General features: G+C 40.6%; 4 protein-coding genes and 2 long non-coding RNA genes across 23 annotated transcripts; 3 read left to right on the top strand and 3 right to left on the bottom strand.

Annotated features, from left to right (window-relative positions):
* Positions 1 to 24,119: 24,119 nt before the first annotated feature.
* On the bottom strand, positions 24,120 to 28,307 carry BAMBI (BMP and activin membrane bound inhibitor). The gene is made up of 3 exons (XM_042888632.1): positions 28,187 to 28,307; positions 25,311 to 25,598; positions 24,120 to 24,920 (listed from the first exon to the last, which is right to left on the bottom strand). The coding sequence occupies exons 1-3, from the start codon at positions 28,260 to 28,262 to the stop codon at positions 24,505 to 24,507; spliced, it is 780 nt and encodes a 259-aa protein (XP_042744566.1). The 5' UTR covers positions 28,263 to 28,307; the 3' UTR covers positions 24,120 to 24,504.
* Positions 28,308 to 48,196: 19,889 nt separating this feature from the next.
* Positions 48,197 to 101,886, bottom strand: WAC (WW domain containing adaptor with coiled-coil). Of its 4 annotated transcripts, none has more exons than XM_042888559.1 (14): positions 101,757 to 101,886; positions 101,596 to 101,632; positions 99,993 to 100,188; positions 78,725 to 78,831; positions 77,854 to 77,969; positions 77,279 to 77,391; positions 75,512 to 75,820; positions 65,780 to 66,025; positions 63,928 to 64,050; positions 62,768 to 62,916; positions 58,878 to 58,996; positions 52,805 to 52,991; positions 50,829 to 50,956; positions 48,197 to 48,354 (listed from the first exon to the last, which is right to left on the bottom strand). In XM_042888559.1, the coding sequence occupies exons 1-14, from the start codon at positions 101,795 to 101,797 to the stop codon at positions 48,285 to 48,287; spliced, it is 1,941 nt and encodes a 646-aa protein (XP_042744493.1). In that variant the 5' UTR covers positions 101,798 to 101,886; the 3' UTR covers positions 48,197 to 48,284. The 4 variants fall into 4 exon arrangements, with proteins under 4 accessions (XP_042744493.1, XP_042744494.1, XP_042744496.1 ...); XM_042888560.1 differs by having other exon boundaries at positions 52,805 to 52,988; XM_042888561.1 differs by lacking the exons at positions 48,197 to 48,354; positions 50,829 to 50,956; positions 52,805 to 52,991 and adding exons at positions 56,128 to 56,176; positions 56,909 to 56,974.
* Positions 101,887 to 102,132: 246 nt separating this feature from the next.
* Positions 102,133 to 105,982, top strand: LOC122189382 (Sjoegren syndrome nuclear autoantigen 1 homolog). Of its 5 annotated transcripts, XM_042888528.1 has the most exons (3): positions 102,565 to 102,627; positions 103,672 to 104,121; positions 105,942 to 105,982. In XM_042888528.1, the coding sequence occupies exon 2, from the start codon at positions 103,734 to 103,736 to the stop codon at positions 104,076 to 104,078; it is 345 nt and encodes a 114-aa protein (XP_042744462.1). In that variant the 5' UTR covers positions 102,565 to 102,627; positions 103,672 to 103,733; the 3' UTR covers positions 104,079 to 104,121; positions 105,942 to 105,982. The 5 variants fall into 5 exon arrangements, with proteins under 5 accessions (XP_042744463.1, XP_042744462.1, XP_042744461.1 ...); XM_042888529.1 differs by lacking the exons at positions 102,565 to 102,627; positions 105,942 to 105,982 and adding an exon at positions 102,133 to 102,426 and having other exon boundaries at positions 103,672 to 105,263; XM_042888527.1 differs by lacking the exon at positions 105,942 to 105,982 and having other exon boundaries at positions 102,567 to 102,631; positions 103,672 to 105,263.
* A 1-nt stretch (position 105,983) lies between these two features.
* Positions 105,984 to 118,366, top strand: LOC122189383. 4 transcript variants are annotated; one of them, XR_006181809.1, is made up of 5 exons: positions 105,984 to 107,507; positions 107,593 to 107,686; positions 107,872 to 108,005; positions 109,730 to 109,856; positions 117,049 to 118,366. It is a non-coding gene; the product is annotated as an uncharacterized LOC122189383 (long non-coding RNA). The 4 variants fall into 4 exon arrangements; XR_006181810.1 differs by lacking the exon at positions 117,049 to 118,366 and adding an exon at positions 116,508 to 116,787; XR_006181808.1 differs by lacking the exons at positions 109,730 to 109,856; positions 117,049 to 118,366 and adding an exon at positions 109,031 to 109,403.
* LOC122189384 lies at positions 115,089 to 140,901 on the bottom strand. 4 transcript variants are annotated; one of them, XR_006181812.1, is made up of 4 exons: positions 140,778 to 140,901; positions 140,394 to 140,473; positions 117,560 to 118,150; positions 115,089 to 115,418 (listed from the first exon to the last, which is right to left on the bottom strand). It is a non-coding gene; the product is annotated as an uncharacterized LOC122189384 (long non-coding RNA). The 4 variants fall into 4 exon arrangements; XR_006181814.1 differs by lacking the exon at positions 115,089 to 115,418 and having other exon boundaries at positions 116,826 to 117,660; positions 117,914 to 118,150; XR_006181813.1 differs by lacking the exon at positions 115,089 to 115,418 and having other exon boundaries at positions 116,826 to 117,660; positions 118,035 to 118,150.
* Positions 140,902 to 141,137: 236 nt separating this feature from the next.
* On the top strand, positions 141,138 to 285,733 carry MPP7 (membrane palmitoylated protein 7). 5 transcript variants are annotated; one of them, XM_042888670.1, is made up of 20 exons: positions 141,144 to 141,223; positions 145,629 to 145,710; positions 148,244 to 148,319; positions 183,977 to 184,205; positions 186,073 to 186,239; positions 198,635 to 198,753; positions 223,455 to 223,532; positions 227,961 to 228,041; positions 243,622 to 243,753; positions 250,404 to 250,485; positions 251,406 to 251,491; positions 253,225 to 253,299; positions 253,900 to 254,096; positions 254,621 to 254,685; positions 270,484 to 270,654; positions 276,527 to 276,607; positions 278,367 to 278,460; positions 279,556 to 279,664; positions 281,078 to 281,221; positions 282,624 to 285,733. In XM_042888670.1, the coding sequence occupies exons 5-20, from the start codon at positions 186,203 to 186,205 to the stop codon at positions 282,801 to 282,803; spliced, it is 1,731 nt and encodes a 576-aa protein (XP_042744604.1). In that variant the 5' UTR covers positions 141,144 to 141,223; positions 145,629 to 145,710; positions 148,244 to 148,319; positions 183,977 to 184,205; positions 186,073 to 186,202; the 3' UTR covers positions 282,804 to 285,733. The 5 variants fall into 5 exon arrangements, with proteins under 5 accessions (XP_042744605.1, XP_042744603.1, XP_042744604.1 ...); XM_042888672.1 differs by lacking the exon at positions 183,977 to 184,205; XM_042888671.1 differs by lacking the exons at positions 145,629 to 145,710; positions 148,244 to 148,319 and having other exon boundaries at positions 141,138 to 141,223.
* Positions 285,734 to 288,358: the final 2,625 nt, after the last annotated feature.

The raw sequence follows: 288,358 nt of genomic DNA, 5'->3' as shown, positions 1-288,358 counted from the left end.
GTGCCCCACATGATGTTATGATGTGGAATACCAAAAACCAAAAATCACAAAACCATGACAATCCCCCGAAAAGCCTAATACTCCCACATACCTTACTAGCTCAGGACTTCAGTAATTCCTTAGAATTATGAGCTCCATGAGAATGAGTGTGAATTTGGTACCAAAGCATTTTCTTGGTTGGTTTTACTGCTGTTATCCTTTAGTTTAATTGGCTCCCATCTAACCTAGTGAAGACAAGAGAAATGGGAGTGAACCAAGAAGGGCTGTCAGATATGCCTCTCTACATTCTTTCCAGATTCTGTCTGGTTGCCCTTTTCTCTTGTCCTCCTTTTCCCTTTCGTTTGTAAGCAGAAAAGAGGGAAGCCCACCTGTTCTTCTTTCATCCCATACTCAAGTGAACTCGTTGTAAAGCTTTATGAAGTGACTATTCCCATATTCCTTTTATTTTAGTAATTGCTTTCTCTGAAGTATGTTACACACTCAGAGAATTCAATTACCTTTTTCCTGACTGCCTATTACAGCAGCTGTAAAGCTGAGCTGTAAACAGGCACTCTCCAGGAACTGTGTTTCAGCCTGCTTCAGCAGTGTCATGGACCAAGAAAACTATCCAGACAGCCAGTGCACTGCATGGAAGTGAGCCAAAGAGAGCACACAGCCGGCGATGATCAGCCCTCCCTTGCAAACTTGTTGGGTGAGGAAACTTGACTAAGAGGAACAAGCACTATTGCATTTGGGAAATTCTGAGAGAGGAGCACTAAGTCCCCAATTTGCTGGTGGTTCACTTCAACTGTTTGCTGATATTGCCTCTCTTTTACCTAGAAAATCTTTTAATGAATAGATCTTTCCTGTGTATACCCCATCAGCTTATTATACTGCATAGATCTCAGTTGTGCTTATTCAACTTTCCCTTCTGATCCCATTTGTACAGATACTTCCTTTCTTGGAATAACAATTATTAAACCACTTGGTGCCTTTCATGGTTAATTATTTCCTTTCTTTAACAGTCTGCTTTCAACTGTAAGCAAGGTCTTGAAGACACTTTAGCATCCCCACTCTCATTTTCTATGACAACTAATGTTGAAAAGTCCTTGTTACTGAATGACGTAAATCTATCACACCTCTTTTGCAAAGTTTCTTCATCCAGTACTTTTAATGACCGCTGTGGTAACATTTTCTACCTTCCTCATATGCCTTTCTTGCAAATGATGGAATTAACTTACCTCATTTTTCTTGTTTCACAATTTCAGGTTAGCAGACTTCTGGGCTGAGGTTCAGATACCATGGCAGTGAAGAAGGTATGATCATCATACTAAAGGAATGACTGCTAAGAAATTTGCAAAATTTGAATGTGTTTTTTGGATCATTTATCATTATTTCATTATTTTAATATTCAGTTAAAAGCTAACTTGTAAAGTACTGCTTACCCTGGGGGGAAAAAAAAAAAAAGGAAGACCATGACTCATTCAAAAATGTATTAACATTTACAGTTCTTCTCTATTTCAACTCTGAATCTTACAATGAAAGAACCTGGCCCTATCTTACATTATCTCTGTGTAGAACAGATAAAATAATATTGTTAGGCATTGGGTCGATATTGCTCCTTTTGCAAGTTATGCCTAAGGCTTTGTTCCATTTTAGGTAGATAAAGTGTGTTACACTAACATGCTTAAACCAATAGAGCTTGTTTATATTGTTTGTATTTCCAAGCTGTAGGGAAAAAAATTTTCAGTGGTGCAGAATGCTTTCTCATGTCTGCAGTCAGATTAACTCTGGAGACACAAATAGCACACTCATCCTAATGCAGAAATTGTGCAGATGTAACACAAGCAATCTCTACTGCACAGATTTTGACACCAACTATTTTTGTATGTGATAGGAACAACAGGTCCCCTCTTACCCACTGACAAACTTGTATTCCACAATGGTCAACCCATTACAGTGCAAAAGCTACACAGGCGGAATTGGGGATGAGTTTTCCAGTACCTGAAAACAACTCTAGATCCTGTTCTAAATTAACTGTATGATGTTCCTGTATTTACTCTCTTCATCTTATTGCCTTTTCCCCCTCTGTGTGTTCAACATCAGGACTTCTTCTGCAAGAGCTTTATCGCACCAACCAAGAGGTAATAAAAGAGAATTAAAGGTGTCCATATAGTCCATCACCACTACTTCTCCTTACCATTACAAAGAACTCAATAGTATGCTGTATCCTTCCCAGAGGATAATCCCATGCCAAGAGTGAAGCCAAAGGCTGCAGAACATTACACCCACCTCTGTATTTGCAGATTGCCTCATTAAAAACCAGGGAAAAAAACATCCTGCACAAGGGACATTGGGTCAGGTCAACACCCCGGAAGAAAACTCAACTTTCTTTGCTGAGAGCACTCAGCTCAAAGTGATGCCACTAGTGCAGAAGCAGTTGTGAAGGAAGGATCCATCTGGCAGCTGTGACTCGCAGCCCTTCTCACAGACTTAGGGACCTTTGACGTTCAAAGGAAGAGCTGTTTGTAAAAAGCCCTGCTAATGATACCTGGGATGAAGGAGTCAGTGCCCTTTCAGAGGTTGGTAGCTGAAGGTTCTGCAGCTTTGAGAGGTTGGGATGGGAACACAACTCAGGGAAGGTCTGTGCTTGGGAAGAGGAGCAGAGGTCTTGTAGCTCGAGCACCACTGTGTCCTGTGCATCAGAGAGCACCTAAATACAGGTTCCGGAGGCAGACAAGGGACACCAGTAGTGACATCCTGAGTCTTTCATTTCATGCTCTGTAGAATGAGGAACTTTGTTTTTAGAATCAGAAAAGCAACTTGGAGGAAACTGAACATGAAGCACATTCCCAGCAATGGAACATAAAGCGTCTAAGACACAGCAATATCATGACAGACAAAAGAATATCTCTGTTATGATCTTGCTTTTGGGATAGAATACCAATAAATTCCAAGAAAAGGGAAAAAAAAAAAAAAGCAGCATAGCTGCTCTTTGGAATTTCTGGAAGTGTTTTTACCGGTGAGAGCAATTCTAGACTCTGGGCTACATCAGAAAATCCTTTAACTCAGCTAATTGACTTAGTATTTTGGCAATGTGTTTACTCCCCCCTTCCCCTTTTTTACTGCCTTTTCTATTTTAACACTATAAAACTCAACTAACTTAAAAAAAAAAAAAAAAAAAAATTCCCTTTTTTTTTCCAGGGTTTTTAGACCTTCTCCACCTAGTTAATGACTGGCTGCAGCAAGGTAAGGCCAGGAATGCTTCATGCTCTGGGTACTGGCTAATTGGTCTGTTAGCAGGCCAGAGAAAGAAGATGGGGAAATGCACTGCTGCTATAAGTCAGGGGGAGAGCAAAGAAAAAGAAAGTGAAATAAATATAAAACTGTTATGTTAGAGAAATTATGGTTCTTAACACTCTATTTTTCTTTAAAAAAACAGCTCTCTCAGGACATCTTGCAAGCACTAAAAAAAAAAAAAAAAAAAAAAAAAAAAAAAAAAAAAAAAAAAAAAAACACCACACAAAAAACCCAGAAATATAGCTGGTTTTTTTTTTTAATAACAAACTCAGAGAAAAGATGTTTCCTTTTGTAACATGAATCATCATTTCCAATCCTCTGGCTACTCCGTGCTGGCTAAAACCTTGAAGAGACTCTCATGACATCCAGGCTTAGCTTAGGTGGATCTGGAATGCCATTCACGGGCAGAGAGCAGCCACAGGTTGTCCATACACTGCTACCTGTAGCTCAGGATAGGTGACAAGGTGCTCCCCTGCTATTTTCCTGCTCCCCTGTGGGTGAAGGAGCCAGTGGTGCAGGGGTGGGGCATGAAGGATAATACCTTGTTTCATAGAGTCATGGGATAAAAGAATGATTTGGGTTGCAAGGGATCTCAAAGATCATCCCCATCAAAGTTCCATCCCCATGCCGTGGGTTTGTTCCCATCCAGCAGCCCAGGGCCCCATCCAACCTGTCTTTGAGCACTCCAGGGATGGGGCACCCAACTTCTCTGGGAAGCAGTGTTAGCCCCTCACACCCTCTCAGTGAAAAATTTACCCTGACATGTGATCTGAATCTCTCTTCTTCTAGTTTAAAACCATTTGCCCTTGTCCTATCACTACCCTTGTAAAATGTTGATTTCCCTTCTGCTTTTAATCTCTCTTTAAGCACTGGAAAGCCACTATCAGATCTCCCCTGAGCTTTCTTTTCTTTTCCCAAACTAGGAAAACCCAATCAGTTGTGGTGGAGGCACCGCAGCCCAAGCAGGTGCCATAGGGTTGCTGCTGGCACAGGGATGCTGGAGCTGGGAGGGCAGCAGAGGTTGGGCTCCACCGACCCATCTCCCTGTGGAGGCAGGCAGTGTGCTGTGGCTGTGAGCACACGCTTATTGGCAGCCCTCCTTGGCCCCAATATGAGGTGTGAATTTCACCTCAGGTGAATTATTTCTCTGGGGATTACATAACAAAGTGATTGTGAAAATACCATAGTCTGCGTTATAGAAACTTAACAGAGCCCCTGGAGTCTTTAAATTAAAATGCTGCACTAAAGTGCTTTTTGCCATGTATCTCCTCCTACACACAGCTCATTCTAGTCTGAAAAATAAAGAGGCAGGACAGCTTCCTACAGGCTTTCAAAGAGAAGATCCTACCCTAATTAAGTATAATCTTGTTCAGACGGCGTTTTCCTTCAAGATTCAAAGACTAGCAGGGGGCTGGGGCTAGGCAGAAAAGCAGATTATTAAAACTTTAATAACATGAGCCTTTGAACCTTCCCAAATTCTTTACAATTTTCTCACATCTCTAACCCAGATGTCTGCATTTAAAAACCGTGCCAACAAACATGAACTTTTTGTTTACGCTTTTATATCTTTCAGTGTACAGTCTCTTTTAATATGAAAGGAAACACCATGCTTGCAGCTTGCAAAACAGGATGACAAGGCTGAAGATTGAAAAGGGGGGAAAAAAGGAAAAATGAAGAAAAAGAAGACAAAGGACGTTTCGCGGGTGTGCTTTCCCCAAGGTGAAGCTGTTCCAGGAGCGCGGGCAATGCCTCCGCAGCGCTCCAGGCGGAGTTGGAACTGGGTAAGAAATGGTTTTCCTGTTCAGTAAACAATATTAAGAGTTCAGAAATGTTCTCATGCAGCATCAGAGCATAGCTGAGATCTTGGGAAATTTTTTTTTTTTTTTTTTTTGAAAGGAATGAAAAAACTCTGTGCACTCCTGTAAAAAAGTACTAGTAGAAGTCAGCGCAGTGCAATGAGGGTTCATGTGACTGAGACATTCCAGCAGTCATGGTAAGCCCTGAGGTGTGATATGGGCATGTTTCCTTTTGTGTGAAATTTTTACTGCTTATCGAGGGAGGAACAGCTTCAAGAGCAGGACTGGAGGGAGGCAGCTCTGGCAGCCACAGCATCGGGGGTCGGGCACAGCCATCCCACCAAGATAGTCCAACCCAGCCCCCAGAGAGACTTTGTCCAAGCCTCATCCCAGGTATTTCCCTGAGCACACATTAGTCAAAACTGGCACACTGTCATCCAAAACCTTCTGATACAGTGAATAAAAAAGTCCTCTCACAGTGCCCCTCACCAGCACAGGTCACAGCTCGAGGAAAGGCCCAGGCTCTCACTCCTTGACCCAAACCTGACATAGCATAGCAAGTTCCCTGCCAGGCCCTGTAGTAGAGCAGCACTGGCAGCTCTCCTGGCAGACACTGCACACCCAGTCTTTCTAGAAGCCTCAGAGGGGAAAAACTTTCTACCGGGATTGTCCTGGGATCCGCTAGCCAACAAGACAAGTTCAAGTCGTCCTAATCATGTAGCTTTTGAAAACAAGAAGTTATTCAAACACTTGTATTTGTTATGACTTGCTTCCCAATCCCACAGTAAGAGCAAGGGAATGGAGCTGCTCAGCAGCCAAAACTTCAGGGAAGCCTCTCAGCATTGTTAGAGCTGTGCTGTTGGTACCACCAGCTGACCTGGTTCCAGGTGTGTCTGCAGGACTTTGCTGAAAGTGTGGCCAGCACCGCCTCACATGCAAAGTGCCTTCTCTTAGTGCCAGGATGGAAAGTAAGAGAGGAGTCCAAAAAAGCTCTAAGGACATAACAGGCTGCAAATTCTAGCTGCTCACCCACAATCGGAGTGGGATGAACATTGATGGACACTCCAAACTCCCAGCAAGTTGCCATGCTGCCTCCAGCAAAACCATTTATTGCTTCATCTTTCACTCTTCTTTCTGGTTGTTCCAGTGACTGTTTTAAAAACCCAAAGGATCCCAAATAAAAGGCTCCTTGGCAGCATAGACAGCCTGCAGTCACAGCTTGCTGCCCATTTTGGCACATGGAGGAACTGTCAGAATTCACCGACATTCCTGAGAAAAAACGCTCAAATGGGATTTGAAAGGACCTTGTCCAACTCCAGACAACCATATGTTCAGCTATCTCCAGATAGATGATATTTAATAAATAAATAAGTAGTACATTAAACTGCTTCTTTCAGGATATGATTGGTAAAACAGATACCCCAGCAACTTGCAAAAATACCCTTTTGTGGTTTCTAGTACCAGATCTACTAAATACAATGGTAAATCAAAGTTTTAGAGCAAGATTAGAGCAGAGAGAAAGGCCACAAGAGTTAAAGGTGTTCTTTCTCTGTGAGCATTTATTACTGAATTGCACAAATACCAGCAACCAGCATGCAGCAGCAGAGTTTGAAAAACCTCCTGTGACTCACATCTTTTTTATGTTTGAAGCACGCTGAGTTCAAATCCCAACATGCAATGCAATAACTCATGGGTGCCAGCTCTAATGTGGAAACGCATTTACTAGAAGAGTCACAGCTCCACTCAGGATCTCCAAACTTGCAGCTCAGCTCCATGAGACTCGGCTGTATGGTCCCAAACTCCCTTCCTGCGAGGAGGGATAATGCTTCTTCCCTTGGGGCAGGTCTATAAGGATAACCAAGTTCAAGATCCTGGTGAAGTGTTGCGTTGCCATAGTGATGCGGGCTATGTACATCCCCAGGAGATCATTCTTTAATTGCTGTGCAAGATGAAGTATATTAAGAATGACTGAGCAGCCTACAAGTCATGGCTGATACAGCCATTCTCTGCTTGTCTTCTGTTTGGGGCTGCCCACAGCCTGGTGCTCTGCAGGCAGGGTCCTCAGCACTCACAAAAGTGGCTGCTGAGGTTGGTATGGGGACAGCGTGGAGGTGACACAGATGGCATCTGGGCTAGAGTCAACCTGGAAGTCAGAGAGGGCCTTCAAGCACAGCAAGCATTGTATCTGCTTAAACAAAGTCACGGCTGGCAGAGAAGGGCTTTTCTTTTTTCATTTTTTTTCATGCTGCTACTGGATATTACACAACTCAGTGCTGAATTCCTTACCTCTGGCATTTACTTTAAGTGATTCTTTCGCCTCCAAGAGAAAGGCAAGCCCATTTCTCAGATGCAGTGCATGACCTGCTCACGCAGCCTGCTCCGTTCCGTACCACATCTCCCTCAGAGTGAGACACTGAGGCAGAGACAGGCAACCCAGACCAAGATTTATTCTGCTCTAATCAGCCCAGGCTTTGAGAATCTCCTAGTGGATTTCAGTCTGTTCAGTAGCTCATTGACTGCTGTTTTAATACAAAATCCTTTCCAACCCAGCTGCAGTAATTACCCCCACGGAGCATGAGGAATCTCAGTTATAAACTAGCTGGCAATCTTGCAAGAATATGTCTCCTAGAGGACTTTAGGATACTTCTTACTGAAGTTAACCCCATTAAATCATTCCTAAGCTGTCTTCAAATAAAGAATGGACTTTCAGAGTAACTCTTGCATTGGTTTTAAATACTTCCTTTTCCATGTAAAAGTCAGCTGACCTTTGGAGACTTCAAATCTCTCAAAGCTGTCCCACTCAACTATTCTCCAGCGTTCTCCTGAAATGATGAAAACATTCAACAGCAAAGCTTAGGAGAGACATTAAGAGCTATGTTAGACTGTAAGCCAAAGCTTAACACAGCTTGCACAGAATATTTCTACCGTTGTAGTCAGCCAGACAGGACACACTCGCTCAGTTTATATCAGAGGTATTATTGCACAGTAAACATTACATCAAAACCTTGGCCGGTAGATCCAAATTTAGCTTTCAGCATTCATGTTAGGCCAAAACTGGAGCAGATCTACCTCTGGGTAGAAATGGTAATGAGCTATGGAGCCCTTACATCAGCTGCATAAGTCCAGTCTGTCTGAGAAGTGACTGTGACCCATATGATGACAACCCAGAAGTAGCTGCAGAAAGGCATGATGCCTGTAGGGCAAAAAGCCAAGCAGCAAAGGTTGTTGTGGTGCAGCTGATATCCTTGCTGTCACTGAAAAGGAACAAGGAATAGGTGGGGAACACGAACTTCCCTGCAGTCCTGCAGACAATTCCCTTTGGGTAAGGTCTGAAACCCCACAGGTGAGCAAGAGAGAGGATGCCTACCAAATCTGTGCTGTTCTTTCATTGCAGAAATGGAGAGCTCTTGTAGGCACATACTGCTTGAAAATGCACACCAAAGTCCAGCCACTGGGGATCTCCAGGTCATAAAGGTAGCTGGCAGAGGGATTCATATCCTACATGTTCATCTATGGGGCCTCCTGATGCATGCACAGTATTTGGCTCACCAACAAAGATTTTCTCCACTGTGGAATAGTTTCAGTGGGACACTGAAATGTGTCTCTTCCTCATAATCTCCTTCTGAAGGCACTCTAGGAACAGATGGTCATAGGGGGTTTGTAGCTCCCCCGGAGAAGATCAAATCCTCTTTGCTGTGCCCTGCAAAACTGCTCAGACCGCATGGTCCAGCAGACCAGAGGCAAAAGACGGAGAGTCTCCAGGGATACAGTGGAGGCAGAAGCTGCAAAGCAGAAGCTTTCACTACCATGAATGATCTTAAAATGAGCTGGAAGAAATTGGCTTCCTCCAAGTCAGGCTGCTTTTAAATCCAGTCATGTTGAGTTTGGTCCTTTTTCTGTCAGATTATCATATAAAGAAATGAAGGCAATGTATAATTGCTGCTTTCATATTTCTCTGAGCTTATTTATTTGTTTGTTTGTTTGTTTAAAATACAGCAGTTATTCACCATTACAGCAAATTGTTACTGATCAAGGCCACTATACTTATATGTTACTGACTTTCACAGGACACATTTTTAAAGTCAGTCCTGCAGCATCCTCCCTTAAGGTAGGCAAAGTCTGCACAGCCTTCTGCATTTATCTCATCAGTAGACTTCACAAAGATTACCAGATCAGACCTGTTTCTTGACGGCTCTGCATTCTTCCAAAGCAACAACACCTGTCAAACTGCAGATGAAAAGGATGTAACACTGTGGTCTGAGCAGTTTCATATCAGCTTCTTTTCAGAGCGTGGTTGTGCTTTGGGCCCACACAGCTCATGTCCATTTACTATGGATTTAATAGCACTCAACAGCTAAGAACACTGTACAAAACCTGTCAGGTATTGTTTATTTTCCTACCACGCTTAGAAGTAAGCGGGAGATTACCCAGCTGAATCAAATAAAGAGAAAAACTTGGCATAAACTGACAAAAGCTGGAGAAGTGACAAAAAAATCATATTCTGTCCTAAACTACTTGTGTAGTGTTCAGAGTCTGTTTGTGTCACATTCTCAAGTGGCATTAAGAATGATAAGGGGAATACAAGCCAGAAGGCAGTATCCAGGCTGGTGTTCATGTTGACCTTCTTAGACTTTTGGTCTAAGACAACACTCATGATGCTCATCTCCACTGGCTGAGGAAAAATACAAGGTTATTGCTCTCACAGGATGCAGTGTGTGAAAAACAATACATATAATGCACCATCTCAAAGGGACAGGACAGCACAAGCACCTGTCTGCAAGGTCAGGGACATCAGTAGTGCTCCAGGTCACAGTAGTGCTTGGTGATGTGCAGGCTTCGATTTTAGCCAAGGAGAAATTTCAGATTTATAGTAGAAAATGGCCTGATTGCTCTCCTTGGCTGGAAAAGCACACAAGAAAGAAAATGAAAAGCAAATAACGATGTATGCTTGATAGAAGAAGGTCCTGAAGGACAATTAAACTGCCTTTATTTTGTGGGGCACTCAGCAGTGAGAATCAAAGGTTTGTAGCAGGCACTGCTGCTGAGGCTGAAGGGGGAGATAAGTCACCAAATCAGCACAGTTAATTATCTTGGTCCTGCAGTCTCTTCTAGTCAAAATCAAGGACTTTTAATTCAACGTGCCAAAAAAAGATCTTTTTAATGTCAAAGAACATCTACCCCGACCTGGAGGGATGGCAGGAAGGGGAAAGAAATCTTCAAATTAAAAAAAAAGAAACCAAACATACACAAAGCAAAATAGTTTCTGTGTGAATTGAGCAGTTCCTAAGAGACATCTTGGAGCTGTAAGGGAGCTGGGTAATCTTTAATAAGGGAATTCTTCAGAGGCTGGAGCTTTACTTTGGTTGCCGGCTGCCTCCTGGAGAGAGAAAACACTACGGAAATGAAATATGACCTTGCACCGTTGTGGCTGAGTATTTCCAGTCCTTTCCCTTGCCTGTGTGAGTAACCCTTCCCTGCATAAGGAGCCCCAGTTAAAGGTGATATGCAGATCTGTGTTTGGTCATTATCTGTTGTGTCACAGGCTTGCAGGTATCATTGCTGCACATTTTACCTAAACACACAGAAGCTCTAAGAAATCTATTGGATTATTTTTTCCCCAAGATTATTAGGATGTAACTGACCCACAGCATTTGCTTAATGCATCAGGAATCTTTGCGAGCCAGACATCTCTCCCCATTATCGTTCATCTGAACAGAGTCTGACTGTGCTACGTATTGGTGCCAGCGTGACAGCTAACCCACTGCCATGCCATGACCGAGCTCATCAGTGGGAGCTGCTGTAAGAGCAAAGCTGAGGGAATGACCAAAGAGTTTTACCAGGAATAAAAGGAGTGACTGTGAAGAGATGGGGGAAGCACAGTATCACCTCCCCTTCCCTCTGGGCACAGCCATTCCCAGCAGCCCCAATCCTTTCCTTTCCATTTTTCGTCTTATCTAAAATAATTCAAGAGGAAAAGCATCCCCCAAATAAAGATATCAACAACATCTGAGCTTCCTCCCTTTAATTTGCACCCCTCCATCAGCCAAGAGCCTCCCATCAGCTCTGTGCTGGTATGTGATTTCATTAAGTGAATAGCCAATTGTACAGTAATTACAACCTTGCCTGGGCTGCTGCTTTTTTTTTTTTTTTTTCCTGTTTAATTTCAATCTCCACAAATGGTGGGAAGCTCCTTTTTTGTTGTTTTTTTTTTTTGTTGTTGTTGTTCCTGTACTCATTTTCTGCAGTCTGCTCACTCTCCATCAGTGACTTCTCTCTGGTGAGAGCAGAAAGCAGGGCTGGAGAGTGCTTGGGTGCAACTCTTGCCCCAGACTCTGTTGGCAGCCCTTTTGGTTCCCAGCTCTATCTGAGGTGGAGGACAAAGGCAGTCTGTGTGCAGGACCAGAAGGCACACTTACTAGTTTGTGTCTAAGGGAACAAACATCTCCAGGACTTCTGTAGCTATGCCAGAGCTCCCGTTACTCAGGCATTTATTTGAGAAGCCACTGCTACACCAGGCACCTTGGAGATGGGGCCTTCACATGTGTGTAGTCCAACCTTGTGGAAAGAAAATTCCCAGCTTCAAAAGCCTGGTAGATCACATTCCCTTTAAGCCTTTGTCCCCAGTAGTGACTTACACTTCTGGCATATGGGCGATGCGCCTGAGTCCCAATGAAAGGAGTCTGTCCCTTCCCATCGTCAGCAAAGACCAAAGGCATTTGTAGCATAAGGCAGCACTGCAGCAACTTCTGCCTAAACTAACATTTCATTTCTTTGCTACAGCTCACTTCTATTGTCATCACTTTCATGCCTCTAATTAACTTGCATCTGTTTTGCGTTTGAAGTTTATAGCACTTGCCCACTTTGGCTACAGTAGTTTATAACAGAACACCAAACATATGTTTATGTTTACTGCACACCAGCTCTGAGTCTTATGAGTTAGAGTTGTATCAGTTCATTATGCCATTAATGGAGAATTTTGAGGCAGGGCTAAATCCTTTAGGGGCAATAAACTGGGGAATTATTTGGAGATGGCTGAAGACAAGTGACCAGCAAGGACATGAATGCCCTGACCTTGGGAGATGCTGAGTGCCTCCCACCTGCCCTGTAACCAGTGGGACTTTTAGCACCTCCAAACATCAAAACGCAACAGCTTTCAGCAGAGCTTTCATGTGGATCTCCAAGAAGAGACTTAAAGCCTTGTGCCATCTTGGCTCACAAGCCTCTTGATGCATCTACCTAACTTTAAACTAAGTGCCCATTGCATTTGCGTTAGGGCTAATGAGATCTTCAAAAGGGCTATAGATGGCCAGGAGGGAGGAGGGTTGTACAATGGATTGTGTTACATACAGAATGTATTGCTTATTTCAAAGCAACGCTTAACACCTACCACAGCTGTTAGGCAGCAGACTGCTGTCCCAGCACCAGCTGTGGTGACCACAAGGCTCTACTTGGCCATCCAGATCAGTTTTATGTTCAGTAGCATCAATGGAACTACTCCTGGTTTCCACCAACGTGGTGAATCAGGCCGGTAGCTGGGTGAAATAAGCACACAGCTTCTCCATAGCCTAAGCCATTATGGCGATGCCTAGATAAATATGTTTATTTTCCATACAGATAGTAGGATGCTCCTTAGAACTAATAAGCATTTACTTTCTCTTGCATTGCAATTATATCCCTCATTGTAATAAGCATAATCGATGGCTTGCGGAGCTTGCCTTCTAATTTTTTTTGTCCTGCAATGCACATTCTGTCTGTACAGGAAAAGTTACATTTGATCTCTGCCTTGATGCTGTTGGGACTGGGAGACACACTTAAGCAGTTGTTTGTAACACATCACAAAAAAGTACACTGTACATCCAATCTAAAAGGGACAATCAGTCATCTATTTTCCATCCAACAAAAAGGATCTCCCTACCAGTATCATCAACAACCTCTTTAATTAGCTGCTCCCACTTCACTCATGGTTTCTTAGGGGGTAGACAAACAAAGGTTGCTGCCAGGGCACATTTCTGTCACGAAAGCAAAAGGCAGGTGGCATGCAGCTCCTGGCTGGGGTTCAGACGCAGGGACATTCCCCTCACTTTCCCTCTGTACAAACACTGCTTTCAAGAAGTGGTTTTGCACAGAGTATTCTCTGCAAGCATGTGAGTTCTTGTTGCCAATTAAAAATGTCACAAGAGTTTACCTGTTATTGACTACATACAGAGAGGATTAAGTAAAACCACAGCCATGATGCATAAGGAAATGCCCACTTACAGAGCATCAGAGATAAGGATCAGTGCTGTCTTGATGAAATCAATGCCACAAAGCTGGTTTGCGCCAACAGATATTTGATCAAGCATCCCCAGGAAGTCTGTTCTTCCTGTTCTGGAGAAAGCGCCATTCTACATCCATCCACAGTAATCTTCTGGATTTTTTTCCTCACTTAGCAAGAGCTGTACAATCAATAGATTCACCATAACAAAATCTGTACAGCTGCTTTGCCTGGAAAGCCAAATCCTTCATACAGCTTTTTCTTTTTTTTTTTTTTTTCCTGGCTTCCACAGAGGCATGAGCATACACAGGCTCTGCTTTCCAAAGAATACTACTTCGCTGGCACAAAAGCCTTTGAGAAGGACCTCAATACTCTAAGAGCACTTGGGAAGGGCATCAGCTGATTGAGCATCCTGCTGCAGAAAGCCATGGCTAGCACCAGGCCAGGTCAGCCTGGCATCACCTGCCCATGGCTCTGGGCAGCCTGGTCTGGTGGTTGGCAACCCTGCACATAGCAGGGGGGTTGAAACTAGATGATCATTGTGATCCTTTTCAACCCAGGCCATTATACGATTCTATGATTCTATGAATCCGGCCCCATGCAGTTATGCATTGCTTCCCTGCTGCAGTGGGCTGTATGTGCCTTACACTCAGTCTTGCTTTGCAGCAAGAAACAAGCTGGAAGAGTCAGACCAATTTTTGCCACTTCTGCCTGAATTAGTACTTATTCTGCTAGAAATCTGGAATAGGTAAAGTCTCCTTATTTCTTTGTTTTGCTTTTCTTTTGGATAGGAAATGCCTGGACATTTCCCTAATTTGGCAGGAATTCAGTTCACCCAGTCTGAAACCTCTGGAGCAGAGAAGAATCCATTAAGCTTGTTTCCATCTGTCTTTGTCCTAGCAACAAATCAGTACATAGAGAGATGAAGAAAATCATTTTGAATTATTTTTTCCATTATCTAGCTCTCACTTGCTGCCATTTCCCGCTTGCCTAACCTCACCACTTTATTCTCCTTGCGTCTGGCCCACAGCAATTATCTAGATATACAAGACAAAACATTAGGTTTTAAGATCTCAGGCTCCATTTTTACAAAAGCTTTGCAATCCAGAGACACTGAGGGTAGAGGATTAAGCTTCCATCTGTTTGCCTTGCGGGGCACAAGCAGAGAAGCAAATCAGTAGTCATGTTGGCCCCCAGCTTATATAGGTTCTTAAAAAATCACTTCATACAAAACTGGAAAGATTCCTTCAATTCTACTCCTTGTTGAGGTGTGATTGCTAAGCTGGGACTCTGTGTCCTAGCCCAAAGGTGGTTGTGTTTTCCATGGGAAGTAACTCCCATGTTACTGCCAGTCCCTGCCCTAGCAGCATGCTCCATGTGGAAAGCCCGCCAGAACTAAAGAGCAGTCCATCACCAGTGTAACCATCAACGGCAGCAATGGCAGCACCCTCCCTTGCTGCCTATGATCTCCTTTTCTGCACAAGATTCACAAAATGCAGCCGTTCGGTCTGTGACAGGTAATGTCCTTGGATCACTGGGGGCTTGCAGAGCAGAGCTGGAGAAGGACTGCAGTGAAGCTCCAAGGTCTCCCATTGCATGTAAGCGCTGCTCCTGAAGAACGCCCCTTCCTCTCAGAGCACCCCACATCCCAGCTGGGCCCAGCCCACCGCCCCTTACTGCAGCCACTGTTCTGTCTCCAAGAAGGGGGCTGAGGAGCCCTGTGGTGTGGGCTCGGTACCAGGCAGGCCTTGAAGGGACAGAGCCAAGGTGGCCATGACTCACTGCCCCGCTCTGCCACCAGCCGCTGGTGACTAATGGTATTTACTCGCAGGGCTCTTACAGCCTTCATGGTTTGGGGAGAACAAACATAAACAGGCTTAGCAGCAGTTGTTGCTATGTCTCTACTGTTTCCTCCTCTGGCCAAGTAGGGATTTTCCCCCACATGCACAGCTTTAGAGCAGAATTTTAAGGTTTTTACTTTATTTTTAAAATATGGTATTAATGTTTTCTTTGTCAGTGGGAAAAGAAGGAGGGAAACCCAGTGATCCTTCTGGGCCTGTTGCAGAGTTAACTAGATCAATGTATGCCCGTGACGGGGGCGGCAGTAGGCCCCTGCCCTCCCCACCTCAGCCCCACAAAATGGGAAGGAAGGAAGGGAGATAAAAACAGAGGCAACACTCTATGAAGGAAAACTTATGACAGGGCCCCTTCCAACTTGGGATATTCTGTGACTCTGTGAACCATTTCTAATGTGGCACAGGCTTTGGGGAAACAGTTCTGCAATCCATCCATAGAATGAGGCAGGCCTGGCCTGGGCACAACAGGAGGCTGCTTCCCAGCACCTGCAGCTGCAGGCACACCAATGGCAAGGGTGGTGTCTAAGGACACAGCCCAGAAGCACAGCGCCCTTGGGAGTGCATCTCCTGGAATAAAACATCCCAAAAGATTTTCCAGAGAACCGTCTCTCTTCCCGTGGGCAGCATTATGTATAAGAACACAACAGTAAAATGAATTACATAATACCTACTCATAAATTAATCGCATAATCGTGGCCTCAGTCAAAAGATTCATACTCAGATTTTATTTATATTTATTCATTGCATAAATATGTCTTTTTATTCCTTTTAGAATATGTGTAACCCAAAGCTCAACAGGTAAGACACCTTCCAGGGCAACAGGAGACCTTTGGTCAAGCTGTCACTCACACAAAATCCCAAGAGCTGTTTGGTAACAGTGACAGCAGGGATAGTGCCACTGCCCTGGCAAGGCACCCTGACCCTGGCTGCCTGGAGCAAAGGCTGCTGGCTCCTGCAGCTGCAGTTGGATGTGTAGTCCTGGCTTAAAACTCAAGCCGGCCCTGTTTGCAAGGTTAGCAGCTGGCTGTTTTAGGGAGCTGCTTGATTTTTCCTGCTCACAGTACCTTTGCATCTTCTGGTCAATGTTTCCATATAGTGTGTCCTGACAGTCTTAACAATGATACCACCCTCTCTAGCTGCTACATCTTAAGGGGCTCACTTACTATTACAACTATTGTTGATATTTTCAGGAAAGAAATTAGATTTCATATACTCTGGTATTTCATACACTTCCTTTTGTGCCAAATCCTTCCATTTTGGCTCAGGGAAAATCTCCCAGTGACTTTCTCTAGCAAGACTCCACTGTTCTGGTTTGCAACCTCATGCCAGCTTTTTAGAACAATGTTGAAAAAATTAAGAAAACAATGGCTTTAGCATTTGTAGGTCTAGGTGGGCAACTTTTGCTGAAAGGAGGAATGTGCTTTGTTGTGGAGGAAATACGTGGGATCAGACATTGAATAAAGACTAGAAAGCACAGCTGCATGTTGTATTTCTGATCCATTTTCACTGACTCGTACAGGTAGTAGACTCCTGCAATCTTGCTGTGGTGGAGGTTTCTGTCAGATGGTGCTAGGACTGAGACATCCCTGGCTGTGATTACACAGACAGCAGCAGTCTGTCCTGCGTCTGTGCTCTCCTTAAGTATAGACTCAGGAATCCCATACTGCCAATGACTTGCTTAAAAACGCGTTATATGTAATGAAATACTCTGGAAACTATTTACAAGCAGTCAGTTCTCAGGCTATTTCTTTATTCCTTACAAATTTGCGCGTTGTCCACAACCTATCAAATATTAATATGCAGATATGGTGCTCTATCAGAGGAAATCCACTGCTTTGATAAGAGGTTGGCTGCGCTCAATGGGCGGTCACCCAGCACTGCACTCCCTGCAACGTCACACTCATCGATTGCCATTTGAATCAGGAAATGTCACTGAGTATTTGGCCACATACTGCAGATTACCATGCCATTATAGTCTGCTTGCTAAGGCAGAAGAAAGTCTGCCTGCCTCATGTGAGCACAAAGATCTGCTGAGGTGCAGGGGGCAATGCCGGGTGCTGGCTCCAGCCCCGAGGTGGAGCTGCCTGCTTCTCTGATAGTGCACACAGCACTCCACCCAAGCCACCTTGTGCAAATAGAAAATGAAGTCAAATTATACCCGTAAAAAGTGGATTACGCTGGTCACTAGTAGTGCTTGTGTATGTTCAGTAATAACCTGTGATAAGGTGGCTGCTGTGTGCTGTGTTCCTTCAGGGAGCTGCAGGATGCCAGCAGAACTCATAGCGCTTGGCTGGATGCACGGGGACAGCAAGGAGGGGAATGGGGACAGGGACGGAGCTGCTGGGGAGCATGGGGGGCCCAGGAGCTGAGTGGCTCTTGCAGCAGACAGAAAGGAGTGCCAGTGACTGCCAGCAGATATGAGGGGACGAAGTTCATTTCAGAGAAGTAAAGGGTAGCAACCTTTATACAGACAAAGGTGTCCTGCTGTCAGTACAGTGTGCGGCAATCAGCCACAGATAACAGCCTATAATGAAGACAGAGATTACAGAACCTCCCAACCAACCCAACCTGCAACACAAAGCTGTTGCCAGCAGGTTTTAAAGCTAGCTTCCAAACACAAACAGAATCGCAATGCTTTGGGACAGGATCTTTAAGAATAAAACTTACAGTGTCACTGATGTTACTGTAAATGAAAGCGGCATGAAAGTCTAAGCAGGCACTGAATTTGGTGAGTTTCTTACAAGTAATAAGAAGACTGGCCAGCAGAATTTATTTGTGTTGTATCTTGATATAGAAAGAAGTGTTGTCAACTTCCACTATGAAAGTTATGGGAATGTGAAAAGTCACTCCCAAGAGAACTGTGATTGTGTTCATTATTTACAAAGTCCCTGGCATTTGGGCCATCCCATGCCATGGTGAGGCCATGGGTCGGTGCAGGCTGGCAGAGCTCCCAGAGGGGATCCAGGTTCTACTTCCCAAGCAGGGGTGGATTTCGGTTTTAAAAATGTCATTGCATGCTGGTCAAACCTACAATCCTCCTAAGGGGAAAAAAAATTGGGAAGAAAACCAAGGGAAAGGTTATTGCAGACTGGTAACAGCCAAGGAGGCTGGGAGCAGTACCTGCTGCCAGGGCAAGCTTGCTCCAGCCCCTCTGCGCCTGCAGCCCTGTGGAGTGAGAGCGGGGAGCGGCACCCAGAGCACAGAGCTGTGGCTGGCTGAGGAGCTGTGGAGGGACTGCAGCCTGACAGGGCAGGCAGTCAGGAGAATGGCTAGGGAAGGGGAGAAAACATACTAGATGTTCTTGTGATTAAAACCTTTATCATCATGCATGTGCAAAAACGAGGTGAGTTACAGCCGAATGTGCAGCCTGAGCATATGGTAGCATCCAAGAGTTGTTCTTTCACAGTTGTAGCAATCATAGTGTGATCGCTTGTGTGCAAAATGAAAAAAAAAAGGCTGCTGGTGATGGAAACTTTTTTGCAGAGACAATGGGAATGAGAAATCCTACCAGCTGAGAGGTTACAATGGGAGCAAACACACAACTGCATTGCTGCTTTGTGTATCGTGAGCATGAAGAGACAGCCCAGGACAGCTGGGCTGAGGGATGGAAAGGACACACATCACCATTACCCCATCAGCTGGAAATCACTCACTAAAAGGCACCACACTGATAGATTCATGTGTCAGGGAGGTGCTATTCATGAAGGGCACGATTGGGATTTTGCCAGATGATGGTTCTGTTGTGACTGCAGGTGCTCAGCAAAAGCCTCTGAAGCCTCCATGGCAAAACACTGCCCCTGGGACCCAGGGTGAGTTATGCACATCCTGAAGCAAGCACGGGATAGAGGTCTTAGTTCATCGGGTTAAAATACCAGAGCAATATAAAACACCCCTGCCTCTGTAACCCACAGCACTTAATAAAAATCCTAGGGACCCTGCAGGAGCTAAGCCATTGTTGATAGCCATAAAAAATTGGTTAATAAATCTTCCACTGATGAAATAGCTACTTCACAGCCAGAACTAAACAAATTGAGCATTTCAAAGCAACCTGTTTGACACCAGCCCTGATTTGCACCCAAATACACACACTCCCAGACACACCGGGCAGCAGCACTGAGCCGCCCAGCCCATTTTCCCCCTCCTTGGTGACACAACCAAGTGCTAGCAGGAGATTTACTGCACAAATATTTTCCTTCCAAGTGACAGGAAGGGGATTTGCCTCTGCAATGTTGGGGCTGCTAGGGTGAAGCGAGCCCAAAAGCTAATAGTGCAGACTGACCTCACGCTCTGTGTTTGCTATCGGTGCTGGCACTGGCCTGCTAATGGTCCCCTGGGGTCAGTCACATGTGGATGCTACAAGTTTGTGAGGATGTAGATTTTACCTTTTTTGGTGGCCTTTGTTTTAGAAATGGAAATGTAACTAAAAGAAAGGCAGGAGCTTATCCTCCTGCTGCTTCACAGAAACTGTCCTGAAAGAGTGCTTGATCTAGTATGAGAAAATGCCATTAAAGCTGAGGCCTCATTTTTAAAAGCTGTCTCGAGTCACTATTTTTAAAAGTAGCCAATAACCAAGGTGGGGGAAATGGCAAACACACTTGGCTAGCTTTTCTCAACTGCATGACCGCTGATGTATTACAATAAAAACTGTGAAACTACAGAGAAAAATATCCTTCCAATTTTAATGAAGACTTCTTAAAAAAGAAAGTCTCATCCTAAATTTGCACCAGCCCCTCTGCTCACAAGGTTAGCAGCACTGACTCATTCACGCCCTTGCTGCCAATGGGGAAGGAGGCTGGGCTCTGAGGCAGAAGAGTTCAGTGAAAGGCTGCATTTTAAGGCTGCTGGTTCAGCAGAACTCAACGTTGTTAAACCTGCCCAGAGTCATGTTGGAGAAAATAAATAAATAAATAAATAAATAGCCCCACAACATTTCTAGTCTGTTTTTAAAACAATGAATGATGTGGAAATAGTGATGAGCAAAACCCAAGTTTTTCAAAGCCATTTGATTTGGAGCTCTGATTTCCTGATAACTTGTTAAGATTTGGGTTTCCAAGACAGGTGTTTGGCATTTCTGACTCTCCGCTCCTCTTAGGAGACATCAAACCAAGCATTAAACTCTTACAGTTCTGAAAGTTCAAGTCAAGGTGGTTTTTGTTTTGCTTTTCCCCTGGAAGGTCAGCTCAGGATTGAATCCTTTTGTCAAGGTTGGCTGGGCAGCACAAAGCTTTGTTAATGTGCAGGCACTGCGGCTCCCTCCTGGCTTCCTTCCCTTGCAGTTTGTTTTACTTCAGGATTCACCCACTGGGATTATAAAGGCTGCAGACAAGGGTTAGAGGTGAAACAAAGAAAACAAGGATGTTTGTTTATTTAGATGGAGCCAGAAATCATAATGCTGGAGACACTGGGCTCCTCCCCAGAGATAACCGTAACTTTACAGCACCTCTCCACAACCTTTCTTCCAGAAATAAAACAGCAACAGATCCAAAATACCATTTCCCTGAGTAGCTCCTAGAACCAAAACAAGAAGAAGCATTTTTCCTGCAAAGTGGCCAGCCACTGGAACAAAACAAACACACTTCTATTGATCTCCACGTGGGAAAACATCTAAAAAAAGAAATAAAGACAACTTTGCCTACCTCAGAGGCCTTCTTTATTCACTCAACATGTGCCTTATTACAGAGGTCTTTTTTTGGCCATAGATACTTTTTCCTCAAGTGACAATCATATTTCCTCCACAAACCCTTCAATGTTTTGCTTTCATTTACTTGCATAGCAAACAGGCATATCCCAGGCAGCCTGGCAATGGATTTTCCCTTGTTTTAACAGTGATGACATCTGCAACGGAAGGTGAAGATGCATCCACTGCACCTAAGGAAAATCTTGTTTTTTCCCCAGGTGAAGAGCCTGCTGGATTTATAACAGAGCAAGAGGTTGTACAGCAACGAAGAAGTGGACCCCAAGATCCCAGTTAGAAAAAACTAGAGCCTGGTCAGTCACTGGCTGCTAATCCAAGGCTCTTGGTGTCAGGGGCTGCACTGAGCACATGCAGGGCTGCCATGAGGACACAGCTAGGCCTCCGCTCCAAATCAGAAGTGGCCGCTTACTTTCAAGCTCTCCGCACAGCCTGTAATCACCCAATATTGAAACCAGATTTACAAGCTCTTTAGAGGAGGAGAAGTTTGTGATTTCCAAAGCAGACACATTCAGTATTTCAGAAAAAGGTCAAGCCCCCTGTGGTGTAAGGGGGTTTTAATAGAATCAGTTCAGCAGGAGTTAAGAGGAGACATACAAACTCAATGGCTCCCAAGACTGGAGAAGCAAAGCCATAAGAAAAGCCTCAATCATTGTTTCAAGGAAAGAGTCAGGGAAATAGAGAGGCACAGGGGAAGCTAAATTGCATCTTGGATGTTTGATTTCATTCACTGCAATCTGAGAGACTGTTCAGTTAGCCATAGAGAGGGCTGTCCTCCTTACGCTCCAGGGCTCGCTGCACTTTCAAAGGAACGCTTGTTATTGTCTGCAGTGGAAACCCGAGTGCGCAGCACAGTGACAAAGCCAGGGCTCCTTTCTGAGAGGACAGCTGTCAGCCGCTGCCTCACCGCTCTGCCCGCAGCCTCGGCCAGGCCCTGCAGATTTCATGCAGCTTTGTGAGCGCTGACGCAGCACCCGGGGAAGAGCACAAAGGTCCCCGCTTGTTACAGAATGATAGCTTATTTATCCCATAGGAGTGATGACAAACTGGTACTGGTGAGCTCTGCAGACACAACACGCAGTCTCTTTGGAGCCTTCACCAACAGCACGCACAGCCCGGTGCACTCGGACCCCGAGTTTAAGTGAGGAGGGCCAGGGCTCCTTTCACAGCTCACAAAGCTGCTGCCAGACAGACACCAGCGCCCATAACATCGTTCCCTGGACATACAGGCTGCGATAAATTGAAAACCTAGATTCCACCCCAAGACTTGGGGGCCTGGAAGCTTCCTCAGCCGCTCAGGCTGTCCCGGGGCTCGGCCCGCGGGGATGGCAGACAGGCTCTTTTCTCTAAAACGTCTCCACAGCGAGGGGCCAATTAGAAACGTTCCTGCTCTTATTAGCTTTTCAATAGCAAGTATAAATAGGCCCTTATGTATTCAAATCAGCAGCAAATGACTGGTGAAGGTCAGGGGATGGTTATAGAACCGTAGGATGTGCTGCTCCAGATCTGCGGAAAAGTTTAGCCATCAGCTCTTATAACCCACCCAGACATCATCACCACTGCTGCAGCCACACCTGACAGATACTTCGGGTTCGTGCCTTCCTGCACCAAGTTGCCAGCAAACGATTCTCCGATATGGCAGAGCAGACAGTTGCCCTAGAATTTGGTATTGGTGCAAATAGAGCTGCTGTAGGAAAGCAGCACTTTGAAAGGTCACAGGCAGGCTCCTAACGCAATTGCAGCCACACAATCAAGCAGCAGGAAAAGGAAAAATTCTGAGACTGAAATGTGCTGCGTTAAGAGCAATTAGTTCTTCAGGCGCTTTGTGGAAGAGCGAGCCAGCAAGCTGCCGTACAGAAATGAAGCTGGCTCCCCTAGGTTATACCTGAACACTGTAAACCTGGGCACGGTGGGACCAAGGTTCACAGGGTTCTTGGCCAACGTGTTTAACTGTGAATGAATTTGCAGCATTCCTATTTACACAGCCCACTGATCATCTCCAGCAACGCCACCACACGTCAGAGAGTACTTTCAGGAATAAATGCTTGTGACATGGAACCAGGTTTCCCTTCCTTACAGCTCCCTGTGTTTCTGGCTGCATATCCCAAAGCAATCTACCACAGCAACTAGTATACATGACCCAAACATTGCTGCAAAATTTTTGTAACCCTTGCATACACAGTCTCCTCATTTGAGAGGATACAAGCTCAACTGTACGACAAGAAGAGGAGACAGAAGCATTTCTGAAGCCATTTAAACATAGACGAATACAAAGTTTTCACTAAATTTTGTCTCCAGCAGCAGCATTTTGAATTTTCCTTTTGCCACTATGCAGCATCTACTTTTAAACAAAGTTTAATACTGCTTAGTAAAGCAAGAAAAATACTTTAAGCTTCAAATAGTATAAGCTCCTTGGATAATCCAGAAGTTGCTTTTGACTATAGCAACTAGACACTGAATAAAAGAAATAACTGAAAGAAACCAACATGTTGAAGGAAAAAGAAACAATGAAGTGTATAAACATAGACTGGGACAAAAAGCAACCTATACAAAAGCAGCATAAAGAGACAGAGATTAAAGTGAGCTCATTGTTGATTCTCCAGTTAATCAGTCCCACACAGAAGTAGCAGCATGTGACACTCAGACTATAAAAGAGCATGGCAGATGTTGTGTTCCATAGTGCTCAGAGGTTAGCAGCAGGAAAAATATATATTATATATATATAAACACACACACTCCCACAACAGAGAAGGTCATGAGGCTTTCCCTGAGTTCCTTCCCACTCCCTCCCCATCCCCAAATAAAATCCAAAAGTAGAAAGTACAAAAGAAAAGAGTTCCATACAAAAGAAAAATAAGTTAAGAGAAAACAAGTATTGTGAGACAAGCAAGGAAAATGAACTATAAATATCAGGAGAAATTTTCTGGTAAGTTTTGCCTGCAGAGAAGATGAAAAAGTTACCACGTAGGTCAAAAGAACTCACACAGCCACAGGAAAAAAAACACAAACTAAAATAGTCAAGAATGGAGGACACAAGTTCATTGTCCCTGAAGTACTAAATAGTGAAGCTGTCACTCTCATTCACAAGTAATTACCTAGTTCTCCACAGCAAAGAGGAAAACAGGCTATGTCTGCAGTAACTATTCTGCACAGCATTACCACATTTACCGCTCTGATTTATTCCTACCCAGAAAAAAAAAGGAAAAGACGATTGTTTTCTAAAACAAAAAGTCACAAACAAGTTTCAGACAAAATATATATATTTAAAAAAAAATCTTTACAATAAGTCAGGAAACATAGGAGCTTGCATAGAGTTTATTATAATAACTCAGTTCTCAGCTCCCTACAGTTCAGATAACCCTGGTGACAGTGTTTACAACTTCTAATTTTTGCTTTCATAACTTTAAAGCAAACAATACATTTGAGTGTATTTTATTCTGTGCAAATAAGATAACTTTTGGAATCCTTCAGAAGAAATATCCAAGATTCTGTTTGTAGAGGTCCTTTGTTTCTCAAAGATGATTTATGAGAGTTTTTCTTTTAAGATAAAGTGCTCCTGTCCAGCAGAACCCAAAGGCCTTCAAGAGTTCAGAGAGTAAGTTTAGCTCAGATTAAAAAAATAATTGGTCATACAAATTCCAGCTTCCCATGTCCACTGTACATTCCCCAGTGGACTAGCGATAGGATCTTATCATTGCTGAGGTCCGAATGTCTCATTTTATCACAGGTCATGCAGCAGTTCTCGTGACCAGTTACAGGCACCATGCATTCCAGGTCCAATTTTGCTACCTGTCCTTTCTTTGAATGATGTCCATGAAAACTATAGTGCAAACGGGAGAGCATTTGCTGTCGTTGATCTTGCAGTCTCTTATTTTCACTCCTGAGCATCCGCAAGGCCAGCATGATAAGAAGCACCAAAATTAGCCCACCAGCTATAGGAACAGCTATTACAGCTGCCCTGAACCATAATTCTTTCGAAGAGGTCAGTTCCTGTACCTTGGTGATAAGATTCTTGCTGTCATGTTGATATCTGCTCCCTTGTCCTGCAGAGGGAGAAAGATGTGAGGTTTATTTCAGCATCAACAATCAGCTTACATATCAGCAACTCCCTGAAAGTCTGCACTGACAAGTCTAAGGAGTCTACACACTGTGCCGTACTGAGAGAAAAGTTTCCAAGGGTGTTTATGACATGGAATTTCTTGCCCTGACAGCTGATTTAAGGAGGAATGCCGCAGATAAGCAAGACAGACCTCTAACATTAACACAGACATAAAAGCTACTCAGCTGATATGCTCCCCTGCACCCAGCCACCCGCTTCTCCCTCTGCTGTCTCTATTTACATTAATAACAAAACTAACTGCAGACCTTCAAGATCTGACCGCCACTAGCCTGAAGGCTACAAGAGCTATTTCAAAGAAGCTTCCTCACCCTACCTGAAGTCTCACCCTTGGAAGGAGACAAAACATCATGTAGTCCTCTGTAATTGCACATATCTTCATGACAGCATTCCAATGTGGACACGGTGGTGCCAGAGTGGTTTTGTGCCTGTTTAGCTTGGCAGATATCAGCTGTGCTTGCAATAGAGTCCAAGCAGCCATGAGTAAGTGGGGAATGTGTATTCTGAGGATCAAGCAGTCTGGAGAAGCAGGCGCTAAGCTCGGATTTGCACATATAGCCAGTCGCAACACAGTGTGCAGCATCACAGTAGCATCTGATTTCACCTAGAAAATAAAGTTGTGCAAGATACAGTTAAGAATGTGGTTCCTTAGAGACCCTTTGCTAAACACTCTTCTTATCAGCTGTAAGCAGTACATGCTAGTCAAACTTGGTACCACTTTCAGGGTACACCCCTAGACTGTAAATCCAGGAGAGCGGGGGGTTGTTTCCCTTCCATGGCTTTGCAGTGCCTGTCTCCTTGTAACTTTAATCCCAGCAAATGCCTTGAGGCACTTGTTTTAATTAGTAGTACTGTGGCCCTTTGAATTAAAGCAAGAACATTTCACTAAAACAGGGATGGGGAATGGGGGAGAGGGAGGGGGGCAGGAAGGTCAAAGTGGCGCTTTTTTTCTCCCCCCAAGTAAAAAACTAACAAGACTATTTTATAGCTACTTCCACTCCTCATCAGCAGTTGCATTACACTGCATTTAAAAAGAATCCCAGTTCTAAAAGCAATACACACCTACAGTCCTACAAAAAAGTCACATCTATGTTATATTAAATCATGACTACAGGAGTAGCATTCTACTTTTATGAACTGAACACTTCTCCTCACTGGGCATAAACACACAAAAACTCTACATTAAATGTCTGTGTGACAACAACAAAAAAAAACGGAACTGTTGAATTGTTTATTACCTCTCAGTACTGTGCCAGAATTTAAAAGGTTTAACTAACACCTTATAAAGCTATTAGCTAGAACCATTACCATCTAAAATCTCCCAGTCAGGAAGTTTTTTATTGTGTGAAACTGGGCAACTATTGGTAATTTCTACAGAAAGAGAAATTCTTTCTCAAGTAACCATTCATGCAAAAAGGCTTCTTTTTGTCCATCAAAACAGACACAGTACAGCTTACAGTGAATTCCTGCAAACCAATCAGTGTCTTCCAACCCAAATGTGAAGTTATGAGGCTTGAAAGTGCTCCCCCAGATTTTGCATGGAATCCAACATGCGGTGAGAAGGGGAAACACTCAGACTGAAAATCCTCTACCAGCTCTATGAAAAAAAATCAGGAAGCCTCAAAAACTTCTGAAGGAAGCAATAAAGATGTTCCCTCCTTAAAGCTCTTCATGTTGTGCTCTCCAAAACACTCTGGCATGAGTTACACTCGCCCTGATGCAGTGAAAGCTCGCTCTTTCTAGGCAAGCTGCAGCCCTGACACACTCACTGTGCCACCAGCCCAGAGTTTAGGAGGAAGTCATGTTTCTGAAGTTATCCTCAGAAGAGATGAGCTACTAATGCACCTGGTCTATCTGCCATCAGAGCAGCACCAAAGCCCTGAAAGCCAAATGAATTGTCAGACCTTCCTTCCGCAGCTTGCCCTCCCAGAAATCGCTCCATAGGCTTCCTGCTGCCACCCTTCCTTGCTTTCTTCCCCCCTCCCGCAAGCCCAGAAGTTGTTCTGAGGGATGTGAACAACACTCAACCAGGTTAGCAGCCCTCTGCCCACCTCCGTGCTCCCCCAGAACACCACCGCCGGCTCCAGGCTCTGCAGTTCCCGCTGCTGTGCAATAACTGCCTAATAGAAGCCAAATGATGGAGTGTCTCACTGTCTCCAATCTGCGTCGACTCCCTTGGGCTCTCAGCGCGAGTAACCTAATTTCTCTTGAATTCACACACATTCCCTTCCAGCATGCTATGAAGCAGCCCCTTTGTGTTTGCGGTTGGCAACAATCATTTTCTAGGCATTTTAAGTAATTTTTTCAGAGAGCGTGTGGAGGGAGAGAAAAAGTAATTTTTGTCAGTTTCTCTCTGTGAGGGAGTTAAAAATAAGCAGAGATCGGGAACACCAGCAGCAGCAGCACTGCTATCCGAGGGCCAGAAGCAATACACGCACCGCTGAACCGCCCGCAGCCCTGCTCCACGCTCAGCGCTTTACAGACCCGAGACGATCCTATAACAAACCTGACGGGCTATCATCGGGATACTGCAACTGCTTTTTAATTAAAGCCACGTTTCTGGTCGAACAGAACGGACTCTGTATTGCTGCGTTAAAACTGTATTTCTGTCAATTCATAAAGTTTCTTCCTGTGCTACGCAAAAGGCCAGAAAGGGTATTCGGTGTTTTGAAACGGCGAACAATGCCCTTCTGTTCCCTCCTCTTTCTTGTTACTGTATGTAGCTATTAAAGAAAAATGTCTGCTTTTAGTCAAGATGGCTACAGGAGAGACTGCGGGCTTCTCTCGGAGCGTTTGAAGTCGGCAGCAGCCAGCAGCCTGTGATCCCCTAATTATATCATTATCAGGCACATAGTTTCAGTATCTGCGACTTCACATCACTCAGTCCCTCCCTGCTCTGCCCGCTTTGATGGGGCCGGGAGGCTCCCTCCGCACTGCCAAGGCTGTTATTTAGCCTTAATTACAGCCTGCCTTCCAAAATAACGAAGTACCGCGGCGCAGCAGCTCACCCTGCCCCAACCCCCGGCTGCGGCGGTTCCGGACGGCCGCCTCCGCGTCGCCCCGGGCCGGGCTCCCGGCGACGCCGACGAAGGTCCGGCCGCCCGCCCCGAGGGCAGCGCGGAGCCGCACCCCGGGCGTCCCTCGGTCCCGCCGGGCTCCCCGCAGCCTCCCCCGGGGCTCTGCCGCCCTCACCTCTGGTGAGCAGGACGGCCATTGCGCACAGCTCCAGTTGCAGCCAGATGAAGATGTAGCTGGAATGGCGATCCATTTACCCGCCCGCCACAGCCCGCCCCGCTGGCACGGCCGAGCCGCCCGCCACCGCCTTCACCGAGGAGCCGCTCGCCCGCGGGCGCAGCCGTCGCGCGGCCACCGCTGCGGCCCCGTCCCCGGCTGCGGCGGCGGTGCGGCGAGGACTGCGCGGCCCGGCGGGCGCTGCTCGCTGACACGGCGGCGGCGCCTCCCGCCCCGTAAATACCGGCGGCGCCGGGCCGGGCCGGCACGCCCCCCGCACCGCCCCATTGGCCGCGCCGCGGCGCCGCCGGGAGGCGGGCGGGGAACGCCGCAGGCACGGCCGCCTCCGCCGACCCCGGGCCCGAGTCCGCCCGCGGCGCCCCCGGGTGGCGGCAGTGCGGGGCAGTGCCGTGCCGTTCGCCCCGTTCGCCCCGTTCGCCCCGCGGAGCTTGGGGCTCGGCAGAGAGAGGAGAGGGGGTACCGATCGTTCCCGTTCCGGATGCGATGGGGCATAACGCATGCCGAGCTTCATAAGCAAATGTAATATCTCTGCCCGCGTTTTGGTGGAGACGTGTTTAATGAATAAACAACGACGCGAAACCCTTTCTTCATGATGAAAGGCGCAGCTGAAATGAAAGCGGGTTGCACGCCCCATGCTGATGGCAGTGCTATGGGGCCTGCAGCAGGTAATGACTGCTGCCCTTCCTGCTGCTCTGTGCTGGTGCTCATGGGTGGGATGCCAAAGTCATGCAACACCGTGGTGCCAGAAGTGTCATTACAGCCTTTTTTTCCATGATTGTATAAGAAACACATTTGTACTCCTGCCCAACTCCTGTGGGCCGGGATGCTCTGTGTGGCTCAGGGGACTTTGAGGCCACTGTCACTCCAGGATGGAGCAGATGTCTGCTCCGCACCAGTGCAGCCCCCTGTCCCTCTGACATTGGCTTTGGAAAAGCAGCAACAGGAAGGGGAAGCAGGAGGTGATGGTGCCACCAACTCAGGGCTCCCCTCATACAGAGCTGAGGCTCCTTCATGTCCCAAACACAGCATGTCCCATCATTAACGTCTCATTGCTAATTTTGCTTTTCTATGTTCTCATCTCGTTACTTTTTAAAAGCCTTGATTTCTGCAGTATCTGCACACCCACTGTTTCCCATTTATGGTCAAAGCCATCGGGCAGCATGTATATAACCAATCAATAGCAAAAATTACAGCCTTCATATGAAATGTTCCACACATCTTCCAAGATGTTCTCTATCCAAGATGCAATGCCCTGTGACAAAGGCATTCCTCCCCTGAAAGAGAAAGGAGGAAACTGCAGTCTGAGGTTGAGATAACTCGGGTTTACTTTGGCAGGGAGGAACAGGCTGGATCTCAGCTAATGAGTGCTGATGCCATCACAAACTATAATGGTTTTACTGCAAGTCTTGCCGTTTGCATATGTATAAGATAGACACACGTGTGCTGCACCGCAGCCTTTGCGCTCATGTTATACATAGCTGCGCTCCACCACAAAGTAATTTTCTAATTCTTGTTTCTGTTTAGAAATTACAAAAACACCGGGATCAGCCAAGCGGTATCTCCCGCTCTGCACTGCTGTCAGACACTCATTTGCAAACATACAAAAATATCATTCATTATAATTTATAATCATTACAGCAACATGTGCGAGTCTGCAGTTATCGTTTCTCCTCTCCCTCCCGCTGGTGACAAGTGCATTTAGCAGATCCCATTTGTTACATGCGATACCGACAGACTGGAAATGGCTTTTATTCATGGAGCCACATTACTGCACTAAGTAACATGAGAGACTCCTGAATGTCATAAACATCCTGTCCAGGGAGCACGGGCAGACTGGCCAGGAGGCAATGTGCTTGAAATCAGTTTTCAGCAGCAAATTTCATTGACAGCTGTCAAGTCAGAATTGTGAGCTACAATTTACTGTGAAAAAATGGGTAAATGGTGTGTGCTGCAGGCAGAGCTGGGGCACCACGGGGACAGGGATGGGATTGCTCCCCAGCCTCGTACCTCCCTAACTTACATCCCTTGGAGGATGTATGGGTGAAGCCGTGCTGCCAAGGTCTGTCTGATCTGCTGTGCGAGAATCACCTGGGGTCCCTTGTCAGGCGACAGCACAAACAAAATCATTCCACTTTTGCAATTCTAATTTGCTTTTGTTTCAGAGGTGAGAGTTTAAGAGGGCCAGACTGGCTTTCAAGAAAGGGACAGGAGACAGATCCAGCACGTTCTACAACCAGAAGGAATGTGGGTTAATAACTGCAGTGAGTAGAGTGTCAGGAGCCCGAGGCCACAGCTCCAGCAGCTGTGGGACAGCAGCGCCAAGGCTCCGTTTTGTAGGGACCATGTGGCCCCATGGGTGCAGGGCTTCCACACAGCTCCCCAGGCACAGTGAAGCCCTGTGAGACCAGCACAGAGGGCCTGGCCTGGCTGCAGAACTGGCCCTTGGGCACCTCAGAGAAAGGCACAGCCTTGGGAAGTGTCTCAGGAGCATGTTCCCTTCTGTATCTGCTCAAAACCGAAACAGTCACAAGCTTTTGTTTCCAGGAAGATAAATTTCCCAGTCAAAAGAAGTGATCCATCCAAAGAAGCTTTGCAGGCCATTCAATTGCTGTCTTGTTCCTTAAACTTCATCTCACAGGCCAACAGCTGCCAGGTTTCTGTCAGGAGGTCTTCTGAAGGGCACTCCTTAGAGACAGCTTTGAACAGTAAGCACCCACTGTCCCAAACCAGTCAAACCCAGAGCAGGCTGGCAGCTGCTCTGCTGGTGCCTGCTGCCCAATTTGATAAATACATCCAGGAGAAGGCCTGCTGTCCTTCACCAGCACTATGTGAACTGTGCAGCCACGCATGAGTCCCTCTCATCAGCTGCAGAAATCCCCCAATGAAATCCACCACCATCTCTGGGAGCCCCATGTGCTCAAGAGACCCAACACATGCTCGAGAGCATGACTGGCGCGAGGGTTTTAGGTCTTTCCTAGATCTGGGAAGAACATCAAGAGAAGCCAAGGCAGAGGCTGAGCTGGCAGCACTTGCTGAGCACATCTCTTTGAATGACAGCAAAGCTCCTCTCTGGCTCTGGGGAACCAACTCCAGAAAAATCAGCCTCCTCCCTCTATGTTGCTTCTCTCAGGTATTGCCTCTTTTTCACACGAATCAACATCAGCACCTGTCCCCGATGCTGCCTGTTACAGATCACCACAGCAGCATGCCCGCACAACTGACAGAACTGGGCTGAAAGCTCAGCTCGAAGGTGCTCCTGGTTTAAGCAGTCACTCTTGGAAGAACGTTTTGCAGTGAGTGAGGACTAATTCCTTCATCTGACGGCTTTGAACATTATCATGGATTTCCCGCTGGCAACTAGCCACTGTTTCTCCAAATATTTGGATGTAACCTTTCAGTCTGCCTCTGTCAAACAAAAACTGCATTAACATAACAGTATCTGCTTGTTTGAACACTTCCACTAGCTCCTTGTTCCATTGAGAAAAAAAAAAGAAAAAAAAAGAAGAAGTGGAGTTTGGAAAACTGCAGTCAATTGTTCAGTCTTACAGAGGGCATCACAGCAGCCCCGTCCTGGGGGAACTCGGGGAGCTCAGCATTTACACGCTGGGATATTTATGTGCACACCAGCACTTGCCAACACTGCCACATAACAGCGAGGAACAGCCACATTCACCAGCAAGGAAAGATCATTGCTACATTTCAGCTCTTTCAAACCAGTGACAAGTGATGCTCATATGTCATATCCATTCTATTTTGCACCTTGCAGCTGCACTTTGGCTGAGAAATTCTCATTTGGAAATGGGACTGTTTAAGCATCTTTGGAGCAGCATTAATCAGAGTAGTATTTTTTATTAACCACTCAACGCCAGCCATTCCAGTTATTTTTCTAACATTTGGAACATGATACATACAGGCTAATTCTACTGAATTGCCTTTACTTATGCTGATTATTGCCTTTAAAAATAATTAAGGCTTAAATTAGCGTAGCTATGCTCAGCATAAAGCCCAGGGGGCAGGGAACCTAATATGACTCAGTGCAGTGTCTTTGGTTTCCCACTTCTGGGGCTGGCCGTGGATTTGCCGAACCACGCAGCATGTCAGGAGCTGAGGCTGTGCAGAGCCCAGAGCTTGGCTCGTTCCCCAGCCCTCTCGGTGACAGACAGACTGCCGAGCAGGTTCCCGCAGGTGAAAAACTCCCAGGCAGCTCAATCCCGCTTAAGTGGGGCAGTTCAAAGGGGCAGATGGAGGCCTGCTCACTTTCAGAGCAATTAGTGTATCCTCAGTGAAACTGGGTTACCTGCAAACTGCAAGAGGGGAGTTGCTTTTGGTGATGGGCAGCAATACTTTCACATGAAACAAACAGAGAGCGAGGCTGGTGTGTGCCTGAAGGATCCGTGCCTGTATCACCCAGCCAACCCCGATCTGCATCCCCCAGATGTGGCACATGAGAAAGAGACATATTTAAGGGGCTCAGAAAGCAAAGCATTGCCGAGATGCTCATCAGGTCACCTTTTTTTGTTTTTTAATCCTTCCCTCCCCCCAGCTGAGCTACTCCTCCCAATCAATAGGACAGTTTGCATTTATCCTCCTGGAGGCATAGCTGCCAGGACCAGGGCGAGAGCGATCCAATCGATAGAGGGAAGATGGAGCGAGGCTGGAAAAGAAGCAGCAGAGAGATTCCCCCGGGGAGAAATGCAAAACACTGGAGAGAGGCAACAATTATTGTAATTGAAGGTAATGAGGCTGAGGCGCCAGCTCCAGCTCTGCTTAACATCATTCAATACAAACCGAGACACACATGAAGGAGACAGCCTGAGCCCAGCCCTGCCATGCCTCAGCCCACATCCAGCCCTGCCCTTTGCCATTGCCACAGCTCAGTCTCATCCCCCGGCTGCAGCCCTTGCCCACTGCAGCGTGGGTGCTCTGGTACATGGCTCTCTTACGTTGATAGCTAAGCTGCAACCAGACTTGTTGCATTTGGGAAAATCACTCTAGATCGGGCCGGCCCTGGGGTCACAGAGTCTTTCTATCAGACTTGGTGTCTGGGTATCCTCAGTGCATTTATCCCCAGTGGGCACTGAGAACTGCACGCTGAACACCAAATCACCCAGCCAAGGATGGGCAGGAAGGCCGTGGCACGGCAGCAGAAACATCCCCAGCCCATCAGCCCTTCTCAGGGGCTGACCCAGCCTGCCTCCTCCAGCCCCTCTCTGCAGTGTTCTGGGGTGCTCGGAAGGGCACACTGAGTGTAGGATGGCTTCTGCTGCACTGCAGCTTTCCTCCACTTGTGCTGGTATTTCTACATCTCTAACACTGCACCTGGCCTGCACGTTTGCTGCTTATTACAGCAGAACTCACACCAGCTTTTGGTAGGGGCTCTAAAAGAGAAACAACTGCACTTCCCCTCTGACGCCCCATGCACAGCGTTACTCTCAACTCCAGTAAAACGGCGTTGCTCAGCAAGCTGCCGGCAGCGCACTGAGCTTTTTGAACCTTCCGTAGATTAATTCTGCCGCGGGTGACACCGTGCCCCGAGCTCCGACCGGAGGCAGCGCTGCAGCCACGTCGAGGCGAGCGGCGAATCCCGGCTCCGAGTCCCGGCCGACCGCGGGCGCCTCTTGCCCCCTGCTGGCCGAGCGGCCCCGGCAGCCGGAGCGGGGAGCGGCGCAGCCCCAGGGCTGGGGCGGTGCGGAGGCTGAAGGGCGCTCACGGTACCCGAACAGCCGGAGCGGTGCAGCACCGGGGGTACGCCGGGGTTGCAATCCGCTCCTGCCCCAGCCCGAGTTAGAGTCCAGCATTCAGCCATCACCTTGTGAAACATCTCCGTCAAGGTGTTATGTGTCAGAATCCATAAACTGTACCCTGAAAGCCAAGCACCTCCTATCAGATTGAGTTATCAGGTGTCTGGTGAGAAGATATGGCAAATATTAGGAATTCTCTTTAGATCTCCAACATGAGAAACCATCAGTTATGTCCTGACACAGCTCAGCTCAGAAGAGGAGAGCTGGCTGTGGAGTCGCAACACAGCCCAAAAGCCTGGGAGTTGAACGCAATGGGAACTGGGCAGACACAGCTCACGTGGCATCGCTTACTGAAAAGGATGATTTGGAGACAGGGGGCAGCTGGTGAGCAGTCATGCACCACAGCTGTTCCAAAAGTAACGCCTCCTATTTTATTATGGTGGTCCGCAATGTCAAAGGCGGGCGTTGGTGATATGGCATTAGAGGTTGAAAGCTCCCACCAATAATGCATTCCATGTTGTTGCCATGAGATGGATGGCAGCAGAGGGGCAGTCTGACAAAGTGGTGTCTGACATGGGAGTGCAGATGAAGCAAAGGTATGTCACTGGATTCCTTCATGTGGAGAAAAATGACAAAAACCAACATTCATTGTAGCTAATGGCAGTGACTGCTGAAAAATGCTGTTTAGTAGCTGAGAATTTGCTCTATCAGTATTACTGTGCTCTTCGTATCTGCTGTAGTTTCCATGCAAATAAACAGGAGGCATTACTTTCAGAATGACAAGTCAAACCACAGTCTATTTTGGAAAAAAGAGCCAACTGCCCTGTAAAGGAAGCCCCTAGGCTCATGTTTTCACTACAGGAGAGACAGCCTGTGAGGTCCATGAAGTCCAATATCTGGCAGCCCCTGGGAGGACTCACACCCCACAGCCAGAGCCCGGCTGCGCTGCTGAGGGGCTGTGCGAGGCCTTCTCTGCTCCTGCAGACAAACGTCAGCAGCCTCTCCACAACTGCAGCTCTAAAAGCTTTTGATCCAGATAAAGGCTCTCTCCAGCAGCGTTTCTCAGTGCTTGTCAATACTTACTGCTTAATCTCTATTTTCTGAGCCACATATTTCTGAGCCAAAAGCCAGAAACAAGGCAGTCAATGGCAGTTGGGAAATCCATACATATCATAACAGAACGGAGTAAGAAAGGAAAGTAGTAAGAAAGGAAAAACTCTATTAGAGAGTTTCCAAAAGATGATTACAAAGATGGTGATGCGTCTGGAGAACAAGGCTTGTAGGGAGCAGCTGAGGTGCCTGGCTGCGCTCATCCCAGAGCAGAGGAGCTGAGGGGAGGCCTGATGGCGGCTGCAGCTCCTCACAGGGAGCGGAGGGCAGCGCTGAGCTCTGCTCCGTGTGACAGCGACAGGGCTGAGGGAACGGCATGGAGCTGTGTGAGGGGAGGGCAGCTGGGCTCAGGGAATGGTTCTGCACCAGAGGGCGGTGGGCATGCAACAGGCAGCCCAGGGAGGAAGCATGAGAAATGGGCCACCAGAGCAGAAAGCAGTGAATGGATCCAGAGGAAATCCTGGCATTGAGGCAATGCAGCACAGCACCATACTGCCAGGAAAAAGAGGTGCGGTGACAAAGGCTGAGGACATGCTGACTGACAGACAGCAGCATCACCAAGCATCCAGACATGAGAAATCATCCCTGATGTCTGTCTGCTCTTGGGAACCTGGCTAGGGCTGCAGCTGTGCTGGGAGGAATTGAGACCTAGGGGCAGCTGTAGAGAGCAGAGAGGCCAAGTTCATAGGATCAGTAAGACTGGAAAAGAGCTCTTAGGTTATCATATCCAACCATCAACCCATCACCACCATGCCCACTAACTCACGTCCCTCAGTGCCAAATTTCACATTTCTTGATCACCTACAGGGACAGTGCCTCCAACCACTTCCCCGGGCAACCAGTTCCAATGTATTATCACTCTTCCAGAGAAGAATTTGTCCTAGTGCACCCAAAGGCTGGGTAGAGGTTGGTTGCAACATGAGGCAGCAGCCCTGTGTCGGATAGTGCTGTCAGATCTCTCTCTGCATAAAGGGACCCTCTTCATCCTTCCTGGCAATAGCACTCCCCATGCTTGATACCTCACTCCAGAAATAGATTGTTGTTTCCAGCACGACGAGCTTTCACCATGCCTCAAAAACAAGTCTTCCCATGGCATGCTCCAGTCCTGGCCATCCTGCAGGAACGCTTAGATGAGGAATATCTCACCAAGGCTGACTGTGGTTTTTCCTTTCAGATTTCAATGACATAATTAAGAAAGCACAAATGACGTGGCCCACTCAGAGAGCCTGTCCTTTCCCCACTTTGCTGGCACATCTGGAGAAGTCAGTCCTCCACACTGCGTTTGTGTCAGAGATTTACTTCATTAGTGTTGAAACGAGGGACCGTCAAAAATTTGGAGATGGAAACAGCGCCAGGATCCTACCTTAATCCTTAAAACTACACAGCTGCCTCAGACTCTCTCAGCACAGATTCCTTAAAAATACCATGGTATGTAATAAGGACTGGCAGATTGTGTGTCAGGGGATACCTTCTGCTTATGAAGCATGTTTCCTCCAGAAAATCCCCCAAGGTGCAGTATAAAACACAGCCAAAATGATCAGTTCTCACAATATTTGATTAAAAGACCTGTGCCTTCTCAGCTGTGGTGTGGGTGACAATGCTGAATAGAGATGCGCATGCCAGGTCTGAAGCAAGGGAAATAAATGGCAATTGATTCTTTATAAATTGTGAAACATGTAATTCTGTCAGTAGCCTCCATGGCTCTTATCACAGTATTAAACTTCACTGGAGCACTCCCAGGAGCAACCCTACAGCTGATTCAGAAAGCACAATAACTCCTTCATGAGCTGCTCATTTCTTCCAACCTTAACAAGTAAGACTGGGATTCTTCAGGGGAATTCAATGGAATTAATCTCCCATTTACCACAGAAATATTCTTATGTATTACCAAGGAACGACAGCTACAAATCAGGCCTGAGTGTGGCAGATGAGGGAAGCAGAGCAAGTCTTTGGTAGAAGCCATGCAACTCCTACAGCAGTAACACTCATGAAAATATCTGTGCCAGAAAAGTCACACTAACTTCAGTAGATTGTTTTCCCTCATCAGAAAGCAGGATATGGTGGGCAGTGTTATCCCACAGAAACTGCAGGAGTCCAGAAGATCTCAGTACATAAGACTTCCTCTTCTCCTGGCTTTCTCTTGTACCATTACTAGCAAAGTGTTAGGAAATATTAGGCATATCCCTATGGAAGTCATCAAATACCATCTCATTTGACCCCTGAAGCACAGGAAAGGAATGAACTGTATTTCTCAAGCCAGCTTCGGAAAACATCCAATTACACAAAGTGCTGCCCTGCCCTACACTGGATTCCTGCTTCAGTACATGAAATAACGTGTGAGATTTGTTCAGCATCCAAAATTGAAGCCAAATTCTACAGATGGTGGAAGTTCATTTATAATCATCTGGAAACTACAAGCAAAGAGCTGCGGGCAGTGATAAAGTACCCTCACATCCATTATCACTTCAGAAAGAAGGAAAAATAAAAGTGATGATTGTTACCACAAAAATCACAGAGAAATAAGGCCAGGGAAGAGTTTATAAGGTCACCAAGTCCGTATTTCTTGTCAGGAGCAGGATGAGCTCCCCCTGCACAGATACCCAATCCTACCTGCTCTTTATTTCACACAGTTCAGGGACCCCACAGCTTTCCAGGGTCACTCTTCCCAGTTCCTTATTTACTGTATCTTATTGCAAACAGCAACCCTAGCCTTCCTCGTTGCAGCCTAAGCCCCCTGCTCTTTGTTCTACTTGTCACACATTTTTCTTCTTGCAACACCCCAATATACACCTGAAGATCTGTGCATCGTGTGTTCCCCTCAGATGCCCCCAGGCTGAGTTTCATGCAGCGTTTTTCCAAGAAACTGCTTTTTTCTTTTCCATGCACTCCTGCCCTGTGGAAGAAGAGGTGACGCTTTATCCAGCAGCTCCTTCTACTGTTGTTTATTCAGGCTGAAACCACTCCCACTGGTACTTTTAGCGCTTTCTTTTTCTTTCTAATTTTAAGGAATTGCTGGTTCTGCTTAATGATCTTTTCTTTTCCTTAGGCCTCCACCCTAATATTACCCACCAATTCTAATTTTTCTCACATCTTTTGTCTTTAGTTTGTTCTTTTCTCACTTTGTGTTCCTGAGCAGTGCAAACATTTCCTTTTATCTTCTCACTCAACCTGTTTTGCACTACCAGTTAGACTCAAACTTGGCACTTCTTTTTTGTAATTATCTTATACATATATAAATAAGGTGGAAAAATATTAATTTATCATCTAATTCACATGGCTATGAATACGCACATACATATGCACAGAACTCACAGCAACAAGAGCTGGAGTTTCTTGCAGCTCTGCTTCCTTTCCCAGCAGGCATGCAGGTGACTGTAGCCCTCCCCGTTTTCTCTGTTCTTTGGGCGCTGGCTGGTTGCTGGCAATCTGGCCTGCCTGGTTTTTCTGGCACATTAGCCTGCGGAGTCCTGTACAGTCATTGCACTCCTCCTTTCCAGTTTTGTCACCACTGGCAGAGCCAATAACCTCTGTGAAAGCAGCACTGGGACTCTTAGCCCCAACCTTGCTTTCTTTTCTGTGGTGCAATAGCCATGAGTCTCACAGAAGTTAAGGTGTTAAGAAGTTTAGGACAAAGAAGAGCTCACCATTCATTGCACCATTTTTCATTATTTCTTCTTTGCAGACTTTGATCTCATCACCTCCCCCAGACATTACCCTTATGAGACTCCCCACGTTGCCCCTATTCACTCACTGGGTTCACTCACTCAGCTGGGGCTGAGGGTTCACAAACCCTCTCCCAGGACAGCTGGGGCCTGTTTCTTATTGAATTACAGAACGAGGGCAGATACGCTACCTCTAATTAAACTGATGTATCTGAAGAAGCTGCAGCAGATGGCTCTGGCTGGAGGAATTATGTCTGTGCTGGGATTGTCAATCAGACCAGTTTTCTCACCATTTGGAAAGAATGTATGAGAATGAGTCTTCAAGCAGGTGAAGAGGAGTGACAGAGCTGCAATCTGTTTCTGATCGAGGTTGGAGCTTCTGGCTGCTAACGTAGCTTGTCATGCAACAGCAATTGGGCCAACTACCAATTCTAGAAAGACTCTTGTTTGAGTACCACCAATTCGTTAGCATGTGTACTAGGCTTTAAAAACACTAATGTTCAAAAGGAGGCTGGTAAAAAGCTTCACCTGTTGTCAACAATTTGTTGAAGCTTTTTTTTTTTTTTTTTAAGCTATTCAGTTGACCATGTATGATCTGTCTTTGATATTTCCTAAAACGTACTGAGTTTTGTTCTTCCTGTATTGGACTTTGTGAAAGACAGGGTAGCTCTGTTCCTGTTTCCTTTCAGTCCACTCTTCAGACAGTTCATATTTTTATCCAATTGAGGAAACCAATTCAACACAGTGCTTGTGGAAAGAGAGAAAGATTGAGGTTATACTCTAATGCTTGCAAGCAACTGGGTACAGGTGACAAAGGGTCAAGCTTAACAAAAAAATGATTGGGTCATTCCCAGTCAGTATTGGGAATATAAATCTAGTGCTTTAAATTTATTGCCAAAGAAACTTGAATAAATGACTCCAATTTGTATCTCAAAGTCATCTCAACACTGAGAGAAACGATCTTTCCTATTTAAGTCAGAGGGCTCCTAGTAAGTCTCCATATATATATGTATATACGTATGTATGTATGTATGTATGTATTTTCCCACATCTCCAGAATCTGTTTCCCAAGTGGATTTGGGAAGTCAAATGTACAGGAGCCTTGGTTCTCATGTTATAATCAATCAATCAGACTTCTTAGTCATCTCATTGCAACATTCTGGTTCTGCTGCCAAGCTGGGCTGGTCAACAGAGTTTGGTTTCCTTCCAGTACACATTGGGAATAGCAAGGCAGACTACAACATCACACCTCTTCTGGGAGCTGCCAGGGCCTCTTCCTTTGTGCAGACAGTCAGACGGAGGCCAGGGAGCAGAGTGAAGGGAGCAGGCAGTCTCAGCACTCTCATCTTCTCATCCAAGTTTCTGCCTTCTGAATTGCTAAGGCCTGAAGTAAAATGAACTTATGCAGTGTGCTGAGAAGTAAGGGACATTTAGACAGACATACAAAGTAGAGGTGATGTCCTGGAGCAACAAGATGCACCAAATGAGAACAGATCTCCAAGAAAGCAGAGCCATGGTCCCCACACCTGGTGTGAATATTAATCACAAAACTCACAGAAACATGTATTAACCTTTCTCCAAGGCATGATTAATCCCTGCCTAACTACTCTCCTGAACTGTAGTGAAAACATTTTCTGGGAGCCATACAGCTTATCTTTCCCATCTCTCGGTAACTCGGTAAGTGCTCCAGCACTTGGGAACAGGATCAGGGCCTGACCAGGGCAGCAGCTGAGCTCCACGGAGACTGCAGATACTCACTCAAAGCTGAGCAATGAGCAACAGAATCATAAAATCAATAAGGCTGGAAAAGACCACTAGGATCATTGAGTCCAACCATCACCCATCCCCACCACACCCACTAACCATATCCCTCTGTGCCACATCTACACATTTCTTTTACAGCTCCAGGGACGGTGACACCACCTCTTCCCTGGGCAGCAATGAGAAATGCGTCAGTATGTGAAAGTGTTGCCCTGTACCCAAATCTCTTGGCCAGAAAGTCCCAGCTTCACACTGTCATTGTGCAGTGCAGCACCTCGTGGTGAGGCAGCTCACTCTGCCCCACTGAAGCGCTTGCACCAGGGGGTTAACGCCAGCAGGGCTGCAGCCTCTGCCTGCATCACAGCCAGATGCAGAAACTGCCAAGCCCCGGTTCCAATAAAACACAGCTTGCACGATCTGTAAGCATAATAAAATAGCTGTTAACAATTCTGTAACTTTCCCTCTAAGCTTGTAAAAGCCTGAAGGTCAGCTAGAAGGCAAGCTGCATTTCTTCCTGTCGACTGCATCCTGTCCTTTTACCTCACCCTCTGGGGCTGTGGAAGGGTGAGCACCACACCTCATGGGGTTCCTCTGCTTTGCTCCCAGCATGAGAGCAACCAAAGGACGAGGGCTGGGGCTGTTGCTGGAGGCTCTCAGCAACGTGGAGTGAAAGGAGCAGGATCTGCAAACCCTGTCTCCAGGTGAATCTTCTCAAATCTCTCAGTAACCCCCAGCCAACTGGGGCTGGGTGTGCAGACCCAAGCATGTGTTCCTGCAGCTGGTAAGCTGGCTTGAAAGGACACAGATGGAGGGAATGAAGCAGCTCTGCCATAGAGCAAAGTGGGAAGAAGGACAGACATAAGGAGAGAAAAAACAAGAGAAAGGGAAGCAGAAAAAAAGTCATCATCCTCCTCTTGTCACAAGACACTTCATTTCTTGTTTGGCAGACAGAGTGCATTTATTTGTCATCTCTAGGGTCAAAAACCTCCTCATTTAATCACTGAGATTTGGAGGGGCAGAATGTGTCAACACAACAATAAGAACTAGATTTAAAATGCTTTCTCCAGTAATTTCCCTCATGTGTCCGTAAACACACGGAGTTCTCAAAAGAGAAGGCATCCAGACAGAGGGCCCAGCAACACCACCAGAGCAGCCCTGATGAAGTCTCTAGTCATGACAAGAGTGTGTCACCAGCTCCTGGCCATTAACAGCAGGAAGAATAGAGCCTACACAGAAGGATCTTTTTACCGTACAATCCACCAAGGCTGAAAAAGACCTCAAAATCATCCAGTACAACCATCCATCTACCACCACTATTTCCCCAATAACCCACGTCTTTTAGTACAACATGTAAACGTTTCTTGAACACCTCCAGGGTCGGTGACTCCACCACCTCCCTGGGCAGCCTGTTCCAGCTCCCAGCCACTCTCTTGGAGAAGTATTTCCTAATAACCAGCATGAATCTTCCCTGGCACAACTTGAGGCCATTACCTCTAGTCCTATCGCTAGTTAGATGGGAGAAGAGGCCTACCCCCACCTCACCACAGCCTCCTTTCAGGAAGTTGTAGAGAGAATAAGGTCTCCCCTGAATCTCCTCCAGACTGAACAATTCCAGCTCCCTCAGCTGCTCCCCATAAGCCTTATGCTCCAGACCCCTCACAGCTTCGTTGTCCTTCTCTGGACACGCTCCAAGGCCTCGATGTCTTTTTTTGTGGTCAAAACCAAACCCAGAACTTGAGGTGCAGCCTCACCAGGGCTGAGTACAGAGGGACATTTTAGCAAACTCTGTGTTGTTACGTTTTTATTATGTTTCACATTACAATTCTGTTTATTTCAGCTAAGAAAAAAGAAAAGCCAAAAGCGCACAAACCTGCAAAACAAGTTCAAGTGCAGACTTTCAAGATCCAGAATCTGTACCACGACAATTCAGGAGTATCCAAAGCCCTGCTCCTCCCGCAGGCTTTTGCTTGCCATTACATTGCAGAAGTTGAGGTCGGGGTCTCCGGGGGGAGACTGGGATGAGCACCTTGAGGAAACCTGAGGCTGAACACCACGACAGGCAGAGCATCGCCTTCCCACCAGGTGCTGCCAGCTCACTTACACAGCAGCAACTGCGCTTATGATGATGACCCGTGATCCATAAGCCCATGCAACTCAATAATTATCTTTTCTGCCCACAAGAGTTTGTGGTTGAAGGGCTGGCAAGCGTTAATGAGAAACTTTTATTTAAGACTAACACACACGCTGCATACTGAGTTTTCAACAAGAGCTTCCACTGCAGAGTGGGGTTAAAGAATTGCACCAAAGACATCAGAAGGAGCTCGGTTTTTACACAACATTGACCAAAGGAGCTGAAAGCAGTAGGACTTCATTATCAGAGGAACAACATCAGTTGTCAGGACACAGCAGCCAAAAACTGAAGCATAAAGATTGTGGCATGACAGCATGTGGTAAAAACCTACTGTCTACTGGGAAGAAAGGAAATTGCACGGCTGAAACATCACAGCCAGACACTGCTGGCGGGGCCTATTACTGATCTGAAGAAGGCAAACAATTCCCAAGCAGAGATGGAGATTAACTAAAAGAGAGCACAAAAAGAACCTAAGAAAACATAGAAGTGGGGGTGGAAAGAATGAGCCTCATATTAAAAAGGAGCAGCAACACATCAAATATCATCGACAGGATCATTCAAAATGAATAAAATGAGCACGTTGGATTCTCAGTGCTGGTAAGTCTCCATAAAGCCACTGCGGAGCACTCCTGTGCTGATTAAAAGTCATTCATGATCTGAGCTTCAGATCAGTGCTGTGAGGTGGATTCAGTTGAATTTTTTTCCAATTATTCAGAAACTTAAAGTAGGTTTAAGCCTCTCTACATGCTGATGTTTTCATACCAGATCATCCAGAATCCAGCACCCACAGCTGTGCATACTGAATGTGAGTTGGGGGCTGGATGCCTGAAAAGAGGAACGTGGGTTTCTATCTGCATTTGGTAATGTTTCAGACAGCAAAACAGGGAGTAATTGATGGACAGCATGCACAGTATGAAGTCATTAAACGAGTACAATTCTGGGATGACATTTATCATCCTATTCTCTAGGGTGTCTTTTCTTTAATTTTTTTTTTTGTCAGACCACCTCAGAGAGCAGCTATGCTTTACCAACGTGAAGATCAGTCGTGAAATTACAAAAGCACACTGCAGCAAACCCATGAACCAGCTACAGAATGCTGCCTTCTGCTCAATAAACTAATACGAATTACACTTAGAATTCTAAGCAGGTTGGAAAAGATCCCTTGTAGATGATAGGAAGGTTCTGCACTTTGGGGCATGCAGCCACCTTTATGACACTCCTCTGTTCTTGTTCCAAACTTACTGGGATGCACTGTTTTGGGACGGGTGCTTTGTTTTAAATACATTACGGAGAGCATGGTTTATAATTCTGCCTTTATTCATGCTCAGTTGATAATTGTAAGACAGTACAGCAGTTCGGTGGCTGGGTTAAGATTGTTTTATTTTTTTTTGCAGTTGCACAGCAGGTAAACATTTGTACATACAGATGTGTGACATCTTCAGATGAAAGCATACCTGCATTCAAACCTCAGAAAAACACACGGCAGTCTCCATGCCTTGAATCCTTCCCTCCACACACTTTCCTCTGAGCTTTAAGAGGTGCTGGCTTAACACCTGAGCCATGGTCCCAAGTGTTATCAGACCTCCTCATCACCGCTGGAAGGACAAGCACCATTGCTTGGCCCCTTCAGAACTTCCAGCTTACAAGATCAGCAGATGTACAACACAGCTTTCTGCTCAGGCTTTGCTCCCTGACCACCTTCAGAACTGGCAGTGGGGATGCAACGGGAGCACACTGCAGGGAAGTGATAGGAAAGGTCTGTTCTTACTGCTAAATAAGCTCTAACTGCGTGAAACCTCACCCTCAACCAGGTATTCTTCCTCATGAAGCCACACATGAACGCAACAGGAGGAGTCCCTCAGGACCTTGTCCTGTCACAGTTAGATATGCTCTGTGCTCACCTACACACACCCTACATCTCTTGACTGTTCAGCTTAAGAGATGCCAAGGGATAACAAAACATCAAAAAAAATAACTGAGATTCTGAGTGAGATGCAGATACCATCCTAACTGCAAGTGAAATCCGAGTACTTTTATCCTAACAAAAGAATAATATCAAAAGGTCCTCTTACCTGTGCTTCTACTGGCAGTGCTATTGCAAGCAGAAAGGTGGTTTTACTTAGCAACTGAAGATGGGGACATGCTGTCAGCAATTTAATAGCTTCCCCATTTATAAAAGACAATTTACTGGGGAAACTGAACCCCCAACAGTTCAAAACACAGAAGAAAGAAAAAGCCAGCAGCAGCTACATGAGCCTGGATGGAAGCAATGGGACAACAGGGCCTGCTGGCACTGTCCTGCAGTCCAGAACGACTGACAGCACATCCACCTTCTGTAGCACCATCTGCCACAGGCTTTGGTCACTTTGCCAGAGAGCTCTTCCCGGCACACAAGGTTTCTGCTGCTAATGAGGAAGCATCTAGCAGGACAGGAACCTCAGCCGAACTCTGACAGCATCCCAATTAAGTTGAAAAAAGACCCAGACGCCAAATCTTGGACAAAGAAGCACATCTGATCTTGACAAGAGATCAGGCTGGGCAGGCAGAAGGAACTGTTCAGAGCACTGGAAGGCAGCACACCAACAGCTACACGCTGCCAACTGTGAGAACTTGGCAGAAGGAGAGGAATGGAATTAATGTAAAAGTCTCCACATGATTCTATTCATTGATATGGATGATTCTGACAGTACTACCCAAAATTAATTGGATTTTCTTTTAACACAGTAAAAAGACTGAGTACTCAGTTTAAATCCTGAGATTTCAGCAAGGTGCTGCACACAGAGGTGAGCAGCATCCCTCTGCACATTCTCTCTGGCACGTGTGACACAGCAGGCAATAAAATACTGTCAGCTGTATTGAAAAACCACCTGGGAAGATCGGGTTGTTCGAGTCGTGTTTGCAGACCTGGTGTGCAAAGTCAGATACACAGAGCTGTGCAGTGCTGGCTGCTCTACAACCCAGCAGAACCAGCAGGGCCCGTCAGGTCGCTCTCCTGGGAGACAAAACTCACCAGCTTCTTTGCTAAGCGTCACTACAGGTGGGTTAGTGATGTTGCTACGGTGGACAGAAATGCTTCGCCGCTGCCTGATCCTTAGCCAGCTGGAGCCCTAACTGGTAGAAAATCCTACGTCCTTTCTTCCAGATGGGATCCTCAGCCAAAACACGTTGGTTGGGAAATGCAGAAATCTGTAGGAAAGAGCATCTTCCAGGAGCATTTCCTGTTGAATTAGTATGGCGGCAGCAACGCAGGCAGCCAGGAAAGTCAGAACAGAGCCAGTGCCTACAGATACAAAAGCCAATCTTCCCAAATGCCTGTTGAAGATGGAAGAGAGAAAAGATACTTGAACTTAACAAATAGCTGACAAGAGTGGTGTGTAACTGGAATGCCAAATCATCACGCTTGAAAATAACTTTCTTTGCAAAATAAGCCAACGTATATGTAGGTCTGTGAGTCACAGTTCTGAAACAGCACACAACTGACTTGTGAGGTTTGCTGATACAGGACGTTACAGAAGGTGATCTACCAATCAAAGCCCATGAGAAAACAGGCACCGCATCCCCATTATGACTAAAGCAATCTCTGACCTGGAGAATAACTGAACTGCAGTACAACAAAAGACATGCACTGGTGAAACCTCCTGTACTTCCAACAGCTTCACTCGCTCCCTGCGCAACGAGGGACCACGAGCACCCCAACAACTGGGATGAGAGGCAGATCTGAGTCTGAGGAAGCCTTGTGCTGCTCTGCCCTCGGCAGAAATGACACATATTAAAACTAATTCATGATCCTAACCTGCCCAGTTTCTGAGCAAAAGCAAACATTTGCACAATATGAAACAGTCAAGCACGAACCAGACTAAAAAGTGAAGAAAACTACAGGTTCTTATTTGTTCTTGTTGGCTATTTCCATTTACTTCATTCACAATGCTTTGTTAGCACAGGGCGTTCAACCTCCACTAACTAGAGTCTGCTCAAAAAAATACAACAAACAAAAATCAGCCCAAGGTCGTTCAACATGAGACAAAGCAAAAGAAAGTCAAGTGATGTTTCTGGTGCTGAAAGGAACAAAACACGTAGCATCACACGTCAATACCTTTGTCGTCCTCTTTTATTTCATCACCCGTAACCTTTCTTACTCAACAAGCTATGATACCACAAGCTGCTGCAAACATTGAACTAGCAGCACCATCGCTGTTTCCGTTGTTGTTTTTAAGCAAAGAAAAAGTCACGTTTATTTTGTAGTAGCAATAGTTTCTTTTTTATTTTTAATATACTTTAGGAAACAATATACAAAGCTGAGCTTTGCCACCATTCTCAAACGGCGGGTTGCTCCAATTACACAAATTCAGCGTTTTGTGATGGTTAAGAACAGCAGTCAGCACCAGACTTGAACAGTTAGCTACAACACAAACATCCTTCGAAATGAAATGTCATAATATCAAGACAAGTAAACCAGGAGTTAACATATGACAACTGTTGGAGGAGGTGTCTTAAATCATTCTTGTTGAATTTTATATTTTGTTAAATATTTTATACACAATTTCCTGTTTACAAGTTTTAAACAAAACCTCCCTTGAGGAATTATTTAAGTACAAAAACGTTCAACAAGAACAGTTCTAATAAAGAGTCCCCAAACAGACCAAAATTTAATGTGTTGACCAAAGGAAATGAAAACCAGTGTTTCTTTGTTTTAACATGTTTATTACAACAGATACAATTCACATCTGACTAGCTTCTTTTTTTTTTTTCCTCTTTCCCCTCCCACAACCATGTTAACATGTTCATTGGGCTATTTCTTTATAATTGAGCAAGTAATGTACTTTCAGCACACATGCCCAGCAGTACTATAAGTCCATTCTTACAGGGTGCAAATGGAAATACGTTTCAATAATTTATACAAACAAGTGGGTTATGCTCAATCACTGCAATTTTAAGCTACTGTACACAGGAATGAAAAGATTATAGAAAAAGTGCCATAGCAACAGTGCCTTAAGAAAAGAGAAAATTAGAAGCATTAAAAAAAAAATGGATAAAATCAGATTTAGGATTTCACAGGGAAATGGAACACAGAAAATGAGAAACATCTCTCTGTAAAACAGAAATGGAGAAGCACTGCTCTTGATTCGGTGCAAGTGTGGAAACAGTTGTTTCATGGTATTTTTGTACATTACCCCAATTGTTGCAGCCTTAGACACAGATCGCCTGGCGCTTGCATTGAATTTTAGGAAATGCAAGATTTCTGAATGATAAATTAACTAAAAAAAAAAAAAAAAAAAAAGCTAATTTTGCAGACAGGTTTACATGTAAAAGGCTAGGTATTTAGCCACCTCAGCATCGATTAGTTTTGGATGTCTAAGCTCTGATACACATGGCTTCCCATGGCTTCACTCTACAAAACATATTTACAACGTGAAGAATACATCTACAATAAATCTACATTTCAAGGGTTTTACAAATCATTCTTGTATCTTTCCCCTGAATTTGACTCCCTCCTGTCCCCTTCCCCATGTCATCTTTTTTTCTGCCCAGCTCAACGGTCCAAAGTCTACTCAAATGCAGCTCAAAAGTGTTAAGACTGGGCATCAGTTTAATAGTTCCTGTACTCAAAACCATGTGCAATTGTTTACAACTTTTCACACCATGAAGGAATTCTGATTCTTTAGCTTTTCAAGTTCTTTAATTTGTTGTCTCAAAAATAGTATCCTGCAAGAGAAAAAAAAATTCATTAGTATACACATTTCCATCACACAGAGATGCACAGAAATGTGCCTAGAATTCCACTGAAAAATGCCAAGCTCCTCAGCTCTATTAAAAACCTTAAATATTTTTAATTAATTCTTAATATATTCCATCAGCCACACATTCCCCGTGCAGGCACAGAGATCTGCACTACTTGGTTCCTTGATTTAGAAAATTAACTTTCATTATGACTGAAGCACAGCAACATTCAAGCCTACTATTCATCCGAACTTCACTTCAAGAGCAAGGACGCACTAGAAGAGTACAAGGAATATTCGGAAGAATGGTATTACATCTGTGCCACGCAGTTTTCCAAACTGTACAACTCAAAACACTCTGAAGTTGTCACCAAACACGGAGCTGCTCTGTTCACAGCCCAACCCCAGGACCTTCGGTGGAAAAGAGGTTAAAGGTTTCTTCTCACAGTGGTGTCTTCTATCTAAATTTGCCCGTTCTTGGAGACACAACGCCATTAGAAATGCAAGCCGTCGTCCTTACACCTTTCTACTCATTTCCTCCCCATGTGCTGGAGGATTTTATACTCAGCAGATTTAGATAGTGGTGCAGGCAGAAGAGTTACATATGCTTTTGTTTCCCTAAAAAAAATTATCCCCATAATACGGCCTGATGCATTTTAGTTTGAACCAGCCATGTACAGAGCCATAAATTCATTTCATATGTAATTCAGCAAACAAGTTTTAAACAAAGAAGTTTTCTTCTCGGCATCTCTTCTTTCTAGCATTTCTCTCTGTGACTGGCAGAAGAAAAAACATTCTAAAGGCAGCTTCTAGTCAGGGTAAATTCCTACCTCAAAGTATTTGATCGTTAAAAGACATTTAATGAAAAAAGCTGCAACAACATGCAACTGAGAAATCAATTACATTTCTAAGTAAAATATTCCTTCTACTGAACTGGCATAAACAGTTGCTTCAATTAACAAACATATGGTTTAGACAGTTTCCCAGAATTTGTAATGAGTATTTTGTAGCAACTTTACCCAATGTTGAAGTGCAATGCAAGCATATGAAGAAAACTTTAAGAAAAAGCTGAAATACTGCATAAATATTCTGCTAGTCCAGAGCAATTTTGATACAGATAGCATGTCCACTTCAGCAGACTTTTTATGAATACTTCTCAAATATATCCTTAGTTCAGCTGGTTGTGGATGCCCCATTCCTAGCAGCATTCAAAGCCAGGCTGGATGTGGCTCTGGGCAGCCTGGTCTGGTGGTCAGGTGGCCCTGCCTGTAGCAGGGGGGTTGAACTAGATGATCATTGTGGTCCTTTTCAACCAGGCTATTCTATGATTCACTAAAAGGGAATTTTCTACTGAAAATTAGGTAAAAATATATAAATCAGGATAGACAAACTGAAATAAACACACTAAGATCAAAAGGTGAAGGCATAGGAAATCTATCTGCCAATGCAGTCTCATTTTGCATGCTGCCAGTTATGATTAAAACAGTATACTTTGAGTTCTGTTTTACAACAAATTTAAGTAGATCTGTTCTGTGCAAATTATATTATTATTCAAGTTGATTGGCTTGATATTTGATATTGATATTGGTTTTGTGAAGGCCCTCCCTCTTGCCCCACAAACTTTTACTTATGCCATGTCTTTGGGATGGCAGCAAAAACAAAAGAAACTTGCTATCACAGAGTCAAAGTCAGAGAAATCATTATCCATTGATGGCTTAAAGACACAGAGTGTACAGCAAACAAAGCACCATTTAGCAAACTGAACAATGACACCTGATGTTACGTCTGATAAAATTGCCTATCAATACAGAAGAGGTTACTAAGACATTTTATTTCATCTGTGAGAAACAAAGCAGCTGATTAAATATCCTACAGGAATTGCAACTCATGTTATGAAGCTATGAACAAATAAAGATTTTAGAAACAATAACAGCCGCACTGTTAACGACAACCTCTTTGACTGACTCAAGAGGTCTGTTTTCCCTGAAGAACTGTTTCCCTGAGAACTCCTAAGACCTTCTCTAATGTCTCTTACCTAACCAACAAACACTGGTTTTACCTTGGTGTGTATCAGAAAGAATTCTTCAAACCTGTTCCAGCTTTAGACCCAATGTCTCATTCAAACTGTAGCATTTAAGAACAGTATAAATGATGTAGATGTGCATTTATGATCTCTGCATCACGTACTGAAGGATTTTATAGATTTATTCTAAACCAGTGTACCTGGAAATACATTTCTTTTTCATGTGTAAGCATATCTGGCCCTATTCATTGTCAAGACATATCTGTGTAGAAAACAGGTAGGCCGTAGACAGGAAAGACAGCTTTCAAATTTTGTTAACCATCAGCATACTCATAAAGCCATCAATAAATATTGCTCAGACAAAACAGTATCAGTGGGCAATTCTAATAGCACCTTGAAAATCACCAAATTGCTGTTCTGAAAACAAACACGCTTACCTTTGCTCACGCAAAGTTGCTTGAATTTCACATACTCGAACTAAAGATCTTAAATTCTTTAATTCAGTACAAATTTCTGACATATGAACACTTCCCATGTTATGGGCTTCCTCACGTAATCTTGATGCCTACAACAGTGAAATAGAAAAGTCAGCGTTTTGAGTCAAGCATTGGAAACAATGGGCTGCAGCCACAAGACTGCTTGGAGTGCATCTCAGAACAGCAAGCACTGTAACTTCTACAGCGCTGTGACTTCTGAATGTACTGTAAATCAAATCAAAAGTACATTACAAACGTCATGAGTGCTCTACAAATGTCCACTTAGAATCAGAAAAGAACAATGTTGGATGTTAATATGTCACATAACCCAGGCTGATGCTGGAAGGGGTGATTTAGATTTCCTTAACCCTAACAAACCCTAACTTCAACCACCTTGAAGATGGCACACAACAGGGCTCACGACCAACTTTCATTCCTCATCCAAGCCTTGCTGACAAAAACAGCTGAATGTCATTTTCTTTTCAGCAACTTTATGAAGAAAAGAATTTCATCACCCTCTTCAGGTGTTCTCTTGTAAACAAACTCCTTTACTTCAATATTTCCACTACTCAAGCAGAGATGAGCAATGTGCAAATTCAGAAGGAATGGCCTTTCTCCACAGCAGGCACATTTCTTACCATTCCTACCATTTCTTGTCACTGAATTGGATATGTGACTCCAGTTAACTTGGGTGTGACTATTCAAAACTGCTGTACTCACAACACTTTCACATGATGTAATACAGTATGTAAACACTCAGCACATTGGTAAGAGCATCCAGCAGGGTACATGACTTCACAGCATTAGCTGTTTTGCTTCCATTTATTACTGATATTGGAGGGGAAAAAGTGACCCAAAAAATGGTATATATTCAAATTTTCTACATTGGGAGATATTCTCAATTCAGCACACAGTGAAAATAACACTGTCAACTTAAAATCTCCAACTATCAAGCCAAAGCCACAGCAAGAAATGACTGTGCTCATCATTTCCAGCATTTCATGGCAATGGTGGTTTGACTCAATACAGTTTGTCAATGTCTTAAAACAGTATTTAAAAATTAATAGAGGAAAAAAACAAGCCAACAAACTAAAACCCCAAAACAGAATCAACAGAAACAGCGCTTCTAAGAGTAATCCTGCAAGTTACTTGCCATAAGCTTCTACTGTAGGCTTGAGGCAGTGTGCAGTTGCTCTTCAGAAGGCCAAAGTAAGATGGGCTAAGTAAGATTAGTATCTGACCTAGACCATCAAACTGGATTGCCTTTGACAGAAAAGACTTCAACTGGACACAATAACCAATATAGTTTCTTTGAATAACACATTCTAAGTAGCTGACGTGCATCCAGTTTCCCTATATTGCCACCATGTACTTATAAGGATGATGAAGAGTATGTGAAGAGGAAAAAAAGATTAAAAAAACAAAAGGCTTACATTCAGTCTGAGCTCTACATCAACTTAAAAACTGGATCCAACAAACGAGGCACAGTTCTTTTTTCACTGTGAAGAGCCAACAACTCAGTGACTCAAACTGTGGATCGCTCTCAAACAGTTTAACACTGTCACCTAATTCTTCACATTTTTCACATAACAAAGATTTTAATAAAAGATCTGTTGAAATTTATGTTCTTTGTAAATTTCAATCAAACTTTGTCAGTAAGAGAAAGTATTTACGATGACGACTATTCTAGTGGAGAGGATTTCAAAAGCACAGGTACATGAAAGCAAGACAAAGTACTCAGCTGGTAAACAGCCATCACACATCAGACGTGGAGGTCTGGCCTAACCTCCCACCTCTCCCCTTTTTCTGGCTAAGGACCAGCATGTTTCCTTTAAAGATCCTTCTAATTTCTAGAAAAGGCAACGTGGCTAACAAAAAAGAGTTTTTAAGCCACCCATTCAGCATTCCCTCAAGAAACAGAGCACAAGTGTACTCACCTGCTTTTCCGCATGGTCTGCAGGCCAGCCTTGAACATGCTTTATAAGGTTTTCATTGAAGTGTGCTGCTAGCGTAGGTGTTAACGAACAGGTGGGTCGTACAGATGGATTCTGTGGTGCAGGTGTTGAATTTGATGCACTAGAGCTAGAGGTATGATTTGGACCTGGTGATGGGCTTCTTTGACTACTGGAAGAAAGAAATGTTATAAAGTAAGAATCTAAAAACATGTAAACACAGAAAAACTAACACAAAAAATCCCCTGCTTCCAGCCACATAAAGCATATAAATCAAGAGAAGGTAAATACTTCTGGTATATCAAACATGAAACACTTATCCTCTAACCTTTTAGGTGTATGGGAATGGTTTGAGTGCTACATGGCAGAGTTTTTCCGGTTGTTGGGTTTTTTTCTGTTGTTGTTTCTTTTTAATCTACCTAACTTAAAGAAATGTAGATTGCGGCTATATTTTAGTGTCACGTAATTATTAAGCACAAAGAGTGCTGTCCCAGTCTAAAAATATAACTGTATGGACTTCACAAGTTTAACCATTTTTACCAGTGCCAAAAAGCAAATGCCTTAAGTGACACTTAGATTTTGTACATCCTCACTTCAGGTACTGAAGAGATCAGAAGCTGTACAGCAGCAGTACATTCTGATTGCTTTACTTGAGCAAATTCAAGTAAACAATATTCACACTGTTAATCATTTGCTGCAGAGTTTGTCCACAGAAGCAAAAAAAAAAAAAAAAAAAAAAATTCCACCACTATCAAAACTGTTCTATTCCCTTCATCAAATGAAGGATCAGAATCATACGACCACTGAGGCTGGAAAAGACATTCAAGATCATAAAAAGCCCAGCTATCCACTTAACACCATGTCCCTAAGCATGGCATCCACACGTCACTTAAATGCTTCCAGGGATGGTGACTTCCAGTTCCCTCAGCAGCCTGCTCAATGTTTAAATGACTTTCTTCCATAAATAAATTATTCCTGATATTCAACTTAAACCTCCTTGTGTGCAACTTGAAGTGGTTGCCTTATATCCTACTACCAAGGTTTGCCTCATCCCCGCAAGTGCTGCTATCCAGGCAATCTGATCTTCTAGAAGAACTTACCCTTGGATGGGCAATAATGCAGGCTGGGAAAGCTTAACAGCGGAAGTTTCAGCATGTGCCCTTTTTTACTCCTTTATCCTCTTACCAAAACAAGGTTTCTGCTTGCTTGTATCCCCTTCTAGTATTTTCCTGATCGCTCCTCCTGCTCCTTCACTCACATAGTGGAGCTCTGCTCTTGCATTTTCCTAAGAGGCAGGATAGGGCCAGCTAAAGCATGTCAGTATGGACAAGGACAGGTCAGGAAGACAACAGACTGCCTCTACCCTCACCAGCCTCTCAAGGGAGCAGCAAACTTGAGCACAATGAGAGTCTGCAAGTATTACAAATAACAACTACTGTAACTCATCGAGTAACCTGAGGACTGACACAACATCTTAGCACAGTACAACTATCTTCACGGTCCACCGCCCAGAGTTTTGCTCTAATCACTCACACTTGCAAAGTACAGCAGTTTTCCAAACAGTCTACAAATTAGGTACAGCACACTGCTGTACAGCAACAAAGACTTTTGCTCCACTCCAAAACTTCCTTTGTTGAACCTCATTCCTTTCAGTGCCCCCAAACTTTTTAAAAAGCTTAATACATTAAAAACAATTATGCAGAAAGATTTGGAAAAATTCGTTCTTAGAATTATATACACAAATCTCCTCTGATTTCAGGCAGCAGAAGTTGTGTGAAAAAGACATAACTGGAAAAAAATATATATATTTTTTGCTATGTATTCTCTTCAGTAATTGGCCTAACCACTTTACAACCACTTAAAAGTGCAAGCACTTAACATTAGAAACATCCTGTTGATGAGGAGAACCGGCATTTAGATTTTGAAGCTGGAGTTGAAACTAATCAAGAATGTGAAGGACAAAAAGGGCTGTAGATGCACAGCAGAAGAAAGACTGAGACTAAGACAGGTGGGGCTGCCCTTCTCTAAGGCAAGGGAATCTAGTGACAAAAGACATGAATAAGGCCAGAATACTCAGTTATTTTTTTAAATCTTTTTTTTTTTTTCTTCTTTTTTTTTCTTCTGTTATGGTCTGTTTTCAGGCCCCTCATGTGCCTGAGTGCATCAGCAGAGGCAAAACAAGGGAAGTATTAGGCTGCAACAGAGGAGTAAGTTAAGGAGCAGTTAAACCAGACAGCACGCACTAAAGGGTAATGATGGACCTGGCACGTACGACTGAGATACTGTATCATGTTGAAGCATCAAGGTGAGAAGACAAGTGTATTGAGAATGAGGAAAAAAGCAAATGTTACAGTCATCTACAGCAAGCCAAGGAGCATGGACACTACAGCCTGTTGACCTAACCACAGTCACTGTAAAACCTATGGAACAAGTCTTCCTGGAATCCACTTCCAAGAACATTAAAGGCTAAAAAGCAAAAATAGAGAGCCAGCACAGATCTGGCAAGGACAGATTATGCCAAACCAACCTCAGAGGAAGAGGAAAGCAGTAGTGATGTCTTCAATAAGGCCTTCGACATGGTTTCTCCATAGTTTTCTTATCATATAACTCCTCAATCATCCATGTCCATACATCATGTGTAAGGTGAATGAAAAGCTGACTGGATTGCTGGGCTCAAAGTGTCGAATCAGCAGTACAAAGTCAGCAGTACAAAATCCAGGTGAAAGCCAGAAACTAATGCTGTCCTTTGCTGATCCATAACTCGGGGGGAGAGGGGGGTCAACACTGTTCAGTGTCTTTATTTACAACACAGATGCTACTCCAGAGTGCATCTTCAGAGAGTTTGCAGATCACACCAAACTGGGAGGAGCAGTCAGCACATGAGAGGGCAGATTGTTATTCAGAGGGATGGGAATAGAGCAGACAAGAATCAATTTTTAAAGCAGGTGGATGCAAAGTCCTGCAGCTCAGGTGGAATAATCCTCTGCAGCAATACTGGAATAACCCCACAGAAATCTAACAGGCTGGGCATTGAGAGGTCAGAAAACAGATTTGCAGAAAAGGACCTGAGGATCCTGGCAGACAAGTTAAATGCAAGTCAGGAATGTATTCCTGTGGCAAAGCAGGCCAAGCATATGCTGGGCTGTATTAGCAAGAACATGGTTGAATACAGCATTCCTTCTCTTTGTTCAGAGCTTGTAAGATACACAGTACCTGGAGTGCTGTGTAGAAAGGAGCTCAAAACCAGGCAAAAAAAGCTGCCATACCAAAGGAATCCAGCAGAGGACCACAGAGCTGTTAAGGGGGCTGAAGCACACGCCATGTCAGGAGAAGCTAGAGGAACTGGATTTGTTCTGTCTGGAAAAAAAAAAAGAGGCTGGAAGAAAGAGCTGAAGGATCTTAATATCTTCAGCTATCTACAGGGAGAGCAGATAGAGCCAGGATCCTCCCAGAGAAGCACAGTGATAAGCCAAGAGGCAGAGAAACAAGTTGAAAAAATGGAAAAAGAGAAAACAATATATCACCGTAAGATTAGTCAAACATTCAGAAGAGATGCTCAGAGCCTGCAAAATCCCTTTCTTCAGAGATATTCAAAGGTCATTTTGGTTCTAGTTTGAGTTGGAACCTGGAGTAGATCATAACCAGAAGTCCCTACCAACCTAAATTATTCTATGATTTTATGCATCCATACAGCATCAGCATACTGATGGCTTAGAGAAAGGCTATGTTGACTAACTAAGCAGAACTGACACATGATCTTCAGTATCTGTTTAAGCCTCAGCTGCAGTGGAATCAAAGTATCCCTGTGACTTGCCTTCTCATTTACCATCCCAACTTTTGACTCCTACATAACGAGTAGAAATCTCTTCAACATACCACAAATGTTTCAGGGAATAACTAAAATCTGCGAGCTTCTGAAAAATAAATGTGCATCTTAACTATGAATAAAACATACTGTCCTAAAATATCCTAGCACTAAAATATCCCAGTACTTCTACATCAGCAGCAGGGGGAGCTACTAATGCAGCAATGATACAAAACTGCTGTTGGGTTTCATATTGCTTCACTACCAGCAAATACCCCCCTTACCTGCTAAATGAATTACAGACTGTCTGTGCCACAGGTAATAAAACACTTCCAGACAGGATAAAGCATCTGTACACAAAGATGGAAACGGGATGGTTGTGAAATACACTACTGCAAAATCTTATAGTATGTAAATAACGGGAAGGAAATACATCCCTCCAGCACTTTTTCATTTTCTAGAGTAAGAGAAAAATATTCCCAATTCTTTATTAAGAGAAACCAGTATCCTGACCAATAACTGAGGCACTCATTTAGTCCTATTTTTTAAGTAGTGATAATTTATAGTATGTCATTGGAATTATCTCTTAGAAAAAAAGTCATCTTTATGATGCCTTTTCTTTCAAAACAGCCATTCCAATGTTTCTTAAACAGTACTTCCTCCAAAAGAAGGTGAAAATACATATTAGCTCTATTTACTTAAGACTTCTATACTTATCAAAGCAAAGGAAACTTAGTTACCAGCTTCTGCACAAGGAACCCATGTTTAAACTGGCATCCTGTAGGAAAGCAATGCCTTCATTGATACAGCCTCTTTTTGGACCACTCGTTCACAGTTTAGGTTGTTATGCTGCTCGTTTGCCTAAAAAGACCTCAGGGACTCAGACTCGGAAGCAGCCCAAATCTGACTGTTTTCTCCTGCAAAGTTAAAAATTGTTCTATGCTAGTTCAGTTATAGGAAATCTTTTGGAGATGAGTAAATCTGCATCTCAACTGGTCCATTTCTGTTCAATTCCACAGCACTGGAACCCATTCCTTAATCCTCCATTTTCTGCAACTTTCCAAGGAAGTAGAAATGCAAACACTTGTCACGACATATTGCTGCCACAAATATCCAACCATTTAAAAGATACAGGATACCAACTACTATCAAGTTTTCGGTGAAAATACTGTCACAGTATCTTCGATAACAGGCTGCACACTCTCCTCAACTTGTGCACTGTTTCCCTGTGTCTCTCCTACTCAAACAGGGGATGTTGCTGCCTGTGTGACCCTTCTGATCCAGCTGTATAGCTGCTGGGTCAAATTCAGCTTCCCTTTGCCAGCACAATGCTGATGCCAAGTGCAGCAATGATTTGTAGAGGCTCAACAGATCTCTGAAGATAACTGGATGTGCGTAGCGCATATACGCCAGGGCAAGAAGTCCTAAAACTTGAAAAGGTGAGGGTATGGAACAGCAGAAAAACACTCACCAGGATCACCTCAGACTGACTCCAACCCAACACAAATTTGACCAAGTATCTATCCCTTTTCAGCAAGATTGCCTATTGGGAAATGACAACCAGCAAAGAACAAGAGGGCCTGGTGATTAGGAGCTGTTCCCTAAAATCTACTCCTTAAAAAAAATGTCTACTCCCCTTACCAAAAAGTTTTAGCTGGTTGCAAAACATTAATTTATCATTGATACTACTATTAAGAAAGAATTAAACAGCAATATCCATAATTACTAGATGCTGAAGCTGATACACTGTTTGGTTGTTCCACCCACTGAGTATTGTAAGTTTTAGGTTAGATATCTGACAAAGATCAGAATGAAGTTTAAGGCAGCCAACATTACATAAAAGCTCTCAATGATTTAAAACAAACAAACAAACGACACTACAGAAAGACATCACCAACATCTAACACTAAGCCAGTTAAAGCCCTTACTCTCTTAACTACGCAGAAAATAAAAAACTCCAAACTCTGAGTCAGAACACAAGGAATAACTTCTATGACTGATTGCCGAGCAACAGGTCAGAAATAAGAATTTCATTTTGCTTCTGCGAACACAACTCTGAGAAGCGGTCCAAATGCGGAGAGCCTGCCACGTGAGATCTGTAACAAAGATGTGTTAGACATCCAGCAGCAGTAGTAGAGTTAAACCGTATGGTCAGTAAAGAAGCCATGAAGAATCCACAAACTGCAACCCACGTCACACACAGTGGATTCAGAACAGAAACACAAGACAGTACAGAGAAGTATTTCGACATACCTTGAGCGCTGAAGACTTCGAGGAGAGGCAGGTTCATGACCTGCCTGCTTGTCAGCTATTACCGGCTGCTGAGGTGCTGACTGTGAAGCTGGTCCTTGTTTAACTCCTGGAGTAGCAACCTGAAAAGTTTAAAACCTTCATTAGGTTTCCTGCACAGTAACTATCAGGAAAACAGGGAGGGAAGTTGACGTTGATGGAAGTTTCTTATTCTTCAAGAGGCTCTGTTTGCTTACTGTGCATTTCTGAGCTACAAGATGAAAAGAACTGTAACTTATGAACTATGCTCAAGTTACAGTATCTGGAGGTCAAGATTCTTTCTCCTCCCATGTGTGTAACCCCTATCCTTTTTAAAGAAGGTGCAAGAGAGGAAGTGGCTGCAAAATTACTCATCTGCCTTCTCACCTGAAAAATCAAGCTAATAATTTTTCTCCCTCCCTATTACTTAAGAACTGATTCTATAGATCCATATAGACAAAAATTTAAGTCAGGGCACCTGTCTGGCATTTGCTGACACCAAGATGGTGTAGATTACCAGCTAGTGGTTATCAGAACCCCCAGATATCCTCTCAATTTCAGAAACAGACATCAGTGAAACAAACCAGACAGTCATTGTTAAAATAACTCAGGATGCAAGTTCATTTATTTAAATACAAACAAAATAGTAATGCAACCTCAAACCTACATTCAAAAGAAAAATCTACCTTTTAAGATTATCACAAAAAGCCAAAATAGTCTGAATAGCAGTGTTGGTAAAGAAAAAAATTAACATTACTGTAAGAATACACAGTGATTATCTCAGTTGAAATCAACAGAACTATACAGCTAAGGAAGATGGAATACCAGTAATTCATAAATTGATTCCTGAAAAGGCTAAATATCTTTATGAAGTGTGCAACACGAAAAACTTTGCCATCTATGCCTATGTTTTGCTTACCCCGTGAACAGATGTAACAATTGAAATTGTTCTAACACAAGGAATAATTTCAAAAGGAAGTCTGGTTGCAGATATCACCATCACCCTGCAGATCTAAAGTAAGATACTAACTAGCTCCTTAGCTAGTAAAAAAAAAAAAAACAAAAAACCACACAATTTTAAAATGATTGTAAAAACCAAAAAACCCAAACAAACAGGATTCACTGGGGAAAAAAAAAACAACGCTATTAAAGAAGCTACAAATCCTCTTAGCTATTCCACCTTGTCCCATGCATTTGTCCAGGCACACACACCAACTTCAGTTTAAAAGCAGTACGGTGTTTGTGCAGCCCTAAGGAACAAGCCTGACTTACAACCCATGTGACGTTGTATCCAGAGCCAGCCAACATAGCTGCCACATGGCACTGGGCCCTGCCTGCATGGTACCACTTCAGCTCTACCTACACCTACTGCACAGAAGCACCTACGCCAACCAGCCTGTGTTCTGGAACAGCCTCCTGGCACAGCACCACATCTGGACTAACTTACACTGAGTTCTAAGAGCAGGATAAGCTGGCCTGACTGAAAAATCCCAACTACTAAAACAGGCTCCCCTTGGAGCTATAACCAAAGTTCGCATCTTGATATTGATTGCCAGAATGTAATTATGTGACTACAACAAACATCAAGAAAGCTCTTACTGAACTGGAAAATTATCTGCTGCTGAACCTGAATTTGCTACTTCTGGGACTAACAGTTCACATTAATATTTCAACACCTTTGTTGCTAGCACCAAACCTCAAAAAGGCTCATGTTGTCAAGCGTGTTATGATTCTTAGAAGGTCTGTTAAGTTACTCAAGGTGCCTTGAAAAAATACAGTTTTACTGCTTATATCCCAGAGTAGTAGGACTTAGAACTTTTTCACAGAGGGATGGGATAAAAACTTCTCATGTATGCAATACATACAACACACAAAACAGCAGAGTTGCAATCTTCGAAAGAAAGCTGGATTAAAATTCAATTTCAATTTCAATTTATGTGCCCCAGCATGCTCATCAAAACATAGACATCAGTTGCAGAAGAGCTTATATATGAACACACACACACGTACATACCAATAAAACATACAATACTCTACTTAAGAAAAGGTGAAAACCTTGATGCCAAGTCATTGACTATAGGTAATCACAAAAGCTAGCCTGGAATAAGAGATCATCATCACAAACGAAGCATAAGATAACCAACCCTTCCCCCACTCCATCCTGGAGTGGGATTCACACCAACTCTTCTCAAACCTGCATTTAGCCTCAAAGTTTGCTTGAGGATACTTGAGGGAAGGCTTGTGTGCCCCAAAACAACTTCAATTATACTGTTGGTCTACCAAGACACACCGGCCCTACTTAGAGCACTTGGCTTGCCTTCCTTTTCTCTGAAGAAATACTTTACAACTACGACACATACTACACAGGCATAATGTTGGAGATTAAGGTGGGCAGTGGGTACACATTTGTTTGCACAGTTGTAGGAAAACAACTGTGAAGTGACAATAAATACTAAAGAAGCTGTTTGTAAGACAAGGATAAACATCTTGCAAATCAGAAGATACAGAAGATTGCAAAGGATTAAGATTTTGAAATCTTTACAATGTAGCTGATGACCAAAACTTTTATAAAGTAGATTCATATTTCAGGAGTGCAGAGATTAGAAGAGACCAACTTCAGACTACTGAAAGTAAATAACTTCAAAACAAACAAAAAAGCCAGGAAAAAACAACAAACCAACAGAAAACAACAAAAAAAATCCACACAATTATTATTTTTCTTATCCTAGGATGTGAAAACACCAAACACGTTCCCTTCTTAGCTACAAGTCTGCTACATGATGATTTCAGTACTCGTTGGCTAGACATCAGATGTGACCACATTGACTCATGATGCTCTCTAAGGACAGAAACAAAGACAAGTAGAAGGATTCGTACACATTAGGCTTTCACAAATCACTGCCAATCACCGAAAACCACCTGTGGGAATAATTGGTTTTCTTTATACCCATGAAACAACTCAAGTATAAGAAAATTAGGTGTTTATATTCAAATAAGGAATGCAATCTGTCCTCCTGAAGATAAAAATATTTCTTTAAGGCCTTCAAACTGTAAGAGGTTCTCTTCATAGCAGACTTTTGAGAGAAAAGTATCTCAGCTACATGCAAGGGTGAAAATAGGCAGAAAACAAATTTTAGGGGGAAGAAAAAAAGTCACGCAAAACTGTTCCATTCTAAAGTCTACATTCATACTTCTTACACTGATAAAATGTTACACAAGGTGTCCAACTGCTTCTTAACCTTCCTACAGTATTCACAGCAAAACACATTCTTTCCTCTGAGCAGTGATCAACAAGAGGGAATCACAAAAAAGAAAAAAACAAAAAAAACCAATGTTCTTTTCTTTCACGTGCCACCTGCCACTTATCCAATTAAGAAAATCTGAAAGAACAAAGGTAAAGGGTGTAGGGAGGAAAAGGAAAATGATGCTACTGACCTTGTAAACACCTAGAACCAAATCTGAGACTGCGCCAAGGAAAATCAACTCGCTAAGAATTTTTCTCTCAATCCAATGATCATTTATTGGCTAAAGTACAAAGCTGTTCCCTTTGTAGAAAGTTTTTATTTTCTTTTAAGTATGGTGCAATGCTGATCTCTTACTAATATTTCCAGACACTACTACTGCATATGATAGCATCTTAAGTGAATGCAAGATATTCTTCAAGAATAAACAAAAAAGTGTATTACAAGATACCAGCATCGTACTGACAAACTGACTACAGCTGCTTCCAGTTGTTTCCGTTCCTACTGAGAAAGACAACACGCATGTTATCATGCTACACGTAGTAGTCAGTACCTGAAATACACAGCATTAATACTTACTATTACCTTGAGTGGTTTCATACTGCAGTATGCCATAAATCAACAGGAGCTTACCTTCTGCTGTGATGATACCGGTGGTGTAGTCATCAAAGGCTTAAGTGGAACGGTGTTAGTCTGAGGCGTGCTTATTCTGGGGGATACATATGATCTTGGTGATGAGGCATCAGATGTTAAAGACATTGGAGACTGATTAGATGGCTGAGCTGCGAAGAAGAACATTGTTTTTTGTAAAACCGTATCTCAATGTGAAATACATTTTCTTCCAGTATTTCACAGGATTGTGTATTAGATATTACACAAACAGATTCCATTTGAAACAGAGGGGGAATAAACTACTGGAACAATCAAATATTCAACAACTTCAACCAAGGATCTGTATTTTCCCCAAACCATTCATTTCTAAAACCTGGCAGAAGTGGAAAGCAAGGAAGAGGCCTTTGTACAATGCCTTTTTACACTTGAAGAGATTAAATTAGTTTCACTCGTGATTTCTATTTCGGAGTGCTCAACTGAATTTAATAGAGAATGCACGAACACTATACTTAGAAATCCATTCATTCACTCTAAGCATCTAATCGCCAAAAGAAATGAACAGAACAACCAAAACCTTGTGTTTTACTTGTTAAAAGTTAGTATGTGTATAATACTGCTTATCTACTCAATATAAATGCTGAATGTATTGTTTTGGTTTCAGTTTCTAGTATTAGGTCACAAACCAGAATGTACTAAGGATATCTGAAGTAATACCATGCCTAGAAGCTGAAAATTACTTATAAAAGTCAACAAATAACACGAGATAGAATTAACTTACTTTCAAGAATTCAAGCCTGCCTCAATAGTCACAGTTGCACAGTGTTACAAGGATGGGTGTTCAAACACCGAAGAGTTATGTTTAATATAATAAAAAACATTAAGTCTTATAAAGGTTCAGAATAAACTTCCACGTTTCACACTGCTCATATTTAACTTAGTTAACATACAGAGAAAACCCCAGAAGGCAAGACAGCAGTACATGTATCTAGTTACTTGCCAGCAGCAGGTTCCCTGAGTAAAGGTTTCACATTGTACCTTCAGAAAAAGAAGTCATTCAACATACTCTGCATCATGCGGCCAAAGATATGACTCAAAACAGCTTCTACAAGTTTCAGTTGTATCAGCCTTTATAAAATACAACTTCACTACTTTACATGAGTAAGAAAGATAACTTTTAATACCTTGCGTAGACAGTTGTGCTGCTTGAGAAATTAGGGAAGTGATATTGAAAGCAGATGGTCCAGCAGTAAGAATTTTATGGAGTATAGACTGCAGGGAGGCTTGTGTCACAGCTGCTGTTAGAACTAAAAGCAAACATTACGTTTTACTGAGAATTCCAGAACGTAAGTTTAAGCTGTTAAATGCATGCAGCCAGTCTGAAACTGCTCTTCCGTTATCTTACTCCCCACATCCATGACAAATCAGAAAGCCATGTCATCAATGACATAAATTCATCTCGTGAATGCTTGGCATGTTTACTCAAGCCCTTTATTTAGTAGTTTAGGACATTCATTGGAAAAAAAAAATCTTTTAAAAACTAAGTTCAATTCTTCAGCTTAGTCTTATGGATCAACTATAATTCTTATATATAAAGATAACATTTATTCAATTTATTATTACAGTAAAGAAGAATAAGCTTTTTCAAAATGACTGTAATTTAAAAATGAGAATAATAATAATAATGATGATGAAGAAATAAACCAGCATCACTTCAGCTCACTAAAAGGTTTCAGGAAAGTAGAGGGAAACACTATTCCCAATTCAAGAAACACTAACACTTAAAATACCTATTATTGGGGAAAATTAACTGCCTGCTAGAGGAAAAAGTAATGTTTTTCATGTTAAAAATCCAAAAGTTCTCATTTTTCTCTGCATTATGTGCATGATGAGGGCAGCCCCGCTGCGCAAGGTGAAATCATGCTGCCCATCTGCATATCAGCAGGCTCTTATGCTATCACAGCAGCACTGAGCACAGCTGCTGCTCAGGTATGCTCAAAGAAAAGCCTGGGAATTCAAGTTAGTGACTTTCCAATAGAATACAGCAGGACACATAATAGGACCTGTAATTTTTCAACACAACCAACCACGATTCTCCAACTTTTTCAGTCTAACCTCGTGCAAATAAGCAATTATAAGAGCTCCTCCCAGCTCAGAAAAAGAGACAATAACCTACTGGACTACTGATGAAACCACATTTGTTGATTAAAAGGAAACCAATTGAGATTTTTTTTCCACAGAAACAACTGTTATGGAAAAATTCCTAAGTTTAAAGTAAAATCTGATCATTTTCATGGTTTACACTTCTAGAAGATTAAAGATCTCTGGGCACGACACGCAAATGTTTTGCCTCCTATTTAAACTGATGATCAGCGCAGAACAAATTGAAACAAAAAACCCAGCGCACAACACTTCCTCTTTCATTAAGTTGCCATGTGCAGAAATCCCAGTAGAAAAATCAATGATCAAAATGCACCACCTCCACCTGTTCTTGCAATGAAAGGCACTACACCTAGCTGTAAAAATTCTTCTAACAAACAAAGCCTATCCAGCAAAATTAAATGCACTAAATTTAGCTTGCCAGCAAAATTAGTGATACACCATCTTACTCAGTGGGGCCAACATATTCTGTTAAATAAAAAAAATGGTAACTTCCAAAGCACTAGAAGTTTTGGTATTTGCAAACACTACTAGGATGGCAGCTCAAACTACAGAAAACAAAGAACACTGCATAAAATAAACATGTGAAAAACTAACTAAACTTTGAGCAAGAGAATACCTGCACAGTTGATGCATCCCTGGCATCAATGAAAAACTCTCAGGTACATCAGAATTCACAAGCATATTAATCTTAAACATCATCTGGCTAATTTTAAAAGGCTGAACAGAAAAACAAGGTAACTAGCAACCCTCACTTCAGGTAGGGATTTACTTACTTTTCATTTAAGGTAATAGTGGAATTTACTACAATTTAACCACCCACAGTATACTAATGTGCATAAGTAAAGGATTATGTGAACTTTAAGGAATCCTTACCTTCATTGATTTTGGATATATCTACGCTAGAATTATTAAGCTGCAATGTGGCTTGCAGAGCAGGCAGCAACTGTCGAAGGAGATTTGGGTCCTGAAGTAACGGAGGAATTGGTGACTGTGGGACAGGTGAGACAGGAACTGTAGGAGCTGATGAAGCAGGTGCAGACGCTGGATTCAGTCCAGAAGCAGAAGATGTAGAAGGAGTTGTGCAAGAATGGGATACAGTCTTGTCCACGGATGTAGACTCTAAATAGAAGGCAAAGAGTAATTTTCATTTTCCTCAGTACAGCTTCATAACTCCTCACTAGCAAAATATTCACATTAAATTCAGAAGATCGAACTATTAAATATGATTATAAGATGAAAAGATACATACAAATATTCATGTAACAAAAACTGAAGATATTTGATAAATGGTGTCATTTGGGTTACTGAACTTAATATGTATTAGCCACACACTCAAAAATACTTTAACTTCCAAGAATTGGATGGAAAGCTGTCGACATGACAAAGGCTTCCCACCCACCTCCAATGTACTCTGAATTATTAAGACAAACTCAAGCCAAAAATTCTTCATTAATGTTCTCTTTAGCAGTACATATCCTCTTGTGAAATGTTTTTTATCATGCACTCCAAACTTTCTTTGGAAGACATGCAGTGACAAAAAGCATTAAGAAGTCCATGGACTTACAAACAGATGGGTTAATATGTCAAAATCTGAGGGAGGGAATAAGATGTACTTCATTTACTCAGGAATTAGATTTCAAAAGCTACAAAAAAAAGACCAAGTCTGTCATGTACAATCCAGCTACAAAAAAAAAATGCTCAAGATTATAGTTAGGGTGATAATTTGCACTAGAAATTTAAAACAAGAGCTGTTAGCATCCCCACCACACAGGGGAAAAACATCTGAATGTGTACTTGCTCATAATTAATTTCAAACTCATCATCAGCTTGTTCTCAAACATCAAGATCTATTTCCTTTACTTTCTTATTCTCTTTTTAGCAAGTAATTGCTTACATACGTGCTCAGTGCTTACGTTATTTGTTATATCATACAAGCTTAAATTTAACTTCATACAAGTTAAGTTAAATTGGGCTTAATTAGAAGAAAAATGCCATGATATAATCTCAGTTAATCAACAACTTTTAAATTTGACTTACAGTCAGTATGAAAGTCTCTCCTGCATTCCAGTACCATAAGAAATTCTTTCTCTGAAAGTATTTCCACTAACTATGGGCATACAGTCACTTCCAATACTCTTCCTTTTAGAAGCCTGGATCATCACACTTCAATTCCTGCTTCCCTTTCTCTCACATCCTCCTTTCAACTCCACCTGAGGCCCTACAGTACCAAACAACCCGGACGATGACTGGAAAGACAGGTACAGATCCAAGCTCTCATTGACAATGCTTGCCCACAATACTGAAGGCCTGGATTGGAAACGCACCTCAGATTGGGGAGAGAACATCAACACAGATTCACAGATAAACACTTCAGGTAAAAAAATCCAAACAAAAGCTAAAGTAACAGGGAGGGAAAACTGCACTCTAAGCACTTCTGGTTTTTTTATTTGTTTGTTTGTTTTGTTTTTCCTTTGGAGAGATATTAAAGGTAAGAAGAGGTTGACTTCTAGTAGAGAAGAAAAATCAAAAGGTCTTGTTTCATTCTACTGCTTGAGAACAAAGTCTCACACAATTCCTAGAAGCTGTAATTTTCTGACAGCCTGAATTACAAGTTCTGTGTTTGATTCTACATTGGAGAAGAACCCTAAAAAAAATTTAAGAGTGTCTGAAGTGAGTACCAATATGTAAATCCAATGGGATTATACTTCTCAGTTAAAATGAAAAGAAAAAAAAAAAAAAAAAAAGGACTTCTGCACAGTTTCTCTAGAAACTTCATAGCAGGCCTCCAACACTGAAAATAGCTTTGTTGCTAATTTGCTGAGAAACCTAAACTAGAAGAAATGCTGAAGAACTCCAATTTGACTGCTTGTAAGGATGTGAAGGTCAGGGCACACAGACACAGCCTGATCTTTCAGGCAAGTTTCTAAAAAGACATAGCCTTGTCTCGTTACAAACACCTCTGGACAAAAGGTTGATCTGATTGTATTTGTAAAGGCACCTGGTCATTTGGACAGGAGCTTTCATAAGAAGAACTGAAAACTTGAAATAACATGAAGGGACAAGAAGCATTACAAAGACCGAAGAGAAAAAAAGAAGCGGTTACAAAACCTTTATACATTTTTCAGTAACGTGACCAGAACAACCAACTACATACCAGCCCTCCCCATGAATGCACTGAGTCATTAGTCTGCTGCAGAAATACTGCATACAAAATCTTACAATGCAAAGGTGTTCCAAGTTAGTTTAGCAAAATTACAGGAATTCAAGATACATCAGTAAGCAAGAATCTTATCACACCATGAAGTCTGAACAGAATCTGTATCTGTCCTATGCATGTACTGAGACAAAAGCAAGGGAATGTGGCAGAATGGGGCAGGTAAGTGCTAGTAAGTCTTTCACCCCATGACTCTGAGAACCTTTGGGGAAGGGAAGGAGGGAGGAGAGGGTGGCTGTGATGACCCTGATTGAAAAAGAAACAAAAACACCCCCAAAAGAACAGAAAATAAACCAACTGAAACCCAACCAAACACCTAAGCAACTACCAGAACTAATAGCTAGATGTGCTTAATGTAAAGAATATTTCCTTCACAGCTAGATTGAGTTCTTTTCTTGGCACTGGATCAGACCAATCATGTTTCTGTACAACCACTGGTTAAAAGAAGAAATCAACTGCTTTAAGCAAGGGAAATGCTCACTAATATAGTATTAATTCACACAAGCAGATCCAGAGCTTCAAACCATACCAGCACAGCAAGCATTTCCAAGTATTTTTCAGCCACGCTGCAGTGTTGTACACGCACACACAAAACTGAATCAAAGGCAAAGATGAATGAGCAATGCAGTGGAGGCAAACCTTCAATGAGTCCTGACTCATTTCTCATCCAAAAGGACTTAGAATCTGTCATACAAAACCACAGAATGCCAAAGAGCCTTCAGAAGTACTTGAGTTTGGAGAGCTTCTCCGCTACAAGAATACTAACCAAACTGACACAGTCAAAATGATTCCTTTTGAACAATGTGGAAACACTGTCCTGCAACTGTACTATTGTGAAAGTTTTATGTATGTGTTAAAATACATCTATGAAAACAGAGTTTTTGTACAATCATATGAACTAAACACCTTGAGAAAACGATGTGGAAAAAGAAGTTCGTGGCCAACACTAACACTGTCAGCTTTTGAGACCATTAACGTTACAGAAACAGCAGTCGAGATGTAACAGAGGAGTACATCTCTGTGCTCATAACAATCTAAACGTGCACAGTACAAAGGATATGAAGTTTTTTTTTGCCAAACCAGAATTGACAAAGGTATGCTTGTGGAAGCATTTGCTCTTTTCAAGCAGTCTGAAAGGTCATTTTCTTCTCTACAATGGGAAAATCTTCCATGGCAAAATCTTACATGCTAAAAAATCAGAAATACAGGCCGCTTCTGTAAAAGTAGATTTTTAATTACCTTAATTTGGCATTATTTTATATTTGGAATTACACAGACCTGTAACTCTCATTTCAGATCTCAACCACCACAAAATGCACCTGAAGAGAACACAATACTGAGAACACTTAGATTTCTTTACAAATGTCAGTCTTTACAGCTCTGATACACTGGTCTGTACCTGAGTCAGTACAGTACCTTGCTCATAAACAAGCTACATGCAGTATCACTGCAAAATAAGGATTCTAGTTATTACCTAGAATGGCAGTCATTCCTAAATCTGCTTTTAGTTATTAATACATCAAACACAGATTAACTCTGAACCCAAGCATATTTTTACAAGCAGAAAAAGCAAATCTTGTGTCTGTTAGAAGTATTCTTAAAGAAAAGATCAACTATGTTGTAAGGCCTGTAAAAGCATTAGATGATGATGAGCTAAAACCACTTGGCATTGGACAGAATAACTCTGCGGTCCCTTCATTGTCAACAGCAACTTGTAAACAAATACACAAATGACCCTAATGACACATACAATTTCAGCTACTATCACAAAGTCCCAAATGAAACTATTCAATAAATAAAAAAGCAAAAAATAATTAAAACCGAGAGCATAACATCCGCTGTATTCTTTTCACTTATGGAAAATTTCAGGACTTGAGCTCTTCCTTTAAGATCACTGTTCCAAAGCAAAAAACACCACCAGGGAGGGAAAAACCTTTTGACTTCAGGAGCTTTTAAAGAAAACTTCTAAAAGAAAAATCCAGCAATTCACTTTGTCTCAACAATATGAAACATACAGCACGCTTTCTGAAAAGAACAGCAAACAAAACCAACAAACAATGATTGGACAAAGCCTACGTACACTTCGACACCAAAACAAGTTTCTGAACCACGAGGCCAAGAGCTCAAGCTGTCCAAAAAACAAACGGGAAAACAAACTAGATGGCAAAGAAAAACCAATTAAGCTTGGAGCTTAACTTATAGCTGCATGAAGAGCTTACTAAGTGGTCATACAGTAGAATGGAGCATTTTTTAAGACAATCATCATGAAGAATGAGCTTTCTGTCTATAATTACTCTGCTGGACTGTGACCTGTGATCACATCTTTTAGCCTAGAAGGAGACAAGTCAGAGACATAAGGCAGCATTCCCCATGACAAGAACCAATACGACAAAGGCGCAGGTTTCACAAAAGGGCAGCTGAAAGGAAGTAACTGGAGGCCACTGCTTGTCCCTGAAAAGTCATCTCAAGTCAGAGCTGAAACATTCCACTGGATATTCCAAAGCAGTATGGATTCCTAAGTAAAAAGGACAAGTAATCCTTTCAGAAAAATATGGCAGATTAATTTTGGCAGCTGCACCACAGAGTTCTCCAATGACAGCCTAGGGACAAGAAGGCAAATGCTTCTATTCTCAAAGTTTGAGGCAGTAAATTAAAAACATTGCTGAATCTTGCTGTCATTAATCATGGCCCCTTCGTAACATTATTGTGCTGTGCCTCAGCAAAATAGGACCCAGTGTACCTCATTCTGAGTTGCGTTTTCAGCCCACAATGTTTCAGATGAAAAGCAGTTTATCAGACCAGGCTTAACGCACAAGTGAAGACCCTGTCTCACCAGAGGCCAACCCAGCTCCACAGCGACATTCCATCTGTGCCTGCAGCACTCCTCCTTCCCTTGCCTGCTACTGCTGAGCTGCCCAGGCTCAGCGATCCCGAGGGAAAAGGGAGATGCGAAAATGGATTTTCTGCATGCCAACTTCCCTCACAGTCCTCTTCCTGACAGCCCACAGGCTGGTATTCTCTAAACATCAAGTAGCTTTATAAGGCTGTTGTAGGTAGCTGCTTCTTATTCTGTCATATATATGAAAAGATTTATTCCAAAGGTTTTTATTATTTAAATGACATGGAAATTTCCCACTTAGGGCTGACTGCATAATTTCCAAATTATTAATGTGACCCCTTGAGTGTTCCAATTAGCTTTTTCTATTAAGTTTTATTTTGAACAGTAGAACAAAATGCACTTGAAGACATTTGAATTCAGCACTTCATCCTTACTCAGCACATTTGTGAGCTGGAGTTAAATCTCTGCTCAGTTAGCAACAATCACACGTGCTCTCAGCATGCTCACCGTGGGGGGGAAATAGCACTACAAAATGTTCAGAAAACCAATGCCTTACTGCCCCATAAAGCTCGCAGCTGCTTTATTAATTAAACAGCCTGCAGAACAGCTCACCAAACCACCTGATTTACTGCTAATAACTAAGAATCGTAATGCATTCACCTGAAGTACTTATGTGTACAGTCCAGTGAGTGTTTTCCACCAAGTTCTCTGTGCAGTGTGAGTCACACTGAGCTTTTTAATTCAGTTTCACCTATGAAGATTATTAAGCTACAGCAAGATACATAGATATTTTAAAAAGATGCATTTTGAAAATGTTTGGACAAATGCAGCCACTGCAACAACAGTAACTGGGCTCTCAACTGCGCTCAAAACCTCTGAAATACAAAAAATCCCAACCTGTACCCTGCTCATATTGGATCACTCCATTCTCAGAGAAGTTTTTGTATTTTTAGCTCCATTGCCAAAATGAACATAACAGCAATGCTCAGCAAACAAGTATGAAACAGTGAAAGAAACCTCCAACAGTCTCACTAATGTAATTTTTTGCAACCACTGTACAAACTGAGCAATAAACTTAGAACTGAAAAACTCAGCCAAAGAAGATGCAGTGATACCAGGAGCCATGTTAATAACTGACCACTGAAGTCTAAGAAGTGTTACAAGTACAAAACAGTGGGTGAAGAAAGAGGAAGGAAGAAGCTCAGCCTCCACTGACCAATTACTACTGTCTGGCAGCATCAGCAGCACAACCCACACAACCCTGCGCTGGCCATCCTGCTGAGTTCTGTTGGAGAGTTTTCACAGTACTGCTGCTAGAAACAGAAGCGCTGCTTGACTGGACTTGGAGGAAAGCTGTGAGAAATACTCTATGGACAGACACGCTGTTAAGGTATGGACAGTACAACATTTCATTCAGTAAGTGAATAAGAAACACAAATACATGTGATGTGCCCTACAGCCCAAAGTAGGAAAAGCAACCCCACACTTTACCTGCATAGAGCACTCACAGTGAGCACAAACAGAAGCAGCAGATTCTGACTGGAACATTCAAATCAAAGGGTAGAGGTCAAATAGTTCCCCAGGAACTCTCCACTACTGCCAGCCATGAGGGCAGAGGACTACTGCTAACAGCTGAGCTAGAGTTCAGCCAGGGATTTTATTCAATCTCCTTGTGGGACTACAACATACCCCTGCAGCAAAAGAGATTGAGCTGAAAGAAGCGCTGTTGGTTTTTGGTGATTTTTATTTTTCATAACTATTACTGCATTTTAAAAAATACACACCATTAACAAAACTATTAAAACAGTGGTACATGTGGCATATGCCATATGGCATATGGCCACCAGCAACACAATGACAAGAAGCAAGAATTAGTTTAGCCAAGATACTGCATGTATTATTCAGTCATTTGGACCAAGCTCCCTTAGTAAGCAATGCTAAAAGACAGCTTTACCTCTTCTTAGAGAGAGAGGGATGGTACAGCTAGTGAACAGGAGAAGAAAAAAATAAAAAAAGGAAAAAAAAAAAAACAAATCAGAGGAAATCAAAGGCTGTTTCCTTTACTACCATAAAAACAAACCTCCCTAACTACTTTCCTATTCTACAAAGATAACTTTAGGAACTTGTTTAAGCTGTCACAGGATGAGACTTTCTTCATTTTGTACAACAATCACCAACAAAACAGCATACCTACAACAGCACAAGTTCACAGCCACATCTGGGAGAATGAGTAACGGAAGAAAGCTGTACAGAACCATTACAGTGTACAACAGTTTACTCCCTTTGTTTAAATACACGAGGTTCCATGGATATTACACTGGTCAAATTTCATGTTCAAATATCAAATACAAGTCTTAATAAACACAAAACAAGAAAAAGGCAAGATTACTAAGTGTACCCTATGAACAATCGTTTATCATAATACAAAATTGAGTTTTTTTGTTTCTGAAGGAGGAAATTCAAGCAATACACCAAAATTTACAAAGAAATTTTGAAGCCTAATTTTCTTCTACTCATTCAACTAACGAATTCTACTAACTCAACTGCTTACTAACTTTAAAACTGTGACTCACCCTGCCTGAAGTTCCCAAAGTGCTGCATTTGCTCACACTTTGGTGTCACAAAGCAGTTACATCAACTACGCATCATTATGGAATCTATTCATTTCATTCCTATAAGCTTAAATGGTCCCTTTATAGGAATACAGAAATTACATCATTATTGATAAGGAAGCATCTAAGGTAACGTGGATCCTGAGGTAAGATTCATAGTGGCAAGACTGCCCCACACAGTTACCTCTACTGCATGTACCCAACTGCATACACTAAGCTGTCAAACAAATGCCACATCTAAGAAATTCCAGAACTACCTGATAACGTTTGTAGCAGCTGTCACAATGGGAAAATCCCTTCAGTTTCAGCAAGACTCAGTTGCTCAGTTTAACCTGAGGCAACTAATAAAGGTATGCAGTAAACAGGAAAAGAATAGCCAGTATGAAGTCCAGACACCAAACAGGAATGAAACACATGCAAGAATGAAGTAACAAAGGGTTTCTTAAAGAACATTTTAAAGATAGTACTGGAAAGAGAGAGGTTATGCTTAATATCAGGAAAAAAGTATTCTCAGAGAGAGAAGTAATGCATTGGCAAAGGCTGCCCAGGGAGGCAGCTGAGTCACCACCCCTGGAGATGTTTAAGAAGCACACAGATGTGGAACTGAGGGACAAAGTTAGTGGGCATGCCAGTGGTGGGTTGATGGCTGGACTGGATGATCGCAGTGTTCTTTTCCAATCTTAATTATCGTGTGAATCTAAGGAGAGAATATTTCACATGGATGTTTTGCACTGTCACTGTTTAGAGGAGTGTATCAAACTGCACTCAAAGCAGAGGCTTAGCAGCTAATTTCTTGGTGTTCTGTACAAGAACCACATGAAAACCAGCACGCCATTCTTCATGCTTTACAGTGCTCAACAGAAAAAGGCTCGCCTCCGTTATTCCGTATTTACCATCAACGCTCACATTCCAAATCATGTGAAAACTGCTCAAGGTCTCATGAAAAATTCTTCATGTACAATTTTCTTACATTGCTAGAAATGTTACCGTTGGGAATTTTTGGATAGCCAGGAAAATTTCCAACTGCACTAAAAGCTGGAATTCTTTAATAAAGAAAACTAGAAGGCAAGAAAACAAATGCAGAGTGTAAGACCAACAGCAGACCTGAGGCTCAATGTGCTTCTCAGGACTGTATTACTCTTTCTAAACTAGGCATACTCACAAATTTCAGTATCTTTCCAAAATGAATCCAGTATCATAACAGGTTAGTAATACTTAAAATTAAAACCCAAATCTTTATTAAAAAATATTTTTTCCTCTCCTCAAAGCTCTGAAACACCTTTTTCTAACAAAATGTTACTCATTTCAATGAGCTTGGCTACATCAGAGTATCACTTTTCCATCCTCACAATGTTCTTTAGCATCTCTTCCCTAATAACAAATTAAATCAAATTAATATGTAGATTTTTGAAATTCACAAACAATGCACAAAATCCTCATCTTTGTTTGATGATTCTAAAAGTTTCTGGTGCACAGAAACACAAACTTTCAGCAGCCTTCGAGCAGCTGTTAAAAAACATACAAGTTTTGTAGCTTTCTGTAACAACAGCACTTCAGATTCACAGTGGCATTCCATTTCGTAAGAGTAGTTCCTAAAATATACTGGTCCAAAATGACTTTCAAACAGTGTAGCTACATCTATGCTAAGAACCCAAAAAATGGCAAACACCCAAAATAACATGAGGCAAGAAAAAAAGTTTGAACTTACTACTAAAAGATGATCTGAAATAACAATTTGCAGAATAAGCCAATAAACAGTAAATACCACAAAATCCATTTAGAATTGTTTAAGAATTAGTAAGCTCATCAAAATGCTAACTGGGTTGTAAGCATGCACAATCAACACAACAAGTACACTTAAGTTCTGGAAGTAACATTTAACCAGCAAAGGAAAAGAAATACCTGGTTTTAAGTACTACATGGAATTTGATTAGACATACCTTTCCTCTCTGTTTTCTGTGAAGGGATGGAAGATGCAGATGTAGGCAGTTTTGATAAAGTAGATGCTCCATTAGCATCAAAGGATTTCTTTGGCTGGTGATCAGATTGTAGAGAAAATGGACTAGGAGGAACAGTGCTTGGGGTAGCAGTTGGATGAACCACTGGTTTGATGGGATGTTGTACTGGAGTAGAACTACTGTGAGTCTCTGCCCTTGGCAGTCTGTAGTCTCTGTCATTGTGCCTGCTTGTTTGAGACAAAATATTCTGTGGGAGCATGCTACTGGCGTCACTAGAATGCTTGTCTTCCACTTTTTCAGGATTCCCCAAGTAATGTTGCATTAAGAAAAAAAACAAAGAAGATAAATTAGAAACTTCTCTCTAAAATTGCATTGACTATGATCAATACAGCTGCACATCAATAACTATAGCTGACTAAACTTCTTATGATTAAAAAAAAAACTTAAGCAAATCAGCAGCAAAAAAGGCAAAATTCAATTTTACTCACTGACAAAATGCATTTTCTCTGACCTTTGCTGGATTTAGAGTTCCAGTTAAGCACTGTGTTTTGACGAAGGGCTGCTTTATAATGAGTGTTACAGTCAAAGTTAACTTTTGAAGTCTCCTAAAAAAATCTAAATCAAAATCTATTATTTTCACTTATATTTAGCATGAAGAGATAATCTCTGCCCCTTTTCTTTTGTTCATTAGAAATCCTGAGCATCATGTATAATTAAGTAGTTTCAGATTCTATCCCTCAAAGAATTCTCCTTCAAGTCACTTGAATACTGCCACAAAGAATGTACTTTCAGCTGGATGAATTCGGAAGACCATATATGAAATGAGTGACTAGTTTGCATCTGTCATGTGCTAATGGATGTTAAAGTACACTGCACAGAAAATACATCAAGCAAATACTGAGCTTTTTTGTCCTTGATTTTCATAAAACAAGTGGTTACTGAAACATGCAAGTGTGCTATCTTTTTGTAGCATACAGTTTGTTCTAGCATGGCAATATGTTTTCACGTGTACAGAAAAGCATTCCTTTAACACACGTCTGCTTGGCCAAGTCCCACAGAAGGGGAAGAAAAACCACAATTTGGAAAAATAAAAGTTTGGTTTCTACTTTTAATCCATCTAGAGATTTATGCTACAAAATCATTAAAACTATATCAGCACACAGAAGGAATCTCACGTGTTTCTAGGAATTGTTTGCACATTTCCTAGAAAAATTTGGCAAAGATTAGAGCTATATTCTCAGGAAAAAAGAAAAAAATCCAAGCCACAGAAAGTCATGGTTTGGGACTTGCTTTGCTAATAGTATTGGCGTGGCAAAAATACCTTTCAGTAGAGTATACAAGTTTCTGAAAAACCCTGATACCATTATCTATCAAATTAGTTTGCATTTTTCAGATGTGAAATCAAGTTTTCAGAATTTTTTTCTGCTTTTCTATTTTCATGCTCAGAATATAACACTGACAAGTCTCAATAAGTGCAACACTCCAACCGTACTATCAGTTGTGCAGATTGTTTCAATAACTACCTACACAGAACTCAAATTAGGCAGTAAAAGCTGCAAGAAGGAGTACCATAAAAAGCATTACGAAACTGTGATTCTAGTAAATAAAAGTTGTTTTAAGGAACAACACTTGACATAGCTGTCTGCATCTTCAGTTTGGCTTTGTTTATATGAAGAGAGGAGAAAAGCAGCTTAGGAAATGTTTTTATTTTTTAATTCTTTAAGTTTGGAAAAGAGCAAAACCACATACTTCCACTGGCAAACCCACTGGCAGCTGTCGCCTGCATCACCTCTCTTCTGTAATCTCTATCTTTTGGAAAACTGTTAACTGACATTTTGCTTGCTTCTTTTTGTCTCTGCTCTCTGAAGAAAAAAAAACAAAACAACACAAGTTAAATAAGAATTTACATCACCTAACAATACTTTCTACAGATGCATAAGATGAATCGTTCTAAGAGATCATTGCTACAGATGAAGCTGGCGAACTCCAACTGTTGCTTCCTTACACCAGCATCTGTCCAAGCCCTCACCATATCAGACGAGTTCAGCTCACTAACATAGCACAGACAACATTTCCCCTCCCCCTGTTCTGGGATCACCCAGGCAGGGATAAAATAGGTGCTAGAGGTCATGTATGGGTGGTGGAAACACAAACTTGGACCACAGTCTTTTACAGCAGTACTAGATAAACTGAACCGCTCTATAAATGATGTTAAGACGACTTTTCTTTAGAAGTTGAAAACAGACATGTGTATATATATATATATATATATATATATATATATATATATATACACATTCATACATACACACACACACACATACCTTTCCAGCCACTCTTTTGGTTTTTCCCACTGTGAAACTTCTGTTCTGCAGTTGTAGTAGTACTTTTTGCCCGAAGAGCTGATGTGTTCAGACCAATCATCCGCAGAATCGTAAGCCTTTGAAATACAAACAGTGTTGGACAAAAGACTACCCCAGAGTTTTAATACACACACTGAGAACTATGTCAAGTCCTCATACGTATCCTTATCACTGCTTTCCATTTAGATCACATTTAAATGCCTGACCCATTGCTGGTAAGCTATAAGATGTGACCCCTATGCTCCTGCTGCATTCTACAAAAGTTTCTTCTGTTTTATTCTCACTAACCATGAAAAAATAGAAGAAAATAACAGTACACTTACTGGGACACAGCAGTATCACAATTGATAACACTAGTTCTCTGCAGCTTAAAATTTCTCAAAAAGTCATTGCAATTGTATTTTCAATCTTTTCCTATGCTTTGCAAATTTATCTGTTCTGCTTTCAGTGCAATTTTTGAACAATCACCACCCTAACCACTAAAACTTAGTTAGATAATAAGGTGACAAAAAGTCACTACAGTGCATCTGAAGTAAACCTAGGCAAGAAAATATGATTTTACCAATAAAGTTCAAGGAAAGTATATATCTACTTTATTAAACAATCTCACATTTTAAATTCAAAACATGTAACTCAAACCTCTAATAATTATCAATTAGAACAGTTTTACAACATTTAACAACTGCAGCTTGGATACTTCAAGTGTTTATAAAAGAAAAACTGATGTTGGAGAACTCAATGAAAGAGGAAGTACATGTCTCCCATTTCAGATAACGCTGAAAGTACTATATATATATATAAATGGAGATAAATACTAATCACAAATACTCACTCCATCAGAAGTTTTGCTTGGATTATTGCTGGGATTAGAAGAATGCGAATTTGAACTATGAAGAGCACTGTGGTTATGTGAATTTTCTTGTGGAGAGTAACTGGTCCCTAAAAGAAAAAATAAAGGAAAAAAGAAATACTTTACCACATACGTTTTCAAAGAAATTACACATCTGAATTCTGAAGAGGCAAAAAGCAGTGAGGGCATATCAGTTACCTGTATCAAAACATCAATCAAATGTGAAGGGTTTCAGAAGACATACACACATATTTCTTCTGTTGCATATAAGGTAAAGCTCCCTTTGACTCTCCAGTTACAATAATGTAGCTTGCACTACTCTTACTCTCAAACTTTATCCCACAAGCAAAATACATAGCCTTTACCATTATTTTATTAGTATGCTGACAGAGTCCTAACATGTTAATTCAGAAATTAGAAATCATTTTATCCAAAACATTAAGTCAGAAAGTTTAAAAGGGTTTCTCATTTGCCCACTGTGTTTGATACACAGAAATCACTTTTCAAGTTCACTGAAGCAAGGTGGTTTTCTTCACCCTTGAGTTCCTTTGTACCTGGTCCTACGTAACTATTTCTATTTATGAAAATAGAATAAATTCAGTTTTCCTGCAGCACAGACTCTGCAATACAGCATATTATAAGCAACATTTCTTAGAGGCTCACGCAGTTCTGGACCCCAAACAACTGTTTACTGAGGTCACCTGGTTTTCTTCCTTGGAACAATTGAACTAAAAAAATTTCTCACTTGAGCAATGAGAAAAGAGAGAATGCAGCATTTTTTAGACTTACATTTGTGTCTACACTCAGTCACCAACTCAACATTAACTCTTCTGATTTCCAGTTAAATAAGCCCCCTCATTTGCCCTTGGTGAACTTTGTATAGATGTCTTGCTCTTACAGACTCTTATTCATTGAAAAATTCTACACAAGTCTCTTCAATTTTTCCATTCTTCCCATTTTTCTTCCACATCATGCTAAGAAAAATCATTTTCTTATAGATTTCAAGGAGGAACTAAATACTCAAAATACATCAGCACTGACCTTATCTTATCTGCCCTCCCAAGTAACTACTGCTACAACAGGAACTACCAGCTTCACATACTGTATCGTAGTTTAAATTTGAAATCAGAAAGGTCTGCAAATACCAAGAACTAAATCTCATGAGTAACCACACCAAAGAATCAGAGCCTGATACTGTTCTAATAGGTGGGAGTGAACTGAGCCATTAAAATAAGATTTTCTAGGACTTTGAGAGCTCATAAGCAGAAAATGATTTATTACAGTGTATCAGACATAGGACAGGACAGATTATTATACAAATAATGATTTTTGATCCTTCTGACTACGCAAGTGTTGACAAAATTACTACAAAATTCTCCACCTCCTCCTCACACAGGACAAAAAAGCAGTCAGTCACAGAAGCAAAGAAATATGCTATAACCAACGTGGTTCCAACCCCACAAAGAATAAAGACAAATTTGCACACACTAGTTATTGACCACCAGAATCATCAGCAGTTCTAAACCCTTTCCAGCACTATTTCGGCTAGCAAGTGTATGTCACTCCCTCACTTTAAGAAGTGCATGGCAAAGAAAGGAAAAAGCACATCTCCACAAGTACAGCCTTCCAAAAGCAAGAGTTAGGCCCACACGAATGCCATCTTGTGCACTCAAGGCCAGCAGAATGAAACTTATCACTGGGAGGAGTCTTTTCCAACTTCAGTGATTCTGTGACTCTATCCTTAACCTTTACAGAATGAGACAGTGGTTAAATATTTCTAAATAAATCATTCTGTTAACAGTCTTCATCTATTTACTGTTCCCCTCACAAATTCTACTGAGATCAAGTTGTTAAATGTCTCTGTGTATTTCTGTAGGCTGCTCACCCCAGACTCATTAGTTAAATTCTACTATGAGGTAAAACAACTATCTCCCTTTTATAGGGAAAAAAAAACGAACAACAAAAATGAGATGCACCAGATGTTTTTTTAAAACAGTTTGATACCATTCACTTCAAAATTTCAGAAACCATCCACACAGTCAATTTACTGTAATCCCGTCCTATGGGCGCAGTTACATTACACTTCATTCAGCTCAGTCAAGATGTTGTTAGTGACTTTCTAAATACACTGCCACATTGAATACTCCATTACACATTTTCCCAACGCGAGCAAGATGGCAACATATGCATTAGACCACTAAGATCTTTTAAAGCCTGTTCTACCCAACCCTAAACAGACCCCTCAAGCTCACTGAACAGACATCTAGCCCCCCTCAGTCTCACAGCTCCGCAGTTTCCTTTGCACCTCCCACTGCTTCCGAGGCTGTTCCCAGTCCTGGCAGTGAGCCACGAAGCCCCTCAGCAGTACCTGAGCTGCTGTGGCACTCACACTGCCTACAGCAGCCCCGGCACTGCTCTGCAGCAGTTTCCTCACAAGGGCCCCTCATGGCTTGTCCACCTTGGGTCATCAGGACATGCTGGTCAGGCTTTGGAACAGCAAAGCATAATTCCACACCTGATAATGTCTAGAGCTATTACAGAGCGCAGTTAAAGGCGCAAGTTTCCCCCTCAGACCTCCATTTATTTTTATGGTTAACACTGCTCTGCACTTAGATCAGTGCCAGAACATAAAGGGAATGAGCATGAAGGGAGCTGCCAAAATGATGTTTGCTGTTAGAAAGCTTCCAAGAGTGAAGCAAACGCTCTGAAGAACAAGAGTTTTAGACAATTCATACAAATTAATGGCTTAAAGATCCACCAAATTAACTGCAGACCAAAACCTTGTAACCTCTCAAGGAATTCTGGCAGTCCAGCCCAGCAAGCACTGCTAGCTCAGAATTCCATAGAAAAACAGCGCAGGAGCTTCCAAAGTTTACTGTGTGAAAATTGTTGGCCAAAAGTAATCACTATGTGGAAGCCTACTTCAAATAAGGAGGGAAGTTCCTCTTACTGGTATACCAGCAATACCCTTAGCAGTATCTAATCCCAATACATTTTATATGGCTGTCTGTGCTGCATGTGCACGCATGGCAACTTGTTCCTGAGATCCAAATCACAAAGGTAGGATAGCTGAGATTACTTCATACCCCAGAAAGAGGCCTGCTAAGGTAGACAGAATTCTAGCACCCCTTGAGATATTCCCCTGTAACATTTTACTGTTTTTATCTATTTGTTGCATTAAAAAAAAAAAAAAAGAAGAAGAAGAAGAAGAAGAAGGATCAAGAGGCTTGTGCTTTTCAAATACCTGTTAGCACATCCTAGAACTTAACAATAGTTACAGAGCTTTCTATGGACATATCTATAGCACCATCGCTGTGACTTTTCTCAGCTCAATCATTATTTTGGAAGCAGTTAAATCCAGACAGGGTAAGGTTAAATTATCATCATTTTCTTCAAGGCTAAATAAATAAATAAATAAATAAATAAAAAATAAAAAAAATAATTAAAAAAAATCACATCTTCCTCACTCATGCATGAAAATCAGCACAAGTACACAAAGCAAGATTCTGGGAACCAATTCAAAAAATAGGCTGTGACTTAATGCCTACTACAGATTGGGAAATTCAGCTATGCCAAGATTCACTTGCACAATTTTTATTAAGTGCTCTCCAGACCCAAATTACTGAAGCAAATACAGTCTGAGCTGCAATGAGGTTTCAGCACCATGCTGGACTTGGAAAGCAGACAACGCAGGGTGAAGAAAGAATATCACAGCCCACTGCATACCTTCAACTTTGTCAATAATTTTCACATTTAACTGATGTTTCCCCTGACACCACTTCAACTCAGGGAAATTAAGAAACAAGGATACTTTGAATTGAAGATTAGACTGCTCTAATAAGCACCTAATTTTTTTCTCCCTCCCCCCACCGTCTTTCAAAACAAGCTGAAACTTCCCAAAAAAACTCACATCAGCAACTGCAACATCTAGTCATAACCACCTCAGACATCCAAGATTTTGGCCAGGCACAAAGAATAAGCTGGCAGTAGCTGCAGCAGGATACTATTGTATGGTTCTGGACTATACGTTTCCTAACTTCATGCAGTCTAACATACACAGAGCGCTTAGGCTCCGAAGATATTTACTCTGTAACTCTTAATACTGTAACTCTTACTGTAACCATAATAAGAAGTATCAGTGTAGACAATGCAAACAAAAGTTTACAGACGCTTACCAGCTGGGCAAAAAGCACTAAAAATGCTCCCTAGCAAAAACCAGTGCTGCAGCTGAACCTCAAGGCCAGTCCTTTCCCTTCACTGTCTCCAATGCTGACAGGGATTCAGGAAGGGATCTGAGAGTCTTCTGTGCTCAGAAACCAAGCATTTGGAAAGAAATATGGGGCAGTAAAAAAGCAAGGAACTTCATTCAACTTACTTATACTCATATACAGCTCAGCCACAATCCTTTCCATCTCTTAGCTAGTATGTATTCAAATGTGTTAAGCTAGAGACACTACTAGAATTTGAGCTTCCTTAACAGCACAGACAGACATTAATTATTTGTCACCAGAAAAAATGTAACAGCATGACAGTCAGTGGTACATTGTACAGAGATAACTAAAACTTGTTTAAGCATTGAAAAAAGCCTTATCTAAGTACACCCAAACTAAGATGTCTGAAGTGTATTTCAGCCTCCATCTTTGTTAGTCTGATGGAGGTCTCTGCAAAACACTCGCTGAAGTTCTCCATATGGGAGGGAATAAAAGTAACATAATGGGAACGCAATACCCAAGCCTCAGAAGTAACTGAACAGCCGATCACAGCCATTTTTATTTGCTGCACGTAAGACAAAATCCCTTTTATTTTTTTAGTGCATTTTTATGTGGCCTGCTGTGTTGAAATAAAATATGGCTGCCTTCCACAAGTGATTAAAATTATTAAAAAAATTTGCATTTTTCTAGCAGAGCAACAGCCTCAGAGAATATACCAACTGGTCAGTAACACCTTCCAGAAAATCCTAACACACAAAACTGAAGGCACAGTGCTCTGCCAAAAGAAAATGTGAGCCTAATCACTCTGCTGTCCAATTAAATACTCATTATACCCTTCAAACCGAAAGTTTTACACTGCGAGCAAAACAACTTACAAAGCCTCTTTTCCCCTCCTGCTCCATCTCCTTATCCGGAACAGAAAAGCCTGTGCTGCTCTGTAATGCCTGTTTCTCAGGACATTCTTCCCACTGGAAGGAAGTTTTCATCTTTTTCTCCAGGTTACCATTTACACAAACTTTCATGGAAACCAGTCTAAGACATCACTATGAACGGAATCATACATAAAGTGGGACAAATTACTAAAAAGGATGAAAAGGATTCTGCAAAGCTCTTTTTCAGAAAAACAGGTTAAAATACAGCTTTCTTTCTAAAATGGTAGAAAGAAACCAATAACTCCAAAAGGAAGAGAGGGGAGTACTAAACCACTGGAGGCCAAGGGTTTACACTGTTTTACTACTGAAACTCAAACGTAACCAAATTTCCTGAAACTCAAAGAGCTTCAAGATAATATTAAAATTAAACATTAGCTTCTGATTTTTTTTTATGCATTACATAATGAGTTTGCTATCTTTTGTTTACATTTGTATTCTTAATTAGATCCATCTAATTTTATTTCAGACACTGAAGTTCAATTTTAGGCTGAAGAGTCCAAGCTGCTCTAGAAAGAAAATCAGTTATTGGCTCATCGAAAATGAAAGTGAAGGTAATTATAAAAGGGCTCAACTTAAATTCAGACTTCTCACAAGACTCCAGAAGCTAAGAGGAGAACTGTTTTCCAAGGGCTGCACTTCAGTCTGAATAGACCAACCAGTTCTGGTACTTCTCACTGGCAGAAGAGATATAAGCCAACCATCCCGTTCCAATTTGTTTTCCTTGTTATAATTATTTTGTTGGTTTCTTCCTCCCCTCAGCCCTCGGCTCACCCACAGTTAACAGTGAGAAACCATTTTCCAACCTGTACGCAACTTCAAAAATGATTAGGTCCAACGAACAAAGTTCAATGGATGCAGTGAGCTCCAGAAAGACCCCACGTCCCAAAGCTGCGCTTTGTAAAACGGCTAAGGGGACAAACACATTTCCACTGCACTCCTGAAAAGCATAAATGGGTACCAAGAAAGGGGAAAACTGGAAGATTTGTAGCTCTACTACGAACGTGATGGCAGACAAGTCATCTCTCTACAGCCTTTTTTTCTACCCTTTTGAATTATATGTTAGTTCACATGTAGAACAGAGTTTTGCTCAGGTGCTCTACCAAAAATTAGGGACTTCAACCACCTCTGCATAGGGAGAAGATAAAATTGCAGGTGGTCTTCTACAGGTCCTCTCACAACAACAAATAACAGAGCAGTTCAGAGCAAAGAAACAGGAATAAGGAACATGAACAAGAAAGGAAAGAGAATAGATGGAAAAGGCAGTTGCATAATGTGATATTTCCATTTCCCAGAGGTGGTGGCATTTTTTTAGGCTCGTTCCCAACACTGAATTGAATTCTGAGTAGTGCAAACAACAGATCTTCAAGTCTCCTGACAAGTAAGTTAAACATATTTCAATGATTTCTCTGTGACCAACTTTGAGTTAATATATGTAAGATAAATACCTGATTAGATAACGCTTCACCTAGGTGAAATTCCTAACAACTCAAAATTCAAACTGCTTCACGTAACAGTTTAACTCCTTTAAAAATAAAAATAAAAAAAGCTAGACATCCAATTACTTGGGGGCACGTAGATATGTTCCCACCGGTAGCCCTGCCTTGGCTAACATTGTCATCCACTCAGAATTCACCACTGTGATGAGAATGAGTAAATTTACATAAGCACTGTCACAGAAATGTAGTGCATATCTATCTAGGGTAAGCAAAGCCACCACAGAAGACTCTCTCACTTCATAAATCCTGACCAGCTTTCTTCTTTACACAAAACAATGATAGCAGTAGTTTTCCTGATAGCAAAAACAAGAATAGGCAAAAGACTGTACAAAGGATTTTAAAGTCATCTGTAAAATAAATGTAGATATTATTCATTTCTGATGATCAGTATGCAATAACATTTGAGTAAATGTGCCCGTTTCTCTTAAAATACAGCAACATCCAATCACCTTCTGAAATTTTTGTTAGAACACCTTGGAAAGAACCAAGAGTTTCTGAAGGAGACACAACTGAAGGACTTGAAAACTACAAGTTGAATTTAAAGGAAATCGAGAACTCTAAGTGGATACCAAAGTCCTCGTATTTCCTTTTATTTTTCCTTCCCTTTGGATTTAGGGTGTTTATTAATATAGACAGCTGTTAGCAACACCATCAGTCCTAACACTAAGCTACCTTGAGATTGATCAGGTTGAAAAAGTAGGTTTTTTTACCTTTATGAGAAGGGACTGTGAACTTCAGCAACTCAGAGTCCTGCTCCCTCCAACTCACAACACCAGAAGATCCCAGCACAGAATTACCAATGGCAGTACCTTTAAGTCTTTTTAATTCTGCTCCACTTATTAACAGATTGATTACATTTGTATTACTTAGAGAAGAACAATCCCCTAAGAAGAAATTACACATAGTTGAGCATAAAGCAAAACCATGCTTTTGTTCTTGACTACAGCTCAGTAAACTTTTCTACCTCTATTAGAGTAAAAGCACAAAAGAGAGGTTCTACTGTCCTCAAGCAAGTACCTCATACAGGAAGAGGTTTTAATAATGACATGCAAAACAAGAGAAGTGCTCAACTGACAGCCTGAACTCTCACCACAAACTAATGATGACAATACCTCAACTCCAATGTGGATAAGCGCAGCTTAAGGACAAGAGACTCAGTTTCCCCCTTCTAATGCCTTGCCATGGAACCCAAGTAAAGAGCCCTCCCATGAACAAGGTGCTGAAATACAGTCCCAAGAGAATCAAGTTTGGTAACACAAGTCTGACAGCACCTCAGCCACGCGCTATCCGATGTCAGGGAACGACATCTTCACAGTCCTGATGCACTCAGTAAACAGAAGACAGTCTGCAACCCATCCACGCCTTCACTAACGTGCAGGGGAAGCTGACATAACTGAGGAAGAGTTAGATTCCACGTCACTTGGAATAACCTCATTAAAAACATTTATCTGTTCAAGGTTTTAAGGTGCAGACGCATGATCCATGAAGATCACACAGAAAACACCACACTTTTCATACTAGTAATAAAGGGAACAGTTGAGAAGAAAAGAAGCACCACTTAATTCAGGTTGGTGCACAAAGCCTATATTTTTAAACCTTCACTCTAAAAAGGCAAAATTTCTGATTGTTCCTGATGGTTTCAGAAGCCGTAAGTACCACTCCTCAATACTGAGTGCACTGCTACAACGTTAAAGCTATCGAGCATCTCCACTCTGAAAAAAAGAGGGTGAGCTGAACTGATAGTAACACTTCAGAGCTCAAACTCTTTAAAAAAAAAATAAAAATAAATCCGCACACATTTTGCCCTAATTTGCCAAAAAGCAACTTTTTAAAAGTAAGTCATTACAACGTTTTAAGTTTGTAAGCTTTTGTTCACCCTTATTTCTTATGGTTAACATGTTGCTAGCATTCTTCTGAAAGAAGAAAGCAAAGTAGGCTCACTTTCAGAAAATCAGCAGGCATGTAGACTTATTTTGTTTCCTACTGTAACAATGCACTACCCATGCTTGCTGGCACACAGACTCTGGTCACACAGCACTTGCTAGACTTATGCTCCTCTCTAGCACAGGCCACAGATTTTTTAGTTCAGTGATGATCAGACCGCTTAAAACTGCTAAAATACTCTTTGGGACAGAAAAATACACAAAGAGAACTGGCTCCAAAATCCCCAAGAACACAGAACAGCAGCTACACAGAAACTAATCTGCAAAATTCAAGTGAAATCTTGTTCAATATACATTGTATTAAAAAAAAAGAAACAACATAAGCACACAGAATAGCTGCATTCAGTATTCAATTATAACAAGCATCCACCTAAAAATGCTTTTTACATATATGTATGCACACACATTTTATATACATAAGCCTTCTGCTTTCAGTATGATAGATCCATAGCCACAGTGTCAGGCTGGATGTTCTGCACAGCTTAATAAAGGCACGTTGCCTAAAATACGGAGCAAACTACATTGCAATTCTTTCATCTTCCAATTAAATAACTCTTAAACACATACTTAAAATTCAACTAAGCTTTCCTAGAATCTCTTTGCTAGAGAAACAGACCTCTTTGCAAAAGCTCAGGTTACGTTCACAAACTGAAAATGCATTTTAGGATTATCTGATTGCTCAAGTGTCTCATTTATTTCCCCAGCCAAGTAAACACTCCAAAGGATTACAGAGAGCCTTCAGCCCTAAGTTTACACAGCATTTTGCCAGAAAGATGCACTTGACATCGCTTGAATTTGAAAGATCAAATTATTTCTCACATCAAATCAGGTAAATACAGTATTCTGCCAGAAGAAATGAGAGGATTAGAAAATTACACACGTTAACTTGTCAGCAGCAGGCGTCTGAGCGAGCAAAACACGGAACTAGGAGGAATCTGCACACCCACTGATGTTACTCAAGGGTGACACCTGACATGAAATCTCCCATCATCCAGAGGAACGTAAACATGTGGAATAAACACAATAGGAAGAAATGAGGCAAGGTGCATTACCTCATCTGGACAGAAGTGTTTATGCAAACGTGCACTATTTTTTAATGAAGGCAAGGAAAACAACAAAACCACCACATTTTTCCCTTTTCATTTGTGAGTGAGCAGGTATGTTTGAAATACAAGCGAGATGAGTAAGGCAGATCACAGACTTCCTTTCTCTGCTTTTGCTACTGATAGAGATATGAATAATTGATAACTCTGCTACTCTGACAAACTCGGTAACAAACCCAGTGAGAGGAGTGGAAAAGAACTGCTGCTTGTGAAGGACGTAAAACAGAAAAGTATTTAAGATAGGAGACCAAGGGAAAGCAGCCCATGTGTGTAACTGGGACACAGCTGTAAATATCATTTCTTAAAAACATTTTGAGAAAGACTAACGTGCCCAGTGCTTTCCAAGGTGCATCAGACTTCTACAATAATATCATCTTCCGCAAACATACACTTTTAAAGTCTTACTAGAGATACTGAATTTCTTAAAGCAATAGATGTAACAGGTTTGAAAAGGGGGAAGGAGGGATTTTTTGTAAGAGTTTACCTATGTTGAGATCGCTTTCGTAGTAACCGAACACACTGCCCTCTAAACCTATATTAACACGCCCATTACTACGGATATTTTTTATTCAAACCATGTTTTCCTTTAGCAAAAAGCCTGATCCCCAGATTCCTGCAGTAAGCAGATTAAAGCGCTCAGGAGCCCAAACCAAAATCACTGAAATCACAAATCCTTACATACAGTTACAGAATAAACACAGAGCTCTCACTTCACTAGACACAGGCCAGAAATGGTTCCTTTTCTTACTTAAAAATCACTTTTTAAACCAACATTTGTATGTATTATCTAATTGTGCTTTGTTGCTGCAGAAATTCACCAGCACGTTCAGTTTCCACAAGGTTTTCTCTTCTTTGGTAGGAAGCTTCACTTCCAGAACAGCTGTATGGAACAACGACAGCACAGCTGTGACACACTCTTCATACAGAAAAAGGAAATCCAAGGTGCTATCATACCGTTTGAGCAACGACCAAACTTGTTTAGAAACAAGTGCAGCTCGTTAGCACTGATGATTAAAAAACATACAAAGATGAAACACAAATATATTTTCTTCCTTTTGAATCACCAGTGCGATTTTACCCTTCCCATTCAGGATCAACCACGTAGGAACCTGTACTGAGTGAGCTCACACACATGTAACTGGCAATGTGCTGCAAGCTCTGTTTTTTCCCCGCTAAACAAGGCAGCATTTTGGGTTTTAGTTACCTGCCCATGAGGAGGCACAGACAAGTCCTTTCTGTCTGCATTTCTGGTAGTTCTCCCAATGGGCTGAAGTTAGAGAAGCATTAAGGAATTTCAGGTTATCAAATGTAGTGGACTCACATGTACAGATTTTATGGCAGGAGTTTCCTGAGGCACAAAAATCACCCGTCTTGATTCAAGCATTACCTACCTAAAAGCACAGAAGGTATGGACTGATCAAACAATAACAGCTGCAATTTAAAGATCAGAACACTGCCATTTCTTATTCTCATCTAACACATGCTGATTAAGAAAAGGGGCAAAAACCATCTGAACTACTAATAAAAAAAAGAAGTTTCTTCAAAATTCCTTTATATTTTTCACACTAACCTGTACTAATTTAACCACGATCAGGCTTTTTTTAAATTTAAAATATTAGTAAAACCAATGCAAAAAGGATGTTCAGTATTGCCTTATTTAATAATTAAAGAAAAATGATGGATCTTAAGATAAACAGAAGTAGCCTGGTTTATGCTGCCTCTCATCTCATCCTGTAGCCTTCTCAGTCTCTAAGCCCAATTCTATGTCCCACACTCAAAGCTAAAGCTGAGGGCAGAAAGCAGAAAACAGGACAGTGAGGAACCAGAAGACACCACCAAGCCACCACCCTATGCCTTCTCTGTTTCCTACTGGGTCACAAAGACCTTGACAAGTACCCAAGCAGGTAACCCAGCACACTTGATATGAAGAGGAGAAACAGCAACAGTTTAATTTGCATAACTGATTGCATATCTTCACTTCCTCACCTTACACACACAAAAGCTGTTGATCATTTAAAGGAAAGACTTAAAAATTCCGTTCAAGTTACAAGGAGTAACTTCATTACTCCATCTTACAGAATTTCTTACAGCTTACATTTCTAGCAAGTGAAAACTTTTGTAGCAGAATTCAGGAAAAAAAGAGATTCTTAATTGATTTAATTTAATTTTCTGTACACTTTAAAAAGTTAACCATAGCAAACAAAAGATACTGGAAATGCTAGAATTTGATAAACCTGAAACAGCTTTTAAATGGGAGGGGAAGATGAATTTACCTCTAGTTATTCTCCAAATTCATGTCATTCTGCAAAAGAATGATCTCCACATGATGACCTTAAGGAGTGCAGCACATCTGCAGCATCACCTCCAGGAGGTATTCAAGACCAGGCTGGATGTGGCCCAGGGCAGCCTGGTCCAGTAGCAGACCTGGAGGTTGGTGGCCCTGCCTGCAGCAGGGGGTTGGAGCTTGACAATCCTTGGTGTCCCTCCCAGCCCAAGCCATTCTATGATTCTGTTACCTCTAACCCAAACAGAAATCTTTACAGAATGTATCAAATTACTCTTTAACCTCCATATTGCTAAATTTGATTTTGAATTCCTATGTTTGATGGCATGGAGGGAAAACTGAAGGGCCTCATAAAAGGGCCTTCAAAAAGCAACTGAGGCAAGCATGTCAGCCTCTCTGCAATAAGTTCTTCTGGCAAGGAAGACAAGAAATTTAAGAATCTTACATTTGTTCTGCCACACACAAATTCTGCAAGCCTACAACAGAAAAGCCATTTCACAATACTCGTATAGTGTTCAAACGGATGAAGCTTGTGGTTATGGCCAACTCAAACTAAAATCCAATCTGGCAAACGTATGAAGCAGTGAAGCAAGTTGAGCATATGCTGCCAGACTTAGCATGGTTTCACTTGACCTCAGAACCACACTCCAAAGAGCACACTCTCTATGACCAAATCCTACAGTGCAATGCAAAGCATATCCACAGGTTCATAATCCTCACATTCCAGGAGCCAAGTTCAACCACCCCAAAAATAAAGGTTACCACTGGAAGGATACTCAGGAGGTGAAGTAACAATTTTTAATCCATTCTAATTTGAACAAGCCACTAGCCCAGAAGACATAAACTACAAATATTCATGTTAATGTTTTACCTACCAATGGACTTCTGAACAGCTAAGCTCAACTTTCTGCAGTAGAAAAACCTTAGAAAACTAAGTCATTCAGTTTTAAAACTTCCAGCCCTGCAAAAATTGCCACGGTTAAGTTACTCCAATTGGTTCTAAAAACACTGAAAATTGTGCCAATTTTTCTATTTTCTGAATACTTAGATGAACTGGATTGTGCTTGCATCTGTTTGAGACCTTAGAGAACTCTTCATTATTCCATTTCTTTTTTCTGCAATTATTCGTTAAATAAACCCTTAAATGCTTCCTTTGTACCTAAATTGAGAGTTCTTCATCTCTCTCCCTCTAATGCCCAAGCATCAGTTGCAGTCATTTCCTCATCTCTTTTCTGAAAATCTCCACATCAGACTCTTTTTCCAGCTGTGAAAAACAAACCAAGAGACTGTATTCCAGTAGCTGTCACATCAGCATTGAGGCAATCTCTGTCTAGTCCTGCTCGATATTCCCCGATCATGTAACTTTCTGGCTAGCACTGTGCTCAGCAGTTATGCTCTTAATTGTGTCAGGAGTTTCACATCTCTTTTAAGAGTCATCGTTGTATATAGTTGTTTTCCTTCTGTTAATGCTTACTCTCCTTCCTGTAACATTTCACACAACAGACCACTTTTAGTTGCAGAGAAATCAGCATTTTCCCTCTTGCATAACTTAGCTAGCTCTGTACTACTGAATAGTTTTTATTATTTGCCATTCAGTTGCGGATTAGTGGTAAGTCATGAACAATCCTATGACCCGTTCCTCAGAGACGAGAATGTTTCTATTTAGGTATGAGATTAAATCCACACACATAGCAAAAACAAACAAACAAACAAACAAACATCTTTAATGACACTTTTGGAAGCAGTTTTGAAATAAGTTCTCAGTTTTCAGTCTGTAAATGAAGTAAATAATATTTTCTTGATTCAAAATCTGTGTGTTTAAATTCAGTTGGTAAGAATCATCAGAGAGAAATTAGCTTCTGAATATCAAAATACCATTAACAAAAGCTTAGGAAAAAAAAAAAAAAAAAGCACTGTCAAGACTCCAGCCACATCAGAGACACACGAAGGTGAGGAAATCAGCTCTGCAAACCAGCAGTTCATATCCGAGTACCTTGCCTGTGTCACTTGGAGTCATACCACACCATGTCCCTTTTCTGAGTGACGACAAAGCAGTTAAGTTACATTCCATCAATACTGCTGCTGCAGAAGCAAAATTAGGAACGTTTTTAAAAATAGCAGAAAAACTCCAGCATTGAACTTTGACACGCTGTTCAACTCCTCCCTTTACAACAGCCACAAAAAGGAACTAATTATTCCGAATGGACCTAATCAACACAAGTATTAATCAACACCTTCTTTTCGTTCTTTTCCAACACACAGTAACACTGCTACATGCATAGAATCATGTCAAAGCCACATGCATTTACCAGACAGCATAAAAATGAATAATGAGGTTTCTTGTCAGTCATCCACTCAACAATTTTCCACCGTTTCCACTAACTTGGAATTCAGACATTCCACCTAGACATTATTCTTGAATATGGCTCCAAGACACCACTTCTCATCAGTTTCTAGTCAGAAATAAAGTGTAAATCATCTTAAAACTTGCATTTGAACCTCTCAAGTTTGAAGAAAAATCAAGTACTGTCCAAGAGAAAAGGAATGAATACAGAAGTGTTTCTTTCAGACCCATTAACCTGAACATAGTGCCAGTATTATTTCACCAAACTCGTTTTAATTGATCTCTCCTCAACAGAACTTCTCAGCAGACCTCCAGGCAATCTGCAAAAGGCCTTCAAGAAAGGAAACTGAATCTTCTCATACTGAAGTTGCAGCAGAAGCATCTGCAGATCAGTACGACCATGTTTTGGTATCCTTCCTAATTCAAGAGAAAACACTAACAGGACATCATCTACCTCAACGTAACAGCATGCAGGCACTTTCTTCCAGTGCCACATTTAAGTCCAGAAATTCATTTTTACATTGCAACCAACCACAGGCAAAACAAAAGCACTACAAGCATCACTGTTAAGAATTGCTTTTCAACAAGAGTACTTTTCGGTTTCTTTCCCCTTAACTGAAGAACTTCAACAAGGAACACAGTCTTCTTCAAGACTAAAGATTTTCCCAGGAAGTGCCTTGTGGGATTTGTACAGAAGTGGACTTCAAAAACAAAAGCAGTTAACGCTGCATGCTTGGTGCCCCTGAATTACTGTTTTCCACCACAAAGTTATTACAGCACGCTGAGTTAGATGACAGTGTGTAGAAGGCAAATCACATTTCAAAGAAATCTCTTCTCTGAGCCAGAACAGGAGCAGAGCTTTGTCTGCAAGTTCTGCGTAATGCACTGACTTACGTAGGTTTATTGGATAGTCTATACGGAGAGGATAGAAACAGCAGGGAAAAATGTGAGCTGTCAAGAAACAGTATTTCTCTTCAGAAAAAGGAGTTATGTCCCAGCTAGCAATTAAGGAACTAACTTTAATCAGGGGCCATTAGAGAGCCCAGAGTAATTCCAGTAAATAATGCCACATCATTTACAAATTACTCTCTTCACTGTTGCCTGGAAGCAGACAACTCATCAGAACTACCTGTTTTCATTGCTGCTTTCCAACTCCAGAAGAGCAATCCAGAAGTACAGAAGCTCGGACAGTAGCCTGCGTAACTTCTGCAAACTCTGAAGGTTTGTTTCCGGACTGAAAGCGCGACGCTAAGTAAACTAATCACAAGGGAGTGTGCTTTTAATGCACCAGGGATATGCAAATTTCACAAAACTTGTTCAAGGACAATGTTTTTCTTCCCCAAATACTAAATTTGCACATAGAAGCTTATCAGGTCGAGCTATTAGAATTGCTTAAACAAATTACGCTTACAATCTAAAATGTTTATGAGTTCTTACAACACTAAGAGATACATCTTCCTTCAAACAAACCAACCACAAAGCGAAACCTTGAATGTATCTATTTACAGATCTGTATTTCACATACTAGTAAATGAGAATGGTAAGTAACATTCCCAGCATCACGATCCTAATACCAACAGATTTTGGGAACTGGCTGCAACAACAGCTTGCAAACGAGCAGCATCACTTGTTGCCACGTGCTGGAACTTCCACTTTGGATGGTCTCCCATTAGAACATTGCCTTTACTCTTTCAAACTACATCAGATACTTGAATTTCACCGGAAGACAGAGCACTTCACCCATCTAAATGCATACTTTAAAGTCACAGCTTTTAATACTGTCATCTTGACGGCACAATTCCTTCCGACTATTATTAGTATAAGAAGCTAAAAGCACCTTCCATCCTGTGCTTTTTAAAAGCAAGCTTTGCAGATAGTTTTCAAAAGTAATTTTGAACATCAACATTATGAACATCAAAACTAAAGAAGTGTATACACAAGGCATATTTGTGACACTATTATTACACTTTCCCATTTTTTTCTGAGATTCTCACAGCAGAGTAAAAACAAGAAAGCCTTAACCACCAAATCATAATAAAAAACTAATACAACTGAGCCAATAAAAAGACACTTCAGAAACTCTGTCGAGCTTACAGAGCAAATCTAAAGCTATTTTCCATTCTCGACAACCGTATTACCTATAATTTCCCAACTTTTATAGCAAACTCTTAAAATTAACTATCACCAATTGAAGGTTCTACTACTAGTGAGATACACGAGAAAGCTTTTATTCCAAATTGGAGACCTAAAGAAAACAACAGAAAACTACTTTTTCCATTCCTTTTCTTTTTTTTTTTTTCCCTGTAATCCAACAGAAAGCTTTTAAGATTTGAGCGGTCCTGGAATCTGACATTGGGGATGCAGTTTTCAAAGCCTGTTTCATGGATGACCCACACCCTCATCTGAATCACAGACTTTACTCATCCCAGGTGAGTGGTGACTGGGAAGAAACCTTCTTTGCAGTAACGGACCATTTATAGCAGTGAGCACTGACTCAATGGCTACCATCTGCACCATCTGCCTCCTCAAGCCTTCGCCCTGCACTACGTTTCACTCTTCTCAGGCTTCCCTGTTTTCAGCAGTCCTTTAATTTCCTCTTTGCAACGCACGCTGCCCAGGCAGCTTCCACTCCCTTCCACCAGCCCTAACGCCATTCATTTCTGTCAGCTAATTAACAATGATGCTAATGTAACCAATGGTTTGCTTCTTGACCTCCTCTGCCACGACAGTTGCTAACACAGGAAAGAAAAGTTCACTTCCTGCATCCAGCTGTTGAGCATTCCTTCTGCAGCGAGGACTCTGGACTCCTTCAGGAACCAATAAAAGCAATGCAGGATAAGTCATGACACCAGCTCCCAGCAACAATTCTTTAAAACTAGGAACGCATGCTTTGTTCCACACAGGCTCTGACAGCAGAACAATTATGAATCTTAGCACAGAGCAGAGAGAGCCATTACTGAGAGTATTCTTAATTGCCAATTAAAAAAGCGTGCAGAAGAAGTATTCAACTTTGGTTATATTTTGGAATTTAAATAACAAATTACAATCAAATTTCATGAAAACAAAATAGCATACAGTCCAGCAAAAAAAGAAAATCACGTCATGTATACTTATGCTCTCCATTTCTTTTAAAGAATCCATTAAGATCCCAACATGAAGAAACCATTTATTTTGAAGTCTCCTAATGGTAAATGTGGAAAAATGCACAGTATTTGCACCGTAAGGAACATCTGCGTACATCAATCGACTGAACTACATTATTTTTATTTGGACTAAGTTTTGCTACACCTCTTTGCTATCACTTGTTGGTCATCCTGGCACATAAACCTTTAAGTCAGAAGAAATATCATTTTAAAAACAAAACAAAAACTCTGAAGGCCACCTTTTTGTTTTTACTCCTAAGTGATATACGTACACTCACACCTCCCCCCTCACAGCATTCCCAAAGCTACCCTACATATCTGAGTGCTTTCCTTTTTCTTTCCTGTACTTCCAACATTATCACTACCTCATTTATACCTTTGAAAAGACTTACAAAGATCATCTACCACCCCTGGGCACTATAACGTTAAAGTCTTTGTACTTCCCTCCTCTCTTTAATGGAAACACTCTTCTACATTCACAAGGCCCTTCATAGCTCCACTCCCTGTAAACAATGCCAGCTGTTAACTCCCTATTTGTTACTGTTCAGGAACTTCACAGAGTTGGTCTCCTAAGACTCCCGATCTCTTGATCTCTTACAACTCCACTGTTGCCTATAGCAGCTGACCTAGAAATAAGAGATACAGAGAAGGGGGTGGCTGTTCATTAGATTTCAAACCCTTGCACACACAGATAATATCCTCATGCACAGGGACCTGAAAGCAAGAGAAAAGTTATTCCAGCACTCCGATACACTAGACTTACAAGCACTCCTTGAAAACAAGGGATGTGACAAAAACTTGCACATACTTTACCATTAATACAAGATAAACTTGGAAGTCTCTCTTCAGAGTAACTAATGTCTCTCTCTGTGCTCTCTTTCCACAGAAAACACATAGGAAGCAACTGTGAAAAATGCTTTGCTTGCACTGTGTCAGTATGGAGGGCCTACTCTTAGCCCAAGTTCTAAAACCTTAATTACTAATCAAATTACCCATAATTATTATTGATAGTATCATCAATATTTATTATTAATAATAACATTTCTTACAGATACATTTCTACAAAACAAAAAAAGATTCCCAGTAAGCTACAATAACAAATACCTTTATATAGGCAGCAAAGCTTTTCACAGTGCAGGGCTCTAACATTTCTTTATTCACTTTAAACCAGTCGAGTCACAGCACTTTCATGTTGTGGGTACACTTACACCTTCAAACAAGGGTCAGCCCTTTCTGTCCTTACCACAAAAAAGAGAGTCAATCAAGACTAAATGAGTCCCCAGCACCCATCAGCATGCTGGATCTTTTCGTATCACTCCAGAGCAAAATTTAGTACAGGTGATACTAAGAGTGCTTTCTTTAACACTAACTTGAAAGGGAGCAGATCAGGTTAATTCATATTTACGTTCAGCAGTAATACCCCACATTTCTGAATTGATTTCTAAGGGATAAAAAAAAAAAAAAGATTGCTTATTTGGGGGTTCAGTGAAGACTGGGAAAATCATTACTGGAGATTTTTCAATGAGGTTTGTTTTGCTAAGTTCAGCTAGATCACAGGAAGGCAGTAATGCCTTTGTAATAGCCCCAAATCAAGCACTACCCATTTTAAAATAATGAAACCTACAGCAATTACAAAAACAAACAAACCTATTTTTTCCCCCCAGAAGTCACTGCAAAGTGTTGACAAAACCAAGTACAACTGTGATGAAAACTTCTAGCATTCTTTTCTTTTCCTTGATATCTACTCATTTAAACACAGCAAGATTTTTGTTATTTCCCCCACGGTACATCTGTACCTGCAAAACTGAGGGAATATTACAAAACAAAACAAAATAGTACCTCCGAGTAATTTGAGAGAGAACACTGCAAACTATTAGATTGTGCCTTTGGGTATCAGCAACGTGTAAGTGTCCACATTCACCTACATTCTAACACCTACCTTTAATTCACACTGACAGAGAGATTCAGTAAACCTTAGTGGGACATAGAAAATAAGATGCAACAGCTTCAAACTTGCAAGGAGTTACTTTGGAAGACAAAGCTGGCATTCTCTTGGCTCACATCTGCCCAGCTTTGGTTCAGTAATACACAGTACTTAACTTTAGTTGTTTTGAGTATGTGCTAAAACACTGAAACAGGCACCAAAGTAACCTTATTAATAACACACACACAAGAAAAATCACTTCATTGTCAATACAGAATAATGTAGATGCTCCTTCAACATCAGCAACTTCCTTCAAACTGTTTAAGACTACCTCTTTCTCCCAGTCCACTGACATATAATTTAGACAAGTCCACATTCAGATAGAATAAAGTACATTTTTCACTGTATTAACAGCAGTGGGACAGGGTTCCTTACACTTACAAAACTACAAATAATTCCTTTTCCTCCATCATTACTGTCTACATCCACACCTCAGATCACTCACCAATTCAGTCCAGAGTCAGTGAGAGCTTCAGAATCTGTTTCTACCCTGAGAAACAATTTTAGTACTAAAATAAGCGAATATGCTCCCCACACAGAGCCTCATCCTCCAAATGTTCTCATATATGCATAACTCCACTAAATGTAGCTTCACTGAAATCGGGTTACTGACTGCACCAGAACTCAGCAGAATTAAAGGAGGAGGTAGGACAAGTACCTTTGGACAGGCAAGCAAGGAAGAGAAGGCACTTTTGTGCCTTGGAAAGTAACGTGGAATAGCAGTCTACCAGTTTGGCACATGCATTTCATTCTGAGATTACAGTGCTTACAAGTATGTGCAAATATAATGAAAACCAACGTACTAAGAAATGCTGCCAGTCTTTGCAAACCTTCTACAAAGTAACATCTGATTATCAGCAGTCTACTATTAATCCCCAAATGTGGGAAAACCTAAGAACTGTAAGAACAGTCGAGCATCATAAATGTACATGCGGTATGGAACCAATACACTCTAAAGGAGACAAAGGTATTTTCTTTGTTACTTTAACAAGTAACCATACAGCAGCAATAAATACATCTGGACATCACAGGTTGTTAACTTTATGTAGAACTTTTATCAGTGCTTCTTTGTCTCAAGTTCTCTACCTGAATACTTTATAACACAATACAAAGAACAATACTTACAAAACAGGCTTCCAAATTCAGTCAGTAACAAGCCTTTCAAACCTCCAGCTGTTACTACCTTTTATTAAAAGGAAAACCCTACTCCTAGGTGTTTCTAAGAGGTAGGAACAGAAAATAACATCATATTAAAACTTCTGAGCAATTACAGTGTAAAAAGACAGGAGGCTACCTGACTAAGCTTCTGCCAAGAGATACTGTACTAAGTGCTGTCTTTGATTTTAAAATTGTTAGCAGTTCTACACAGCAACTAGAACTAGATACAAAGCTTCTTCATCATTTTACAGTGTGTAGTCTACGAAGCACAGAACTTTACAGGAACACGAAATTATTAAAAAAACCCAACAATTTAAGCCTCTAAGACTGCCAATACTAGTGAAAAATCTGGAATACGGTTTCACCTTATTGAATGTTGCAGTATGTCTGAAATAAGTCAGATATACTAATTAAAAAAAGAAGAATTTAACCTTTGTAGTTTAAATAAGAACTATCATACCTGTAAAAATAAGACAGCTAACAGGTGTTACGATGCCTACTTCCAAGGAAACATGGTTCTTGGTTTCACTGTAGTCTTCCAAGCACCAAAGAACATCGCTTAGCACAATGCTCCCTTCACCAGAGTAACAACTGTTTAATTCTATGAGAAAGTAGTAATTGCTTAAATAAAGGTCAATTAAAGATAACTCACCACCATCCCTCTCTCTAACTCTGTGGGTATGCACACTTTTTGCTTTACTGTGCCCTGTGTTGTCACCGTATTTGTTTTCAGGGCTATCAGAGCGCCGCAACATTTTATTTGGTGGTGAAGGATCTGTGGTGTCTCGCATCTTGTCATGACGATGATCACCACCACTTGGGTGACTCTTGGATGAGTACTTAAGAGCCTGAAACAGATCACAAGAGAACAGGCATTTTCATTAAAGTTACAGAAAGAACGTTCTAACATCAGTCATAAATTTTAGATCTTTTTTCCAAGATACTTTTTGAAGTAATTAATTTTCATTTCCCATTTAAACAACCACCATTAGTCCTCCTAATTTTAATTACCTACATTAAAGCAACAAGTTCTGTAATTAGGACAAAACCATTTGCTCCCACCACGACATCTAACGTAACATTTGCTGTTAAAATGAGCCTAATTTCTTTTTGTTTCAGTGAGGGACTGCAAACTTTAAGCAGTAAGTGGGCCACAATACTTCTGGCACTTAAAATAAGCACAAGTGCAGCTGGTATCAAAGAAATAAACAGAAAGTTACATTTAATCAGAGTAAACTGTAAATATCCATACTGTAATGGAGACCACTTCCTTTAGCCTCTACCTTAAGCTTCTGCAGACAGACTTCAGTACTAGCAAACCCACAACAGATACGATAAAAATCTAGAATTTCTGTGGGGATGTAAGGGGACAAACACATAATGTGACAATTCATTTGGGAACTTTTACCAAAACATGTTCTGTCTCTCCTTGACCTGCTCAGTTTTGCAGAGCGAGCTTCTGAGTGGCAACTGTTTACATTACGTGAACTGTCACTGACAGCTGCCTCGGACTGTCAGATGACACTTCACAGTGAGAGAAATACTCAGAAATGTAATAAAACGGTTCAGTTACGTGCCCTAAGAAGAGCAGTGTCACAACACACGGCATTCCCCAGACTCACACCCTCCTCAGGGTATAATTTCTTTTTTTTTCCACGGACAAGGCAGAAGACGATGGGATTCGTTGTACTTAAAGTGAAGTTATTGCCAAAAGCTGGAGGATCTGATGTTTTTGAACACACCTAGCAGCTGGCAACTGTAGAAAGGAAGCCTTACCGGCAACCCCAGTTCAGGGTCTAAAATCGTGCCCTGCTCAGGTTACAGCCCGCAGCGGCACTTTTGGGGAGAAGGGCCTCGGGGAGGGGGGCGGGGGGCGAACAAGCCTCCTTTTGTTATTAGGAGAAAAACGTTCGCCTCCCCCTGGCTCTCGGCTCCTCCGCTCGTGACCCCGCCGCGCTCTCCCGCCCCTGGGCTCGCACCTCCCGGCGGCTAGGCCCCGGCCCCGCGCTAGGCCTCTCCTCCCGGCCTGGCCCTCGCAGCGGCGCGGCGGCCCCGTTCTCCCGGCTGCGGGCCGCCGCCTCGCCCCCTTTCCCCCTCCCTGTGCCCGAGAAGGCGCCGCGGGCCGGGCAGGAGCCGCGCGGGGCAGCGCGGCCTGCGGCGGCGGCCGAAGCCTGGGCCGGAGTAGCTCCCCCCCCCTTCCCTTCCCTGCCCTGCCCCGCTCCTCCTCCCGGGCCTAGCGGCCGGCGCGGCGGTACCTGGTAGGGCTGCGAGTCCCCCCTGCGGTCGTGACAGCTGCGGAGAAGGCGAGAGAAAGAGAGAGAGAGAGGCGTTAGCGAGGGCCGTTACCGGCCGCCGGGAAGGGGCCCAAACATGGCGGAGGCGGGGGGAGAGCCGCGGGGCCGAGGAGGGGATTTACCCATCACTGAGTCTCTGCTGTTTCCTCGCATACATTACCATCAATGCCCGGCCTGTGTGTGTGAGTGTGAGGGGACCAGGAAGGGACGGCCGCGGCCGGGCCACGGGCGCCGAGGGGGGAGGAGGGGAGCGGCGCTCCGCCTCGCCGCCGACCGGGGGCAGGGAGGGGGCAGGGAGGGAGGGGGCGGCTCGGCAGCTGGGCTGGGAGCGGCGCTCACGGGCCCATCTCCGCCGCGCGCAGCCTGAGGGGAGACGCCGGCAGTTCGGCCCCGCTGAGGCGCTCCGGGAGCGCGGACTCCGTCGCTGCCGCCCGCAGCCGCCTCCTCCCCCCGCTGCGCCCGCCGCCGCCGCCGCTCCTCCAACTACATCCGGGAAACTCGGGCGACGCCGCGCTCGGTTAACGTCGGCTCTTTTCGGCTCTTTCCGACGCGCTCCGTCCCCTCTGTCCCCTTTGCTCTCGGGCGACTCTGCCTTCGGCAAACATCGGCCGTCTCCGCCGAGCCCAACGCCCTTCAGTCTCTCCCTTCGGCAAACGTCGGCTTGTTCCGTAACTCTTCCCCCTTCCTCCCCCCTCCGGCCGGCCGGCCCGCCTCGTCCTCCTCTCCCGAACGCTACCTGTCTTCGGAAAACATCGGTTATTTCCGTAGAGAGGCTTTCACGCTCCCGTCAGGGTGACGCCGCCTTCGGAACCGTTCGGCTATTTCCGTGACCCCTCGCCCCGCGGCTCGGCAGCGCTCCCGCTCGGCGCGGCTGTTGGCGGGGCGCGGCCGATCGGCCGAGGGGAGCGTACGGGGGCCGCGCTGCGGGCGGGCCGCGCGAGGGGAGCCCCGCGGCTGGGCAGCCGGTGCGAGCCGAGCGGGTGGCAGCGCCAGGCAGGTGGGGGCGACGGAGGGGGGCCGCGAGGAGCGGTGAGGGCGGAGGGGGGATAGGAAAGGGAAGGTCTCCCCTCGCCTCCCCTCCTCCCCTTCCGCCCGGCGCCTTGATGTATAGGCAGGAGCCATTTTGTGTACGTCGGGCTGCGCGAGAGGCGCTCGGCAGGGAGAGGTTGTTAAAATGTCCCTTGGGAGCTGGCGGGCCGGGCCGCCTCTTGCCTTCCCTCGCAATTCCTCCCGAGGCGGCGGCAGTCGGCCGCCTCGCGCGTAGGGGGAGCGGGTGAGAGTGAGGGGCGCCGAGGGCCGGCGGGACCCCGCGGTCACGTGACTGCGCCGGGCCGGGTCCAGCGGCGGTGCACGTGTACAGCCGGTGGGGCTCGGCGGGAGCGCTGCGCCTGGCTCGGGGCACGGCGTGGGAAGGATGCGGGGCTGTTGGAGCGGGTCCGGAGGAGGCCACAGGATCGCCTGTAGAGAAAGGCTGAGGGAGCTGGGGCTGTTCGCCCTGGGGAAGAGAAAGCTCTAGGGAAATCTGATAGGGGCTTTCCAATGCTCGAAGGAGCTTGAGAATGGGAGGGAAGTAAGCTCTTTGCACGGATAGGTAATGATAGGACAAGGAAGAATAATTTTCAGCTAGAAGAGGGAGATTCAGATTAGATGTCAAGAAAATTTTTCACTGAGAGAGAGGTGAGGCCCTGGCGCTGCTGCCAAAGAAGCTGTGAGTGCCCTGTCCCTGGAGGTACTCACGGCCGGGTTGGATGTGGCTCTTGGCAGCCTGAGCTGCTGGGTGGGAGCGTTGCCCATGGCAGGGGTTTGGGACTGATAGCCTTTAAGGACCCTTCCAACCCAAACCATACTACGATGTGAAGCCCGAATCTTGTCCTGCCTCCTTTCTGATAAGAGAAGCGATACAGCACACCTCAGAACTGGCCTGCTGGCTTGTAGTAGCGCATCTTTCCCTGTGACTCTATGTGTTTGAACGTAGCATAGAGAAAACTCTTATTACATATTTTTTCTTTCTGTTTTTGTTTTTGTGTTAATGTGCAGAAGGCTGCTGCTGAGAGGAGTCCTCAGGAAGCCGTTGGAGAGTTCAGAGACAGGAGCAGAGGATGACGCAGCAGGGAGCTGTTCTTCAAGGTTACAACAACGAGCTCGTCAAGTGTATTGAAGACTTGTGTATGCAAAAAGAGGAGCTGAACAAACAGATCCAGCAAGCAGAAGAGGAAAAAAGTAAACTCCAGCATGAAATTCAAGTTCTGAATGAACAGTTGGAGTGCGTGTGTGAAAACCTGGCTCAGAAGGTAGCTTCGCGAAATGAGCTTGATAAAATTCTTGCTGAAACTGAAGCTGCTTACATGAAGATTTTGGATAGTTCCAGAACTTTGCTTAATGTCCTGAAGAAGGAAGTGGGAAGCTTAAAGCATACACCAGAACTGAAAAGTAATGTAACCTGAAGCTGTCAAATGTCTGGACTTGGCAATTCTAAAATCCCACTAGGTGAGATGTGGTCAGGCACAGAACCCTACAACAGCAGTATAAGCTGAAGGGGCTTTCTTCCAACCTTTCCACATTTCCATGATTTTTAAATGCATTAGAAAAACTGTAGATAAAACAAATGAAATAAAGTTACTGTTTTCTTATTAAAAAATTAATAATAATCTTATATAATTTCTTAAATCACTGCAAAACTATATTGTAGATGCATAACTGAACTAGATTTCAGGCTGTCGGTTTTGATGTAGTGATGCTTCAAGGCCCTTCTGAAAAACAGGAAAAATGTTTTACTGGTTAGCTTTTGGATGGTTACTGTGGAATGCCTGTTTGATAGAATATGACTTTAAATCTGGACAGAATGCTTGCATTTTTTCCATTGCTCTTTTAGTTGCATCATGGCTTCTCTGAAATCCTGCTGCCTTTCTTCCGTATGCTTTCTTTTCCCCTACATCCATGTCTAGAAAGAAGACCACTGTAGTGAATGAAAGTAGCTCAGGCACTAGTGCTTCTTGCTTTACTGTTGGGGACCAAATAGGAATTAGCTATTTAGCCTTCTCCTTAAGAAGCCTGGAGTCATCTCTGTGATACGTTTACAGCTCCTGTTCACAATCATCTCTTAGCTGGAGTTTTGGAGGGATAATTTGAGGAAAACATGATTTAAGCAGGGTACAAAAGCTTAAACTGTAAGACTGTGTCAGGTTTATGTATTTTCTGAAGCTGTACTCTAAAGCCTTGATTAGAAAGAAGTTATGCTATGGTGAGAGATGGATTTGAGTGCAAGTGGGAGGCATGCCCTTGCAGGGCACAGTGCTGCAGGGAGCTGTACCATATAAATGAGGACCAACTAATATTGGAGTAAGGCTGGAAAGAATAGTGAACAACCTGGAATGGAGAGAAATAAATGCACGTGAAGGGTCAGAATTAGATTAGTAGTAAACATGCAGCTGTTAGACATTCTTGTAGGTGAGATTAAATAGAACCAAAGTCAGAGAATAGAGAGGAGGTAAGAATATAGCAGAAATCTCTGTCTTGTTTCCATTTCTGGTACTTACTGAATACGTGTGCACATGCATTTTGTCCTGCTCATTCATGTATTACAGCAGCAGCTTTATGTTTAAATCAAGCCTTCATAACAATTCGCTAAATTGGAGGAAATGCAATTGCAATCTCTTTTCTTGATAACTGTGTCTCTCAGGTACAGGTATAAAGAGTGTGCAGATATGAATAGTTTCAGTAATAGCTCTTCACCAATAATTATAAACAAATTTTATATCCTGTTTGCCATGCTACGGGGATTAGCGAGACAGAGCTCATCAACAATTTACTTGTATAGCTTTGCCACCGGCTTCCCCTGAGTAATGCTGAGGTGATAAAATTAGATAATCTCAGGAGTACTGCTATTGTTGCAGTGCCACAGTATTCATGACAGCTTTGTTTATATTGAAGTGAAACACAAAAGCCAAAACATTGTTTCTTTTTTAGTAGCAAAAAGGTGATTTGGCTGGGATGCCTCTTGGCAGTGTCTCTCCTCTTAGTCTGGTCACAGTACTGATTAGTTTATATCAAAATAGGATATCTCAGAAAAAGTATGGACTGAACAGCAAGGACTTTTAAAAAAAAAAAAAAAAAAGCATATGTAAACTGATTCATCTTGTTATATAAAAGGGAGTTTGAAATTGCCTATGTGAAAAAACTTATATTATGGAAAGTTTGTTTACAAATTGACATAACAGTGCAGTGAATTCCTAATATGTAATGACTATTGGTTTGCTTGTCTTCAAATAATCATAAGCCATAAAAATGTATCTCCTTGCTTTATTTAGGATGCTAAAACTGAAAAAAGGAATCACAGAATCAGAGAATCACCAAGGCTGGAAAAGACCTTCAAGATCATGCAGTCCAACCAGTCACCTATCACCAATAGTTCTCACTAAACCACGTTCCTCAACACAGAATCCAACCGTTCCTTGAACACCTCCAGGGTCGGTGACTCCACCACCTCCCTGGGCAGCCCATTCCAGTGCCTGACCACTCCTTCAGAGAAGTACTATTTAAAAAAATTGAGTCTTTAAAGATGTGTACTTCGCAAGCTTTATTTCCTCAAAGTGCAGCTGTATGCTTGGAAATGTATTTAAGTTCAGATCCATAAACGGAGAGCAATAGTAGTATATCTCCAGGGCTGTTGTCAAGTGACTGCAGCCTGGCAGTCATTGTGAAGTGCACCAGTGTAGCTCAAAAATGCCTCCTGCCTTTATATTTTGTATTGATCCAAATTATTTTAGTGCATCCTATTACTGAAGTCAAAAGCTTTTTTCAAGTGCATGGGTGTTCTGTCTTTTTGTCAGAAGTCAGGTATATTGCAAATCTTGGCATAGATAGCTTTTCTTTAACAGCTTAAGTTTATTTAGAAAACAAGACTAACTAAGACATTGCTAGAATAGAACTGGTAATGTGGAGATGACAGCAGCTATGTAAGGTTAGCCTGCAAAGGAAAGTTTGCCTGAAATAAGACTGGCTATAAATCTGAAGCATCATATTTGTTCCTGGCTTTATATATATATATATTTTGTCAATTTTTATATGGCTTTGAGGGTTAGACCCAGTAAGATACGTGTCTATTACAAGCTAGAAGCTGTAATGGCAAAGTTTGTGTTACTGAACTGTGGTGCTGGATCAGAAGCTGTGCTGGGTGTGTTGTGCCTTATTTGCTGAACGAAGACGCACAGATTTTGGAATGCTTATCTGTGCTTGATTCAAAGCTTCAGTGAGATACATCCAGAGCACTGGGATCACTTCCTGTCTTAACGTCATGGTGCTTCTACCTGGCTTGCAAGTAACAGTGTGGAACTGGAGGAGAGGTGATGATTTCCCACTTTTAAAGCAATGTTTCTTAAATATGTATTTACCACATACAACTCCAGTGATCAACAGGCTTTTCAAAACATTGGAGTATTAACTCCTGCCAAGTAAACTAAGTTTATGATCTATGTGGTTAGCAAATAAACTTGGGTGCTATGTTGAAAGTAATTTTCTGTGTGGAGGTGGTTACACAAACCACTGGGTGAAGAGCTGCGAGTCACTCACCGTCCATAACTGGCAGCAGAGATGCTTCTGTTCAGTCCCCACGTGCGAATTCTGCTACTTGTGTTATAGGAATGGGGGTGAATGGGCTGCCATGGGTGCTAATTTTAGGGGTGGAAAGCAAGGGAGAAATTACAGATATACTAGGAGTTCTAGTTTGGGAAGATAAATTGTAAGAGGGCATGATAGAAATGGATGTTCACCTCCTCTTAATTTCTGTTTCAGCTGTAAGTGTATTTGTAGTGAGCCATAACCTGCAGTTCCTGCTGCCCAATAAATCCAATTTTGGATATCAACTGAGGCTGACCGTAAGTCAGAACAGCCTCCCTCGTATTTCCTCTTCCTGGACTTTTATTCTCCTGGCCAAATAAGTTGGTGTGTTCTGCTTTGCAGTGACCAGCTCCAACAGGAGGCTATTGGGAGCACTGTCCAGAGGGTCTGAGCAGAGCAATGTCCTGAGAGAGGTGATGCTTTGCCTTCCTGTAAGGTGAGAGAGCCCCAAGCCTGAGCTTGCAGCTTGTTCAGTACGTGTGCTGCCAGGCTTGTTACTGTTGTCTCCTAATTTTGTAGCTCCTAGGAACAGCAATCGGTGAACTGCTGGGTCTGACAAAGAACCCAAAATCCTGTCAGTTTATCAGATGCACTCAGTGTTCTGTTTTTTTTTTTTTTCAGATTGATCTTGAGGAATGTCAGGTTTTTGGATTCTGAACATGGTGAATGCATGTTTCCTCAGACTTGATGGAATTTTAGATGCCCAAAGAACTGTCTGTTCAAATGATGAAGCAAGCTGTAATCTAAACAGACAAGTGAGTCTTAAACTGCAATTCCAGAATTCTGTGTCTCAATTCCGTCTAGCTTTTGAGGTATAAGTGAGTCGTACTGCAAATGGATTAGGTGGATTATGTTAAATTGGAACAAGACATTTATGCTGGAACAGGAGTATTCAAAAGACTGTTAGTGAAAGGATTGAATGTCTACAGTTAATTCATGCTCTAGATGAGTTCTGTGCAGAAGACTGGTATCTATTACTCCTTAGAGGATTTTGCTTGTTGGAAGAAATTTGAGTTAGAAGATGTAGCTTGGGGCAGTTGCTGAAATTATCCTTAACTTCAAGATGTGGTTTGCATCAGTGGCTGAAATTATCCTTAATCTTGAGTAGATCCTGAGCTCTTGGATTTTTATATATGAAGTAAATAGATAATATTTTTATACTTACTTAATATTACTATACTTAATATTTTTATAAGGTTTTTCTTCTTGTGAGTGAGGATGAATAGATGGTTCAATATTGATTTGGTTGCTTTTTTAAGTTAATTGATGCATGGATATGCAGGTTTTCCTAAAATCAAAGGGCTCAATTAGCTGTTTCGTGTACCACTTACAGCAACTGCTTTATACCTTTTTTTAAAACTGGAAGCACTTAGTTTGCTCCTTGCTCCTTACTGCTTTATAAATCTGTATTTAATTCTGTGGTCTCATTATGTTACTTGATTGTTGTATTTCTCAGTTGGTTTTCAGATAAAGTTTCATGCAGTATCCCCCTTTATCTAAAAGCCAGATGTGTGCAGGGGACACATTTAGCTGGTAAAGTAATGTGATGGAGAGGTTCAAGCTTGCAGAAGAGGGGTTTATATATTGTTTCATAGCTTTATCTGATGGGATTTGTGCTGAAAGGAATGAGGTGTTTGGTTTGATATTACAAAAATGTGATTTTTATAAGGGGTAAAGGCCCGTAAAAAGCAGTTTCATTTTTGTAACAGTTTCAAAAGTAGTCTCACAAGATCTGGTGGGGTGGCACAATCAGTACGTTTGCTCTGTTTCTGCAAGACAGGGCTACAGGCACACCGCAGCTACAGCTACAGCAAATTCGACAAAATCCCTGTACGGACTTGAAAATCTCCTTTAGCTGTAGCATTGAAAATCACGGTGTCAAACACCACGTCTGAGCAGAGGAGCATTGCAGCCGGACCGTCGCCCTCTGGAGGTGTGACTGATCACAGTTCCACCGCTGGATGCAGGAGCTTCGGTTTCTCTGGCACCAAGGCACGTGAAGTCACCTTGCTGTCTATACTCAAAATAAGTTCAAATTCCTATTTTTAGTGTTATTTTTGCTGTTCTATTTTTATGAACCTCCTGATACAAGAGACCTATTCTGATCAGATGTGATTATGAATCTCTCTTCCAGAGACAAAATCTTTTTTTTTTTTTTTTTTTTTTTTTTTTTTTTGTATTCTGCATGCTTTAAATTGTTTAAAGCCTCTTTTTTTCTTGCACAGTCAGAGTGCTTGAGATGAAAACCAGCATGATAGTTGGGCTCTTGTGATGCATTTTTATGTAATTATTATTCAGAGCCGAACTGTATTAGAAGTCAGATGTTTAAAAAACAAAGGAAGCAGCAATAATTCTTCATTTGTTTATACAGTTGCCCAGTAGCAGAAATCCTGCTAGAGATTTGTGCTGCTTACTGTGCAGTTCTAAGGGGAATGCTTGCTGAAATGGACAAACCTGAGGGTCTTCTCATTAAATATAGGTCCTTCATCAAGAATAGTTACTGGCTTTACAGGAAGAGATGCCTCACCCTGAGGAGCGTGGGCCAAGGAGTGGAAGAACACTGTTGTTAGTGCAGCTCATCATAAAGGGTTATGGGACGATTCAAAGTAAGTGGTTGTAACAGTCACACTTCATAAAGCAAGCTGAAAAAGAGCAAACCCAGTCTGTGCTGACAGTCACAAGGAACGTAGTATCTGATCAAACCAAGTTAGCTTTAGAAGCAGGAGTGCAGGTCTAGCTGAAAGCAGTGCATCTGCTGCAGTGCTGGGCTCCGCAAGGGTTACCTTACCCTGCCAAACACAGCAGTGTGGATGCTGATGATATCTTGTGCACTCAGGAGTCACTGGATTGTCAGAGCCGCGCCTTCTGCCTGGTGTTTGACGTAGGATTATACATTCTCAACCTATGTATTAGAGGGAAGGACAGAAAGAACAAGGACGTGCTTTTTGCTATTATTTCATGTAGTATGCAGTGCCATGATGATATTTAAGCGTTACTCACTTCTCCATGGATACATCCAGTGTGACAAACCACCCCTGTTCCAGAGCAGCTCCTCACACTAATCAGTGCTTCCTTCTCCAGTCCCTGCTCTTAGACTTTGGGAGCTGACTGTAGGAGGTGGGTCACAGAACACACAGACTGGCCAGTCATTGCTCATTGATTACTTTCACAACTCTAATCTTGTTCAGATATCTTGTCTTCATAGATCCTGCTGTCTTTCTGATGTTCAACAAGCTACTCAATGCCTTCTGTTGGTCTATGTAAGACCACCAGGTGTTTGTACCAACATCATTTAAGGGACTTCTGAGCATTGAGGCTCTTTAATGTTTACATTCATTAGTGGATCTGCATTTGAGTCCCTTACAGCAGAGTTCTGACCGTATGTTACAGCAGCAGGCTGTATGGCAACCATTTCTACCACAGCTTTTGCTTTGGATTCATGGAATTGAAATAGCCTGGCAAGTCAGGAACTGGTGATGTGGATGGATATGGCTCTTCCACTGAGAAAATAAGTTGGTTCTATGAATCCAGTTTAAAAACCTCTTTGCTGTAGGACAGGTGACACTTGACAGCAGTATTCTCTAATTTCACACACTACAATAAATGTGTATGTGTGTGCATGGGTGTATGTATATATATGTGAAGTATTTCTGTAAGTATCAAATGTTCTAAGTAGAAGCCAGCCTGATATTTCAATACTGTCTGCCACTAGAAAGGACAACTTAAATAGATCAGTCATTAATTACTTTCATTAGGTCTTGTGCCCTCTGCTTTCAGGAATCCCCATAGCCTTGCTGCTTAAATCCTCATCTGTAGTTCCTTCCTCTTCTTCATGCTGTGTTGGCTTTTGTCAGCTGCTTTCTTTCTCCTCCTGCAGTTATCCTGGTTTCTAGCCCCTTTGCTGATCATGTTTTTAGTTATCCCAGTCTGCCAACCAGAAACACACTGCTCTTCTGCCATGTGTGAGTTAGAGATACTTCTGTTATCTTCATGTTGACCAGATGTGTTCGTGCATACTGGGGAGGAAGAAAAAATATGCAAAAAAACCCACACCAAAAACCACCTGCTTGCAAAGATAAATTGATTTCACTTCATTTGATAATGCCACAAACATTCAGGTTGGACAGGGTAAGAATTTTAGGCAGAGAAATGTTAGGGTAAGAATTATTTGGCAGAGAAATAACAGACACCTGATCTGAGAAGAGCTGTATGCTATGAAAAAATCCATGCTAACAAGATTGGCTTTTAGGCTGAGGTGTAAGTGAATGGAACCTAGCTCTCCATCTTTGTGATACACTGTGGAGATTGAAGAAAAGGTGTTTTATTTTTGTCAGTGAAAATATCCTTGTACCAGCAGTCTATAAATATGGGATGTGGTAACACATGGCCTGGGAATAATACAGGGACACCATCCAGACGTGCAGGGATGGGATCAGGAAATCCAAGGTGCAGATCAAACTGCATTTGGTGAGGGACGTGAGGAATAACAAGCAGGGGCTCTGTAGTACATTGGTCAGAAGAGACGGACAAAGGAGAGTGTATCCCCTCTGATAAATGAGAAGGGAGAACTGTCTGCAACAGACATGGAGACAGCTGAGGTACTCAGTGAGTGCCTCAGCCTTTATTGGCAGTCAGGTTTCCCATGCATATCATGTCCCTGAATGTCAAAGTGGAGTGGGGGGCAGGGGAGCAACATTCCTCCCACTGTAAGAGTGCAGCAAGACCAAGACTGCTTCATGAGACTGAATATGTACAAGTCTATGGGGTGGACAACATGCATTCCAGGGTTCTGAAGGAGCTGACTGATGTGGTTGCCAAACCCCTCTCCATCATATTTGAAAAGCTGTGGCTGTCAGGTGAAGTCCCCAGTGACTGGAAAAGAGAAACATCACGCCCATTTTTAAGAAAGTGAGAAAAGGTGGCCTGGGGAACTGTAGGCCAGTGAGCTTCACCTCTGTGCCTGGGAAATTCATGGAGCAGATTCTCCTAGAAGTGATGCTGATAGCACTGCTATATGCAGGGTGACTTGAGTTTGTGCCAGAAATGACTGCACTGTGTTTCAGCAAAGCCTATAATTGGGTTAAAAAGAGGAAAAAGGAGTACAGTGTTGGAGCTTGCAAATCAATGATCTCACTGATGAAGCCGTGTAATTCTTCATGCACTCTATCATAGAATGATCTCGTTTGGAAAGGGGCCTTGATGGTCACCTAGTTTGCTGAATGTGACCTACATTGCAAAATAAAAAACTTGTGCAAAGTTAGAGTGGGGCATGCTAGCAGTAAGGCTACTTGCAAATTGTTACGTTAAGGCACTGTATGCATTCAGCAGTTTTCTTTGTGGTCCTTCTCCACTTTACAAACTAATATATTCCTCAGCAAGGTGCATTAGAGATGAATGTTCCAGATGCAGACTGGAAAGAGAGGCAATTAACGGATGGCCTGCTGTGAAATCTCTGGGCACCAACAGTTTCTGCACAGAATTTTATAATTTTTAAGGAACTATTGGTTTTCCTGCTATGTGGGGTGACTGAATGCAAACAATTTCTGAAAGAGGAGAGCAGCTCTTTTCACAACAGCTAAAACCCTACAGGTTTGCATGTAGGTTTCTACTTTCATCAAATAGTAGCAAAGACTTGGTGACAAGCTGGTTCCTCTGGACCAGAGAAAATTCTCCTTTCTTTTATGGGCACGCATCATTTCAGCTCTGATGAGGGGAGAGCAGACTTCTGATATCTTGTGAAAGAATCCGAGGAAGAGCAGTGTCTGATGCAGGCCTCCATCACACAGAAGGGAAAGCATAAAAGGGCAAAATTGCTGGCCTTGATCTCAATTGCTGGCTTGCTGGCAGAAGTAACAAGTGAGAGGGGCTTTTTATTTTTTAATTCCCTCCCTCCTACATCATTATTGGTCTGAGTATGGAAAGAATTTTCTTTCTCTTTAAAGGTACGAATAATAATAAATGAGATAATCTGAAAAAAAGAAAAGCCAATTCCATATGGTAGGAGGGTAAAGCTGCCCCATGGGAGCTCTATTTTTCTCCTTCAGTAAAAAAAAAATAGCCATCATGCAAATTTTAAAATCCAGCAGCCATTGAAGGGGAAGGGGAAACAACAAAATGCTGTGCTTGCCTGTAACTGTGGACCAATTATTCTTCCAATAGCTGCATTCATGTGTGCAGTTCCCTGGTTACAAAGAATGTGGATTTTTGGCCTTGAGCCTGTTTATCTTAAAATCCATTTTTTGTTTATTTTAAGTGAGCTTGCTGATGCAGTACACTTATTGGTGATGATTTAGATATGAAGTTAATCTATAACTGTTAGTAAAACCATGTATTGGTTTAGCTCTGAAGCATTAAGATGACCGTTTTAACTTTACCAATGTGTTTTTTATAGTTTAAGATTTTAGTGAAGTCAGCAGCAAGCAAACACAATGAGGTGTGACTTGGCTACTGTGGACTTCAGTTATATCTTCCCTTATTGCCTTGCAGGAACACTTCCATTTTAAGTAACTTCTGCATTTGGTTATTTGGTGGGAAATGTTTTAAAGAGGTCTGAAATGTTTGTTCTAGCTAACAGCACGTGTCCTGAGTAAAGCAGCATTTTGCCTGAAGAAGCTGTGGGTGCCCCATCCCTGGAGGCATTCAAGGCCAGGCTGGATGGGGCCTTGGGCAGTCTGATCTGCTGGGTGCAGCCCTTCCCATGCCTGTGTCTGGGGTTGGAACCCAATGGGCTTGATGGGCCCTTCCAACCCAAGCTGTTCTGTGATTCTGTGAAAGCACTTCTTGTTTCTGCCTCCCGTGGAGCTCTGGTCACTGCAAGTTTCTCCTGGCTTTGGGACCATCCATGCCCGTGGTTTGGCCTCAGATCTGAAATGGAAGCTCTAAGAAAAAGCAGCTAGATTTAAATATGGCGATAGATGATGGCTTGTTGTCTCCTCTTTAATTTTACTGTTCAGAAGGGAGGTCTGAGGCACCAGGGCTGCACCGGCAGAGAATGGATTGCTACAACTGGACATGAAGAAATTATTTTCTCACATTTTTTCCAAGCTCTATCTTTGAATTTACCTGCCAAATGTGTTAAGGACAGTATTTGTCTAAGCCAGGAACTCTCACCACAGCCTCAGTTTCCCAACCCCTTAATCCCACCTGACACCAGTGAGCACATTGGACAAGGTGCTGCAGGGTGCTGGCAAGCACAGCAAGCTGGCAGTGAGAGCAAGGCAGTGATGCTGCACACAGCTGAGGCACACGGGCAGTCAGGGCAGCTGGGAGTCCCATCGCTGTTTCTGCTCTGTGTTGCTTGAGCCATTCAGTGCTGCTTTGCTGCTTGATTCTGCTCCATCAGGAGGTTCTGATTTAATTTGTAGTTGAAATAGTTTCATGAACAGAAGCAAAGCACTTAAAAACAGCAGAACAAAATTGCTGTGCTATGTCACAGAATTTCAAAGGGGTGACTTTTCCCACCTGTAACTTTCGGTTCTGGTTGTTTCCCGCATGGCAGCAATGCTGAAATACCTCTGGTGCAAAGGTAATAACAAAGCTAATTTTAAAATTCACTGGTGAGGTTGGAGATAATACTAAGAATTTAATGAATTCCAGAGATGTTTTTTAATATCACAAGGCTTACTGAGAGTCTGTGGGTCTCATACCCTGCTGGCTTTCTTGACTTTGTGGCTCCTGGTGCACAGTGCAGAGGCCCAGCACCCCAAACCCAGGTGTCCTCTTTGTTCCTCCTCCTCCCCAAAGTTGTATCCTGCTCCCAGTAGAGCAACGGTTGAAAACACAAAACCAAGGAAACATGAAAGGCTCAGAAATAACAAGCAAATATGACTAATTCTGGATCTTTTTAATGACTTAAAATAGTCTTACAGTTTGTGTCTGGCCTGACGCATGCTGTTTTGAATGCTGGGTGCTGGTCGTGCTCTGAAGTCCCACTGTTATATTTCCATCAAAAAAGATGCCATTCTGTTGGCTTTAAGAAGGGTACTCTTGCACTCCATGGTTGTAGGCACTACAGCACACCCCTTACTTTCTATCTACAAACCCTTCAGCTCCCCCCATTAGTGCCTCTGGCAGCTTCATTGTGTTCTGCAGCAGCTGTGGGTCTCAGTGGTGCTTCAGGCTGAAGATGGGGTGGGGACATCTCCAAACATCTCAATGCATTTAGCTCACTGAAATCAACACAGGAAACACAGAGCAGATTGATGACCAAAGAGAAGGTTTATCTACTAATTACAGAGCTTTCTTTGGAGCCTGAAAAGCTGAAAATATGGACACAACTTAAGCTGTGTGTGGGGCAGGAATAAGAAGGCATTTTAGGAAAACTGACATTAGAAAGGAGGGATAAGCTGTTGAGAACATCCCGAGAGATCAAGAAGAATTTTCCTGAGAGGAGGATGTCACAAGAACTGCCAGAACTGGCCATTTTAAAAAATGTTTTGTATTAAAAAATATCTGAACTCAGTACATAACTTATCACAACAGAATAGAAGTAATTAAGTCCTCGTCAGCAAAATACAGATGAATTTTTATGCCATTCCACAATTACTCCTGACAAATGTTTTTAATTTGGCCAAAACAATAGCAAGGAGGCTCTGTGAGTGTCATAATAAGAGATCTAGACCTGAATGATTTGTTTCAGACATCGCCAAGAGGGGACAATAGGAGGGACCAGGATGAAAACATAGAAAACAATGAATGGGGCCACTCATAATTTTGGCTCTCATCTTTCATTAATAAATCTCATGGTAGTTTGTGGTTTTCTTGGAGTTTCAGCTCCCAGATTCATGGAGTAAATAAGAACCTGCATTGTCATTGCAGAAAAACAAGTTTCTAATTTTCACCATTACAAGAAAACTTAAACTAGTACAGAGCAAGAAAAGAAACCACTTTCAGTTCTGATCTGGAAAAACAGCCAGGGATAATGCAGAACCGCCCTGCTGCCCTCCTGAAGTGGCAGCGGTGAGAAGCATCGCCCATTGTCCTCCATCCCTTTGCCCACCCCCAACCCAAAAGCTGCCACTGTTCTCTATTGTTTGCTCTCCTCTCTCTGTAAACCAGCAGGGCTCGAAGAAGAGGGACCCAGCTCTCCTCGTTAGGATAATTGGGCTGATTTATGAGCACAAGATGCAGCTCGCGGGCTGCAGTGTTCCCACTGAGTCGAGGTGCCCACTGCCCACCTGGGCTCTCAAATTTCTGCTTGTTTCACACAAAGAAAATATAGAGGGAGATACAGGTATAATTTTTTTTTTCCTTCACAGGGTACTCCTTGCAAGCCCCAAATCCCAAGATAATATGAAAGTCTAATTAAAATACTAATGGAAAGGGGGAAAATCCCATGATGGACCCTTCCTTCGCATCAACTGAGTAGAAATTTTGGCTTGTAAAACACTCCCTGAGGACTGACTACATCACAGCAATACTGAAAGCCGGTGCTGCTTCATTCCCCTCCTGCACCTGTGACAGTTTGCATTACTTTTTGGAAAGGATATGGACTAGGATTTACAGAATGTCCTTTTTTCAACAAAAATGTTACAAGTGTCCTTTATTAATTGCTCCATTTCTTGGTAGCTCCATGGGCAAATACAGTGCACATCCCCCGCTTCCCTGAGAGGTGTTTATGGTCACCTTCACCAAAGAACCATACCCAGCACAGGCCTCTGCTAACTGGAGGCATTTATAGTGCTGACAGGTAATGGAATCATTTTGTGATTTGTGCTGCTAGTGCTTTGGTGAATTGTAATATCTTGTCTGAGGGCAAGCTGATGGTACCAGCTTCAGGAGTGGTTATTCATGTTTCAGGAGTGGTTATTCACAGTCAAGAGCCCTCCACACTGTAAAGCCCCTGCATGGCCTTTGAAGAGCCTCAGTGAACCTGAGGAGCTCACGGTATAACCAAGGCAGAGAAGCCAAAGCAACAAGGGAACGAAGCACGTTATGAATAGACATGAGAAACCCACTGTTGTGTGCCAAAGTGCCTGTATCACACACTGCCTTGATGTATCACAAAAGCAAATCAGCGCTGCTATTTTCTGCCACCTCCATACTGCCATATTTTCTGCCACCTCCATCAGATGCACTTGGTGCTTGCCAGACACAGAGCAGAACTCCCCTTCAAGTCTGAAGCAGGAAAGAGGTGATGGTGGTACCCAGTGGGACCTGGGTTCTTCACTGCAGTCAGAAAATCTTTGGCACTTACCAATGCCTGTTCATTCTGTGCTCACCAGGAAACAGAAAGTGACAAAAAATCTACCCAAGCCACAGCTTTATTGTTCAGAACTCAATGCCTGGATACATAAATACACAACCTGACTTTTTCTGCCTCCAGACACAGAGATTTCACTGCTGGACATGGGGTGCTGCCATGGGAAGGGCTTGGTACCGATAGTGGTCATCTGTGTGGAAAAGCCATGGCTGTAAACAGAGAAACGGTTAAAATCCTGTGCAGTGTGCCCCTCTCCTAAACGATCACACTGTACTTGTTTTCCCTTTCTCTTCTCAAAATTGCTGCCTTGGGGAGGTAAAGAATTACCATTGCCATAAACCGTAATCAGGATCAGATGTGCTGAGGGAAAGGCCTCGCTCAAATATCAAAGAGGCCTTAAGCTGCCAAAACACAGCAGAGGCAGGAATCCCCAGGGAATCAGAGCTGTAATTTGCGCCTGACCTTGATTCTAACCAGGAGATGCAGTGGCCCCATGAAAGCAAGTTTTGTTCCATTTGGGGATCCTCATGGCCGTGGTGCAGGTCACAGCACCAGGTGCCATGCAGGGCTGACGGCCACCCACCTGCTCCAGGGATGTTCTTCTATGCCAAGCTCCTTGCAGCAGCAACAGCGGTCCTGTCGGCCCTCTGGGGCAGTGGCACTCCAGCACTGCCAGTGTTCTCATTGTGCAGCTGTTGTCTGGATTTGGAAGCAAGGGAGATAAGGGAGATGGTTAGTGGGTATGGAGGTGATGGGTTGGGGATTGCACTAGATGGTCTTAGAGGTCTTTTCCAACCTTAACGATTCTGTGATTCTCTAACTGTGAGGAGGCTGTGATATCTGGATCAGCTCTCAGCCATTCAATCATAACATCAAACATTCCAAGAGAAAACAGACTGATGTCAGCTCTGCAGCCTAAGGTGGAACACAGCAAGTGCCTCAGCCCTGCAGGCTCTGCCTCCCTCCTCCATTCCCCAGAACAGTGTTCAGCTCTAAGCTTCCAAAAACCTCATTCTAAAATCCAGCTCTGAGCTTCCCTTTGCAATAGGTGCACAAGGCATGCTGAGCTTATGGGGGATTAAAAAGCTTATTTTCTGTAATTCTGCCTCACGTTTACCAGGGACTAAAAGGAGTGGTGCTTAGATGCCTGCTAAGTTAAACCAAATGAGTCCTTGAGGTGTCTTCTTGTGAGGTGATCTACACCAAGGTTGCATGGAGCCTCTGGGCTGGTTGTAATGGGGTGTTTTGCCACTCCTTCCCAGTTGGGCTCACTTCAGTCTCCAATACAGCCATACAGCCATGGCTCCATCCGGCTCAGCCCCAGACAGCAGCTGTGTGCACAGCACTGGGCTGTGCCCAACCAGCCTGCCTGCCAGACATGGCCCTTCGGGTAGAAGACCTCCTGCAGTTAATGGAATGGAAGAATTCAGGTTATCTTCCATTGCTGCAATGTGGTGTTTTCCAACACAAGATACATCCATGCACAGCAAATACCGAGATGTCTGCAATAATTTAACATCAGTTTGGAAACAGATGGGATTTCGAGCACATTCCCCATCAGCAGCACTGGATCTGAGGGGAGCAGGATTGCAGCCACTGCTGTTTTAGGGGCTCGCTCTTCCCCTGCATCTCCTTTGCTAAGAAGGGATAAAATCTGATGCACAGTTTGTCTGCAATCGGCCAGCAGATCAAACAATTCACCTTGTCACATACAGCATGTCTCTGCTGCCTTCAGCATTTATTTTGCAAAACGTACATCTGCAGAAGAACTCGCGCAGACAACTGTGAGGAAAGCTTCAAATCACACGCTGGTGAGAAACAGTACGTACTTGTGGTGTGACAGAACTAATGCCAATGACACCAGTGAACGTACGACCCGTCCCTACCGCCCCGTCCCACCCGCGCACCTATTCCTGAGCCCTGCCACATCACGTCGCCATAGGGCTGCACGACCCGACGCCACCGACCCACCCGCCGTCCCCCGCGGCTCCGCCATAACTGGGCAGGAGCGCCACTGCGCATGTCCGGTGTCCGGCCGCGCTGCCGCCCGCCAGCAGAGGGGGTGAGGGAGCCGCGGCGCTGCGGGGCCGTGGGCGGGATGCGGGGGCAGGTCAGCGGCGTCGGGCGGGTTACAGCGCCGCGCTCTTGCTCGTCTGTTTTTGGCTTGTTTGTTTTTTGAGATTTGCAGTTTCAAACAACTGAATCAGAGTCAGAATATCCCAAGTTGGAGGGACCCACGTGGATCACTGAGCGCAGCCCCCGGCTCCACACAGCATCACCCAAACGCAACATCCAATATCGCTGTCCAGATGCTCCTTGAACTCCAGCACTCAGGGCCGTGCCCACCGCCCTCTGGTGCAGAACCATTCCCTGAGCCCAGCTGCCCTCCCCTCACACAGCTCCATGCCGTTCCCTCAGCCCTGTCGCTGTCACACAGAGCAGAGCTCAGCGCTGCCCTCCGCTCCCTGTGAGGAGCTGCAGCCGCCATCAGGCCTCCCCTCAGCTCCTCTGCTCTGGGCTGAGCGCAGCCAGGCACCTCAGCTGCTCCTCACACATCTTGTCCTCCAGACCCTTCACCACCTCCTTTGGATGCTCTCTAATAGTTTTATGTCCTTATATTGCTGGGCCAGACTGCACCCAGTGCTGGAGCTGAGGCCACACAGAGCAGCGCAGACAGCCCCTCCCTCACCCGCTGGCAGTGCTGGGCCTGGTGCACCCCAGGGCACAGTTGGCCCTTTGGCTGCCAGGGCACATTGCTGGCTCACATTCACTTTGCCATCATCCAGAGCCCCCGGATCCCTTCTGCAGGGCTGCCCTCCAGCCTCTCATCCTCCAGTCCATACGTGTAATCTGGGGCTGCCCCATTCCAGGTGCCAAATCTGGCACTTGCTCTTGTTAAACTGAAAGCGGTTGGTGACTGCTCTGCCATCCTATTTGTCCAGGTCTCTCTGCAAAGCCCCTCTCTCCAAGAGAACTGAGATGCAGCTTGCTCTCGAAAAGTGCTACAGAGAAAACAGACCATAGGAAGGGACCAATCATTTTAAAAGATTCGTATGTATGAACAAGCAAATGCAATGTTTCATATCAATGTTTTTTTCTGCTCTTGTTCATGAGTGTTGTAAATACTTTTGGAATTTTCATCCATTGTTATGTTGTGCAAAATTTAATTAAGGACACTCCAGGGAGGGCAGAATTGCTGTGTCCTTTAAACAGAAAGGGTAATTGAAGCATATGGCTTACAGTAAGGCCTGCATCCATCTCACCCAATTATAAGGCATCTAAGAGAGGTCAGACTTAGAAGCTGGCTTGTCTTTGCTTCCCTCTAGAGTCAATGGATAGACCTGCCATCTCCAAATGGTGATCCAGCAGACAGACACCAAAAATCCATGCAACTAACTCCATTAAAAAAATAATAATAATAATTCAGATTTAGGGGAGTGTATGATACATCATTTAAAAATTATTTATATCTGTAATTGTGATGCTTAACTCAAATTGTAAACTGTGAAGTAAAAGTCCTTACTCTTACTTATCTTGTTAAGAAGCGCAGAAGATGCCCCATAGGTGCAATGTTCCTGTGAACACCCATTAAGGGCTGAGATAAATAATCCTCAGGCACAACTGTTGTGGATGGGCTCCCAAAACCTGCAAGTAGATCCAGGAAATACCTCAGGAGAGCAGAAAGGTCACAGGCAACAAGCTGTAAGTCTTGCTCATAGCAGACCGAGTTCTGCTCTCCTGAATTACACTTGATTTAACTATGTTTATAATAAACAAACAGCAAATGCTAGGGCAGAGTGGGAATGTGTGCAACCTGCTCGTTCCTGCCAGAGGCTGCAGCATTCCACCAACACCCTGTGGATTCCTCTGCTGCCTGGGATTCCTCATCCCTTACTGATTTGACACTTCCTTTGCTGTTTCTGGGATCACGGTGAGTACATTTTAAATGTTCATCTTTTGCACCTCACTTCCTGTAGTACTGCATCTGCCTTTTGGCTCAAGGCTGCAATTACAGAGATGTTGAACAGCTCAACAAAATCCATCCTTAATTCTTGGGAGCTTTTAGAAGTCCTAAGGGACATCTGCCTACATGTTGAGGCACCTAAAATCCTTTTGCAGTCCATCCTTGCTTAGGCCAGTGGCTGCTTCATCCCTCCAGCTGCCTGCTGGCAGTGCAGAGGCAGGTTTCAAATCAGCTTTTACAGCAGCAGGCAGCCTGATGGCAGCAGCTCACAGTCCTTTTTTTCACAGGTTCAGCATCTTTTTGCATTTGAGTTTTTTTCCATGTTCTGTGCTGGAACTGCTGTATGAAGAGCTGCAAGAATACAGCCTACTGTTTCTGTCAGCTAGAAGGGGGGCAGCTCAGCAGAAGGTAAACACTGCACCGATCAAGTTAGGAAATATTTTATTAGGAGAGCCATGCTTCTGTTGCACAATTGGCCACTAGCACTGTTGAGGGTGTTGCCAGAGGAGAGAAAATCCTAGCCTGCCCACTACCCAACCTGGCTAGTGTGCGCTCTCATGCAGTCCAACCTGACCAACCTTATCTGCATCTGTCTGTCCTCTGCACAGCTGCAGGGGTGAGAGCTCAGCAAATCCCCAGGACTGTTCTCAAGGCATCCCAGGGCTTTCTGCCTCAGTCTGCTTACATATATAAGGCTTTCTTCCTACAGGAGCCACAGGTCTGTGGGGAAGGGGTGCTTCTGAGACTCTCTGGTGCCAGTTTTGATTCTTCTGTGCCATGGCTTGTTTGTAATGGTCACTGCTTGGGCAAAGTGAACACTGCTGCCCTTGGCAGAGATGGAAGTTAGCGAACATTGTAAATCTCTTTATTTTCCAGAGTTGTTCCTTCATATCTCATGTTTTCCACAGCAGCAAATACAGATGCAAATCTCCACACTGTAACTGGCATGCTGTGCTGCATCCTTGTCCTATTGTCATAGGCCCATTCAGTTTAACCCACACATGTGAACCTTCCCCATCACAGACTTTTGCAGCGAAGCCACAAGCTTGCACCTTTCCTCTATCTCTCTCCTGTATTTCAGCAGTCAGAGGCAAAACTGGCTGTTCCTTTGATTTGCTGATCAGCAGCATCTGATGTGTCAGGCAATAGTAAGAACTGCTCAGCAGGGATCCTCATATCCTGCATTTCAGGGCTTCACATTCTGTGGTGCCAGACCTCCCTGCCTCATCTCAGCACAACTCTGAATCACTGTTAGTATAGAAGTGAACCTTGACTTGGGCAGTTTCCTCTCTGACATTTGCCCTCTTGTTAAGACAAGCATTTATGGTATCAGAAGTAGTTATGAAAAAAAGAATACAGCAGATGGGAAAAATGGCAACAGCAATTCAAAGAGGAAGTGGTCAGTATTTGCTCAAAACTTTGCATAACAGCACTTCTCTTCGTTCCGTGACTAGGGAAAACCTATTACAGCAGCTAGGAAACAGAAACATTTCTTTCTGTTTCTGAGCATGAGAACCAGACTCCTCATTGCCAAAAGCTGCCCAGCATGTTGTATTCAGTTGTGTGCTTAGGCTGCAATAGTTCTTTGCACCATGAGTAAAATGCAGCGTGTGTAATTAGACATTGCAATCTGCTGAAGGGCCCTGTGTTAGCTAAGTCCCATTTAGCTCCTACTTTCTGCGAGGCCTTGTTTTCTTTACAAAAGGGTAAATTCCACTGGTATTTCATTTCCTATTTTTATTCTCATTTTTGCAAATTAGAAGTTTGGTGCTTTGAGGATGTGAGTGGCTTCTGAAGAAGAATATTTTGACGATAAGCATGACCACCAGGTGGGGAGAAGAAGGGATACGCTCTCCAGTGGTGGTGCCATGCTCTGTGCCAGACCGAGGAAGGGATCACAGGGCTGAAACCCACCAGAAACTGCCTCCAGCACAGTGCCAGGCCTGCTTGCCACTCCTGGGTGGTTTTGAAGGCTCTTGTAGCTTTGAGTGTAGCCATGCTGGAGCCATTTGTTATGGAGCTGCAGCCTGTTCAGGAGAAATGAGCTTATGCAAATGTCAGCTAATGATAAATAAGTGTCATTAATTTATTTATTAACTTTGGAATTAGTGGAAAAGAGCTTGAAGGGATATTGGCAATTACCAAATTTCAAAACTGTTTTTGTAGTGTTTTACGTCTACAGTTGAAAGCAGTGTCTCTGAAGAAGCAAGAGTTGAAAGGAAGGGTAATTTGGCTTTTTTCTTTTTATGGTCTCTTCTCTGCAAATATAATCTTCCCACTTGGTTATTTTCCACTTCAACTTTCTTTTTTTCTTTTCAGTGCCTGCAGGATGAATCTATGATTGTGAGTACAGTAGGTTGCCTACCAACCATAAGATAAAATCTAGCAATATGTTATTTCTTTGTGTGAGATGTGGTAAGCTTTCCTATAGATCTGGAAAGGGGGAAAATTTCACAAGTTCTGATCTGAAAATTGCTTGTCCTTCCTCTCTGTAAAGATCAAGGACACAACGGCTGCAGTCCAACCTCCAGCACTGAGAGGGCACAGAATTTCCCAAGCTTTTGATGCTGGGAATCCCACACGGAGACTCTTGCCTTTGCAATCACTTTCCACTCCTATGACATCTTTCAGGTTCATTCTTTCAGTGCAAAGAACCTTTCTGGGCCCTTGGTCCTAGAGAATGTCTGAAGATGAGAGAACCTTTATGTTTCATTTAGAGACCTTTCTACATCTGGTGGTGGGAAATGTGGAAAGAGCTACTATTGTCATCAAAAAGCAGTTGCACCAGACTGGGCATCTGACACTGACCTTTGGCATGTGGTAGAGGACAAGAGGAAAATTTCAGAGGAGGGACTTGCTTTGGTGGAAGCAATAACAACTTGGTTATGTTTATAGTGGCAGAGAGGACTATTGGGCTCACTCTCAGGAAGGCAGAATCACCTCAAGGGATTTCTTTCAAGAAGAAATCTCTACATGCCTGGAGCAAAACCTAGCAAGTTTGTGATGGAAATAAAAGACCGCTTTAATTCCCTTCTCAGCTGAAAGGATTTAAATCAGTTGTTCCAAAGACTTGGAGTCAGTAAGCTACAAAATGATGTGGGTACGGAAGAAAGTCTGCCTCTCTCTTTGAAACTAGGTCACTGTAAGTCCAAGAGTGAGATGGTGGAAGGAGAGGAAATGTAATAGTCAGAGTCTGCAGGCCACAAGTTGGGCACTGATCTGGGAGTGTAATCCCAAAGCAAAAGATGTATGGAAACCAGTCCCATACAAATATATGAGGTATGTTTCTATGGCCTTTGGAGGTCAGATGTGGGTTTGTTCTACCTTGCAGAAAGGAAGCTCTCTGTTGAAAGAAAATTCTAAAAGATGAACAATATATGAAGATTTTAGGAACTCTTCAGAAGACAGAATGTAAAGTCTAACCCAGCTTTTTACTGCAGTGTTCATACACTTCTACAGGTCCAGATTTTTAAGGTGATGTTCCCCTTCTGTTCCTTACAAGCTCTGCATCTGCAGTGCTGCAGCATGTTCAGTCCTCATAGCCCATGACATAGCAGTTTCAAGACCTGTTAGTCCAAATTTTCAGGTTACTGAAAGGCAAGGCTAATGTAAAACGAGCAGTTTAGGTCACATGGGTTTTCATTTGCAACTCTCAAATCTTAGAAGTAAAATGCCTTAAAAAGAACTTATTTCCAAAAAGACTGCAATTAAAGAGGAAAAGTTGAACTGGCTGACTATGGGGAAAATGTTTATACTTCCCTCATGGATCACTGTTGCATCTCCAGAATATAGATGGTGTATTTCTTATAAAAACTGCACGTACTTTGTCACTGAAACATTCTCTCCTTGCCTGTATCTTTATGGCCACAGCACTACTGAGGTGCTCCAGTAGTTCTCAGTTCTGTGCTACTGGTGAGCAGGGACAGGAGAACAGGAGGGCACCAAGAGCCCTCATTCCTTTGATCTCTGCCTGGCTTCATACAGCTGTGAGCTCTGTCAGACCTCACCCTTTCTGGGAGCCTCAGGATGCTTCTGGAAGTCTTCACAGTCTTCTCCTTGAACTTCTGCAATCAGCTATGTTTTTTTCTCTTTTAAAATGACAAGTGGGAAATGAGTTGTCCTTTTCAAGCTTCCTCCTGCCTGTTGCTTCTGAGAGAGGAGGGAGAGGCTCCAAATTCCCACTGTTCCTCAGGGGCAGAGATCCAGGCAACTCTTTGAACATGCAGGATGCTCTCCGTGAGGCAGTATAATACAACACTCACCAGTCACACTGCTGGAAGCAGCAGGTCTGCTTTTAAAATACAACTTTCTAAATTGTGAGCAATGCAGGTAATGTAGTAATAATACTGAAAGCTTGTTATTTGCTCTAAATTCTCAATCGCAGCTGCCACATGTCTTGAAAAATTCATTCTAGCTGAGTCTGGGTTATGTGATAAAGGACACATCTGGAGCTGAGTCAGAGGCTCATTTACTCTTTATCTGTGCCAGAGGGAGTGTCATAATGAAAGCGGTGACTGTGACTGCTCCCCTAGAGAAGTGCCAGCGTTATTGTACTCACTGTAAATTCATGGGAAACTTCACAGGCTTTTTTTTCTTTTCTTTTGAGAGGTGCAGGCACATCTGAACCAAGACATTCCTGCTTCTCTCAGTTGCCAGGTCCTAAGCACAAGATGCAGTGTTTTTGTTATACTTGATATCAAACACCTAGTGAATAATCAAATTCTCTGCTCTGCTACAGCTGTATCATTAGGTAAAAGCAAAAATTACTGAACTTCACCCTTAACAGACAGCGTTTTCCCTCTTTGGCTGCAGAAGGCAGGTCTCTGCAGTGCGCACACAGTTTGCCCAACTCCCCACATCCTGCACAGCTCCTCTGAGCAGTGACCTCACGCATACTGTCAGCAGCAGCAAGCACCCAACCAGGTGCCATAGGCTGCTATAACTTATTCATATTGCTTTTTCCAATTTACCTTCTAAAACCTGAAATCACACGTGAAGAAAAATAAGCATTTTCTGTGTTGTTAAGGGGAACTTGGCCAAGGAGAGGGAAGCTGTAATTGATGCAGTGGGGTTGACCATGGAGAAGAGCTTAATAACAGTATAAATATCTGCTTAGACAGGCTCTAGAACCAAGTCACACACAACATTTCTTATATATAATTATTTTATATAATGCCCTGATATTAAGGACCCACTTTTAATCCCATTTTTCCTAGGAAATGCAGCCTCTGCATTCATGCTGCCTACCCATCTCCTGGTCACTTTAACTTGGTGGCATGTGACAGAGAAGCCTTGGAGTAGGAAGCTCTGCGAAACCTGGCAGGTTGCAGAAGCAATGATCTGCAGCTTCTGCAGGGGCAGAGACAGAACAGCTCACTGCCTGGAGCAGGGACAGGGGGGATGCTGCAGAGAGGAGGGATGGCACCGGAGACATGGGAAGGATCTGGGAGCGTATGGGAACTTGGGAGAGGAATCTGTAGCCTTCATGAGCTTTGCTGCAAGCAGCTGAGCCTGCACAAGACAGGCTCTGCCCTTTAAAAAAGCATATGTGTTGTTTCTACGGTATCTGCTGGTAAAATGAATCCAGTTAACTCAGCTTCAGTGTCAGCACTGAGCAGTACAGCTCTGATTTACCTGTCGGCTCAACACGGAAGTAGTGTTTTACAATTTAGGATGTTTGATTTTGGCAGCACTTGATGTGTTGTACACAGATCTCTGCTTTAAAGAAGCGGGGGACGTGAAGGTGTCTGCTCGCCTTTGGAAACGGAAATAAATATTAACTTATCTGCACAATGTGTGAGCGGATCTTGCCCTGCTGCAGGAAACTCATTAATCTCACATGGAAAATAAATAAACCAGGAGAGAAAAGGATGGGTGGGATTTTCACTTCCTCCCTTCCGCAAATCATTATTTCATGTGAACAAATGCATGCCAAGGCTTTTTAAAAGGAAAATTACTGCAAAGGACAAATAAGATTGTAGAATCTTTTCAAAGCTCCTCAGTGGAGGGATAATTCTGGGTGGTGCTGGGACAATTCACCTGCTAAATGCTGCTTGGTAACTTCCACTGTTAGACCACATTTTCCATTGCCTATGACATTGTCAGACTTGTGCCATTAGGACTAAGATTTTCCATGGCAGGTGCCTGTAAAAAGCTGGAGGTGTGATGTCTGTGTATGTGTATCAAGAATTGCCTCAGGCTGAGCATATCTAAAAATTTTAGCCAAAATGGTTTTGCTTCTCAACAATTACAAGAAAAAATGTGCCGTTCCTGTCATATTAAAACAAAAACAAAAAACAAAAAACCAAAAACCAGTCTCTTCTTTAGATAGGCTGAAAGGCTCTGTGCTTTGGAAGAAAAGCTTAAAATTTGGCAGGAAAATTTCTTTACACACTCTGGAAATCCACCTCAGCATGGCTGACTTTTAGGCTTAAGAAAGATCAGTTTGCTCTGGATAGAGCTTCAGAGCTCGGTATTTCAAAGTTCCTGGCTTCAGTGACTCTGTGTTATCTGGGGCTGACCAAGGTGTCTTTCTTCAGCCAGCTTCTCCTCTGTTCCTCTGGAACCCTCTGCTACAGACACCTGGGCTGGGAGAAAGGCTTCTGGCTGCTGTACTGAGCCAGTGACCAATGTGTGCTACAAGATAGGATAGGGGAAATTTTATTTGCTGATAGGGAAAATGTAGGTGGTCACTGGCACCCCATTCAGAACTACAGTTTTGAGAGTGACAGAAATTTCAGTTTCATTCAACCATGGAAAGGTTGCACTTTCAACCCAACAACACATGAGAAGAGTGGGGAAATGCATGTGAGTGACCCTTCCTTCCCAGAAAAATAAACCATGAGTTTGTACCTAAAATCAGCCACAAGCTGTGTCCTTGCTCTTTCCTCACAGGTGGGAGAGATTGTTGTTCAATGCCTTGAAAATGCAAACCTTCACTGAGTATGGCTCTAACTGCCAGCCTTTCCCAAAGACAGGCATCTGTGACCAGGGTAGTCAGCACTTATACAGTCACCCAAGTTTGCAGAGCTCCAGATCTGCCCTCACATCCTCTGCAAAATGAGAAACTGAAGAGAAGCACGGCGAGTGTTATATGCACTGACTGACTGCCTGACCTTTCTCTGAGCCCACCAGTTTATTCTATTATCACTAGCGTAGCTTTAGAGTGAATAATTGGTAGGGTGTTCACCAAGACTACTATGATAGGTTGAGGTTCTTTCTTCACATTTATCCATAAAATTTGGCAGTCCAGAATGTTTAATAGTAGTAATTTATAACAGCAAAATATTGCTAATAGAAATACTCCAAAGATATTTGTCACAATCCAGAGTTATGCTTCTATAAAGACATAAAGCTTCAAAAAGCAAGCAGTTTGAGAATATTTATGAGAAACAGAATGTAAATTTAAGGTAAGAATATAAGAATATCTATTCCTGGTCTTAGGATTGATTCATAGGGTTTAGATAATCATGTACCTGGTAAGAATAGGGCTGGAAAAGGCAATGACAGCAAGTGTGAATGAAACAGACAGCCTTGGGTGAATGCAGAAACCAATTAAAATAGCATTTGACCACAGGACAGGCTTTTCACAGTATGTATTTAGGAGAGAAGGTATGGGGGCAGTTGAATTGTTGATCTGGATGGCTTATATGTGAAATCTAAATCAGATTCTGTTAATTTCTGGCAGAAAATAAGGAGGCAGGAATGAAACCTGAGGGGTGCTGCTTGGGGAAATTTGGGATGGCACAAAACAGAAAGGAAAGGAGGCATTCATCATATTTAATGGTCCGTCTCTGCTTCTACATTGGACAAATAAATGGTCACAGTACAACAATCTGTAAACCAAGGATCTGTATTAACTGCCCATTATAATGGGTTTCCATCCATGCAGAACTCTAGTGGAAGCTTTTCTTACCGTGTAGGTGCTGAGAGATGTTGCTCCTGCAAACAGATTCTCTGATCACTAATAATAGCTGAGCTCTTGTAGCCTTTTGGTGTGGAGCCACCAGTTTTGGTTGCTTTCCTTTATCAGCTTTGTAATTTCATGAAATTAAACTTAGCTTTGAGTAAATTCAAGCCTATCTTTGAGACCTCACTCAGCTGATTGATAGAAACTTGCTAACAAATCCAAGAATTACTGTGAATATACACAGACACATAAGCCAAGATTCCTTGGTAACTAGGAAAAAAAAAAAAAAAAAAAAAAAAGGAAAAGGAAAGGAAAGGAAAAGAGAAAAAGAAGGAAAAAAGAAGAAAGGCAACAAGAAAGAAACCAGATACTAGAAAACCTGAGAATACTTTGGATATTTTGAAAAATGGAACTTGGTTAACACAAGCACATCACAGTCATTAGGATACCTTCAGCAGCCTCTGCAAAAAGCCACTTCCATCTCTCAGCTCTCCCAGTGGTGTCATCCCATCCCTGTGCAACCTCCAGACCTGTGATCTGGTTACCAGCAGCCCTTGCTCTGCAGTGATTTTTTTCTGTGATGAGGGGAGTGGAGATGCAAGAGGTAGGTTTGAAATCCAAATTAAGGCAACCCTTGAATCCTAGCTGCAGTAGACCCTGTCTGAAAATGGTACCTTTCAGCAATTTCTAGCTGTCTGACACCAATGGATCATTACTAGTTTCTACTTTGATGAAAGCTACCTACCCAAAATATTGCACTGGTCATCAGTCTGAAGCCAGTTGCTTGAATTTTGCAAAAATGTTTGTTCATGTCTGAATATATAATATAAGCATGTAATATTAGCTGGATTAGTTTAAATGAGGTGATACGGTTTTGCTGTACCAACATTTAGAGGGAAGGATAAAGAAAGTGGTTACTTACCCAGCTGGGTGGATATGGCTGCTCTGGGATTAAGCGCTGTCTTTAATTCCAAAGTTTAAAAAGTGAACTGAAATGAACTATACTTTTAAGTTTTTGATTTCTATCTTGAGGATCTCTGTGAACAAAACCTGATAGATGCACAGTGCTGAGACCCACAACAGAGGAACTGGAACTTTTACTCAGGGGTGCACAGCTTTTTGATTGAGGCACAAATGCTTCCTTACTTATTAAAAATTGGCTGGGGGAAAGAATACAAGAATTTCGGAGAAGAATTTTTACATATTTCTGATCGTGTTGATATATGTCTGAAAGTTCTAGTCCCCAAACAAAAATGGGTAATTAAAACTTGTGCTTTGTGACTCCAGAATTTGAAAAACAAATCACACAGAATCTAATTAATGTCTATAGGATTACTTTCATGTCTACTCAGGGATAAGATATTTATAGCTACACATGAAAACAAGAAAAGGGCTTAAGGGAATGCAAACAAAACCCCACCACCCAGCACCTTAACTGTAGCATCTGCAAGGCAGCAACCATGGAATACTTGAAGTGCTTAAGGCTAGGAAGGCTGATAATGAGATTTCTTTTAAGTTCACAGTGCTGCACATTAAAGAGACATTGCCAACCTGATTTGGAAGGGAAAAGCATTACAAAACACACACAAGATGTTTTTGTTTTTATAGAAGAGTTTTTTTCATTAGCCTTTTCCAGTGTCTAGAAAAGAAAACAGGTTTAGAAAGCAGCATACCTTGTCCACTAGTTTTCTGCAGTGTCTCTGCATGCCATTTGTCCACTCTGTAATGCTGAGTTATAGGTCGTGCTGTGTGTGGCCCTAGATTGGAGATGGAGCTCCCCCCATCACTGCAAGAAGCAGCAGCTCCATGAGGCTCTGCTTTAAGCAGAATGCACTGAAGGCCAACTGCACACACTGACACTGCCTGCACGCAGAGTGCAGCTGAGTGCACAGCACAGACTGCCTGCAAGCAGGCAGCTCCAGCTCCTCTCATCTGCTCTGTGAGAAGAACCACCATTTGCTGCAACACCAGACCTGGCATCACCAGATTACACATGGCTTATCTGGGTGAAGAAAAGTCAAGTCAGCTTATTTTAGAGCTACTTTTAATTAACTTTTTATAAAACCAGGCAATATTTTACTAACACATGAGTTTTATGTAGAGGGACTATAATCTCATGAAACAGCTTAGGTGTAGTCTTATGTTTATCCCACCATGGCTGCTTCAAGGACCTTCGCTACACCAATGTCCTTTAACCCTTTTGTTTGCCTTTCCCATTCTAAATGGAAGCAGCAATGTGTGTTCCAGCTGCCTGTGTGGACTGGTTCAAATTAGCACAACCTTTCAATTTTGTCTCCCATAATTTTTTCTCAACACCCACTGGAAAGAGAAAGAATGTGAGCTGCCAAACAAGTAGAGCACATCAACTTATCTGCAGTCAGAAAAAAATGCATTCAAGCAACACTATTAATGTTGCACAGTCAATCATTAAAACTTGGGAAAGCTAATTTTGTAATTTTAAATTTTAGTGTAGTTTTTACTTACAAAATTGCATACTGACTTTTCAGTTGTGCTGTGAGTATGAATCAGTTTCTGAACCAAAAGAATCTGCTGCCTGCCAGACCCTTGTCCTTGTTCCTGAAATTGGGAAATTAATAGCGGACGATACAGGGAACTGCATGGAGAAACAGGATTGTTTTACAAATAGGATAACAGGGTGCCATTCCTGGAGAACTGCAGTCTGCTTTGCTTCTGCTGGACTGTTCTATGAGAGGAGTGCTTCATGTTAGTCTCTGATTTCACATCCCTCATCTTGGTGCCAACCCAGTAACCCAGGATTTGGTTTGCAGACAGCCTCAGATGGCTATGACTGAGGTGTGCAGGCACTGTTCTTTGAGTATACAAGGGATGCATAACCCTAGGTTAACCACTGACTAAAAAGAGGTCCTAGGAACCACACACTGAAATCAAGTGGTGCTTTTAATCTAGTTTAGTATGCACATTTGATGATATAATGCTGTAATCGCTACAGAAACTGAAAGAAAAATGCCAGCACCACCTGTCCATCTTTACACTCACTTTGTGCTGCACAGCTGGATTCCCAGGATATGACAGAAGCTGCAGAAGGCAGATAGAGGTGGAAGAGTTTTTCTTTGCCCTGTCCAGTGCTGTGAGCTGCAGCCATATGGGCCCTGAGCAGGACAGGCTCCAATCCTGGCACGCTTCTGTGGGTGATGTTTTGCCAGATTTCCATACAGAATGAAACATCAGCACGATGACATGTATTAAGTATGTTAAAAACTGACTATCAAGAGAAGGGGAAATGTGTAGCTGACCACACTTTGGAGTAACGCATGGTGCAACCTGCCAGCCTGCTGGTACACCTCAGGGAATACCACAGGCAACTGAGGTGTAACTGTACAATAAATGTTTTCATGGGGCTGTAGGCATCCAGTCCAGCCCTGGAGCTGCAGAAGAGTGATTCCCACAGCACTGTGCTAGCACCAGCCATACTGAATGTATTTACAATTCTCAAAGCACTACATGAAAGAGATTCTAAATGCTGATAGTACCTGGTTGATCTTGAATGACAGTAACTACTGAAAGACTGGCAAGAACCCAAATAGTGGTAGGTCACTGCAGACAGAGGTAAAGATGCTTTCCTGCCCATGGGGCCCTGGGCAACTTGGTCTGGTGGGAGGCGTCCCTGTCCACAGCAGGAACTTGGAACCAGATGATGTTTAAGCTCCCTTCCAACTCAAGCCACTTTAGGATTCTGTGATTCTAAAACCAGCACCAGGTATACTAAAGTCTGTGCTGGCTAACATGCTTCCACACACAGAAAGCCTGGAACCAGCTGGAGTTTTTGTTAAATGCAATCTGGAGTAAGAGGATCAGCCTGGCTTGAGCACTCACAGGCGTGGTCCTACTCATTGGTCAGAGGAGAAAGATCAGGAACTATTTCCAAAATAAGAACATGAGTCCAGCCAGGAAGGCAGTGCTAGGTGTAATAACAATTATCTGCTAGTCATGTGGTGAATGCTGCCGCCTGTAAAAATTTCATCCACAGCAGATTTTGCCACATTTATCTTGCCATTATTATTATTATTGGTAGATTAAAATCAATAAAGAGGCATACAGCTACCAAAACCTCTATTCTTTTACCTAGCATCAGATTGCATCCAGCATCCTGATTCCCAATTGTATACACTGAACAAGGAAAGATTGCACTGCAAAATCTGGATGAGACACCCTGGAACATATGCACAGGTCCCAGTTTTCATCTCACATTCTCCTGCTTCCTGCACTCTTACGTTTCTTAGATCTGACTCTTGTTCTTTTGCCTCTGAATGGGACAGTCTCCTCCTTCCTTCCTATTGCCTAGATGCCAGCAGGGAGGTCACTGGGAGTGCATGGCAGCATCCATGTTCTCAGTCTATTGCTTGGCTCCAGCTACACGCATAGCAGCTGGAAACAGCCATCACTGGGAAATTCTGTCCTCATCACATCATCCCAGGCTGCAGTGTGTGTGGTGGCTTTGTAAGGAGAGTGCATGTCTAGGTAAGGGACAGAGACTTACTGAACCGTGGGAATGATGCACAAACAGGACTGAAGTTGCAAGAGGGATGAGTTTGCTCTGGGACATTCTTAACCTTTAAGCAGTATCAAGTGTCTCTGTAAACTGAGAACTGAAATACCCTAAAAGTTGACCAAATTAGAGTAGATTTTCAAGAATTAAAAAAGCATCCGACAAAATCTTCCTTTGCTTAATTTGAAAGCAAATTTTTTTCCATTAAACATTTCATTCATCTTTTTCCTGTTGAAAACAATTTACTCATCCTATATTTGGCTTCAGAAGTGCCAGGATGCTTTGGCTACTCATTTCCACAAAGAAGCAGAACACCCGCACAGTGCAGACCGTCAGCACAGATGCCTGCAGCCCACATTGGCGTAGCCTGGCACAGCTGGCTGGCAGCTGGTTCCAGGGTGGGGAATGTTAAGCCTTGAGCAAGGGGCTGCCCAGGCCCTTTAAAGCCTCAGCAGAGCTGCTCACCCTGCTCATAGGGCCTTGGGAAGCGGCTGAAGGGCTGATTCCCAGCAAGCAGATTTAAATAGGTTTCCAGCTTAGGGAGAGAAATGGATGCTTGTCTCTTAGGGGAGCTGCTCCTTCCTCCCACCCCTCCCTTGGATGTGCACGTACATGCACAAAAAAGAACAGAATGGGATATGAGTGCTTTCCAGGAGGAAAAGACTGTTCCTCTACAGAGGCAGAAAAGCACTTTGGCAGACCTGAGAGGTAACAGAGTTTAACTGAGTTGAAAATAAAAGACTGGTAATGAGATTTTGCACTAGATTGGCTGGCTTGTGCTGGCAGGCAGCGAGCACCGCCAGCCTGCTTACAATTCACTGGGCTGAGCTAACCGAAAATAGAAACTGAAGAACCACAGTGTGTTTGTTACCCAGTCCAGAGTGGTGAAAATGTTGACCTGGAAGGATTAAGACAAAATTACAGCTCTGAAATGCAGCCACTTGCCTTTTTCTTAGTGTTGTTACAATGGTAGTGACCTTCCTGCTACAGCAAGTTGAACTCCTACAGCAGCCCTGACAGGAGCACAAGGAAGTGTGCTCACCAGCTCTGCTCTGACAGTGGGCCATATTTCTGCTGGTCCTGGCAGCTCAGGAGAGACCAGCAGCACCTGCAAGGCAGAAGCTTTTGCTGGAGTACAGCAGCACCTGCTGCTTTGGGAAATCTGAGGAGCAATGGCTGTTTCACCTGGCAGCAGATCTACACAATCCTGGATGTTAGCTCTGCTGCAGCCTGAGCTCAAAGCATCTTTGCTTGTAGTTAGGAAGAGGTAAATTTGAGACTGTCTTGCTAATGCCTATGAGGCATTTGCCTGTGTGTGAATCATCCATGTCCAAGCAAGGGCACAAGAGCTGCTGCTAAGGCATCTGGCATGTATCAGGAAGCTCTTCAGCTCATGCTCTTTTGGCCTTTTAGTACAGACTAAGTGCAGCATAGCTAGGTGCAGTCCTGATTTTAAAGTTAGGTTGATTACTCCTGGCTAAGTATACAAGGAAAGTGTATATCTTGTTAGGTCATGAAGGAAAATTTATATTAATTTCTGGTGTCTTTCCTGATATCTGGAGGATTACGTGGCTCTCAGTATATCAGGCAGCTCTAGTAAATACTAGTTTAAGAATTTTCTGGAGAATGAGGATTCTTTGTAACAGCTGATAGCAGCTAGATTGATAATGAGCAACTTCCAGTAGGAGGTGCTCATTTTTCAGCCCAGAGATAACCTCTCACTATGCACAACATGCACAAGTGCCAGTGGTGCATATTGTACAGCAGCCACACTGTGCTATAGCTTCATGTAATTAGGGAGACATCCCAGAGATGGTAACTTCTGCCTGTTCTGGACTACCATCTTCATCTTCTCAGTTATGATATACCCCACTGTCAGCCACATATATAATGTTTGTGAAATGGGAGGACCAAGTTATCTCCAAAGCAAACAGCCTTCCTGTGTAACATCTCCAGGCGCTCAGCACTGGTTACTCAATTTTCCTGTTAGAATAAGATCACTGATTTAGTAGAGTTGTTTTAATTTCATAACACACTATAATTGTGCCCTAATTTGTGAAAAAAAAAGATTTATCTGCCTCCCTCTTGTATACTAGGTGATGTGATTTTCTGAGATTATAGCTGTATTTTTCCTGTTATTCTTGGTGGCCTGTCTCTACCTGAGCAGTTGCCTCTTCTATAATGCATCCCCTCCAGGTAACACTCAGAATACTGTTAACTGAATATGATGATAACTTAAAGTAACGCCAAAGGGAGATCTGCTTTCCACTGTATAGCCACTCACTGCCCAAAGGGAAGGGAGCAGAGGTTTGTGCTCATTGCCTTAGCTCTGTTTGGACAGGTGTTCTGCACCCTGCCTCCAGGCTGCAAGACGGGAGGGATTACATTCCACTTAGGGGGAGAAAATACAGGGAAATGAGATCAGTTTAGAGGCAAAAATATAAGGAAACGAGATCAGGCAACTAGGTAGAAAACGAAAATGAAATGATGGCTGCTTATCAAACCATATATATACATATATATACTTTTTTTCATACTTGTGTCTGTCACTAGCTTCTGATGTTGATCTCTCAGCATCAGCATTCTCTTCATCCTATGAGGGGAAGACTAAAATACACATGCAGGACCACACTCATGAAACTGCACACTCTTGGCTTGCAGACACATCCTAATTCATTAATAGCAGCCAATAGTTTTCTGTTACTGCTAGGAAGGATAAAGAAAGCAGGGATGTTGTAACTGTCTAGTGAAGCAAACAGTTCATCCTCCCAGGATTTCAGCAAAATAAAGTGCATTCCTAATTAGGGATGATACATGCTCAACTTCATAGAACTGAATTGCTCAGGTTGGAAAAGACCGTAAAGACCATCAAGTCCAATTTGCATTCATTATGTTCTTAATTCTTTCACAACTCCACCATACATTCTAAAGTTGTCTTAAAAGGAATGCAACATCAGTGTTTAACACAGAAATACTCCTTTGTTTAGAAGCAGAACAAACATTTTTGCATTGCTAAGTCTCAACTGAGTAAGTTTTTCTCCTCTCCAAGCACTGCATTAAAATATAATATGACTATTAAGATGTATATAGGACATGCCTAGCTTTGGTCCAGCAGTGTCCAACCCAGTTTGGTGGTGGTAAGAAACTTATTTAGGCAAATCTAAACCAGTAAACAAGATTAAAAAAATATATCAGTAGGTGTGCCAGAGGTCAGGAGGTGACAGTAAAACTCTGAGATGTTTGATCTGCATGCCAGGAATGAAAGTGTTTTAACTGCAAACCAGAATTAATAAATGATTAACTTGAAAGATTCCAATAAGAAAAGCAAGGCATGGTCAGATACTGATCATACCATTAGGAACAGTATAAGGGACAGTTAAATGATATGGGTTATACAGATAAAGCTTCATTAAAATCTTAGATAATATTCATAATTAAAATAATTAACAGTTCAAAACAGGAAAATTCCAAGTCTGAGAAAGCCCCAGAATAACTTCTCAAGTTGGGTGGAGTAGCAATAATGGATGTATTTCAAAATTCACCAAAATGGACTATAGCCTGATGACTAGGCAAGTTTATATACATACACACATAGTAAATATATATATTCACACACATATTTATAAACACACATCAGTAGCATGCATTTGGATGGAAGAGCAAAGACAAGAACAGCTTGTCTTTGAAGCAAGATTATGGGAAAACATACAGGAATGTGTTCAAAGTAAAACAGAATGTGAAGTATCAGTCTAAAGACAGGATTCAAACTTGGAATATGCATGAAGCAAACTGCTTAATTTCTGCTCAGCTTACTTTATTTAGCTTCTCCTTCATAAATGAGAAGCTGGTGGCATGAATGGAGGAATATCAAAATGGTCTGCAGTAAGGAAAACCATAAGCCTGAGAAAGATGAATGAGATATTTGGTGAAGGGACAAAAGCTGACTTTGGTCACTTATCAAAACTGTATGCATATTCAGAGTAAATTATGCATAGCAAAAACGGCCACAACAAGCTCGTTCAACATGAAGAAATTAGAATGGTAAGTCCTGAAGGCGGGTGTTTGCCTCACGTACGGACCTTTATGGCAGCTGGATTCTGCTGAAGAGAAATACGCACACACCAGAAAATCAGAAAGGTGATCTCACAAAAATTCCTCAGAACTCTGAAGCAGCAGAAGTTTACAAGAGGAAGGACAGACTGGACAGAGCTGACACAGCTTGACTTTTTTTTATAATGAAAGGAAAAGGTTATAATTACCGTAAGGTGTCTAGAAAAAGATTCAGAAATTGCTATGGAGAACTCATAGAAAAATTGTTCGTGAACATCAAAATATCAGAGCCCTGTTTCCTTAGGAAACAAACCCAAAGCAACTAAAACCATTGGTTAGCACGTTTTTGTATTTATTCATATTGATCTGTTCAAGATCCATATGCCCTACATAAACATGACAGATTTATACCATATCAGAGAAGGAAATTTGGATTCTCTAGAGAACTCTTGTTTTTACAAGTAAGAATTTAACCACAACTGTAAAGCAAATAATGTGTACGTGTGAATGTGCGTGTTCTCCCAATAAAATCATTTGCATAATTCATTTACTGCACCTAGATAGACTTCAGAGTTCTGCTTAACAGCAAATTTCAGGTTTTGCAATTACAGTATGAAAAAGTGTGAGAAAACCAAATCAATTTTTAGTAAGTTCTGTTTCTACATGTTTTCCAGCATCCTCATCTTGCAATGATTTTTGCTGGTTCCAGTTCCTCCCAGTAGGTCTTTCATGCAAGGCAAACCTGTCTGAATACCGTGAAGGTGAAGCACTAACACAAAAAAGCACCAAGCATTTTCAGTGTATCAGGAGAAAAAAAAAAAAAAAAAAAAAGGATGATAAGGACTTATTTAACTTGCTCCAATAGTGCTGCAATTTGAGACGGAAGCATAAATAATGCTGATTATACTTTGTCAGACTAAATCCAAGGCACTAAAACAGTTGACTCCAGGCTGCTGTCATTTACAGATTCAGGGAGCCATTCAAATATATGTGTTTTAAAAAAAACCCTATTTTCTAGAAAATTCTCTAAACAAGCATTGCTGGTAAACTCCTCTCAAATGTAATGTGATACAAGCTCTGCTCCAAAATCTGGAACACAGCGGAGTGCTCTGAACAGAGTGGGAGACACCTGAGATGATTCTCTTAAATTATGCAAGAATCTCAGCTATGCACAGTAAAAGCATCAGTGTCAGGAGGTGAAGAACACAGCACTCTATACACTCACAACTAAATGCATTTAAAGCAGGAGTTCTCAAAACCCTCCCAGGAGTTTTGGCCACATTTTGTAGAGGAACTCTTAGTTTCACTTCCCATTAATAATCATAAAACATCTTTGTGCCAGATACAGCACAAAGACATGGAAAAATAATTTTAGGAAAGTATTTAATATGTTTTAGCTACCTTAAGACAACACTTAGCAACTTTAAAGAGCGGGGCCAACAGCCTGTTTTTGGCTCTTTGGAGACCACCAGAAGGACTGTGGGCCCTGGAGTGGTCTGCAGACATGGTACCACCTGGGACGTCTTTCTGTGGTTGTATTCCTCCATGAGAGATGTAGGAGGTTACTTTTGCAGATGTCTTACCTTGTTAGCCAAATCAGTCACGTTTAAAGTGTTTTGGGCACTACTGTATTTTATTATTAGCTTCCCTAGTGTCTTATTTCCTCTTGTCCTTTTCCACCAGAGGAAGCCCTAGGAGAATAATCAAAGGAACATCAGCACCTAACCTCCTTGATTTTAACTCCCTGTCTTCTGCAGGTCTGGCTCTTAGACTTTCAGACTTTGGACTGATTTAATGATGTCAGGATGCTTAGTTCTTAACTGAAGTTGTGATGGAGAACGTCACCTCCCTGGGTTTGTAAAGAGCACTGAACTGTGGGAAGATATTCACCCACTTCAGCTTCATCTGTTTAGCAATCAAATGGGAGTGGTCAGTTTGCAGGAGTTGCATTGTTTTGGGTTTGTGAAGAATAGGTTCTTTTTCAAAGCGGAGGGCTCAACTTACTCTTGCCAAACACTATAAGAGGAAAAGAAGGGTAATTCTTGGATGGTACGACGGCAAATCATCTTTCTGGCTAGAAGCCTTGTTTTGGAGTTTTGTTGCTTAGTATCTGTCAGCACTTTAATTCCTAGGAATTAACTTTCTCTTCCAACAACTTGGCCTCAACTAAATGTTTGCATATAAAGTGTCAGAACTCAGAAGTTTTTTTAATTTTTTTTTTAATTAACTTTCCAAAAGTGGTTATGTCTCAAGATATGAAAAAAAGTACTTGGGGGGTACCCGACACTAAAGAAAAAAGTTATTAGTGTGGCACACATTCAATCTTGTGAAATATTTAAAGGAAGACAAGATGAACATTTAAAGTACGACCTTGAACAATGCAAAATTCTGCAGATTTATCCTGAAACGGGGCTGTATTTTGAGGTGTCTGGCACTTCTTGCCATTGCAATTACTCTACTGCCTTTGAGAATAACTTATTACAAAACTAACCTCACACGTTCAACCGGTTTCCCTTCAGAAATACTTCAGGTGCTGATGGATCACAAGAGGAGGGATCTCGTCCCCAGACTCTGAAGATACAAACAAGAAGGAAGTAGTTGTTAATGATTTGCCGATATAAACTAAAAACAAACGGCAACTCAATGAAACCATGCAGTTCTGCAGTGCCCCAAACCCTCGTGTTATATCGAACAGAAACAAGTGCTAGAGGGTGAGCGCGATTAGCTGCAGTACGGCATGCACCGAGGCGTGCCTGCTGAGGGAAGATGTGCCCCCAAAAGGAGAGAAAGTTAGAAGAAATTAAGAGCCTTCGTGAAACACCGACGCATCTCAGTGGACTTTCGTTACAGTCACATTCATCAGCCCAAATCCCACCTGAGGGCAACGCAGAAAAACTCCGCCAAGCACAGAGGAGCGAAAGCCGTCCCGATCAGCACGACGACCCCGCATCGCCAGAGCCGCCTCAGCGCCCGCAGGGCACGAGCCGCGTCCACCTGGCATCACGGGACCCCCGAGGGGCGGGTCGCAGCCCCGCCCGGCGACCAATCAGCGCTCCGCCCCGCGCCGTTCTCCCTCCTGCAGCCAATAGGACGCGAGGCTGCCCGGGCGCGGGGCGCGGGGCGCGGGCCGGAGCCGTGTTCTGGCGAAGCGGTCGTTGGTATCCGCGCGCTCCCGCGGAGCTCCACCCCTCGAGGCGGGGCCCAGCGTGGCCCGGCCCGGCCCAGCGCGGCGGCAGAGGCGATGCGGAGCTGGGGCGCGCGGCTCCTCTCCTAGACGGAGGCTGGGGCGCGTTCGCCGCCACCCGGGAGACCCAGCCGCAGGTAGGAGCCGCCGCCTCCGCCGGGCGAGGCGAACGGGACGCGACACCGGGTGCGCCGAGGCAGGTGCGGGGCGGGGGGCGACCGAGGAGGCGCCGGGGTGAGGCGGGCCGGGGGCGCGGCCCCCCCGCGGGTTCCAAGATGGCCCCCGCCCTCCTAGGGAGGCGGCCGGCCTCGCCGCCCCCCGTCCGGGAGCGGAGCCCCGCGGCGCTCCCGGGGCCGGGGCCGCGGAGAGGGCTGAGTCGCTCTGCCCGGCTCCCGGAGCCCTTCGGGGCGGTGCGAGCTCGTCCTGGGAAGTAATGGATGTGAGCGGACGTGAGGGGACGGCGGGCGCGCAACCGGGCTCGCAGAGCCGTAAATTTTAATTCGCGGCTGTCGGTGACGCGAGGTGTGCTCGTAGATCGGTTGAGAATAGCGTAACTCGGGCGTGGAGCCGGCCGCTCGTTGGTTTGTTAATGCTCACGCTTAATCTGCGTTGAGCGAGCCTTAAAAACATCCGTAAATAGCATTATGAATTGGACGAGTTGCACGTGAGCGGCAGGAACGAGCCTGGATGCGGCGGCACTCGGAGCGCTGTGCTCCCCGCTATGGTCCGGGCTGCGCTGCTGCTCAGCCCGTGGCATAGCAGACAAACCCCTTCCCGCACCTCCAGAGCTTTGTCCGGTTTGGTTTCCTAAACAGCCCTGTTCATCTTTGCCTTTCCCTCCTGCAGAACGTGGTGTGCGATAACTTCAGGGGCTTTTGGGGCGGGCGTCCTTCAACCTCACGGAGATCTCCAGCACTGAATTTCAGCATCTCCTTTCTACACTTTTCAGTGAGGTTCAGAGTTCTTATTTCAGACACCCCTAGATTGAGATTCTGGTTTCAAGGAGAGCTGCTTGTAGCCACTGTTCCTTGTTAAAAGTGCTTTTTGTAGATGTCCGTTTTAAAATGTAGCCGTTAGAGTTTTGGTATGAGGTATTAGTGTCATCCTTCACGACCTTTTAATGCAGGGGTGATTATGTCTATGCCGTATTTACAAAAGATCTGGCTTAATTTACAGCTTCGATTTTCACTTAATTAGAATAAACAATACTTTCACTGATGTGGATGATTAAATCTCTGATCTCACTTAGAATTAATGTTAGGATTTTGGTAAATGTCACTGTTGGATTCAGTAAGTCTTTTTGTATTCAGAACGGGTGATTACATGCAGTTTCTAAAAGCGGTCTTAAAGCAACGGTTAATTTAGGTTTTAGAATTTAATCTCTTAGAGCAGAGAATGAATGAAAGGGACACGGCAGTTTCAGCTGTGCATGTTTATTCATCAGAATGACAAAGAGTAAAGCGGCAACCTAAATGGCAAAAGGTAGATCTAAATGGGCTTGGACTTAGAGTCGTTTTGGATTTGACCATCTCTCTGCTTACATGTGTACACGTAAATGGGGACAGAGGTAGTCCCAGAGGTGCTTATTGCTGTCAGGTGGCAGAGAACATTGAGGAAACATTGCTCTGTGTTTACTCGGTTCTTGTTCTCTTCCTCAGGCATCTATCAGCAGTCTTTATCAGAGACAGGAGGCTGTGTTGCATGAGCACTGCTTCTGGGCTGGTCTGGCGTTTGTGTGCACAGTAAAATGTCTTCTGTGCTGTAACACCCAATTTGGAATTTAGTTTTCATATTAGGCAGGTGCAGCGCTGTAGGTTTGTAAGAGCACAATGTAAAATCAGAACCAGGTGCAGAGAAAGCAGATTAACATACTATTGCTTTCAGTGCTTATTTGTACCTTCATTAAAATTGACAGAGCTCCCCAGCTCCTGATAGAAAGCAGTCACAAACATGTCTCAAAGTGCCAGCCCTCTCCTGAGTGTGTGGTGGGAGCGCTGTGGTTCTCAGAAAGATGCTGGTGGAAACTGCTGGAACTCCCATCTGTTCTTAGGATGTTGCAGCACTGCCTTTACTAGAAGTGAAGCTTTGATTGTGCTTTCCTGTGATGAATTCTCCTTATGTAGCAAACAGCCAGGTGTACTTGAGCCTTTCATTTAGCTGTAACATATGGAAGGGAGCAGAAGGACCATAAGAAAAGTAGTTCAGTAGCACCTTTCTGTCTAACCTGGTTCCTCCATGTAAGGGTTATTTCACAGAATCACAGAATCAAAGAATGGCCCGAATTGGAAGGGACCTCAAGGATCATGAATCTCCAATATCCTTGCTGCAGGCAGGGCCGCCAACCTCCCCATTTAATACTAAACCAGGCTGCCCAGGGCCCCATGCAGTCTGGCCTTAAACACCTCCACAACTTCTTTGGGCAGCCTGTTCCAGCACCTCACCACTCTCTCTGTAAAGAACTTCCCCCTGACATCCAATCTAAATCTCTCTTCCCTCAACTTAAAACCATTTCCCCTTGTCCTGCTGTTATCAACCCTTTCAAAGAGTTGATTCCCCTCCTGTTTTCAGTCTCTCTTTAGGTATTGAAAGGCTGCAATGAGGGCACCCCACAGCCTTCTTTTTTCCAGGCTGAACAAGCCCAGCTCCCTCAGCCTGTCTTGGTAGGGGAGGTGCTCCAGCCCTTTGATCATCTCTGTGGTTCTCCTCTGGACCCTCTCCAACAGCTCCCTGTCTTTCTTGTACTGGGGGCTCCAGACCTGGACACAGAACTCCAGATGGGGCCTCACAAGAGCGGAGTAGAGAGGGACAATCACCTCCTTGTCCCTGCTGGCCACCCCTCGTCTCTTGGAGCCCAGGATACCATTTGCTTTCTGAGCTGCATTTCAGAACTTGCTATGGTAATAAGTAAAAGCAGGAAGAAATCCAGTCTTGCTGCTAGCGAAACCTGTTACTTGTCTCCTGGTGTACCTCTTTGAAGGCTGTTGTAGTGACTGAAGCAATTTTTACCACCTAGCGCAAGGTGAATTACACATGGGAGTCCCAAAAGCTTTCCACTTAGTTGTGCTAATACAGCTTAATCCCAGCCTGCGGTGTGTGTGTTCTTCCTGCCCCATCTCCTGGGAAGTTCTCATCCTGGTTGCTGCTATACATAGCTCATTAAGGAAAAGATGTGGTGTATTCACTTGTCCCTTCCTAATTTTAGTCTTAGAAATATATGACACAATAAATTGACGCTTGCAGAGGATCCTGAGTATTTATATCATAAATGATGTCATACCTTGGATTTCCTTGCCAGGTAGTAGTACTAAGTACAGCAGGAGGGAACGAGCCTTACTTAATGCATGTCAAATTAGCCTCGCAGTGCAGTATCCTTAACATTCCCGGACAGCTCAGCCCACTTGCTCTGTGCCACACCTCGCTGGCTGCGTGGCAGCTCTGAGAGCCCTGGCTCTGCTTGTCGGTTTTCCAGGACCTTTGGAAGATCACCATGCATTCAGTGAAGTTCTTTTAGTGAGTTTCCAAGTTTAACTGGTACTTTGACGTGCTCTTTACTTCAGCTAGCAGTCTTACTTTTAGAGGAGAACCAGCAGAAAGCAAAAAGAAGCTCGTCTGAAGATGCACAAAACTTTTCTTGGGTGTTTTTGAAGAGTATCAATATTCTTTATGCATAGCTAGCAAGGAATGTGACTTGAATTTTCCCTCCCCTCTTCAGAAGGGTGTTCTTGAGCAATAGCATTAAGCAGACCAGTTTTGGGGACCACAGCTTCTGTCCTGAAAATGACTTAGCTGTGTACGTTGTGAATCAAGTGTAGCAATCTTGCCATTGCTAGCTATGGAGAAATGATGAGTAGCTACTATGGGAGGGTTTAAATATATTTAATATTTTGGGATTACATGTTACTGTGGCCACTGTCTTGGTTTTGTCACTTTTCTATTCAGTTGTGAGGGCTAAGATGCTCCTTCAGTTCCCATTCTTGGGGAGCTTAAATGAAATCACAAGTCAGGCTAAAATCCAGCCTGGATAAAAAGCTGAACAGTGCCTTCTGAAAGTATGTTATGAAATCATAGAGTCATAGAATCACTAAGGTTGGAAAAGACCTCTCAGTTTATCTAGTCCAACTGTCAACCCATCATGTCTACTCATGGAATTGTTAAGGTTTGAGAAGATCTCTGAGTCCTCTGAGCCCAGCCTGCCCCCACTGTGCCCACTTGCCATGTCCCAAGTGCCACATTACCATGGTTCTGAAACAGTTCCAGGGACGGTGATTCCACCGCCTCCCTGGGCAGCCTGTTCTAATGCTTGACCAAAGACCCAACAGTCTTTTTTTTTTTTTTGGTCAATTCAGCTGGCTTTACAGTCAGTTGGAAATCTGGTGTGTTTCAGTGTTAGCACTCTTCACATGAAGTGCTTGGGATGTTGTATCTTCATAAGAGGGGAGGAAAAAAAAAAAAAAAAGGAAAAAAAAATAGTTTTAATAGAATAAGAAATCAAGCCAGTCAATTTAAAGAATCAAAATGTGAACTTTCCTGGTTCTTTAACAGCTGCAGCATTGCCAGTGATGTAATCATTCTACCACAAACCTGCAATGAGGTGCTCTGGAAGTGAACTCACTGTTTACATCTGGTATGTTCTCAGTATTTAAAGATAATCATTGAAAGAATCTGTGAACTAACTTCTAACAGTAGTGCAAAACCTTGTGGAACTATAGGATTGGCAATGTGATTGCTGTCATAACGCAGTGTGCCAAGGCTGTGACGAAATGTGAACATTGAAAGCATAGCCCTGTCGGTAGAAAACCCTGGGGTTTTCTATTGATTTGACTGCTCAGTGCCTGCTATACACGTGGGACTTGCTGTGGTTGTGACCCTGGGTGCCACCATTGCTGGTCCTGCTGTCCATTGCCAGTAGGAAACAACAGGTCTTTGGAGCTTGTAGAGGAGCAAGCAGAGCTTGGTGCCAGCTGGAGTGTTGAAAAAGCCGTTTGTTAAATGTCAGGGTACACAGCTAGTCATGGTTTTGAGATTATTGCTGACTTTTCAGAGCAGCATGACTAGTTACTGTGAAGGAAAGAAATGAGCATCTTTACTACAAGCATGATGTATAATGGGAGAAGGTGTATGCATAATGTTTTGTACCAAAGCTTGATTCAGTCATGTATAAAATGTTATCACGTATATGAATCACAGAATCACAGAATTGTAGGGGTTGGAAGGGGCCTCCAGAGATCGTGTCCAACCCTCCTGCCAAAGCAGGTTCCCTACAGCAGGTAGCACAGGTAGGCATCCAGGCAGGTCTTGAACATCTCCAGAGAAGGAGACTCCACCACCTCCCTGGGCAGCCTGTTCCAGTGCTCCGTCACCTCACTGTAAAGAAGTTCTTGTGCACATTTGTGCGGAACTTCCTATGCTGCAGTTTCCAGCCGTTTCCCCTTGTCCTGTCTCCACTCACCACTGAAAACAGTCTGGCCTCGCCATTCAGCCCCCCACACCTTAGATATTTATAGACCTGGATCAGGTCCCCTCTCAGTCTTCTTTTCTCAAGGCTGAACAGGCCCAGTTCACTCAGCCTTTCTTCATAGGAGAGATGCTCCAGGCCCTTCACCATCTTCGTGGCCCTCTGCTGGACTCTTTCCAAGAGATCCCTGTCTTTTTTGTACTGGGGAGCCCAGAACTGGACACAGTACTCCAGATGAGGCCTTACCAGGGCAGAGTAGAGGGGGAGGATCACCTCCCTTGACCTGCTGGCCACGCTCTTTTTAATGCACCCCAGGATGCCATTGGCCTTTTTGGCCACAGGGCACACTGCTGGCTCATGGCCAACCTGTTGTCCACCAGGACACCCAGGTCCCTTTCCGCAGAGCTCCCCTCCAGCAGGTCATCCCCCAACCTGTACTGGTGCATGGAATTATTCCTCCCCAGATGCAAGACTCTACACTTGCTTTTGTTAAACCTCATCCGGTTTTTTTTTGCCCAGTTCTCCAGCCTATCCAGGTCTTGCTGAATGGCAGCACAGCCTTCAGGCGTGTCAGCCAATCCTCCCAACTTCGTATCATCAGCAATGAATATATGAAGTCTTGAATATATGAAGTCTTATGGATGCTTACTCCTATTATCCCTATCCACATTATCTGTATCCATTTATTTGAAGCTTTCCTATAACCATTTTGAAAAAAAATAATTACTCCATTAAGGCCAATTTGCCTAAGGTAGGCTTGGAGGCAGAACAAATTTGCATATCATCATACCACCATGCCCTAAATAAAGGTCTCTTCTGATTTTTCTTATTTTTTTGCAAGGCTTCATAGAGAAGGGATTGTTAGGAACTTATTCTCGTAACATTTAGAGGCACAACAACCCAAGGCAATGCTACAGGTTTGGGACAGGATGGCTGGAAGTCTGTGTAGAAGAATTGGACCTAGGGGAGTTGTCTGCCCTAAGCTGAATGTGAGCTAGCAATGTGCCCAGGTGTCCAAGAAGGCCAGTGATGTCCTGGCTTATATCAGAAACAGTGTAGTCAGCAGGAGCAGGGAGGTGATCTTCTCTCTGTATTCAGCTCTGATGAGGCTGCACTTTGAGTCCTGTGTTCAGTTTTGGGCCCCTCACCACAAGAAAGATGTCGAGGCCCTGGAGTGTGCCCAGAGAAGGGCAATGAAGATGTGAGGGACCTGGAGCACAAGGATTGTGAGGAGTGGCTGAAGGAGCTGGATTGTTCAGTCTGGAGAACAGGAGGCTCAGATGGGACCATATTGCTTTCTACAGCTTCCTGAAAAAGGAGGCTCTGGTGAGGTCAAGGTTGGCCTCTTCTCTTATGTAACAGCAATAGAACAAGAGAAAATGGCCTCAAGCTGCACCAGAGGAGATTCAGGTTGGATGTTAGGAAAAGCTTATTCTCTGAAAGAGTAGTCAGGCACTAGAACAGGTTGCCCAGGGAGGTGGTGGAATCACTGTCCCTGGAGGTGTTCAAGAAACGTTTTGTTGTTGTGCTGAGGGACATGGCTGAGTGGGAAATGTTGGTAGTAAGTAGATGGTTGGACTGGATGGTCTTAGAGGTCTTTTCCAACCTTAGTGATTCTATAATTCTAGAATAAAAACGTGAAGATACTTCATGTTTCTGACACTAATGTCATAATACTATTAACCTTTCCTTTTTCCTTCAGGTTCCATACATTCTCAGCTCCCCAGTCTGGAAAATGCATACTTTGCATTCTTGTTGAAGTCAAGACAGTCATATGGGTAGGATAACCGTATGATTACTCCTTTGCTCATGGCTTTCTGATGGTGGATTAGGTTATCACTTATTTTCTCTGCCCCTTAGCAGTATGTAGACTGGGGATGAGAGTAGAGTTATGTTCTACTTAGTATTAATAAATAAAGCTGTCAGATGTCAGCATAATTAAATGTGGTATAAGTATGCTTAATTCAAATTGTATGCTGCTTTATTGTCTTATAAAGACAGCGTATATTTTTTTTTTCTTTTGGAGTCAGGAATGATTACATTTTCATATGTTCTTTCATTATATATGATGGATTATGTTTTGAAAACATAAGGAAGTGTGTTACCAGTACAGCCAGCAGTGAAGAAGGATTGGCTACAAGAACAGTTACACGATAAATTATATAACATATTAAGAATAAGGTAAAATGCTTTAGAGCTACTAATTATGCCTCAGAACTTGGAAATGTCTACATCCATTTATATAAGGAGCACAGAACATCTTTATTGCACTCATAATGTGTTGTTTGGTGGACTGAACTTGGCTTTAGGTAATGAATCTGTTCCAAAAGCAAAAGTGTAGTCTCATATATGAAATGCAGGGTGCTATTTCATAGTCAATATGCCATGAATGCTTTATGAAGAAATGTAATTGACATTGCTAATTATAGGTAAGAATGGGATATTTAGATTCCACATATTGTTTGTGGCCAGATGAGAAGCTTGAACTGGCTAATGGAATTTTTTTAAAGAAAAAATATATTTTTTTTAAACAAAAAGAAGTTGCAAATTCAGATGATAGAAAGCCTTGCTTTTCCATCACAGTTTGGAAGAGTTGCAGAAGAGAACTGATCTATAGAAACAGTATTAAATTTCTCTTCAGAGGCTTAATAGGCTAAGCAATGAAGGTTTCCAAATACAGTAATAGAGGTTTTCAATGAAGTAGCTGTTCATGAGTGGTTAATTATCTCATTGTGATCTGGGTCACTGGGGAAGCTGCAAACAGCTCACTTCTGTGTTCTAATGGCAAGTGGAATGTGTGCACGGAGGGGGAAAGCTGAAGCTGTATTGTCTGGAGACCAGCAGTGCTGGAGAAGTGTTCACAGCCAGCTTCTGAGCGAGCAGCTTACCCTCTTGTTCAGGTGTGTTGAGGATCAAGGCTAGCAAGGGTGTGCAGTATGGCTCTGTAGGTTGCATCAAAACTTTTCTCTGCTCCCTCTCCGTCCTCACTGTCTGGGTAGCCTGAGACATGCATGAACAGCAGCCCTTTGTCAGCAGCTTTGCTGGGGCTCCCTGCCCTGCCTTCCCTGCTGTTGTCACCATCTGCAGACATGGGGACACTGAAAAGAGTCGCTTGCTGTCTTGCATCCCAGGCTGTCTGAACCAGCAACTCCCAGTCATCTCCAGTATGCGTGTATGTAACCTGCAGCTTTGGCAAGTTAGCTTCGGTTCTAGGAATTGCTTTCTAATGGGGAAAGGAATGCCCAGTTTGCATTACAGAGCTCTCAGATGTTTCTTTTCCGAATATCTCAATCTATTGAAGAACATTAAAATTCAACGTTAGAATTTCCTTGTATTGGAAAGACACAGTGCTACAACCCAGCGTGGCTTGATCTGCTCCAGCAGAGTGGCACTGTGCACACCTTTGGTTTGGAAGTTTATGTGTTTGATATACCATACAAACTGGAATCTGGACCACCTTCAGCTGCCATGACCGTGTGGATATCCAAATGACAAACCAACCTCAGGGTATAAAGCTGTGAATAGCGTGCTTGGAGGCAAGTGCAGAGTGGTGTGCTGGGAGCTCATCTGACTGCTGCAAGGTGGGTGCTTCTAAGGAAAGGCTCTCCAGTGCTAAGAAACCTTGTTGCTTAACAATGACACTAAAAGTAGTGTGCAGCAGCTGAACAGTCGGTCATCAGGAAAAGCAGTTTTGGGAAGCAGCGTAGGAAAGATGTGTGGTGTCCTTCATGTGGAGCTGTGGCTACAACCAGCAAGCATGGAAGGTGGGCGCTGTTGGAAGTTCCTTCTGTTCATGTCTGCTGAAAGAGACCCATGTCTCATCTGTGGTGTATGTGCTGCTGCCCAGACCAACGGAGGAGTGGTGGTTGGAAATACTGATTTTAAACTGGAGGACCATGGCTTCCTTGGCAGCTACATCTGGAAGCTTCTTCACCATGAAGGGAGGAAGTGGCAAGATACATACTGGAGAGAACAGGTGGCAGTGGGGTAGTTGATAATGAAAAGAAAAGAAGGAAACTGCATTACACCAGTGCAGTAATCAGCTTTTTTTTTTTTTTCCTTCAATGAAGCTATGAAAATTGTTTTCTAAAATTTGTATTGTATTCAATATAAATTATTCCTGATTTCATGACACACGTGTTTATTACTTAATAAAGATTATTTAGCTTCATTCTCATTAAGGCTTTTCACTGAACTTGTTTATAATGATAAATGCAGAGTGTTAGAAACCTTCATTTCAACAGGAAAAAAAGTGGGAGTGAGAACAGAACAGTGTTAAAATCCATGCAGGAACTTTTCAAATAGGAAGAACCTGCAGCTGGTGTGGCTGGGGAGGAAGAGTTCAAGTATTTCATGTGTGGAGGGATGTAGTAACAGTTAACTAACTGGGAAAATACACAGGAAACATAATAACCAATGTCAGTAATATAAAGACAAGTGATCTCAGCCCACTGTCTCTCTACTGGAGGTTATCAAATCAAAGGCAAAGGTAGGCAGTAAAAGGCTTCTTGTTACTGTAGGAAGATACTGAGATGCTGTTTCATTTTCCATCGCTATGAATAGGGCGGACAACATCTGTACCACAATGTTTAATACTGTAACTTTGTTGTGTAGGTGGACGTGTGTAATGGATGATGGCAGCTGATTAAATGCTGCTTCATTAATGTTGGATTTTACATTTTACTCCTTGGACATAGAGCTTTGTCACAGTAGTTAATGAGTTCTGGCTAGTGGGTTTGGCTTCCAGTGGATGATGGCAATTAAACTTGAAAGGAAATGAGAGGGATTCTGGTCGCTGATCTCAACCATTTTGCATGCTGCTGACTTACTTCAGGGAATTAAGTGCCCCACCTTAATTAATCACTTATTTTGTCTTTTCTAATGTTGTCATCTGGCTTGGATATAGCATTAATATTTAAAATATACGTATCAGTTCAATAAACATGTGCATTACTTGTCAAAACACTGCAGCTTGTTAAAATAAGCCCACTGACATTGCAGTTAAACATCCTTGGGGTGACATGTGGTGGCAGCAGGCGCATTGTGTCTGCACAGGCCGCTCAGCTGGAACACTGGTGCTTTTTTGGGAGAGAAAGCCTCTTCCTTTTGTGAATGGAGTATCTTTGGCTTCCTGTGAGGAGAACATTGCGTGCCCATTAAGATGGTCTTACATCAGTATAAAACCAACAAGTTTAATGCTGTACTCTAGGAACGGAAAAATGTTTTCTTAAGAAGCTGGACCTTCTGTGGCTGCTCACTAAGTTTCCAGTATGTTAGAGTAGCTACACAAAAAATCTCAACACATTTGCCCTGCATGGTGAAGATTTAAATAGAAAATGAAGTTTCAGTTGTCCAAAAAATCAAATCTCATCTTGCATTTTGGTAATTATAGCTAAGTATTTGTTTGGCTGCTATCTGTGCAGTTCCTCTACGTTGGGATGACAGTGAGAGTATGCTCAGTGTCCGTGCAGGACGTGGTCAGAGCAGCAGCAGTCTGTGCTGAGGGTTTGGCGTGCCTCCTGTGCCCCTGCCCAGGCTGCAATGCAGTTGTCTTCTCTGAGGCCATGTGTCTCTGTCCCTTTCCTTGCTGCCAGCTGCTTTTGATTCACTGGTTGGTGAAATGCAAATCCCTTCTCTTTAGGGGGGATTGAGAGGACAATAAGCAAAGGGCTACTACTTTCCTTATGTGCACAACTAGCATTGGCCTTACAACCCATATGCCCTTACATGCTGTGTGAATTTGAAGCATATGTTAACCCTCGTTCTTGAAGAGCTGGTTTTGATTCTGCCTTAACAAATCTTAATGCCTCATTGCTCTTGCTGCCTTGCATCTTCTGGCTAATGGAAATTGTTCTCTTCCTCTTCATCTATCTTCATAGGATCATAGAATGGCCTGGGTTGAAAAGGACCACAATAATCACCTAGTTTCAACCCCCTGCTATGTGCAGGGTCACCAACCACCAGACCGGGCTGCCCAGAGCCACATCCAGCCTGGCCTTGAATGCCTGCAGGGATGGGGCATCCACAACTTCTCTCGGCAGCAGTGCCAGGGCCTCACCACCTCTGGTTAAAAAAAATAAATAGTTTGGCCTGTTCTGCAAAACTCGTTCTTGAGCAACATGAGATGTTATGTCCCCATTTGAATGCTCGTTTCAGCAGATGAGTGTATAGAACAACTGACAGCTTTGCTTTCCCAGTGGAGAAGGGGGAATGTGCCACAGCCGAAGTGAAAGCCTCATGTATGATTGCTTCTTTTTTACCCATCTTACTTTTCTTTGTTGGATATAGGCTGTAATAGAAAAGCTAATCCAAAATCCAGTGTTTCCAGCATTGCAGAGAAACTTATGTGGTTAGAAACTAGAAGTTTCAAATACATGGAAGCTACCCACTTCCTTTTATTTGTGATTAGTTTTTTTTTTTTTCCATGAAGTTGGAATGTTTTTATGTATAATCTTCCTCTTGCATGCACAATTGCTATTGTATGGGAACTGTTGAGTCAGGGCCTGAACCTCTGATTGATCACCTGAGGCGAGCACTGAGTCAGCCACAGGAGCACAGGTGAAGGCAATTCTCCTGTGCTGCCGGAAGGGTGGAGCCTGGCTGCACCTCTCCTAAGGCCCATTTAAGAGCTGAATGCCAGTGGGGAAGGAGCTCTTCTGGAGATCCACTCCACCAGAGTTTCCCAGGTGAGCCTGGGATACAGGTGAGTGTGCCTATCTTTTCTGTTTCCTGCTTTGGTGTATCAACTATGTAGCCAAGCTCTCTGCTGTACTATAACATCTGTATATTCATTGATTGTACGGCTATGCATAAAAGTTATTTTATAGCGTATCTATTCAAGTCCAGGATAGCCCTTACTAGTGAGCATGGGGGTGTGTGTGTACGTGTCCCTTTTGACCTTGAATTTTAGGTAATTGTTATAGCTGTCCTGTCTTACTGCTGAGCCTTCCCTGATTCCTCTGATGGTGAAGCCTTTTCTGGGTTAAGGAAAAAAAGGAAGAATTGTGGGGTAAAGAAAGGAAAATGACAGGTGTTCACATTTCCTTTGATGGAATCCATGCATTTCAGGAAAAAAAAAGTGAGCTCCTCTTGAGAGGGAGCAGTGTAGTAGTACAGTACTCTTGGAAGAAGCAAAGCATAAGGGAAAACAATCTACTGTACGGTAGGTCCTACTGAATTCTTGTAACTGAAAAGGAAGATGATAAAGACTTCACATAAAAGCCTCTTTCCTGGGGAGTCAAGGGATCAGCTACCCTGATCGTGAAGTATATTTCAGCCCTAGCACTTGAGTTTGGGTTATGAATTGAAGTTGTGATATGACTGTCTAGTTTGGTAGTGCCCAGTCTGTAGGCTGTCTTGTTGTGAAGCGCATTGTTCTGCATTTCTTCTTCTTTGTTAATATTGAAGAATGAGCAGTATGATCAGACTCACTTGGGCTTCTCCTTAGGACAGTCCTTACTTAGTGCTGAGACCATATCTGCAAGTAGCTCAACCAGGCTGTATTCTGGGAGGGAGACTTGTTTTGCCATTGCTTGTTAAATCAGTGAACCTCTGTTAAGTCACATTTTGTCATGGGAGTCTAGCTTATGACTTGGCATGTGACTGTACCAGCTGCCAGAATGACCTGTGTAAGTCTGTGAACTTGGTATTAAGTATAAACCAAGAAGGGGAAAATAAACTTGCGATTAAAACAGCAAATTTGTGTGACTGTCAGACTGATACTTGGCATAAACAGCTGCAACTGAGATCCAGAGTTTGCATACAGGAATGAGTCTATTCACATTTCAAAGCTGATTTTTCAAAAAGTATTGTTTCCAGATAACACGCTAAAAAAACCCTTTGCTACTTTGGATGCAGGTTTGCTGTCCTTGCAGTGGCACAGCAGAATTATACAGGCTGCTGGAGCCTGGCCAGGGGTCAGTATAGGATACTAACAGGCATGTCTGATGGCAAATTTCTGTCGGTTTACCATGGGTGATGCCTGGAAGAAGTGGAAGAGGTTTAAGTTAGTGCTCTTTGAGATAGCTGTAGTTCTTACTGCTTGAATGTTTTTGAGTGCTTTTTATTTGTGCTTTTTTTTTTTTTTTTTTTTTTTGTGACTTTTTATTTGCTTTAAAATGCTTACAGTGTTTCTATTCTTACTACTTACTTTGGGGTAAAGACCTTTTGTTTGTGTTACAAAATATTCTTTCTAACTCTGTTCCAGTTTAAGTTTGTGCAAGGGTGAAATGTGTTTCAGTCAATTTGTGTGCCTGCAGTTTTGCAATACTCAGAAGAATGAAAGCTGGCTCGAGTAGATTTTACCCTACATTTTAGGCCAGACTTCTGGGTCAGACTGAATGTCAATTGTTAAATACCAGAATATAAAACTACAAAAGTACCATTTATATGGAATTTGTTACCTAATCCTTCAGCAAAATAATCAAAGCAATCTCTGAACTTCTGAAATTAGTTTTTATATCCCAGTGTATGCTTTCTGTTTGTGATAGGAAGCAATGCAGCTGAAGTCAAGACCAGGAATCCCACTTGTTGGTACTAGACAGATCAGCTCCTGGATTAAGGAGAAACTGTTACATAAGCCAAGAAGCACAGGTCTGCTTGTTACTTTCAAAAGAAAAAGGCTGAGGGTGGAGCTGCATCAAGGATTTGAAGGTGGTCATTTGAGCTTTGCATCTGTTGCTAATGCCCAGTTTACTGAGATTAGTTGTGTAGGTCAAGTAAAAATATGTCCTCTTATGCTGAGCAGAGCCAATGGGAAGTCCTTGCAAGTATCTTCTTTCAGAATACTTTTTTTAAGCTTGTCTGAATTATACAGTCATACGTCTGGAATATACTATAAATCAGATCTGCAGGCACTTACAGTGAATATAAGTTTGTGCTATTCTGAAGGCAAGTCTAAAAAAGCATTGGTATTCTGGTGTAAGCAGATGTACTGAAATGGTAGAGGAAAAAGTTGTGATGTGATATAAACTAAGAGAATGGGCTGAAATGTTCTCTTGCAGCCACCTTGCTCTGTGTTTCACCAAGAGAATAAAGCCCAGAAGAGACAACTTATGTAAGCTTCTCTGCTCAGACACAGGTTTTATTCTCGTTCTGCTAAACGTTTCTGTGTTAAGACACAGCAGTTTTGCAAGGGCTTACTGATACAGGAAATGGACTGCAAAAAGGAAATTGTTTTTAAGTTCAAATATTGAAGTGAAATTGAGTGTTAATTAAGGGAAAACTGCATGCTGTATGTCTCCTGACGAGAACATCAGAGCTGTCCTTCCTTCTTCAGAAGAGTCTGAGGGGATATTAAGGGAAGAAGATAAAACTAGCTATAAGGCAACCTTTATTTTGGTGTAGCAGTACAGCCGTTGACAGACTGTTGTCAAAGCTTTGAAGAACCTGTTCTCAAGGCCTCTTAAGTACTTACCTAAATAATTGGGTTTTGGCTACTACAATTTAACCTAAGTATTGTATAGAAAAAATATTTCCCATCATTTGGTCTTTTGGCTGCTCTCAGGCAATTTCCTCCAGTGTCCTAAAATTGTGTCTCATGAGCAATACTAAGTAGTTGTTTGACATGCTTTACGTGTACAATTCCTGCTGAGCATTCACACTGCCCTTTCTTGCAGTTCCCTCAGTGGTCCCATTTCAGTATGGGCACTGAGAAAGGGAACAGTGGGATGCACGATGTGGTCAGCAGCTTTGTCAGTAAGCAGGTGGAGTCAATACAGTTTGTCATTTCAATTTCACGTACATTGCAGTAGCAAAACAAAGATAAAAAGTCCTGTCTGCTGAGCGTGTACCCAATAGGATGAAACTGTCTCCTGGCCTGAAAGGCTTGCAGGTGGACTCAAAATTGTTTATTAGACCAGCTAGCATACTGCATTGAGTACCTCTTCAGATGTCAAACAGATTGAAAGGCTGGTGTGCCCAGAAGACCACCTGCTTTAAAACTGCTGTGCTTAGTTTGATTGAATATGATCTCCTTGAGAAAATCTCTCATCTTACCATAGTGGCCTCGGAGCACCCTGGTTGCAGTAGCTTTCTGGCTAATGTGTGCGTTGTGTCTGTTGTAGCTTTCCAATAGCAAAGCAGTTGGCAGCCAGTTTTGTCTCATCCTGCTTGAGCTGAGCATGGCAATTGATTGCAGCAAATAAAGGGACTGTTGTGCATTAGAGGTAATGCACTTTTGGTAAGGTGCTGTGTGAGTGAAGGATGCTATGAATGCTTAGCAGCATGGAGGCCAACCCTAGGAGCGCTGTGAAATTTGGGAGTGAGCAGCGCATTGAGGTGTGCTTTGTGCACCTCTTGCTTGCCAAAGGAGCAAGTTTCTGGTGTGAAATGGCAGAAAGTGTGGATGTGAATCTAAGACATTTTGTGAAAAGATTCCCTCAAGTTTGTTGTTGGCAAAGTTTGTCCTGCTCTGGTATTCATATGTTTTTGCATTTTCTGGTCTAATTATTGCTTGGTGTTGCCTGACAGATGGTTATATCTTAAAGCTGTATCAGAATGATGTTATTTGCTTGACAGTTATTTTTCTCTTAGGAATGTAGGCTAGGGAAGGACCTCCCTATTCATCAAGTTTATTTTCATGCTCTTGTAGGCTTCATCGTACAGTTGTAGACATACGGAGCTCTGTCTTAAAAGCAGCTGGGCCTTTTCACCCACGACTTTAATTAGAAGCCTGTTCCAAAGCTATATTGTGCTAACCATGAGGAACCTCCTTGTAATACCCAGCCTAAATTTATTCATGATCAGTTCTGGTAATAACCAGTTCTTGTGCCAGAATTGTCCTTTTATTTTAAATGGGGATTTTTTTTTTTCTTTCCAATTCTTTTGTAGTTCTCCTGGTGTGTTTATGCACAGCTCTTACTTTTCTACTCAGCTAGTTTAGCCAGGCTCGGGCCAAGTCCCCAAGTGGAGCAACACCAAGGTTTGGGTGCTCTGAGACTTCTCTGCTCTCACACAGCAGGTTTTTCCAGTTGCTTCAGGAGGGTGTGCCTTACACTTTGCACTACTGCTGATAAAAGGAGCAAATAGTAGCTTCCTTGTTATTGCAGTGTACCAATAGAAACATGAAAATAGGAAATTCCATATTTTAAACCCTGTGAATGCTGTCTAATCATTAGGGCTCTCAGTGTACATACTGTAATTCAAGAATGCAGACCATCCAATGTAAGTGTTCAAGGCAGGCAGATGTTTGATTGCCTCCAGTGTGTGGGTCCATGTTCTTGTTTTTTTTTTTTCCCCCTTATGCTGTTAAATGTTCAGATCAGTATTCTGTGGCTGATCTGTGCAGATGTATTCTTTGTGCTTTTTTAATGAGTTACTGCAGAAATCTGTGGCCAAAGGTGAATCAGGTCTATTACATAGGAACCAAAAACTGGCATTATACTTTTCTGACTAATATTTATAGATAATTGCTACTTATAAGGCTTTTGATACATTGAACTCCACTTCAGAGATTTGTATTCTGAAGATAGTAATGAAAGATGTGAAAGGCAGATGCATTTTGTAGAATCTAACTGCAAAATTAAACAGTTTGTAAAAGCTTCAATAAGAAAACCTGACCTACTTTCCTTCCGTTTGGAATCCCAAGCAGCACTGATGTGTTGGAAAAAGTAAACCAAACACTTCACACTGTTTATATCCTAAGTTTAAGAAAGAGCTTAAGCCTGCTAATGTTCAACACTGTAGCTCATAAAGGTTGTGGCTCCTGGCTACAGAAGTGTGGAGGCATGCATGTAAAGGGCCATGTGCTGACTGTGATTTTTTGGGGGGCTGGAATTTGAAATCCATAATGCAGAGTGCTGCTGCAGTGAGCCTGGTTAGTAGGAAGCTAGGGTATGCCTTAGGCATTCATGAAATGTTTTTGTTATTTAGAAACTAAATTCCATATGACCTACTGCAGTTTTGTCTTAGGAATGGGCTTTTGATACCTGTATGTGAAGGCAGTCATGGAAGACTCAACTGTGAAACTACTTTCCAAGTTGAAGAAATGCAGTTCTTTAGTTCCTAAGTGATGTCACAGCACTTATGTGGAAAATACCCTTTCTCTTAAAAAATAGAAGGCAAGACTGCTGAAAATGGAAGATTTTAAAAGGGGACTGTGCTGGCTCTTAAACTTCCAAAGCATTGACTCCTAAAAGCAGACATACCAGGTGTGTCTCCATACAGGTATATCTCTTCATTGACTGCTCCTTACATGATGACAACTCAGAAGTTGTACTTCGGGGCAAAGTTGTACGAGAATGAAATTGAGCCAACTTGGAATTTAATGAGTTATTCACCTTGATAGTGGGAATAAAAATTGTGAAAAACGTTACTCAGTATTGGAAAGATAATGTTCTGTATTTCTTCTTAGCTGCAACCTGCTAGATCTTCTGGATTTGTGTGTGAGACAGTAGTTGTATTCATCAGTGAATGACTTTGTGCTATGAATGACCTGTGTGCTGTGACACAAGCGTTGTGATAGTAGAAAAGATGTGCCTTGGCTTTCTATGATGGACAGAGTGTGTGTGAAAGGTGATTGGATTCGTCCTTACTGGAAAAAGGTGGTATTTTGTGCCCAGAATGGTTCAGATGGATCAGGTGATAACATGGAGACAATTCAGAAACTGGATGCATGGGTTTGATATGTGCCAAAAGATTCTACAGCTCTGAAATGAAGTGGCTTATACTGAATTCACTTGTTTCTCAGGATCGGTGTATGTAGAATGCTGCAACAGGATGTACTCCTTTCTTCTTTTAAGGGCAGCATACAAGGTAAGCAAAGTGGCAATACAGAAAAAGGTTCTGAACATTGGTAGGATTGCACCCTTCTGAGTCTGGCTGTGAGTTGGGAGAAGAATGTGTGCTTGTGGAGGGCCGCTGTGGGTTTGGTTTTTGTACCCTGTGTTGTCTACAACACGGAGCAAGTGCAGTCCATTCATCTGACCTGTAAGACATCTTATCTTAGAGTGGTGTAGTTTTCATACTTGGCTCAGTTCATTGCGAGGAGCACATGTGCAGTGTCTTAGATACCTCCACACATTAGCTTCTGCCAAATCTCACTCATGTTTCCAAATGTAATATTATGCTTGTGTCCTATCCTCTCTTTGGCAGTGGATTCAAACAGCACCTGTTAATGTTAAGAATAAATGAAGTTACTGTAACATTGAGGATAAAGAGGTTTTGGTGAAAGAAAATTGGATACAAGATTTAGATTTCCTGCCTAATTAAATATTTCAAGTGAAGGTATTCTGCTTCAGTGCTATTTAGAAGTCAGAAAGCAGTATTATAATGTTAGCACACGCCTCTGTGTTGAAAATCTCTAGGAGCTGAGTTTTGCTTTATCCAAATACTTCTAAGTAACAACCCAAACCACACTGGAACATCACTTTTCCAAGGGTAGATGAGTGTGTTTTTGAAAGCTTGTAATTCCTCAGTGCATCGGCTGGTGCTCCTTTGCATTTCAATGAGCATTTGCAGATTTGTGCAGCTTACTGGTATTTCTCTTCAGTTTGACAGTTGAAGAGTAACAACAGTCAGTATGAACATTAGGTGAAGCCTTACGTTACATGGCCAGCAATCATTTGTTCTGGCATCTTACAGCAGGACTTTAAAACAAAGTCTTGTTGCTGCTTTGACCAATGCATGTTGAATTCAGTACTGCCCTGGAAACTACATAAAAGTGATGAACGTTTAAATTCCAAATTGTTGTAAATACTACTACTATGAGTACTGTAGGGTAATGTTATAGATACACGACTGCTTTTCTGTCTAATACTCTGGCTGATTTTTTTTAATGCTATTTCAAATGATTGGATTCTCTTTAAGACTAAAGAAAATCTGAACAAATATTTGAAATCTATAACTGAATTTCTCTGGAGGGTGTCAGATAAAGGAGAGTAATGATCTAAGCAGTGTTCTGCTTTGAACAAGAAGAAAGGAGTGTGGAGTGCAGGAGGTGATGGAACTCCTTTTTATTATGTAGGCAAGGGAATGACTGGGAAGAGGAATCCTCTGCACTGCTGTTCCACATGGGCAGTGTGCAGCTCCATGGCTGGGGAGGGAGTGTTAGCTGATTGTTTAGGGTGAGAGATCTAAAGGGATCATGAAGGAGTTGAGCAGTGTTTGTCTTGTCATTAACAGGACAGATGTTCACGTAAGTAAATTGCAAAGGAAGCTGTGTGGGCAGAACTGATGTAACATGGAGAGCTGAGTGTGTTTCCAATGCCTTCATCTCTTAATAACCAAAAATTGTTTGAAACTACTAGAAAAGAACTGGGAGGACTAGTGATTTTAACTGAATAATGTAGCAAATGTAACTTATAGAAGTTCACGTCAGTATGCATTGCTTTCATGGGATTTAGTGGGGTAGAGGGAACCTATCCTCAACTTTTTGTCATGATGTAAATGCCTGTCCTGTCTCCCTGGAAAACCAGGCTTGCCTCAGCTTGATTTGCTTGTGCCTGCTTGTGTCCATTTCAAATGTCAGTCCTAACTTAGAAGCTACGGAGGCATTCTCCCCAGTAAATCATTAATTGAAAGTAACACAGCAAGAGGTTTTTCTTGAAAACTGAAATGGATTGTGATCAACAGATACTGTTTTAAGACTACTGTAGTGGAAGGGATTCCTCTTCGCATTTTTTCAGTTGTTCATGCATGGGGACAAATAAATGTATTTGATTTATCGATCTGTTGGGTTTCAGGAGAAAGAAGGTAATGGATGCTGTTTGGATTTGTGGGGAGGAAGTAAAGAAAACTGTCACTGCTGAGCCACATTGCTGAGTTTAATGACAAGCTTGACAAGGGTGTTGGTAATATTGTTCTTACTTGATTTACTGTATTTAAAAAATCTGTTTAATTTAGAAAGTGTGAATGATTTGCGCATTGTCTTCCTTAATCATCACTTGCACATTTTTATATACTGTTGGGATGCAGATTGTGAAATCTATTCAGTTGGTTTTGCTATATTGCCATTTGGCTCCAGTTAATTCTTCTGACTAAAACTAGCTAAAAATGTGATTAAGTAAAGAAAAAACAGAGTAAAATTTTCATCGTCTGCAATGTTTGAACGTGTCATCAGCTTTTCTTAAAAAAAAAAAAGTCAAATTGCAATGTAAAATACTTTATTAGTATTAATTACTGTTAGTGAAGAAATAAATTATCAGAAAATCTTCACTTACAATTGTTACTAAAGCACATTACTTGCTTTCTTGAATAATACAATTCAAGCCATAATTTCATCATCATTTCTACAATTCCTCTTCTGTCCTTTCTTAATTTGCTATGAATGATGCCATTATTGTGTCTCTCACTTGAGCTCATAAACAGGAAAATGCTCCCAAATTCAGCTCATGTCAAGGCTATATTTAAATTGTAATCATTTCAAATCCTGCAATAACAGCTATAAGATCCGCTCACTCTTACATGTTTGAACACGGAAATATTTTGGACTGCATTATCTCTTGCTCATTACTGCATCAATTCTTGTAACATCTAGTCATGCTTACCTCTGCAACGTGATTTGGCTTCAGAGATTTCACCAGGCTGTTGCTCTGACCATGTCATTCATCACTCTTTTTCTTCAGCAGAAATCCTCTTTCCTAGTGAGTTACATGCAGGGTACCAGGCCTCCCTTTGTCGTGTGCTCTCATCCTCATCACAGAATGGCTGAGGTTGGACAGGTCCTCAGGAAGCAGTTTTGTCCAAAATGACTGCCTTCAAACCCTGATAGCAATGACTTCAAGCCTGTTTTCATACTGCCCTGAGATAAAGAGAAATGGATGTCTTTCTTCTGATGCTTCTTCTGAAAGCTTTGTATGGAAAGATCTTGATGTAGGCAAGGCAGCTTGATTGTGACTTAGCAGGTCACCTTCTGTTCTGCAGTGCGGTGCTGAGGGATGATCTCTGCATCTTTCCAAAGCATCTCTTTTGTATGGCAGTCCTCAGAGCATCCCGGAGAGCTGAGTGCTTACTTTCCAAGCACGCTGCTCTCGTGAACTGCAAGTCATGTTGCACTGTTATGTTTAGGGTATGTACCTTAATTTGGTGGTTCTGCTTAACTCTTCTAGCTTTTTCAAAGGTGGACAAAACATAGCTTGTTAGCCTGGATTTTGAACTTCATCACAGGTGAAGTTCTGAAACTGTTGAACAAGTGCACAATGTCTTTGTGTCCAATGCAAATCCAATAGTCAAGGGAACTGAAGTCACAGGCTGTGAAATTATGTAGTCACAGATGCTGAGCTATTAAGATTGTTTCTTTATATAGATCACAACTGCCTTAATAATGCAACTCCCAAATCTAAATTAAACTGCTCCCTTCAAATAATCAAACAAATCAACTTAGGTCAGGTGTGGAGAAAATAAGTAGGATACAATCTTACTTGAAATTATAAATATATAAGGTCCAAGAACTCAAACGTGAACCTAAACCTAGTTTGTTGTCTAACAAAAGTAATTAGCCAATTCTTTTAATATACATAAGCTTCTGTTTAACAAATTCAACAGGGGTGAACGTGTAGGACAGATGAAAAAAGATAAATATGTCTGCAACGATAAGACATTCCAGTTAAAAAGAAAACAAAATACAAGTGCGTCGGCAGACTTTTTGTGCATCATGATGTCTGGATATTAATAGAATTCAGAGAATAGAAGGCAAACTCAATTTGCTAAGATGTGGAGAATAGATGTATTCAACTTCCTATTCAGTAAGTGCATAAGGCATTTTTAATTTTAATGCTCGCTCTGAATTTCTCTCTTGTTTTTCCCTCTTTTTCCACTAGATATTTACTGTCTTAAATGTTTCTTAGTGCCTTCATCAATGTTGCATTTCTTTCTAACTCAATTAAGAAGTGATTGTAATAGTAACTTGTAATGACTTGCTTAAGGCAGTGCTGAATTTGAAGGACTTTATTATGTGACAGAGCTGTGGTTTAATGTGTGCATTTATTAATATTTATTTCCTAAAAGGGACAAACATTTTCATGCCTGCATAAATGTCTTAGAAACAGAATCACATGGTAATCCTGTGATTTTGAGTTAGTTAAAAAGATACTATGTTGGTCACAACTTAATGCTTAAAGATAACAACCTCATTATTATAACATGAATGAAAGGTACCCTGGAAAGACAGCTTGTCATAATAAATCATGTTGGTCATTGTGTTCTTGAGTCTTCACACGTTGTAGGTGCCAATTTCACATTTTATTTGCCTTCTTCAATAGACATGCTGGAGGAAACAGACTTATATAAAATAGACTTATATAAATATATTCAAACATAAACATACAATAAAATCATTTTATATTAATTCATAACTGTTGATTGATTGTGGCAGCACACATGCCATTATTCCCATTGCATTTCTTCTGATAGTGATTACTTTCATACGCAGTTAAGAGGTCATGGTGCCAGTATGCTCTCACCCTGCTATATAAGAGGGTTTGTTTCGCTTCTGTCTAGGAGAAACACAGAAGAATTCTGCACGTGTGCATATATACCTGGATTTACATTGTTTTCACCTAACACATGCATTGCTATTGAAACCTACTCTTGTATTTTACTATAAAGGTCTCCTGTTTCTGTGGCAAGAAATAGTTTTTGTTTGTTCATTTGTTCTGTTTTTGTTCTAAAAAGAATCTCAGACAAGGAGGATAGCCAACCGATGGTAGGGTGATGAGGCTGTGGGCTTTTTCTTTGTCCCAACAAGGAAAGAGAACGGAGATGCAGCATCCTGTAATCAGAAGTAGAGCATACGTCTCTGTTCCATACCCGGTGCAAGTCACATGTAGTGATGGGTGTTGAATGTTGTGACCCAGTTCTTGCAGGGCCAAGGGCTGGGCCCTGACTCCTGTTCCCTTGAGGAAGTGCTGGGAAACCCTCATGCTTCTATAGAGAGAGAAAGGAAACAGAAAAACCCATAGCCTGTTTCTAAAGTCCCTAGGCAAAATAATATCATCCCCAGAATTTTAATTTAAAGCTTGCTACATAGTTACTAGAATTCTATGAAATACAGAAGGTTGGGACAGCTGCTTTTGAGGATACTAAGCGAAGGTAGAGTCCCCTAAGTACTGGATGTATCTGTGACAACAGTGTTTTGAATGTTTGGTGTAAAAACAGGAAGGAAGAAGGGTAAGTAGAAACCTTTCCTAAATAATTTAGTATCAGGGTTTCTTTTGAAGGGTATTGTTTGAATGTAAATTGTTTCGTTTGCTTGTTTTTGAAGGTATTTGAGATTGTCCTACAAAAAAAATGTTAACAGAAAAATGCAGCTGCTTTTACTCAGCCTTTCCTCCATGAACTGCAGGAATTTTCTTTCTGCAGCTGAGTTTGGAGCTTCTGCAGGAGGGGTGGCTTTGTAGCGAGCAGTTCGATTTGTAGCAGCTCAGCCTTAGTTTGGGGTTCGGTGCTGCTTCATTCTTCTGTATCTGCAAGAAAAAAAATATGCAGTGGAGCTTATGAATGTGAATGCAAGAAGCAGCAAGAAGGCTTATAGTTCTGTTCATGTCACGTATTTTCTGATAACTAAGGGCAAGAGACTTGTTTTTGTAACCGTGAATTTTAAATGGAGAGCCCAGGAAAGCTACAAGACATTACACAATTATTTGGGGATTATTTGAAAACTATTTGTCATGGCTTCATACAGTTCTGTATCTCACATCTGAGAAGGTATGCCGATCCCATCGTCAGACTGGAAGCTGATGTCTTAGGAGACTGGGAGTAATGCTTTTTTCTTTCGTCATTTAAGTTTGAAAACATTTTCAGAAAGTAATTTCCATCTTCTCTGACAGTTTTTTGTTTTTTTTAACTTATATTAGCAGCTGACAGGGAACTGAATGTTTTCATGTGAATTATAAATGCTGTAGTCTCTGTTCCTCCAAAAATTCAGGTTTCTGCTTTCTGATATTCAGATATGGGAATTCTGTCACATGAACTTCTTTTGTATTTCCTCAGTGTTTTCTCAAATTGTGTAACAATTCCACTTGTATAACAGTTGAAATGAAAAGTGCAACAAGTCCAGAGGGCAGAACTCTCTATTGGGTGGATAGAAACTTTAAGTCACCATTTTGGTCTTTCCATTATGATTTGATGTTTAAAAACAAATTAAAAAAAAAAAAAAAAAAAAACCCAAAAAATTAAGTACTTGTTTATACCGTGTGAACTTGCTGAGCATAAGAAGTCATTTTGGTCCTCAGAATGTGCACGATAGAGGATTCCAAAAGCATTGGTGATTTGGATGCTGCTTGCTATTTGAATTCCTATTGCGAACTCCCATCCTTGTGTGAATGGAAGCAGCGGTGCTGTTGTGGGGAGGCTTAGAATCCTGGGGAGTCCCAGGGCTGAATTAAACAGCTTTTGAAATGCTGGCGTAGCGTTCTGACATACAGGTGGTTTCTTAACAGTTCTCTACTTGGTGTTTCCTCCAATGTGTAAATCCAGTGTTGCTCCCTCAGGTCATCATTAACTTGTTTGTGTGCTTGGATTAAGTAACTTGGCACCCTCCCCGGGCCTCGCTGCGGATCAGCAGGGCAGCAAGTTCCGTCCTGTTTGCTGCTCCTTTCATAACTCTGCAGGTGACTCTGGTGTTTTTTACTGATAGTCTGTGACTTGTTCTGAGCTTGTCTTTTAGAGAAGACAGGCAACTTTCTGAAAGTGGGGAGAGCATTGTGTCCTACTGTGCAAGCCACACCTGGCGCATGCAAACAAGCCTGGATGTGGTTCTTCTTTGCCTCCGGTGTCAGGCTGGTTGGTGTGGGCTCTCTGGATGTCCTACAGACAATTGGAAATACATGTTTTTCCTGTATTTTCTCCTTCAGTTCAGAAAGAAGAAAGATGTGGAGACCGAGAGGTTTAGTTTAAACAGATTTTGATGTAGCTCTGTATTACTCAGCAGTAGACCGAGGTAATTTTTCTTTTTGTTTCACACTGCACTGTATTTCCGTTCTTCCTGCAACTCTTGTGATGTGTTCCCAGCTTGCCAGGTAGAGCTGAGCTCAGAAGATCCTGGAATGGTGGAGCTGGTTCCCCTACTAGCAGCACAGAGCCCCTTGCTGCAGGGTGCTGGGTGCTGCTGTGCCATGGGTCATGGAGCTGCAGGTCACCAACCAAGTAGGTGCTGATGTGTCCTGATAAGGCACATAGTTTGTGTGCGAAGGCTGTAGGAATGCATTGCTTCAGAACCAAATTTGAAAGAATAGCATTAAAAGTGGTTAAGTTAGGCATTCTAACATTTGCACTTAAAGCTAAATGTCCTCCTGTTTGTGTAAATGTTTTGTGGGTACTGAATGACAATCTTCTCTGAACAGATGCCTCGATGTCTGTTGCTTTCTGAGTTGTGGAGCATGCTGCTATTGCAAAAGCCTGCAAGCAAGGGGAGGGGAAGTACTGCTTAGGGAGTGCCCTCCTGGGATGGAGAATTGCATCGTTCTCTGCCTCTGCAGCAGAAGTGTTGTGGCTTTTCAATTAGACTTTAATTAGTGTTTCTGGGTAATTAAACTTCTTGAGAGGTACAGCTCAACAGACACTTGACTTAGACATCTTGGTGTGAACGCTTAAAAGCAAATTTGCAGATTTCTTTGGTGTGTTCAGCGAGGGCTTACGTTAGTTGTAACTGCTTTTGCACACACAGGTCTTCATTAAAGTGACCTTAAATATCATGGAATCATAAAATGGCCTGGGCTGAAAAGGAACACAGTGATCATCTAGTTTCAACCCTCCTGCTATTTGCAGGGACGCCAACCACCAGACCAGGCTGCCCAGAGCCACATCCAGCCTGGCTTTGATATGAAAGCATCTCAAGAAGGGCAGTATGGATTAACCCATACTCCTGACTTAAGCCCATCTGAGCCTCTTCTTTGAACTTGGGTGTTAAGCACAGCAGTGCTGTCTTGCACGAGTCTTTTGAAAACGTGTGAAAGCGGTTAAACAATAATGCTACAGTGCAAAGTATTTGAAATCTAGTTGTTTTGTAATAACCAGATTTAACAGTAACTTATCTGTAAATACAGTTGCAAATAAATAATAATCTAACTTGCTCTGAAACATTTTTTTTCTGAGGAGATTCATTCCTGTTAGTTAACACCACTGCTTTGTGAACAGGATTGTACGAAACTTCTTATTTAAGCAGTTGGATGTTAATACTTAGTTTTTGTACTTCACTGCTATAAATAAACAGTTACTTTTAAAATATTTTTACTCCCAACTTCCATACATGTAACCAATATGTCACTGCTAAATTGAAAGCACAAAAATGTTATAACTGATTTCATATATATATAAGAGTATACGTATATATTTACCTCTGTGCTTGGCAAGATCGTGGAACACATCCTCCTGAAGGCACTGCCATAGGTGCTTGGAAAATAAAGACAGGATGATTGGTGGTAACCAGCACAGCTTCACAAGGGCACATACCTGCTGAACCTGATGGCCTTTTATGATGGAGTTACAGCATCGGTAGATAACGAATGGGCTGCCCAGAGAGGCTGTGGATGCCCCGTCCTTGGAGGTGTTCAAGGCCAGTTTGGACGGGGCCCTGGGCAGCCTGGTTTAGCATTAAATGTGGAGGTTGGTGGCCCTGCGTGTGGATGGGGGTTAGAGATTCATGATCCTTGAGGTCCCTTCCAACCCTGGCCATTCTGTGATTCTGTGATAACTGAAGAACAAAACAGTTGACACTGTCCTGCATGGCATCATGGTCATTAAATTGGAGATTTATCCAAAATTGATTCTGTGGACGGACCTCTCACCGGATAAGGAATCAGCTGGATGGTCGCACTCAGAGAGCTGTGGTCAACAGCTCAATGTCCAAGTGGAGACTGGTGTTCCACAGAGATCAGTGTTGGGACTGTGTTATTTAACATCTCTGTTGGCAACACAGACAATGGGATCAAGGGCACCCTCAGCAAGTTTGCAGCCAAGCTGAGTGATGGATTTGACACCCTGGAGGGACCTGGACAGGCCTGAGAGGTGCCCCCATGCCAAACTCATGAAGTTTAACGAGGCCAGATGTGAGGTCCTGTCCCTGGTTTGGGGCATTCTCAGGCACAGATACAGGTTGGATAAAGAATAGCTCAAGAGCAGCCCTGGGGAGAAGGATTTGGGGGTGTCAGTTGGTGAAAGGCAACATGTGCTGGCAATGTGCTCATGCAGTCCGGAAGGCCAACCATATCCTGGGCTGCATCAAGATAAGCATGACCAGCAGGTCAAGGGAGGTGATTCTGCACCTCTGCTCTTGTGAGACCCCACCTGGAGTACTGCATCCAGTTCTGAGACCTCCAACAAGAAGCACGTTGAGCTGTTGAAGCAGGTCCAGAGGATGGCTGTGAAGATGATCAGAGAGCTGGAACACCTCCCTGACAAGGACAGCCTGGGAGAACTGGGGCTCTTCAGCCCAGAGAAGAGAAGGTTCTGGGGGGACCTTATAGTGGCCTTCCCGGTAGCTGAAGAGGGCCTACAGGAAAGCTGGGGAGGGACTTTTTATGAGGGCATGTAGCTACAGCATAAGGAGAAGTGGTTTTAAACTGAAAGAAGGTAGGTTTAGACCACAGGAAGAAATCGGAAAGAAATTCTTTATTGTGAGGATGGTGGGACCTGGAACAGGTTGGGCAGAGGGGTTGTGGATGCCCCTTCCCTGAATGTGTTCAAGGCCAAGTTGGATGGGGCTGTGAGCAACCTGGTCAAGAGGGAAGTGTCCCTGCCTATAGCAGGGGATTGGAACTAGATGATCTTAAAGGTCCCTTCCACCCCAATTCATTCTATGATTCTCTATCACTTAAATCTCAGGTAGCATTCCTATGGAAACATTTTGTTGTATATACAGAAGTTTCATTACAAGTCTTTGTAATGATTATCTCTATGATTATTTAAATGAATACATGCAGTTTACTGTCTTTTAAGAAAGGAGAAGCAGCAGATCTTACTCCTTTGCTTACCATTCTATTTGAATAAAGGAAAATTAAAGTGAGTGTTCCTGTGTTAAAGTTCCTCCTCTTTCTCTTGGATTTTAGGCTAGTCGTTGAACTAAGTAATTTAAAATGAAAGAAATATTCTCAGCATATCTCAGAAGGCTGCTGGTAATCTGGTGTGATGCTCCACAAAACTCAGTATGCATTATAGCTTCTTGTAGTTGATTCTGTTGTTGGACTTATACTATGTAGTTGTCTATATTTCTGAATCTTAGCTTAGGTTCTTACTTGTAGTCAGTCTGAGATCTGATGAAGCACTTGTAATAACAGGTATAGCTTGAAATGCATTTATTTATATATTATACATACATACATATATATGTATATATATTTGCAAGATGTATGGCCCATGTGTCAGTACAAAGTGAGATCTCAGTGAGCAGGGCTTGTCCTGTGCAGTGAGCCAAATGGGGATGTGGGGGAATGGATGAGGAGGGAGAACAACTATTTGTGATTGCAACGTGTGAGCTCGGATGTAGTGTGTACTGGGAACTTAAGTTGCTTCAATATGTGCTTGCTAGATTTTCATAAGCAGAGCAACTTTCTACTTCTAGGTGGGATGTTGTGACGAAGCTGGGTATTGCAGATATCCTGAGCAAAGCTTGCTTATAAATTTGATTGTGAATTCACTTGATAGTACTAGTCTGTTCCATGTTTTCAGGCCATCCTTTAGCTTTCAGTGTGGTTGAGGATGTTATTTGCCCTCCTCTGGTAAATTCATATTTTTCTTTCACTCTGAGGCACATAAAGACTGTTTTGCAGATTGGCCAAAACTCAGGGGCGAGGGTGGGTTTATTTGGGGTTGGCAGATAACATGAAAGATGCATAGGAAGTGTGTACATAGTATAGAAGTTCATGTGTGTATAAATGTGTGTGATACAAAGGGATGAATTAACCATGGCTTGTGGCCTTCAGCCTGCCGTCACATGACATCAGAGTTCCTCTTTGGGAAAGTGTTGGGTGCTTCATGGAGATCCCTAAATCTTCACTCCCAAAGCTCAATATTGTGCATTTGCAATGTCGTCTTTGAGCTCCAAGCACGGCGCTGTGGCTGTGTGGCTGCAATAGATCCTGGCACCTGTCTTGCTGAGCTGCATCTTAATGAAGTGGCTGCTTCCCACAGACAGCTCTTGCTTTTCTTGTTCCTGTGGAGAGAATGAGAAATGTTGCTGCCCTTCGCAGGTGCTGCTCAGCTGCTTCCAGGAGGTGGTGGCTGCTTTTTGCTGTTGAGGAGCACAAGGGGTGTGCTGCTTACTTACAGGCATTTGACTCTGGGAATCAAGCTCTGACTCCTTATGCCTCCGGAAGCAAAGGGATGAGGGCAGTGCCTAGCTCAGCTCAGCACCTCTTCACCTGGTGTTGGACAGCCTTATGGGTGGCTTTATTTGTTACAAAGAAACTTAGGGAGTGCCTAGTTGATGTGCTTACTTCCTTGCTCTCAGTTAAATATACAACCAGAGGCTTTGTTAGTTCCACATCCTTATTTTTTTTCTTTCTATTTTTCTAACTTGCACCTCATGTAGCTGCACATCTTTCAAATAAATACTTGTACCTTGACAAGCACCATGCAAGCACACCACAAGACTAATAGCCTTGGGTTTTTTCCTCTCTTCCTTCAGCATGCTGTAGATCTTTTGCCTTTGGGTCTTTCGTGCTATGAAGTGACAGCGTTATCAGGGATGGAGCGTGTGTTAGGAGTTCTGTAAGAGCTGCTGTTAGTCTTTGAATGTGGGGAGGCTGAGCTGCTGGACCATGCCCGCTGTGGTTATTCTAATATTATTCATCAGTACGAAAGGTGTGGCGGGTTTTATTTTTCTCTCTAAACACCACTTATTAATACAGCAATTTTCTTGCATCACGAAAATTCCTGATATGTTTTGATAGGTTTGCAGTTTGCCTGAAGGAGTTTTGCATTCCCGAAAGAGGTGAAAGTTTAATAATTCTTGTTCACCATCTCTTGTGTCAACATGTATGATAGGTGTTCAACACAGGAGTGCACTCTGCTTTTGAAATGCACTTTTGATTTGTTGCATGTATTCACATGTACATCTTGTGTGGTTAACTTCTTGTTTCTCCTTTGTGTTTATTATTTATTATCATTTATCTACTCAGTTTTGTGTACGTGGTCCATTCGCAAATAATGTGATGTGGCTGGGATTGTACATTGGTCCAAAAGTAATGCTTCCCATTTATTTTCATGGAAAACACAATGGCTACAAAGAGCACAATAACACTATTTGAAAGAGCAAATTCACAGCTACAAAACACTCTTTTCCAACTTACTCACCACTGTTAGCTATGCAATTTCACCAGCAATGAACAAAAGCCTGCATGCTGTGCTTGTAAAAATCTACAGTGGTGGAGCTGACCCACTGTGTCACAGCTGCTCTGATGGCATCACTGCTAGGAAAATGTTGCCCACGCAGTCCAGCTTTCACTGTGCTGACATCCACTGTTTGATCTCCATAAATGTTCAGCAAGCATTGATGAGTGTCAGTGGGTGCAATTTTTCAATTCCACACCTTTGCTTTGCAAGTTTTTCTTCTGCTCTGCCTCCTTACTTTCCCAGCTGCAGGCTTCCTTATGACAGTGTCTAATACTGCAAGCGTTCCTAGCAAGGTTTATCTGACAAGCTCTAACCAAGCCTGTTAGTCCATCTGCCTAACAGCAGAGTGCCAGATGTGTTCAGTGTGTTTGGTTGTTTTTTCCAGCGGGATGTTGGATGCAAAATTCAGACTGCACTGAAACACCCTTCCGCAGTGTTTATGTGATTCTGTGTGTCCATTTCCTTGACCCTCCTGCATGGCTTTTGGTTGAAAGGCGGTATTTTGTTTTGTTTCCAGCTGCTGGGCTGCACTGCAAGGAAATATCTTCTTGTATCCACTTAATAACTTTTAAAAAAATTAACTCCTAGATTCAAAAGTTTGTTTAAAATAGTGTATTATGTTAGAGTTTACATTACAGTATTTGTGGAAATTAAGTGACATGTCAAAACTTTTAGTGTTTTAATCATACCACCATAAATGGAACAAGCTGTGGCAGTGATATTTTGTCAAATAATTTACCATGAAAAGTAGCATATACTGTATAATATTTTCCAAAAATCTGAAGCCTACTGATGAGTGAGAAGAGTAATTATGTAACGGTATGAAATTTAGACCACATAATTATATTGCTGTACTGTAAAAGCTGACAGTGATGTGAAATTTGGCAGCATGTATTACTGCTCATTTTACTGTTTTTCTTCCTCTTCTCCTTCAAACTTCAGTTAAAGGTCATAGTGGATGCGAGGGGAAATTCTAAGCGTGATTTTTCTCTATCATGAGGCCGGATTTCCAGACTTTGGTGTACAGACTACTGCAGTTAGGCTGATTTTGTCATTTGTGAATAGGTCTCACTGCATATCAATCCTGCTTTTAAGCACAAATCATTCATTCAAGAATATTAAGATCCTCAAATTAGGAGTTCCATAAACCAGATGGCTAATTGTTTGCTGGAATATGATGCTGCTAAGTTTTAGATTTCTGATTAAGCTGAGAGATGTGTGGGAAATGCTAATACAGAGTTCAGTAAAGAGCGGAAGAAATTTCTTTATTTGTTTTGGGAAGGAATCTATTATGTTACCACTTTTCCTAGGCAAAAATTTAACGTATATCAAAGTCAAATCACAGGCTTGGGAACCTGGAAGGCTGAAGATGTTCAGCAGAATAGCAGGAAGGGACATGAAATGGGAAGCCAAAGTGCTTGCTTGGAGCTCAGTCCAGTGGAAATCTGAAATAAATGATTCCCTGTGTTGATGGCACGTTGTGTTGTACGTCTTAAAAACTTTCCTCTTGGAAACTGCCGTATGCTTTCTAGCAAGCTTTCACAAAGTAACTTATTGCAGGGCGAGCAAATTCCTTGGGCATCCTTCATTGACTGCTGGAGGTAAAAATAAAAATATTTAAAAAATAAAGGACTGACTCAGACTTGGAAATACATCATAGAATCGTAGAATGGCCTGGGTTGAAAAGGACCATAATGATCATCTAGTTTCACCCTCCTATTGGTTTTTATTTCAGATGCAGTAAGTAGTTCTTAATTAAAGAAAAAACACATAAGAATCTCACGTGTGAGTTCATTTTCACTGAAACAAAACACAGGTTGTCCCCATAATTAAAGTGTGTTCAATTGCAAACCGAGCAATTTGCTTTCTATGTGTACTTTGAACAGAAGTTACTTAGAAATTCACTGGAGAAAAATCTTTTCAGTATCCAATTCAGTTTTTGTTTTCCCTCCATGATTTTTCCCTCAAACTATGAAATGTAACAGGTACCACTGTGATGAACCTGCTAAGGTCCAAGAAACGTATCCTGATGGAGAAGGCTGTGAAAAGTTCTGTTGTCCTCTGGGACTTCTTTGTGGTCTACACTTATTTTGGATAAGGTAACATTATCCTGTTTGGATAATATTACCTTTATAATATAATGGGATTAGATGAAAAAATCTGTGAAATATGTTTCATTTATCTTCAGTAGAAAAGCAGAAAAATAAGGGATTTATCCTAACCCAAGTGCTACTTCCTTAAAAAGAAAAAACACACAACTGCTGCAGAATATAGAACTATTTTGTAAATATATATGTATATATTGTCATATTTTGTAAATTAGTTGTAAACATTTCCTTATTTTGTGGTTTCTTTTTCCCAACTTCATTTAGTTCCTTATTTTCTTATGGTTCTAGGCAAGACTTGTGTTCAACTTAGCTAAAGAAGAAGGACAGGCAAAGCACTCCTTTGCATTAGGGCATTCGTACCTATTACATGTCACTGCTTACAGAACATGTGATTTTTACTTTACTTTTACTGAGCAGCTTGCAGGCAATGTGATTTCAGCTTTGCAATACGTAATGTGAAAATGACCAAGTTTACAATGAGCGAGGATATAAACTTATTTTAACTTTTTTTTTTTGTAAGTCGTGCCTAATTCTTATTTTCCACTCGATTCTTGCTGTGCACTTACTTTTTAAGTGACTGGATTCAAACGTGTGGCATGAAATGAGAATTGCTCTGTTACCAAAGCGGAAATCCATACTGACTGACTGAAAAGTGCAGGAGCTCCCTCTGCTGGCTGTAACGTGCTTTGTCTGGAAAGTTGAGGGGAACTTCAGTTATACAAGAATGATTCATAAAGGCAAACATGAGGTGAGCAACCCAGCCCTTTCTTCAAGATATTACCGCTTGGTTGTGAGCACATGTGCACAACGTATTAAACCATGTGAAGAGGTAGCAGCAGTTCAAGAGGAGTTTACTGTATTTATTCTTACTTGGTGCAGACAAAATCTTTTGGTGAAGATGATGGCTATTACATGGTGTAGCTAATTTCTGAATTGTTTTATGGAACTCTCTGTAGCAAGCAGCAACTTTTCAAAAGCTGGATATTGATATTGTTTGAGCCTTGCTCTGTGCCATCACAGGCAGCAGGCTTCCTCTCTGTCAGTGTCATGTAGCTGCTATGGTCAGGACAGCAATGATTAATGTAGGCGTACACTGCCATTCCAGTATCATCTGTTTACATAAGTGTCACCTGAGCTCTTTGTAGTTGTCATTAATAACGTAAGACCTTGCTGGTGATGTGGTACAGAGCACTAAAAATTATTGTAGGTTGAGAAAGGGGGAGAAGTGGGCGTCTTTCCAATAATTTCCAGTTCTAGTGATTGCTACACCATCCTTTCCCTCCTGTCCCTGTAGGAAGCAGTAGGAAGGAGCATCCTCCCTGGCTGTTTGTGTTTCTTCAAGCATTGCAGCATCTTCAATTTTGCAAATCCTCAGAAAACATTACATTTCTGTAGGTATTTAAGTTTAGAAAGGCAGTATCAGTCTTTCATGCAGCATTGTTCTGAAGAGCAGGAAAGTGGCTGGGAGAGTGGCACTGGGAGGAGATCTGTTTCTTAGCTGTTAAACAAACGAAAAAGAAATCAAGAAAGCAACCAAACAAAATCTGACCCAGAAAATGTTGTATCAGAATGAGTTTCTGCACAGGTGGAGCAATAAACTCAGGCCTGTCCTGGGGTCTGCCTGTGTGCCAAGTAGGGGATTGTGTTTTGTTCTGCATAAACAGGATTATCTGCAGCGATTTTGCTGGTGAGGCCATCTGCCCAGGAGCAGGGAGCAAGTCTGCTGCCACAGGAGGGAGGGGCACTGTAATGTCCTCTGGGGGGGGAAAGCTGGCAAAGGCTGAGGAGCTGTTCAAAACATAGATGCTTTGACTTTTGGGACTCTCTCTGGGTAGTTATGTGGGCATGAGTCACACTACAGTCCCTTGAACCTGAAAACAATGACTGTTGTTCCATTGCCTTTCTTGCCTCAGACTGTTGCATGTACCATTGTAAGTATCAGTCAGTCTGCATTACCACCACTGTCTGAGATGCTGCAGTGCATCCATTTCTGGTGTTCATAAGCTGGTTAATTCTGTTTTCTTTTTCTTCTGGTATCTTCATCATAAACACTGGATTCAGAAGTGTCGTAGTTCATTACTAGCTATGGCAAGGCACCATCCATCTCATCACCTCAGTGAATTGCTCAGAAATACACATTTCTGCACGCTGCCTCAGCGTTTCCCATTCAGCCTCACTGGATTTTGGAGACCTCACAGGTTACTGCAGTCTAAGGGAACTGTAGCACCTCCGCTCTTGCTGAGACAGTTTCCAGAGTTCCCAATAAAATACTCTGTGGGTTTTTATTTCTATTTACTTCTCTGATCTTCCTGAGATTTCAACATCTATTAAGACAAATTCAGCTACAGCCTACATAATTTTCACCTGTACTGTATGCAATGCAGCATTGTAAGGTTTTGTGTATAACTTTCTGTAAGTCTGTATTAATGCTAGGATCTCTGTCATAGCCTTTTGGCTGGGAAGTACTGAGGTTAGTTTTACAGCACAGCTGTGAGCATTTGTTTCTCAATATGCCGTATAGAAGCCAGCCACACAGCTGGGCACAAGAGGGCACAATTGCTCAGTTAGCAGTAGGGTTTCTGTGGTCAAGGACATCCCAGTGACTCAGGATGTGTTTCAATACTCTGATGTGAGTTGCTGCTCAGGAGTGATCGCTGTGACAGTGGCCTCCATGCAGTAGGTATTCCTGCACAAGGTCTGCAAGGTGCAGTTCAGCATTGGTTTTCAGTGGGACTTTTGTAGGATGGCTTTGGGTGCAGTGAGTAGCAAGAATGAAGCAGGTGTCAGATAACCAGCAGCTTATTGGATTCCTTCCTTTTAAAGGACATAGTATTTTGTACATTTACCTAATTTGGAAAGTGCAGAATGGTTAGAAAAATATATCCAACCCGAGCTCTGTCAGCATTGTGCCTTTGTGTCATCAGTCAAAGTGGAAGCTGAGAGTGCCAGATAAACACGAGCCACTGCTTTCTTCCTTATCTTCCCATCCCAGGGTACACGTGTAAGGAGCAGCATCCATCTGCACTGGAGGAGACCAATGCAGTAACTGTAATTTTTGTACAACATAAGTGGTTTCTCTAGTAGCTGTACTTCAGCTGATGTCAGCTACCTTCCACCTCTATTTTTCAGAGTTTTTGAGTCCAGAGGGAAGACTGAACTGCCTCTTTTATACCTTCTTATAAAGAAGTGTACAGTAACTGCACATTCCTGTTTTAATTTTGAGTGCTATTAGGGAATCTGCAGTGACACCATCTCAAATTATCGTTCTTACTGTAGAATGTTTTCCGTTGCTTTGTCAAAACTTCTAAATTCACAATATTTTAATTTCAAAAGCATTGATTTAAAAAAATAAAATGCTTCTACAACTTTACTTAGGTACACCTGCTGGAGCTGGTATACTTTCTGATCTATATGGCACCACCTTTGTGATTGGCTAATAAACTGCAATGTATGGAAGTTGGAGACACCACTACGAATAACTAAAAACATCAAATGCTCATTATCAAACTGCTTAGCTCTCTGATTTATTCAGATTCAGACAAAATAAGAAAAATACTTTGGTATTTGTAGCAAATGCCAAAATGGAATCAATGCAGTATTGTTCACCTAGTTGAAATTGCAAAATCCAGGAAATGCAAACATTAAGTTTCCAACAGCAACATTAACTTGGACTCTTTGCACATCCTGTGTTTTCCTGGTTTTTACATACATAAAGTAATGTATTAAGCTGTGAGTTGAACAAGAAAAACAGAGAAAATTCTTCATGCAGGTAATGCTGCCAAGTTAAGTACTGTAACATTTGTGTTTATTGACCTTTTATCATTTTAAATTATTTTCTTCATAAAGATTGAATTTTTTTTTTTTTTTTTTTTTTTTTTGTCAAATGATTTTTTTGGCCTAATGAAGTGAAATCTGAGAATTTGTCTTCACTTCATGTGAACTCACCATACGTTACCTTTGGCCTTGAATCTCACTCTTCTTCGTCCATCACTAACTCAGATCTGAATTAAATCACTTTTGAACTTGACAATAAGACTTGAATGTCAGCACTGGCACCTTAATTGCAGTGGGACTGTAACTTAGGCCATGCAGGCTGGCAAGACAAGATCTAACAATTGCCTTTAAATCTAATAGGTCTGTTGTTTTTTTGCTAGTTAAATTCCTATGTAATTAAAGTATCTGTACTCATGGAGTAGCTCAAGTTTGATGTGTTACAGTAAAAGTGAGCTCTAACTGTATCTCTCTGTACGACAGTGTGCAACTTTGGCAATGATATGGTTGGTTCTAAAATTGTAATGTCCCAGATGTTACCGTGCATTGATAGATATGCAAGTCAGAGCACTGGGAAGTCCTGCTATGAGGGCACGCAGAGCCTGGGGGTACAGAGCTGCTGGCAGAACAATCTCCCTATCTCCTTGTATATAATCACAATTTGAGATTTGCAGAGTAGAAAAGCTAGGACTTGCTCGTGAAGAAGAGATTTGGAAAGTGAAGTTAGGTTTGGAAAGTAAAAAAATACAAGAACAGTAGAGAGATGAGGCAGAGTTAGGAGTGGAAATGGAGACTGTAGGAGTTCTATTTCCCTTACAATCTTTGCTATCATGCAAGGACATGGGGATGTTGGTGAAGAAAGGGGTAAAGGTTTGTTAGTAAAGTACCGTGGGTTCACAACAAGAATAGTGAGTACATAGCAGTGCCACACAAGGAGGAGAGGAAGATGGATAGAGGTGTGAAGCAAGGAACAAGGTAGAATTGGGACAGCAAGGGCTGAGAGGAGGAATGTTCCCTTCTGAAAGGAAGGAAATGGGGAAATGAAAACAGAAGTGTTAGGAAGCGTGTCCTGAGTGAGGTCACACACTGAGCTGATGGCAGGGCAACCTCAGTGCTTGCAAAGGAGAAAAGGAATGAGGAGAGTTTCAGATAAGCGTTCTGGAGCTAGCTGGAATCTGATAACTGGAAGATGCTGGGCTGAAGAACGGTGATGGGGAGCTTGCAGGGAAGAGAAGACTGCAAGGAGTGCCTGGCATGCTTGAAGTACTAATAGTGCAGAGGCCCTGGGAGATGTCATTGCTATTCAGCTTCAACTTTGTTTTCTTTTACAGACTTAGCATCCCACAGCAACTTGGCTTGCAATGCTTGCAAATTTCTGGAAGTCAAATGTGCATGCTTCCTCCCACTAGATGCTGCCTGTCCATGAGCAGTACTTCACTTTTACTGCACCTGTAGGTGTAAGGAAATTTTTTGTTACTCATACTCAAGATGCAACTAATAAATTATCACTTAATAAATCAAGATATTTTCCAAATTTGAGCTAAAAGCATGTACTTTTCAGATTGCTCATTAAGTGTTAAAACTTAACATTTAAAAAAAGTTCTTTTGTTTGTTTGTTTGTTTTTTGGATAAAAGTATGTTGAGAAAGTGGAGTTCATTCTACTTTTGCTCTCAGAGGAAAGAAATACATAATGTTTACTTTTTCATTCCTGTTCTCCCTCTCCCAATCTTTTTTCCCATCTAAAAAAAAAAAAAAAAAAAAAAAAAAGTATCACATTTTGACAGAAATGAATTGTAGAAAGTTGTGTTGAACAAAGAATAACAGTTTGGAAGATGAAGTAATGTAGAAAAGGTAAGGTAGTCAAACTCTCAGTCTGCTATGGAAACAAACATAACATATGGAAGCGCTGTAAAATGCTCCCTCCAGCCCCCCTCCTTCTCTCTCAGTTTGGCTCTAGAGGTGTAAAAATTTCTGAGTTTGGAAAAATAACGCGTTAATACCGTTGCGGGATGTTTCTGAATTTGAAATAATAGTATTTGTGTGTTCACCTGTTTCTGAGGATGATTTTTTGGACGTGGGATGTTCTTTGCGCCTCACGACTATGATGTTCAATATATTGCTGGCACAAACAGCTTGCTCAACTGTGAATAACTCAGTGATATATTTGTTGTCTTATTAAGCATGGCCTTAATATTGTTTTTGTTTCTATTAGTTGGAGATTTTCCATCAGCTTTTGTAGACTTGAAATCAAACTGCATTATAGTACTCATAGAATATCCCAAATTGGAAGGAACTTGCAAAGATCATCGAGTCCAACTCCTGGCTCCACATAGGACCACCCAAAAATATAGAATAATAATCCATATTTTAATATCATATATGCATTTCTAAAATAGGAGTTACAGGGCCCTTTGGTACAAAGCATATCGTTGTCTGCTAAGGAGCCCTCAATTTTTCAGTATTTTGGAGTCTTTTAATTTACTTCAGCTAATGTTTGTCAAAAAGATTGTCAAGAAACCGTGCCAGAACAAAACTGTTTGTGCAGGTAATTAATGGAGAGGCTGTGGTACCTGCTGACAGGTTTTGTTTTTTTCCAGGAAAAGGAATGGTTTGCAGCTAGGGGAAAAGTGCTAAGAGTGTATCCAAACCAGTAACTCAAACCCACAGAGCACCTTTGATGTCAGACATAGCTTAGGTCACATTTTAGTGAATAGCTTTATTAAAATAGCTTATTAAACTAATATTATTCTGTCAGTCGGTACATTTTATTTGCAAAAAATGGAATCTGTCTAAGAGTATCTGACATCAACTACTCTGATGCTGTTTTAAATTAAACTGGTAGCTTTAGAGTACGTATTTAAAGGAATGTGCTCAATTCCTACACTGACGTGTAAACTCTGAGTCTGAACAGAGCTCATGAGGTTTTTTTTTTTGTGCTAAAGACAGCAGAGGTGCACATTGTGAATGGTTTTGCCACTACTGCAATTTTATCTAGTGCTGCTTTTATTGAGCGCATTTTGCATGTAACAAAGCTATATTTTAATGCAGCAACAATTTAAAACTTGTCATGTAGGATGAATAAATTACACTTGACATCTTGTAAGGTAGACTGCAGGACCTTCAGGTGTTACTTTGTTTGAAGGTCTCTGAAATTGGTGGAGAAATTCTAATCAAGATACTGAGATTCATTTTTTACTGGGTTATTTTTTCTCTCAGTATAGGTGATAAATACTTCTTTCTATATAAGAGTTTTTTTCTATTTTTTTTTTAATTCAGCGCAGAAGTGAATCTATATTGCTTTCAAGCAATACATAAACATCAACTTCAGGGATGATGAAAAAATCTTCCCCAAAAGATAACATATTTGACCGATTAAAAGCCATATGCATTAGGTTTTATAATGAAATGCCCTTTCAGAATAGTGTCATGGCAGGCTGGCTAATCACCACTGGAAAAAGTTTCCAGTATCTCTTGTAGTATATAGCTAATCTGATTTCTGCACTTCCTCCTCTGAAATTAGGGACTTGCAGTCAAGTGTAGAGGTGCTGGGAGCAGATAGGAACCTCTGGGCTGAGTATCCCTCCCAGCTGTATTTAGTTTGCATGGAAGCATGTTGTATCAAATGAGTGGGAGTTATAGGTAAATGCTTATCAGAGTCATTTAGTTAGTTTTGTATTACGAGTAAAAAAGTTCCTTCTTATGAAGGTTGGCTTTTACCTTTTGTTACTTAAACATGTTTGCGGAATGTTTCCATTTGTAAAAGTTTTCCCATAAGTAGAGACCAGAAGTGTCTCTTTTCTGAAGTTTTGGGCTTCGTAGTTAAATTTGAAACTGAAAATTCTGTTTTTACTCTCAAAATGTGATTATATCTGAACTCCTCATGGTGTAAGCTAAATGTTTGTATAAGCCACACAAAATGGAAAGCGCTAATGTAGTATCCTAAAATATTATGCAGAATCCCTACATTCCTCTGGTGGATGAAGAGGGATGTGACGGCATTGATGTCAGTCAAGGCAGCTGTTGTCCTTTTCAGTTTGGGACACAGTTGAAGTCACAGGCACTCGTGCTCTATGCAGCACTTCAGGTTGACTTTTCTGTGGGCTCCTGCTGACGATGTGCTTATGCTACCTATAGAGACCAGCTTTGGAGGGCAGCTAAGAGCCACAACTGATTCTAGAAGACCATCAGAGACTCTGTGATGGAGTAGACCTCATTTCATCTTCCTGAAGAGCAGACCACCACTCTCAATTAATATTTTGTCTACCATAGCAGATTTACTTTTCCCCCAGTCTAGAAAACCTCCTTTGGCAATTTCCTGTGCTGACTAGGTTTAGGAGATTTGTATACATGTCCCTAGTTATTCAATTACTGGAGGCCCCACAATGAGTGCAAGACCAAATGGCTGTCAAATTTCCTGTCTCTGCATGAAATCTCTATCTGGTGGTTCGAATACCATTTGCAGGCATGCTGTTTTAGTTCTGGAAATGAGGGTTATAGTCTTCATAACTGTAGCATCCTTTAGAAGAACAGGCTGAGTGGGTTTCTTATATCAAACAACCTGTTTTTTATGTTTTTTTCCCCGAATTGGAACATTATTAGGTTCATGCTTTTTACATCTTAACTGTCTTAAGTCAATTCAAATAATCAACCTGCCTCTAAAATGTGAAGGAAATGTATTTATACTCATTATAGTGCCAAAATATTAAGTAACTTGTAAGGCAGACTTTCAGACAGAAGTATTACGCAGTTTATTAAGGTTTGGATGGGGAGCTGAACATAAAACCAAGTCTTGATGAGTGTTGTCTGCAAAGCCTGATGCTAGCTGTAAAGCCAGATTTGAATGGGTTTTCCTACCTAAATAACTTGACTAAAATTAAGTGCCTGTGGCTAATGGGGTCCCTTCCATCCAAAGGCAGTAGATGAGTTCCAGCAGACACAGTGTGTAGGTCTGCTTGCCTTAGCGCTTGTACATGTCTCCCTTTGGTCTCATCTTCTTTCCTGTATGTAATGCAGGTAGTGGGGAGCCGGATTTATCCCCTTCCCTTTGTATCCTACTGAGGGGCCTCTTGTTCGTGTGAGACGCAGGAAAACCGTTCCGTTGGAGAGCTGTCATTGTATGGCTGTGTTGTGAAGGTGTCCCCAGGAGCCGTTTATAACCAGGGCGTTCAGCACCGCCATCTCTTACGTTGCCGTAAGGAGCTGAAGCGCGTCTGGTTTGGTTACCGTGCTCGTGCAGTGTCCGAGAGCTATCTGAAGGCGAGGGGAACGTGTTTTTATAGAGGTGAATTGTTTTGGATGCCTTTAATTGAACTGCAGCTAGGAACGCCTTTCCTATAGGAGCCCGAATGGGCGCGGAGTGGAAAGCTTTCCGATCTTCCCGCCGCTCCCTTCGCGAGCCGCCTCCTCGGCTCTCGGCTCCCCGAGCCCGAGCTGCGGCGGGAGCCGCGGCGCCGTGAGGCCGCGAGGTGGCAGCAGCGGCGCGGGCCGGCCGGCGGGAGCCGCCGCTCCTGGCTCACTGTTTCCACGCGGTGGCTGCCAGAAGAATCTGATACAGTGTGATATATAGAAGCAAGGTACGGCTGGAATAATGAAATTTCAAAAATAAGCCCTTTTTAGAGGCTGGTCGTAACGGTCCTGTTGGGTATTGTAAATGCCTCAGGTGCACTTGATACTGCTGTTGCGTTCCTGGCTTTTGGTTCTAATTTTTATGGAAAGATGGATTGAACTTCAATTTAAGAATATTCGGTAATCCCTCTCAGGACATACTGTAACAGCTGGTATTGCTGTGTTGCAGCAAATCGATTCCATACAGCAGCCAGCAGTGCTGATGGCCGCGCTCCGGCAGAAACTTCCAAAGCATTTGGAACAAAGCGAGCCAAAGAAAATAACATCATCGCTGCAAAAATGTGCCTTAATTTGCAAGTTAGAAAAAAAAAAGTCCCCCTTCCATTCCAGCAAAATATTAAGCATTTTACTGGTAAGGATTTCATCAGGTCATTTATTTTTCATTAATATATATTTAGGATCTGGAGGGAATAGCTTTATGTGATATATAAGTTTCTTAAATAATAAGAAACTTGAATTCTTTAATAGTGAATGATTTACCGTGAAATAAAGAAAAATCAGGAGTAAATCGAGTTCAGGATACACAACATGTATGTCGAGCTGCTCCGCTTTCCACATTGCGCAGTGAACATTTTTTGAGGAACCCGCCGTTCTAATTAATAATCAGCATTAAGGAGAATTCTTTGCGTGTTTACGTGTTGTTTTTATTGGCCTTCTTTTTTAGTATACCGAAGTACCTCAAACTGCATATACATGAAAGACGTCCCATTAATAGGAGATCCCTTTGTTTGAACAAGTTTCTTGAGCACATGAAAACCGAAAGCGCTCCCATCCGTCCCTGTGGCTGTAGCTGTGTGCTGCTCCGGGGGCTGTACGTGAGCTCAGAGCAGGAGTTCTCCTTCATGGTTCCTGTATGTGGTCAAAAGAAAACAAGCAGAATTAGTGCAAACCAAGTATGTTCTTTTTTAATTTGTACAGTGTGTCCTTGGCTGTGATGCCTTTTTTTTTTTTTTTTTTTTTTTTTTTCTCCTTCCTTCTGAGCTGCACCCAGGCTGGCTTTGCAGATAGATTTGTTTCTTACAACTTTGTCATTGTGAGTTGGTCTATTGCCCTGAAGCGCTTGCTTATCTCTGTTTTAAATTTTGTTCGAGCTGATAGGCTTTGTACTGATGTGATGGACAAGAAGGTTTTTTTGGAAAATTCAGCATTTTTAGTGAAAGCTTTTTTTTCATTACCGCAACCTTTTGTAACTAAAGCAAACAAAAAACACAATCACAGCCACCCCTACAACAGACAATACGTAATCCTTCCAGTTGCAGAAGTTGTCTAAGGCTGTAACTCTCACTTTGCTCACTTTCTTAAAACAGACAGGCAAACAGATTAGCTCGGTCTGAAAGCTGACATACAAAATCATTCTTCAGATGAATGCTTAGGGGGAATAAAAAAACCTCTTCTGATTCCTTCAACAATAGGCTTACACCTGTGGACAAGTTAACAGCTAACTTGTATCTTAATAATTGATTTAAAACTTCATATAAACAAAACAGAGTGGATGGCCCTTGCTATGCTGCAGTGTTTTCAGCAATGTGTGGATTTCTTTTTTTTTTTTTTTTTTTGCAAAAAGAAAATTTTGCACAGCGTACAGTGTTTACAGCACCTGTATATCACTCCTTCATGAAGCTGTTGCCAACTGAATGTGTCAAAAATATGCACTTTCGAAGCCAACGTGACTTCAAAAGCCATTCTGATTAATATGAATATGTTTAGAAATTAAATAGAAACTAAAACAGCAACAGCAGCAACAAAATGCTCTCCTGTTTGTTTATGTTCTTCTGCTGGAGCAGAGCTGTGCTGGCTTCTTTCTTCAAGGACGCTTTTTGTTTTCTGAAACCTGAAGAAAACACCTTATTTTCTGTAAGCTTCTGCTTCTCCCTCTCCCTTCCTTCTCCCTGCAAACACATCAGCCTCTGCCCTGCTCTAGGTAAACATTTCCAGACTTAACTTGTGAAAAGAATTTCATAGTTTCTCTTCCAGTTTCATATTTTAACATACCTGAATTTAAATCTGTGCACTTATATTTGAAATCGGTTCGTACTTTCCTTATGTTCGCTCTGAGTTTTCCTCAAGAACTGTTTAAAGACCCAAGTTTAGTATCTCCAGGCTCGTGCAATAATTAAACAAGTATCTTTTTTGTTTGTTTGTTTTAAAAATGTGACTTCGTGGTAATGAACTATAGGAAAGAATCCTTATATGGTTAGCATGAGAATGGCTCCATAAATCAAGCTGCCATTTCCCCTGGATAAATGCTTGCTCCAGTCCTGGCTTTTATAATTTCATTTAAAATTTAGTTTATATTTCTAGATTAAGATCTGACATGTATTTTGTATTTGCAAATCAATTGAAAGGTATTGAAAGGAAGTTGAATAGAAACATGCAATAAATTAGCATTTATGCATTATTTTTTCCCTGGGAGAAGTAGTAATAAAATTAGAATGACTTAAATTATTTACTGCTTTTATTTTTAAAAACGCTTTCTTTCCAAAATACCAGACACACTGGAGTGTCATTTAAATGAGAGAAATGTTTGAAGATGGTTTTACAGTGGAATGCAATTATAGATTAGAGTGAAAAAAGCAAATCTTGTTTCACCTGCGGAGATAATCTTAGCAGTCATATATAGGTGCAAAAAGCTTGTTGGTTGTGTGAGACTTAGATTAAATCAAAAGCTTCTTTCGTGGTAAAGTTTGTAGCTGATTAGCAGTAATAATTTGCAGCTTAACGAAGCTCTTAATTGTAAAATTCTGTTTCTGATCTTTCTAGGAGAAAGGAGGAGATTGCATAAATCTTGGTAGACAAGTTGGCTGCAAGCAGTTAAACCGAAATTAACTTCTGCCTTCTGGCCGCAGAGTGCGAGTTTGACGTTCGTGTGTGATATTCTGCAGACTAAATCATGCCAGCGTTATCAACTGGATCTGGAAGTGACACAGGTATGCAAGCCAAGGAGGACTGCACGTTTCCTCCAGAGCTTATTTGTTAAGTCTACAGTCTCTTTCAAGAAATCATCAAATAATGTAATTAATTATGGTCTTAACAGATGCTTAAATTAGCACTTCAAGCATAACCTTGTCTTCCTGAAGTTAATGTAGGCAGATGAAACATCACAGTGTGGTTTTTTTTTTTTTTTTTTTAATTATAACTTTTGTAAGTCCACCATTCTCTTCTCCCTGTCTTCAGCCTTCTGTACTATATATGGATCTGAAGAATTTGGATTCACCCCGGAATGATTCCTACAATGTTAACTTGAAAAAGGAGGAGGAAAAAAGATGATGATATCATACATGCCTTAATATTTGCAGCAGTCTAGACTATCCCCTCTGTGAGTTACTTATCAGTGAAGTTATTTCTGAACACAGACTACTTAGTTTTGACACTTCTTTAACAAATTAGGAGAAGAAAAATACTGTATCAAGTTCTCTTCCTTCCCTTGCCTTCCACCCTGGAGTCCAGTTCCTTTAACCAAGTGCAGGCAACGGGAGTGCAGAAGTAATTTTGCACAGTTTTAACCTTCTTTGTAGTAATATTAGGCTCTATTCAAAGGTTACATCTCATTTTGCAGTTACAGTTGCAGTTTCTCTGCCAATTATTTTTGTCACTATTCTAGGGGCAAAGAAAGTCAATATTGTTTTCTAAAAGATGTTTTGTAAATAGGTTATCCCACTGAGATTACAGTAGAGAGGTCACTGCTCACTGTTCTAGATCATGTAGTTGTATGCCCAAGAATTAATAGGATTTCGAAAAGGAAGAGGGAGATTTCAAGTCATGAATCCAAAAAGCAGTGTAAGGAACTGCATTTGATTATTATTTTAAATAGACTGAATAGTTTACTGCACTGTTTTTTCCCTCACACTTCAGGTCCTCATAAGATTTCTGCTAGCTGAAAAGGTGAATCTTAAGAGGATTTTTGTTACTGTTTCTTTTTTTGTTTTGTTTTGTTTTTTTGTTTTTAACCATTTCAAGGTCCCTTCCTACCCAAACCATTCTATGGTTCTATCATTTGGAAGCAGGTTTTATTGGTTTTCTTACACTCTTTTCTGTCCCACTTGCTGTGTTTGAGAGATTTGACTACCATCTCCCCAGACTCTACCTCTACTAACTTTTTCTTCTCTTTCCCCTATGAAAATACGTGCTTCACTTCTGTGGCTGTTGAAGCTGTTGAGTATACCTGAATTTTGGAAGACGTTAGCTCTATCCTGAGCTAATTTTCCGCTGTGGATCTTTGCTTCCTTTATTATACAATCTTTTGTGTCTTTCCAAAATCTGCCTCATTATTATGTTTTTAAATATTATGTGACCAAATACTTTCTGATGTTTCAAGACAATTTTGAGATGAATAGTAGGGGGGGGGAATGTGTGATGACTGGCGCTTGGTGCTAATGATATTTCTAGGTTTATTATTTAAAGAAAGTTAATATGCCCAGAAGTATTAGTAATGGACATACTCACAGGAAAAAAGAAAACTGCTTCATCAGATGGGAAAAAAATACTCCTAATTTTAAAATTGTGTGTTACTGTCTCTAAAAACAATGTTTGATTATGCTGCTTAATGCGTATGATTCTCCAAATACATTTTGCTTTTTAGCACACACCCTAATTAATTAACTTTACATTGTCCTAGGAAATCTTAACAGTAACGTATGCTAGAGACTGTGCTCTCTATCCTGATTGTAATACAAATGTTTTTTAATCTGCAGCATGATCCACCTCCGAGCTGTTTTTTAGTTCTTACTCTTTGATTAATAAAATAAAATTAAAGACAAAAAGAAAAAAGGGGGAGGAGCAGTTCTTATCTTCGTTGTTCTCCATTGGAAGGCAGGCAGACCACCTTTCCTCTTGTCCTTCCATTCCGACTGCATAAACTGCTGGTGGCTGTGTGTGTTCCTGCAGTGGAGTTAGCAGATTAATTGATCGGGGCCTTACAAATGTGCCTCTAGGGTAGGGGAGCAGCTTCATTTAGTCTGTCTGCTAAGGCTCTATTTTATTAACACATTCAAACAAAACTCCAATCTAGTTTATTTTTATATTTGTTCTCACCTGGTGAAGTAAAAGTAAACTGGGATTTGAAAATGAGCGAGAGTTCTACTGAGAATTAGTAAAGAGAAATGCATCATCTGCAAGTGTGACTGTTTGAAGTTTATTTTGTTTTAACATTCTTAGACATCAGATCATGATCAAAAGCAGGATAGCGCTCATGATGGGCAACATTTTATGCAACTAAAAGTTGTTCTATTTGTGTTAATGTTGTGTAGCTTTTACTTTGTCAACAGGCAAACCAGATTTGTGTAGCTTGCTTCCAGCTAGAAGAGTTATAAAATGTTTAAATGAAAAACATTCTTATGAGTTACAGGCTTATGTTTGTGCACACATGGGTGTATGCACACACACACACACACACACACACACACACACACACACACAATATATCTTTTTTCAACTTGTTGACAACATACAATAGCAATCCTACTCCTCCCTGAAGGCTTACTGTCCCTTCAGTGTTGGGTCCAAGTAACGTTAAAGCAAGCGTCTTGACTGGAGGGCTGAGCTCCTGTGTGTGGCTGCATCTGAAGTTTTACCATTTTCTGTGTTCTAAAAATTTACTTGAACTCAGTGTGCGAGGCTGTCTCACAGAGTTTAAAGGCTGAGAAGAAAGACTTGCACTTCTGCCGGTAAAGCAAGTCTGAGGTCTAGCATTCACAGATTTAGGAGATTCAAGGTTGCTATTCTGGCTTCACAGTAGTTGATGTCATCTTCATTGCTGACTTTTGTGGAGCCAAGATGACATCACTATGCTTTGTGAAGTGTTTTAGTGTGAAAAACATTGTAAAGTTGTTGCAGATTTCTTTCCTCACAACCCTGTGGTAAGCTTGCTCAGCTGACAAATTAAAAAATGCTTTCTCTGTTTGTCCTTTAAAACTAGCACAGGACTGTGCAAAGCAGTCTTCATATTACTGATTCACGTGTTGTCAGTGGGAAAATCACATTTAATGGCCAAGTTTGATCCCCAAGTAAAACTGTGATTGCATAAGTATAATGAAAGTCAGAAGCGTTTCTTGAATTTGAATATTTTGAGTTATAGACAGTAAAAATGTGCAAGGCTTACATTAACTCCTTCTTGAGTACATATAAGGAGCTAATGCTGTGCCAGATAGAGATTTTTTCAGTTATAGGCATATAAAACTGAATACACATTAGCTTTTTAAATGGAGAAAAACCGCGTTTGTTGCAAACCAAATCACAAATTCACCTGGCTTTAAAATACTCTTGGTTTGGGTGTTTTCTGTCTTGTAATAATGCAAAATAAAGCTATGAAACCTATTTGAAATACAGGATATTTTTGAAGTAGCATATCCTATTGCTCTTTAATAATTATCAGGACTTTGTCTAGGGCTGCATACCATTGGTGTGCATGTAGTGAACGCCAGTATAAATATTTTGCTAAAACATGATGGTGATATGACAGCTCCATCATCTACGTGGGCTGTCTGCCAGCAAAGTGAGAGCTGCAAGCAGTGCTAAGTTCAAAGTTGTTTTTCTAATCACCTGAACACTGAAAGATCTATCCTTGCTGTGGCCATTTTGGGATGGATGCGTTCCCTTTATTTACAGCTGGTACACTTTACTAAGATTACAAGTTTCAACACAGTTTTTCCTAAGAATGCTTGATAATGAAAAGGATAAAAAGGCAGAGAGGGGAAAGAAACAGTGATGACAGTGGAGTAGTTGGCGGAGCCAAGAGGGGGCATGAGAAATACTTGTGGGGGCAGAGGGCAAACGAAGCTGAAGTGGCAGAAGATTTCAGCCTTTTCAGCCAGTTGTTTGCCGAAGGAGGGAGCTAGAAATCAGGGACTTGTGTTTTTACAGACCATTTAAAAAATGTAATAAAAAACAGTAGCCAAAGATCTGGATTCGTTGTTATGAGATGAAGAGAAAGAGAATTTAAGAGAACGATGGGGGGAGGATTTCTGGGAGTAGCGGTTCCTTTGGCGGCTGCCAGGCGAAGGCTCGCAGGGCGGTGGAGCCCTGGCCTGAGCTGCCTCGTGCTGCATTGTGAGCAGTGAGAGCAGAGGCTCCGTGTGCCGCTCGGAGCTGTGTCTGCGCTGGGATTGCAAGGCTGCTGAAACTCTCACCTCGTTGAAGTGCACAGATATGGCTAGATCTGCATGAAAGCTGATACTCTAGCTAAGGCAGGACTTGCACTGAATTAATAAATATAGCTATATTTTATCGTGTTTTCTTGAGAGCTCCCCATCTCCCGCTGCCACAGGCAGTAACTGGCTTGTAGGCTAACACTAATGTGAAAGATGTGGAAAACTATGAGGCGTATGGCTAGCTTTAATTGCTGTCAGATTTTTTAAAATATAAATTTCTGGTGTTGGGAAAAGGGTATTTATTTTGATTTCAACATATTTATGGTGAGTGTTGGAAAACTTGTTCAAAGTAGAATGAAATTTCTCTAAACTCTTCTGGTTTGGATTAATGCTTTATGCTAGGCTGATTCAGCAGTATGGAATCAGAAAATGTGTGCAGCTATATTTACTGGTGGGAAACTCTTTAAAACTGTTACAGTTGTTGGATGCAAATTTAACTTCAAATTCAAATGGTCTGTCGGCATGAACATACGCTTCTTTTTTTCTTGGTGCCCAACGTGTAGTTCTGTGGCAAATGTGAAAGTATGGCAGCCTATATTGTTTCTAACCAAAGGCTTAAATATATAGCTACTTTGGTTGGACTGGAAGCTGTAATTACACAAACAGTTGACAATTCCTGCTTCTGTCAGACATCCTTTGACAGGAGCAGGCAGTGATGTTGTAACGCATAAATGTAACTGTGCCGGGATCCAGCTCGGCTAGCAGAGCGTATCGTATGTTTTTACTGTCAGATGAAAGGTTCTGTGGCTTCTCAGCCCAACATCAGGTCAAGTATTGCTTGTTTTAATAAAACTAAAGCTGTTAATCTGAAGGAAATTTAGTACTGCTTTCAGGTACTGAGAAGCTTCCCTGCTAACAGTTGTAAGTTGCCTGTCATGGAACATGAGTTCAGATATGATTTTGCTCTTAAAATAACGTATTTGTTAAACATGAAACCCACAATTCAATCAGGTTAGGAATGTAAAGGGTAAAATACAAAACGTAACCACTGTTAGTTGCCTTTTATAAACTTGCCTTTGATACCACAGAGATGGTATACTTGATTGTTTAAAGCTTTTTGTATTTCTATATAGTTCTGTAGATTTTTCCATCAAAATTTGTAGGCATGTGCATGTGTACGTGACTGGTGGGATGGTATAACTTGCTTTGAATGCTAAGCATTGAACTCAGTCATACAATGAGATACAGCACTAAAAAGATACCACTACTTTAAAGCCTGTTTTGGGGCATTGGTGCTGCCATCTCTGTCATGGAGATTACGGGATGTTTCCTTCCACTCTTAAGACATGGTATGAAAGGCTTAACTATACAGTAATCAGATGGTGCTTTCAGTATTTGTAGGTACAACTAACCCCAGGTAAACAGTCTCAACTTCTGTTGCTGCAAGTCTTTTTTCAGCCTCGTCATGAGATATCATAGCCTCCTTCTGCAGGTGGGAAAGGCCACATTTAGTACGCCTTGCAAACTGCAAAGAAAGAGTTAAACATACCGAGCGTGCCCAGCGATTCTTCTCTGACATCTAGCACTGGAATGAGTTCTTTCCTCAGTGCCTGCCAGATACTTGCTATTGCCTCCTCTAGTGTTGATGAAGATCAAGATATAAATACTTAAGGCTCCCCAGGCTGACGTCTGTACAAAGGACCAGTCAGTTAGTCAAGGTTATTCAAGGTGTCACAGTATGCAGGCTTCTTTGGAGCGGCCAAGAGTATCTGAAAACATACACGTCAGGTCTTTGTACGAGCCTTCCACAAACTGCTTATTAATTTGTGCTTGATAGGTCACTTTAAATCAGTTATACATTTGTGTTATTCTTGCAGAAAGCAGTCCTTCAGTAAGCTTATGGAAGTAATTTTATGATTTTTCAAAGTATCCCTCTTGATACAGTGCCTCACGATTATATTTTGAGTTTCAGTTTTGAAACAGATCTCAGGAGCTGTACAAGCAAGAACTTGGTATTACTTTGTATGAGTGCAAGAAGGGATCAACTGTTTAACTCGAATCAGAATGCACCGGTATGTGGTATGCTAAATCTGAAATACACATGTTGAGACAAATCCTAAAAGACCAATAACTGTTTCAAACAACTGCGGATTCTTTAGCTCCCGTAGCCAAGTTCCAAAACTAAAGACTTTTCCATTTTGAAGGGAATAATATTTTTAGAAGTGGTGGGCTTAAATGCTTGCTTGCTTTCAACATTGTCTGTCATAATGTTGTTTTAAGGTGGGTTAACAAATTACTGCAGTTTGGAGGAATAAAAATTGGGTACAATTTTAAAATTAAAATACAGTACTGCCCTCACTGAATATGTAATCTTGTTCTTTGAGGGTATGCATGACAAAGTTCTTGTTTTCATTAGGAAAAAAATAGAACATTGATATTTTAATTAATCCCACCTGCAAGGGTTTGAGCATTTTGCTTCTTTATGAATTAGCAAATAGAACAAGATAGACATTTTTCCACAGACGCTGCTGATGACCTGTATGTTGTGCCTATCTGGCTACTCTGTCTTTCCTACCTTTTGAAAATTAGATCAGTTTTTTTTTTTTTTTTTTTTTTTTTAAGCAATAAACTTTTTTTTTTTAAGTACAGGATACAATCATGTTAGTCACTGGTTCTGTACAGAGCAGATGTTGAAGCCCTGTATGTTCTTGCAGTCTCACTAAGCCCATATACCCAATGGAATTATCGAGCGCAGAAAAGAAGGATTTGTTGCTCAGACGATTGGGCGCACAGCAGTCCTTTTACAGTCTGATAGGACAGTGGAGTTTGTCCTAAAGCGTGTGTGCACAGAATATGTTTTTGTTTGAACTTGTGCGTGGATGCTGCTCTCTAAGTTGAGAATGAAGTAACTTTCAATATTCAGCGTTAGTGACTTTGATTTTATTATGCAGGGGCAGTGATGTCAGAACGAGGGTTTCTGTTGCAGGGCTGTTTGCTTTGTGTAAGGAGAGTGTTGTCTGATCCTTTATAGAACTGTAAAATACGGTTCAAATGTGAAAAAATGTCAGCTTGTTATAAATGGCAGCAAATGGTGCTGATTATTTTACCTTTGACAAAGTGGAAAATTTAAAGGTTGGTGTGTCCCGTTTTATTAATACAATAAAATTTTACAGTGTTGTTCTGGGCTTAGATATATGTTCTTTAGTGTTTATTATCCCTCAGTTACAGTAAAAATTTTTGATTGGAAGTCTGGCATCATTGTTCAGAATGCTAAATCAGGAAATTAATTAGCATATGAAAGCAAATGTGCATCCATTTGTCTCCAGCTTTTTCCTTACACTAACCAAAACAAAGTTGGTGTTTTCCTGTGATACGCAAGAGCGATGGAATGCACAGACCATATTTTTTATCATTTAGCACTAGTTTATAGCTTCCACAGACTTGTCCTAATAATGAAGCTATGAAGGATATGACAAGAATGGTGATATTAAATTTCTCTAGACTAACAGTAAATTTTTCCATTCTGATGTCAAGAATGTAGAGCATCTGGATTCCGCAGTGTGAGTGGTTCAGTACGGGAACACTTTCATCAAATGGTTCACCATTTACTCTCCTCCAAGGAACAAGCAGACTCCTACAGAAAAGAACACCCTGAAAGAAGCAGTTTTCTGGAATTCTGGACAAATTATTTGTCCCATTGTTTCCGATTTAAAAGCTTTCCGTTGTTTCTTAGCATTAAATCTAATCGCATGTGCAAAATTAAGTGAAGCATTTTTAAATCAGAATTCTCAAGATTACATACAGTTACTCAGATCTAGTAAAATTGTGTTAATTAAGGTTAGGAAAAAATGAAGAGACTCTGAAGGCAGGAACTGTCTAAGTCTATTAATAGAACAAAGTGTGAAATCTGTCTGTTGCTTTCTGAAGCAGGGACAATGCTGAGGTTTCAGGCATTGGATTTTTCCCTTTAAGTTGTTTCCTTAGTCCAAGCTGGCAGAATTCTACAAACCTTATTTTGCAACCATTTTGTTTTACTGTGTGTATGCAACAAGCCCAAAAACTTCAGAGTAGTTTCCCTATCCGTGACAAGCTCTTGTACATTTTCGTTTTAGGCTGTCTGTATCTATTAGGTTATCTACATGTTTGTATATAGATTATTTCTGTTAACAGTTATCTAGTCGTTGGTTTTTAAATGCCTGTGTTTCTTTTCATGGAAGAAATAAATTTCATGTGAAAGTGTTGGATATCTGGTATTAATTTATTAAATTTCTTTATTCTTGATTCAGGTAGTTAGGCTTAATAGGCCATCTGAGCACCTGCAAACTTTTCCTTCCTCTCTTCCAAGGGTTTTATGATATTACTGTGTGCAATGCTTGTCTCCTTTTATTGGTATTGCTGTGCTACAGGGATGCCACTTGATTCACATCTTAGTTCAAGTTAGACACTGTACCTAGTTTATATAACATGAGTATAATATCAGCATACTAGTATCTAAAACTGGGGGTTCCCGTGTTGTTCTGGAAGTGACTCCTATTACCACTGGGTTATGTGACCATGTTTAATCTAGAAAGAACCTTAGATCTTTCCTTCTCTGTTTCAGTGATTTGGGAAAGTCCAGGGATGATTATGCTGTGATGTGATTTTTATTTTCAATTTTTTTTCCCCAGGTTGTAGGACAGGCCGGACTGACTTCCCTTTCTATAACTGGTTGTAGTCTTACATCTCCACGTTTAAACTCTTTGTTAATTTTTGGGATGTGTGCTCAGGACGTTTGAGACCTTTGAATCAATGTTCTGCTTTTAAAAATAGAAGTAAATGAGTTTTTCTTGTGTAAGTCATGATGTTTACTTTACTGAATTTTGACACCTGAAGTATTTTGATACTAGAAAATCCCAGTGGACCTTTGATTCATTTTAAATATAAAGCCTGCTTAAATTTAGCCAAACTAGACTAAAAATAATGATAATAAAAAAGAACCTGAACAGAATAGCAACAGGTTTTTTTTTTGTTTGTTTGTTTTTTGTGAGGCTCTTTACAGTGTTGCCAACATAAGGAATTAAAAAAAAAAAAAAAAAAGATTTTTTTTCAGCTTTTCATGATTTCTGTTGTTTTAAACAACTTCTAGAGCCTTTTAAAGAGCTTTTTTTGTGTGTTAGTTTAAATTTTAGGCACCCTTCCAAAAATGTGTGCAAAATGCCTTTTTTAATGGAAGATCAGTGCATGCCATTTGACTCAGAGCTGTGAGGAGAAGGCATTGTACAAAGCCTGACGATAGCACAGCCTGGGCCTGGCAGCGTTCAGCTCTCTGCTCCACAGCTACATCTCATCCCATGGCTTTTAATGCAGTTTTAATTTACGTCACAGTCCATCTCAGCATAGGGCATATCCTATGAGCATTTTAAAAACTCACTATAGCAACACTTCAATGTTTCCAATTGGCACCAAAAGAATTTTTAAAAAATAAATGTGATTTCAGCAGACTGGCAGTGGTAAAAGCAGTGAACAACTTGCATTGCTTGCAGTGGCCTTTGGCTCTGGCCCACAGAACCACCTGCGGTGCAGCTCGCTAGCTTTGCAGGAGGTTGGTTTGATGTTGGGCTGAAGCACAGTCTCCAATGGTAAATTTTTCTCTTCTCTCAGTCTACATAATGGTTAGTTTCAAGGGGAGTCTATAGAGCAGGAGTATAGTGTTCCCTGTGTGCTGGGTGGCCACGGCTGTCCCGCTACAGAGAAGAGCTGGATCTTGATATGTTCCCCTTCTGGGTCAAAGCTATAAACACGGCGCTGCAGAGCTAAAGCAGGGCAGGACTTGAAACGCCACCATAGAATTGGATAAAATGAGTTGGCACCCATCTAATTTTCTCCTTTTCCCCAGAAAGTTGCATAACTTGGGTAAGTTGCTGTTGAAGCTAGCATTAGAGCTTCTGAGACATAAAAACATTCATTTCTCTGGAAGGGGCAGTTCAGGGCTGTATGAGCAAATTTAGCCCATGGCAACTCATGGCAATTCATCTGAATGTGGAAACCCCAAGGAATGGAAGCACCCACAGGACTATTCTGTCCTGAATTGTAGGTAGTTCTGTGTGTAAAACCCAGTCTCACTACAGGCACCTTTAGTATTATCTTGTATTCCTACAGTAAGAGTTACCCCATCAAGAAACTTATTTTCACAGGGATTTAATTATATGAGGTTTGAGAAGCTACATTTACAAACGTAGAATAGTTTCATGGTAGATTATAAGTAAAAACTAAGCAGATTTGGTGAACAAGAAAGAAAAAGCTTGTTCTGTTGTACATCTCTTATGTGAAGGGAGTGGCTAAAGTTCATATTTTCTTTCCTCCGAAAGGCATATGTGAATTGTTCTTAAACAGTTATGTCACGGTATAAGCTTGCATTGAGCTTTCTATTCCATTTTTTAACAACCTCCAAGTTATTCTGAGGTAAGTGTATTTGCAGTAACAAAAGTAGTTCTACACAGACATGTAAGGCTGAGTGTAAAGTAATTTTAATTTTCTAAATATATTTCTTAAAAATGAAGTAAATTTAATTGGATAGGTTTTTTTGCAATTTTATTTCTTCTTCCTAGTTATTTCTGCAGCTGAAGTAATAGTCGTGTCATTTTGAGGCTGTTAACTACTGTGACATCCACACCTAAAAACTGATTTATTTTCTTTTTTTTTGCCCAGTGGTGAAATTCTAATAATCCAGAAGGTAAAAGCCAAAAGTCCCATTCAATTTCTGTTCCTTCAGTGTTCAGTCATTGATGGAATCTTGCTTGGCAAGACTTAGTTTTCTTTTTCTGTCCGTGCAAAATTGTAGTGGTTTGAGTTATATCCTCTTCTTACAGTATTTCTGAAGAATAAATAAGAACAGATTTAAATAAAAGCAAGATTCTAAGAAAATGAATGTCAACCACCAAAAACCCTTGGACCACAAAAAGAATGTATCTGGAAGGAACGGGTTTTTTTTTCCAGAATGTTTTACTGAAAGGCAGTAAAAAACATGAAAATGCTCAATAATCAGGTCCCAAAGGTGCTGTATGTGATTTTGGAAGGGGAGTGAGGTACCTGGAAAGGTTGCGAAATTGTGTTTACTAATAAATATTTGAAGTCGTAAGCTTTCAGGAGATAAGAGGCATAGTAACAATAGGCAACCTATAACTTAGAATAATGTTCTTCACTTGCAGAATATCTTGTAAATCTGTCCTTGTGACGAACAGCAGCACTTACTCAGACTAAAAATAATAGCAAGACCATGTATCTTGGATCCCGGGAGACTGTTGGTGTTTTTGTAGACAGCAGACAGGAGAAAAAAGGCATTTTGTCCTTTTTACCCCAAGTAATCCCACTGGAAAATTAAACATGTGCTATGAATTGATATCAGCTCATGCCAGGTTACCTCCCTAAAGAAAACTGCTGCAAACACTGTTGCTACATTTCTTGGACAGCGGCTTGATAGCCTGTGTGCATGATGGATATTTTATGCTGCATGCTACTGTGGAACACTGTGCTACTGTCTGCCCCTCAGAGCCTGCTGGTGAGGTGTGTCACAAATAACCGGGAGCAGCAATGGCCTTCACCCTATGGATAATCTCGAATACCTGTGAATTAAAAATATGACTGAAATAGTACTCTGTGGGGGTGTTCCTGGGAAAGCTGCGTTGTTTTTGTTTTTTAAGGTTTAATAGTGTAACACATAACAGTTCCTTTTGTCTTGCTGAGTGTTCCTACTGAACACAGGATAAAAAAAAATATTAAGCAATATATTAACAAGAAATATTTAGAGAAACCACGAACCCTTTTTTAATGGACCACCCTATCCAGTTTCTGTTCTTTTAAGGAAGTTTTTCCTATTCATGACTCATTTCACTCTTTGGCTAACATCAAGGGAAATGGAATAACGATTAAGCGAAGGAATGTATGTTTTTTTCTCGTTTTGTCCTTTTTTTTTTCTTCCCCAAAACCTTTACGAATTTCTCTGTAACCTTGTGTAAATACATATGGATATAGAAGCTCAACAACTGTGACAAGGTAAAAAGTATACTGCTAATACTTTCTTTTTTGTAATTTTTAAAAAATGTTCTTTTTAATTCTACAAGCTAATGTTATACTGGATACTCCAGACTCCCTATTCAGTTAAAATGACATGCTCCAGGCAGCCAATTACACAGAACTGTTAAGTGAAATTAATGAGATCACCCCTAGATTACACTTTGTGTTTTATTTTCATTTTATAGGTCTGTATGAACTGCTGGCAGCATTGCCAGCCCAGCTGCAGCCACATGTGGACAGCCAGGAAGACCTGACCTTCCTCTGGGATATGTTTGGTGAAAAAAGCCTTCATTCACTGGTGAAGGTAAACCACATTTAAGTCAAATTCTCTTTGAGAAGAGCATATGGAAAAATGTTTTGAGCGCCATCTAGTAAACCAGTGAAAAAACTTGCTCAGTGAAAACAAAACAGCCTTGTTTTAACTCTGTTTCTGTCAGAGTGGAAGTTGTTAAATAAGATTCTACCAAAAATACATAGATGATTTCATTTAAGAGTGATGTTTTGGCAGCATAATGCTAATGCAGCAAACATATGTTGTTTGCCCTTGTTTAGAAAAAAAGAGTAAGGAATAGTAGCAGGAAATCTGAGCCTTCTTTATGGTCAACAATCAAGACCTGGAGTTTAGCTTAAATAAATAAATGTTCACAGCAAAAATTAGAAGGAATATATTTTCTGAGGTCAAGTATGGCAACAGTTCAGTAGCCACATTAATTTAAAATAATTTCCTTTAACAAAGTCAACTGAAATTCTAGTAAGCTGTTTCTTTTATTGGCTTGCCTCCATTTCAAATTGTTTTGCACATAAATATGTTGGACTGAAGGACAACCTAAAATAAGTTTGGAAGAATACTTAAGTAAAGTGTCCTGCTACAAAAATGATCAGCAATGAGGGATCAAAGCATGCCATGCAGAGTAACCCCAGTACTACTAGAATTGCTTACAGAACAAAAATGGGACCAATCAGCTGATTAGAAATGTTCCACTCCTTCAAAATGGTAAATGTGGCTCAGGTCACTAGTACAGAGCTAATTCAAGCTGTAAGGAAATCCTTAGTTCTCAAGTGAGTCAGTAACTGGTGGTAACCCACACCATGAATATATCCAGGCTAGAATGTAGTTGAGTAGAATTTGTTGCAGTTGTCAGTCGTTGATCTAGAAGAGGCTTAACACTAAAGCTGTTATTTTGATGTAACCTTTTCCCCTCTGTTTCAGCAATCTTACTCCAGAAAAGATTTGATAATGTTGGAACTTGGCCAAGATTTTCAAGTTAGCTGTGAAATTACACATAAAAATAGGCACAAGTACACAAAGGCTACAAACAGCGGAATGATGTTTTACAGAACTCACTTGTCTCAAGAATTTAATCTAATTTCTGAAATGTGGTGATTCCCAGGCTTCTTATTGCTTTGATTCAGCTGTCTGTTCAGCTTGCTAAGATCACTGAAAGAGAAACACTGATTGTATTCCTAATGTAGGTTGATAGCAGTGTGAATCTGAGTTAAATGTTAGGTCAGGAGCTAAATTAGTTTTCATTCTGGATTGGAATTTAAAGAAGGCTGTCTAGAACATGAGCGTGGATCTGTGAAACAGTAAAATTTCAACATTTGCTCTTAATTTTGTATTGAGTCAGAATCTTAACCTTTTGAACTTATGGAAGTGGTCCCTTGTCTCTCCCTGCAAAAGAAAATAATCATAGCACAACTGTAACTATGACACTCATCTTGAGTATACTCTGTTTGGAAAAGTTGTGCTCTCATACTAGTGGTGAGTCCTAATTGTTTGTTATTGCAGGATGGATTGTTCTTATTAGATGAAAAAGGGCTCTTCAGGCAGTTGGGAAATGTTGGGCTTCAGTGAAAGAACATCTCGTTGCAGTTACAAGCAGTCATTGAAGTATTCCAACAATCTTTATTATTTATCTTTAGATTTTAGGACCAAGAATTAAATAAATGTGTAGTTCCTAACTTGTGAGAGGTTATGTTGAGGTCCTATTATGTCTCTTCAAATAGATTTATTTCTTGAAGTTGCATCTTTTCTTTATTGTTTACTAGTTACACTTATTCTTTAATACACCATCCCAATTTTATTCAAAAAACAGCTTTTTTAATAATAAGAACTGAGGCTTTTATCAGCATCTAGAATGACTCAATGCATGTCACAGGATGCAGGACCTCACTTTCTGATGGCCATGTTATGGAAAAAATACCTGAAGAACTTTCAAAAGGTTATCTAGTTCATATCTGTGTCCCAAGGCTGTATCTGAAACACAGTACGTATTTGACCTTTAACTCATTTTAGAAGGATTATTCAATGTGCTATCAAGTTTCAGAAAAGGCAGTGAGTAGCTTGTCTGGAATGGAACTGTAAGAGCAAAAGAAAAGATCTCATCTGCCATAGTTTTTCCCTGTTACAAGGCTTCAGAAGTGCCAAACCTTTCTGGGTTCTGGTATCTCATTTGAAAGACTGTTTTTCCTAGCCGTAACTTCTTAAAGTCAACTGTTGTTGCAAAGACAAATGTTTTCAATTCGTCAGGCAGAGAATGATGACAGATATTTTGTAATAAAAAAGAAGCGCTAGCTTAGAGCCAAAGATGCTGCGATCGTGGTATGTGTGGGTTTTAAACTTCACAAATTGGAAGAAAATTAGCACTGATTTGCTACCAATTATGCACTAGTATTTCTCAATTTAAAATAGACACACTGCTTAATAAAAATTTCAAAGCTGAGCATCATACCTTGCTGTTTAATAATTGCAAGTATAAAGAAAAGCTGTTTTTCTAAGTTTTAAAGTGGATAAAATGCTCCAAAATGCTTGAAAAGTATAAAATGAACTTTCTACCTTTTGTACCGATATTGTAAGTTTTATGGACATTTAATAATCATAGTGTTTTGTGTTTGGTTATATGCTGTGGCACATGGTTTGCTACTCTGACCGTCTTAATGTTGAAAAGGATAAAAAACAAAACAAAACAACAGACCCAAACCTTGCATTGGATTTCTCTTCATTCAGTACTTTTGGATAGAAATCTTTTTGTGAGCTTGGATCAGCCTGAGCTGTTCTAAGAAGTCAGAAATGGAAAAGTTGTATTAGATCATCCAGTCCATTACCCTGCAAATACTGGATAGTTCCCTACAATACATTCCTATTGTAGTAAGTAAAACCAGCAAAAACTGATGCAACTGGTCTTGATTTCTTTTTTTTTTTTTTTTTTTTTTTTTTCTCAGTAAAAATCTGTTGATTAGATTTTTAGTTTGCAAAGTATAGAGAAGAAGGAACCCACAAGCACTGGTGACTGTTTGGAAGAGAAAGCTGTCTGTAGATAGTGAATGTTCAAAGTTTGTCTCCATTTCACTCAATTTGTTACTTCCTTGTCTTATTACATAACTTTCTTAAGTTTCTCCTTATTTTTAATATGGTGGAGATCCCAGTAATTCTGTAGAGATGTAATGACAAGGATCATGAAGAGATGATCCTTTGAATAATTACGAGTACTAATTTACTTGAAATCTTATCTAGCACATGAGCACTCTGTTTGTGCTGGATTATTAGAGGAACAAAGGTAAATAAAGGTATGTTTTAACATCTCCTTTAGCTTGTTTTTAGAGGAGTTACAAGAATTTCCATGTGTGCTTACTTGCTGTTAGTGCATAGTGTTAGTGTTATATACTAAGCTCCAAGATGACGCTTCTACTCGTAATGTAACCTTAAACATTTTTCATTGTATATATGTATATACATATGTATATGTAATGCTCGAACACTGAGTAAGCCTCTCTGTTAGGCTTTTTAACCAATTGTACTTTACCAATTGGCATTGACTGATTCAGAGCATGCACGTTTCTTTAGCCAATTCTGTACTCTGCCTGTAGAGGTTGTGGATGTCCTGTCTCTGGAGATGTTCAAGGCCAGGCTGGATGGAGCCCTGAGCAATCTGATCTAGTGCTTGATGTAGATCTAGCAGTCGGCAGCCTTTCCCATGGCAGGTGCATTGGAACTAGATGATCTTTGAGGTCCCTTCCAACCCAAGCCATTCTGTGATATTCAATGACTAAGAAAACAATGTGGTGTTGCTGTTTCTCTTGATAGGGAAGAGATCATACAACCAAAAAGCAGTATGTAGCACTGGGGAAGAAAATAACTACTGCAAAAAGTAAGGAATACCTGGTGAATCTAGACTGATTTCATTGTGACATTGTGTATTTTGGTGGCTGGCTCTGCAAAACCTTAGAATCATAGAGTTGGAAGGAACCTTTAAAAGGTCATGTAGTCCAAACTCCCTGCAATGAACAGGAACGTCCACAACTAGATCAGGTGCTCAGAGCCTGGTCTAGCCTGGCTGCAGAAGTCACCAGGAACGGGAAATCCACCACATCTCTGAGTAATGTGTTCCAGTGCCTCACCACTCACAGTAAAAGACTTTTTCCTTATATCCAAACTAAATCTACTCTTTTTAATATAAAACTTTTTGCCCTTGTCTTGTTACCACAGACACTGCTAAAGAGTCTGATTCTTTCTTTCTTGTAGATCCTCTTTAGGTACAGACAGGCCACTAGAAGGTCACCTCGCAGCCCCTTCTCTTTTCTAGATTGAACAGCCCTAGCTCTCTAAGCCTGTCCTCATAGGAGAGGTGTTCCTTAATTAGTGCTAATTTTCTATTAGTTTCACCTTTATGTGGCTTGGTTTGTAGTTCTGAGAAGTTTAGAATATACTCATGTTTGTAATGTCGATAACTAATATCTGATATTATGGACTATAAAGTGAATATTCATGACTAATATTTTCTAAGTAATCTAATCTTCAAAAATAGAATAGTCAGAACTATATCCTGGTATAAATTATTTGTCATGCACATTCAATCAAATGATTATATAGCCCAAATCTTACAATTGTGGTGGTTCTTGTAGAACTCATGGAGGGGCTGTATGGTGCAGCTTCCCCATCTTCACTATTGTCAGACATTCTGCACCTGACCTCCAGGTATGTTCTACATTAATTGTCTGTATTCTCTCCCCATGTGGTGCATCTTCAAGGTGAATCCTCTTGCCTGAGCATGTGCTCCAGCATCCCCACAATTGCATATTCTTCCCAAAGAATATAGAGGAAACAGACCTGCTTATATGAATTGTTCTGCTCAATTGTGTGCCACAAGTGATTTTTCTGGACTCATTGTTTAAACAGTTGATGAGGATGACCCACAGATTAAGGAAATGATATCTGTGTAGGTATCAAAGAATAACAAGGGTGGTGATGGATGAGAAGGATGTAGTAGATAGAATGGAGTTGGCTTTCTTCATGGTAGCCCAATGATGTTGATATTGATTGTCTCTGTACTTCAAGCTAGAAGCTGTTATTGAAATATTTTTTAATTGTAGCATATTAGTTATTATCTGATTACATTGTTCTTTGTGTGCATTTTCCATTGAATTTTACTTAATCTTTACACAATCGTCATTGAAACTGATTCTGCAGCTCACAAAAACTTTTTTCCTGTTAATTGCTTTGTTGTATGGAGGGGGCAGGGTGTGTTTGTGAGAGGCTTTGGTTGCTTGTATCCTTGTACCTGGTAAAGGAATGGTGAGAAGCATTTCTGATTTCAGAGCAGACATAAGCAGGTAGCTCAGGAGGAGCTCAGAGGACCAGCATTATCAAATGACAGGAAATGTGGAAAAAAATAGAAGGGGAAGTGGGACTGGAGATTTGAAGGTTACAGCTATCGAACCTTAAATCAAACTCAGTGAGTGGATCGTGGATTCAGGACAGTGTTGTAGACCTGAGATGTGTACAGACCACCTTGGAGTTGATGGAATTATTGAAACTGATAGCTCGTTCACTAAAATGTAGCTTGGTATTCAAAGTCCTTACGGTTCTTTACTGCAGGGTTCTCAGTCAAATTTATTTTTAAAAAGCTGTACCTCCCAGGTGATGGGAAAAGTCCTGTAAGCTCTTCTGAAGTTCTGAAGTGCTGTTTATTTTGGAGATGGGCAAGAAATGAAGGAGAAGGTGGTGTGAGTAAGCATTTACCACCATCTGGAGGAGGAGGTGGGAGTGTGGAGCTTGGCAGCTGGGACCAATTCATGGCCAATGGAAAATAATTGTTCTTCACGCTCTAGAGAAGGATTGATTCTTAGAGTTACATCTTTAATTCAGAGAAGGCATGCAAAAAAAGTTCTGAATAAGGCTCTTACTCATGTCATGCTGGCTATTCAGACATTGGATAGATATGGACAGCTAGGCGGGCTTAAAAACTTCTACAATTTTAGGAGAGAGGAGAAGGAATTTACTACAGTTGAACTCTTTAATATCGATGGAGTAGACAATAGAAGGCAGTTCTTTGTCATTCTTTAAAACCAGGTCATTGTTGGTTTGTATGTACAGAATTTCAGTGGTCTTCTGATCTAAAGTATTTGTAGGTAATGATCTAATTTGTTTACTAAAATAAAGCTTGATCGTATGCTTCCTACTTACCTAAAGATGAAAGTATAGAGGAAAAAAATATACTGTAGGAAAGCCTGATGGCGTCTGACAGCAGTTTGCATTTGTATTTGGAGTAATTAGCGTTGAAGCATTGAGTCATTTTGCTTCCATCAAAATTACTGCATTCAAAAAAATGTAATGCAAGGTGTTATTCCATATGAAATGCCATGTGAATTTAAAGTGTAACTTTGAAGCCAAAGTGATTTTTGGAGACCTGTTCAATAGCCAGCAGCTGAAATGTGCAAGTAAAGAGATCATTCTTAGCTGGAGGCAGTCAGCTGCCTTTAAACTTAATTTCCATGGGAACAGTGATCAGATTAATCAAAATAAGGTAATTGAAGTTTTATAGAAAATACTACAGGATCTCTACTTTATTCAGACTGATATTGTTGCAGTGGAAAATTCAAGTAAGTAAGGTAAGTAGCAGCCAGGCATCGAGCAAATGCTTTGCTGTTGTGATGGGGAATTTCTGGATGGAGCGTGTATGTATTGACCCCTTTTACTTGCCTGTGTGCTCACTGTGTAAACATGCAGTGCATCAAGTGATAACTGATCAAACAGGACACAAACATCAATGCTTTTGTTTTAAATCCTAGCTAAAACCCCAAATTTTCCATGTACTATATTGGGACTTTCTCTGCTGAAAAACAGTTGTTCTACCTTATGCATTCATACATTCACACATAGCTGTGCTTATTTGTGCCTTCATTAAAGTGAAAGACTGCACCTCCAGCTTAATGAAAAAGCGGTCAAGCTTAGCATTGGACAGTGTAACCTTCTTTCAGAGAAAATGCACGTCAAGTTAGTGCCAAACGGATGTATTAGTGCAGTTATGGTGAAATATGAATCATTTCTGAGATTCAAAAGAAGTATTTATATTTTGCTTGTACTTTGTTTACTAGAAAGCAGATAGTGTTTGTTTTGCCTGTTTTATTTTGTACTTCTTGGTCGAAGTGTAACTGAAAGTGCCAACTTCTGCCCCAAGTTTTGATATCTGGTATCACCAGCATCTGCAGCTTCTACATCAGAGCTGCTAATGTGTTTAATAGTAGAGACTTGAAATTTTCATCTAGATTTTTATAAGGAAGTCTTGTTCTTGTCAACATATCCTCCTTTCAGCCCATGTTGTTAAAAATAATAATAAAAAAATCCAAGATCAGTTTCTAAAGTTGCAATTAAATGGGCTTGTTGACAGTTTAGTCTCATAAAAGCTGTAGAAGTTGGGCTAGATAAGAGATTCTGCAGGTATGGTATACCAAGAAATTTTTGAAATGAAAAATAAAATAGATAAGCTTATTAAATCAGAGGTGTGAAATACTGGTCTATGACTACAACTTGAAACTTGTGAATTAATCAGTGCTTTGGAATGTGAAAAAACTTTGGTTTAGGTTAAACTCCAGACGGAGGCATTTTTTGGATCAGTAGTAATTGATTTAAAGTTTCTGCTGGGAAACCTCCAAAGAGTAGCAGAAATCCAGCCAAAATGCTCTAGACATTAAGAAGTGAGTCCAGATCCTTCTAAGACAAATAGTTTGTAATTCGGTTCTTGCAGAGGGGCAAGACTGGTGACAAAACCTGTGCCATGTCCAGATTTTTCTTGACTTACAAAACTTGTACAATATTTCTTTAACAAAGTGATTCATGTTTTGTGTATGATGCTGAGGCCAATCAGAGGTCTCATAAGCTGCTCAGTAGTTTGATAAATCCAATGTATTGAATGATAATATCGTTTTAAGCTTTTTTTTTATTTTTTTTCACCATTCTTTTCTTCTGGACTGGGAGTCACTTTCTGTGGCAGATGAGAAAAATTAATGTTCTGTAGGTGATCATGTAAGGGTGTACTTAATGGTTGTTGTTTGTTTGTTTGTTTTTTGTTACTGTTTTGAACAGATAGATTTAACTACCCAAGCAAGCTTCTGCAGTGCAAAAATATGATTCATAAGAGTTGTAAGAAGGATGGGATGTTCCTTTTTGCAGATCCAACCAGCAGTAGGGCTGGATGTTTGTTCTCAGGTGCTCAGCTGGCCAGAGAGGTTCTAGCAGACAGAGTAGTGCCTTTACTCACCTAAGTGCCAAATGATCTGATAGAAACAGAAAAGTAGACAGCTTGGTCAGTGTTCCTTCTCTCCAGCCAATCAGGGCTGGAGTACACCAGCAAAAACCCTCAAAACTTTCCTCTCTAGGTTTATAAGCACACCTGTGTTCACAGATTCCTCAAATGTCACTGCTGGTGCTAAGTCCAACTAAATAGCCATGGCACTTTACCAAGACACTGGTTCAGTCCTTGAGTCCTCTGAGATGCTGGCTTCCTCTCACTGCCTAGTCCAGCTTAAAGTTTGCTGATGTACATGACACGCACTTACACACATTTATCATGGAATCACAGTGTGATTTGAGTTACAAGGGTAGAAGAAGACCATCTACTGATCACTGCTGCTTTGCATTTAGTATGGATATCATCTTCATAAAGCATTTTGAATCTTACTGTACTTTGCGGATTGGATTTCATGGAAAAGAGCAGCTTTTGTTGAGATTTAGTGATTAAATAGTCTAGCAGTGACATGACAGATACATACAGCTTTAATCAGGATGAAACCATAAATCAGCCGACGATTCTGAATTTCTAAGTTCCAAACATTCTAGGAAAAAAAAGTAACCCATGATTATAATCATGCTACTATGGCATATGAAATAATGAGATGGAGATGGAATATTGAAGTTTGGTACGTTGTTAATCAGAGGATCACTAACTACAGATCATGCCATAGTGAATGCCATGCAATAAAATGTGTAGTTTTATGACTGTGCTCTTTCATTCTGAAATATCATTTTCTAGCAATTTCTAACTAATAATCTGCCCATATTATATTATATTGTTATTATTGTCTTCTTTCAAAGGGGAAAAAATATTTTTCTTTGTTCCACATCAAGTAGCCACTTGAGGAAGAACCATGGCTTGATTGCATCTTCTTTCCTGATTCTGCTGTCTCTGTTTTCAGAGTATGCGTATTTGTCTTTTTTAGAACTGGATGATTTTATGTTTACTTTTATACTGCTAAGTGTTTTTTTTTTTTAGTAATCTATTGCAGATCTTTGTTTCCTTTATGTTGTATCTTTATTTTCCCTTTCACATTCCTGTAAACACTTTAATAAGACTTTAATAATCATTAATAACACTTTAATAATTAAACCTATCATGACTTCTCCTTGGTAAGATCATGCTGGTTTTTACTTATTTCTGATTTTCTACTGTTTTTTTCAAACAATTAAGAATGTTGTTTAAGTGACCTCTTGTTCTCAGTCTCACTGAATCTGATCATCAGTTCTGGTAGGGGAGCTCAACTGAACTTAGGTGGATAAGTATCTGCAATTGTTTAGTCCACTAAGTGTAAATTAAAATGTTCAAATAATCTTAAAAACTATACCTCTGGTTTTTATCAAGTTTAGTTTTTTTCCCCTAGATCTACATATTTCTTCACATTTTTCTGTTTTTCTGAGCTTTTACTCATGAAACAAAAATTTACACCTAGTACCAAGCGCAAAAGAACAGAAGACCATCCTTTACTAACCACTAAAAATGTCTATTTGTTTGCAGGGTTGGTTTCTTCCTTTTACTTTTCTTTTTGGCTTTTTTTTTTTTTTTTTTTTTTTTTTAAGATTTACAAATTAAAGTCTTCATATTAATTTTAGGTCTGGGATTTCACCAAAGGTGTGTCCCTCATTGTCTGTGTTGCACTTGATTTGTTGTGATCTGATGGGAAAATTGCTCACTATCTGACGTTTGTTTTTCAGAAACGAAGTAAAATGAGAATGTAAAGCATTGCATTGTAGGCATTCACGATAGTTTTCATTGTGGTGGTTTCATTAGAGAGCTTTTAAGCAAGTACTTGAATTCTCTGCTCTGAATTCTCGTACTGGTAAGCACATATTTACTCTTAGTCAGTTGGTTTTGTTTCCTATCTTGTTTTATTTATTTAACCTGGACTGTAGGGAGGCACAGAGAAGGGAGCAGTAAAGTCTGTAGTTAGCTTGGCTGTTGGCAGAGGCTGATACTGCCTGGTCTTTTGAAGTGCTGCATTAATCACTCTCATGTGCTGCTGCTTTGATTGGTGAGGTTTCGTTATATAGAGCTGATGCACAGGGGGATGCTGCTGATAGCTTTTGTACTTGAAATTCTTCAGCATTATTAAGATGCACAACTTAAGTCCTCACAGCTTTTAATGTAAAACTGACCAGAAAATCAATTTCTAGATTTCTTATTTGAGGAACAGTATAGATGAGCATGGTTAGTTCTGAGCATCTGTTTTTAATGTAAGGAAACACTTTTAAATCAATTACTTGGATATTTTCTGAAATTAGTTTCTAGATATTTAATCTGTGATTTTATTAGTGTTTTGGGTTGTGATCCAGTGTTTGTGGCACTTTCATCAGATTTTATCAAAAACTGTGTTTACAGCATAATTGTGTGCTGATGATGAAGACCTTCATATTCCTTAAATAAGTGCTCTTTTCTGTGTTTGCATCCCTCATAGTAGCTTCTTCAAAGAAAAATCCACCAGTCTTTAAATTTATGACAGGAGAACAGAGGAGTCAAAATAGAAAACAGTAATTAAGTTGTGTTTTGCTCATGTAGGAATGTCTAAAAGTTTTGTCTGTTTTTTTCTTCCAGTTAATAGATTTCCATATTTGTGTACACACAGCTTTTAATGTCAATGCTTCCTTAAAATATAACTTTAATGGAGTGATATAATGTTATGAATTAAAAGGAAACTTTTTTTTTCCTGAATCAGACTCTTATTTATTAGGCGACCTGTGCTGTATCGTAACATGCTGCAGAGAATTTAGGGACACCTGAACAGTGAGATACGTACTGTTCATATTGCATGAATTGTACTGACCCCACTAGATGGTGCTAATTGATAAATATAAGGGTGTGTTTGTGTTTAACCCAGAGGATATATAGGTTCCTATTTGTAATTAAACCTTGTTGAGGTTTGAATTGTTTAATTCTTCTTAATGAACTGTACCACAGTGATCTCCTCAATGTTAGGAATTCAGGGAACCTGAATGGCACTGGAACTAGGATTAAGTGCACTGGCTAAAGGACTGTAAGGGTGGTGTTTGCTGTACTAAGCAGGAATAAATCAAACTTCATTATTTAAATTTGGTATGCTATGCCTGAATAGTGAAAGTGAAAAAGCACAAGCTTGTGCCAAGGTTTTGCGGTCTGTACACAGAGAATCCTGTGTGTTGTCTGTTTTCTTTCAGCAATGTTCAATCAGCATTTGTGTAAAATCTTAGATGTGAAGTGATCAGAGTCTGAAAAATCTGTCAGACAATGAGAAGGGCAGTTTAGCCATTATTCACATTAGAGAACTGCTTGCTTACTGAGCAGGGTTAAGAAAGTTATTTCCTATAGATTTATATTGATAACAAAACAGTGGAAATCGTTTACTTTTGGAAAAATGAAATGCAAATTAGATTATTTGTAATTATGCAGAAGTAAAAACCTCAATTCAAAACAGTGGTGAGTGCTTCAGAACTGTAGTATCAGGAGAAATTAAAACTGCAAAAACAAGTTGTTTACGTGTTAAGCAGATTACTGGGCAACTGATAGCCTTTTACTGTTAATATATGTAACCTTTCTTTTTTACTGTTGTTTTCTGAAGAAATGAGCATTTATTAGAAGTATTCAATCTAGGCACATCTATATATTTTAGAATCTAAGTGAGATCCTGAACTTAGTCTTTAAGTAATCCTACTAGCAGTCATCTTGAGACTACCAGCTCTTCTTGTGTAGTGCTCCCTCCCATTCCTTCCTAGCAGACTTCCAACGATTCTCAGCTTTCCATATATCCCACTTTAAATTGTCTTTAGCTATAATCGATACAATAGAACTATATGCTTGTTTATCATTAAAAACAAACAACATTGTGGTAGCTTCTTTATTTGGAAATGCTTATTTCTTTTGACTTTTTTGTTTGTTTGATTTTCTTATATTGTCTTGTTTTAAGTGATTTCTCCATGTTCTTGGTATGATATCACCGAAGTACACAGACTCTGGGAATAATTTAACATAAATTGGCATTAGCATTGGTGTGGAACGCATTGCAAATTCAAATTCACTTTCTGACTCCTCACTAATCAGCGAACTAGCATAAAGCATTGGAAAACAGTGTAATATTAGGTTTTTTTTTTCTTTTTTAAGTTGCTGAATTAGATAATCAAATGAATAGCAAATCATGAATTGTTCAGGATTGCAGTTTTCTTGTACATCTGTCAGAAGTAAGGTTACAATTGTTACTGTCTATTCTGAGCTGAGGAGAACTTCATATGATAGCTTCCAAAGCCCAATCAATTCGGTGTCAGTGTAGTCTTTCTCTTTACTCTCTAGCTGCATCTGGTGTGTTTCTATCCCCTCTCATTAAACGGTATAATTATTTATTTCTTTTTTTAAATGAGAAATGATTTTTTCCCTTGAAATGAGCAAATCTGATACTCATGTTCAAAAATGGCAAAGAATGGTGGCTACAGGAAAGACAGAAAGTTTTCTCTCAAACTTATTAGATATGCTTAAATTCTAACTCCCATAATCGAATTTTTGCCTTTTGGGTTACATAAGAACAGTAGCACTAATGCCATTATAAAAAATTCTGTTAAAGCTGAAGAAACTTTTGTGTTTCCTAAAATCTGACAGGTATCAAGATTTGAAGAAATATTCCATCCATGTTTTGTATCAATTTGTTTTGTTTGTTACACATGATAATAATTTACATTGGTTTGGTATGTATTTTGCAAGTCTTTTTTGCATGACTAAAACACACACACTTGATACATTCTAGAAGGCTAGTATCAAGACTATCCTCAAGTCTGGGGAAAAAAAGTAATTATGCCTTAAGTATTTCAGTACATATATGCATATATCTATCTAATGTATCTGCACTATATAGATAGATATATACACAGTATAAATACACTGATCAGACTGAGTTCATCAGTGTCCTGAATAAAATAAGATTTTCCTCAAGTTTTCTATTTAGAATCATTGTAGAAACATCAGCTGTTTGATTGTTGCTGTAAGGATTATTTCCATCTGGGTTTCATTACTTTCTGTGTAATTTTACTGAGTTGCGTTTCTTCAGAACTGAAGGGCATCAGAAGAAGTTGTAATTTCTTTCGTACTTGCATGAAGTGTTCTTTAAGTAAAAGTATATTTAAATAAGTTACTTAGCAAGACGTATTGTTTATATGACAGTTATGTCAGTAAAATAATTCATTACAATATTCAGCTCACTATCCAAAAGCTGGAAAGTAAAAAAAAAAAAATACTGAGGTTACAGTGTGTGTATATATATATACATATATATATGCTTCAGATGAGAAGTCATTTCAGTAGAATTGGTTTGAAAATCAAGTACATTTTGTGACCTTTATTAGTCATAGAAACCCCACAGGGATCATCAAGTCCTACCCTGGGCTGCACGCAGCACCACCCAAACCTGATGTCTGAGAGCAGTGCCCAAAAGCTCCTTGAACTCTGGCACTCAGGGATCCCTTTCTGCAGGGCTGCCCTCCAGCCTCTCATCCTCCTGTCCATGTGTGTAATCTGGGGCTGCCCCATTCCAGGTGCCAAATCTGGCCCTTGCTTTTGTTGAATTTCAAGTGGTTGGTGACTGCTCTGCCATCCTATTTCTCAAGATCTCTTTGTGAGACGGCTCTGTGCAAGTTACCCTTGAGGGAGTCAACAGCTTCTGCAAAGTCTTTGTCTTCCCGTTAATGATGAGCTAACAGATGCTCAGTTTCTTTGGCAATGTGCTCTGAAATTTTGAAGAAAAAATGGTGCACTAATCCTGAGTATTATTACAAATTTAGTTTGCAAATGGATGGTTTTGTTGTATGGATGATCAATTTCCTGTATCTGTAGGAATTATTTCCGTGAGTCAACCATACAGGAGAATGCAGAAACTTGCTGCTTTTTTTTTTTTTTTTTTTCCTTTTTCTTTTTTTTTTCACAGAAGGAGAGAGGAAGAGAGGAAATATGCTTTTAGTAAAAGATATGGTCTGTTTTGTGAATGATTAAGCCTTGTCATTGTCTTCCTGGGAAGAGGAGTTAGAAATAAAACACTTACGTGACCCTACCCCAAAATCTTCCTTTTAAATCCGTAACCTTCATTCAAGAAGAGATGTTTATTAAGGTTGCAATAACAGGGGTGGTAGGTGGGCAGTGTGCTACTAAATGACAGTATATAGATAGAAATGTGTAAAGTGCAAAAGGCATTTAATGAACTGCTGTCAGAAACTTTTCTTGAATCTTTTACAAAATTTTAGGTGCTTTTGTATATACCAGTGTATTGTTTTCAAAGAATTGATATAGTTTTATTTTAGTGAATTCAGATGGGTATGTGATTAGTTTATTGTTCCAATTCTGTTGTAATTGTAAATGCATTATGAAGGACAGTGTGTTAAAACTGAAGGGTTGTTTTAAAATCCACGGGCTTCTGTTTGAAGATTAGTTGTTTCAAAGAATACCGAGTTTGATGTTCTTGTTTGTTCTCTTTTTCTTAACAAAAATAAAAAAATCTGTTTGAGAACTTGACGTCCTTACCTCACACAAGAGAGTGGCTTCATTCAAATTTGGAATTGTTCTGATGCTCTTTCCTTTAGAAATGGGGTTAAAAGTGTAGAAAAACAATTTTGGAAATACTGTACACGGTAGCCATGTAAGCTGTTTGGCTCTAAAGGGGCAAGAAAATTTATTTTGGAGCAAGTGCAACTTGTTTGGCTTTGGTCTGAACTTCCTCTGCCTTCCTAGGGACACTCTTCCTATAAGCAAAGTCATCAAAACCTTTTCTTATTACTGACTGAAAAAAAAAGTTTGTTTGAATGAAGTCTGTGAAATCTCATATAATAGCAGCTTTATTTTATTGTATAAGAAACAATGAATTCAAAGTGAAAAGTGTTTCTAACAGAAAAATAAACATTTTAAGAAACTCTGCAAGGAATATGTGGGGTTGCAGCCAACATTTAATCTGTTCTGCTTGACGTTGCAAAAATAAAATAACTAATGTATTAGCCTTATTACCATATGCTTGCATATTCATTCAGATCCAAATTTTCCTATTCTTTAGTCCTTTCTCTTTTTCCTTATTTATGATGTGGCGAGGTAAATTTTAAATGAATTAAATATGTATGTATGTATAAAACACTAGCTTTTAAAAAATAAAGGGAAAAAAGGGCAACACCTCACAAGCTAAGCTATAAAGGGATTAAAGTCATGAAGATAATAAATTGCTCTATTTGTAAAAGAAAATGAATAAGGAAATACAAATTTTAGCTAATTGCCATTTTAATCTTTAACCTTAGTAGTTTTATCGTCCTTCTTCAGTTACAACGATCAATTGTATGAAAACTGGATGACATACCATTGTTAAGGAAAAAAAGGTGTGCTAATTGTTCATTGGTGGATTGCAAACTGAATGTAAGGCAGCAGCCTGAAAAACAGATGCAGCATGAGAAAGTAGAAGTAAAAATAGAAAGCATAAGAATCTTTCCTTTTTCTTTATTCAAAATTAAGTACAGTCACTAATTAAGTAGAATACAGAAGAGGGGAATATAGAAATTCCAGAAGAGAACCACTGAAATGATTACAGGCCTGCAAAGTATGATCCATTAGGGGAGACTGAAAGAGTTTGAGTCTGACTTAGAAATGACTGGAGAGGTACCTAAATTTTTTATGTTGAAGAGGTTATTAAAAAGCCAAAGCAGCTAATTTGTTCTCCAGTGTACGCTCAGAAGTTTGAAAATCAATTTACAGCAAGGTAAAAAGAAGTTAGACATTAGGAAAATGTTCCTAATGGTAAGTGCAGTTAAGATCTTTCAGAGTGGACATTATTAGCAAATGTTAAGTACAAACAATTTTCCTTCAAGTAGCTGGATGAACTTCTATGACCCCTCAAGGTTCCCTCTTTCCTTGCTTGCTGTTAGAGAACCTTTGATGAGAAAATACTGATACTCGTCAAAGTTGTAAGTCAAGCTGTACATTTAACTGCATGAGCGAATTGCACAACAGTCTGCTCATAGGGTATAGTTTTGTATAAACCACCACCTGCCCACATATCTTTTTCTCCTGGGCACTAATTCGGTTTTGCATACTTCAGTGTTTTGTGTTCACGTGCCTTGCATATTTTGTGCCTAGTACCTATATCCCTGAGAAGGCACCACGGAGGACTGTTGGCAGAATTGGGGTTCATGAACAACACTTACCTGAAGTGTATTGCTGGAAATCTGTAGAACGTACCTTTGATTTCCTGGCTATGGGAAAAGAGAAGGTTAAGTGAGATTGCTGTCCTTCACGTGGCCTCTTTTGTTTTCTGAAATTGTCCTGTTCAGTTTCTGTATGCTTTGCAGGAAGTCACGTCAGTGAAATTTCCATATTAAACATAAAACTCTAAGATTCGTCTGTTCCTTGCTTCCTGATGAATGTGCTTGCTCTTCATCAGCTACCCCAACATGTTCCATGGTACCCAAACAAAAGTACATTTGTGGCACATTATTTTCTTAGTAGTTACCAGATCTTGCTTTTAACTACACATTAAGGAGGGAAATGCTACTTTTCCATTTTGCAGATGGAGAATTGACAGACTGTCATTCAGGAATGTGGTGGTGAAGTGGGAAATCAGTTACTCACAATCTTATAATATTGGCTCATGTACTGGAACTTTTGCTTTATATTTGATGCAATTTAATATCATTACTGGGAATGAAATTTTCTTTACAAACTTAGAGTAGGTAGCTATGATTTATGCATTTTTATTTTGTTTGTCTTTTCTAAAATACATAATGATAAATTCTTAGCAATGTTCTGTGCCTCTTAACTATAATTCAAGTCAATTGGCCTAAGTAGAATTTGATTTAAAAGCTATATGTATTCTGAGAGAGTCAGTTTTTAAGATAATGTGTTGAGTATTTGATGTGAATTTGCATTTGATTTACTGTTTAGTTTTCCTGTACTTCATATGTTCATCATACCACACAGTTGTTCTTATATTTATGTTCATTAGCATGGCAATGCTGCAATGATAAGTACAATAGGAAGGTTTGGAAAAAGATGAGTAATTTTGCATTCAGCCCATATTTCTGTATTGTGTAAATAGACTTGTAGACACCCACTAAATGATGAAAATAAGGGAAAAAAAAGACTATTCTGACTCCTTTCATCTGGTACATTAGATTTCTGAGTGGAGAAAAGAACGGAATTGAATGATGTTTAATGAAAGCTCTGTATCAAGCAAAACATGCATGCTCTTTCAACAAAGATAAGATGAAATTGTAGTTCTGCAATGTTTTTATAGCTATTTTCATTTGTTTCATGATAGCTCTTCATTTCTTTTTCTTCTAAGTACTTCATTTTACCTTGGCTCACAGTTGTTAGTGAACTTAGACAGTAAACCCCAAAGTTAAGCCAGTGTCATTAGTGATCAAATGAAACCCTAATCCTCATCTTGAAATCTGTGAGAAATCTGACCTCGGGATTATTCATAAATGTGTTCTTTGAGGTCAGTTTGGTTCTCTTGCTCCTGTAAATATAGATGCAGGACATGTGAAGCCAAAATGAGCACTAATTGCCTGGCAATTTCTATTCTGCTTTCATCTGCCCTTCTGTATTATGGCTTTTCAGTGCAAACATGGTTCTCTCTGTAGTTGTATCTCCCTGGTTTGTGGTGCTACTAGTGGAATAAAGACTTTGTCGTAAACCATACCTTAAATTGAAATTTTGGTGAACTGTTAATACAAGAGAATCTTTTGTTATGCATCCATGCAAACAACTAACCAAATGGCACAGAAGTTGTGTGACTTTTATCAGGGTATTTATTTCAGATACTTCTGTTGCTGATATGCTGAGAATTAAGTGACAAAGAGAGCAGTTGAGGGAGATGTTCTTCTACTCTTATGGACTTTGTACAACAATATTCTCAGTGCTTGTCTTCTAGATGCATCTTAGTGCTTAGTAGATGTACCATTCCAGTTCAGATCTGGAGTGCATTTTTTTAATACAATTAGCTACCTTTTCAGCCAGTGCAGCTTTGGTTTGTGTCAGCAAGCATCAGTAATCCACTACAAGAGCTGCATTCCTTTCTGATGAAACTAAACAAGATTAGCTGCTAACAATTGTTTGGCAGACTAGACCTAAGTAGGCTAGTCTGGAATACAACCCCAGAGATGGTGAGTAGCTCCTCAGCGCAGTCATCCTTTTCCATTACACACAGACTGTTGCATGTTTTCACACATGCTCATGATTAGCCAAATTTTGCAGGTATCTAATCTCCATGCTGAGATACCTCATCCAGCAAGATTATCCCTAGATAAGGGAATGTTTATGTAACTAGGAACAGGACAGAAACTTCTGGTGATACAGAACTGCTCCCTGTCTTTGCATGATTGTCAGTGCAAACTTCCCACAAAATCATCTTTGCTGTGTACTGTCAGGGTGGTGTCACTGATGTAAAAAAAAAAAAAAGCTCTTATCCAGCGGTGTTGGCTGGATGTCTGTGAGCTGTTGGTGGCACAGCTGTGCACTTGGAAAAATATGCTCACAAATGTCTGTCAGCTTCTTTGTCTTTTATGTGCTAGTATGGTTCACTGATGTTGATGCTGTGTTTTGGGCATTACAAAGATTTGCTCAAATATTTTTACACATATATTCTTGCACCAATTAAATAGTCTAACTTTGTCTCCCATTAAATTTTTGGCACCTTATTCCTCTCTGATCTTGGATTTATGTTGTTCCTGCATTTTGCTTCTTGTAGTCTCACCCCCACCGACATTCATTGCATGCACTTCACAAACAAGGACAACCTGCCGGCTCTAAATCCCACATTGTGCCATGGTGGTGTAACACAATGTGCGTTTTCTTCAGAAATGTTGTGTTTATTCTCTTAGCTGTTTCCTCATAACGTAAAGATAGATTGAATAATACATATAACAAATGAAAGTCACCTGGAGGGGGAAAAAAAAAAAAGTAAGCATTCTTTTCACTTACTCTGTATGTAAAATTTAATTCTGGTGCTTACTCAGATATTTTTATATCATTGTATGTGTGCCTCCAAACTAGAGTGCTAATGTGAATGTGAACTTATTGCCTGAAAGGCAGTTACAGCTGACTGAATTGTGTTGGTCACCAAAACTCTGTATTCAGAAAACAGAAAAAAAGGAAAGTAGAAGCTTGGGAAATAAAAGTGTAAGAAAGGAAAGAAATACAAAGCTGAATTAACGATGTAGAGAAAGAACGAGTCTGGAGGAGGTTGTAAAGACTGAAGGGCAAAAGTTTTAATGTCTGCATCTTTTAGGATTATTTTTAATTTTTAGACTTCTGTCTCTGTTTTGAAAATTTATTTTGCTTCAGTGTGCAGAACATTTAAAACTCCATTAGTTTTAGCAGTTCTCAGCATTTAGTGAAGCTCGTTGGCACTGAGGAGAAGCTGTTTTTTTTCCAAGCAGGCTTCAAAGAACTCCACTTTCAGTTTTCTTTAAAAATGTTCTGTTCTTATGCATGAAGCAGTAAGTTCAACAAACAGTTAAAGAATATATTTTTTTCAGGTTCAGATAAAGGAGGTGACATGCCTCATGTTGTCTTTTTTATGTGGGAGACATCCTATGGAGAAATGGTCCATTTAAGTTGGTGCTCCAACTAAAGTTTGCCAGAAACTTAGTAAGTGAAAGCGTTCTGTTGGACTTCTGATAAATCTTAGCTGGTAGGACAGCTAAAGGCTACCCATTCTGGTATGAAATCACTATTTTGTCCTGTGTAAAGCCTTTCAGAAAAGTCCTGCTTACACAATTATATCAGACCTTGCTGAATATTAGTAGAATTATTCTTGTACTAAGGGGATTTCATCCCTGTAGGAGCTGGGCTCTTCTCTATGTTTTGTCAGGCAAATGCTAGGTACCTGGAATGTATCACAGAATCACAGAATCGTAGGGGTTGGAAGGGACCTCCAGAGATCATCGTGTCCAACCCCCCTGCCAAAGCAGGTTCCCTACAGTAGGTCGCACAGGTAGGCATCCAGGCAGGTCTTGAACATCTCCAGAGAAGGAGACTCCACCACCTCCCTGGGCAGCCTGTTCCAGTGCTCCGTCACCTCACTGTAAAGAAGTTCTTGTGCACATTTGTGCAGAACTTCCTATGCTGCAGTTTCCAGCCGTTTCCCCTTGTCCTGTCTCCACTCACCACTGAAAACAGTCTGGCCTCGCCATTCTGCCCCCCACACCTTAGATATTTATAGACCTGGATCAGGTCCCCTCTCAGTCTTCTTTTCTCAAGACTGAACAGACCCAGTTCACTCAGCCTTTCCTCATAGGAGAGATGCTCCAGGCCTTCACCATCTTTGTGGCCCTCTGCTGGACTCCTTCCAAGAGATCCCTGTCTTTTTTGTACTGGGGAGCCCAGAACTGGACACAGAATGTAGGAAATCTGAAGAAGAAACTAAACTTGTGTGGTAGGATTCTTTGCTCAAGGTGCTTGTTTTTTCTGACTTGGAATATTTTCTGTGGATTTTGAAATGGGGGCACTGCAGAAAACTTATTTCCACTTTACTTTGTTATAGAAATCTTAATTCAATCTGTTTTATGCAAGTACAATTTCCCTTGCCTACAAATGTGCCAAAGTTGTGTAAATTTGCAAATGATTGTTCCTCCCTTTTGGAATTTTTCTCTGGAGTGAGTAGATTGTCAGTGTTTGCAGAGCCTCCTACATGTACCCAAAGACCCCTACAGTGAAAGGGATAGGTAATCTTAACAAAAAATAATTTAAAAAAACCCAAAACTTCAGCAACTTAGCCATCTGTTCGGTAGAACAGCTTTACATGTTTTATTTACAATACATAACTGTTGCTTTAACAAACTCATCTGTGAAGAGATTTTCAGGGTTCCAGCAGTACATCTAAATGTCAGAAGAACTTGAAACATATGTATTATGTTCTCTTCTTTTTAAAGCATTACTCAGGCCCTCCCCTGGTTCTGTAGGTTTCCACTAGAGAGATGGCAACAGCATTAAAGTTACTGGACATCCAGAGCAAAATACAGGATAACTTTGGCTTTCCTATTAAATAGAATACTTTTGAATGAAGCTCAAATAGATGGTTGCAAATATGAAATACTTTATTCTACATAATAAATGCATTCTCTTCTTCCATATTGAATCAGCTCACATACTGCTGTCAAAAGTGTTCCAGGATAGTTGTAATCTGTACTACAGCTGCATTTTGTTCAGTGACATTGGCAGAGGGACACAGTGCTTGCACCACTTCTGTTTTGCTTTTCAACTCAGTTTGCAGGGCTTGAACCATCTTCATTCTCAGCAATACTGCCACTAAATCTACATATTAAAAATTTAAATTCTAGTTATGTAGGTATTGAATTTTGGAAATACAGTATTAATTGTGGATATATGAGCACAATTTACAAATCTCAAACGTGGAGAAATAATTAGCTGAAAGATAGCTTGTGGAGAAGTTTCCAGAAAGTTTGGTAGTGCGAATGGCAGGTTTTTGAAGGTGATAGTAATTAAATGCAGTTATCCATCACCCTGAAGTCTGGGAGATTCAAAGGCTACAGGTAAGTGTACAAGTTTGCTCTGTTATCCTTGAAAAATAACAGAGGAAAGGCACGTGCTGCACCCATCTTCAAAACATGACAAAATGAGTCAGCTCTGATCTGTGGGGAAATTATGGAGCAGGTCATATTGGAATGCATTTCTGGACACCTGGAGAGAAGGAGCTACCTGAAAGGATATTTTTGCCTCACTGAAACTTTTGCTTTGCCTATTGAACTGCACCAGGGTTCCTGTGCTAGTGCATTCAGGAAGCAATTATATGTAAGCACTGCATAAATTATGAGTGCATTGGTTATCCAGAAGTTAGAGGTAGGCGGCATCTGTGGGAGAGCACTAGGAAGTTTTTATGATATAATGTTTATTTCATACTCATCTGAAATGTAATCCCTGCATTGTGCACTGATTGCAGCTTTGTGCATAGAAGTGTTCTTTTAAGATTTGCTTATGCAACTCCTTCGTATTACAAAGAAGTGGAAGATATTGCCGCATACAGATCTGATTAAAACACATCCTGTGATTCACTGAACAAACAAGGCAAAATAGTGCCCATTAAATCACATCAGAAGTTTTTAGAAAAAATCACCTGTGTTGCAACTTGAATGGAAGTGTGCTGAGCGTGCATTGTCTTTTTCCCGAGAACGTGGAAGGTTTCTCAGTGGAATCAGTCATAGTGCCATTCCAGCAAATGAGTAAAACTTCTACTGCAATGTAGCAAAACTCCATATCCAGGACTGTTCTGTTATTATAGGTACATTTTCCCACTTCCTTGATTAGCTCTGGTTGTTTGCAGCAGACTTGGTTGGGCAGTTACAATCTGTAACTCCTCCATAATCAATTAAAACCTTAATGATTTTCTTAAATGCTTAGCTGAACTCTGATATCCACTGTTGGGAAAATAAGAATTTCGTTTTAGCCTTTGCTGGCAATGGAGTGAGCTGTTAATTTATTGAAGTTAGGTTGTACCTTCTCTTGTAAACCTAGTCTTTGTTGCATAAATTTACGATTTTATAACATGTTTTACGGGAATGTCCTGGCATCTTTTAAAATTTCACTGATAAAGATGCTTTCAGGTTGTCCAGTGTAAAATTGGAAGTGGCTTCTTTGTTTTGTTTGAGCAGGAAGATAGCAGAGGAGACAGCTTCTAACCTTGAAGTTGATGGAAGCTCAACCTGGAAAAAATCAAGATGTTGATCGAAGCAATCAAGAAAATGATGGATTCGAGTTTGATTTATTATGCCTTCTAGTCGCTTAAGTTCACAGTCTAAGAAAATCAAATTTCTGCTAAACTCAGGGAGCTGCTGCTCCTTGCTTTGTTTAGTTTGTGTGCTCTGTATACTAGAAATATGAAGCTTTCCAGTACTTATACTTTGTCCAATATGGATCGCTTTTACTTGTCAGAGTAAACAATGTCTACATAAGCTGTGTACAATTCACTCATGTTCTAGAGAAAATGCTGCCTTGCATTTAGTTTCTACTAACTGTTCAGAAGAGATCATTTTACATTTTAGAATATTTTTGCTTCATGCTTCATCTTGGCATTTCAGAACTTCAGTCCTTTAGCAAACCACTTAGAGAAATCATCTTACCCTGGTTATGGAAACAATGAGGGAATCAGCTACGGCTTGGAGCTTGTTATGCCACATTGCATCAACAAGTGGTCTGTACTTCAGGGTGACCTTTAGTCCTGTAGGCTAAATGAATGAAAACAAGCATAGGCTTAGTAAGTGTTATAAAGGCCATCAGAAAACAATATAAACAACGGACATCATTTGCATGGTATGACCTTGCTGTGGGTGTAGTTGTTAGGAGCTCAGATGGAATCCCAGAGAAGGGGCTGGGGAGAACTGCCAGGCATCACTGGGGGTTCCATACCCCATGGATACAAGGGGCTCCTCAGCAGAGTTCTTAGTCCAGTGTTCCTTGCCAGACCTCATATTCCCTTGCCGAGCACAAACACTGCTGCTTCTGCAACTCCTCCAAGCATCTGGAGGCCATGCTTTCTTCAAAGCAGTGGGACTGAAGTAGTAATTTCAGGTGAGATGGATTCGCATCAGTCCATACTACCATTGTCTTCTGTTTCTTTCGTCTAAATTCGGATTAGTACATCTGTGTACCTTGAGGAAAATCATGTAAATGAAATTGGAGGCTTAATATATCACTCTGTGTCGTTCTGAAATAACTTTTAAGAAACTTGTTAGTAGCTTTAAAGTATTTTGGCTTGTTAAAGCTTTCGCACTGGAAAAAATCTAAATTTTGAAATGAATGACTTGTGGAGGAGGGAAGAAGTTGTATATTTAAGTGATGGTATATCCTTTCCTCTTTGGAGAGAAGCAAAGCATGCTGCATGACTCCTCATTAAAAACTTTACATGCTCCTAACTGACTTTAACTTGCTGAAGGATTGCCTTTTTCTTTCAGATGTGTTAGAGTTCATATTAGCACTACTTTACCCTTGTTTCTGAATTATTCTAATGACGGCAGCGGCTCCACCAACCTGTCTGTCAAGATGTGGGTGGCAGGCTATTATTTCACTTCATAAATCATAATTTACAGGGCTTTTTATATCCATCTTGGGGATAAACACTTTATGCTTTGTGTTTTCAGCAGCAATATAAAATGTAATTGATACTTAAAGCAATATGTTAGAAATATGGACATAGAAAACAGGGAGAGAAAAATCACAAATGTTTAGTTTTTCTGTGGGTTGGTCTACATACTGAGCATTTTTTCCGTCTGATTTCATATTCTTAGCACTTCAACAGAGGATGATGATGAATTACATGTACATGATTGCTGCCTGTAGGTTACTGTAAGGATGTTTCTCTAGTTACAGGCACTCAGCGGATCAGTAGCTCAACAGGGATGTTTTGTAATGTTTCTTGTGCTACTAAATAAACTGATCATTTTGCACTATTGTCTTCTAGATTCATGAAAAACTGCATTATTACGAAAAACAGAACCCTGTGCCCATACTCCACAGTGCAGCAGCCTTGGCAGATGATGTAAGTGTCCCCTACTGAGATCACTGGTACCAAGTCTCCCAAAAAACTGTCTGCAAGCAAAGCTCCTCGTAGTGCAAACATATGAATGTAATCCTCTGAGCTGAAATCATAAGAAGCTGCAAATGTTTCCAAAGGTGCTGTCATCACTGGGCTTGTTGCTGATATTGCTTTGATTTTTATTCACTTGCCTGTTATAAAAACACTGCATGTTAGATAGCCTCTTGTTCTGCTGTAGTAACTACGTAATAGAAATTACAGGTTGGAATTCTACCGGGAGGGAAAAAGCTGTCAACTATTAGTGTTTTGAGAAAGTCACAGACAAGAGGAATGCTTTGGAAAAACAAAGACAAATGAGATAGCAGTCCTGTTGACAGAGCATGAAAAATGATAGATAATACTACAGAAATGAAGCATATGAAATGCTTAGGAAGAGGGCTTGTTAAAAAAAAAAAAAAAAAAAAAAAAAGTTATTTAAGAGAAAGCACAGTAGTGATTTATGGATATTGGAGCTTTCTAAATTACCTTCATAACCAAAAAATAAATGGTAGAAGTGGTCACCATTGATGGAGTAGTTAATTTCCTGTTACTATAATTTTTATTTTAAAGAAAAAAATCCAACCTGCCATTTCTTTCTGTTTGGTTAATTCTAGGATTCAGATGAATTGTGCACACACCTGTATAAACTATGACTGAACCTGAGGTAGGCCAGGACAGAGAAATGTTTAATAAACTGTGGTTTAGGTGAAATCCAGAAATCTTTGTTGCACCTGATGATCTCTGGTTGTTTTCTTGGAAAAGGGCATAGGTATTAGGATCTTTTTCAAATACAGCATGTTTGAAACGTCACATATTTTATAGATGTTTTAAAATCATAACCATTTTTAATATAATTCATAGCTTTTCAAATTATACAAATTGTTAATGTTGTAAATGTAGAATGATAACATTTTAAAGAAAAAACTAAAGTAAACATTTGAAGGCTCTTGAAAAAGGGATATAATGTAATTTAATCATACTTCAGTAGGAGGAGAGCTATATCCTATAACATACCAAATATAATAATGCATCAGTTTTGACATCAGGCATAAATTAATGATATTTTTTTAACCTTCAAGTAGTTTTGAATAATGTTGATAGTAATTTTGAAAATTAGAAACCCAGTTGAAATTCTCTTCATTAAGTTCCTGATGACATATTAATAATCCTTGTTAACATTTGTTTTATGGATCTCCAGGCTAAAATTCTTAATAAGAATCATTTCTTATTTTTGGATGCAAAACATAATTCTTGATATTTTCAGAAATGCTGAGCAACCTCATTCTCTGTTCAGCTCCATTTAAAATATATAGTGTTGGATATCCCCAAGTTGAAGTAGTCTCTCACTCTTCAGTTTGAGAGGTCAGTTTTTCCTTTCCTTACTCCATGGATGTATTATTATGAACATTTTAAAAATACTGCCATGTATAAATATGCATATGTTGGAACATGAATATCTCTAGACATCTGCTGTCTCCTAGCATAGCTTTTTTTTTAGTGATCCTATTGCAGGCACTTTGTTGTCGCTTATGTGTGGTTGAACAGCTGGTTTTATGGGCACTGTCCTATGGAACTGGGATGTCCTTTGGCAGCTGAGGTCAGGCCTGCATTTTGCAGGACTTTGTGCATTTTAGTAGCTGTCAACAAGCTTTGAGAAGTGGATTTACATACAGTGATTTTTGTACTCCCCAAATGCATGGAGTTTACGATTGAAGCATTACTCAGTTTTTGGCCCATTCATGTAAGTGTCAGCTTCAGGGACTGAAGTGCACGTTGGTGATGGAACAGCTTATTTCAGTAGGCTTTAAATTACCATTTTCCCCCCTAGTTCTGTAGTTATACAAAGAAGGAAACACTCTTACTATCAAGTACATATTTCCTATTTAAAACATGAATTTGGGATGCTGCTAGTGTAACTAGAAACTGTTTAAGGACTGCATTTTTATTCTTGTGTTTGGTATTAATTTTTGAATCAATTTTAGAGGTAGCGATTGTGACTGGGCTTATTTTCTGAAGGTTTTCATGTTCCTTGCTGCCATTCCTTCTCACACCTCACTGTTGGTGACTGTTACAATGAATTTTCCATCACAGATTCTGTTTGCCTCTTATTTTGGAGCAGCAGCGTTTGCAGTTTTCTTGATTTCAAGCAAATAATATAAATGTTGTTGAAACTATAAATGTATTCTTCACATAATGCTTCTAGGCTGCTAGAAATGCAGAACTGACAAAAGAGGTTTCAGAGCTTCCTCAAGAAACTTCAAACTCTCCAACCCCACAGTGTTCATCTCTCCACTCTCACTCCAAATCTGTATCCCTCCTCTATTTCATATTTCTTTCTCCAAAGTTTTCATGAAGGACTTGGTAAAATGTCCTTCAACAGAGAATCTTAGAAGAGTTCTCTATCAGCTCTTCCTGCAGTCTTTGGCATGTGAGGTGATCCAAAATATTCCATATTCATTGTACTGCTGCTAGCAACAGTAAAAATAAAACAATAAAAATCCAGTCCAGAAGTGCTAGACGCAAGCAAGCAGCTCTGGTGATAGGTGTTTGCAGATGTGGTAACATAGTTCTGCCTTCCTGCTTCTCTGGATATCACGAGGCGTTACATGTGCATTTAGGACTCTTATGGGAGTATTTGGAAAACTCTTATAAATGATGTGAGTGAAAACAAGGTTTTAATTTTTTCATTTCTGAAAAGTATTTTCTAAATTACGATGAGATTCGAACATCTGTTAAAGCAATAACGCTCTTGCTGTTATGTACCCACATTTACATTTGCACCCTCAGAGCAAAGAGCTCAGAAGTTTGAACTGCTCGTACACATCATCTGAGAGAGGAATACTGAGCGGTCGTTCTTGCTGACTGATGCGTAGTCCTGTTCAATAATACACTAATTAATAGATTTTATTCTGTGATGAGAAGGTGAAGAATGAAAAAAGAGCAAAGGGAAACCTCTGTCATTGAACTGCTGTCATTCCTATCGCAGATTATTGTCGGTTTTGCAGAGCTTGTCCATAGAACATGCAGACTAAATTGCAGTCTGGTTACTTCAGTATTTGGCTTTATGAGCATGAATGTATTTCATTCTGCCCTTCTGTACAGCAGTTGTTTTCTAATCTTTCTGTAAGGTTACTTGAATGATGTTAAGATTAACATTAATTATATCTGAACATTTTTGTCTATGAATTTTAGGTGTAAGGCTTAGGGAGTGTACATGTGGAATTTTTCTGTCAGTCAGTTCTTTTAGCTTTCTGTTGAAGCTTAAAAAAAGTATTCAACCAAGTTCGATGTTGTCTATAACTGCTTTTCTAGATTTGTCTATTATATATTATTATGCAAAATGTATTTCAATACAGGCTTATATTGAAAACTTATATAAATTGCAAGTAAGACTTGAAAATTAAGCTAGATGAATAAAATTACTGGCTCCAAATAACCAATTTTTCTTAGAAGTGTTTTTAAGATACTGATTTAGTGCAAAGAAAACGAGTGATTATCTGAAAACATTTTGGATTATGAGCCATGTAGCTTCAGAATCTTAAACTAAAGTTCAGTGCTCTGAAATATGTTTTAGTTTTTCCTACTTCTGGAAAAACAGTCGAAGTCTGAAATCCTGTAGTAAAATATGCCTCTTGAGTCCAAATTAGCTGAGAATGTCGTGATAAGAAAAACTAAAAACATGAGCCAAATAGCCATGGGATTAAAAGCTAGACTGCTGCTCTATTGTTCGCCGAACCACAATTTTGTAATATAACCAAACATAAATTACTGACCTTGTTGTTAGGACATAGTCTGTGCATTTCAGGGCCTTGAATTGCTGATGACCTGTTATAAAGTATATTATGTTTAACCTGCTTCACATTTAACAAGCTGCTTCCAGTGTATGTGTAAACATAATAAAAGGTTCAGATTGCTTGCACTGTAGGGGCACTTTGCTTTCTTATCCCACTCCTAAACAGCACAGCTACTGTGGGTTTTTGGAAGCAGTGTGGATTTCACCACCTCATTCAAAACTGTTTTTTATAGACAGTGTCAAAGTTTGATCCAGTCATTTTTACAAGCAGTCCTTTGTCTGCACGCGAAGGACCATTCACTTAAATGAAGTGCTGGGATTTGCCCTCATTGCTATAAATCAGAATGTGATCTGGCTGCACTGTTGCCAGAAATGATTACTTGTGTTAAACTGAGCCGAAAGGCCTGGCTTAAATCTAGTCCGCTGAGGGCCAGAAAGAGTAGCATGGTGATTGATGGTGTTTTTCTTCATGCTGGCTTCTGTTTGAACACACTGGAAAGTAATAACCTTGAACAAGATAGATTCTTGGTTGTCACTGATGCACTGGGTAAAACAATGCCTTTCTAATGGTCTCTGCGTCAATTCAATCTCCCCCACAGCTGGCTGAGGAGCTGCAGAGCAAGCCACTGAACAGCGAGATCAGAGAACTGCTGAAACTGCTGTCCAAACCCAATCTCAAGGTGAGGATGTGTTGCACCTGCAGAGCACTGACTGCATGGGTGTGTGCAGCTGCTTTCTCAGGCAGCATGGATTTAGTCTGCCTTAACAACTACATGCATTTCCAAGAAAGGGACACGACGTTAATAGGAAATACTATTTATGAACAAACACATTTAACATGGCCAATAAATTATGCTGTTACCAATATTTATAAAAGGAAATCAGTGGAAGACCATTGTTTATTTACAACACATATGGCAAAAAGTAGATGCTTACTTTTTTTTCTGTAGATTATTTTTATTGTATAGTTTTCATAAATTTATTTTAAAAGTGCATTTACTGAAAGATCATCAGTCACGCTTTTGGTTTAATTGCACTGTGCATAAATGGTATGACCTGATATTTAGAAAAAGACTCCTGATGGATATTTTCAAAAAATTCTAATTTTGAAAACTTCCTGCCAAGTTTTTGGGGTTCACCAAGTGCATCTGTCAGCAGCCTCAGAGCTATAGAGAGTCACTCAGGTTGAAAGGGATCTGGGAAGGTTGTCTTGTCCATAGTCCATCATTCTGCTCAAAGCAGGTTCAACACTGAGCTCAGAGCAGGTTGCTCTGGGCTCTGTCCCAACCAGATCTTGGAAATGCCTGGGAACAAACATTCCACAACATCTCCGTGCAGCCCATTCCAGTTCCTAATTATCTTCATAGTAAGAATTGTTTCCTTATATCCAGTCAGAACCTCTTGTGTACTGTTGTTAATGCACACTATTTTTCCACTCTGAAGAACAAAGAAAGAATAACAAGTGACTTAGTGCTCTAGGTGCATTTTGCATTGCTAATTAAATGCAGCAGTTGATAAGTTTAGAGGAAAAACTGTGGTGTGGTAAGGAATACTCTGTGAGACAGTTTCTTCTGTATATTCCCTATAAAATACTGATGTAAAAAACTGACATACCATGATAAATTTAAAGTGCTGTAACACTTTAAAGTGAATATCATTTTTGCCTCCTTTTTAAAGATTTTTGCACAGTTGGTTGTTCTGTAGTTTAGAAAGTGACCAGCTGTTTTATCTCTGAAGGATTGAGTAATGGCAGTAGCTTATTACAATAGAAAAAATTGATGCATCAAATTGCAGAGATCCTCAATGTCACTGTGGATATGTTTTTAGTGATGGCCCATGCAAGCCATGCTTCCAAAGCTTTAGAGGATTGAATCCGAAGACATCTGGTTTACCACTACTGCATTTCTCCCTCTTTCTCTCTCTTTCAGCCTCCTTCCCCTCCCCTAGCTGTCTTCCCCTCTTGCTCCTTCATGCTTTCTCTCCTTCACTCAGTGTCTTGCTGTCCATCTATGTTTCTCTCACTCCCACTGTTACATTTAAGCTGTTAGATTCTCATCTTAGCAGGATTTTAGGAAAAGAGTTGCTGTACCCTCAGTAGGGTCTTAACAAGCTTGAAGATATGCAGTAATTTAGCAGATACCTTCCTTTGCTGTAGGAAGAGGAACTGGTGGCTGTAGGGTCCCAAGACCTTTGCATAGTCACACGAGCTCATCCAGAGCAAGGGGCAGCTTTCTCTGCCCTGCATAGCTTGTGTGTGCTAGCAGGAAAAACTGTCAGTATACCTATTTTCTAGAGATTGTCTTCTCTACCCACCACGTCCTGTCAGACATGACTGGAAGAGATGGTAAATGTCACAGCTGTCTCCATCAAGGAGACAAGGCAAGGGTGCTGCATGCATTTCACAGGCCATTTAGATGCTTTCTCCTCCTTTCTCTTAGACAGAAGGGGAAAAGAATGAAGGAGTTGGGACTCAGTTTTCTAATTATTCTTCTGAAATGCTCTTAGTCTGTTCACTTGAATCAGAGCTAATGTAGTACCTTGCTGAAGATTTTCTCACCCTTCACTGATAGGCTGATGCTTAGAGAAGATTTATTTCCCTTCTATATTCCTAGAACAAAATGATGTCCAGAACAAAACTTTTCCACGCATCTGAAATTACTTGGGATAACTGATGCATGTTTTCCAATGATGCTATATAGACTTTATCTGAAAATTTGTATATGGCTTAATTTGGGATTGATTTAAGCCATCTGTGTTTTACTCTGCAGGGGAAACTTTCCTCTCCTGACCTGGCTTATAACCACAGTGTTATCTAGAGCCAGCAGGAGAGCTTCCACTGCCTCCAGCTCTTCTGTAGCACATTCATGGCACCATGATAGATGGCTAGGATAAATTTCTGCACTACAGCACTGCTTGCAGAGGTTTGGTTGTGTAAAGTCTTTACAGCAACTGTATGATTACATGAATATTTATATCTTCTCATTTGTGTTACAATATTTTGTTAAATACATTTCTGAGCATTTCCATCCAATACATACATACAGCTTTGATTGTGTGCATGATGTTTTTATTGTTTAATGATTTCAATCCATAGTGATATACTCTAAGCAAGAAAAATTACATTTATCAGACCTGAGATTTCCAAAATGTCCTGGAATTTGTTAGAAGGTTTTGTTGGGTGAGAAGAAATCAGGTGGGTTTGTTTATGTGTGTGCTACACATTGACATATAGCTATCAACAAGAAGTTCAGTGTTCCTTTATCTTACAGCCTGAATCAAATTGAATGCAGTATTTCATTTTTAAGCAATCCAGAACTTAACTCACCGGAATGTATAATCATCTCACTTTCAGAAAACCTAAGTGCAGCAAAGCACTTAATTCAGATGATTTGTGTCATAACCCCAAATATGTAATCAAATCAGTTTTGCATGATGCTGATAAATGTTTACACTTCTGGTGTGTATGTATGCAGGTATAAAAGCTCTTCCCAGTTGTTTGTTGAAAAGCAGCTTAAGAATTTCACTTGTGGAAGCTTGAGTGGTGGCAAATAAGTAGAGCTAGTTGTATTGAAACTTATATTTCTGTGTTTCCTATGGCAGTGTGGTATGTGGGGATTACTGGCATTTTAGTTGTGTGTTTTTATTCAGTTGCAATAAAGTAAGTAGCTCAAAGGTAAGAGTGGCAAGTTAACTGTAGGCCAAGTCAATTTGCTGACAGACAGTTCTGGCCCTTAATCTGACTGTGTTATGGCTTCTTTTAATTTATATTTATTTATATTTATTTGACACAGGAGCTGATGCTTACATTCACTGCACGTTAGGTAACCCGTGTGATATTACAGAAAGCAGCAACCCTCTATTTTCATTGTAAGCACTGAGCGGGGGGCAATGAAGGACTGTGTTGCTGTGTGTAGGGTTTGATTCTGTACAAGTTAGGGTAATGTGCTGCATTTAAAGGTGATAATTCCTGGTCTGGCTGGAAGCTGGATTCTGCAACCTGCCTCTGGCTTTCTTCTCAGTTCCTGGAATGACTTTTTAAGACTTTCATAGTTTCTGAGGTGTAACCATGAATTAGATTATTTTTCACTCCCCTTCAAGCTTACCTTAGTTATTTTATGAAGGAAACATTTAAGAGATTGTTTGTGTGTTCAGGATTTGTGTTTTACATTTCAGTTTTACTGATGGACAGGACATTACATTGAAGTACTGCTAGTGTTGAAGAGTTCTCGTTTGGGAGCAGGGTGGGAGAGGGGATTGAATTAACAGTAAAATTAAAATATTTTTGAGAATTAATGGTAGGACTTTGATCCCCTATACTTTTTAGCCAAAGGTGAATTTAGAAAGTGAATGTTTTCTGTGTCATGTGAGTGCATATTCTGGACTCCAGTTAAGGGGTGTGTGTTGAGTATTGATGTGCTGTTGAGAAATGCTCCACTAAGTTATATTCAACTGTATGTTTGGGAAACCTCAACTGATCAAAATTCTTCAGATTCCATTTCTCAGTGTAAGTTCTTCATTTTAAATATCAAGGAAATTTCATTGTCATGACTTAGAACTTTGCCTACAGTTCTAACTTGCTACGTAGAGAATGTAAAGGAATATTTTTCCTAACGTATTTCTGTTGTAGATATTGTATCTTTTTTTCAGTACGTGTTTTTCGAGGAAATATGAAAACAGAAATAGCCCTAGAGCTGTATTATGTACCAACAATCTGCTTTGCATTTTAGAATGAAGTAGGAAAAATGGGAGCATCTTTTTCTTTTTCTCCAGAAAATTCTCTACAATTTTTTAAAGATATATTTAAATAGTTTGAACTAGGAAAGTGAATTTGCAGATAAGTTGTAAAAACTGTTCTTTTTGGTACAGTGCCACAGCACAAGAGCATAATTGTTATTATCTTTTTTAATTATTGGAAACCTGAAGAACTAAAGCAATCAACTGTAGGAATTAACATTTTAGGTACTTTTTTCTTTAATGCATCTGTAAACTGCATCGGTAAAAAAATAATGGACCATCTTTTAGTTCATTGAATAATTCATCTCAGTTATACTCACTTTGACACAGACTGGATATTTCATTTGTATCTCACTTGCTGTTTACTTTGTGTTTGTAACAGCAGTTACTTTCCTAATCATCATGTATTAAAATGAGAAATTTATCATTTGAAGTTAATCCCTGTTATGATCAATTTAGTGCAATTTAAATTAATATGAAGTTATATTTTTTTGCAGTCATCAGTATACTAAGCAGAACAGTAATTATTTTAAAAACCTTTGCCACTGTGCTAAAACTATTCTGAAGGATGTTTATACATCTTATGACCTGAAGGAAATTAAACTTTTTTAACCTCCAAAGAATGCCAGTGGTGGTTCTGTCTATTTTAGAAGAGTTTATCTTCTGTTTATGTGCAGTGAAAGGGTTGCCAACTGCTAGTTAGAAACATGAAGCAGGTACATAAACAAGGGCACAAGGCACAACTGTGAATGACTTCAATGCATCATGGTATAAGGGAATGTAAATTATTTGGAACACTTTGGGAGCTGTACCTGTAGCTATGCAGGGAACAAGCCATGGACATTCTTTAAGTATTTTTCTTGGCTTTGCTTTTATTACTGTAGAATGTATAGAATTTTGGAAGTAATTTGAAGATAAGTTGCAGAGTAAAGGGAAAACATCTCCTATATGACTGGGAATGTTTTCAGATTAATTTATTCAAGGACAACTTCAATGTGCCATTCAAAGAAATACCAATTCTTTACACTGTGATGCTTTGATTTTTTTTTTAATTGCCTTGAAATGGCATATACCAGAAATGCATGTGCCAGAAAACTGTACATAGGTTTTATATACATAGATAAATATAAATAAAACTTGCTATTTAAATAAAGTGTTTATTTCAATTTCATCAAGCATAAACAATTTGCATTAGTAAACATTTTCATCCAATAAGTACATTCTTGGCTTTCCTTCAGAATGTAGCCAGGAGTTAAAATGAAAACTGGAGGCAGTGAAACTAGAGCAGCTTTTATTCTTCATTTAAATGTTCCCTATATTTATTCAGGTTTCTTAAAAAAAAAAAAAAAAAAAGTCTTCTTTTAGCTTGAAGTGTAGCTTTTTCATTGTCCTATCCTGTTTGTTTTTCTTATATTTCATTAGAAGTTTGTAAATCCTGGGCTTGGTAAACAACTGCTGCTGGTACCTGTGCCGTCTGAAGCTTACTAGATTTGTATGGTGTCCTAATAGACGGTTGGGAACAAAGTGTTCACTCGTTCTGTTAAAAAAAAACAAACATTTTAAGCTTTTATCAGTAGAGCTTTATAAAGCTGCCTTACAGTTAGTGGCAAAAAATGAAAGTATAATTTACTAGGCAGGAAACAGCAGGCTTTCTTCTATGAGAACTGTAACACGCGAAGCATTTAAGGACCACATTGGGCTATAATAATACTAAGTCAAATCTGTTTTCAAAAATTTTACGAAACTTTTATTGTAACATAATTATAAAAAATCTGAACCTAAACCTTGTCCTTTTTCCACCATTTCCTTTGTTTTTAGACTTGCTGAGGATTTTCCATCAGGGCTTTTTCATTGAAATATGTGGTTTCTGCAAAGTCAACACTTTCCGCTGGAAATTGTTGGGATTTGCCTACAACTGTTCAGGTCTTGCATCTGGAAAAGCCAAACACAAATTTCAGATCAGTTAACATCTGAGCTCCATTTGTGCTGTTACTGCATCCCAAGCACTTGAAGGACCTTTTGACTCTGACAGCACCAGTGTTCTCTTTCTTTACTCACGTCCTAGGAAACTTTTCTTCTTTTAATGAAATATTCATGCTCACGTACGGTAACACAGTCTGCAGTATTTGTTTAGGAAGCATAATTGTCCATAATTTATAACTATTTACTTGTCAATGGTCTTTGAGGTTTGCTGGTAGGACTGGTTAAAAGATTTTACTGTAGTGTAGTTTATTAATATATGGTGAGCTGGAGCACAATGTACTTCATATGTCAACAGAGAAGTGACCTAATACTCATTTGCAAAATCAGAGGCCAGTACTAAATCAGCAAGAATGTGCTTGATTTTGGGTGGTATGCTGTGAAATACCATCTGCAAGAAAGAACTATTCATTTTCCACCTAATATATTGGCATTTCCACAACTGTAAGCAAGGAATACAGCAATGATGATTTGCTGTATATAACGCTGGTAGCCAGCAGACGTCCTGAGCACACCGACCGTGAACTGGGAGAGGAGAGTGCACAGTGCCAGGGAGTCTTTGTTGGGACATGAGCGAGCTCCTCTACCCAGTATTTCCTGCCCTTATTTGCAAAAGAGAGAGCCAAGGAGAAAGAAGGAGAGCAGGGAGGCTGAGGTGATTTCATATACTTATCTTAAAAGAAATGTCTCTGTTATTTGTTTGGATAGACAGATCAAAGGCTATTTTTGTATGTTTTTTGAAGAAAAAAAAAAAAAAAGTAGGGAAACCCTCCCTCACGCATTTTGGCATCCTCACTAGTGGAAAAATACATTCTATTCCTGATTTTCCAGCTTTAGATCTTGACTTCCTATTTCAATTTCCACTTGTATCCAAGGTTTAAATGAATTTTTCTGTACAAAACTTCTTTGGATGGGAAGCTCTGGGAGAATACGTTGCTATCTATATTTTTGGAATGTTTTTGTTATTAGAATGAAAGAAGTAAAATTAATATGTAATAACAATATTGTCCTACAAACAGCAAAAAAGCTTTGATTTTTCATATGAGACAGAGAAAATCAGAAAGCAGTTGCAGCACACTCTGAATGTGGTAGGAACTGACAGAGTATACATGTGACAGTATACAGCATGCCATACAACACAGATGTAAAATGATAGAAGGGAATTGAAGTAATACTGCATGAGTAGATTTAAGTAACAAAATGTTATTCTGGAATGGCTCTCAGGTCTGTTTCTCATGTTAACAGAGCTGAGGTCAAGTGAAAAGCCTGTGTTGCAATCCTCTTAGATGTATGGAAATGAAAATGCTCATTGGCAGCTAAGGTATAATAAACAAAGGCAGATAAAACAAACAAAAGTGAAGCCAGACAGGTTGGCAGGAGAAAATAATAATAAAAAAAATGTAATGGAAAAGCAAATCAGAGGAATTCCATGGCTACACATACAGTCTTTACCACACTAATTAATCCTCTATAACACATGTAAGATTTTTAAATGGTGTATATGTAGCATTCACCTACAGCACATAAAAGTTGGCAATGTTACTGAAGCTGGCAATATATGAAGAGGAAAAAATCACTATGGATAATACCACATCCCCTTGAAGTTGCAGTTCTTTTCAGCTAGTGAAAATGGAAAAACTGCACAATGTGAAACAAATAGTGCTTTTGCCAGTGAAAACCAGTTGTCATCTTTTTATGCTGCTTTTTCCTTCAGTTATGCTTTTCCCTTCCAGTTGCCAGTCCATATTCTATCCGAACTCTCCATACTCTAAACAGTCTTCTCATTTCTAGCTCATTGATGAATTTTTTCAACAGTGGTCCAGTACAATGTCACAATTATTTTTATCATTTTTCTCCCTTTCTACTTACTGCTGAATTTCCATTCAGTGGCAAGACTGTGCATCTCTTCCCATGATTGCATGGTTTATAGATATGTGAATCTGCTAATCACATTTGTTAATATAAATATTTTGGAAATTCAGGAGAATTTGTCAGCTTTGTTCTTGATACGTTGCTGCCTTTCTAAAAAAGTGTTTAGAAGTCAGGGTTTGTACTGTTGCACTACATCTATTTTAATATTTTTTAGTTCTTCAATTACAACTATATACTATATGCTATGCTATATACTATACTATACTATAACTATATACTGAAATACTAGTGATGTAAGACTAGTAATGAAGTAGTGAAAATCATTCTGACTGCAGCTTTTCAGCTTTTGAGCTTTTCAGAACAACGCCTGAATTCAGTGCAACTGATTTGTGGAAAGACTACTTCAAGGTGTTCAATGTGGGAAAATTCCAAAGCAGGCAAGACCAATCATCTTAACAAACTAAATTGGATTAATATTTGTATATTAGGATTCTGTGTATATACAGATTCATTTAGCTTCACAGATCAGTAGACGTTTTCAGGTTTTTTTAAGGTTTTAAGCATGCTCTTGTCAAAGTAAAAGCTGGGTCAGATCTCAAAGACACTTGCTCAGAAAGGGCAGCTGCATCCTCCACTTCCATTTAGTTGATATTTTAACTTAATTTATGTGGGGCATACTCTTCCAGTATGTTGATATCTTCAGGTAGTGTTCAGCTAAGAACAGATTCATGTTACTTCTGCAGACATATATCATAATAGTCTCATTATAGAATATTCCGAGTCAAAAAGGAACTGCAAGGCTCCCAAACCTGTCTGAGAGCAGTGTCCAGATGCTCCTTGAACTCCAGCACTCAGGGCCGTGCCCACAGCCCTGTGCAGCCCGTACCGTGCCCAACACCCTCTGGTGCAGAACCATTCCCTGAGCCCAGCTGCTCTCCCCTCACACAGCTCCATGCCGTTCCCTCAGCCCTGTCGCTGTCACACGGAGCAGAGCTCAGCTCCCTGTGAGGAGCTTGTCTTCCAACCTTTCACCATGTTCATAGTCCTCTTCTGAATATTCTTTAATGTCTTTCTTAAAATGTAGTGCCCAGACTGCACCCAGTGCTGGAGCTGAGGCTGCACAGAGCAGAGCAGACAGCCCCTCCCTCGCCCGCTGGCAGTGCTGGGCCTGGTGCACCCCAGGGCACGGTTGGCCCTTTGGCTGCCAGGGCACACTGCTGGCTCACATTCACCTTGCCATCTTCCAGAGCCCCCGGATGCCTTTCTGCAGGGCTGCCCTCCAGCCTCTCGCCCTCCTGTCCATGCGTGTAATCTGGGGCTACCCCATTCCAGGTGCCAAATCTGGCGCTTGCTCTTGTTAAACTTAAGTGGTTGGTGGTTCTCTAATTTGCCAAGCTCTGTCTGCAAGATCTCTCTACTTTCAAGGGAGTCAATAGCTCCTCCCAATTTTCTATGATCTGCAAATTCAGTTAGTATGCATTAGACTCTTGCATCCAGATCGTTTATAAAATCATTAAAGAGGACTTGTGCTAAAGTGGAGCCCTGGGGAACTCCACTAATGACTGGCTGCCATCCTGATATAACCCCATTTACTAAAACCCTTAAAGCCTAAGCAATCAACCCATTGTTTTAGCGTGGTCAGGATGCTACCAATTCTTCAAAAAAGGAATTGATATATCAACGTACTGGAAGAGGGCTGCTGTCTAGGCATTTTCCTATTTTTTGACCTTGGAAGTTACTAAAATAGGACCTAAGGTGCCAAGAACAGTTTAGCTACATGAATTGTGTTGTGAATGTAAGATATTGTGTTCAGGTTCTTCAGTATTGGTCTTAAATCACAAGTTATTCTACCACGATCCACAGTCGAAGAAAACATAGGGCTGTCACCTGGAAAAACATAAGCACCTTTACCAGATGACATGGATGGTCTGCATGCTTCTGTGATCACTGAGAATAGTTACTTTGGAAATATCTCCAGGGGATCCAAACAAAGAGTGAAAGGAAGCAGGAGTCTGGAGATGACGAAAGTTCTGTTTTCTGTTGGCTATTGCTGTCTGACTACCAGCTGCAGGTAAACCCATCAGTTCAGATTGGTGAATTTGAAATTAAGATACTGCATTTTAAGGCAAGGAAATTATGCTTATGTGAAAGGAAGTTCATATAGTCAGAAATAAAGTCCACTGTAGTAAAGAGGAAAAAGTAATATGTACTTAAAATTGATCCAACTGAGTTGTTGCTATGCTAAGGTCATTAATATATGGTAGATATTAAGAACAGAAAACCACATATGTGTTGTGTGTGTTTTAAATATTTTGAATCACAAAATATTTTGAACTGTGACCCAACTGCATGAAAGTCAAGTTGGAACAGAAAGGAATTTAATTGCCAGCTGGACAAGCATGAACTTTTGGGCAACTTTTTTTTGAGAACAGATGAGACAGTCACACACATGGAATACTTTTTCTGTAATATACATACCGAACTTCTGTCTTCTCACACAATATATCTTTACTAGGGAATTTGTAGAGGATATGTAGGAAAATACAATATTTGAGGTATGGAAAGAAGTAAATTAACCATACTGTTGTGGGTTTTTTTGTTTTTTTTTTGTTTTTTTCTTCTATATATTAATACATGTGTTGGTTTTCTGGTTGCAAACTGAAAGTCACGCTTAATTCTTTGTTCAGTTTTCTTACCATCACTGTCAAAGCTTCTTTGCTTATGTTGATTAAATAGCGTGTGAAACATGTCATTTCATAGGACGTTAAATGATTTATTTAACACTGTGTACTATGTGTATTTCCTGCACTACAGCAATGCAAAGTCCACCCTATGAACTCCTTGAGAATAGTAAGTTTGAAGAGTAGCTCTTCTGCAGAGAAAGAAGAGTTCTCTTTTTTTCCACCTTTCTCTTGCCTAAATTCCTACCTCCCTGTTCATTTAGCCCTGTCTATCAGTTGTCCTTAATGGTACAGCTTGACTCTAACTATTTTATGTTGTTAGTCCTCTCTTCTCTAAACTGTTCTCCAGTCTCATTTCTTTTCTGTGCCCAGAACCTGGATGCCATCACCACTGGGTTTCAGCTCTCTGCTGGTTTTATTCTGCTGTATTCTGAATTCTTGTATGTAACTAACTCTTCTGCTTCTTATGCTCCTCCTTCTGTTTTGGTGCTCAGTGTCCTTCTGTGGATTCAGTCTCCTCATAAATCAGTCTTCCCAGTGTGAAATAGTTTTCCCACTGATATTTTCAGCTTATCTTTCTGTATTTCTTATGTAACCTTAACACAAAGGGAAATAAAATACAGCAACAGCTCTCTAGAGTGAGACCTCTGCCAGCTGAGCTGAGGGTCACATTGCTGTGCTTGCAAGTGAACTCAGTGTTCTCCTATGTAGATTTTCTCCCCCAGCCTCAGCGGAAGTTACAATCGACATAACAAAGCAGAGAGGTGAGAAAATGTCTCAGTCTCACCTGACACAGCTCAGAACTGCCAGGAAATGTGGCCTGTGCCAATGGTCCAAGCTGTGGTTCAAGGCAGCAAAGTCATGGCCGTTCTGTGGTGTTTTGCTGACTGCTGCCAGATCAGCCATCTCCACTATAGGCAAAGTAACAAGCAGAGGGATTGGCAATGGCTTAATTTGCTGCAGCTGTCTACTTTCCTGAAGGTTAGTTGCAGTCCTCACAGCTTTAGAAACAAAGTCCTCACTCTTAATTACCTAATTTTCCAATCTTACATTTTTTCAAGAAGATAAAGAAAGGTTCTTTTGTTCCTTTATCCATTCTCTCATGTCTTTGTTCAACTTGCTGTTTTCTAAAATGTTTTTATAGAGTTGTAAAGACAAAATATTTCTGAAAAGCAAAGCCTAAATTGAGATGTTTTTAAAATAGTCAGAAATAAACACAGGAAGCTGTGCTCACAACTCATGGTTATTGGAGGTATTTTTGTTCATGCAGATCTCAAAATGTAAACAGAAGAAAAAAGTGATATGAAATTTGTCATTGTTTTATAGGAGCAAAAATGTATTCAGTTAGTTAAATGATACACATTTTTCAAACCATAGAACTGTTTTCTTTAATAACAATCTCAATTAAAAAAAAAAAAAAAAAAACATTTAAAATTTCCGAACAGTTTAAGAGAAAGAACCTCAAATGTTTTCGATGTCAGATTTTCTTTGTGTAAGTTGATAGTGTAGGATTTCAATTTATAAACTGTGAAATGACCAGTGATAGTTGCAATATGAAAAATACAGCACCAGCTATTAGACATTTCAGAGGTCTGATGAAAGTATTCATTTCCAGCTAGATCATGTCTAAGAATTTAGCTGAACATCAATATTTATGTTTAGGTAGTGCAGGAGTTTGAATCATACCTTCTTTCAAGTTCTAAATATGGACCATGTTTACATTAGTGAATCATAAGCATAGGACTTAGAGCTGAAATAAAATCTTCTTTTCCAGTGGTGCTTAAATATGCATGACCCTGATCTTCAGTCATTGTGCATAGTTCTGAAGAGGGGTGCATTTGTAAACAAAAACAACAACAAACTCATCTGCACTTTTTACAGTTTCTTGTCCTAGGCAAACCTGAATATCATGCAGTGTAAAACTGCAGTGAATAAGTTAATCACTTCTTATGTACAAAAAAGGGAACATTTCTGGCTTCACACTGCCTCATGAATTTACTACACAATTACTCTGTGTAAATCTTGTTCAGGATCGAATCCAAGGCTTATTTCTTGGCGGCTGTAATTTGTTTGCTTTTTTATATAGCCTAGTCTGATGCATAATTTTTTGGACTAAGCATACATTTTATTAAATACACAGTCCCAAGAAGCTGCTGAAGCAATGGCTCTTTGCTCTGAGTACAGTTGTTTTTTCATGTGTATGAAACATGTGGAAGTTCTCCTAAGGACATACGCTGATCATCTTTGGTTGAAACATTAAGTGAAATCAAAACAACTTCACAAGTTTTACTTGCAGATTAATGATTGTGCAGTGTCTCTACTACTATTCAAGAGCAACTGCTGTGGACAGAGAGTAGTGTGTTAAAAGAAGAGATGGAAGACGAGCAGGCAAGAAATTTAGTGTTTTCAGAGGTACGGCATGAAAATGTTTGTGATGACAGAAGCCTTACTGGAAACTTGATTGAAAAAAAGCATATATTTTCTGGCCCTCATACTCCTACCTGAAGAATGCAACTTTGCTTTGAGATAAAATAATGGCAGAGTTTGGGGGAAAGTATGGTACAATGTGGATCAAAATATTTTTCAGAAGAAGGAGGGAAGGGGCTTATTAGTTACAGTTGCTGTGAGTGAAGAAAAAGCATCATAAGGATCAGACACTGATTTTGGATTGAAATTGGATTGTAATGCTTGTGCTGTGTGGCTTTTTTGCATGCTGTGTCTGGGAGTATGGTCTAGCAGTCGAAGCAGGGAAGCATCTTATTAACACTGATAGCATTGTTCTGTTTGGTATTGGATGGAGCCTGGTTTTCAAGTTTTGTTGTCAAGGTTAGTTTCTTTTGAGCATGTTATAAGTCACTGCCTTTTACTATGGAAATGGTACTTTAGATTAGTTTCATCTGTTTTCTCTATCTGCTTGATTGATTTTAAACTGCAATATAGAACCTCATTAAGCTGAACCAGTCTGTGAATGTGCCCTAGTTTTATGTGGAAAAATGTCGTTGCAGAACAGAAGTTTTGAGGTCTTAACTATAAGTAGCTCAAAGTTGAAGCAAATGCTACTTTTGTTTTAGTGTTTCTTTGATGTTTCACATACATCGTCAGAACACCGCATGTGATTGCATGGACTTTACAACTGTAATGCTTCACGGTACACATTTCCACAAGGAACCATAATTGCTCGCCAGAGGTTTTTAGGTGAGACCTGAAGGAAAATTAATCTATGGTGAGAGAGAGCTAGTAGGTAGCAGTGGTACACAGTTCAAGTTGATAACTGCATCTTGGGAGGAAAAATAGAAATATATAGCTACAGTGTTAAAATGTTTTTATCAAATTGTACAATATGAATAGAAATCAGTAAGACAATAATAGCAAATTCTCATGAAGCAGGCATGATTGCCTTCTGTTTATTGTGCTGAAGACTTGACTTCAATTGAAACTGCAGAATTTCAGGGCTGCCATGCACTCTTTCTCATCTGCTTGTGTCAGAATAGCATGCAGCATTGTCTGGAAGTTGTTTACAGTCTCTTTTAGTCAGTAAAAAAAGTCCTGATAGCACAAGGGATGCGTAATGTGCTTTTTAAAGAACATGCATTATCCTTGAGAATGTAATATATTGCATGATTTATATATTCAGTTGGATGTTATCTTTATAGCAAGTAAACTAGCGTCAGAGAAATGTGGCCGTTTTCTGTTCTTATTTATTAAGGTGTTTACTATTATAATTGTTCCTTTAGATTCATTGTAACAGTCACTGATGTGATAGTTTTTCATGTCATCCATGTCATCAAGGTTGATCTGTTCTACATAATCTTAAACATCACAACATTTTCCAAAAGAGTTCATTTTATGGTAGGTGAGGTTATCACTGTGCAAATTACTTTTGGTTTCTGACTATAACTTTAGTAAGATTGACTCTTTAGGCAAAAATGTCAGGTCGAAATGTAAAATATTCAGGTTCTGATGGGCAAATACATGAAAACAGGAGCAACTGAAAGCAGTAGCTACAATTCTAAGTTTGGCAGTTGCTGTGATTCCCGCTGTATTGCATAGTTCCATTTCAGAAGAAAAAGCATTATATAACTATTTTTCACCTGTTTAAGAGATGTTACAGATCCTGTAGGCTTTTTGAAATGGAAAAGAACTTAAAGAGCTCTGTATCTAGGAAGAGAAATGAACTTTGGATTGTAACGGAGATTTTTTTAAGCCTTAGGAAAATGAACTTTCCAACTTCCTTTGATTTCAAGACTCTTGAGTTTCTGGGAAGGTCATAAATTATCTTGTTGTTAAGATTGAGCCTTTTGTCACAATAAAGTTTAATGGATCTATTGGCCAATCCATGCATGAACTGGAGAGACTACAAAGAGAAGGAAAGGGGGCAAGATGTGACAGGTGGTTGGTAAGCCAAATCATTTGAGCACTGCGTTCCTCAATCTCAGTCATGAATTCCACAATAAATTAAACATTCCTAGGATAATTTGGAGCACGTATGAAAGGGAGTAAGCATGAAAGGGATCCAGTAACCAAGTCAGCTTCCAGAGTTCCTCTGAAGGGAATGGCAATAGCTTAATGTCGTGCACCTGATACTTGAACAGATGTACTAGAAGATGCTTATTTTGCTTATTTGATTCATAGGACTGCTTAGTGTACTGAAGAAACTTTTATTGAGGAGGAGTGGAATGATGTTCTTTCTTACTTTAGGCAATTTAGATTTTTCCTAACCATAATAATTGTAATTTCAGTTAATGTGCAAAGCACTCAATATTTTCATGCGTATAACTGCATCCAGGGTTTACTAGATACATACGTTGTGTGTATGAAAAGATATACCCTCTGGAATTGTTTCATCACCATTTACATATGTTAAAATTACATAGAAAAATTATATTCAATCTAGTTGCATCATGCTGATCGAATCAGGCTATAAATAATAGCCTCTGCTTTGTCTTTCATGAACTTTTCTGATGCCAAATAACATGACTCCTAATATTTCCAGGCTTTGCTCTCTGTACATGATACTGTTGCTCAGAAGAACTACGATCCTGTCTTGCCTCCCATGCCTGATGATATTGATGAGGAAGAAGATTCAGTTAAAATAATCAGACTTGTCAAAAACAGGGAACCATTGGTAAGTTTTCCTCTCTATTGTGTTTATTTTTTTTCTGTGTGTGCAGTGTTCACTTTATAAATATGAGTTATAACATTATCAAGGTGAATGGACATTGTTCACATTTAGTCATGACATTCAGTAATATACTTGTGAATTCCATTCTCAGTTACTATTAGTAAAGTACGTGAAATGAATAGTAAGAATTTGCTCATTCATGATGTTTTAGCATTATATAAATGTGGGCCAGCCTGAGCACTTATATATGTAATATATTCATCCTTTCTCTTGAATTTGAATCATGAACTTGTTTCAAAATGAGAGGGAGAATGAATCCCCAAAGAAATCTTGACCTTGGTTATGAACTGTGCTTGTGTTTAAAAAAAATAAAAATAAAAATAAATGACCTTTTGATACACTGAAAGGAAAGCATAAAAACATATTTTAAAATGCTTGAATTGAAATCTGGGCAAATTTAAGATGTCTGTTGTTGTACTTTGGATTATGAATACTAGAAAGTTAATATCTTCATGGGGATATCTGGAAAAATGCAAGGACTAAAACTAGATTGTGTTACAAGTATATTAAAATATTTTACTTATTTGGTTGTTTTTATTTGCTGTAGTGTGGGAGTAATCTTGAATAAAATTTACCTGTGGTCTTGTTTCCGGCAAAACAGTACGGGCTTTGCTTTGTGTCATATTGGGTATTTGTTTCAATGGATTGCAATCTTGCAGAGATACCTGCAAAATTACTTTGAGAAAGCCACAATTCTGCACTTGAAATGACACAGAGAGTGATTTCTCTGTTAAATATACAGGGATAGCATGTCAGTAGATCTTACCATCACACTTGATGGATTTCTGGCATCAATAAAAAAGAAAAAAAGTTTTATTTTTGAGTGACTGTGGATGCCCGTGGACATAATTAAAAGTTTGACCATATGAAAATTTTTTTGTTTGTTTTAACATTTTAAACATCTTTTTTTTTTCTTTTTTTTTTCCCCTCAAAATATTTAAATCATAGCTTCAATAACTTCAAGCATTTTTTAATCTAAGAAATTATTTGAATAATAATAATAGTAAACTTGCTTTCATGTCAGAATGTTTATTCTGAAATATGTGAAGAAATCAGAAAATACAATATGAAATGAGCACGTGGGAGAGCTCAGTTCCTCTCTTATCAGATTGTTTAGTTTAATTATCAATGCGAGAACAGCCTTGTAATGGCATCCATAACTTCTACTTTGCTATGTCTGTAGAAAGAAGCTAATTGCAGCCCCCAGCTACTTGAGAGTAAGAAGCACTCAAGAGCATTAGAGTCAAAGTCTTCTTACCAGTGAAAGATGCCAGGGCATGAGGCAGTGACCACAAGATGCAGCCCTAGGGTGTTTACTGAGTATTAAGAAAAATTCTTAAATTTCTTTCAGTGGGAGATGCAGCACTGGAGGAGGCTGGCCAGAGACTTTGTAGCATCTTCAGCCTGTTGTCGTAAGGCAATGGCTGACCTCATCTCGCATTGGCAGTAGTCCTGCTTTGAGCAGGAGGTATGCAGGATGCTGGACTAAACAACTTCTAAAGCTTCCCTTCAGTTAATGTTCCTAAGGTTGAACATTAACTGCATGAGAAAGGAGCACTTGTGAACTCTCCAAATCCCTAACCTATCTTGCTGTTTTATTTTTGTTGGAGAACAGCTTGTGGTGAGTTCTGTTTTACATGTTGCTTGTTCTCCAAGAAGACTTCCAAGAGGATAGTGTCCTCCTCCCCTTCAATAATTCCCCTTCATTCCATTTTTATATTAATGTTGATGTCTGATGCTAATTTATGTGATGCAGATTTATGTTCACTTATTGTTTTGGTAGCATTGCCATAATACATACCCAACTTGTTTGTTGTTTTGGTCTTCAACAGATTATTATTTTTTTCTTAAGTATGGGTGAGAGGTAACATGTTGTGATTAAGGTCTTAACAGAGTACGGCATGGCAGAATAATTGAATACAGGTTTTCACTACGTGTATTAGAACCATTGCATTTGTGTTTCCTGTAGTTGCTTTACTAAAGAAGAGATATGCCATGATATGCCCTTATTAGACTATTTAAAATTTTGTTTTCTATTTAATTGTTTTTTTTAATTGCTTTTCCTTTAGAGGTTGTTTTGAAGACTTGCACATTCCTGGCTGAGTACAGATCAATGAGTCTCTGCTTGTTCAATTTAGCTAATCACACTTTTCCAGTCATAAAGGCAACTTTCACTTGCATAAATATATCAGAATTCTTCCTGCTGAATTTTTGAACAGATTGCGACCATACAGTATTTTTTCTGGGATGGAAATTACCTGATTTCTTGACTAGAAGATACTGAGCTCTTTGAACTTACTTTCACCTTGGATACATTCTCATTCTCTGTTTGTAAGCAAGTAGCAGAGATTGTTTTTCTGCGATGGAGTAAGCTTCACATCAGCTGCAAGGCCTGGAAATTCTTGACTTTGACTATCTCCTTTGGATTACTTTCAACAGTGCTCTGTGAAGTGAATTAGGCACGTTCTGAACTTCTTTGCAGTATATCTAGTGACCTTTTTGTGTAAAGCTGAACCACATTTCCTTTGTGCTTTTCTCTGAGTTCAGCAACCCACCAGTGTTAATCACATATTAATGAAGCCTGAGTCCCTAGAAGTAATCATCTCACAAGAGAGGGAAACAGGTTTTGTGGGAGGGCCTTGTGTTTGCCAGTTTTCTTCAGGTCAGAAGTCATTGCTTAACTTTCCTCCACTTCTTTTGTGCGAGATAATTTAAACTTTTGGTTCATCCATCCACAAATTTTGTTGTTGTTGTTTCTAAATGCTCTCTTAGCAAATGCTGTTCAAAGAGCTTCTTACTCAAGTGAGGTGAGATCGTGTGTTAGGAGGTTTTGTCTGAACAAAGTAATTTTAGAATCTCTCAGAATCTTATATGTAGAGAAGTAGAGATATCTTTTTTTCCCAGAGATTGTCCAAAAATCACCAGATTGCAATTAGGCTTTTTGTCAGATAGTGTGGAAGATTTTTACTGATGCCAAAGTCCACTTCTCTAGGACTGTATTCTACAGTCAAGAGAAAAGCGGGCAGTTTCAGAGAATAAGTCATTCCTTCTATTTAAGATACGTGTCCTAATGAAGGAATGACTAATTCATTCTTTGGAGCTGCCTATTTGTTTTCATTAACTGCAGCAGTAGCCTTGACACCTAGCTTGAACTAGATATTTGATTTCCACAGCTGAACTTGGGGGAAACAAATCGTAGTGATTAGAAATTATCACATACATGTTTGTTGATGGAGATTCCCCAGCTCTTCCTCTGTGCCTTTTCTTCTAAGCCCCTACAGTTCAGTTCTTGTTATTGAATCAACACAGCCATGTTATAGGTAGTATTAGTTAGGGTGCAGGGACAGCCTTAGTGTGTATAGTCTAATGTGCATGGGCATCAACTTTTAAATAACTGCACTATCAAGTGGGTAACTGATGTCTTCATTTACATCCTAAATGAAGAATGAATTAAAATAGACCTTATTGAAGTACTCCTTTACTCTCAACATCTGCATACGTTTTTGTTTAACAGAAAAGTATGCAAAAAAAACTGATACTTCATACTCTTTTATTAGTAAATTACTTTATAGAAGTCTTCTTTCTTCTTAAAAAATAGAGTCTTTGTCTCTATTCTGGAACCATCAGATAAATGGCTTAATTGTTAAAGGTTGCATTTGTGAAACTCTTGAGTGATCCTCACCAATCAGTGCTTCTGCATTAAAAACAATCTTCTTCCCTGCTGAAGGACCTTGTATTATTTTTAGTGCTTTTGCATAGTATACCTTTAAACGTTTTCTCAGTCTGATCACCATACGGCTCCCTAACTCCTTATTTTTCCCTTTAAAAGTATTTTAAACTGAGCTATGCTATTACATCTGTATATGTCTCATTTAGGGTAACTTACACTTTTGGCAAGCAACACTGAAAATATTTTCCAGCTCTTGAGATCCAGCCTAACCTTCTTCCATTTCTGAAGCTCTAAATGAGGAGCTGCACTGCACATGTAACTGCAAGTACTGGGACTGAACATCTCATAAGGAGAAATTCCTGCCAGATTATATATACCTCATAATTTAAGTAGGGCTGGCAGCAGCATAATGGAAGCTGCTTTTTCAAAATAACAACTCTTCAAGTGCTCAACAAGAAATCCATTTGTTTGGTGATTTCTTTTTAAGTATTCCAAATTTGGAGTGAAGAGGAGGTTAAACAACTCCCTTTTTTCTTTCTGTTCTGTAGGTACATCAAATATACATGAACTCAGGCAGTCTGTGGGTCTAGCCATTCATTTTCAGATTGCCATAAAGGAGTCTTTAACACTTACATAGCCAGGATTAAATAATTTCTGGCTTGATTATGTGCTTGGTGTGAAAATCCCAAATTACCTTTTACCTTTACTGGGACATCTTTCAAATCAGTCAATCTGTGCCAGTATATTCTCCAGAGGAGGGCTGCAAAGGTGTTCTGAGGGTTGGAGCACCTCTCCAATGAAGACAGGCTGAAAGAGCTGCGCTTGTTCAACCTGGAGCAGAGAAGGCTGTGAGGAGACCTCACTGCAGCTTTCCAGTGTTTAAAAGGGGATTATAAACAGGAGGGAAATAAACTTTTACGCAGGTAGATAGTTGAAGTTAAGCACAGATGGAGTTTAACAGTATCAACTTCCAAGTGAATGGTGTGGAGTCTCTGCTCAGGGCTTTTTAACTGATGAATGAGGGAGCCTGTGTTTTGTGTGGACAATATAGTGTAGAAGTTCTGTTTATATTTGGTTGTTGCATCCTAATGTTTTTTTCTTTTTGATGGATATAATAAAAATAAAAATGTACATTTGAACAGGTGCAGCTTTATGGGTTTTAACAATAAACTAAATTAATTGCTGTTGCTGCAAAGTCAGAGCTTAATATTGAGGCATAGGCTAGTGGGGTTAATGCCACGTTTATACATTCATAATACTGCCATATTCATTTTGCTTAAAGTCTAATAATGAATTTTTACAGTGAGAATAGCTGCAGCCACATCTTATTTTTTCTGAAGCGCCGTCTAATTTAAAATAGAGATCATAGTAAGACATACAAACAAATGCCTACAAATACCAACACTATATGCAGGGCATAAGAATAAGCTTGACAAATTGCAGGATTACTTTGCTTACTGATGAAATTTCATACAGAACAACTTTGGATGTAAAATAAAATGCACAGAGTTAGCGTGTAAGCGTTGCTTTGGAGTGTTGGCTACTTTTAAAGCTTGAACAAAAAATAATGATTTAGTGACAATATGAACTTTTCTGAGGCAGTTTTTTCCTAGTTGCAGTAAATGCAGCTTGTATATATTAAAAATAAATTGATCTCCCATTTTTCATTTGGTGTGTCATGTTTACATCTTAGAGGCAGAGGGGAAGGAAGATTTTCTTTTTAGTTGGTAAAAGTCTAGTTAGTCTATTTAGTTGGTAAACTTGTTAACTGTAGTAAAATGTCATCCCCATTACTTGCACATATTTCAGCTTTATGTTCATGAAATACTTTAAAAATGAAGTAATGCTAGATGTAATACCCATTTTTAATCAAATATAGAAAGCTATGTATAAAATCAATTTATTTAGTCAAAGAACTTGAAATACTTGTTTACCTTATTTCAATCATAAGCCTCCTTTGATGGAGGAAATGCTGATCAGTGATGGCAGTGAACACGTAGCACTGCTGTGCTCAGAGTTGAAGTGGTACTAATCAGTGAATTCATTATAGACATTTGTTGATGAACAGTGTTTTAGCTGTTGCTGACTACATTAACATGGTAAGTGATCACATGCAGATAGAAAACTGGTGGCCAGGAAGTGCTTTTTTGGTGTTGGTTTTGAAAAACCTAGATTGGGTAACCGTCTTAGAAGTGATTATACAGTATGACTTCTATAGCTACAATCATCTGCTTCATTCTGGGGATTCTGCCCTGCAGAGTAGGGCCACTGTCTGCTCACCTCACAGTCTGCTGTGCTTCAAAGAAGCGCCACTGCCTCTTAAACAGCAGTTCCAGGCTCTGGTGTCCTTGAATTTCTTCCTGTCTACCACTGCCTGAATCCTGCTCATCACTTCAAGCCTCTTTTTGGAAAACCCCTACAGTTCTGATTACAAAGCATTTTTTGGGTTTATTGATGACTGGAAAGCAAAATATAAATCAGTGCCTGCATGGGCAGTTCTGAGTGTGAAGTGCAACCATTCGGAGCACAGACAAACACTTTGTAACCATAGGAGGTAAGAAGGCCCTTATTGCAGGCACAGCTTGTCACTTCTCAACAATAGTTTAGCGCTATTTTAGCAGCAGACTCAAATAGTCTACAGTTACAGTTAACATTGAATTGGTAAGTAAACTTTTTATATCGTTTGTGCTTTTTCAAAGCAGTTTGCATTATGAATTCACCACTAAAATAAAGAAAGGACACATTTTAATAGATTGGTAACAGAGCAACATAGTTTGTAATTCTTTGCATGAGCGAGTATCATTTCTGGCTTATTCGTGCATAGACATTTAATCAACCTTTTGCGTTTTTGCATAGAAGTATTTTTCACTGCTGGGAGTTTAAATTATGGTTGAGCTAACCGAGCAACCTTTTTGTTTTAAAGGGGGCTACGATTAAAAGGGATGAACATACTGGTGCAATTGTGGTGGCAAGGATAATGCGTGGAGGAGCTGCAGATAGAAGTGGTAAGGTGTTGCTTCTTGGCACAAGCCATTCCAGTTATAAAATGTAGATGATGTGGTAAAACGGGATTGTTTTGTTCCCATTAAATACATCACTATCAAAAGAATTCGAGGCTTGGGATAATTTTTCAAAGTGATACTGGTGAAAGTATTTGTGCAGATTTTTTTCCCTGAAATCTCTGGCAATTAGGTATCTGAGTTAGAAGATGGAGAAAGCTGGTGGGTTTTTTGGGGTGTTGTTTGCTTGTTTGGAGATTTATCATGGTTTGTTTTCAGTTGAAGAATTCCTCATAGAAGTGATGTGACAAGCCAATAGTACAACCTACTGATGGAGGAACTCAGAATGGCTGCATTATTTATATTAGTGCATCCTTTTGGAGTAATCATCAAAATACCAGACTACCCCTGGATCCAGTGTTTATCTTCAGGTCCTCAAAATCTTCAAGAACTCAAGCAGGAGATCCTGCAATTATTCTCCTAATGTATCTCTTTTCATTTAGGAGAGCCTCAAAGAGCCATGTTTCCCACTTAGATAGGATAGTGGAGTAAATCTGTATAAATATCATTAAATTAGGAAACATTTGTACCTCAAATTAGCACTCACAGCTTAAGTCATCTTTGCAGTACTTGCAGCTGTGTAGCAACAAGTAGTATGAGTAGAAAAAGAATTGGCACGGGTATTTTTCAAACATCTGCATAAGAGTCTGGAAAAGTCATAGAGGAATCATACTAATTTTTGGGAGGAAGGAAGGGAGGTGAATAAATCAACAGTCTCAAGCTTATCTATGGGGACAGTAGCTGTAGTTGTGTTCACCATATATCCCTGCTTTTAAGTAAGAACTTAAAGGAAAAAACTGAGTGTTGACAGCACTTTTTGTGTTATACATAGCTACCATTTAACAACTCGTTTTTGCCTTCTGTAGGTCTTATTCATGTTGGTGATGAACTCAGGGAAGTCAATGGGATTCCTGTGGATGATAAGAAACCTGAAGAAATAATACATATTTTGGTAAATAACAAACATTCTAAAATTAATTCAGGAGAGTCAAGTGATTGTACTTAAATTTCTGATGTGTTTCTTAGTAAATAGTTTATGTTACAATAGGTCATTTTCTTCTAGTAAAATCATTTACAACCTCTATTTCTCTTAAAAATATATCAGATCTGAGCAATAACAAATGTCTTGTAAGGAGTTAATGATGACTATGTGACGGTAAATATGTTGCAGACCTCGATGTATCACCTGAAGTTTATAAGACCCATAATGATCTGTTGGATTCAAATGTTTAAATTTACTAATTTCTAATTCATTAACTCCAAGGGAAGATGAATTCATAATACATGTACTTGATAGGAAAATAGATAGTATATTAAGAGTTTGTTTTGTAAACCATACTCTTAAGATTTACATATGATATATGTGAACATAGTCTCTAAAGCCAACCTGTTTACTCACTTAAGGATCACTACTGCAAGTAATAATTTTGATTCTTCCGGAAATATTTAGTATTTTTACACCAAATAAACTGATGAAGGTCATGAGAGCTCCTTATGGTGCACCCATATCTACATACATAAATACGTTGCTGTCCTACTATGTTGAATGGCAGTTTGTTGTGATTCAGTAGCCAAGATGATCCATTTCAAGTGTTAGCTCAGTGACATTCGTATTTGCTTTATGGCTTTGCATTCCCTACAGAAACATATTTTCCTGCAAAAATTAATATTTAAAAATCTCTAGAAATACAATAGCACTACAAAAGGTGTGAACAATTTCCCCATTTACCTCCTTGAGGTACAATATAAACATCAAAAGCTAGTTAGAGCTTGTTTCAAAAGTAACAGAATTATTGATTCCAGCCCTGTGGCTGGTGAAATAAGAACTTGGCTGCTGTTTGTCAAACAGTGAGCTCTTGGATCGCAGACATGAAGCAGAAGTATGTCTCACTTGGTAGTGGACAGGCCTGTTTCCATTTTGCTTAAATCGTTGGCTGTCTGTTGCACTCTGTGAGTTTTATGAAACTTGTCGGCTGCATGCAATAGTAGCAGAGTCTCCAGCTGATTAGCACTTCCTTCAATGGCAAAATGTCACGGAGGCAATGGGAATATATTGTGGTTAATAAGTAAAATGTAGCCAGACACACTTAAAGAGGGATACAGGGAAAGATGAATGGATGAGGTGGTTGATGATGGCTAACTTGTTTTAAGATTTATAGTGCAGGGCTTTTTTTCCATTTAGTACGTGTAGCCTATTCAAAAATATTTTTCTTTTCTAGTTTCTTTTACTTGCCAAAAGAATAAATCCCCCAATAGTTTTATATGATAAATATGGCACAAACGTATCTGAATTTTTCTATCAGGTTTTTCTGAAAAATGAAATGCTAGTTAGATTTTTCCAGAGATGTTCAAACTGTGCCAAGAGTCCAGCAGTAGCTTCTAATATGTGTATATTTTAGCTGTAGCATTTGCTCCTGCTTTCAGTGAAGAAGTGGAACCTTCAAAACATGCAGGTGCCAGACTCCAGCAGTCCAACTCTGCCCATCAATGGACACTAGGAATTTTTGCAATTCAAAGTCTGGTATGGTGAAGCCTGTCAAATTCCATCAGTAATATTTGGAGAGAGGAAAGACTCATTGTATTTTGAGTATTTTTTAATTAATTCGAATTTTCTTTTCCTTTTAAGTTTTCTTTGAAAAATGCCTTTTTAATTCTTTGTGCATTATCTTTTTAAATGTTCAACAGGCTCAGTCTCAAGGAGCAATTACATTTAAAATTATACCCAGTGTAAAGGAAGAAACACCATCGAAGGAAGGCAAGGTAGGCAAGTATTCAAGAATATTTCAGAAGGTAAACGCAGTAGACATCATTGCTGAGGATCAGCATTGTTTGCTCAGATGGCAGAACCCAAAAACGTCTCTTCTGCCACAGTCATCAGTTTTTCTAATGCGATACTAATGTGTAGATTTACAGGTGAGTGCAACGAGGTTCTTAAGCCCGAACTCTGCAGCGATGAAGTTGGCAGAGGTAATTCTCAATCTTCTGTGAGCACCTGGCTTCCCTCCAAGTATTCCTCCTATCTTACAGTGGGCAAAAGGCACTTCGTAGCACCTTAGTTCAGAAGTGTCTTCTCTTGCTCATATGAGCACACACCTGGAAAGTCTGAAGTTCTCTTTGATTTTGGGAGTTGGATCTTGCAACCTTTACTACATAGGGATTGTGTTTGTAGGAGCAATGAATAAAACATTTCTTTATTAACTTCTGATGTTAAACTTCCATGAGAATGATTTACAGCAGTAAATTTTTATTGCTTTATGTTATTTAGTGCAATGTTTTTGAACAGTGAAAGCAAAAACAGAAGATACCTTTGGATTACATGTTAATACTTTGATTCTAAGGAAAAAGCACTGTTTGTTTCAGATGTTTATCAGAGCCCTATTTGACTATGATCCTAATGAGGATAAAGCAATTCCTTGTAAAGAAGCTGGACTTGCTTTCAGAAAAGGAGATATACTTCAGATCATGAGCCAGGATGATGCAACCTGGTGGCAGGCCAAACACGAAGGTGATGCCAATCCCAGAGCAGGCTTGATCCCTTCAAAGCATTTCCAGGAGAGGTGAGCTACTGAGAAGCATAGTTTCATTATCTTTTATGGTAAGAAATAACTTATTTTCCAAGTGGTTAAGTTAGCATAGTTGTCATATGTATGGTCATAGATTACAAGGTCACGATAAACCTGCATTTGTAGCAAGACAATTGAACTTGGAAACCTGTTGTTGAAATACTTTGGATTTCCTTATTAGTCTGGCTACAACTAATAATGACAAAAACTGGTAGGATAACACTGCTCCAGATTGAAAGAAAAAACATATGGAAAATAGCACATCAGTATCTCTATTCACACTGATGTACTATGCAGAAATAAGAACTGCACAGATTTTGGAGAGCTTACAAAAATTTGAGGCTCAGAATTTAATTTTTACACTGTAAGTAGATTGCATTGTTTAAAGTTAATTTCTTATGTCTTAAGTCTTCTGGATATTTTGCAATAGTCTCATGATGTTAAGTGTTTATTAATCCCAAATTTGCAGTGAAAACTAAGGAGTTTGTGTCTTTACCTTACCACCTCCCATTTTATAGGAGATTTGCACTAAGAAGACCAGAAGTGCAGATTCAGCCACTGAAAATTTCCAACAGAAAATCATGTAAGTCTGTTAACCTGGAAAAGAAATCATACTCTTGATCTCTAACCTTATAAAATAGCGTTTTGTTTCAGTGTTGTGACTAGAGGATGCATTTCTTCAGGACACAACTTGATTGCATTGTATCAAAAGGAAAATAGATAACTGTAGCAGCTTAAACGAAAAGCTTTAACAGCAGCAACAATGATTCCTAAATCTTTTGACTTTGTTTTCAAAGCACTGAGCCCAATTAATGTTTTGATATATAAAATTTCAAAGGTAGAAGAATGTTCTTTTCCTGTTGAAATAGTACACAATTGGCTCAACAGTTTACGTAATTCGGACTGCATTAATATGAAGAAATTTATAATGAATGTGAGATAAAGGACTGGTTATTCGTCCTTTCCTTTCCCATATAGTTAGTAATTTTTTGTGTCTTATGAAGGAGCATGATTTTTTAAAAGTCAGGACACTCAGTTCTTTTACAGGATTTTATGGAACAACTTCTTACTGTTTTTTAAGCAAATTTAGTCTTAATAGTTTCTGCTTTTAAATACAGCAGTTGCAGAATGTAAGAAAATTAAGCTGTAAGAAAGTGCGTACATTGAAACAAATATTTTCTGTCCACTGGAATTTACATCAACATCTGTTTTAAGTATTATTGCATATTTTACTTGACCTGTTATTTTTTTCAGTTGTACAGATTCGTAACAGTGAGTACAATGTTAGAAACTATCACACTTCAGTAGGATCTAAATGATAAATACAAACATGCTTGTGAGTTCAACTAGAAGTATTCAAAAAATACTCTAAAATGTCCAACTATCTTTTATTCTCTAACAGTAACAAGTACAGATACTATGGGAAACAGTGGATACTGGCACACTACGTGCAAAGCTAAATGCACGCAACCTTAAAACTCACTGGGTTTTCTGTTGCAGTTTTTCTAACTCCTTTCTGTGACTTTCGTGTTCTGGATTTTGATGGTCAATGTTAGTTTTCTAATCTGCTCTTTCTATCTTTCATTCCATTTCACTATTTGATTGCATGCTGTAATTCTATTATTAACTTGAGAGCACTCAGTTAGCTGTGTAATTGCAATAACTGTAGCATTTGTAATTTACTTAGGACAAAGAGGAGTTTCTCTGGTTTGTAGTAAATCTATTATTCAAGGTCTGCTGTGCCCCAGTTTTGGAAGTGTCTGGTCCTAGTGTGTATCTATTTCTCTCTGCCCACTGTTCTCGAACCTGAATAAAACCCTCAAAAAGATTCTACAATTAAGAGTGCAGTGGTGCTTATGAAGAGGTGAATCAGTTGCAGCAACACTGCATGATTTCCTTCAAAAAGGACTGCATCTTTTCAGCAACCCTCAAGTGAAAGGTTTTACAAGATGTTTCTCACTGTTCTTGACTTGGAATTGACAAAATTACAATCCAGATAAATCCTGCAGTATTATGGCTGCTATTGTTGTTCATGCTGATACTGTTTTCTTTGTCTTATCAACCTTAAGCAAGAAAGGAGATTTTCTCTCTTCTTCCCCTTTCCTTTAAAACTCAACAGAGTATTTAAGTGAAACAGTATCCTTGTTAGCATTCTCTTGTAGACTTTCTCTAAACAAAGCCAGATCCATGCAACTGTCATCTGGAAGACAGAGGTCATCTAGAAGACAGATTCTTTAAGTGGGAAGGAAAGACAGCATAGTAATGGAGATTTGTCATTCTCTCTCTTCCTTAGCTCTTAGGACAATTTGCTGATAAATCTGCCAGAAGATTGGCAATACTGTTCTGAGTTCCATCTCCTTATTCGAGGATCAAAGATGTTTTTAGTGTTGGGAGAGTATTTACATCCTGCATTGAGAAAGCATTTTAAGGACCATAATTCACCTGTAGAAAAATTTCATGACTAGAAAATTGCATGAGTTACTCTCAGGAAAACCTTCCACTTATTTGGCTTTTCAAGAAGATTCCATGAAAGCTGGGAGAATCTACACCCTTCTAAAGTTAGGAAGGTTTTTCCAGGTACAAAACGTGGATGTGAAACTATGAGATATGGAGGTCTTGTCTATACTTGTGCATGGTAAATACCATACCAAAACTGGTGCTGGAAAGCAGTGCATTAGTTGGCTGAACAAACAGCATACTGCCAATATCAAAAATATGCGAGGAAGGGGATGTAGAGATTAGAAAACTGGAAAGGTCTGCTGTCATTTTTTTCCCCCCTTTTCTGTATTGGGGACATCCTCTAAAGTTTTTTTTTAGCAACCCCCCCCACTCCCCCCAGTAGAGAGGTAAGAAGTCCTTAATGCTTGATTTTGCCTGAATTTTTTTTTAGTTCTGTGCTATGGGCTTTCAACTTGATGCAAGGCTCTTCACTGTTTGGAAGGCTAGTTGTGTGGGGAAAGTGATGTTCTGTAGATCTTTCTAGCTGTACGTGGAAAGGTTTGTTAATGTTGTAGGTCCCACGCAATCACATAGCCTGAATTTCAATAGCAGTTTGGATGGAAAGAGAAATATCTAATAGCTTCCAAAAGACAAAAGACACCTGTTGATTTCAGCAGATCTGCTACTAGAAGTTCATTTCCTGGGAGAACTGAGACATGTTCTGGAAGCTTTCTTGAGACATGGAAAGTAGTGCTGGATTCCAGCCTGCTCCGTTTAGTCAGCTCACTCCCCACATCCCACATTTTGTAATGAGGAGTAAATCTAGATAGATGGCATTGTTTTTAACAGGGAGAATTGAAGATAGTGATTCTGTTTTCTTGAATACCAAGATGATGTGAATCAGCTCTGATTTCCTAGGTGGGCTTCCAGAGAAGTAGTGTCCTTCTACTTCAAAGTTAACCTAAAAACGAATCAAAATTGTATGCAAGAAATATCTGAGAACTTTTTTTTCCGTCTCTCCTCAAGGCAGTGTTGGGAACTGGGGAGGGCAGTTGTATTTAACTAGAAGAGCTCTCTGAAATTTAGTCAACAGCTATTCACAGTAACACTAACATCTATCAGGATCTGCTTTGTTAATTAAGTATGTTTAAAATCCTGCAGGCAGCTAGATTTTGGGAAGATTTCTTTCTATTTCACTTTTAGTTTTAAAATAAGGGTAGAAGTATAGAAATGAAATTTCGTACTGAGGACGAAGAAAAGGAGAAATACAGGGCGATGGGGAAAAGAAACAAGGACAATGGAAGAACTGGTGGACAAAAGTTGGCCATCAACCTCTTAGACAATAGCCATACAGGGTGGGCTTTGAAGCAATCAAATAAGTGCAACTGACAGTATTATGCAAAAGCACTGCAAGAGACAGTATTTATGCTGTAGTTCAATTGATTCCTGATTCAGTTTAAACCCAACACTAACATATTTGTTTTGTTAAAGTTTTTGAAACAGTGAATGCAAAAATTGCTAATACGAACTCTGACCCATTTCATTTTTTATGAATGGTTAGAAAGTCCTTATAGTAATTTCAATAAGATTTAAAGAGTTTTAAAAACCTGAGATAAGTGGCAGTTAGATGTACTGGCCTGCTGATCAAATAGATAGCATTATTACCAAGTGCAGAAATGATGAAAGGGTAACAAACCTCTCAAGCCTTCATTTTTCTCAATACTTAACAGCAGTGAATTTTCAGCAAAAAGCAGTGTTGCTTGTGCATTAATCCCATGGGAAAATTGCATTGGAAAAAATAGTGAGAAGAAACAGAATAAATGGAATGGAAATAAAGGAATAGAGATGCATGAGATTGTGTGAGCAGGACTAACTCTGCTGTGCTGGAAGAGTGCACCTGCCATACACCTGACACGAGGCATGAAGTGTTCTTTGGGATGTAGAAGGGAGGGGGCAGTGCTGGCTGCATGAAATCCACTGAAGTGTGTCTGAGCTTGTTAGCCATGGCTGAAGGCCAGCTCGGATGGAATCTGCTGCTATGGTATTCCTGAATAGTGCTTAACAGAATTCCTGGCTTTAGGAACTCAGCTTGGGCACAACTTTGCAGCCAGAGTTGGCACTGTGAATTCGCCTTTCTCTGTATCCAGTCCAAGGAGTGCCAAGAGATTTTGTACAGAGAATTCTTTTAATAGTTCCCAGTCTGCTAACTTGAATGCAAAGAGTAATCACGCTCTTACTGTAATAGTCACTGCCAGAGAACACGGCAATTTTTACATTTGTTGCTTACTTTAATTCTTTAATTTTTACTTTAGTTTGTAGATAAAATATTGACCAACTGTTGTTTTTTTTTTTTTTTTTTTGGCGGGGGGGGGGTCGAGGGGGTTGGAAGAAGGGAGAGAGGGAGGGAAGTAAATTTCTTTGGATAATAACCAAATAATTCAGTTGCTGTTCTGCAGTTATGAACCACAGTAATCAGCCAAGATATTATATCCCTTCATCATAATTTTGCTTTCATAGCAGTTGTTGTTAAGTATATATGTGTTGTCTCTGGTATGAAAATTAGTGGCAACTTTGTATTTTGTGCTAGTGCAGTCAGTAACTTCTGTTAACTTACGCAGTGCATGCATGTGTGTATATTTATGAAATACATGAATCCATGCTCTGTGTGTACATTTGGGTATATAGGAAGTACATAAGACAGAGCTGTTTGGAGATGATTTTTTCTTGAAAATACATTTGTTCTGTATATGTAATGCTAAATGTAAATGCTTACTGTGGAGAAGTCATCAAATATTTTTTCAAGAACTTAAAACCCATTTTACGTCCAATTTTGATTTACCATATGTGATTGGCATTGTATGAGCAAGAGGAAAGATTTAACTGCAGCCAAATGGTATTCATTCAAACAAGATGTAACCCACTTTATCCATGGATGAGTGTCTTGTGAATTGAAGATCGTGTTCTGCCAGCAAAAGAATTTAAACATGGCAAAAGAATGAATGCTTTGTACCACTTGTATTGAAAACTAAACATTTAGGATAAGTGTGTAGTAGGACTCTTTGCGTGTTATAATTGCTGCACGAGCTCAACTGTGCCTTTCTTCTCAGTATTTTTCTGTTTTCCTATTTGATACTTGATTGTCCACCTGCAAGTAGTTAGGATTAAGAACAAAAAATACACCAGATCTTTACAGTTCAATTAGCACATTAGCATCTTTGTTCAGAAGTCTTCTGTCCTTACAAATACTAACTTCCTACTACACAGAGAAATTAAAGAAACCTGGAGCTGGATGGCATTTGAACCAAGGTCACATGAGACAGAAATGGAAATGGATCTCATAAACTCTTGCTCTGTTCTTCACCACAGGACTATCTTTCTTCATTTTCCAAAGTGCAGAGATACTGCTTTCTGAGGATGTTATGAGATAATTAAATTAGATCACCTTAAATTTTTGATAACATGAACATATGTGCATCATTTGACCTGTAGAATCCTATAGGATGAAAACTGCAAAAAACAGTATAAATATCAGTTGCTGTGTGGTGCATCGCTAAAAAATCAACTGTTTAATGTATTTGTAGTGTAGGTCATTGTATTATACTGTTTCTTACACAATTTCTTGTTCAGTACAGTGAAATAGGATTTCAGGGATTATGTAATGTGAACAGAGCTATTGGTTTTCATTTCAGACTGAGAAACATTCAGATGAGATTCTTTGATGAAATATGATTGAAATTCAGCAAGAGTAAAAAATTTTGATCTGGTGCTGAACTGTTCCAAAGAAGTTTCTGAAATGGCACAGGTTGTCTGAAGTAATATAGTCTACATGAGGCCCCCGCATCCATCTAAATAAATTTCAGTTAAAATACATACAAAAATACAAAGTATGTAACTACTAGTCTGCATTGTTGCAGTGTAGCATATCGGCTATCCTGAAATCTTTCTAAAGCAAATAAAACCACTTCTATCCTAAGGTTCCATTGCATTTGTGTTTCCTATTTCTTTTTCTCATTTATATCATGACACTACTTCATTGTTGTTTCATGAGCTCCTTCCATGAATATTTTCTTTGTAACTTCTGCCTTATCACACTAAGTTTAATTAATGGTATTGCTTCTTTTCTCAGTGTTTTATTCATTCTGTGTTGCCTTGTGTTGGTTTTTTGTTTTGTTTTGTTTTTATTTTCCTATTTCCCAACAGATCTCTTGCTCCTTATTCTATACCCTCTTTTAGTCTGTTATTTTTTCCTTTCAGATGAGCATCTCTGCTTCTTCTCCCACGCTGCTTCAATTTAGTGACGCTTCCTGAGAAGTCCTATCCTAATTTTCCGTCTCTCCAAGCTTTTGAACTTTTGACGTGTATCTGCAAATATCTGCTGTATACATCCAATTGATTCACACAGAGCTCTGTTATAAAGTTTGCTGGCAAATAATCTCTGACGTTAATGCAGACAGACAATAGCCCTAGTAAAATTCCTGGTGAAATTTGAATTGGAATGTATGTGGTGATGGCTGTTTCATAGCTGCATTAAGTTGTGAAGACCACTTATTTCCCACAATTTTTCATTATGGAGTGTTACTTTCAACCTTTGGAGTAACACAAGAAAACCAAGAGCAGTACTAAGAAGGAAATCTTATAACAAAACAAAACAAAAAGTAGAATTTCAAAACTTCATCTCAGAATTAAACCTCAACTTGTAGACATTTTGGCTTCTGCCTTCTGGCATCAGCTGGCTTACTTGGTTATCCTAACATCTTTAATTTATAGCATTAAATTACGAATTAAACCGATGAATTAAGACCATTCCCTTTCCTACCACAAGCCTGGGCTCTTTTCAGCTGTCTTAGCTCAGCTGCTGTAGCTCCACCATCTCCCGACCATGCAGGCAGAGTTGTATGAGTGCGTACCCATGTGCACATACCTCCTTTTCTCCCACCCCAGCCTACTGAAACCATATGGTCACCTTGAATAGCAATAAATTGTGAATATTATTTAAAGAAATCTTTTGAATTAATATTTTTTTTTAATAAGCCCTCAAGCAGAAAATCCTTTTGTATTCATGTCATGGGATGAAGTGAGAAACTCTTCTCTACTCTGATAGAGAGGAGACTTTTGACCTAGCCTTTGCTTGAAATGTCAGCCATGCATGAAAGATTTTAAAGTATCTCTTGAATATTCATGTTCCGAGGGCAGACTGGCTTCATGGAAACTTTGAAGTGTGTACATTTCAGACTTATTTATCCAAGCTTCAAAGGAAATTTAAATAACATCTAGATTGTAAAATCTCCGTATAAATCTAGACCTCAATATGTAATATCTCTGTGTACAAAAATCCATTATATATATGTTACTTTTCTATGCTAGCCCTAAAATGATTGTAAGAATGTAAATTTTCCACTGTTGAGGAGGCAGAAATATATTGATTTAGTATGGGTAAACAGAAAGTCTTAAGGAGATCTATTATATTAGTGTGGTGTCAGAGAAATAACAGAGTATATGAATTCTTTCAGCGTTATTTAAGCTACAGCTATAGACATTCCAAAAAATACAAAAGAAACCTCCAAAACCCAGCTGCGAGGCAGTAGCAACTGTTATTTAAAGTGCAGAAAAATAGTGAGATCACATTTATGGTTCTGATTCTTAGAAATTCTAGGTTAAATGGAATTAATAAACTCTGCCTTTAATACAAAAGAGATCTTCCATGACAGCTGGGTAAGAGCACTGCTACCAGAAGATCTCCTATAGGAAGCTTACAGTGCACGCACCATATTTCAATTTCTTCTCAGGTCCTTTTCTGACTTTAAATGTGGTTAAACCTTTAAGTGAAACGCGGTGCCGACATGGTGGTAAATATCTCAATATAATAGGTGCTGTTGAGGATTTTAGAGTAGCTTACATAGCTACATTTTCGTTCTATTTATGAAGTATTAAACAATAATACTTTGTTTTTTTGGCTGTTCTAAGATGAGGAAGCGGTTGAGTGTGGTAGGTGCTTTTTTCTTCTTAGATTTAACTTTTCTTTCTTAAGTTATGCTTTCTCTCCATTTAATGATTTCCTTTCCTATTTTTCCTTTGTGCTTCTCAGAGGAAATTGAAGGTACATGTACAAAAGTTTCCCTGCATAGCCCAATAATTTTATTTAGAGAACATGTGTTTAGAATTAAACTGAAAAAAGTGAAATGTTTCTAAGAGGTGTTGTACGTATAATGCTTCTATATTGCCACCAGGTAGACTGAATCATTTTTAAAGTAGATGAAGGAACCAAAATGCTCTTGGTTGCTTCATGCAAAGATCTATTATTTGAACTGTTGTTTTTAACTGCTTTCCCTCTTTCTTGAACTGTTGGAAGATGTGTAAAGAGAAGTATCATAAAAAAGCAGTGCAAAACTTGGGTGGGCTGGGTTGGAAGGTGGTTCTGACCTAATTACGTGGCCAAGAGAGGTCTTGCATTTCTAATTAATAGTAAGGAAGTATTTCTCTGAGACGCTAGAAAGTTCATCCACGTAGTATCATCTGTACTGTTTTCCCTCCGAGTGTAGCCGGTTACTGTTATGCTTGCAGCATATGTTAAAGTAATAGCAGCTGATCTCTTGTATTTCTTTTTTTTTTAACTTAAGAGGCCTTTGTTTATAAAGCGTTAGAAGTTGTAGCTCATACTTTTGATCAAAGGGCCTCCGGTACATAAAAATACACATTATAGTTATTTCATATCAAATGAGAGGATGTGTTTTTGATCAAAAACCTTTCTGTCTAATCCAGTGAGCCAAAACTTAAAGCTGAAGTCTGATAATGTATAATTTACAAAAAAGCTTGATTTACATCAAATACATTTTGCTTTCTTTTAAGTGGCATCATATTTTCTATTAACTGATAAAGCGTGAATAATAAATTGTAAGAATTCTGTGCAGAATGTTTGCTGTCATCAAAATTTCCGCTTGAGAAGTTGAAAGGATCAGTGTGCATGCTGCAAAATTCCAGAACATCTTCAGCTAAAATATAAAACAATAAGCGTTGTTTTATGTTTTTAAGAAAATGGCTTATTGAAGGCTTTCTAATGCTATGCTTTGTACAGTTGTCATTTTAAAGTAATTCTGTATTTTTTGCTGGGCTTCTAACAATTCTGCTTTATTTCTTGGCTCTTATTCTGTATGCTTTTACCCTTCGTCCAGAAGATGCTGAATGTGCTGGTCACAACAGTGGATCCTATCTAGGTGAGCAATTGGTTACAACAGACAATTTCTTCTTTTCTTTCAGCCCCTTTTCCCTGGAACTACTGTGTCCACTTTGCTTTTGGGGGTAATCTGCATACAAATGTCTGTACCATGCATGAGAAAAGCATGAATATGAAGGTTTTAAAAATGGCTCATTGGATTTGACATAAAGGATTTATGTAGTGTGGTATGCCACTATCTGGTTAATAATAAGGTACTAAAATACTGTTTAAATTTAAAAAACATAAATTTGGGAGAAATACTGACTTTTTAGGCATGTTGTGTCAGCAATGTATTTAACACAACAGAAAGGTTACTATATCATGAAAAGACTTTAAAGGCACACTTTCAATGTTTTATCCAAGTTTTGTTTACCTTCTCATTCTTTGTACGTTTATCTACCAATTTTGTGAGCACACAGTTATACAGTAAGAATACAAAGCAAATTTGTAGTCACTGTTTTTTTTTTTTTTTTTTTTTCCCATGTTACAAAATAATTCTTAGCAACCCAACAGCTTAAATTTTGCTTTAAAGCTAGTCTGAGCTCAATGTATCATTGCAAGGGGTGGGGAGGAGGGGAAGGAGTCCTTTGGCTTCAGCATTCCAAATTTCAAACAAAAGAAACATTTTAAAAAGGTGAATGTTCCATTATATGTTTCAGCTTTTTAATTTGTGCCATTTTAAAAGCTATGTAAAAATATTTTGGTTGAAATTGTCCAGAATTCCTGCCAGCTGAAAGCTGGCTGGAGTGGATTTTGTGGCAACCAGCCCTTTTCCCAAGGCTTTCATCCTCCTACTGCAAGCGGAAGAGGAAGAAACATGTCAGAGTGCTTTAGTACATCCAAGTGATCGGGTTCACTGAAGCACCTTAAACCAGGACTGTAAATCAGAGATGGTTTTCACTTTGTAGTGTGCTGTTTTTAAATGTGGTGTATATAAACAGCATTGGGAACACACGAACTATCTAACTGAAAGAACCTTAATCTCTTTTCAAAACCTTAGCAGAGTATAATTTTATCATGCATTTACATAATAACTAATGGCCATCTGATTGTGCTGAAAGTAAAATTTTAGATTTGTTAGTAAATCAACTGTATTAATATTGAATTGTAACTGCGTGGAGATATTGAAGCATACCTGGAAAACGGCGCTTTGGACTTTGGATGTGATTCTGGCTGCACTACATTTTTGTTGTTAGATATTTTTGTTGAAGAAGAGAATATTTTTTTCATCTTTTCTCTCTGAATGCAAATACACACAGCGTGAATTATCAGGGTCAGACTATCGTGGTTTTGCAATCAGATCTTAGTGGGTTGCTGCTTGATATGAGTAGAAAGGCTGCAAAACAAAATTTGTCGTCTTAATGCTATTTCCCATTCAGTGAAATATTGGGGTCAGTAGTTGCCAAATGGCTCCATCACCTAGGAAGGAGATGTCTTGAAAAAGAGACTACTATTGTTCTCAGTGCAAAGAACAAAAAATCTTTACAAATATTACTGGAAAACAACTGCACACTGCAGGTAAAGGCTTAATCTTTTGAGAGCTGCCATGTGTTGGAGAGCTGCCATCAGTCCACAGGCAGCCCTGCAGCCCTGTGCTGGGTCTGTGCTGTTGGAAATGAGGTGACAGGTGGGAGCTGGAAGACAGAACAATATACAGAAAATAGACCTATCTAAGGCTAGGACCAGTTGTGTGGAAGAGACACAAGAGCTCTTTACTCTCCAAGAAAGGATCAGGCTTCCTCACAGTGAATTCCTCACAGTGGTTTTGAAAACAGTGTATTCTGGATGTCCATCCATGTTTTGTAGTACTGTTTTTTGGAGCTTATCCTGAGCATTCTTGAAAGATGGCAAGCATTTAATGGCTCTCCTGGCTTACTAAGTAACTAAATTTCTAGGCTTTCAGTATTGTGATGTAAAGTCTGAAAAGAAAGCCTAAACACAGTCGCTGAAGGACTTGAGTCACACCAACAAGGTTGGGATGGTTTTGTGACAGCCGAGTTAACAGCCTGTCAGTGTGCTCTAGCCTGTCACAAGAACAAGGCAGTCCAAATTCCCTTCACCACTGATGAAGGAGCGGAGCTGTATTACCTCATATTTAGGGCTGATTATAGTCACACATATGAACAGTTACTATCAGCTAAGTGTGGTGAATTTTTTGCACATCTAAATTTTAGAAACAGTTTTCAAAGTATAGATGCACTGACAGCTTCCGAAAATCAAAATAGTAAGTTGTACTTCGTGCTGCTTTTGGTATTGCGTAACCACACCAAACAAACCACAACAATTCTATTTTTTGTCCTTGATTTTTAAGTCAGTGCTATGGCTTGTGGGTTTCGAGCTCTGTATGCGTTCACATTCCGATCTGTGAACCAGGATGCTCTCTGAATATCCAGACTTCTCTAAAAGGATATGTACTTCAGACACACATCAGGTGGTCACGAAGAGTGATAGAAGAGTCATCTTTCAGACGGCGTTATCTTCAGGGTTATCAGATCTGTTATGTTCAGGGTTATCAGACTATTAATTTGAACTCTCACCTCTAAAGTGACTCAAATAAATTTCACAATTTTTCACTGAATTCTAATACTTCAGTTACAGTGTAGTATCAGATGTTTCTGCTGTAATTTCCTGAGGAACTGTTGGGGAGAACGTTAGGACCATGTCTGTGCCAAGCTTAAAATGCAGTTACATTGCCTGAACCTTTATCAACATATAGTAGGTATTAGATGAATATCATCTGTTTACTAGTCTCAACTTTGTCTTAAAAATCCAGACATAATCTAAATTTTTATTAACCCTGCCTAAATGTGCAAGCTGGGAATCAGTCCAGAAGCAGGCAGAGTAAGACGTCTGCTCTGTGTTTGTGCAGTTGCTGTGTAACAATAGAAATACTCAGTATACGAGTAGGTATAAAAAAATGACAATATTTTGAAGGGGAAAAAGAATATCCAGAAATATCTCATAAAAAATTGCACCTCGGTAATGACCAGGGTGCCACAATTACTTTTGTCAGTAACATGCATGTGAATACCAAAAGTACTTGTAAATTCATTTACAGATAAGCACCATTTGTTCACTACAAGTTGTGTAAATTTAGACTAAATTCCATGAAGAATGCACAAAGTTAATGCAAATTTTAATCCTTGTTTTACTGAATGAAAATGAACGCAGCACGTGTCCGTGCCTTGCAGCGTTCTGGAGCCTTCCTGGTGAATGTAGCACACGTGAATGTAAATTATAGTACTTCCTTTTAGCGCAGTTTCTCTTTGTGAAATCAGCTTTCTAGCTTCGTACACATATTTAAATCCAAATTTACTCAACATAGTCACAATTTTTGTTCCCTTCTTTAGGATTTTATTATTAAATCTAAAGAAATGCGACATTTTACATTGTTGTCCTTTAGGAGTGTTTTAGGACTGGGTATGTTTGCGCGCTGCCAGTTTTCAGTCTGGATTTCTGCATGAAGCCCAGGCGGCTTTCTCTGTGCAGATGTAAGGATGTACATCGCCAGTGATTAGAAGACAAATTGGGCTGTTATTCTAGACTTGTTTGTTTGTTTGTGTGTTTACATTCCTAATCTTATAGAGATAAGTAATTCCTCTTGGGTTGTTGTTGGCCCTTATCTAAGTGTTAGTAACAGCTGATGATTTTTGTTTCATGTTGAGGAGTGCCATTCGGTTTGGAGGCATTTGAAGCTGGAGAGCGTTTGTTCTTATTTCCTTCCCAGCAGCTATTTCACCAAACTTGTTACATTCCAGGGGCAGTTTGTGGGTTAGTACGTTCGGTAGCTTCTAGTCATGTAGCTGAAACCAGTGGACTGGTGCAAGCTTCCTAATGCTCACAATGCTAGTCACAAAGTTTTCCCCTTTTATTTTATAGTCTGCATTCTTGGCAGCTGAGATTAATTTTTGCTGATATCCATATTCTGCAGACAGTATAGGTCGCAACTCCTTTTGTGTTCACTGAGTTTTATTTGATCAAATATCTCAGGCAAGTAATTCTTTTTCCCTCTGTTCTATTTTAGACGTTTACTTTCAAGCTTAATCATTTTATAGAAACTTTATTTTTCTATTGGAAATCAATCTTCCTTTTGTTTTTCCACAGTGATTTTCTCTATATTTTTAATAATGCTCTATAATTAATTTAAATTTATTAAGTTTGATTTTCATCTTTCCTAAATTGAGAAATATGCAAACACTATGAGAGTGCTTTTTTGCTTGCTCATGAATGTTCTCCTGCCTTGTGAGTATAATGTAGTTTAAGTTCAGCTTAATCTTTTCACGCAGTCGTAGCTGCCCAACATATATTATAAATGCAAAGTTAATTAACAGTTCTTTGTAAAACAGCTTCTGAAGGTCACAGTACAGTTAAGCCACAAACATGAGGATATATAATCACACATTTGAGAGGGGGAGAGACATGTTTCAAGGAATGCAGTAGCAGTACCATAAAAATGGGGGATGTATTGAAAACAGTCTGATCTCTTGTCTCTGCACTGTACGTTTTCCTTAGTTTTGAAAGTATCTTAAAGCAAGCTTTTTCTAAAAAATTCCAGGTATTTAAGCTGAAGTTAAGGAGCTGTTGGTAAATGTGCTGCTGTGAGACAGCTGCTCAGAGGCATGGAACTCTTGGTGTTTGTAAGCCTAAAACCAAAGTGGTACAGAGGAGATTGGTTGGCTTCAGTTGTTGCCTACCCTCATTCTCAACAGTGGAGTGGGGAGATGCTGGCCCTGTAGCACAGAACGGAACCTTTGTAGATATGCAGGTGCTGTATGCTGTGACAAAGCTCTTTATTCTGTCAACTGTTTAGAAGGAAACGGTAAAGGCTTACCATTTTTTTCTCTAGATGCTTATACAGTACAATTTTCAAAACAATTTTCAACTTGTTTTTAGAGCAGTTTTTTGATCTGGAGCCTTCTATGAAATTTACAGCCCCCTTTTGTAGCTGCTGTTACTTTTAACCTTTCTTTATACAGTTGTGTATGCAGTTAGATGAGGTGACGTAGCACCAGAGAATGAGAATTGTAGTGGTTGGAAGGGACCTCTGGAGATCATCAGTCCAGCCTCTCTGCTAAAGAAGGTTCCTACAGCATCTTTGCATCCTAATGGATTTTCACTCTATACTGGACAAGATCTCCTGGGCTTTCTCTTGGATGTGTTTACAGTTATCAATATTTTGACAAAACTTTTCTCACTGCAGTCACTTCAGTGTTAATGTTGTTTATTTGCATAAGAAAATAGCATATTTCAGTATATTTTGGTATGTGTTCCTGTCTCATATTTTTGTCACTCTTCTATCTCAGCCCAGCTCTCAGCCCAACACTCTTAAAAATACCAGTGTCCTGTTCTGTAGATGTTTGCTCTGCTTCATCGGTTTTTATTTTACTTATTCATATTTTGAACTTTTATGTGCATGTATGCATGTATTGTGAATTCCTATCGATACAGAGATTTACAGCAGCAAAATTAGTTGGTTAACATTATTTTTGATCCAGATTGTGCAAAGATTTATGCTAAATGGAACTGTGCAGAACATGCTAAGCCTGTAACTAAGCTCTATAAGATTTTGCTTTTAAGTATTTGCAGAAGTGAGTGTTGAATTTGCCAGATACTGCCTTTGAAGATGAAATGGTAATATGACTACTTCTCAAACACCTAAACATACGGGTTTTTACAAGTTTATGAAAATATATTGCTGAAAAATTGGGGGTCACCAAAAGTTTACGTATGTTTACTGTCCTACAGAATATTCCTGGGGGGAAAATGGTGTCAGGATTTTTTCAATAATTTTAAAGTGTGTTTAGAATTTGAGTTTTACTTTCCTGTTCCCAATTAATGGAATCAGTTTTGCAATCCTGCTAGAACAAAAGTAGTGCAATAGAGATACTGGTAAAATTAATGTAAAGGATTTACTGAAGAACTGTAAGGTAACCATTAACAAATGAGTCAAATTAGTTTTTAAAATACAGTGTTAGAAGCTTTTTTTATACTGCTCTGTTTGAATACGCCTGTGATCTCCTTTGTGATTATTTGAAATACCCAGTCTTGCAGATAGATGCTGGAGATGTAACGTTGTTGACGCAATTGGAAATTGTAAATGCAAGTTTAATAGGAATATTAACTTTCAGTTTAATGCTAACATATCCGTCATACGGCAACTGTATTGTCTAACATGTTTCATGGTGTTTTGGCATTTAACTAACAGTGTTTGGTTTTAATCTTAAACATCTTCAGGAAAGGTTCTGTGCGCTTTTTTTATGGTGTCAGCATGGACTCAAGCACAAAAAGTTATTCAAGGAATTAATTTTCATTAATCCTTTCAACCACCAGATGTGTTCTTGTGTTGTATTTGATGTGTCTGTATGCCATGATGATTTAACAGAAATGTATTGTGTGGTATGAGAGTCTGTACTGCATGAATGTTTTCCTTGTGTATGCATACTAATGTGTAAGACACTCAAATTATCTAAATATGTTAACAATTTACTGTAATTATTTTTACAACTTGTTACGAATGTCACGATCTAATTGGTAATCCTAATTCTTCAGTTTAAGTAGGCAACTGATACAGTTTAAAACTGCGGCAAAAAATCATTCTAGTGCCATGGCTTATTTAACATGCAGTATGTTTTTATTTCATGCACCGGTCCTCGAGTGTTTGGAAGAGACTGTTTACAGCTTTGGATAGACTTGCTTTCTTATTTTGAAAAAATCCTGTTCTTATTGCAGCTGGTTTTAGAAGAAGCTTTCGCCTTAGCAGAAAAGATAAAAAAACAAACAAATCTATGTATGAGTGCAAGAAGAGTGATCAGTACGATACAGCAGATATCCCAACATATGAAGAAGTTGCAAAATATAGACGACAACCTAATGACAAATACAGGCTTGTAGTTTTGGTTGGTAAGTTGTTTTCCTTATTTTTAACTTGGTAAAACTTAGGACTGCTGATTAGCGCAGTGCTTGCCACAGAGTAATTCAGCCTGGAGTAGATCTTAGGAGATCAGCTTGTCCAGCTTCCCACTCAAAGCAGGAGCAATTCTGAATTCAGAGCGGGTTTCTGATGACAGCACCCTTGGGAACTTGTCTTCCTACTATGTCTTCTCTTTTGTTCCCACCATTCACCTCAGTGAAGAGGAAGGCTACATCATCTCAATAAGTGTTAGATGGGTGCTGGTGGGTCCCCCTGAAGCAGTCTCTTCTCCAAGCCGTGTTCCCTCAGCTTGTCTCACATGTAGGTTATTCTTCATCTTCCTGTAATCTTAGAAACTCTTTGCTGACCTTGCTCCAGTTTATCAGCATCTTTCTTCTAATAAAGGCCCCAGTACAGACTGACCATTTCTTGCAGTGTCTAATTAATGGGAAGAATCACCTCCATTCAGTGGCTATCCCTTTGCTGATTTAGCCCAGGGTAGCACTCCTCACTGCAGTGTCCCTGTGGTCACATGTTTAGCTCAGTTGCTGCCTGGTCCTTCAGGTCCGTTTCATCTAATCCGCTCCACAGCCAGTCAGTCCTCATCTGGTACTGCGGTCTGTTGTATGTGCAGAACTTTGCATTTGTCTTCATCAAATTTTCCAAAGATCTGCCAGCCCATTCGTGTAACTTGCTGAGGTCCCTCTGTGTTGCAGCCCTATTCTCAGACAAGTCTAAACCAACCAGTTTGGCATCTGCAAACTCAACAGAGGGCTATTCTGTGCCGGCTGACATTTTTCTTAATGAAGCTATGAGGTGGTACATCCTCCAGTAGACGCCCGAAGAGCTCCATTTCCAGTGAGTTACCCAGTATAGTACAGACCAATAGCCCCTACCCTTCAAGCATGGTCATCCCTTTACTTTTCACCTATCTTGTACACCACCAATTCAGATACAGTATCTCAACTAATATGTAAGGATGCTTTTGGAAACAATGTCTATAGCCTTAAAATAAAAAGAGATAATATTTAAATACAGCTACCATGGTGACTAATCTGAACCTGTTTGTCCATCTGTACTGAAACTCATAAGAATTACGGTAGCGCTCTGCTCTTTTAAGAGATCAATCAATATAGCAGAGTAGAGAAAGACAAAAAAAATGGAATAAATACTTGTGGTCGGTCAAGGCAGAATATATACATGGAGAGCAACAAAACCTACTGTGCTAGAACAAGTAAATAAGCAGGTTGAGAGAAAGGTGAATGAGAGGTGGGCTTCTGTGTGCCAAGAGCAGACGTAAACATAGCTGCAGAAGAATTAAGATGTCATCCTCAGCTTTCTGTTCCTCCGTAATCTGCCACTGCTATAATAGCATTTATCATCTAATCAAAATGCATTGCTTCAGTCTCCTAAAAAAAAGTATATATACATATATATATATATATATATACAGGAAGTATATTAACTGCTTCAAAGGTAGCCATTGGAGCACCAGTGAGCGTAACCATTGCAACCAATTAATAATGTCTCATTAGTTATTGTTTCTTTTGCAGTAGAACGTAGGCTGTTGCATCATTAGTAATGTTTCCTCCATTCTGAAAATAACAGAGCAGAGAAATAACGACCTTCTATCAGGGTCTGTTTTGTACTGTTGAGTAGCTATGTAGCTATGTTTTTCTGTCAGTCATATCCAAGGGAACATTAAGTTTAGTTTTTAATAAACAGCTTTGTCACTTTCCAGAGCTAAAATTCAGCCACCTACTAGTGTGATCATTGTGAGATTGTGGGCTATATACAAGCAGTAATAACATGGTTGAGTTGATTTTACACTTACATCAACAATATGTGGTGCAAAAGTGTGATAAGTAGACTTTTTATAACAAATTGCATATGTCTGATCTAAAGAATACCTAGAGATTTCATTGGATTTTTGTGGTAATAAATCAAGTGAAGAAAGAGTGCTTTTTTAGTAACAAAAGCAGTTCAGAAATTTATTGCAGACTTCAGTAATTCTAATATTTTTCTCTGGATATTAAGAGCAGCTTAAGTCTGGCCAATTCCATAAAAATGTCTTGGGCAAAATGTGGAAAAAGTAGCAGAGCTAAGCAACACAGGTACAGTAGAAGTGAATGCATTCAACAAGCTTTTGTGTGCCGGTAGCAGCATAGAGTATAGTGTGTCAAATAGAAGGTGGATACTGTTATCAGGAAACAAAGGGACAGATAACAAATTTATAGCTTTAATTGGTGAGGACACTGAATATCTACTGTGTTATGCTACTGCCTAATGAATAATTTACTGTTGGAAGGCTTTGGGGTTTTTGTTATGTCCTTTTTGTCAGAGAGAGTTTGACAGCTGCAAAGGAGAAATTTCTTTCGGCCTCATTTTAAATTGATCTGCTCTAATTTACAGAATGCAAATTGCACACACAGTAATTTTTAGTGCCCTGTAATGTGATAGAGTATTAGTCTCAGCCACAGCTAGATGTATTAGTTTGTCAAGCTTTCACCCCCTCTGCAAATGTATGCTTATGAAAAAAGCCCTGTATATCCTTGGGGCTAAAATAATGGATAATCTGGAGTGATAATATTACAGATACTTCTGCTGTGCTGTCTCTCAGGTATTATGAATGTGATGAGTCTGCTAAAAGTGAAATGATCCAGTACCATGTGACCACTGTTCTTCTGATAACTTACCATTCCTAGGCCACAGAAAATCCTTAAGGTCTTCAAAATATTGTCTGCATCCAAACTGTGATACTTTGCGGCCTTACCAAGCTGAGGCAGAATGTTTTGATATGAAACATACTGTTTAGGCAATAGAATTCTCATTTACATGAACAAGGAAAAAAGTCCTTCTCGCAAATGCTTCTGCTTCAGTAAAGATGAAGGCCAAACTATATGACCATGCTATACCATGTGAACCACTTGGACAACAAAGAAGAAGACTTAGAATTGATATCTTCATTAAACCTTTCTGGCTGAACACTCAGAAATCTACATTGGCTAGCCTTGCCAGTTAGAAAACCAGTGTCAAGTCCCAATCCTGCTTCAGTGCGCAGTCAGTCTAGAAGTACCTTCCCACTGCTAGTTACAGTTTACTGAAAAACAGAAAAATGAGATTCTGTTTTCCTGCTTCATATGTCGTTGTGTCATGGTTGGACATACGTATGCAGTCACTGCATTACGCTGATCCATTTTACTAGAGAAGGAATAGTTGAGCCGTAGAACCTCAATGCACATTTTCTACAGGGTCTCTGTGGTCTCAGCAGAGGGCACCTGACTCCCAGAGTCTTTTCTGAAAGACCACTTTCAAATGAACCAGCTTCTAGGAGATCCCTTTGTGCCTGCTGCTAAAGAATAACTGATGAGGTTAATCATCCTGAGACCTGAACTTATTCTACTAAACAGTTTTTCCAGCTTTCTTGAGGCATATCTGAATAGTACAAAGCTTCATGGACATTGTAGTGATTGGTGGTCTACTTCTGCAGGTGACTGTCAGTAAGAAGAATTAGGTGTTGCAGTTTGTTTGCGCAGGATACTACAGTTACTTGGTTGATGTGACTAAATATGGAACAGCAAGTAAAATAAATGTTGCTTTAGAAAAATAAGCAAAGTATTACTAAATCTGTCACTGAACCACTTAATATTGCTGCCAGGGGTGAGTTATAGTAAACTAAAATAATGCTACAGCTATGTATCCCACTTGCTTAGCATTCTGCAATGAGAATCTGGATTGTCCTTCTCAATCCTAGTGTTTTATGCTCATCCTTAGGTCAAATCAGATTCAGATTCTAATTATTAAAAACTAGCATCTTTGTAGCATCAACATGAAAATAAGGACCAGAATAGAAGTATTCTTTACACTGAGGAGATGTAGTGCAAAAAGAAGCACAATGGATGGCATTACTACCAGGAATCAGTCCTCAGTATCCATATGCTGCAGTTAAGAGAGATCTGTGCTGAAAAAGAGGAATCTACACCTTCCAGTAGTTAAATTTAAAGATGAGTTTAAAATGGTAATCTGGAAGGGGAGACAGCATAGTAATGAGGTTTAGATCTTAAAACAGATCTGATCTAAGTTTCTAAAGCATCCACCACAGTAACTAAAGCCTGGACTATTTATATATAAATAGAGCTGAAAGCATGTTGATTTGACAGTGTATAGTCTAAGGAGATAATATTTGCGTAGATATGATGTGAAAAAAATTTTGCTTGAAAGGAATTTAATGATTCTTTTTACTTGAATTCCACTTGTTTCATTCAATGTTAATAGAATCTATTGAGAATTTTAACTACTTTAACTACTTTTCTGGAAAGAAAAAAGGTATTTGTTTAAATAACTGTGCCATTAAAAGAGGAAAAAAATAGAAAGCACAAAAGTAATGTCATTATCTGCATGACACATTGCTTTTCTCTGCAGACATGCACCAGTAGAGGCTGCTGTACACCATATTAAATAAACATTTATACTTACTGATAGATTAATTTACTGGCAGGTCAGAGATGGAACTTGAAATGTAGTTGTGTGTTTAACTTATGTAAACATATAAAATTATAAATGCAGAAACTCTAGGACTTTACAGAGCAACCATAGTCTGGGGGTAGTAGGAGACGCTTGCTTTTCATCGTCGCGTGTTTCTAACCACACAGGGTGGGTACAGATGAAGGTGCTGAAGCATCAGTCGTTGCTTTTTGATGCCAGACTCTCATTAGTAATTAACCGCTATATCACTATTTCATTAACATGCTTATTACATTTTGTATTTCTAATCTCTAAAATGCTTTTATTAGAAAGAACTGAATGCATGGTTGCATCAGTTTTCATACAATAGTAAGAATTTTCCATAATGTGCATTATTCTTGTATCATTTGGGATATGATTAAATGATCCTCTTCTACATTTTGCTCTTGACCTGACTCGGTGGAAACAAAGCCAGTACTCCATCAGAAACCCATGAACCCTCAGCTGGGCTTCTTCATGCACATATCAGCATGAAATAGGGTACCTGTGGGTAGGAAGTGGTTTAAGAACCATTATCAAATGGCTAAGAGTGGGGGGCACATGAAAAATGAAAATGCTTCCTTAGTAATTTCTAGCACGGCAATAGTCAAGTGGAGGTGGACGGGATGTGTCAGAAAACAACCATGCAGTCTTTGTTTCTTCCCGCCAACCTCCTTCCAAGAGTGGTCTCCCTTGGCAGCTGCATGAAGAAAGAAACATTTATTTTGGAGCAGTTCAGACAGCAGGCAGCGTACAAGCAGAGTTTAAAGAAAACCAACAACAAAGAAGGAAACAGAAGCACCCCAAAGGGGTTGTGACCAAGAGCACCAAGTGCATGGAGAGGAGCTGCCCTTCCTTCTTCTTCCCACTCATTCCTGACCTGACCCCTCGAAAAGATGGAGAAGAATGGCCTTCACCTGCTGGCTGGGAGGCTCTGCTCCAGAAGTTTGAGATATTCTGGCAAAATAAATAATCATGCCAATTTTGATTAAGGTTAAGGTGCCACGTCTGTGTAGGGCCAAGGATGGGGATATGATGTGTTGAGGGTAGTGGAGAAATTGCTTTGCCTTAGATTAGATGACCTGGAAGGGTCCCTTTCAGCTCAAACGATTCTATGATTGAACTTTTTCCGTGTCTTTTTTCCTCAGTGGTAGAGTCAGACCAGACAAACTACTGTCTGTCCCCTCATGTTTGTCAGCACTGTATATCTTAGGAGAGGCTATAACCATAGACATTTCTAAATGGTTAGAAGATAGTTTGTGTTACAGCTGTGTGCCTTTTGGACTTACCTCAGAGAGCACTTGTGCCTGAAGATGAGAGGCCTGGCTGCTGGGAAACAGCACTGTTTCTTTTTTTTAGGACCAGTGGGGGTTGGACTGAATGAGCTCAAACGAAAATTGCTGATCAGTGACACCCAGCATTACGGCGTAACAGTGCCACGTAAGTAGAAACACTCTTCTGCTCTCTTGATGCTACACTTGGTTCCCTTTATTATTGCATTAACTGAAGGCACTTTTAAATTTGAGTCTCTAAATGCATGCTTGGCATCCAGATTACTCTTCTAATTTTTGAAAGTGCTGCTGCAGTAGTATTTTAAGTAGCATTGATTAAATTGATAGGATGTTTTGGCTCAGAGGCACTGCAGTAGATTTTTACTACAGGTTTAGCATGATTGATGTCAGCGGTGTTTGGTAAATGAAACTCAGCTAAAGAACACGCTGGATTTAGCTGCAAAGCAGTGAAAAGTACTCTGTTAGCAATGCTTGCTTTCAGCAAAATGCCCTTTTACATTAAGGCTGAAAAATAAAGATGGATGATAAACAGTTTTGAACCTCGATGAATAAATGATTTTAATCCTTTGATTAGCTTTAGAAAAGTTATTTGGGGATTTTTCTCCCCTCTTTCCCCTGTCTGACCGTGTCGTGTAATTTGAACGATGATGAATAACATTGTTCTGAACTAAATTCTACAATACTTTATTGGGTTTTCTTTCATGTGGAGGGCTTGATAGTGTTAGCTGCTCTGCCATTTCTTTGTCTGTTTGTACTTGTAATTTTGCCTCCTATCCGGATCCTTCAAATTAAGGGTCCAGCACTGAATTCAGGAATTCATGTTTTTCTTTGCAAGTACAGGTATTCTGTAAAAATACATATGAATGAATTTTCTAGGTAGAAAAATGAATGCATTTGTTTTCAGCAAGTCATTTCATTTGCAAATATTTTCCTCAGCTGGGTATTGAAAACTGCAACAAAAAAGCCAGATGTTCCCAAATATTTAACACACTGCATATGCAGTCATTTGCCCAGAAGCATTTCTCTAAAATTTGCCAGGATTCATCAAGCTGCCTTTTCTTTTTTCTCTTCCAAATTTGTGGTTATAATTTAAAACAAACAAGTAAAGAAATCCTTCTCCCTGAAATTCAATAAGTCAGGACTTGCGTGGAGAAATGGCATTCTTGGAAATATTTCTCTTTGTGTCAACCTAAGAAAAGCGAGCCATCAAATGGCATTCCAGGCTGTGCTTCTGCAAGCAGGTTGTGTGTGTTCACTTACAATGAAGAATATGTGATGCTGTAATATGCATCTTGTATTAAATATGATTTTTAAGTGTGCTCATTACCCGTAAGTGGCAGTCCCACAAGTTTGTAAGCAGAACCTTTATGCCTAGAGCTTGAAGGCAAGTAAAGATAAAGCAAGACCGCTGGAAGAAAAAGGAATCACCAGGAAATGGAGAGAACTAAATCATAAAATTCACGCCCCGTTTCTTTACTGTCATACTCCACATACCATAGCTGCAGTTGTTGCTAATGAATGTAACATTTTATAAATCAGGTTGGTGAACTTTGTTTCCCTTTATGGTCTTGTATGCTAATAAGTTTAACGAGTGGTGAAGTTGGGGTAATTGTTATTAACTGCTGCTCATTTTACTATTCAGCTGTCCTCATTTTATTGGATTTTTCCACCACTTAATAAAAATGATAATCTGACACTTGTCCAGTAGTTTTTTTCCCTGTGTGTGCTTTTAAACTCAATCCCATCACGTGCTGAGTGCCGCCTCATGTCACTCAGGAGCGAGGAACCGCTGTGCTGAGTATTGCACAAGGGCTGTGGGCTTCTGAATGTTTCCTGAACTGGTTTGCATTATATTGTTTTGTGCATCCTTTCTTTTTTTTTTTCTTTTTCTTTTAATGAAACTGCAGACACCACCCGAGCAAGAAGAAGCCAAGAAAGCGATGGTGTTGAATACATTTTCATTTCCAAGCACTTGTTTGAGACAGACGTACAGAATAACAAGTATGTTGAAGAGGCTTTAACTAGAACCACAGTTAAAACAATGGCTGCGTTATAAAATGGGGCTGGTTGTAATTTTAGATAGTAATTCAAAGTGGATGTAAGCCGTAGTGATTTGAAGATGTTGGATTTACATTTTGATACATAAGCAGTTCAAAGAAGCTGAAGAAACAAAAAAAAAAAAACAGCAGAATATACAGACAGAAGCTTCTGTGCTTCCAAGTAGTTTCAGCACTTCAGCTCATCAATAAGACCCTGAAATTGTAGGTGCTGAGGTGGGGGAGCTCTCTTTCATGGGGCATTATCCTTGATGGCAGTGAAGCCTTGCAGCACTGGGAGATGGGGGCCTGGAAGTGTGCTTGAAAGGGCTGCAAACGTGCTTGAATCAATGTTTGCGTAGTTCTGCACTCTTTCAGGACAGGCGCTTCCTGTGCTTTTGAACGTAGAGACCTACAGAGAAGCCCCTGTCTGTAAACACTCCAGAAATTAAACTAAAATGAAGACAATGGTAGCATCGTGCTCTCTAGCAGCCTGTAAAATATTGCAGCTTGAAATTCTGTCCCAGTGTTTCAGGGGGCAAAAGTGTATTAGACACAAAGCTGTGGGTTTTATGGAAACTTCAAACTGTGCTTTGCTTTTTTGGCAAATTGTACTTGTGCTTTTATAGCGCATAAGCAGCCGCCTTGGTTCCATTAGCACTGCCGTAGCTCCTCCTCCTCTTCGAGATGGAATTTGGATATTCTGCAGTGTGCAATGAAATTTCAGTAGTTTCTATTGTTTAGCTTATCCACTGTTTTATTGCATTGCATTAGTTCAGAAAAAGAGGTGATGGAAAACATTAGTGGGCTGTTGGACTACAGTGCTTTTTTCTCTTTAACTGTAATACAAGCAGGTGTTACTGATTTGAACGTGGTAAAATAGAAGATTTCTTAAAATTGACATGTTGAAGTACTTGACAGCATTTCCTTTATAAAACATGGTAAAACTCGCATGTAAAGTAACATATATTTGCTCCTGAATCAGATCTTATAAACCAAAACGATAAGTTTTTGCTGGAGAAAATGGAAACGATTCTAATGTTTTCACCCTCTGCCATAGGTTTATCGAGTACGGCGAGTATAAGAACAACTACTATGGCACAAGCTTAGACTCTGTTCGGTCAGTCCTCGCTAAAAACAAAGTCTGTCTGTTGGATGTGCAGCCTCATGTAAGTAAGCATATCTTTTGGAATCCTGTAGTTCTCCGTGTTCCGTAGGATTCCAGAAACTTAACTGTTCTAAAAAATATATTTTATTCCATCCTGAATTACTATCAAGCGGGCTTGATAGGTGACTTTATCACATCAAGACTTGCTGAAAGGAGAAGAAGGAAACTCCAATACATATTGCTAGTATTCTGCTCAGGAATTACTGTGTTGAAAGCCCACAGCATAATACCAAAGACATTATAAAATGCTTCCAAATTTTCATTCATCTTTTTGCTGTTTTGTGTTAAGAGGTTCTCTCTGAAACTTAAATTTCAGAAATGGCTTTAAGCTGCCACGCAGCCCAGCTACTGTCCTACGTTTAGTGGGTCTGTTCATGCAAAGAGTTTCCACGTAAGGCAGACACAAGTTAAGGAACATGCTTGGTGTATTGTTGGGCAGATAATTGTTAGATAGTTGTTCCTGTCTAAGCCATTTGTTATTGCCCTGACTGTGTCTTTCAACCCAACTCAACAGCTCCTCTGGGAATTTTTATTCTCCCAATAACTGCAGTGCTTCCAAGAGCTGGACCAGTTTGTTTATACGGAGCTAAAGTATTTCTTCTCCAAGGGTGGCCAGCCTGTGGCTTCTGAACCCCAGCAGTTTGTGAGCAGTTCCCGGTGCATTTTTGGATGTAGGGCTTTGCTTAAAGCAGCAGCAAGTGGGCTGTGCCAGCACAGGAGCAGCTGGGGAAGCCAAGCTCACACCAGGAGAGCTGGGCTGGGGCTTCTGGGGCTCAGTGAGAGCACTGTGTGTCCAGTGCAGCCCAGTTTTTCAGTGAACCACTAAATTCTCCAGAGGACCTGGTCTTGTGAGCCCTTCTGGGGTCATGTTCTCTGTCACGTTGTTTTCTTGTGGGCCCTGGCAATGCAAAGATGACCGAAAGCTGGCTGGCCATCCCTGCTCCACACTGTGCTGCAATCAGAGTTGTAGACCTCTAATTTCATTGGTAGGATCACTTCACTCTCTCAGGAACAGTAACAACAGGGAGTTGTTTAGTGAGTACACAGCACTGAAGAGAAGAAACAGCTGACCTCCTGTGATTGTGGCACAGGCTCTTGCACACACTACTTTTCAGATGTTACTGCTAAAATGTGTAGAACTTTTCCACTCCTGCAGAACTCCCTGCCCTGCCTTCCATCCTCCTCCTGACTTTGGGCACTACTTTACGTTAGTGGAAACAAAGAGTTATCTTACCCTTCACATGGAAACTCTCCTTGTAGGAATCAGTGCTGATCAACACAATGGGTTGGCAGTAACTGAAAGACAGACTTCTAGAAGTGCTTTGTGGGTTCAGTCTGGTTAGCAGAGGGTTTCTTTTACTGTGGTAAATTGCATTGTGAAAAATAAGCTAATGAAAATTTTTCCTCTTATCAGACAGTGAAACACTTACGGACATACGAGTTTAAGCCCTTTGTTATATTTATAAAGCCTCCACCACTTGACCGCTTGAGAGAGACTAGAAAAAATGCCAAGATTATTTCAAGTAAAGATGATAGGGGAACTGCAAAGCCCTTTACAGTAAGTATATTTAAGAGTTTGTATTGTTTTACCTTGGAAATAAAGATTATTGCTGGGTCTATATTCATAGTACTTGTCAGGGCTTAGACAACCTACACATTGTTTCCCAATTTCTGTCACCCTAAACTTGCTGTGATGTTCTCATTCTTTGCTGTGCTTGTAGATATTCACATGTCCATGGTCCTCAGCATGAGTTTATGCAATTGAAGAATGCTGAGGATTTCCTTTAAAAAAAACATTTGCATTTAGATGTTTCTGTTTATGCATATGAATTTCCTTGTATTATTTCTAATTTTGAATCTTATATTTAGAGGAAACCTGAAACATCAAGCGTCAGTTGAGACAGTAAATGCTGCCTTAATAAAAAGACCGTATTTGTGGATAAGATACACAACTAAAAAATGTTACAGGGAAATGAATATTCTAAGAAAGAATGTGAAATATCTAAGGAAGCAAAAGGCACAAGTGCTGCATCTTGTCGATAATCAGGGAAAAAATATTAGTCATTACCCATTAGTAGCTTATTTACTTCCTGGAAGTACAATGAAAAAATATTTTAATTAAAGCTAAATGAAAGCCAACCATGGTTACACTTTGTTATCTACATGTACTGTATGTATGATTTTCCTGTACTCAGATACAAGCTGTTATTTAGGATTTGCTAGATTGTGTTTTTAAGCTGAGTCATGAACAGAGTCATGGGGATGGATGACTTAGAGCAAATCTAGATACATATTGCCTCTTTATTTTTGTGACTGTGTCTTTGTAGGATATGTTTTTGACATAGTTTGGAAATAATGTATTATAACAATACTTTCTGTCATATATAAAATGTAAGAGGGGTTCATTCTTAAGAGCAATCTTCAGGACATTGTTTAGTTAGGAACGTTTTACTCATAGTTGTGTCATCAATTAAATTCCAAAGATTTGTTCCCTCCCCAAACGTGAATAGAAATGCACCCAACCAGGCCCAAACAAGACTAACAAGGCACAGGAAGACAGCTCCTGCCAAGCTTTTAAAAGAAAAAGGCTGCCTTGTAATATATCATGTGCTAATAGCAAGCTGAGACTTAAGTAATGAAACTTTAAAAGCATCATCGAAATAAACAGCTAGAAATGTTTTCCACTAGTGCTGCTAACAGAAGATGGCTCTGAAATTGCCATGCAGTGACAAGTGTGTTATTGCAAGAGGAAAGATAAAAGAATTGTCCGTCTCCATTGGGCAAACTCTGCTTGTAAGAGTGTTCCCTGAGATTATCAGGAAGGGTAGTTTCTGTATTTTTTTTTTTTAAATAAAAAGCCCCGTTTCCACTTCCATAAGCAAGTAGTTTTCACCGCATTCACCACAGAGTTAGGTGACTTGTTTCTGTGGACTGACTGTTCCCTGCACTGATCTCATTAGGAAGAAGATTTTCAAGAGATGATTAAGTCTGCCCAGGTGATGGAGAGCCAGTACGGCCACCTCTTCGATAAGGTGATCATCAATGATGACCTCGCAACAGCCTACAGTGAGCTTAAGGCAACCTTTGACAGACTGGAGACTGAGACCTTCTGGGTTCCCATCAGCTGGTTGCACTCATAGCGTTTCGTGTTCACAAGGCAGCCAATGCATCCCGATCCAGACGTGTGCGTGGTTAGGCAATACTTAAGGGGCATTTTCTTGGGAGAAGGGCTTTCTAACTCTACCTGAGCAGCAAGTGCACTCTTCACATACTTGGCACTGGTCTTGTTTTCCTGTGTCTTCATCCTCCTGTTCACAATTTTGGGACAGTCATGTGGAACCGAAGTCTTACTAAGATCAGTAAAGCAAGCAAATACTCGTGTAACAAAACTGCCAAATGTCTCTCTCTCACTCGTATGTCCATTTACAAAGTAAGCTTTTTTAATGGAGAGTCTGCAGAAGATAGTAATTAATACTGGAGATCAGCACTTTGGTGGTTGTAAGTCTAACTGCTCTCATAAAAAGCACATCAGCACTTGGAAGTTATTATCCCTTAAGTGCTCGAGAGAACTGAAATAGGCAAAAGTGACCAACATTTTTATGGGGAGGACTTCCTATGCGCAGCAAGATAAGTGTTTTTACTTTTATAGACGTGAGTCTTGTCTTACATGTACAGAATGATTGCAGTATTCCTTTGCACTTACGTAGTCATGAAAAGAAAGATGTATTCAGTGGCTCAGTTGTGAAAATCCCTGCTGTGAGCATGCACAGATTGAAGGTATTTTCATGCATGCTTTGTGGCACAACGAATAGAACTCACGGGAATATTTATTTAAATAGGGTTACTATGTATATAACTTCAAAGTCTTTAGGATTAATCTTCTGTAAAATAGGTGACTAAGCAGTATGAATAGCAACCAAGTAAAGAGTACTTTTTTTTTTCCTTTAAATTGATATCAAGAACTTTTAGCAAACCTTGGAACAGCTTTCCCTTCAGAATTTTTCAAACAATTGGTGAGGATGCTGTGGAGACCTGGAAGCAGCTGCAATAAGTCAGTTCTTTCCATTGTTTGCTATGTAGCGGTACTTGTTTTGATAGCGTAACAGACGTCTTATCTCCATCCAGAAACAAATTAGTGCTGTAGTCCTCATTACAAAAAAATCTCCATCAGTGGTCCGATACAGATGGAAACCTCATCTTGAATTTGATGTGGCAGTGTAAGCATATGTATCATAGATGATGTATTTTAATATAGATAATTCGGTATTTTTCTTTCTTTACTGCTGATATGCAGGAAATGAGTACATCTGTAAAGACCAAGGAACACCTGTGTGTTGTGTTGTGAATGTGTCTGTAAGTAAAGAACGTATAGGAGCTTGTAAATTCAGGTCATCACATCTGTGGCATTCAAACAGGAAGCAGTTATTTCATGTTAATCTGTAAAGAGAATATAGATGTCTTGTTTCAGGGAAAAAGAATTTAGTGAAACTTTATATATTTATGGAGGGTTGAAAAGGGATGTGAAGTTTTTAAATTTCTTGTCAATGTGTTCATTTATTAAACAGATTATGAAGACTGTAATTCAAAACACTGTCTCTGTAAATTGAGCTCAACATTCCATGTAAACTTTTTATTTCAGTTCATGTGCTGATAAAGCCATCAGATTCCGCAGTTTAATTCTAAATGCGTATTTAATTTGTGGGTCACTGCACGTAGCGTAGAGTTGTGTAAAACAAATGAAATGCAAGCAACAGCAGCAAAATCCCTCCGAGTCTGGAAATGTTTATGTGGGAGTCACAGACGTACAGAATCTCAGTATGGTAAACGTTCTGTTTGAAGCACTGTAATGTAACTTTTGTCAAACTTCACCATTTTTCAGGAGGAAAATTTTTTGTAACATAAATTGAGATTTGTTGATTAAGTTAATTGCATGCGGGTTATGTGGGTTGAGAAGATGTTTTCTATTATTTTTAATTACTGAAAATCACACTGTTTTTCTGGGGATCTGGAATTGGGTGCCTGCTTGCCTTTGCCTGCAAAGAACCGAGCGCCCTCACCACTTCTTCCAACCAACAGCTTGGAGAGGGGGCTCTGCATCCCTTGATATCTGGCCACTTCCCGCCTTAATGAGCAACTCAGTGCTGCTTCTGACCTGCAGTGTATCAGAACTTCAGTGTGGAATAGCACTCCCATAAGGGACCTGCTTTTCTCTTTGAGAAAGTGGTGCTGGAATATTCTGCAAAGTCTCTGTCCAGAGCAGTCCTGCATGCTGTCTGTCTTGTCCTTTTGAAAAAGACTGCAGTTCCCATTCCTGGGTCGGTGCAGTCTCAGAGGACATTCTGCACCACGCTGTGCTGGGCAGCCATGGGCAGCGCTGTGCTCTGCTGCCTTCATGAAGACGCTGCTGCTGGTCCCTGGTGCAGCCCTGCAGGCGCTTTGGAGGCAGAGAGGCGGATGGCTGCCTGCCCTGTCTGTGGGCTGGGAGCCGAGTCCTGAGTTGTAACACCTGCAAGGGAAGGGAATCACAAAAACATAAATCCTGCAGAGCAAAACGTGCACACAGTGAGAGGTGGTGTTAGCTAAATCACTAGATTGCTCTTGAAAATCAATGTTATTGCAGTGGTTGCTTCCAAAAATAAAAAAAAGAAAATAGAAGCCTCTGGGCTCTGCAAGGCAGGCAGGGATGATGTAAGTTCAAGGCAGAAAGATGTCTCAGCCCACCAGTTCTGACAGCACGGAACCTGCTCTGAACTCACGTGCCAAATTGTTCTGAGGTTCCGTGGGGAGGGCTGTGTGCTTCTTCTGACTCTGAACATTTGGGAACGAAGACGACTCAAGGTGGTTTCAATATTCCAGATATTCAAGTTGTGCTGTGTGGGCTTTTAGGAACTGTGTGTTTTGACAGATGTTTTTGTTGTGTTCTAGCTGTTTGCCATAGTCAAAAAAAAAGGGGTAGTATTTTTTCATATTGTACCAAGCTCTGTACTTGAATTTGCCATCAGGTCATTGGTTGATGTCTTACCTGCACTCTTACCTTCTTTATGCAAAACAATAAATTATTGATATATCACAGCAGGTGTTTTCTTCTCCATTGTAATTTGCACCATAAAGCGTAGGGACTTAAAAATGTGCTGACTGTAAAAGAAAAACTGCCTAAGATTTCTATTACTGACTGTCACCCCCCAATTATCTTTAAATGGGAGTATGAAGCAACCTAGATCAAAGACTGAAATGCTTAATTTTTCATTTCTGTTGGTGAATTCTCCTGCAAGATCCTTTCCTGCACATGCCCCACTAACCTGTTTGCTCTCCAAAGCGGGCGCCAAGCAGGAGGTCAGGCAGACACTGCTGTGCTTGCAAAGTGCGTGGAGTGACGGCCGAGCTGTCGGCCGCGTGCGCTCCTGCTGTGCTCACAGGTCATGGGGGAGGCTGTGCTCGTTCCTACCACTTATGGAAGGTAATACTTTAACTAAGTTGCTTTTTGTACTGCCTTACATCTTTTCCGGGAATAAAAGCCCAACACATGCTAGGATTAGAGAGAACACTTTTAGCCCCTTCTGTTTTGTTTCAGTACAGTATTCTGCATTTCCCACATGTATTTAAGTTCAGGTTTCTCCTGTGCATGCAGAATTCTTTCCTCAGTAAAGCTAGTATTGATTTTTTATGCATTGATTTGAAGGATGTATCGTTTCTTCAGAGATTTACAATTAAAACTATAATCTGAGTGCATTTTTGCTACTGTGGTTTCTACAATCATCCCCCACAGGAGTAAGAGTATTCTGTATATCAGTGTGTAGAATAACTTGTACTGGCAATTTACCCAAGATGCTCTCAAAGTCATTAAGTATTTATCATGTATTACCGTGATCAATGTGTGACAACAAGCATTCAACAGAAAAATGTCTGAAAGCAAAGTTAAAGGAGCACAGCATGCATTGGTTGTTTGAGAGTTCTAGCACACGCTAACGGCTGAAGGTTTCAGCAGAAGCATACACAAAAACATTTGGAAACAGTTAAAGTCTGGTTTAAATTTTGTCTTATTTTAAATGACAGTACAAATGAAAGCATTTGGAACTCTAGGCAGCTGGGTGCTTTTTCCCTCTTGGTGTCTTTGTCTGAAATACAAGTTGGATATTTGGAAGACTGCATGGAATGAGTTTGCGTCTTGATAATAAAATACTGTACCATTTGGTGTAGCTGACATCCAACACTTTAACAAAGAGGGTGAACCATGAATATCAGCACTTTGTTTGGCATCTGTATTAGTGGGACACATATGTCTGTTTAAACAAACACTTAAAGATTTGTTGGCACAAAGCTGCCAGCTACACATTTCAATACAAGAGTAAATATCTTCAGAGTTCTCAAGAGGGTTTCAACAGCATAAAAATATTTGAAAACTTCTTGATAAGAAATAAAATTAAGCTATAATTTCTTTTATAACTATTCTTTTAGGAGTTGTACTGATGTTCAGGAGTTGACTGCGTTAAAGAAACAGAAGGCCTGCTACAATTTTCCTCCAGTGAACTTAGATTTGTGGTTTAACAAAGATGTCACGAGTGTCTGATAGGATCAGATTCAGACTTCGGGAAGCAGAGTTTGAGGGATCCACTGCATGTTTTAAAGGCAGCAGGTCTGTGGTATGGTAGAGAGAGGGTCTGGGAATGTTACAGATGAGGGCACTGTGCTGGGAACCATCTCTGTTTTTGTCAGTCACTGGACTGGAGGAGTTTAGCAAGCAGGCTGCTAATGCTCTGTGGTTTCTATTCCCTCTTTGGTAAATATAAACAAGTGCCAGTAGATCTTTACTGGTAAGCAAAGCCAAAATTAGTTTGGAGGAGTTGAAGTGTAGTACCCAGAAGGAGTGCTATTGGTCGATGAAGCACTTGCTGTTTTCTTCTCATTTTGTTAACTTTTACAGGAAGAGTACAAAGAGCACAGCTTTAACAGAAACTCACCAAACTGTGCTTAACTGTAGCAATGGCATTCTGTTTTTCCTCATGGCCTTGTACAGACTCAGTTGAATAATCTCAGTAATTAATTCCTCCTTGGAAACAGTGAGGCACCAGCAGTTGGACATTTTTGTCAAGGGACATTTTTTTACTTTGTACTTATCTCCCAGTGGATGACACTGGCGGCGGTGTGTTTCTGAACCAAAGTGGTGAAGAGCTTGATTCAGGTGGAGAGCACGTGAGCAGTCTTTTGTCCCATGGAGACACAACAGCTCTGGATTCATAAGAGCAGTGTGGGATGAAACACACCACAAGCAATTTTACATTTATGCAGACAGTTCTGGTATAGGAGTCCACGTTGAAGAGAATGGCAGCTTGGAGCAGTTGTGTTTGTTGTGTGTGTGATGTTTCACAATCCCCCACCCTCTCCTAGTCATGCGTTGGTTGCCTGTTCTTAAGAAATGATGGCTTCCTGAATTGCAGCTGGTGCTGGGAATAGTCGCCATGTTTCATGATCAAAAACTTCCACTTTAATGGCGTGGAAATCACACAGATGGGAAGCGTGGGTTGAGACCACTCCACAGAGCCCTTCACTCTTCCTGAGAGCTTTGCATACCGTGTATGGGTGATGCTTTCCCATTAAGCCTAGTGTGATGCAGCTTCCAGAGGCCTGCTCCCAAATGAAGACTGGCCTGTGTTAGGCGCTGTATGAACATGGGAACAAAAGGCAGGCCCTGGTTCAG

The sequence above is a fragment of the Lagopus leucura genome, unplaced genomic scaffold (assembly GCF_019238085.1).
Source record: "Lagopus leucura isolate 7727_CA_CO unplaced genomic scaffold, USGS_WTPT01 Super-Scaffold_100157, whole genome shotgun sequence".
NCBI lineage: Eukaryota > Metazoa > Chordata > Aves > Galliformes > Phasianidae > Lagopus > Lagopus leucura.
The sequence above is the reverse complement of the archived record's forward strand: the minus strand, read 5'-3'. Positions and strand labels throughout refer to the sequence as shown.

Bases quoted from the DNA above. Each gene is read 5' to 3' on its own strand.
- BAMBI (XM_042888632.1), bottom strand. From the start codon at position 28,262: ATGGATCGCCATTCCAGCTACATCTTCATCTGGCTGCAACTGGAGCTG. The intron at 25,599-28,186 runs GTGAGGGCGGCA...TTTATTTTCTAG, and splicing joins GGCCGTCCTGCTCACCAGAG to GTGAAATCAGATGCTACTGT. The intron at 24,921-25,310 runs GTAGGGTGAGGA...CTCCCTCTGCAG, and splicing joins TTCCAAGGGTGAGACTTCAG to GACAAGGGAGCAGATATCAA.
- WAC (XM_042888559.1), bottom strand. From the start codon at position 101,797: ATGGTAATGTATGCGAGGAAACAGCAGAGACTCAGTGATGG. The intron at 78,832-99,992 runs GTGAGTTATCTT...TTTTTCTTTTAG, and splicing joins AGTTAGAGAGAGGGATGGTG to GGACCAGTTACTCTCCACAA. The intron at 77,970-78,724 runs GTGAGTATTTGT...TGTATTTCAAAG, and splicing joins CAAGCAAAACTTCTGATGGA to GCTTACGATTCTGCGGATGA.
- LOC122189382 (XM_042888528.1), top strand. From the start codon at position 103,734: ATGACGCAGCAGGGAGCTGTTCTTCAAGGTTACAACAACGAGCTCGTC.
- MPP7 (XM_042888671.1), top strand. From the start codon at position 186,203: ATGCCAGCGTTATCAACTGGATCTGGAAGTGACACAG. The intron at 228,042-243,621 runs GTGAGGATGTGT...TAATATTTCCAG, and splicing joins TGTCCAAACCCAATCTCAAG to GCTTTGCTCTCTGTACATGA. The intron at 253,300-253,899 runs GTAGGCAAGTAT...TGTTTGTTTCAG, and splicing joins CACCATCGAAGGAAGGCAAG to ATGTTTATCAGAGCCCTATT.